Raw genomic sequence first — 287,721 nt, 5'->3', positions numbered from 1 at the left:
TTCTCTGGTAGCCTAAAAATTAATTGCACCTTAATTGATTTACGCATCCATTTATTTTTCCCAAACACAACTGCAAACTGAATTTAATCGCAACATCAAAACCAAAAGTGGTGTTCGCACATGAAATCCTATCTTTTAATCAATCTATATAAATTGGCGTTGCTTTATAATGCGGAACATTTACAAACGCATTCAAACTGAAAAACAGCGAGGCTGCGCTACTTTAAAATGCAACTTACCGGCTTTACTCCCTCGATAAGCCCGCAGGAGCCTCTGTCTACTGTCCGCAGATGAAAATCAAAAACTACCCGAGAGAGCTGCTGCTCAGTGAGTAGGAGGGTGCTGCTGCGTCACAGCCACGTCATTACGACTCCTATTAGCTACAACTGGACCAGTCAAAATATATGGTCATATTTTGGACTAATGATGTTTACTGATGGGATCCACACGGATCAAGATGAAGCTCACAGAATCACATCATTCACATTCAGTGTGAAATGCAGCATCAGTGTGAGCGGTAATTAGTCTCTCTGCTGTATTTGGTGCCTGTGAGTGATTTTTAAAGTGAGCTGGAATTATGAATTATGCATTTTTCTAGGTCTTGAATGTGTAAACTTAATTAGGACTTTACTATAGTTGACTGTCTTTGAGCTATATGGAAAAAAAAATGCTTAGGGGCTTTCCTCAGGATCCCAAAGATCAAACAGCACAGTCTTCTCGACACTATAATTAGCATTCACATTATTCCTGTAGGCAACTTCAAAAACTACCCTGAAAAACAACTTGTTTAATCACATTCCTTCAGTGACACACACACAGTATGCTGCCAAGCATGGACATAGACTCATCAGTGACAGGCAGCAGCCCTCTGACCTGTCTGGATATAGGATCCTTCACATGAAAAGCAAGGAAGAAGATAGCAGTCTTTCAGAGCCTTGTCAAACAGAGGAATTTAAGTAGCATATGCACACAGATGTGCCAGAATATCCAGACAGGTGGCCCGTTCATCATGGGAAAAGCTTTCAGCAGCACCTCAAAAACTTGCACACTGCTCGGATGACAAAACTGACAGCAAAAGACACATGTACGGGATCAGTTTGGAATTTATGTTGAAATATTTGAAAGAAGGGATGGGGGGACAATAACAGGACCTCTGGTTTAGTTCATATGTGAAACAGTTATCTTATTTTGATATTTTTCTGTCTCTGTTGTTAGAATGAACAGAAAATAGTGATTGATTGTGGGTCGTAAATGCAGCACTACTGCGCTGAGATGCCAATTAAATCACTATTTAATGATCACAAAGTTGTCCAGCAACATTAACATAAATGTTTAACGACAACACCTATACAACTATATAACAGCTATATTGACAGAGCATTTTATTAGGAAACACCTGTACAATCCAATACAACAGCTACTTTTACAGATTCGACTTGTACGAAGCTTATACATCCTCAGTTTTTGTTGATGAAGGTGATAATTCTACTTTATGTTTATAAGGTCGTAGTGGGTGTTGGTGGCATATTGGAGTGCATTATATTGAAAGAGTTTCTTATATTTTGCTCCCCTTGTATATGTTAATATGGGCTGTTTACGGTCACAGGCTTATGTCATTGTTGTCCACAAGCTGTTTTTTCCCATCCACACTCAAATGCATGGCTATCATTTTTTTATTTAGATACTTTTGAGACCATTTTCACAAAGGTCTGTGTTTGAGTGTCAAAAACATTGGTTTTGTTAAGCCAAGACTGAGAGAAAATATTTCCAAATGTTGCTGGTATGAGCACATAGGGTGTGGTGGAGTGAAAATTGATTATTCTTGCAACTCCCAAGCTGGAAGAAGCCCACAAAAAAAGAAAAAAAAAATCAATTTGAGGTCAGAACTATCAGCACCTAATGGAATCCAGCTCTAATTGCAATGTGTGTGCGCATCCATCGCCATGGTCTTTAGAGGAGGTGGAGGCGTAAAATGGAGAGAGAACAAGGAAAATGGAAGATGAGATTTTGAATTTAGAAGCGGGGGAGAGCCTCAGGGAAGAGAAAGAAAAAGAAAGTTGATTCACCAAGTCATAGTGAGAGTGAGCATGAAAAAGAAGAAGGTGCTGGATGTGGAGTTTTGTCAGAAAGGCATAAAATGCTCTGGCTTGATATTTGTTGAGTGTATGTCAGAGACACAGATGGAAAAAGCTTTAAATCTTGGTGTTGGGTTCTGGGATGGATATGTACCCAGTGGCATGTTTTCTGCTCAGCAAGAAAGCTCCAACAAAGGTTGTTGTTGATGGAGTCTCAAGCAGAGTGGATGCAAGGAGATTTAAAGAGTGTAAAGGGGTGACAGACAGCTATAGAATGAAGAGGTTTGATGAAGTAGTTAATAAAAAGTATGAAACTAAATCTGTTATGCTTCACGTTGATTTGGCGTACTTGTCTGATAGAGTGATATTGAACCATGTGTTGTACCCAGTAAGGCAGTATGTTCCCAAACCTTTGCAGTGCAAATTGTTGAAAGTTTGGTCATAGTTTGTTTTTATGTAGGTATGATTTTGACACATGTAGTTAATATGGGAAGAATAACTGTGAAGGAGACTGTGAGAAAGATCCAGTGTCTTCTTTGCAGATGCAATCATGCAGCATGGGAGGCTAGATGTCCAAAGAGAGTAAGGGAGGCAGAAATAATCAGGGTTAGATCTGAGAAGAGACTTAGGCATGAGGAAGTAGGTAAGAAATATCATGATGTGAAACAATAAGCTAAGGAGGACGAATCAGCCAGAAAACATGACAAGTTTTGCTTTTGTAGGATCAGGTGAAGTTTTTCTGAAAATTAGAGAATTTATAGCAGAGTGGAAAATGGGTTGGAAGGAGTTATTATTATTATTATTATTATTATTTTATTTAGTCAGTGGAAAGTTTAAATCCATAAAGTGGCGTGACATTGTGAAACAACAAAAACTGTAATTAATATTCTCCATCGCACTGGACTCTCCGTAAGGATTTAACTGGATTTAACTCAATCGATTGAGTTCTACAAATGACCTGTGGGGGGCAGCAATACGCCTTTACTGCGTCTAGTCTGCCGCAAATTTTACCAGAAGAAGAAGAAGAACACAACGCCATTTTTTGAACAGATGCTCTGGGAGGTGTGCACAACTCGCTTTCTGTCTGTACAAAGTGTACTTTAGACAGCGTTTTCCAAAATGCATAGTCCAAGCATGGCTAACCGAAATGTACAGCAAGCGAGCATGCAAAGCAGCAATTCTCCGCAACCAGCGAAACACGGTACCGACTCTCCGACGACGGAGCAGACAGCCCCGAACAAAGACAGCCCGGCGCCGCCGCCGCAGCAGTCCACAGCGGCTGAACGACCCGAAGGAGCCGGGGAGGGAAGCGGAGAAGGCCCCGCAGAAATGACGCTAGATATCACAAGCTTTCGGAAGCCCGGTGAGAAGACGTTCACCCAGCGCTCTCGTCTTTTTGTCGGCAACCTCCCGATGGATATACCGGAGGAGGAGCTCAAAAACATGTTCGCTAAATACGGGAAAATTAACGAGGTGTTCATCAACCGGGACCGGGGCTTCGGCTTCATTCGCCTGGTATGTTCACGTTTCTGCTTTTTGGCTTTGACTGTGGTGTTGTAACAAAGTAACGCTAAGGTTGTGTTTTCGTTTAAACTACCTTCACGTAACTAAATGTGTAAAGTCGGTGTGTGGACCGAAATATCGTTGCTAACGTTAGCGTTATCTGACGTTAGCTGCTGTGTTAACATCAGCACCAGCGCTCTTCATCAACGACGCTGAAGTTAGCCTCTGATTCGGGGTTAATGGGAACATAAATAATGACATTTAGCAGCTGATTCTCCGTTTTTTCAACACGTACACTTGCAAAAGCATTTGTGAAACCTTTATTTTCGTTATGAAAGCACAAAAAAGAGGCAATTTCACTGATATTTTCCATCCAGACCACAGACCAGGTCCAGATCAAAACCACTATACTTAGACTTGTCAGTCTGGTCTAGATTAACAAGGAGATTACAGAGACTCAATCAAACACACTTATATTTGTGAAACCTTTATTCTACTTGTCAAAACTGAAAAAACCTGGTCTAAGCTCTCCTTGGTAATCTAGTCCAGATTTGACAAGTCTAAGTGTAATGAGCTTTGATCTGGACCTGGTCAAATGTGAGAAATATTACCCTTTTTTCATTTTTCATAAGAAAAATAATGGTTTCACAAATCTGAAACTGTATTTAAACGGAATTAAGGCTTTTGCTACGATGTTTAACACTTTTTCATAACTGTAAGTGATGGAAAAAATGGAGAATCAGTTGCTAAATATTTCTATTTATTAGGGCTGAACGATTTTTAAAAAATATTCAGTGCACTGATGTCATTTCATACAATGAACTTTATTGTTAAACTTAAAAATGTCCATTACATCTGTGTCACAAGTGTTTGATAACCACATTTGAGGGATCATTGCAAAAATTGACTAAGAATAAAATGACAAAGAAATTCCTCCTTAATGATCATATAGTCACATATTCTGTTGCCTTGCATTAGTTTTTGAGGTAGGAAGTGATGCATGCCTCGTATTAAAGTTATGGCCATCACTATGGTACATGATGTTCAGGATTTTAGACAATGATATATTTCTTATTAATAACCACCCTGTCCCTCACCAATGACCAACATGAGGTTCATTCTGAAGATGTTACAGTTCAGAGCCAGTCGTAAGGTTAACTTACAAACTATTTTGACAAGTTCTTTGCTTAAAACAGTGTTTGAGAAAAGCATTATGTTTTGATGACAGCTTCATTCAATTCTTGTTGCTCCTCTCTTCTGTGACATTACATTGCAATGTAGCCGGTAGCTTCTACATATAGCAGATAAAACTTCAACATAATAATAGTCATTAGTTATCCCAGACAATAAAATGGTGTTAGGTTTTATACACAGGAGCAAATGCTGTACTGTTAAACCACTTGGAGAATTAAGTGAATATCACATTGTTTCTACAGAAAATATTTATATACAAGAAAATAATCGTCAGGAAGATCAACAGTAATCATCAGTTGCAGCACTACATTCTGTTGTACAGCCCTACTAAATCTGTGCCTCTCTGGTGTTTCATTATCCTTTCCCTGTTTATCTCGTCTTCCAGGAAACACGGGTGCTGGCAGAAATCGCTAAGGCTGAGCTAGATGGGACTGTCTTGAATAATCGACCAATCAGGGTCCGCTTCGCGACACATGGTTCTGCACTCACAGTGCGCAACCTGTTGCCTGTAGTAACAAACGAGCTGCTGGAACAGGTAGAGTGGACAAGAGTGTTAAAATCACATTTTGATAAAATCTCAGAGCACAAATTCAACAAGAAAAGGACATTTTACTTCCATATTTGCTAATTCATTAAATTGTTGATTTCTGCGCAGTGATATTGAATCTGTGAACCTTCCACCTCCAGGCGTTTTCACAGTTTGGGCCAGTGGAGCGGGCTATTGTTGTGACAGATGATCGCGGTCGTCCCACTGGGAGAGGCATTGTGGAGTTTGCAAACAAAGCAGCTGCTCGTAAAGCCCTGGAGCGCTGCACTGAGGGAGCACTGCTGCTAACTAAGTGAGTTGCTTCAAGTTATGTGTTTTTTTTGTACAAAATGATGACTCAGTAACTACCTTTTTTAAAGTTGCTACTGAAACCATTAGTGCTTCAGGTTTTTGGTGTGGCGATGTCCCAAATTTATACTCTCAGCTGATATTAAAGGAATATTTCTTCCCAAAATGAAGGTTCAGTCTGTGTACTCATCCCACATCAGTCGAATGCCCAACTTACCTGGTTTAGCTAAAGCTCACTAATACACACATTGTGTTTGTTAATTAGTTATGAGGGTACCATACTATTTCTCCGGGACCAGTAACTTAGCAGAGTCTCCGCTGGTGGTCTGTCAACTGGTCCTGGACAAGAAATCTTCTTATCTGACCAATCAATCCATCAGTCCTCTCATCATAACTCCCAGAAAGAAAGCAAATAGGTCTATATTTAAGAACAGACAGTGGGCATGGTTTTTCAAGATACCGTATTCACCAATCAGTGTATCAGTCAGTCTGTTCTAAAACAATCACTGATCATTACTGTCTAGTAACATCACAGGGTGTTTTGACTTTGACTGTTCTCCCTCTCCACAGCACACCTTGTCCAGCCATCGTCGAGCCCTCAGAGCACTTTGATGACGAAGACGGGTTGCCTGAAAAATTGATGCCGAAGCCTCCAAAGTACCTTAAGTAAGTAAACGGTTGGTGCTTATCTAACTGTAAGGCAGGCCGCCTTTTTATTACTGACCGCCACCTTTGTTGAAAATTCTGGTATGTGATGTTGACAGAATGAAAAAGGTGGAAGTCAACTGAGAGGGCAGCGCAGCACCCGGACAGTCTACAGCACACACACACTAGAGTTATCTCTTGTAATTCATCTTCAAAAAATGCAGCGTTTTCAAGCATGTTTTGATTTAATGACGAGATAATTACCTTTGCAAGATGAACGTGAGGTATACTGTGAACTTTCCATGCCGTCACTCAGAGACTAACTCAGCAGCGAACTCCGGCAGTAACAAATGAGACCTACTGACCAACACACACTACAGCATAAAACAACTTAAACCGACTCCGAGGTGAAGAAAATGTCTCGGTGCTCAGTTTGTTTCACCTCAAATACCCTGCACCTGCTCAGCGTGTTAGACAACAATGACTTTCCCCGGAGCTGACAGTGCAGCAGAGAGGCTGCTCTCCACTGCAGGAGACATGACGTTAATAAAAACACAGCGGAGCACTCCACCTCCCCCTCAGTTTGTTATTCTCACACAGGCAAGAGACCGTAAGATGCTTTCAAATTAATTAATGCAGTTAACTTTTTAAATTAAAAAGGCTGCGGACCGTTTATCTTATCTGCCAGTTCTGTTTCATATTGTATTTCATTGGACTAAGGACAGCAGTGGATGGTTTGGCACACAGTATACTGGAGCAAGAGACTGAAAATAGCGCCCCTTTTCTCAAAAAATCCAGGGAAAACCCTGACAGAGATGTTACACAAAACTGTGCTCGTTTTTATTAATTTAACATTTTGAACTCCACTACTGCTCATTCTCATTCTTCTGGTGCAGGGTGTCTTGTTTACATTTTTCAAATCACAGGAATTGTAGTTTATGTTTGTATTTTTTTTTTCCCCTCCCAGGGAAAGAGAGCAGCCACCACGTTTTGCCCAGCCGGGGACGTTTGAGTTTGAATACTCGTCCCGATGGAAAGCTCTGGATGAGATGGAGAAACAGCAGAGAGAGCAGGTGGACAGGAACATTAAAGAGGCCAAAGAGAAACTAGAGGCTGAGCTGGAGTCAGCTAAACACGAACATCAGCTAATGTTAATGAGACAAGGTAGGTCCTGTGACCTTTAGTGTCCTTTAGGTTGGTATTTTACTACCAACCTCTGTGTGTGTGCTTTGTGTCTTTTTGCTCAGGTCATGACTCCCAATAATGCTTCTCTATTTAGGGTTTGAAGTGGTTGTACTGCAGCTGTGTGTGGCATAGAGATTGATTTAAATTGTAGTTTAATATAGGATGTAACCTGCTGATTGTCATAATGCCACTGAAAATATTGATGTTTTGCATAATGAGGCAGTGTTGTGCCTTCATTTTATACCCAGAGTAATCACCTTTACCTTATCTTATTTGATTTGTGTTAGGGAGTGATGTTGCACTGCATCTAAGTTGCTATGTCACAAAATACAAACATGTCAAGCATAACTAAATCAATCTATTCTATGTTGTCTTCACTGTCAAACACTGACACCAAACACGTAATGGAAAAAAACATGATCACAGTCCTCACAGTCTGCATGTAGTCCAGCATGTAGTTGTATTTTGAGGAGATGCACATCAGCCACTGTCAGACCCTCTATGTAGTGGGATGGATTGACTGACTGAGATTGATTGGGCGGGAAGGGAATCAATTATGCCCCCTGAACTGGAAAGGTTATTATGTAAAATGAATTGAGGAAGCAGTGAGTTTGCATCAACAGAAAAAAGTAGCATTAGCATATTAACACAGCGAATGAGAGTAGACAGTAAACATGGAGCTCATATTAAAATAAGCTCATATATACTTACCTGGTTGACTCTTAAGTTGAAATAATATAAGATCCTGTCTATTTGTTTCCACTAAAGTTGGTTTTGGTGGGTTACTTAAATATGATACATTATAATATTATATATTTTATAATAATATATACAAATCATACATTCTGCATCTGCATAGCCGTGGGTGTCTGCATGACCTAAAATCTATGGTCAACAAAGCCTTGTGAACACAGACACCCAGTGTACCAGTGACATATAAACTGAACTGTGTGTGTCTGCTACCACGTCCGTTTCTGTTATGTGTATCTGGTTTCATATAGGACATGCTGCTATAAGTCCTGCATGTTTGCTTTTTATTTTGTTCCTCACAATTACTGCGCACACAATTAGTCATCCTTATTTATCCAGACTGCCTTCTTCCAGTCATTCTTACCTTTGTTCTCTTCCTTCCTTCTTCCAGATCTAATGAGGCGTCAGGAGGAGTTGAGGAGACTGGAGGAGCTTCGGAACCAGGAGCTGCAGAGGCGAAAGCAGATAGAGATGAGGTGTGTTTCTTGTCGTGACACATTACAAAAAAAATCACTAACAGATGTGTGATCACCATGTTTATTTGGCTTTGTTCCCTGCTTTTGTTTTCCTTTCAAGCTGAACAGGCCTTGTAGTAGTTACTGATTTTATTTGCTTACGTCTCTCTCAACTCTCTTCCTGCAGGCATGAGGAGGAGAGAAGACGACGAGAGGAGGAAATGATGAGACACAGAGAACAGGAGGACCTGAGACGCCAACCGGAAGGCTTCAAACAAAACTTCCTGGACAATGTGAGTACAACTGGAATATGAACATGCAGTCAAACACACTAAAGCTTGTCCAGTTACATTTCAACTTTTGATACATGTACATACAATCAAGAATCACACCAATCAAAGATTTAACCAAAAAGGTTGGTGGGTTAATATTTATTCTTCTACAAATACATACACAACCTTTCTCTCTACTTTGGACATCTCCTTAACACACGCAGTTCTTTTTCATTCATACATGCAAATCAAAAGAAAGTACAAGTACATGATGTAGTATTTTAATAATATTTGCTTTCCTGTACCAAAAAAGTAAATGTGTATCATACCACAACAGCTTATATAACATATATATGGTAACTGTAGCTTCTGCAGGCTACTACATCATACTCAGGTGTTGGTCTTAGCAGATTGGTACTACAGGAGTTGCAGATATTTATTTTTTTCTGTCAGTGTAGAGATTTCAGTCTTACTGGTAAACCAGGAGAGTCTTGTTCATATGAGGTCATTTACAACTGAATTATTTAGCAACATGGATTAAATTCATATCTTTTTCATTTGATTTGTTTGTGTTGCCTGTGTTTGAGCAGCACCTGACTGAATTATACTGCCGTGCAGGGGATTTCTGATTTCCTCATAGTTTTATTGCAGCTTTCAACCATTTCTAGAGACTTTTTCATATTTCTGGTTATTTGGAATTCCTGTATTTTAAATAGTTAGGTCTGGATCGCTGTTTTGATTCAAACTACACATGGGATAGGACAGACATCCTCACTACAGGTATCTCATTGGTTCAGTTGTAAAGTGTATTTTCTATAAATGTATTATTAGTGTTAGTTACTTTAAGTGTAATTTAAAGACTAAATTAATCTTAAGAACAACACTTTTTACGCTTTCTTCAATAGAGCTTTTTTTCTTTCAAAGTATTTCCAAACTGCATGCTCATTAAAAGCTTTAAAACAGCAGTATTCATTGCAGGGCTATTATAGTGGTTTACATTATATTGTTCAGGTGTTGCTTTTGTGCCCACCCCTTGAACAAATAAAAATAATAACTGTAAGGAACATTTTAGGAACATGGTGCGGGACCTAAAAGTTTCTTCATCTCTGGCCTATAGCTGTATAAATACTTTTCAGGTTGTGATGTCACAGTGCATCTTTTTATAAAGGCGTTTTAGTTGTTTTCTGTAAGTTTGAGGGATCATTGTTTAATCTATAGCTCTCCTTGAGCCGTGAACAAAAATCTCAGATCTGGCGGTTTGGATTATTGCACTACCAGGTGTATCTGTGAATTATCGTAAGAAATAGACAGGAATTTAAAAGACGAGTACATGGTTGGATTTGTGAGAGGCAGTCTGTCCAGCAGATAATTGTACAATAAAAGGAAGAGAATGAATGGAGCTTGAATGTTTCGCTGTCCTATTGAAAATACATAGTGATAAACTTTTCATGTCAAACTTATGATTGTGATAGCATAAAAGATTCTTTCATGGTGTAGTGCTTTAACAGCAAAGCAGGTTAGTTTTTTTAAAAAAAAGATGGTGTTTGCCACTTTTAATTAATTTAAGTGTGTATTTGCAGCGATAACAGAGCGATTATTTAATCTATAGAGTGTGAAGGATTTTATTTTGTTCAAAAACAAAGTGTGTGAGTGTCTGTTGGTGCGACATGCTGTTGATTTCTCTGTTATAACTTTTCTCTTCAAATCCTTTGCTCTGTTTAGAGGTCCTGTTGGAGCCTGCATCTTTACATACATATAACACATGCACACATGTATTAGAACCATCCTTCAAATCCACACCGACTCTGACTCCTATTATTACCACCAACTGTCTTTCCAGTACCAACTGTCTTTCCAGTACCAAAGAAGTTGGAAAAAACTGTCTTTACTTATTTTACTAACATCAAATAACATAAGCTTTATCAATGAGCACATACTGCAGTTTTAGGATACATTTATATTCATGTTTTAAACAGAGGAGGTTATATGTGTGTTGTGTGTCTCTTACAGTTGGTCTGGATTGATACATTTGTAGATAAACACATTTGTTCATGAGTACAAGTAATACTTGTACTTTTACAGTGACTGCATACTTTGAACTCCACATTCGCTTCCTTTGTTGTCTTGACAGGTATTTGTAGACCACCTCAGTATAATAACAAGAAAGTGTGTGTTTCCCTTCATGTTACACATACATGTTTTACATTTAAATGCTAACTTGCCATGTCTGGTCTTATTTTAGTGCATACTTCTATCTATTAGAGTTTTGGGATTATTGTTAAAGACTGATATCACCCAGAATATAAATCCTGCCTTTGCTGCCATTTGAAGCTTTCACAGATAATAGTGCAGCAGTTATATAAGGTTTCATCACACTTGAAAAACATTTGCTTTGTTGCAGCATCATTACTACTTTTCCTATCATAATTGCAACATATTGACCATTTAACAGGTAAGTATGGAAATAATACAAATATTGAGATTCACAGTATTTTCAATAATTTGAGACGTGGGAGACATATTCTCTAATTGTTGTATATTTTGGCACACCAAACTCATCCTGCATACCATGCCATTGATTCAAAATAAACACAATAGAAACATTTTGAAGGAAAGGTTGTAACAGTGCACAAATCAAGCCTTTTCTTATCGACTAACAGCTGCATCAGCGTTACTATATATGATCAGATTGGTCATCTTTATTTATTCTCACTTTTATATTTTGTTTATACATTTTTCATACAATTTATAGTTTTAGGTTATTTATGTCCAACTGGTTTCACTGAGTTGGATTAAGCATTGTGTGGATGAGTTTGTTTTAATATTCAGTTCAGTTCTAAAGCAGACTCAATCCAGGTCAGTGAAATCTATGATTGTTGAATTTTATTATGTGTGTGTATGTATATGAAAGGCGAGAGAGAGGGTTGTATGTTAGTGTAGATATGATTCGGTATCTGTGTGTGAATGAAATGTATCCCTAATGTGTTATTGTGGGAGGATGTGGAAAAATGTATGAATGAATGAATAGATCATATTTTTGTCAGGACCCTGACACACCAAGCTGACAGTCAGACAGGCTTCATTCAGCAGGTGCATTGTTTCTGGCACCATTAAGTATAGCTGGCCCTTAGCAGCTTTATGACCAATAGAGCCATGTCGTTTTTTATTTGACCCTCACCTTTTCTTCTTCCTCAAACAAAGACCCCCTTGAGTTTACAGCTGCAGTCTTTATGATGTGTTCAAGTGCACTTTGTAATGTAAGACATGAGTTGACCTATCGGTCATCTCTGTCGACACTGATTTCTAGCTTAGCTCGGTGTGTCAGGACTCTGTGTGAATGAGTGAATGTAGTAATTAAGATTATGACATAACTTATAATTTGGGTTGGGTCAAAATAAATGCTTTAAACTCAAACAGGATTTAAAAAGTGTAAGTAAAATCACCTGAAGCCCATTTTGTGTGACTTATTTGTTAAGATTTATTTGCACATTTCCAGGTGATTTGATTTGATGTAGGCAAATAAGATTTGCCCTTTGATTGCAATAAGCCTGTCTGTGAGCAGTTAATCTACAGACCAGCAGATGGATGGAAAAAAATTGCTGCTTTGCCAAAATTTGAATAGAGGAAAACACGCCTAAAGTTAATCTTTTCCATCAGTGATTAAAAAAAAAAAAAAAAAAGAAAGAAATACATTTCACTAACAGCCATGGTGATTTACTTGGCTGTCAACAATTTTGTCTAGTAAATGAATACTCTAACTGTGTGAGTGTTGTACAGTAGTCTATCCGCTGAAGATTTGTACTTAAGCAGAGTTTTGATCTGAAGGCTCTTCTTCACTTCTTCCAGAGAGAACAGGAAATGAGAGTGGGTGAGCTGGGCCCTCGTGGAGCCATTAATATGGGAGGTACGGGCATGATTGTGTAAGGACTGGTTGATACAACAACCAGATCAAGTGACCATAATAAGTGAATTATAAGTGCCTCAATGTGACTCATCTTTATTTGTCTTGCATCCCAAGTGGCTCCTTTTCAACAAGATGTATCAGCAGTGTTTAGAATACGTAACATAATTCTTATTTCACACCCTTTTTGATGTGATGTGGAGTCCCTTGGGATGCAATGCGAAGGAGAAGAAAACATAATATTCCACATGACAACATAATGTCTGCACTAACAGAATATACAGTGTGCTTAATGGGGTCTGTGTGTTGGGGTGGGGTTTCATAGTTTGAGAAATATTTGGTCCCTGAGCTCTCATCCTCAGTTATATGCAGATCTCAAATTAGTTTCAATAATGCAGCACGTTTCCTTTTAGGAGCCAATGAGGAAGGTGTTGAAATTGTACTCATAATTACAATATTTATTGTGGCCTTGGCTCTTAGCTTTACAGAACCTTTTCAGGAATGTAATTTAAAGGTCTGTAGTACTCATTTAGTGCTCTTTAGCAATTTGGTAAATGTGACAGGGAATGATAATTAGACAAACATCTGTTTACTGTTATCAGAAATGAAAACAATGTGTTCCACACAGTAAATGCTGGTTTGCTAAGTGCAGGATGAGGGGCCAGGGACTAAAGTTAAAGTCTGATGTTAGAAATTGGACAGATTGTTTATGAGGTTCATGGTGGCTCTTCACCAAAGATTATAACCCAGAATTGCACATCACCTCGATAGATAAACCAAGGAACTATATTGTCTTTGTTTTAAATTGATGACCATATTTCATCTTGGCTTTTTCTTTTTGACTGTTCTATTATGTGACGTGTGGGTGTGTGTGTGTGTATTTGCATGTCGATATGATACTCCAAGTAGATGAATATACATGATCAAAAAAGTAATTTAATAAAATGTAGCTCTTAACTATTTGTTAAATATTACAGTAGATTGAAATACAAGTAGTGTGATGTGATCTTAAAGGAATAGCGCTTTTTCGCTTTCTCGCTGAGAGTTAGATGAGAAGATTGATGCCAAACTCATGTCTTTACAGTAAATAAAAGGCAGTCACTTAGCTTAGCATAAAGACTGGAAACAACTAGTGTGTCTTCTTCCAAAGGTAACAATATGTGCCTACCAGCACGTCTAAAGCTTGGTAATTTACATGTTATGTATCATTTGTTTAATCTGCACAAAAACAAAGTCTAAAAATGACTTTTTTGGTTCTTAAGTTGTTAATAACACCTTTTGTTGCCTGGCAACCTCATGTTGACCACAAAACTCCAGGAAACAAAATGTCAAATTATTAAGTGTATGCATGTATATGCTTAAGTACTAAGGATCAGCATTGTACTTGGTATAAAATACTGTACCAAATGTCTGAAATGTACGCTGCCCTAACATTGCATGAAATTACATATGAATACATTGCAATGTTTTTTAAAGTTAAATATGTGGCAGTGAATAAATTACTCATTTACAGAGCCTCTAGTACGTCTGTGGCTCCATCGTAACGGGTCATTTAAAAAAAAAAAAATTATCACAAATATTCACTCAGTTGCCAATTTATTAGGTAGACCTTCCTAAAACTAAAGTAGTCTAATTTCAACAGCCTTGCAATAAATCCTAACTTTATGAAGGTGTTGATTAAGCTTTATTGTTATTTTTAAGGCTGTAATCTGTGGTGCTGTTTAACAACTTGATCCCACCGGGTGCGTCTGCGTTGCGTCTGGCTTCGACATGGCCGCCGGAGTTGATGGCGGCAAGCCGCGTCTTTTAAATGACACCACTGCTGCCATGACTGCCCCGGTCCCTGGCTTCCTCTCCAGGTAGAGGGGTGGTTCTCTTCTCTCTGGCCCTGCCAGAGCAAAACGCTTCACTTCTGAAATGCTCCCAGTGGGGTATGACACTGTGGAGGATTGAACAAAACTGCGTTGTAGCCGGAATCAAGGCGTAATGGTATTGTGTTATACTGGACGGTGTGAGATCTTTTGCCTCACTTGTTCATGCTACATGCAGTTTACATCAGTCATCATTGCATTAGACCTGGAGGTTGTAGTGCGTAATGTCTCATGTGGAACACTTGTTAACAGTGTTACACCTCAATCAAATTAATCATATTTCTCCAAAGATTTCTACAATAGTGGAATAATTGTGTTTCTTGGGTTTGTGATGGATTAGACTGGAACCTGTGATGTCTGATAGTTTCTTGATATGGTTCAGTGTTTTCTAACAACTCCATACTCTCTGGTGATGTGCAATTCAAGGTTTTATTAGTAAAAATATGTGGACATTGCCGCTTGGCGTCAAAGTGAGAACCTCTTGTTCTGTTAATCATACAATCTGTTGTCTGTCTCTTCTCTCTCTAAATGCAACCTTTCATATTTCTACTGTAACATATTACAGCGCTTGTTAATTATTGTATTAACGTTGGTTTTTGGTTGTGTACGGTATATCATATCTATCCAAAAGAACCAACAGCACTGCGACGTTGGTTTGTGGAGTTGAATTTCAAACTGATAAGCTGAGTGTACAGATTAGGTGCTTTTTAAATAAGCAATGTTTATTTGTAGTCCTCTTCACATGACTGATAATAACTTTTAGGGATGCACCAATTTGACTTTTTCTCTCCCAATACCTAAACTTGAAATATCTCCTCATACTGAGTATCCATACAGGGCTACGTCACTGCATGGAGCTCACTGGAATTCTTTAATTAACATGAGGCTACAGCTGTAACACATTATTTCTTAACTGCAGGTGGAGACGTTTATACACCACCATTTTATGGCTTGTGCATATTTTAATTATATTTTTCTAGATGCTTCATTAAATGACATTGTTATAATGCATTAACAGTGTACCTCTAGGGACTGCAATGTCAGTTTGTCGGTTGGTCCGTCACTCTGGTCCAAACCGAAACAACTATTGAATGAATTTCTGTGACATTTGGTACGTACATTCATGCCCCACTCAAAATTAATTATTATCACTTTGGTGACGATGGCGCTTTGCATCTAGAGTCATCATCAGGTCAAAATTTTAAATTGTCCAATACTTTGGTTTAGGACCAAATACTTGCAAAACTAACGACATTCCCATCAGCCTCAACTGTACTTTGTGTTAAGTTCTAATTAGCAAATATTAGCGTGCTAACAAGCTAAACTGAGATGGTGAGCATGGTAAATATAATACCTGCTAATATCTGCATGTTAGCATTGTCAGTGTGCACCTGTAAGAATGCTGGTATTAGCATTTAGCTCAAATCAGCACTGTGCCTAAATACAGCCTCACACAACCGCTAGTACTTGTTCTGACCTCAGAAGTCGTATGTGTCTTGTTACTTTACATTGACCTGATGATAAACAAATTTAATAGACAAATTAATGTGTTCAACTTGCCTAATAGATATAACACATAGTTCAGTAGAATTACTGGTGTTGCATGTTTTCTTAAATTGTCTCCTTTGTTAAACATGTAAATTAAAACCAACTTTACTACATCCATGCGATTTTTACCAAAGACCTCCAGACAAAACACATCAATACATACATTACATCAATTTACATCAAAATTAGGTTACCACAGAAAATAAAACAAATACATTTAATGTGGATCAGTTATTTCTGGCAGATACACGATCTGGTGCATCCCTAATCATTTTAGCTGTTGACTAAAAGCCAACGTTAACTTTTATTTTTAAGTCAATGAGAATACTTCCTAGCATTCAGTTCTAACTGGGCATGGGGAATATAACATTGAACCACCAAATGACCAACCGTTGCTCCGTTGTTTTGCGTGTAGACGGCTATAACCAGGCCTCTGCGGGGCCCAGTGGTAACCAGGGTCAAATGATGGGCATGAGTGGAAGGGGAGGAGCCATTGGCCCAGAGGGAACTGCAAACATGGGCTCACCATTGATGTCTGAGAATGGAGCCATGGTAATGTATCTGGGAAAAATAAATGAAGCTTACCTCTCAATTAGTACATCTTTGACATCAAAGCCGTTGTTTGTAGAATATATTAGGAATACAGTACCTTTTTAAAAAAAAAAAAAAAAAAAAGACTGAAAGTTTTTAAAAAGTAAGTTATTTGACTTCTAAGGAATTTGAATTAAGTTAGTGCTTGAATTTGACCATTGGTTTACCCTTAGAAGCTTTATATGAAGCAACAGCAAAAAATACAATATTTTGAAAAAGTCTATATATCTTTTTGGACTTGAAATTTGATCATAAAACTGTAGACTTAACTAATAGTCTCATTTCTCTCTCTCCCTTTGTCTACTCGGTTCACTTCTCTCCTTTACTCTCTTGGATGGCGACACTCGGATCAAACTAAACCGTCACTGATGAACTTTGAAATCCCATCCTTGAATATCCTGTGATCACGTTCCTGGATACACTGTATTCATGTCTATTCCCCAAACATACTACCATGCCTATAATACAATCTTTATTTCAATCTCACACCATCCACCCTTTTTCTGAAATGCTGACATGATACTGTAGCGAGGCGATAGATACCCACAGGGTGGATCAATGGGGGGCCGACCAGAGGTAGAGTCTCCGAAGCAGCAGCAGCCACCGTTAGGCCCCCAGGTTGGACCAGCCCCAGGATTTGGAAGGGGGAGTCCAGTAGGGGGAGTCTTTGATGGGCCAAATAACAAGCGTCGCAGATACTAACTTCTCTCTGTTCAGAGAGACATAAGAATCTCACTTTACTGCCCCACCCCGATTATTGTTTGTTTCGGTTTTATGTTGACCTTCTTCCCTCCCTGTGGATATGTTTGCTGAAAAAAAAAAGACATTTTTTGGTCAGTTTTGTATTTTTGTTATTTCTATTTTTCCTGTAATGCAAGTTGTCACTGGCAGCATTTATTTTGTGATGGATGAAACTACTGGATGATGCTTTGTATCTACACTTACCTGCAATGTTACATGCAATGTTTTTCACAACATGTTAGTTTCTCTTCTGATTTTAGAATGAAACGGTTTTTGTTTTTTTTCTTGTGTGTTGAACATTGAGTCTGCAAACATGTTTGATAGCATGTCAAGGATGCAAGGATGGCCTTGGTGTTCAGACAACTTGCAGTTGCTATGGCAGCCACAGTCTTGGATACACTGCATTAAGTAGCGCAAGGGGAGTGTTAAATTAAAACAGAAGATAAATTACATTAGGTAGATATGAGTCAAAACAAGATGCTGACCTCAACACTGACAAATAGTTTAACAACACCAAAAGTAAAAAAAAAAAAAAAAAAAATCATTCAGTCATATAATGCTTTAGCTGATAGATTTTTTTTTTCCTTGTTGCATTTGATTATGGTCATCTAACTCTTACCTACTTTGATGTCAAATCATATAAAGAGTGAATGTTTCTGCAGCTTCAGTGCATCCTGTGTTTGATGGTGAAGAGAAATAAAACATTTGTAGTAAGCTGTGTCTTTCTGTGATTTTAAAGAAGTCATTTTGACTATGAAATTGAGAGCAAATAAACTAAATTCAGCTAAATATCTTCCCTCATCCACTCCGTATACTCTACATCTTTTATACTCTCAGGTCTGTTCAGAATTGCGAGATTGGCTCAGTTGTTATTGAACCCTCATTTGTAATTTACCTTACATGGCAGTTAGTTGTCCATCAACACCAGAGAGTAATTGGTTATAGATAATTCTTTTTTAAATAACCCACTAAATTCTATCTGTAATGAAAATGTTGCAACATGTGAATCACTGTAATGTGCTGATATGATAATTCTTATCTCTGATAAGATAATTTATTTATTAGTGATATTATAACCTTTGATATTTTGATAAGAATATAATGATCTTGGAATGACAAGATCGAGTTAATTTAACAAAGCCTTAAAGCTCCTGAAAATTTGGTTTCAAAACTAAATATTATTTATTATTTATTATTAAGATGTAAGACAGTCTAGCAACACTGGCTAACAAGCCAACAATAAAAATATTACTGAACGGTGCATGGAAGTACTCAACATTGAATGTTTTTAGTAGAGTCCTTCCCACTTCAAACCAGTGACAATAGCACAGACTAAACCACGCATGCAGAAATCTCTCATGTGAAACAATGAAAATTGCCCTAAATTTGTCAGAAAATGATATGTTCATGTAGGAGCCCATCACTCAAAGCATGAAGATGATTTAGAAAATAAGTTTTCAGGGCCTTAAAACCCAAATCTGTGTGACATTTGGCATCTATTACTGAATGATCCACCTGCGATTGGCTGGTCATTGGTGCAAGGTGATGTCATGATGGAGTAAGATAGATGGTAGCATCACTACCAAAGACCAGCTGATAGGAGATGGTCAGTTTAATACCCCACAATTCACCAGTAGATGTCAGCAGATACAGATTTAAGTTTGCATATTTTATAAGCCATAAATGTAACAGCTTTAACTGTTTTGTGTAGGACTCAGCACTAAACTAGGTTTAGACAAAAGTGCATGTTAAACCACATTTTGTGAAGAGTGCATGGAGGGTGGGGCAGGTTTGAGCTTTGACAGCTCAAACAATGGTGTGTGTGTGTGTTTATAATAATATAAATTATATTTAATTTGCTTGACAAACTCTGTATATGCCGATGCATTTATCTGTTATAACTTGCATGACTTGTTTATATTATTGTCAGTAGGATATCGCAACCCTTTATTGTAATCTTCCGACCCCAGATGTTGTGGATTTAACGTTTTCTAATGAGGTGGTCATTCTAGGAAAAGACAAAATATCATGCTGAAGAAAATAGACTCTGAACTGTTGTTAAAGTCAATAACAGATTGACTTTGATCAGAGAATAAAAGGTTACTGTTAGGCCTCAGTGAATTTTTTAAAAAACATCTCTAAATGTTTTCTGGTGAACATTACCTTTTGCCAAAAATCTTTGTGTTGAAGACAATGTAGTATCTCCTAGTGTTTGTGTGAGTGTGAGCAATCAAACATCCTTGGTTCTCTCTGTGGTTGACTGTACAAGCTCTTCATTTGACTGGATCTGGGGAATGGTTTACCCTGACCAGGTGTCATGGATGCTAAGGAATAGTTTTATAACAGGTAAATACATTTCTTCGTTTTTTTTGTCTTGTATCATTGCGCCGGTCACACTCATACACACAAAGTAGTTCTGTATATTTCATTTATCATATTTATATATATTGTACCTTTCCCTCAAGTGTTATGTGACAAATATTGGTCTCGTAAATTGGGAAGCAAGGTAATCATTCTTTCTGTGTGGGGAAATGTTGCAAATGCATCGACATAATAACGACATCACCCACTGTAGCTGTTCAACAGGAGTCAGTGGGACTTCTATGGGTCTGTTTTGTAAAGACTTGTCTGTGGTCTTAAATCTGTTGTTGATTGTCATAATGACAATCAACATTATGTCATTATGTCATTATGACAATCAACAACAGATTTAAGACCACAGACTAGAAGTCTTCACAAAACAGACCCATAGAAGTCCCAACTGAACCCAACATGTGACCTCAAGCCTGAGCACATTCTGATCCGATCCTAATATAACCCTGATTTCCCAAAATATTGGTGATGATTAAGATGTGCCACATAAGAGTTGATCCATTCAGAGGTTCTAGACGTATTGACACACAGACTTGAGACCTGACCTGCCCTGATTAGACTGAGTATAATTTGGACCCAGTCCCACTTGGTTCCCAGATCAGACATTGGTTACTCAGAACCAAGTAGACCCGTGAAGACTTCTATTACAGACGAATATAATCCTTGTATATATGCTAGGCGACTTTACAAAACCAGCAATGTGTCAGTTCATCTCTCAGTACTTTCTGACTTCCCTACCTTGTCTCTGACACTCCCAATTTTATTGTTTAATTTATCCTTTAATTTTAGGGCTACTGAAACTACACACAGTTTCAGAAGAGGTTTAAATTTAGATGCTAGATGTTGGTGGGCTACGTGGTTGATAAGGTGATGCAATTATGGATTATAAATGTGCTTTACAAGCCTGTATCCAAGTAAATGACTAACAGGGATAAAAACAGCATGTTGTGCTGAGTGTTAACAATAAACGTGAAGGCAGGATTTAATGATTGTGAGAAGAAATATAGTTGAGTTCTTGTTAGATGAGAGAATAGACCAGCAGTGATTGGAAGGAGATGATCATGTCACAGAGGAAGTTGTGGCTCTTTTAGAAAGTATATATGTAATAAGAAGTGTTACTTGCCAAACATGATGTAAGAAAATGCTCATTTAATCCTGTAGTTTGTGTATCTAATGTAGAGCAAGAGTTGAGTAATTTGTCATGTCTTTGCTTGACAAAAAATATGTTGTTGTTGTTCATAACTGCTCCACTAGTTCCCAGATATGTAGATATTGCAGTAGAGTTGTGAAATTCAGTATCAGATGGGAAGATTTTGATTTAGCATTAATGTTGTTAATATTGTCAGAATTAATAAAATGTTTGACAGTTGATTTGTTACTGCAGATTTTATGGAGAATCATTTTTACTTGTTCTGTCATCTTCTAGTTCATTTGTATTTTGCACAAATATGCCACAGACTGCATAAAATAACACATTGTTTATTAAATGTCATTTTAGTTGTACACTCAATATTACACAAAATTTATTTGAATTTGTTTTCTTTCTCATCTCTTACAGGCCCTGCTTTTGTACTGCCTTCAGTGATGTGACCAAGGAACAGGTAAATCCTAACACACACACCAGTGACTTCGCAGCACACATTCATATTTTTTTCCCAGTTCTTTATTTTTTTAGACTGAGATTACTAAACAACACATTTACATCATAGTAAATGTTGGAGTCAAGGTTGACCACATCTTCAATTTGAAAAGCATAGTGTTTTGTTCAAATATACAGTATATATGTGTATTATATACTTCTTTTCTTAACTTATATAACATTTTAAATGTATCAGTGAAGAGGAGGACTAGGATGAGAGGATCAATTAAATACAGACAAACACACAGGTTAAGTAAAGTAAAATCAATGAGGACAGAGACACATAAACAAGTACAGAAGTTCCAAAACACAGATGAGGAAATAAGCCAATAAAGTGGAGCAGCTATTCAGACACGCTAACCAAAAGCCTGTCTGAATAAAAACGTTTTCAACTGCTTCATAAAGATGTCAGAGTCTAGAGATCGCAGTGATAAGGGGAGGGCATTCCATAGATTGGGTGCAACAACTTGGAAAGCCCGGTGACCTTGGGTTTTATAGCAGGTTGGAGGGACAGCCAGTCATTTTTGTTCAGCAGACCTAAGAGCCTGATTGGGCGTATAAGGGAGGAGGAGGTCAACAATATACTGGAGTGTTCAGTTCATTACACAGGGAGTAGAAACCATTGCTTCATAGAGTTCAATCAAAAAGAAGAAATGAATAAAAATGGTAAAAGGAGTATTAGAGTCTACGCAGAAGGCATTTCAGTTGTGTTTTTCTGTTGACCATCTCACACACATCTGACAGAACAGATCTCTACTTTAATATCTATCTTAATGTCAGTCTTTAATTCTTTGCGCTGTTTTTGTGACATTTTTGATATGAGAAATGACCATAAAATCAGTCATTGTGCGAACTATTAGTTCACAAATAGTATCTGTTTTGCATTTAATTTACAAACATTCAATTTCACTCTGTTCAAAAATACAATGATTTATGTTATTAACTAATAGAGATCCAACATATGTCATTTGATAGATGTGATTCCACAGGTAGGTTTTCAAATGTACATCTACATTAATAAAGATGATTTGTAAAACTACATTGTGTTGATGCCTGATTTTTGACCTACTGTTGTATCATTATTGATGATTCATATTTACTGTTGGTTTTTCATGAGTCACAGTAATTATTGATATCACCCAACTGGCTGCAGGGAGACTTTCCCTCTGTGTGGAAAACACATCTGCACAGAATTGAATGAATGAACTCTTTGTTAAATTCACTCATCACTCCACAAGTTATTACTTTAGGTTTGAGTCGGGCTGAAATATTTATATGCAAACATACTATAAGTAGCATCCTGAGAGATTGTTGAAACAGTGTTTGTTTTGTTTTGTTTTTTGAGTCATGTTTATAGATAAGTTTTGCTTTTCCTATTAAAACTGAGAATATAAATGAGATTGGATGCTGTTACAGCAAAGTATAACCTCAAATATTTAATGTTATTAAATGGGCCGTCTATGTAAGTCATGCACAACAATAATTGCTATGTTTTTGCAAGATCATTTTGTTTTTCACATTTTTCAGTCCATTTGTAGTCAAACAAGAAAATTCCAGAGGACAATTTGAGATGGAGCAACTTTGTGTTTGTTAGCAAACACAAGGCCGAAAGTATTCAGAGCATCAGCCGTAGTGACATTTATTGATCCTACATTTGGATCACTAACCAGTGAAATCTTGGCATGATGACTGAATTTAATCGACAAGTTGTGGCGAGACCAACATCGGGACTATGTCTTTAATACAATAAAAACACAGTGATTGATGTTTTAAGGGTAAAAAAGTGTGTTTGTAGCAGGACGGATGGGAACCAGCGAGGAGGGGTGTGTTGCTTTTCTTTGCCATGCCCAAGGCTGTTCATTATCAACATGAGGGAAGGTAATCATTGAAGTGATCCACTTTTAACGGGGCTGATTGTGACCAATTTGGGGAATGAATACTCAGTGTCTCTGTTCTTCACTTTCTGGCCTCGTTCTTCTTTAGCCCAGTTTATGGCCCACTTCTGTTTTCCAGAAGGACAATCGATTTTGGGGCAATAGTCATTTCTCCTTTTTGAAGATGTGCCAAATTTGTGCACACCATCTAAATTTCCTTCCTTCATGTGGTAAGGTGTTTACTTCTATCCATTATGTTAGTTGCTGTTAATTCGTGTCATTACAACATATTTTGTCTGTTTAATTACAGCTTTGGAACATTAAAATCTGCATTACAAAGCAAAACTAGTGTCTTTATGTAAGGTAAATTGAAGGAACATCACTTTATTTAGGGTTTGTATGTGTCCTACATTACAACCTTATGGCCTAGATTGTAGTCAGTACTATTCATGACTGTTTCCCAGAGACACTGGAATCTAATAATGTGGCTTCAGACTGATGGAGAGCCTGGAGCGACTGCACTGACAGTGAGCATCAGGCTCACACTGTTGACCCATAATCTGATCATGTTTGTCTGTTGGATCTGAACAACTTGTATTAGTTTAGAGTTGGAAAATGTTCCCAGGAATGCTTTGAGTTTGTTCATATTTATTGATTTAACTCTGTGTTTAGTTGTCATTGGCTTTACTTTCTCACTGTTTTGAATCCCACAGACCGCATTACTCTATGTATAAAAATAAGTACATTTTTTTAAGTATTTATGTTTTATTTTTTTATGTAGAGAAGTATAAAAGTGAATATTTCCCCACAAACAAGGCAAAATACAGAATTGACCATAAAGCATTGTTATGACAGCAAATAAGGAAAAATTTAATGTTATATAGGTTATGTATGAACAAATATATATTCCTTTAGTTTGACAAACTGATTCACAGACAAATGTACACAGATGTTACTTATGTTTGGGGTCAATTAGACACTAGAGAGGGTGAACTCTGTTAGATGTTGGTAGACAGACTGTGTTAAGATCAATAACGGAAACCAATTAGACTTGTTGGACATTTGGGAGGTGCTGTCCTGTGTTAAAAGTACTGTTAGCAATCACAGAGCATGTGAATATCATTGTATTTAATCATGCTTTGCAGCTGAAATCTGAAACATCTTATAAAATTAGGCAAAGTTATGAAGTATGAAGGTGATATCATATGTCATGTGTGGTTTTTGAAGGTTGAAAGAAATGCACAAAACCACAGGTTAGAGCAGGTAAAGCTTTTTTTTTTTGTTAAAGAATCCACAGTGGCAAGTTAATTTCATGTTTTGTTTTTGTTTTTCGTTTGTTTGTTTTTTCATCATTTCATCTGTTTTATTGTATTTTTGATGTTTTCTTTTTCTTGAAAATGTGCCTATTGGTTTTTAAAAACAGTTTGTTCTGTCCTTCTTAATTGGTTAAGTGATGTCAGATCACATCTGTTTTGTTTTGTTTTCCACCAGTTGTTAAAAAAAAAAAATTGTAGGATTTTTGAACCCTTTTGAGACAATTGACTTAAACAGACCTAAAATTGATGAAACAATGTAGTCAGACATGTAAAAAATGAATGTAATAAAGTGAATACAGTTTTAAAATAACATTAATACATAACCAGATAAAAAACAAATATGTATGAATGCAGTTTAAGTGTGGATTTTAGTTTTTACTAGCTTCAGTTGGAGTCAGCATTTTATTCAACTTAATATTAGACTGAAAGGATCAGAATCCCTTATGGGCTGAATTCTGTCACTCTGTTTTTCCAGCTACTGAGAAACGCTTGTATGTATCTATGTATGTATGCATAAGTCTAATCTACTAACAGAGTTATCTAGTAGTCTGACTGCTAATAGAATGAATTGAAGCCAGTGAATTACTGCCTGGCTTGTTTCAGCACAGAATAACAAAGATTATTGATGGACAGCAGGGTGAAATAATTCTCTAACTGGAATTATCCACCTGAAACAAGCTGATCCCAAAGCAAACAAATGTTATCTAATAATCTCACCTTGTTCATGGTTTGTTTTAGGGGAAAATGTGATTGTGTGGTCAATGAATGGAACAAATTAGTTAAAAATAGGTGGACCTATTTTTTGCAGCGTATTGGCGCCGCCTCCGTTATGCGCGTAAAGACGCATTAAGAAGTGGCACAGCAAGTGATAATCCAGACAGGAGGTGCTTTTGGTTATAGCACAGCCTCTCACTGATGGTGAGGAGACAAGAGCTGGTGGATCAGCTCAGCTTTGTTTTCAACTCATCTGAATTTTCCTCCCCAGAGTTTTTCCTCTTACTGGTTGCAGACTAAAAGTTTTTTCAGCGACTTCTAAGCAGCTTGTGTTGAGATGGTTTCTTTCTTCCTGACACGGAGGTTATTAATGGGATTTCTCTCTCCCCCGCATCATCACCTGAGGACAGCTGCACAGTGAGCCGTAGGGCGGCTGGAGGCTGAATGGACAACATGTCTCCACAGCAGCAACAGGACAGCCTCAGCCGAGGCGGCGCACAGCAAGACAACGGACGGGTATGTTTTGAAAAAATCTCCACTCATGTTCATAACAATTTATCAATATTAATAGCAGCATATATACAGAAAGTTCTGCTTTTAATTAGTTGGTCGCTTTATTGAGTTGGAAAAAAAGAAAGTTCTTCATGGAAAAGTGCATTAATTTTAGTTTTTTAGCTCCTTTACGCGCAATTGAAAAATATGTATGTCGTGTTTATTCCCTCACAATTAGCCTCAATGAGTTGATAGTAAACGGACGAGAGGTTAGTTCAGAGTTCAGTGACACAGTCTGAAAACTTAAACCGCAGACAACCATAAACAGTAGGAATAGTTCAGCCGTAGGAGATGAATGAGACCATAATGTAGGATGAACAGGCTGTACGCTCGTGTTTGGATACAGTAGAGACCGTTAATTAAGACGCTTGTAAAGTAACCACAGACTGATGACCGACAAACGCTCCGAGCAAGAAGTGTACCACCACTACGGAGATCATTACGCCTCAATAACGCACTAACTATTGGTGATAAATAGCAAAAAAATAAATACATTAACATAAAAGTTGGTCAACTAAACTTATGTCGTCTTCCTTAAAGTGCTTTTCATTCTAATATAATTATAAGCACTTGATAAACGGTTTATAACACATTCAAACAGCAGATACTGGAAGTGAGTCTTCATGACACCGCTGTTACTGGTGTATAAGCAAATAATGAATGCTTGGTCTCATGATATAACAGTTAAAATCTTCTATAATTATTATAATTGATTAATGACATGTTTTATAAGGAGGCTTCGATCATATGTATAATATATTGGAGCTGAAACAACTAATCTGTTAGTCCATGAAATGTCATATCTGCTCACAACATCATTAACGTCATAAGTATAAATCATTAAATGTTTATATACTGCCTATAACTGTTAAATGGGCATTAAAACAAAGCGTTAATTGGCTTAAGTTCCCTTTCACTCAAAAATGTGTCTTGTTTATTGTTCCTCATGTTTGAGCTGTGATTAGCCCCTGAACAATCACCACTAGAAGGTCAACTCATTTTAATACTTCACTTTCAACAAATGATTATGTAATTACCCACATTGTTTAATAAAAGTAGGTATATTGATTTAGTGTATGTTACTATTTAATCATTGTATTTATAAATGAATAATTCATAAATATAATCACAACTGTCTACATAACAGTGGCTCATTTGCATAACTAGCTCAGCAGTTGGGTTCTTGATTTTTTAGGCTCCTGCACTGAGAACTTGAGCTTGAGATTCTGAAAATCAATTTCCAACTTTTTTAGTAATCAGTAGTTAAAGTTGATTTTCAAGATGTCTTTAGTATTTGACTAATTGAATAATTTGTACATCAGTTTATTAACATTTAGTCAATCTGCTCTTTAGTGGCTGTCAGAAGTCATGGTAATGTACAGACACTCTCTTGCTGCACTGTGCAGAGGCTACAGTGTGTGTTGTGTCCTTGTTTTCATTAATGATTGACACAGCATCTGCTTCTTTTTAGCTGTATGTTCTGATTTAAAAAGATAGAGAAATGCAGTATATCTCCACCAAACCCTTTATCTCTGCTGGCAACTTTAGCCAGTATGAGCAAATACAGTAAACACTGGGGAAGTACAGCTCCACCTATTAATGAAATAGCCCAGAAAGCTTTTACATCAGTGAGAATCAGATTATATCATGGTCTGTGTTTGTCTCATCACTGCAGCTGTGTGTCAGTTATTGTTACTGCCCTGGACCACACCTTCATAAACTGCAATTACATCATTTTTCAATAATATTTTCCACTTAAATGCATTTTAAAGATAGATTTGGACGTTACGGTATCAACGCTCAGTTTCAGTAGTTTGAGGCCTGTTGCACCTGCTGGCATTATGATTGTCTGGAAACAGTTTGCTTGAATGACTTTTCTGTAAAACTGCTTTGTGTTGTAATAGTCAGTAATATTAGTGCTGATCTGCTGTTGGTCAATAGACTTGTTTCCCAGCTGAAAAGCCATATTTCCATGTTAGCTTATGTTTATTTTTAGGACTGAAAGCTAACATTGTAATGTTGTTGCTGGAGTGTAAGGAATGTTCCGCCGCCCTGTGACCCGACTAAACCAATGATATTACATTGTGAAATGTCAAAAATGTGTAGAGGAGGATTGATCTTTCCAGACAGATTGGTGACTGACGTCGGTCGGTTGATCCACCACTTTGGTCTAGACTCAAGTATCTCAACAACTATTGGATGGATTGCCATGACATTTTGTGCAGACATTAATGATTCCCAGAGGATGACTCCTAATGATTTTTGTGAACTTGACTTTTCCTCTTGTGCCATCATCATGACGCTGACGTTGATGGTTTTATGTAAGATGTCTCAACAACTGTTGGAGGGGTTAATTTGGTACACACATTCATGCTCCTGTCAGGATGAATTATGATAACTTTTGGGACTCCCTGAGTTTTATTTAGCGCGATGCTAAGGACATTCCCAGTAGTCTCAGCTTTACTTTATATTTAGTGCTAATTAAGCACATCTTAGCATGCTAACACTCTAATTTAAGATGGTGAACATGGTAAAAGGTACATGGTACTAGATGAAAAGATGAAACTAGATGTTTAAATTCATAAAGACACACTGACTTTTGTCATCTATTTGGACTCAGTTTCTTCTAAGCAGAACAGAAACAGATGGAGTCCGTTTTTACCATCACGATGGAATTGAACTGTTTAATCTACACTGGCTTTTCCCGGAGTCACTGTAGTTACAGTGTTACTTGCAGGCTGCTATTAATTACAACATTTCAAGGTAAATGGCTGCTGTCAGACACTCGGGTTTATTCACATAAGGCTGTTACAGTCTGGATAATAAAGATCCAGACAATTAAAACTGCCTCTTCATTAAGAGGTCAATCATAAAAGTTTATAAAAGGTCTATGATGGAGCAGATTAAGCATAGACTAAAAAACAAATGTATCTGAAACAAAAAACATCTTAAAAGTTAGATTACCTAGCAGCCCCTTTAGCCACCTGGAGAGAAAAACCATATTAAACACTATTAGGTGACGGTGCACAATGATAGTGTGTTAATCTTACATACAATGAAAGAACTGTGGTTATGTAATGGTTGTTTGTCACACTGCTTCACACTCACAAATCCCTCCACAATTAGATTAAATGCAATTTTAATGATCCTCGTGGGGAAACCAGGATAATAGGATCCAGTGGAAAAAAAAAAATAGGATCTCAATATGGCTGCAAGCAGCGGTACAATGGGAACAGTGGAATAATTAAGTATTTAAGTGTTTTTGCGTTTCAACTTTACAGACTTGGTCATGACGTTGGAGTGAAGAAAAAGTTGAAATGAATGTTGTTAATGTTGAAAATCATAGGGCATTTTCTGCAATTTGGCAATTTGAACACTTAAGCATACTGAATAAAACACTTAAATGAGGACATATGATAAAATGAGTATTTCTAGCATACTTTATATGCAGAAAAATCGTTTTACTGAGTAGTTAAGGTGTGAGAGAGGTCAGCGGTGTCATGGCAGAAACAGATAGAAGCTACTCTGTACTGAAGGAAGTACAGCCTGTATGTGTTCTGGCACCTGGCTAATCTTCATGTTCCGACATTCCCGTGTTTAAACTCTGCTGCTTCAATCTTCTGTTCCTGTTTGTCATTTTGGAGGCCACGGTCAGTGCCTGTGCTGTGATGAATGTGTTGAACATTAGGATGCTTATGTAATGAAGGAGGAAAGTATAAACATGACGTAAGATCGGAGTGAATCTGTCCACCTCTCTCTATCGGTTTGAGCCTTTTTAGAGAGACTAACAGGAAAGATGAGAGGGAGACACATATTTTAATTTCATTTTCAGTTCCAGCGTTAAACATTTTATCAGATGGTTGACGTCTCAGCCCACTATCAGTGTCCCAAGGTTTGACCCATACTTTGAAGTACATACTATATGTGTCAGGTAGGTAACACCCAAATTGAGAAGCGTTTTGTGACGTTTTCCGTTTAGATACCTTTTCTTTTTGCTGACAACTTCAAATGTAACTAAATTCTCAGTCTCTTAATGCGCCCATTTTGTTGTGTAAATCGTCTCAATTAAACCTGGATGTCTTAATCTCTGTAATCTGGAAATGGGATGAATGTTAGTCTTAACAAATCTAAGAGAAGCCAAAAAAGATCTTGGGTAAAGTAGGTTTTGGCAACTTTCTGTAACACCCTGAATACACTAATGTCATAGTTATGTGTTAATAATGCAGTGGTCAAACAATGTTTGGACTTAGATTAATTGTGAATAGTCATCCTCCTTTTTCAGCCCTCTTTCTTTTTCTCTTTTAGCGGATGAAGTCTCAGAGTTATCGGCGTCAGTCCGCCCCGTCTCTGGTCATCACCAAGGCTCTCACCAGGTCCAAGACTCTCTCCAGGTACTGTGAAATATTTTTACATTCAGACACTAAGGGCAAGATTTACTACGTTTACAATGAATTTGAGGCTCTAATATTCGTGTATTTACAGCAGCTCCTGATTCAACCCCTTATATTGCCTGATATACAGTCCAGATGCAAGGAGAGCTCAGCAGGCACAGGTCACCAAGTTTGATAAATAAGAGTGATCATGAGATTTACTTCAACCACAGTTAAAGCTCACACAAGAAAAAAACATTTATTACTCATAAATGTATAATATTACAGTATTTAGTAATAATTATATTGTTCATGTAATAGGGGACAAACAAATGTAATACAGAGTGCAGCTGGTGTAGGTAAAGATACAGCTGACGTTTCATTAAAATACTAAGATAACTGCAGTCAAATGCATTAAATAAATGTCCAATCAAAGAAGAGTGCAGTCAAGTTCAAGTTCAAATTATAATTATATAATTATTGCTTTATTTATATTTCTACTGTAAGCATTAGATTTTACACTAGGTCTACAAAAATGTATCTTTATATATTTCGTTTGTTTATCTTTAAAGAACTGATTTGATGCAGCTTTCTGGATGTGTTTGTTGTGTGAGTAATCTATATGTCATGTGATTCAGATTTATGTAGCATAAAGTTAAAGACACATTTTTCTCCCATGGCGGAAGAACTCCTAGTATCTGGTTACTGGTACTCGTCATGTGTCTTAAACTATAATAAAAAACAAGAAACGCGATCAGCCAAAAGCCGACTCACATTTGTTTGTATTGTTAGTCTACCAGCAGGTGTTAGTTGATGTTCAGTGTCACCACAGGTATCAGCAGCGCTCAACAAAGTGAGTCGGTCATCCTCAGACTTTGTTCTTACACTGCGGTCACTGCGGTCAGGCCACTCTGACAAAACCCCTGAACACACACACACACACACAGACTCTAACGTGCACGCACACACACAAACATGCCCCGGGTGCTGTCCAGAGCAAGGTTTTGAATCCACTCGGATAGATAATCCGCCTGTAACCAGACTTATCAGAGGATCAGGCATCTATTAATAGCTCTGTCTTTGACCATATGGAACGGGAAAGTGAAGAAGAAATAACCTCATTAAAAAGCTCCTGCACCTGACTGAGCAAAACCCATCAGCCTTACGCCCTACTCTCAAAGAGCAGGAGTGTTGGCAGTGTCTGTGCCCCTGTTTTATGACTGAACTCTCCCACCAAGTTACTCACATTGAAGTGTGGATCATTTTAAATGTGACTGGCTTGTAAGAAAGAATTCTGCCTCTTTCATATGAACATGCTCATACCTGGTTTGGACAACTCAATTATCAAGCATCATAATTGGCTGACTGAGGCCAGGTAACCCAAAGAGAGCCAGACCAAGTTCAGCTTGCTTTGTGATACAGGCCCCTGATAAAGAACCAGTAAACAAAAAGCAATCAAAGAGTTTCAAACAATTTAACTTATGTTCACTTAAACTTTTATTCATATCCCACTCATCAACAATTTCCCTGTTCAGATTTTGCCCATTAAAAGCAACATTTTAAGGATGTAAGTGCTGTTTTACTGTGATTTTAGATGTGGCCTGACCCCGGACTGCACTCCGCTTTCCTAATCACCAACTACTTAAAATTACATAATACAATTTACATAATGAAGATCACTCTTCATTGTGTATCACTCGCTATTGAATCCAAAGTGAGATCATGCTAAATCAATGTATATCAGTATTGGGAAGATCTTTTGTATGTGGTGGTGAAAGGTGCCAGCAAACTGCCGCACAGATGCACTTTGGTGAGTTTGTGATAATATAGACAGGAGGGAGGGAAAGGGAGTCATTTCTGCACACCTCCAACTCTTTGAAATCGGGGCTGAAACTAATAGAGGGAGAGACAGAGATCTGAAGTGAATAATCCAATAAAAGAACCACTAACTACCCATCATAAGAAACATGAGCTGACTGAATTGGTTTCTGTTCACACTGGGACGTCACCATCAGACATGGCGTCAGATAAACGAACACTGTAAACCTCAAACATCTGCTCATAAGATAGAGAGGTTTGAACCAATGAGTTAGCTGCTGCTCAGCATTACCAGTCAGTCACGCTATAGCAAAGGCAAGTTACTGTATTACAAGAAGTGGTCCATGTCTACTTTGAGACAGTAGACATGGTCACATGAGGCTTGTCAAAGAGTTTTGATTTTTAACCAGGTCTGCAGGGATTTGGTAGACGACTGACAGAAGTGAGAAAGAGAACATGCTTGTCTGCCCTTTTCTTTCCATCACATTTTCAGCTTGTGACCCCTTTTTAAACAAAACAATGTCTACTAGCGGACATGTATTCATTCGTAAAAAAAAATGATTTAGAAATGAATAATGTTCGCTCGTGGTAGTTCCTCCCTTGACCTGGGACATGCCATGATTCTGGACGAGTCCTCCAGCCCTACCTAGCTAATTAGCATATTGAAATCTGTTCACAATGTGGGTGAAATCAAGATAACGAGCGTTTATTAAGACCAGGTGTAAAAGCAAGACTCATGCCATTATCTAGATAATGTATTCACACGGCCCTACAGTGCGAGTATTTCACTCGCATTTTCCCCTAAAAATAGATATGTGCGAACTGGAAAAATAATTTACTTGCACACTGTGCGAGTACAAATTACAACCGTAAGACTATATGAAACGCAAAAGGGCTTTAAAGTTATAACGACGGATAGAGGAAGTGACGACACTCGGCCGACAAGGCAGTAACCACAGTGTCTAACCAGTGAGCAGTGTAATTCGGTCAGTTAGACTTGCGCTCGCGAGGCTAGCGGAGCGTTAGCTACAGCATGACCGGAAGGAAGCACAGCCAGTTAGCCTCCGCTAGCCTCCCAGCTAGCCCCGGCTCTCTGTTTGGATCTAACTGGAGCCATGAGACCCGGTTTGTTATTCAAGTTAAAGTGGGAAGAAGCAGCGGGTATGTCGGGCAGCTGACAGTAACCACAGTGTCTAACCAGTGACCAGTGTAATTCGGTCAGTCAGACTTGCGCTCGCGAGGCTAGCGGAGCGTTAGCTACAGCATGACCGGAAGGAAGCACAGCCAGTTAGCCTCCGCTAGCCTCCCAGCTAGCCCCGGCTCTCTGTTTGGATCTAACTGGAGCCATGAGACCCGGTTTGTTATTCAAGTTAAAGTGGGAAGAAGCAGCGGGTCTGTCGGGCAGCTGAGTGAAGTGGAGCCTGCGGAGTAAACACCGGGACCGTCAGGATGTAAGTTAATAGTCGAGGTGCTACGGCGTTCGGCTGCACAGATAGGAAACCCCTCGGCTGACAGGATGTACCACTCTGTTTGGAAAAAAAACAACCTTTTTCTTCTTCTTCTTTTTGGTTTATAACAGCGGTTGGCAACCAGTGTATTAGGTACATTACCGCCATCCTCCGCCACATTCATTTTTAGACATTTGTACAATTACTGTAAACAGGTGAGATTGAACCAATAAGGAAATTATCTGTTTCTAAAAGTCTTCATTTACGGTATTTTACTGAGGTGTGGCAATTAGTTTGACAACATTATATCGATGCCTAAACAAGCTACTTATGGAATCTTTGATGGACTGAACTGCATTTATATATACATGTTGAAGTCAAAGAAATGAAAGTATTCTCAGTTTGGAGAGTATTTTTATCAGCTGAACTTTGCAGTATGTGTGAGAGGAAAGATCGTTGTTTGGTCATTGTACTTAAAGGTATTTTAACATGTAAAATCAAATATGTCAGTTATTTTGCTCCATGAAGCTCATGTGTTTGGATTCCAGAGAGAGCTTCCTGGTTCCCGTGTGTCCAGAGACCTGCCCATTGGTCCAGTCCTTCCTGACCGGTTCTGATAGGTCATTTCTTCTCCATGGACACGCTCAGTTGAAGACCGGGATGCAGACTCAAGACAGACACCTCTTCATGTTCAACGACATACTGGTGATTGCCAAAGCCAAGTAAGCACACGTGTTTTTGTGTATTTTAATCCTCGTGTGGAGCAGTTTAGCAACATTTTGGCTGCTCCTCATGTCCTTCAGTGGTGAATTAGGTTAATACTTGGGTCTAAGGTTAAAATTAAAGTGTGTAGGTGTGTTTGTGCATTCATTAGTGATTATGTTTCCCTTTGGGTTCCCAGGTCAGCCAACCACTTCAAGCAGAAGGCCCAGGTGTACGTGTGTGAGATGTGGATGGCAAACTGCATGGAGGAGGTGTGTGAGGGAAGCACTAACCTGGAGAGAAGCTTCGTCATGGGTTGGCCCACCTGCAACTGTGTCGCTACGTTTAGGTAACACACACACGCACACACTCTGACACTTGACGTCATTTGTGTTGCTGTAAATCTAGTAGGAGCTAAATCAACCTTGAAAGATTTGTAAATGTACAAAAACACATTTATACTTGCGGATCTTCACATAAACACACAAACTCAACATATCTAGCTTATATGATGATGAATTAAACAAACAAAAAAAAAAAGATTGCATATCTTTAGAAGTCCTTAACCTGGCCTGAGTCTGATGAGACATTTTGATACACGGTTGATGTTGGTTCATGTTCTCTGCTTTACGTCACAGGCTGTTAAATGTGTTTATGTTTCAGCAGTAAACATGTTGGTGATGCTACCATAGCTGTAAACTTGACTTTAAACACACATGATGATACATACACACTTGTATAGAGGCCCCATTCAGAATCTGTCACCAAGCACATAAATAAAACACCAGGCCGTTCTGTTAAAAATCAATGAAGTCATTGTAAAGGCAGCCAGTATCTGTTCATATCCTGCCAGAATTCTTCATAAAACCCTTTAGAACACCACTAAAAATTAATGACCCATGAAACATGTAAAGCACACTGCCAGTTGCGCAGTGGGCTGAGAAAATAGTTTGTATTACAACTCACTTATTCACGCACATGAATACACACTCGACTGTACTGATTTGTGATGTTTCCGCTCCACAGCTCAACAGAACAGAAAGATAAATGGCTCTCCCTCCTCAAAAGGTAAACTCTGAATCCTGCATCAACATCAAGTGTGTGTGAGAGACATAAAAATCTCACATGTCGTCCTGCCTCTTTACTTTCTCTGCAGTCTGATAAAAGAAGAGAAAGAGAAGGAAGAACCTAAAACCATTCCTCTCAGAGTGTACGGGAAGGGGATCAATACTTTTGCTGTTGTAAGTTTATGTTTTAAGATTTTAAACTGAGGTGATATTACAGATGTTGTATAGAGTGAGTGATGTCCTGTTGACCCTGATCCTCTCCCCTGATCAGACCAAGACGCTTCCTGTCAGCAACTCAGATTCAACCAATGAGGTGGTCCGACTGGCCCTGCAACAGTTTGGCATCATAGTGAGTAACAAAACAGCTACACGCTTATATATATATAATGAGAATATGGACACCAGAGTCACCCTTTGTCCTCAAACAATACTGAAAATGTCTTCATGAACTGAGAGTTTTGAAGAAAAACATCTGACACCTGATGACTGATGCTCCAGTACTGATTGTCCCTGCCAGACACTTTAAATAAAACATGTCATTTGTTTGTGGAAGGCTACAGATTTAATAGGTCTGTTCTTTCCAGGCTTAGACTAATATTACAGGACCTGTTACAACCAGGACTGTGCAGCTGTACGGGACAAATATTTAGACAGGTGACCTAATGTCCTCTGAATGAGCCAAGATGCGATTGGAATGAAAAATATGTAGAGAAGAATGAAATATTAAATAAATGTAGACAAAATTGCCAAAATGTTTTATGATTTAATGGATAATTTAATATCCAGCCAAGTGACAACAGTTGAAAATGAGCCTTTTGGCTAACGCTAGCACTTTACAGTGATGATGATGTTGATTCATGTGCGTTGCCCCTGTAAAAAAAAAAAAAAAGATTTTAAAAATGAAATGCATTTATTTTTGATTAATATTGAACACAACTAATCATTTTTATTTTATGAATAAGACAAAAAACATTGCAGTTACTCTTTCCCTAATATACAGTATTACAGTCAGGGATTAATATTAATATTACGGGGCTGTTTCCACAGCAACCAGCTGTCACCATCAGATCAGTTGCCCAATCAATAAAGACATTTTGATCAAAGGGTAGTTTACAGAACTTCCTCATAGGATCCACCTGTGCCTCCTCTCTCCTCCAAGACTCATTTAAGGAAACATTCTCGATGATGACAGACCCCGATCAGTTTCAGGGTCACAGGCCAGATTAGAGGAGTGAGGACAGGAAGAAGAATTAGCAGAATGGAAAGATCTTCCTGATGCCACACAAGTTCAGTTACACCAACACTTTCCTACCAACCAGCCCAACCCCCCCCAGCCAAACTGTCTTTCTGAGGCTTTATAAAATTGAGTGTTGTAAAGTTCCCTAATTATTGTGGTGTCTGTTTTTTTCTCAGGGAAACGTGAAAGACTACCAGCTGTGGGTCATCTCCAAGAGGGACAACACCCCTTATCCTCTAATCGGTCAGTGAGTCTAACAGAATGAGCCTCATGAGCAAGAACCACTGATACGAGCAGATTTGTTCACAAGTGGCACAAACGTGTGTTTTAAGAAAATTTGTGGCATTCACCAGTTCTCTAATTGTAAGAATTTTCTCTTAGATACAAATTAAATTCAAGAGTGCTCCAGACCTGTCGTACGAGTCAAAAAATCATTTGACGCCTTAATCTGAAAGAATATAACTAGACAGACAGACCATATTAGATATCTGTCATATCCCCTTAGTTTTGTGAATCCAACTTATAACACTTGTATGTGCCCCCTTGAACAAAAAATAAAGAGATTTAGGATAAGAATACAAAAATTTAGTCCAGTCTTGCTTTGAGGGGCTTCAGAGTTGTCATGGAGACAACAAGGCATCAGATAGTGAGATTAGTGTTTTATAATATCAGACTAGTTTGACAAAATGATGCAGACATTCTCCCCTAAAATTCCTGCACCTGAGCAGAATTAGTTTCCTGAACAAGCTGTGTGATTCAGTGACTTCACCTCAACAAATTTCCACACAAACATCTCTTTATGCTTCTCTGTCGCTCTCTCGAGGGCAGAAACCCATGAGCCTCCACACATTGGTGAGATGTTATTTTAGACACACTGCCACCATTTATTCCCAGAGAAGAGTGTGTGTGTTGTGTGATCGAGCTCCTGCAGAGGGACGCGAGGGGTCACAGAGGGAACACCGACTGATAACGTGATGTTACAGTGCCGTCGCCGCTTTTTTAACAACTATGTCGAGCCTGCAGGGAGTGATACCGTTTCCTCTTCTCTGTTCCAGGTCATGAGTATCCCTTCAGTATCCAGATGAGTCATGTGAGACCCACGTCGTCTCATGGAGGCAGCGGGGACGCAGCTGCTTCACCCGCGGACAGACAGAAGGCGATGCAGGTGGAGCAGCTGCAGGTGTACAAGCAGTGTCAGTTCATCCTGAAGCCCCGCCCTGTTGAGACGCTCCAACAGCACGTGTTTGCAGGTGAGAAATGACAATGAGGATTATTCATTTTAAAAAGATATTTAAAACGGATCATTAAGCATTTATTTCCTTTTATTGTCTTTTCAGATTTCTCTCAGAAGCCGTTTAAAAGGCGGCGTTCACTCATCAACTGGGCCTTCTGGCGAGGCTCCTCCTCTCACCTCAATGAGTTATCCCTCGCCGGCACCGCTCGCGGCTGCTTGTTCGGCCAGCCGCTCAGCGCCGTGTGCATAGAGGACGCGCTGCCAAAGCCAGTGATGGTGAGTGAGCACAATCAAACAGCAGCAACTTAGATTCACTGCCTCCACTTGTTGCTGAAGCTTTTATTCAGATTGTACTGAAAGTCTTTGATAGTAGAGTAAGAAGCAATTCATGTGATTAATTTTTCAAATTAAAACATGCAAAACTGATCAAAGCTGAGCCAAAATCTTCTAAAGTGTCCGCAGATGGCAGCAAGATCAATCCCATCATGCAATGCATCTGCAGACAAAATTATTTTTCTGCTACAGCTTATAAATCTGTTCTGTAAATCACCTTTTCTGTGTTCTCCTTTGAGGAATAAATCTGGAACTAAAGGGAGAAATGTCTATATTCTTTGGTTTCATGACTCCCCGTGTTTGCTCTCTCTCACCAGGACATGCTGACATTTCTGTACCACGAGGGTCCCTGGACTCGGGGGATCTTCCGTCGGCCGGCGGGGGCTCGGGCTGTCAGGGAGCTGCGGGACTCTCTGGACGCCGGAGAGTTTCAACTTCCTCTGTCACGAGACCACGCCTTCATCATAGCTGGAATCTTTAAGGTATCAGCGTGTGTATATCTGTGTGTATATCTTAGTTTAAAAGAAGCTGCTGCTCCATTAAATCACAATAGAATAAAACCCGGGAGCTTTATCTCAGCCCAGATTCAGATGGAACTGACCTTCCTGTTTATCTTGAGAAATAATTAACAGCATCAAGGTGAAATGGTCTTTGGTTGTGTGTGTTGTGTTCATGCTTGTGTACATACATCATGTGTTAACACCTCATTGACCCACATCTGTGAAATTTAATCTGCTTCTATCCTCCTCAGCCTCAGTGCGACAGACTATGCAGCTACGTTAGCAGGACAAGCTGTTCACACCAGCAGCCTAGACTAGCTAGTTATTGTAATCTGGATCTCTTATTATCTGCATAGATGACAGAGAGATTCTGTTTAAACTATGTCGTGTTAATGGCAATATCATGACCTAATGTCACAGTGATAAGTGTCTTACACAAATACAGTAAACCCAGGAACAAAGTGAAGCAATAAACAATCATTTGTGTGTTATTTTTTATTCAGAATGATACATGTAAAGACATCATGTCAGAAGACACTGGTCTGATCTGCTGATGTGTGCATGTTTTCAGGATTTCCTGCGCAGCATCCCGGGCAGCTTGCTGTGCTCTGAACTGCATGAAGAATGGATGGACGTGCTGGACGAAGATGACGAGGAGGAAGAACAGGTGCAGGACGTCAACAGGTAACATTCTCTTTATTGGTGCTGTACCGGTTTAGTTTCAGCTGATGCCGTTTCTTGTGTTTAGTTCATTATTGTAGGATGTTAGGCTTCTACTGGTTTTAAATATCCACCAACAATAAGTTCACAGAGGCATATTGTGCACACACAAAGTAAATGTCAGGAGGACATGAAATGCTGTCATTTATTAATTTTCTTATTCTCTTTCTGCAGGATGATTTGTCGGCTACCCAAACACAACAGCCTGTTGCTACGCTACCTGTTGGCCATGCTGCACGGCATCGAGAGCAACGCCCAGGAGAATCAGATGACCAGTTTTAATTTAGCAGTGTGCATCGCTCCCAGCATGCTTTGGCCTCCTGGAGCACCTTGTAACCCTGAGGTGGAGGGCGAAGGCGCGAAAAAGGTAAGATATGGATTGATAATGTAGCTGAAGATGAGAGAAATACTAGGTGAGGTGAGAAAACTCTTAAGGTTAAATGCAGAAAAAAAGGGTCTGAGAAAACAGCCACCTTAAAAACCTGCAGTAGGATGAGTGTGCAGCTAATACATCGTGGAATTTGACCTAGATGGAGTTGACCACTGTAAATTTGGCTTCTTCTGCTGTAATGAATTTGATAACAGGGTTATTATAATGTTGCAACACAATAAAATAAATCTGTCTTCGCCGTCTCACAGCTCAGTAACAAAGAAGTTTGTTAGTTTTGTCTGCAGCACAGAGGTTTCCATCCCAAGAAAATGCCAAATTCCAACGTCACCTGCTGAACCATATGTCCTGGGATCAAAACAACTTCCTCTATTCTCCAATTTGGACATTTGAATTTTTAAATAAGGGATAATGGAAAAAACACATTGTTTAAAAAAAGATAGCGGCTTGTTGGCACTGAAGGTGCTTGAGCTGCCTGAGGTGTCAACCAAATGTTATTTTTGGAACAAGATATTTGTGTTTGTTAATTCCTGTTAATCAGTGTATTGTTAACACCATTAAACCATCAAGCTTTTCTCACAGGAATGTTTCAAATCAGCTTTATGGAAAAGGATAAACGTCTGAATTTAGAAAGAGTGTTTGAAATGTTGGCGGGATGGAAACAAAAGGAGATAACGTTCTGTAAAAGGTGTTGGTGTTTTTAGCACGGCAACACAAACGCCTGCTCAGGAATGACGCACTTTAAATGCTGAAAGCAGGAGATGGAAAGAGATGGAGCGCTTCGATGCAGCCTTGAAAAGTTTGAACACATTGAGAAATGCTGCAACTACTGTTACACTGTTGATGTACTTGAACCTCAGTTGTTACTGGTCGAGTATCAGTCTTTATCTCTTTGTTCCTCTCGCCTGCTGCAGGTTTGTGAGTTGGTGAAGTTTATGATCGAACACTGTCAGCAGATTCTGGGAGAGGATCCCTCCTCCCTGTTTGGAGGACCGCCACAAAGACCCAACACTGAGGAGATAGGATCAGGTACAAAATAGAGCACACAGTGTTTAATGTGAATTAATTTTGGTTATTAAGTCTTCTTACATCTGTCTTATTCTTTGTTGTGCATAAACTGATGACCTGTTTGTCCTGCCTCTGGTTCATTAGACTCCTGGGTTTACCCTCTGACAGACTCATCCTACGACAGTCCAGAGAACGAGTTGGACAACAGCAGCGGCGGGTCACCGGGCTTCTGCCGCAGGAGGCGCCTTCCATCCAAACCGCTACAAGGCAGCTTGGAGTCGATCCTCACATTCAGCGACCTTGACCAAGACGCTGACCCAGATAGACACCACACCCAAACTAACTTAAGCCCGCTGGGGAGAACCAGAGGCAGGAGACAGGACCCCGACCTCTCCTGCCACGATGTACCAACTGTGGACACCTCCTCCACCCTGGACTCCCTGTCCCTGGATGGTCGCCACAGACTACGGCGGCGCTCAGAGCCCGCTATAGCGTATGCGACCAAGCTTCGGCCGTGTGTTTCAGGGAGCACTGATGGTGCCACTGGTGAGGATGAAGATAGTGATGAAGAGCTTTCCAAGAAGCCTAGCAGCCAAACACACTCCAGAAGTCAGGGCAGGAGAAGCGGAGGCGAGTCCGGGTTAAGCCTGCTTGGTGTGAGTTCAGCAGCTCTGGAAGCGAGCTCCTCCAGCTTCTCCTCTACCCCCAACTCCCCTGTACCAACCCGCTCCTCCCTGGACTCTCTCGACTCCCTCAGCAGCAACCACGCCTGGGCAACCAGGCGGGGGCCTAACCCACCCAAGACACATGTGCCCTCCACCTCCTCCTCCCTGTCTGTCTCTTCAGCATCCTTCACTGTAAGCTCTGCTCTGACCTCCGGTGGACACCCAGACCAGGGGACTGGTCCAAAAGACTCTCCCCCCAAAGAACCACTCAACTGGGGGACCTTAAAAGGCTGCAGGGGCCTCCACCCAAACTCTTGGCTGAAGAAAGACCGCAGACTGTCACTAACTCAACAAGACAACTTGGAGAAGGAAGAAGAGGACAAGACTGGGGTGAGTAAAATATTAACTACCTTATTATTGTGATGAAGGTGCGTTATGTCAGAATGGAGCTGCAGATTATGTAGAAACAAAATATATTAAGTACTCAACTTATCCATCAAATAAACAGTTTAAATCAATAATGAAATAAGAATCATTTACACAATTGGTGCTGAAATTATGATATATTACCAAACATTCATTAGTTCTAGCTTCTTAAATGTTAAGATTTACTGCTTTTGTCTGGTTTTTTACACAGTAAATGACATGTATTTGAATATGAACTATTCGCAACATTACAGTGTCATTTAGGACTTTACAAAATTATGATTGAAATCTGAAAACAATCATTAGTTGCAGACCTGATCTTAATTACATCTGCATTTCATATATTTGTATTGTGGTTGATTGTACAGCTTGTCTGTATTCCAGTCTTATCTAATGTATTGCATTTTTAACATTTATCTGTTGCTTTCATTCTATAAATATGAATGTACACATGGTTCAAATAACAGCCAGGCTTTTATTTCAAATTACCCGTTTTAATTTGCTGTTAATGCACCTTTTTACCTGATGTATGATAGATTTGACATCAAGTACACAACATATTCTGCTGCTCAGTTTCTTTAACAGAAATACTGTTTTCACTTATTTCTAGCCGTTTCCTTTTAATTTCAAACAGCTGCAGGAAGTTTTGAGTTTCACATTTATTTAACAGCTCCCTGAAAACAAACAGCAGAGGTGCAAGGATTGGAATTAATTAGTTAATTAAATAGTATTTCTGTTAAAGGCAACATTAGAGCAGCAGAGAGGTGAGTGTAAGTGACTGTTTATGTATTAATGGAGCTTGTGCTGTGAAAATGTACTTAATGCTGAATTTACATGTGAGAAATGTTGTACAGGTAATTCCAGTGTTTCTACTGAACTTTATTAGCAGCTAAAAAGTGTATTTACTGATGATTCAGAGTTTAACTGTGTCACACAGTCAGCGATCAGAGCTGTCTCAGGTGTCCTCTCAGTCATGCGACACCAAGTCTTCATATATGGCAGGAGAACATCACTGTCTTGGTTCATGGATGGTCTCTGGTGTCAAAAGGCCTCCTTGACCTTTCTCTGGCTGTCAGCTGGCTCTTGGTTGATGACCTTTGACCCCTTCCCAGTTGATGCTGTGATGGGTTTTGGCTTGTTGTTCAGACAGTTGTTATCTGCTTCCAGTCTTCAGTCATTCTGTCGTCCAGGATCCTTTCTGACTCAACGACTTCGTGTCCTCCACAGCTGTTGCAAATAATGTCAAATATCACTCCAATCTTCCTTTGTTACATCAGCAGAGATTTTAAGACGTTACAGGGTTTGTGGTAAGTGCTGACTTCCTGTTACTTCAAAATTCTCACTAGATGTCCATAAAGCCCGTCCGTATGAGTCCCACTTGGATGAAGGTGGTCCCCGTTGTGTCATAAGATTTTAATTCATCCATTCCTTAGCGGCGGTGGTTCAGTCTCCCCCTGGGATTGCTGCACAACCTCCCCTCTGTCCTCATCACTGATCTCTTCTGTTGTGAGTGACGGTTACAGTTTAACTTGAGGTATGAACGTGGGTTTCCTGTACAATGGTCTTTAACCTCCTGTAACATGACAGCAGGTGTGTAGGAACTGAAGCTTAATACGCTGTTCTTGCTCACTAGTAATGCTGACGTGCGGGTCACTACTGTTGATGTTGGAACAGTGCTGTCCTCAGTGAACGTGTCGTTCTCATACAAATACCAGATGTCATGTTGGGTGGGGGCTAGTCAGAGAAGTCTATTCAAAATATTCTGTGAACAGGTTAGCGACAATGGGGATGATGGTTGTGTGTTTGTTAGTTAAAAATCAACTTGTACATGAAGTATGTTGTGTCTGGACACATCTCCAGCAGTTGGATGATACAGTCCAAGTTGAGCTTGGTTCCGTCTTTCCAGCAGATGTCACATGTTAGCTGCTGTCTGATGACCATAACTGCTTCCTCAGTGGGAATGCTGGTAACCAGTGCACTGATATCAAGATGCCAGTTTCTGTGAGGGGAGCACCTCCATGTCCCACAGTTCTTGTTATGACATTTGTGCATGTCACCAAGGGACCAGTGACATTGGCAAGAAATGTAGCTGACTAATGGCGATACTACGAATAGTGGAGACGGTGAGTGTGAGGGATACCTTGGTCTATGTACATCTTGTGCTGTCAGTTACTGCTTTTTCCAGAGTTTGTGGGACATGATTTTGTTCTCCTGCCACTCTTATAGGATCACTACAAGCTTAGTCTTGTATTGCTGTGTTTGAACTGACTTAAGTTTAACAAAGATGTTGATATCACTCAGAAGCATTTAACCTTTCATCAATGCAGTTATCCGTTACAACTGTTACCCTAGCTTTGTCTGCTAGCAGGATGGTGATGAAGTTGTCACTTCATCAACATCCTGCTGGTGAACAAAGTGGGGCTAACCGCTGTAGTGGATACCGTGATGTATGAAAGTTAAGTCAAATGCTCCTGAGTAATAACAACACCTACATTACACTTCAAACACAGCAATACAAGGCTACGCTTGCAGTGATCCCATAAGAGTGGCAGGAGAAAGAAATCATCTCCCACAAACTCTGGAAAAAGCTGTAACTAACAGCAAAAGATGTACATAAACCAAGGTACCCCTCACACTCACCGTCTCCACCATTGGTAGTATCACCATCAGTCAGCTACATTTCTAGCCAATGTCACTAGTCCCTTGCTGACATGCACAAACGTCATAACAAGAATTGTGGGACATGGAGGCGCTCTCCTCACAGAGACTGGCATCTTGATGTCAGGGCACTGGTTACCAGCATTCCCACTGAGGAAGCAGTTACGGTCATTAGACAACAGCTAACATGAGACATCTGCTGGAAAGTCAGAACCAAGCTCAACTTGGACTGTATCATCCAACTGCTGGAGATGTGTCCAGACAACATACTTCATATACAAGTTGATTTTTAACTAACAAACTAAACACACAACCATCATCATCCCCACTGTAGCTAAACTGAACATAGAATATTTTGAACAAACTGCTCCAACTATCCACCCCACCTGACATCTGGCATTGGTGCGAGGACAACACGTTCACTAAACTGCACTGTTCAACTTGAACATCAACAGTATTAACCCACACTACAGACTTACTAGCAAGTAACAACAGGTAAGCTGACGTTCCTAGATACCTGCGACATGACAGAAGATTTAAGACTGCAGGGTACAGGAACCTCGTCCATAAACAACACCTCAATTTCAACTGTAACCACCACTTACAACACAAGATCAGTGGTAAAGACCTACCTGCATGGAGGAGGACAGACGGGAGGAGGTGCAGCATGCCCGAAGGTACTCTGAGCCAACAGCTAAGGAATGCAAGATTAAAATCCTGCTCTGCCTTAAAACTATGACACACACCTTACACAACGGGACCACCAGTAGCATCACAGTGGGACTGGACTGAGCTATCAGAACATCTACTGAGAATGATCAAGTCACAAGGAATCATCACTAACCATAAACCATTAAACAACTTAAGATCTCTGCTGGTACAAGCAAAGATAGGGCCTCTGCCAGTGAGTGAGGAAGACTGGAGTGCTATTAGACAGACCTTACAACAGCTGTGGGGAACAGTAAGTTGGTGAAACAGCGAGGATCCTAAGCGAGAGACCGACTGAACATCAGAAGCAAATAACATCAACTGTCTGAACCACAGCAACAATAATACATTGTTCTCATAATGTTACTATAATGTTGATAAAGAATTATCAATGCAAAGACACATCTAACTAGTGTATGTTTCTACAAACAGGGAGGACCCACTGATAAGACCATCACACTTGGAAAACTCATCCCAGACAAAGGAAAAACAGGTGAAAGGGGAGGAGAAAAACCGACCCTCAGCAACCAACCCAAGCCCAAAACCTGCAGAGCCTCCAAAGATGCAGGAGGGGGGCACGTGAGGGGGAGGTCTCGCAAGGAGCCCCACAAGCCTCGACTCCTCAAGCAGGACCACACCAGCCCCCCCTCCCACCACCGTTCTACAGGAAGCCTCCAGTTTCCAAAATCCCCCTGGTTCCTGTCCTCAGACTCTTCCATGACCGTTAGGCAGCTCAGCGACGTCAACGCCAACACCGGCAGTGACACCACCAACCAGAGGCGTGCAGCAGAAAGCGAAGTGAACGAGGTGAAGCAGCCATCACCGTTACTATTTTACAAGCAGAGTGGGCCTTCTCTGTCTCTGTTCAAACGACACAAGTCTGTAGAAGAGGCGAGCAACGTGAGACTCTACCAGCGGCGGGGGTCAGAGCCTGGACAGCAGGTGGTGGACCGGACCGCCACCCTCGCCCGGGCGAGGCTGCCCAGCGACCCAGGACTGAAGGCTTCAGAAGCGGATTCACAAGGAGGGACGACCGAGTCCCGTTTCTGCCTCTCGCCCTATGCCACCAAAGCAGTGAGGGACTACTTCTCCTCTCACCCGCGCAGTAACCCCCAGAGCAGCCAGAAGGTGACGCTGGGCGTGGTGGAGAGTCGCAGGGAGTGGCTGAAGAGATGCAGTGATCCCACAGCGGAGCCAGACTTTGACCAGCTTCTGTTTGCTGAAGAATCCTATGTCTGATTCTGACTAAAACCTGGAGATGAATTACATTTCATACATGCAACAACACAAATCAAATGCAACACATACTGCAGCTTTCAAAATGACCCTCATTGACTTTCCCCAAGTCCTATCAGAACAATCTACAGTCACAATATTTGTAAAAATATGAGTTAACAGTAGTTATTACACTCATCACCTTAAAATTGACTGCTTGTCGGTGTTTCATTAGATCCTAAATGCCTTAGTGTAGACTTTTTAAATGCATGAGAAACATAAGTACGTTTTAAACTTTGCCTAGAGCTTATTGCCATTGAGGGAACAAGATTGATTTTTGTTTGAATGTCACGCGCAGAAAGATTCCTATTTTGTAACATTAATCGCTAACAGATAGTTTTGGTATCAGATATTAATGCATAATTAGGTATCAAATGTTAACGCATAGTTAAATTTCTATCTGATCTTGATCTATGGGTTTTGTGTGAGCAATGTCACTTGTATGTTTTTAAACTATATCAGGCCAAAGTTGAAACCTGCCAATTAGAAATTACCCGGTTTTGCCTTTTTTCCCATTGTGAACAAGTAGAATCTCTTTTATTAATGACTGGTAGCTTATTTAAGGTTTCATTTGATATTTCTACTTTCAAAGCTGCATTATGTTTGGACATTTAAATCTGATTTATGCTAGAAACTGACAGTATATAGTACAAACAGTCTCACCAGATTATTCTCAACATTCTGTCTCTCCATTAAAGCAAGTTCATACACAATTATTTTGCATATTTTTCATGTTTTATTCTTATTAATTTCCAGTTAAAGGATTGTATGTCAACACTGATCACTTCTAATTAAACACGATGCAACCTGGTTCTTGTTTAAAGATGTTTTACAACATTATTGCTTTTCCTGCATTGACCCTTAATTAAAAGTTAACACAATAGTTGCATATGAACATAATTAATAGGAGACACAGTTAATTATGGGATATAATTAAGTGTATATTGTTTTTTTTGATCACTTGGCCTGTAGTTTAAATGCAGCCTGGATAAACACTGTGACTATGCATAGAACTGCATTTTGCTTTAGCATTTTACACCCAGTCAGTGTATAATTAGTCACAACATAACATCACAACTTGTTTATGCAAATCATAAATATGGATTTAATTCACAACCATCACTTCAGCTCATTGTTAGCAGCTTAACTTATAGAAATATATTCATAATTTGAACAGGTTTAGTTTTATAGATTAAGGTCATTGATTAATCACTATTTAGCCTTTTTATAGTAATTCTTCTTTTATGAAGTCTATGCTGCTTTTTGCCAACTACAGTGTTTATATGGAGGACAACTGTAAAGGAATATCATTATTGTAGAGCTGCAACAATTAATCGAATGACAAAATTTATCAGCAAGTATTTGGATAATCAATTCATTGGATTAAAGCTTCTTAAAATGTGAATATTTTGTGGTTTCAATGGCATAATTGAGAGATAATTGGTAATAAAAAAGAGCTGCAGCGCTACTTTATTGAACTGACTTTCCTAGATGCCACTCAGACATTTTTGCTTTTGCTAGTTACAATGAATCTTCACTCTTTAGATATTTGGTCATAAATAATAAACAGTTTCTTTAGGTTTTCACTAGATTTTAAAGGATGAACATTTCAAAACGCTTCTCTGTATAAGCTCTTACATTACAGGTTAACTTGTCTTGCGGTAGCGCGATTAGCAGGTTTGTTTTTTTCTATTTGTTGCCAACAATGTGGTTTTCACAAAAGCCTGTATTGATTTGAATGAATCACATCTTGTCCCGGTGTTTCTATTATGTAAATACGATCGATCCCCCTGAGAGGGAAAACTGCTATACTGGTTTGCGTTTTATGTTTTTCAAGCTTTGTATTTTATGCAGCTTAAACTTTTAAAATAGGCCACGAGACTGTTGCTTTCTATTGTCTACACCTTCCTTTCTATGTATTCATAAGCTGTATTAATGAGTCTAAAACTTTGCAAATAAATGACATACGAGTGAAATCCTGATTATTGTGATTATTAGAAAAGTATCTTTTTTTTTTCCCCAAACAACATATTTGACACTTACAGACCAACAGTTCAACACGCCGTTAGAAATGTGATTTTTTTATTACATTATTTTTCACTCTATACACAGATATATATGTGTGTGCTCTAACTATGTACAATCACATGATGAAGTTACATGGTTACATGAAAGATCTGATCAAACCAATAACAGTGGGGGTATACATACTTTGTAGAATAAAAGAAAACATGTTTTTTTGGGGGTAAAGGGGGGGGGTTAGCGTCTCTAAGGCGTCGAGAACTGTTAGTTGCATTGGTTCACCAACGTTTCACGCTGCACTCGGCTGTGAACCTTTTCCTTCACCTTGTTCAGTGAATTTACACACAGAGAGAAGTTTTGCTTTGGGATCAAATCTGTTCTGATGTATAAATTCTTTATAAAAATGTTTCTACCCTGCATGGGCACTAATCCTCTGTAAGTGTAAATCTACTCATTGACACAAGAGAAGGAAAAGACAGTAGTGACAGGCTGCAGTCTGAGGGTTAATAAATGACCATCTGAGCCAAATATCTTGCTGTGTTATATAAGTGTTTCTCTGAATATGATTAAAATGGAAAAATGCTAAAAATCAGGAAAGATTAAGAGTTTATAATGATGATATGATACCACAGTTTTATCTTAGACTTCAGAGTTTATATGAAATGTTTTGCTATTGATTCCTCACTAGTGCGACGAGGTTCACTGATGGTTACATTCTGTCTTGTAAACTGAGGATTACAGGTTCAGTCTAAGTCCTGGTTATCCATAGCTGGCTCTAGTTGTCTGTGACTTTGAAGGTTTTGGTTGGTTTTTTTAAAGTTTTCTGATTAAAAAAAAAAAAAAAAGGACGAAATGATACTGTGGCAGCCGACCAGATACAGCAGTAGTGAGAGGTTTACACCTACCATTGTCCCTGTGGACATATGTCGTACCATCGGTTCTGACCGGGCACAACCACACTGTCTACATCCACGTTTCTTCTCAGCGGCTGCTTCCCTGTTAAGAGGATCCGTCTTTGCTTTGTCGGATGTCGGCTACGCTCTCTGGGACCCTGGCCACCATGCCGTCCAGAGACTTGGTCAGACAGATCTGGCAACCCAGTCGAGATCTGCGGGGGAGAAAGAATGAGGAATATTAAGTCTTTATATCGTTAGTCTGTCAGTTCTTCCTGTTAAAATGTCTCTCAGGTGACTTTCACACCTGTAGTTTGATTCATTTGGTCTGAACCAGAGAAAAAATGATCAGCACTAGTTAATGAGAGTTTTTAGTTGTTTGAACTGTGCAGCTATGTGTTGATATCTGTAAACATAAACTTGGCATTTGCTTGGAATGTTTTATAGCAGTTGTTTGAGTTTCATATAAATCCAATATTCACTTTCCTTTCAGCTCTGTTTATGTCCATCTGTCATTTTGATTATAAGCAAATACCTCACATACAAAACTGTCAAAAACTATTCATAACTTTACTTATTTTTTATTTATAAGAAATCAAACGCATGCACTCAATGATACAGTCAGAGTTCATACTGAGTTACAACTTGGTCTCAGACAAATAATACATCAATGCAACCACGTCCTAATATAAAACACTGAAAATAAAGATTAAAACACCTAACTCACATCACTATTGCAATATAGTTAAAAGGCATAATCTCTGACACAGTTTGGAACATCCTGTAGTTGTGTCTCAATGTATAAAAGCCTCCGTTAGAGGCGACTGTCGTGTTTGGTCAAAAATTTGGTGAAAACTCTGAATTCTGAGCGTGCAGAACTTTGAAACATTTTCACTGAGCCAAGATACACTGCTTATGTTGGCCAGTATTAATGTCACATGTCTGGTTAAAAACGTCTTGTACTGATGAACTGTTTGTGTTTAACAATGTTATGAAATAGTATTGCCTTTGGCTTTTTTTCAAATTTTAATACTGATATTTTATTGTATCCAATTTCAAAATGTTCTGTTTTAATTCATCACTTGACAACTATTAATGGCCTCTGCTCAGGGACGACAGATGGAAACGAGCTTTAAACTATATCTCTGAATTGACCTTGTTGCATAAACTATAAATAAAATATTTCTATTATTATATCTATTACAGCTTGTTTGGTGTGATGTTGTCTGGACGTTAAGCTGGTGTGTGAAGGGAGGGGCTCGCTTGTATTGACTCCTTTGTCCCTTCACTGATTAACTGATCAACTCTGACAAATCTCATTATCTCCACAGAACTCTCTCATCAGCATCGCGCGGCCTGTGAGACCACTTTCTTAAACGGATAATGCTGCCGTTATTTTATCTCAGCTTATCAGCGTGTTCCACAAGAAAAACAATAACAATAACAGATGAAGAAATTCCTCCAATCATCGAGTATTGTCTGTGTAGCCAAAGCCTGATATAGCTCATGATTATGTGTCACAGATTGTTGTCCAAAAGCAAAAAACAACTAACAGAAATGATGACGCTGATACATTTGAATGTCATGTTTGTCATTTTTATAAAAATCCAATTAAAGGTCAAATATAATCCTGCTACTGGATACTCTAATAAACACTACAAATATGAGAAATATTAATGTTTTTAAACAAAAGCAGGTTTGTTGTGTACTCTGTGTGTGTGTGTGTGTGTGTGTGTGTGTGTGTGTTTTCCCTTACGTGTCAGTCAGTCCGTAGGCTAAGTCTAGCATGTCCATCTCCTCGTCTGTGACCGGCCCCAGCTTCTTGTAGACTTCGTCCTCAAAGATCAGATGGCATGTGGAGCACGCCAGCGTCCCCTCACATGCTCCTACAACCACACACACACACATAAACACACTTTTACAACTTTATCTTATAGATAAGCTCATATAAAAGACGGGCAGCTATCTGATATGAATCTGACTGTTCCTGTAGATCTGCTGGCACAGAGTTTCTACAGCTTCACCTGGTTACATTTTAAACTTTTATATCACATACGAAGCAATTTAATACCTGTTCTATAGTCAGACTACGTGTAACTGGATATCAATTAAAAAAACATAAGTGATGATAAGGGCTAGAATTATTTACCAAGTGCAATAAAAATGTCAGTTTATTTAAATTTCACATTTTTTCCCATAATTATTCCCAATTATTTAACTAATTATTCATTAACCTGGTCATGGATAAGCAGCAGAAAAAGAATGGATGAATGGATTAACCAATTAAAAAGAACCAATTCATTTAAGGTCAGAGGAACAACACATCCAGGGATTTTCCAGCCAAGTTTTGCAAAAAACACATAAAAAAAACATTTTAGGACTAACATTACCTCCTACAGCAGGTTTAGATAAAATATTTAAGACTTTTGTGAATGAAATGTAAGACTTTTAAAGACCTTCTAAGGCCTTTTTTGAGGAAACTTCAATGCTTTCAAATCAATGCTTTTTAAGACTTAAAGACCTGCAGATAAGCTGTTGTAAGACTGCTCTTATATCTCATCCAAACCTGTAAATCTTAATCTGTGATGCAAAAGTGTGTGTGTGTGTGTTTACGTACCAAAGCCATCAAAGTCGAGGTCTTCATTGATGACAACATCTAGCAGAGAGTCTCCAGGCGACCCCTTCACTGTGATCTTCTCCCCATCTCTGTTGTAGAAGTGGACCGTCACCTTGTTGTCTGACCTGAAACACACATAGAGGGAGAGAAATGTTTACTTTGTGTTGAGTTTTTACCAATTTTGATTGACATTTTAAAGCACAGCAGATAACAGGATTACCAGTTGCTAAAAGACACCAAAATAACTTTATCATAAAAACTCATCAGGGTTCTTGGTAAAATCTGAGATCATTTCCTGAACAGGAATTGATGATTAGTTGTCCTGGCAGGCTCAGTACATGCTGACTGTTTCCACCTCACTTCACTGCCCTCTAGTGGTCAGAACTCATCACTGCGCTCAGTTCAGTTACTGACCTGAGATGTCAATGCTTCAGTCTTAGTATGGGAACAAGAAGAATGTATGTAATTATATAGAAATCACTACTGTCTTGATTATTTCATGAGCACAGTTTACTCTCATATTAGACTGGCTTGTATCATTGGGTCAACTCCAACACAGTAAACAAAACATCTCCAGAATACACCTCAAGTCCTGGCCAAGTGAAAATTGAATTCAGACTGCAACAGTCACAAAACAAAGGAAACAACAAGTTGCTGTCTTTCCAACTAATGGAGTTTAATTCTCCGTGACTGTCTTACATTTGTTTCACCAGAACACAACAGATCTGAATGCAACACAATACTTTCACTTATGAACCGAGTGGCCTGGCTCCAAGTATTTAAGCCTGAGGTAAAGTGAGGTAATCTGCTGCCTTCAGTATCCCTGACACTGAAATATGTATTTGTGGCAGTGTGGTTAAGAATCACTTCACGGCTGGACCACATCAATAAATGCAACGCGTGAATGAAGGGAAGTTACTCCCATCACTGACTGGATCCTCAAAAGGTACTGTTTAACTGATAAAATCAACACTAATAAAATGAGTAACTGAGGTCTCTTATTCAATGACATGAGACAAATTAGGGGATTATTAAAATTTACAGTCCATGTAATTCTACAACATTTCATATTCTGCACATGACAGCAGACATTCATCATTATTCAAATACACTCTTCAAAAACAGCCGTTCAATTGTCATTGTATAAAAAGTTAAGACACTTGATTTAAACACAGAATGTGACTTTGTTTAACACTGGTGGATGATGTACATTGTGCAGGAGTCGACAAAACCCAACAGTCAATGAATGTTTCTGTCTCAGGATAAGCATTCTTCATTTGTGTCGACTTGTCAACAACATCAACTCACTATTTAACTGACATGATTAGATGTTTAGGTGGGAATCAAATGAAAGTGACTGTTTTCAGTTTGGGTTTTAACAAGGATTTTAAAAATTAAAGAACTTTTCAATCATGAGCAGGACATTTTACAAACTCTTGTGGAGCTGTGCACTAAAAAAAAAAAAAAACAACAAAAAAACTTATTTAAACTTGAATCAAATGAAATGCAGCCACAAAGAGGGAACAATAAGTCTTCACAATAAACAACAAAGACACCAAAATCATTCAATTTTCCTGCATAGATCATTATCTCCACGGCTGAATGATAACCTTTTTGTATTCAAATCATTTCACGGCATATGACAGACAAGCCATGCCTGAACCACCACTGAACCTCAGAGCTCTAAATCTTACACAAAGTTGTGTTACTATTGCTTAACTCCGACAATTAAATGACACATGAGCGCTCAGCACACTGACAAAATGTCATACATTACTCATGGTTGCAAAACCTTGAAACTAAAAGTCTAAGGCTGACACTCGCACATGACATGAAATTCTCTGTTTTCCATGACCACAAATATCAAACTCAATGACCTTCTGGGATTCCCAGCACCACTGGGAACCCTTTATAATCCGCTTTAAAAAAAATTATCAGTCATTAAACTCTCCTCCATACCCTCTCCTGCACTACATGACCCTTTAAGACAAGAAAAACATGCAAAGGCTTTGGTGACCAAAACTTTGATCACTCAAGTGGATTTTTTCAAAACACAAGTTGTGGGAGGGTCAGGGCCAGCCATGCCCGCCTGATGGGAGCACACAGGGACAGTGTCAGTCAGTTTAAGGCCAGTCCGGCAAACCAAACCTTCAACCTGAGCTGCAAATCAGCAGCCATTATGCAATTCAACAAGTTGTTTGGCCCTGGGAACCCCAGCCTTGGTCAAAGCCTTGTAGCTGAGCAGATATATAGATCACTCAGGCCTGGTGGACATGTGAAGGCTTGAGATTTGGCAGCTGTTTCACCAAAGCATCTTAAGGCTAGGATGATGTTTAGCCCATTGCAAGTCTACTGACTAATTTTAGGCACTTTTGGGAAACGGGGCCAAGTTCTGTTGAAACAAGTCTTACCTTAGCCAAGGTTCAATCAACCTTTTTTTTTTTAAAAGAAAGTTGAGACAACAAACTTACACTCTGTAGTTGTTTGGTGGCATGTTCACACTAGTTTTCATACACTAGAATTTTACAAAATACCAAAAGGAAAACATTTAAACCCCAAGCTCCATTCATAATGTTACACTGAGTGCAAAATACATAAGATCTTTCAAACAACTGTGACAGCTATGAACCAAATCAAACAGCAGCTTCAAATAAACCTCAAGGCTTTCATTTAAATTGTATGTAAATGTTTGCTTTTTGACGCTGGTTTTAACTCAAAGATCCCCTCCAGACATGTAAAATACTCTAATGTCAATAATAATGTGTCTGTAATGGTTTTTCCACACAGGTTAGATTATCTTGTTAAAATCTCATTAAAAGTTCCAGAGTCTATGCAAATATATTTCATTTCTCAAGTTTAACTGCAGACACGAGATGTCTCCTACTTTACTGTTAAGTCAATTCTCAGTGTTTGTACACTGGAGGCTTTAAGTTTCCATATTACACTTATTTCAGTTGGATATTGGATCAGAATTGGCTTCCAAACTATTTGTGATGTCACAAAACGCTCGTAGGCCCGCCTCTTAAAATAAGATTTTCAATGAGAAACTTTCTACTTTCAGCAGATAAACGTGAAAACAAACTCTACACATTTATCATTCTGCACAGTAAAGTTCAAACATACAACTATAGGAACACAAAGAAACCATTTTTGAGTGGACTTTACAGGGTGTTTCCGACTGTCGGAGCAAGAAAGCACGAGTTGAAAAGTTTGGTCTGAAAAGTTTGGTCTGAAAAGTTTGGTGTATCCTTCACACGTGTGCACGATGAGAGCAAGTTGTAAAAAGAGAAGTAAAAAACAAGGACATTGATAAAAATGTCTACCTGGTTTTCCTGCTAGAAATTGCCAGGTGTGTGTTGATTAGAAAGGTCACATTAAACTGCCTGTTTTCTGAATGGAGTCTGGCGTACGTCTCCATATCAGACCGCACTGAGTCCAAAGTTTGGTTTGTGTGTGAGCGGTGTTCTCTCGGTAAAATAGATAACCTACCTTAAAGGTTGTGTGCCGGTGGTGAGACTCCTGTGACCGGTCAAAGAGGCACAAGAAGCTGCCGCCGCCGTCCTCCGCGAGTACTCTCCTAACCTAACATGAGCCAGTCTCCTTAACGCTGTCACCAAAGCCATTTAAAGTACAGAGGAGAGGTCGAAAACAAGCTGAGAAACTGCCAGACCTGCTACACACGCTAGACGCGTTGAGCTGCACAGCTGAAATGGTTTGACTAGACCACCGAACTATGAGCCCCACAATCAGCCGACTGACTAGTAAACGGCTACAAATCAAACTAAGTAAGCTGATGATATCGGCTGCAATCACACTGTCCGCATTGATGTGGTCAATCAGCAAATGTGAGACGTCCCCGACTCATTTCCTGTTAATGCAAACAGCGTCAGATAAGGCTAACTTCCTGTCAAGACTTCAAACTAAAAGCTTCAGCAAACACAGTCCAGAATTACAACGTCCACAGTTACAATTAACTACCGGCTTAATGAGAGGTGTACAGAGAGTTGAAGTCTACAAAATCTACCGTTGAGAACTCACTAGTTTCCTTCCACTGTCAGAGCGTTTTTGTGTGTCTTACTTTTATTTTGAAGGCTCCCGTTGTGTGTTGTTAATTACCGCCAGCTTGACACTGAATGAGGTTTTTAATGCTCGTTTTATACTTCAGAATCACCCGGCAGAGCGGAGCTTTCTTCCGTTACGGCTGGTTGGTGCTAGAATGGAGCAGCTGGAGGGACGATTCGCGAAACTTTCGCGAGAGTTTACCCGTAACCTAACCCCAACCTCGCGAGAGTTCGTCCCTCCGGCTGATGCTGCATTCACGTGCTCCTCAGATGATCCCATTTCCCGAGCTGGGAAGTCATTCTTCCAATTTCGGTGTGTTTATTAGCTTTTAGGTCGTCATGTGGAAACAACATGAACGCTACAAAGAAGATGTTTGTTGACTTTTTTGTCCCAGACTTGTTGCTGCACCAGTGCATTTCCTAAAACCACTTAAATATTGCTTTACCTGACTTGTTATCAGGGTTAATGCTAATAAATAACTTTTCTAACTAATCTAGATCATTCTATGTGGACAGCAACTAACTACCTAATAAATACATAGCTAATAAATAAATAACTGGCTAATAAATAAATAAGGGCTAAATAATTTTTCTAACTAATCTAGGTCACTCTACATGGACAATAACTAATGGTTACAACCTAATACCATATTACAACTTACATGTGAGCAAAAAGTTAATATGCAATATTTGAATCAGTAAAAAGTTTCTTCCCATCAACCAAACTACTTCGTCCATCATGTTTCTGCATATATGATGTCAACATTCGGCAAGTCGTATGCCAAAATTTTAACCGATTTACCGAGTAGTTGTTTTCTGATTTCATAATGCTCAGTTGGGAACTCATTTTTCCGATTACTCCAACATCACATGAATGCCACATGATCCAACCTTCCGGGGCTGCCCACTGTAACCGCCCCGCCGTGTCACCCAGTCATATAATCGAACAACTTCCAAGTGTTACTCAATAAAGGTCAAAGCTTTCTACATTTTTGGACCTTCAAACTCTTTTCTCCTGCCAAAGACATGAAAGAAAAAAATAAATCAGATGTCACAGACAACCTTGAATGTTAAAAACAGGACACACCTAGTTAAAAGCACTATGACCTAATCAAGACAGAAAAGGGTTATAATATTCACAATGAAGCATTAACTGAAAACAATCTGTGCCTGACTATTTAATATAAATGTAAACAATATTTGGTTTTTGGTTATTCCAACAGTAGTGTCATTGTTAGTGTCTATATACACCAGGTGGAGCCAGAGATAGGCTCCTCTTTTGTAAAGAATCAATATGACCTAATATCTTATACTTTAACATGCTTGAAATACAATGGCGATTCTGGAAGAGAGCATACAAATATTTAAGAAGCATAGGATTTTTTTTTTTTAATGAGAATGAGGAGCCCTGACCTGTCATTAGGTCCACAGTACTAACAAGGTGTACATGTGTACCACCAACAACATCAAAATGACCTGTAAAATACTTGTTCTCCAACCTTTAGTGGCCTTCACAGTCACATTTATTCACCAACATACCATCTATCTGTTGTAATCTTCACTCTCTGTCCACGTTCACAAATATTGATTGAGCTACCCCTCAATTCAACCAAGTGCCATTCACCTTTAACATATTTGCAAGACCCGGAAAACAGGATGTGGATAACAGGATATCCAGGGAAACTGTCTATTTTGTCTCATGACGTCACATCACAGGTTGACACTGTCGACAGCCTGCACTTTATTAACTGCAGTTATACCAGCATTATGTTCAAACCGTTATCAGGCGAGTAACATGAGGGCAAAGTGCATCAAATATCATGATAGGTTTAGGGTTTATGAGCAAGGCAGTGACATATTTGTGAGTGCCCCTTTCTTTCTGAGTTGCTCACTGTTCATCACTGCTGTCTCAGGTGAGCAACACAAACTGACACACCATTTCCACAGGCTGTAGGTTTACAGTACAGGACACAGAACAGTGGAAACAGCTAAAAAGCTAAAATCGATTTGACCTGGCTAAAAATTTCTGTATGAAAAGCTGCTCTGTTTATTCTGGTGTTTACAGGATGTTCAAGTTGGTGCTCCTGTTCCTGACACTGTCAGGTAAGATCTCACTGCCTTCATTCATCAGATACTTATCTTCAATATATCTTGATAATTAATCTCTGTGCCATTGTGTCATAAGCATTATTTTACATTGCATGACTTATTAAGCACTTTACTTTGCCAATTATGTGATTTTTAAGTGTCCTTGATCAAGGACAAGTATGTTATTATTTCTCATATTTCATTTTCTCATGATCCTGTTTTCCAAAAATAATTATTCTGGGATTATGACAAAGAGGTTTTGTCTTGATGAGATTACAAAATAACTGCAAGAAATAGCCTTTCTTGTGATCACCAAAACAACCTCTTGTTGTGATTATCAAGTATCTTTCACTTGATCACAAGAAAACCAAATTAAAATATCTTTCTTTTGGTTTTCAAGAACATTTTTTTTTACTATCTCAACATAACAAGCCTGTTTTTTGTACAAGTTCACAGAATTCTTATCATCATGATAAAATCTGGAAAATGTGTCCATGATTTGAGCTTCAGTTCTCCCCTATACTGTATAATTTTGATCTATTTGGAGTATATAAAAAATGTATTGCTACTTACACACTTTTAACAGATTATTGGTTATCGTGAAGATACTGCTCAATGGAAAGAAACACAAGAAATATCTCAGAAATGGAGAAGAACATGGTCAAACATTGATTGAGTTCAGAACATATTGATTTTGTTTCATGATCCCAATTAACTTTAATATTTCAGGGGTCATAATTAATTGTGGCTTTGTAATTTGTTGCCTTGGCAGCAAAACTTTTACTGTGGCAAACAGTAACATAATCAGAGCAATTGACCTGTACAGAGGTTAGATTTGATTATTATTGATTTATTACGTGGTTAAAGATGTAGCCTGGATATTTTTCTGGCACAATAGTTAATAATTGATGTAAAGGTCCAACAGTTAGAGTTATCTATCTGTTAACTGGGCAGGTTATTTGTTTCATCTGCAAGGAAGTCTAAGGTTGTGTATTCAAACACTCACTTGGGTTTGCATGATTGTAGATCTTGAGTATAAATGTTTCACAAACCTTCTCAGCCTGTGAAGAAACGGCCAACAACAGCTAACTGGAAAATAAATTATTCCCACCACAGGCCTCCAAGCCGCCCCAATCGCAGCCCCTAGAGGTTTGCAGAAGGCATCTTCCTACCAGCTTCCTGATGGTTTTCGGCAGGGCACTGAACACTTTGACATCCTTGAAGCTGTTCCTGATAGCTTCCGACAAGGTACAGAGCCCTCCAGGAGATTCCTTGTTGACCTCAACACTGGCCTGGTGCAAGAACACATCAGTGAGATGGACAGGAGGGCTGGTAAGAAGAGACACACTGATGTACTGTCTGTCAAAACCTCAACAAGAACTAGTTATTCTAACCAATTCAGGTGCATTATTGTCTGATTTGGGCAGCTTATTAAATGAAACTATGAAAACATGCTGGTGCCCATTTGAATTAATTAATTTGCTACAAAACCTCAGAAAAAAAACAATTCTGTCCAACACTACCTGTTTTCTGAATGGAGTTGGTGTGCGATGTTATCTACGTTTGTACATTTCCTCCTCCAGGTTTCATCCAACCCTCTCTTGGAAATGGATTTGGAGAAATGGACAGAAGACAATGGCTGAAAGATGAGGGTGAGGAAGCCAGAATAGGAAATAGTCACAATTTATAGAAATTCAATCATGCTTTATTCTCCACTACTTTCAGCTCCTTCCCACAAGAAACTACCAAAATACAGAGATGTCTGTATAGCCAAATTTCTTTGTCTTTTATGCACTCAAACAATACTTATCTTATCTAAAGGCCTTCTCTCTTTCAGTTCCTGTTGATATACCAGCCAAGAAGAATGGTGGTGGTTGGGTTCGGGTGGAGGAACCCTCTGCTCCGCATCTCCCAGATGGTTTCAAACAGGGAACCGAACCCTTCAGGTCTATCCCAGATGGTTTCAGACAGGGAACCGAACCCTTCAGGTCTATCCCAGATGGTTTCAGACAGGGAACCGAACCCTTTAGGTCCATCCCAGATGGTTTCAGACAGGGAACCGAACCCATCAGGTTTATCCCAGATGGCTTCAGACAGGGAACCGAACCCTTCAGGTCTATCCCAGATGGCTTCAGACAGGGAACCAAACCCTTCAGGTCCATCCCAGATGGTTTCAGACAGGGAACCGAACCCCTAAGGTCTATCCCAGATGGCTTCAGACAGGGAACCGAACCCTTTAGGTCCATCCCAGATGGTTTCAGACAGGGAACCGAACCCATCAGGTTTATCCCAGATGGCTTCAGACAGGGAACCGAACCCTTCAGGTCTATCCCAGATGGCTTCAGACAGGGAACCAAACCCTTCAGGTCCATCCCAGATGGTTTCAGACAGGGAACCGAACCCCTAAGGTCTATCCCAGATGGCTTCAGACAGGGAACCGAACCCTTCATGTCCATCCCACATGGTTTCAGACAGGGAACCGAACCTTTCAGGTCTACCCGAGATGGCTTTAGACAGGGAACTGAACTCTCCACCTCCAAGCTCCAAACAAAGACTGTGGCATGTAAGGGGGAGGTCATCAACGGAAACTGTTTTGAGTTCAATCCCATGCCGCTGGCCTTCCAAGAAGCACAGGTGAGGCAATATCCTATATCTACCATGACAACAATGGATGCCAAATTAAACTTTCAGCGTTGTATCCCTGACACCAATACTGTTTAGTTTCAAAGGCTTACCAAGACAGACTTCCTATGTTTTGGGCTCTACAAATTAAATTTCAGACATTTGTGTGCTTTGTCTCCAGGCCTCATGCAGAGCTCTTGGCCCAAATGCTGACCTTGCATCTGTAACCAGTAGCGATTTGCATTCCCGTCTGGTTTCCCTAGTTACCAATGGTGGCGCAAGCAGCCCTACGTTGACGTGGCTGGGAGGCACGGTCAAGGCAAGTTCCTTTTATCAACAGTCAACTAAGAAGACCAGATGTTTTTTCTGAAAATATGCACTGCTGTAGTGATGTAGCAGCAGGGAAACAATCCAATAAGATCAGTGTAAAAATAAAGTAAAATAAGCTCAGGAACACTGACTTAAACTGTCCTGCCTAGTATCTGGACTGACTCTCCAAAAAAAACATATTAAAACTAAGTTCATATATAGTATAGTTTCTGACTGTGGCGTCAGCAGTCTAGTCCTGTTCTGTGGCACTGAAAGGAGGCCAAGGAGAGTTTCATCAGATATGTTGTCAACAGGACAGATAGTGTTATTCTTACCTTGGTAAAACATTGACCTTTGAACTTTTATTTAAAAATGTTCCGTACAGTATGTTTCTCTTATGTCACCAAGTGAGGCCAGAAAGCAAAATGGAAAAATGTCTTATGTACTAGTGTTAGAAGGAAATTTTCTCCCACAGTGGGGAAGGTCTGACCAATGTTAATAAGTCAGTTTTAGAATGGACTAGTCCTGCTAGTGTTTGTATATTGTCACATATATATGACATGTATGTGTTGCACACCTCAGAACCAGCAGGCTTCATGGGTAGACGGGTCAGAATGGAGTTACAGCAATTGGATGCCAGGTCACCCCAACATTCACACCGACAAACCTGTCTGTGTGGAGATGTTCAAGATAGGTAAGAAGCCTTCACACACACACAAACATACTGAAGTCAGCATTTCCCAGAAGACCTCTCTATCAGGCAGGCAGACCATAAAGCCAGACTATGTCACTTTTGAAGAAGAAATAACACATTCTCTATCTTAAAAATCAAGTTGAGTTAAAACGTACCCTTTCTCAATTCCATACATTCAGAGGTGTTGTTGCTGTGGTCTTTCATGGCAGCAAACTTAAGATAGGTATTGCTGTATAACACTTACTACTGAGTCAGTTTTATGACTATATGACTCCTCTATGCATTTGATACTGCAAAAGTTAAAGATATACAAAAAAATGCTTAAAAGTTAAAGTGCTGTGTTTGATTACCCCCCAACAGAATAAGCAATATCAGGGTGCAGTTTTAACATGTCTTATCTATGTACCAACTCTGTCAATAAAATTGTCAAACTTAGTGAAACTGTAATAATTTAGTTTAACACCAGCATCTATTCATTACTTGAGTTGAAAAATACATATTAGGAATTTTATTTGTGTTTTTATATGTGTTATGGACTCACACCTTTAGCTGCACTATTAATTTAAGGGTTATAGTTCAGAGAAGTGCAGATAACTGGCGCCATCATAGAGAATTGATAAGATACAAAAAAGTTAACTTGTATGGTGTAACTTGTAAGGTGATCTTTGCCCTGTGGCATAAAAGACAAATTGACAATCTCCTTGGACAAGTTTCCTCTTTGATCTGTCCCTTCATCTCCTGGCACAATTATCATACAGCATTTTGAGATGTCTTAAAGCAGAAATACCTTAAATGCCAGTTATCAGACATGTTGGGTTCTGTCATATTTTTACTGAATGGTCTGAGAGAATTCCCTTACAAATCTTTCCCTACCCTCTTTTGCAGATGAGAGCTGGTGGACGGCTGCCGACTGTGAACTGAAGAGAGCATCCATCTGCTCGTACCCGATCACTGCATGAAAACCACAAAGAAACAGCATAAGAGAGCGGCCCTCTTGATTTGAGATGTGTGAACTGTGCATCTACCAGCGCTTCACTATGTCTATTTGTATCAACTTTAATAAAACATAGCATGTTATATCTGTGTGTTTCTGTCTAAAAAACACAACATATTTATCTCAGCCACAGCAGTCACTTTATTCTTCTGTTAACCGTTTACAGTGAAGACCTCAGACATATAAACCACAAATTTGTACAGTTCATTTAAATTTAGACAAGACTTTAATGATCATTTTCCACTTGTGTATACAAAGCAGTTTGTACAGATTAGGGAGCCAAGTTAAAACAATTTGTTACAATTTAGTACCTGGAAAGTGCAAAAGTACATTTCAAATACGCAGAAATAAAAATCATGCTGTACATTATATACTGTTTTCATAAATAATCACAGATATACACACATCCATTTGGTGACAGTCACAGAGATGTTGCTAAGACACAAAATAGTACTTTTCGATTTTGCTTTGAAGTCCTTTTTATTCTTGGTTCCCATTGAAACTGTGGAGGTTTAACTTCTGGAATGCTGCTTTCATTTGATTTACTGCAAGGTCGGGGACAATAAGGTTCGGTAATGAGAAAAACCTAGCTCTATGTTAACACCACACTGGGATAAAGGCACTCCGTTTGTTGCAGTCGAGGAAGTCGGTTTGACAACTCAAACAGTGGTCTTTTGTCTGAATGACAAATGTGGATGAACAAAAGAAAAAACCGCATTGAAAAAACATTGTATGCACCTTTCACAGAAATCTCTCAAAGAAGGACACAAATTGGTCTTTGCACTACATCTCGCTGTGACTCTTAAATAAAAACTAAATACAAAATCACCTTGAAAAAAAACAAACAAACAAAAAAAAAAATGAAAAAAAGAGAACCATTAGAGCAACTGTGTGTCCAATGCTGAACCCATGACTGAGCCAAAACAATCAGCGGCTACCATGGTTCAGAGACACCATATCAACATGTCTGATGAAATCAAGAATTTGGCTATTAAAAAATAAACACATGCATCACTGGCATGTCCTCACACACATACACACACACACTCGCGCTGACACACACACACACACACACACACACACACAAGTATGGTGCAAAAATATGAATCACACAGTCTCATCCACAGGAGCTTCATATTGTGGCTTTTTTTTGTGATTCTGATATTACAGAGTTGAAGAATAAAGAAATCACATTCACACACGAACAACATGTCTCCCGAGCGAACCTGACCGAAGCATGCGAACCTTCTTGATGCCCCATGAGAGAAAAAACTCTGAAATCAGTCACTTCACAATGAGCAGGAAGGAGAATGAGATGTAAAAACAATAAAAGTCTGAGGCAATGATGAAAGCTAAAGGCAGCTGGGGGTGAGGGGAGGAGGTTCCATGGTGGGTTAGGGTACATTTACCGTCCCAGTTAAGCTTTAGGAAGACTGGAGATGGTTGGCAGATCAACCACTACGGGAAGGAAAAAAACAGGAAAAGGGATCGACCGGCCCTCGACGAAGGAGCTGTATTGCTGTTAACACTGACATGTCATGAAGCCCTTGAGGATATTTTCTTTCTCCTTCTTTTACAGGTAGTCTGAACAGTCAGAAGAGTTTAAAATATGCCATACTGATATCTGTATTCAAGATGCACTAGAAACAAAGTGTGTACAAAAACGGCTACTTTTACTCATAAATAAACATGGATTCAAGTAACTTAAAAAACATTCGATGAAGCACAGAGAGCCATGTGTTGCGTGATTTCAAGGAGCCCTGACCAACCTCTTTTTCTCTGTACTGCTGTGATAAATCTTCACGTGGAAGCTTGTTGTGTTTAAGAATGTAGTGTTTCGCTTGTAGTGAGATTTTTTTTCTTTACAAAACTAGATATCTTAAATCATTAAAGACAGACGCAATGTTTCTCAAACAAATATCCAAATGTAAAAGTTCACCAAAAAAAAACAAACAAAAAAAAAACGCTCCATCACTGTGTTTCCTACTTAATCTCAAAATGGACCAAAAATGCCATGCACACAAACAGATGCCAAGTCGCTGGGCACATGCATACATTTGTCAAAAAAAAAAAAAAAAAAGGAAAAGAAAAACCCAAAATAAGAAACGAAAACAAAGAAATCCACAATGAAACAAACAAAACAAATGAAGATCATACACACACACACACACACATATATATGTATATAAAAACGCATAGGAAAGGCAGAGAGTTTGGTCTTGTGAGTGATGGAGCCGACTTACTGCATAAGGCTGCTGTGTGGCAGCTTTGAGGCAACCATTAAAAGTCTCAGCCTACAGAGTACAGGCCCGCCTGTCTGCATCGAAGGCAAACTAAGGGGGGACAAAAAGGCCACTTGAAACTATATTTTGAGATAGAACGATACACTCCGCATGCGTGCACGCGCGCGCACACACACACACACACACACATACACACGCACGTACATGTTTGAAGCTCAGCGATCGACCCCTCCTCGGCTAGGAGAGCAGTTAGCTGACCGATCTTGTCAAATCTGAGCTGAGCAGGTTGGAGAATAAACAGTGTTTCTGTGAACAGGCTCCTGCTTGAGAAACATTAGGCTGACCGTGTAGTGTGATGTAGAAATGATGATGAGTAGCCGGGGGATGAAGAGAGAAGCCATGATGTTTGGGAGTGGTGGTGGGTAGTGGTGCTGAGGCTACTTCTGGATTTGAGCCACAGCGCCAGCGCCGTATGCTCAATCCAAAGCAGGGATACACACAGAGAAAAACATAAACAGACGTATGGACATGCAGACTTTGTGATACTCTGTGCACCCCAAAACCGCTGCCCACCACCCACTGAACTGAGGAAAGGTGCTGGAGGAACTGAAGGGAGTTTTTAAGGACAGTCAGACAGAATGAATGAGGCCACCTGTTTGGTGATTGACAGGTATGGAGGCGAACTGGGTGATGATGATGGAGGAATGTGGGATGAACGTGGAGGAGAGGGTTTAGGGTTCGGGGGCTGGGATGGGTGTCAGTTCTGGTCGTGCTGGGTGTTGTACACCGTCTCCCCCGAGGAGATCTGGGTCAGTCTCTTGCTGGAGCCCCACAGCTTCCGTGTGATCTGGCCCGAACGCATCTGAGAAGAGTGGAGGAGGAAGAGGAAGAAGAGGAGGGGGAGGAGGAAGTGGGGTGGAGGAGGGGGAGAGTGGGGAAAGAAAAGCATGAAGTCAAAGGAAACAAAAGGAAAGGGGGGGGAAAAAAAGGAGGAGGGATATGATTCATGAGTGATAGATTAGTTAACTGGAGCTTGATTGACTTGTGAGGCTGGTGAGGCAATAAAGAAAATAATCAAAGCTTGATTCACTTTGTTGTGAGTCAATCTAAGAAGAAAAGATGAAAAAGCAGAAAGGTGCGATGATTCACGTCAAACTATCCAGACGGGGGCTGCCTGTTATCAACCTCCACTACTCTACTATTTACAGTATCAAAACATTATATTCTATCTTGGTGCAAGATTATTAGTTTGCATTATTAGATTGTAGCTACTCTGTTAATATGGCTTGCAGAAGCGTTAATTAGTGTTTTGTTTCACAGCATATGTGTTTTAGTTTGTAGAGCACACTCAAACACGTAACATAATGACACTTCAGGTAAACAGCATGGGATGGAGGTTATCCCAGTTCAATGGCCAAATCAAGCCAAATATTGCACAGATGCCAAATATTTCAAACAAAGAGAATGAGGTAAGCACAGCAAGTTGCTTTCATAATCACAGTCGTGGTCCTAGTGGCCACTGTCTAATCAGCTGTGAGCTGAAGGAATGTGTCAAATCCATGTGGCTCAGATGTAAGCACATATGTGTATGTGTGTGTGTGTGTGTGTGTGTGTGTGTAGTGGTTTGGTAAGGGTGTAATGAAGCCAAATGACTGACTGTGGGCGATAACCATCCCTGAGAAGGAGAGCTGACTGTGGGTTACGGGGTCTTTGGGGACATTGAGGCCAAGTATTGCAACATAGGTGATATGTGCATTGGGTTTATCTATATGTGTGTGTGTGTGTGTGTGTGTGTGTGCCTGTCTAGCTCCAGCATCTACAGATCTATAGCAATGGGAGGGGAGGAAGGGATTACAGCTGCTAGGGTTTCTGGGATTTGGGAGCGGGGCTGAACACCAGCTGGTCGCGCTGGTGCAGCAGACGGGTTGGCGAGCGAGCTCGAAGCGGGGCCAGCAAGGGGGAGGCCATGAGCGGCGATCCCTCCAGGCTCTGAGCGATGTAGTTCCTCAGCGAGTTCTTTACCTCCGCTGGCTTGCCCACGCCCACGATGATCAGCTTGCCGTCCTCGAGGCCCACCAGGACGTGGCTCTGCTCCTTGGTGACGGAGACGCAACGCACCGGCACCCTCATGGCCATGGGCTCCGCACACAGAGACAGACTGCACAGAGAAACTGTTATGTCTACAATGCACACGGACTGGGGAGATGAGGTTCATCTCTGATAATAAGTAGGATCATACATTTCTAAGTTGACTCCTGTACAAATGAAAGTTTACCTGTAGAGGTCTCGAATGGACAGGTATCCCTGCTCGCTGCCGATGACTACATACTCTCCTGAAACACACATATCAGTCACCTGCTCCTTCAGAGGCTCACTGCAGAGGTGCTTCCCATTTACAGAGTAAAGGTGGAGAGCGTTTTTATCCTGGGAAGAGAAAAAATAATTATATTAGTGGTCATAAATTGAAGGAGGGTTATGTAGTTTAATGACATACCATTTTTAGAATATCAACTCAGTCTTAACCTGCTTTATCCATTTCACTTCAGTAACACTGCCAACATTTTCAGTATGTACTTGAAAATTAACACACTACAACAATGGAGATTTAGTACAGGCAATAAATATAACAATAAAAATGTTCAAATGTTGGTGTTCAGCAGCTTTGTATGCACCTTCAGTGTTGCTTTGCCCTCCAGGCAGGTGTGGACCAGCAGGTGACCCTCCCAGGACACGGCCAGGTGGAGGATAGACAGCGGCAGAGAGCTGTCGCACGGCGGTCGCAAGCAACGCATGTACTGACCCCGACGCACCGTGTGGATGATCACCGTCCCATCCTGGAGCACAGAGAGCGGGAGTAGACATTAACTAACACACACTGTTTTATTCATCTACATTTTCATGCAGGCAATAAAAGATTTTACAACAAATTTCTGATGGCGCCCCGCCAACTGAATGTCTGTTTTTTATACTGGGAACTTTGGATCGAACTTCTGCAAACTTTATCCAACTTTGACAAAATTAAATTACCCAAATGTGCTGCCAGTGTTGTTCCTGTTTTAAATTAATTTCATTGCCAACAAAGATAAATCAATAATTAATTTACCTGAAACATTTGTTCATTTCCCAGTTTAGTAATTAAGCTTTTAATCAAATAACTTGAATGGAAGCAAATTTTTAATAAAAATAAAGTTTCAAGAGTTGGTTGAAAAGTCTGAACGTTTCAGATCATTTTTCAGGAAAATAACATTACACAATCTGCAATTGGTGTTGCATGTTGTTGGCAGTGCTTAAATAGTAAAATCACTGTTCAGGTCCAAAATAATCACAGCCACTGAACAACAAACATTACATAAATATTCAAAACCTTACACATCTCTTGGCCTTCAAAGACTTCAATTACACTTTAACCAGGCCACTGGACTTCAGTCTAAATCCCATTTTCCAGCTAATTAACTCTGCATGTGAACTGAATAATTTTTCTTTTTTAATAACTTTTTGGCATTTATGCCTTCATTAGACAGTGGGCAGTGAAAAGGCAGACAGGAAACATGGGGAGAGAGAGATGGGTATGACATCCAACAAAAGGACCCTCGCTGGTTATGTAGCATGCGAAGAAACCATTCGGCTATTGGAGCGCTCCTTGAATAATTTTTCCACAGAGCAAACTATTCCATCCACAGCAGGAAACCTTCTTCCTCTCCCCCTCTGAGTTAAAAATTACATTATGGAAACTAATTTAGATCAAAGTGCAGGATGAGATAAGACACAGCAAATGATACAATCAGTGGTGACCTCCCCGGAGGTGCAGTCTGGTGTGTGTTATTTCAATGTTCTTACCCGTGATCCAGACACAGCCATGTCCAGCTCTGTGCTGATACTGACACTGACCACCTCATCTGTGTGTCCATACAACACCTGAACTGGTTTAGGATAGAGACCTACGGGAGCTCCACCCTGCAAGTACACAAAACAAATTATACAGTTATATAAAGCTATTTATCAACCAGCAATTTGGTTAGTGCTTGAAAGTAAAACCCACAAATAAATCCTACAAATATATTACTTTGACACTATTAAAAGATTGACATTTACAAGTATATAATTATTGATTACTGAGCAATGAACACACAGGAATATAGATGTTTTTTTGTGTCTGCATTTTAAATCTTATCTAAATTAAATCCAAGTTAGGAGCCAATAACACATAGTAAAACTGTATGTCAATATGTAGCAGCTGAAGACTGGCTGTCCTAACCTGCTGCAGAACCTGCCACACCATGCAGGTTGTATCTCTGGAGCCGGAGATCAGGTGGATGCCGCAGTGGTCTGTTGACAAGCAGGTCACAATGTCTAGAGTACAGATGGACAAAAACATTGATCAGTTGCCAGAAGACACACACACACACACACACACACACACACACAGACAAACACAGTTTTGTATGTATTTCCAAATGAACTGAATCTGGCTTCTTTACCTTTCTGGTTAACACCAGTGGGAAGAAGGTTTATTATGTTAACCTATATCAAGTAGCAGTGTCATGACCTGCTGGAGCTTACAACAGGCATTTATTTACTTATATAAATATTATGAACTCATCTTATCTGGCCTGTTTGTTTAGGATGAGACACAAGTCTAGAGGCGGGCTTTTCTTCACTGAGGTATGCGTAGGCTGTGTGTTTACCCATGTGTCGGATGTGCTGTCCCACGGTCTTGCCCTTGACCAGGGAGGTGACTCGGAGGCTGTTGTCCCAGTGGCCGCCGCTGAAAAGCAACTTGCCATCGTGTGAGACCACAAACAGTCCCGCTGTTACCTCCATACCGGGGGCAAAGGGTCCTGACAGGAAACGCTGGGTCCTGGACATGAAAGGGGGAGATAAAGACAGTTTTGGTGAAGGTAGCACTGCATCGAAGTGCAGATGACATCACACAGTTTTACATAGACTGTATTTGCATGTGTGCTGTGTTCTCACTTGGTGTTGGACACTGTGGGGTCCTTGATGAAGGTGAAGTAGTTGGAGATGTTCTTGTTGTAAGGCAGCCACCCATGGGTCCCAACCAGGCAGTTCTGACTCACGGTCACCTAGAGACAGAGCACAGAGACATCATGGTCAATCGCCTATGATTCCCTTCTGATTTTCCCTTCATTCTTTTTTTTTTTACACATTTTTAGAAGGAGCACTCAGGCTCACCATGGTGTCGGGGCTCCCCTGGGTGATGAAGGAATGGGACTGATTCTTTGGCACCACGGCTTTAACCAGCGGCACGTTGTCACTGATGCCCTGCAAAATGACAAGGGAGAGAATTTAAATCAGAATTATTATAGAAGAATATTTTCATACAATGCATGCTAGTTACCTTTTTTCTGAGCTTTTAGCAGGTCAGAAAAAAAGTTAATTTGTGCTGCAGCCTGCAAATTTTCATCAATGAGTAAATAAGCAGTAGAGTAATCAAACCTCAACAAAGAAGGACTTGAGGTTGCTGAGGTGTTCGAACATGTTGAGAGGACACGAGTCCAGCTGAGCCTTCCTCTTCTCCACTTCCTCCTGAGACAGACGCACTGGATGGGGCTCCTACACACACACATATGTAAAACGTGTGAATCAGGTTTATCAACACACATGAAGAACTTCATTAAAGGTGTCATTCTTTTATTCATTTTTAATTAAAAAGTATCTGTTGTGCGTCTGCACCTTGAGTAACTGGCAGGGTGTCTGTCCGAAGTTGCTGATCATGCCCTCCACGGCCTTGCGCTCCTTTTCATCAGTGATGGCATCCAGGTCCACCGCCCCTGCAACACCAAACCAATCTTCAAAAACACAATACTTAAAACTCACTTACAAAGACTAAGATGTCTCTGGAAGTAGCCTTTCTGACGGTGTAGCCTTAGTGTAAAAGCAAAAAATGTGGAGTCAATCTAGTCTCATTTTTAAATTTGGAGACACACTAATCACCAGTTTGTGTATTTGTCTATCGTGTCTGCTGATACAAACTTAAATTATTATTAATAGAATTTATTTTATTTGGTTTGCCAGGAGTGTGATTGAGCGCTTGGAACAAATAGTTTGTTGTTTTTATCTATATTTATGTCCTCTGCAGTTCAGGGAATCATTTGTGAACCAAGTTGTTGCCAAAAACATTTTATATAAACAGTACTGAATACAAAAATATTCTGGAAGACTGATATGATGAATAAAACCATGATATGATATGACAGCATGATAACTGTTCTGGATGCTTTACCCTCATATGTGCAGTAGTAGAAGACGTTGAGGGCCTCCACGGCTGCAGGGCCCCTCTGCTTGTAACCAAAGATCAGATCGATCCACTCATGAAGGTGGGCGGACACGTACTCAGACTCCTGTTTTTAAAAAACACACACAAACACACTGTGGTCATAAACCAGTCATTCCAAAAGACACATACACAATAAACACTGTAACCAATACACACACATGTATTACCATTACATCAAAAGGCCTGATACTCCACTAAAGGAATATTCCACCCAAAACATGTACATTCTGATGTTGTTTGGCTATGTGAAAAACAAAGCACAGAGTATTATCTCAGGTATAAAGGACACACAAAGGCACACATTAGTTTTGTTGTCCGCCCCTTAGAATCAAAAACCAGATGCTGCTTTCTAGACACACTGTCCTGATGTTCAATCATCCTAAAGGGAGAAATCTATTGTAGAAGAGGCAGAGGCATCAATAGCAATTTCGCCATTGACAGAAGAGTGCAATTCAGCCACAAAATATGATCCGATTAAAGGGTCAGAGTGATGGTCACGTATTGAAATTTGAAGTGCAGTGATGATTGGCTCTACTGCAGTTTGCATATCTATACTAAAACCTTTTCTCATTGTACTCCCGCCACTCCCAAGTTTAGATAAGGTTGGAGAAAGTTATTTGAGAGAAGGTTACGGTAAGGTTTTGTTGATGATTACAGTTAGTTCAACATCATACGATTCCTCCTTCTTGCACATTGAATCATGTGAGAATGATCTGTAAAGAGCAACATCATATTGCATCAGCAGCAGAATAAAACTGCATCTCACCAGGGCTTTGCGGTGCTTGTAGATGAAGTCCTCAGGGGACTTGGCCCATTTGGGCAGAATGACATCATTTACTCTTTCCTTGGAGATCTGCAGGCGACCCAGATCAAAGCCTAGGTGACAGGAAGAAGAAAAGACAATGATTGTGAAAAAGAGAAGCAAGGTATAGAGAGAACAAAGAGAGCAGAGAATGTATTCCTGACATATTCATGATCATGTCAGTCAGGATCTTTTCTCCAAAAAATGTTAAATAATAAGAATAACAATATGAAGCAAACTAAGGCATTATGTTTTATCATTTGTCCATATAGTGAAAACACAGTAAAAAAAATTGCAGCACTGTAGTATTGATCCATTCTACAAAAATATGTTGTGGATGTGCATTATGGATGTGCTGATCACAATTTTTTGCTTTCTTAAATAGTGAGCATCAGTCTGAATCTGCTCCAATATATATCTCTATTTTTTTATCCTGCATATCACTACAGTGTACACTTCGCCTCAAGTAGGTGAACATTCACATTAGTAAAGCAATTTGGCAGCTGAATGTTTCTTGCTCTGCATTAAGAATATATATCGTGCATTATAACTTTAATGGTAGTAGCCAATAGCATGAATAAAATACTCAAACCTCACCATTTTGGTTCTCAAGGAATTCTGGGAAGTAGAAGAACTCGGGGATGAGCTCCTTTACGTCGTTGGGGTTGTCCATGAGGGTCTGCCATGTCGCTGGGATGGAGTGGAACTGGCGGTCGGCGCAGTCAAACCTAAGTCAAGGCAGGATAAAAAATCTCATCTGTAATAATGACTATAAATAGCTGCTTTGTGCAGACACGCATTAAATCCTCTAATGGATGCTATGATTACAATCAATATCCGCACTGAGGATAAATGGAAGGAAAGGAGATTGGAAGACAATGAAGAGGAAGGCAGGAAGACCAAGCAGAACCAAATGGATCGATAAAAAGTATGTGTAAAGCAAGGTGGACATGACTGTGTGGCAGGCTGCCCTTCTTACCGTCCACTCTGCAGCTGGATGTGCAGGGAGGTGAAGGGCTCCACTCTGATCAGGTAGTGCATCACCCCAGCAGCGTTTGAGTAGTGGGTGCCATAATGGAACTTGTCAATGGTGCCTGTTGGGTCCTCAAAACTTTCATACCTGATGGACACATTCAAAAGATGAACCTGATTGTGCTGTCAACCTTTCAACGAGATCAACAAGACAAAATGAAACGTATTAGCTGTGTTGTTTGAGAATTATTGAAGTATGGACAGATGAAACGTACTTGTCTCTAACAGCCTTGGCATTGCGGTTGTTAAGTACCGCCACTGGCTTTGACAAGTCCCTGAATACACGAGGATCAGACAGATCCAGCTCCTCTGAAGTGTAGTCAGAGAGAATCCAGGGAAACTGGTGACACACACACAAACAACAAAGGCAAACAGTTGATACTCTGCTTGATGTATTCCAGTTTTATACTAGTGTATTCAATGAGGAACATACCACTGGGTACTGAGCCAGGTTGTTGTACGTTCTGCCTGCGATCGTGTTGAGTTGCATCAAGTAGTCAAAGTTGGAAATCTCCCGGTTCACCCATTTCTGTGTATAAGAACAAATGCAAATGTTTTTCAAATTCTTTCTTTTAAAATAATATACATGACACTGTTTCCATCTCTGTGTGGTATACACTCCTAACTATGTTTAAAGATAATCGAGTAGAGTTAGAGATCACTATTTTAATCACCTCCTCCTCAATTAAGCCTTTAATTTGATTAAATTATATGCATGTTACGACTGTTTGCTACCTGTAACTGTTAATTATGACAGCTGTACATCATTGTTTGCTGTCCTGCTCCTGCAGACTGACCTGTGTGAGTCCAGAGGCCTTGAGGAGCTCCTGTGGTGAACGGGTTCCATACAGGCTGAGGGATCGCAGCAGCAACATTCGACTATAGACTTTGTTTCTTGCCTGTTAGTAAGAAAAGACAGCAGAGATTACCTTACTACTCTTTAAAAGGCAAGAGGGCATAAAAGTTTCTTCTCAGATCATAGAATTTTAAATTTGGTAAATGCTAATTTTTACATGTATGCTACTATAAGTCAGCTTATGGCTCATCACCTCCTTCTTGAAGTTAAGGAAGTAGTTGGTCTGGTCGATGAGGAAGATCTCCAGAGCTGAGCGACGCAGGTTATATCGTCGCAGGTGGACCTCTCGGATCTGAGACAGGGGCCATTTGAAGTCGTGGCCCACTCCTTCAAGAAACAAGCAGACACGGTTATTGTAAGAAAAAGTACAGAGATGTTTTTGCCACATTTTCCCACCCACTGCTCTCACTGTCTCCTCACCTTCCTCTTTCTCCTGGCTGCTGTCGTAGAAGTAGATGTGTTGGGTGGTGAGTTCCAGGCGGCCAGGCACCACGTCCACCACTGTCACTAGCTCACAGTCCTCCCACAGCACCAGCTTCTCCTTCTGACCTGCCTCCTCTGCTTCAACCCTGCAGGACAAGGACAAAGAATGGAAGACTGTTAAAATATATCTCGATAAATCTTGACTTTACTAAGAACAGGTCTAGTCTGTAATCACACTGTACAGCCAGCACATAATCGTGCAAATTCTATGATGTGTCAGTATTATCATTATCATTTGATAACTGACTGGTTGTTGGCAGCAGCGGGGTCGTCCTCCGGAAGCTCCAGTATGTCGTCTTCCAAGTCGCTGACTTTAACCTGCTTCACAGCCTCCAGCAGCAGAGACTCTGGGTTTACACGCTGCTGATGGACACCTGAGGAAAGCAAATGAGACAAGAGACCTATAAAACTGGGAGGATGCATCCGGAGATGATGCAGTGGCTAATATCATAAGCCAGTGATGTAAATTAACTTGACAGTGCTTGTAGAGGGCTGACAAGCTACAAAAATGTACCTGGCAAGTGCAAAACATCTCGCATTTTTCTGTCAGCTTAGTTTTTCATTCGATAAACAGAAGATTGACAGTTTTAAATTTGCTAACTAAAAGCTGAACTTTCCCTGACAAGACCCTTTTGAAGACACCAGGCAGCACAGATACAAAAGTTTAGATTCCTTTGCTTTCAGGAAACAACCTGAACCGTTGTTTTATTTTACCATCAGAGGGTGTACGTGGCCAGCAGGGATACAGTTCCACAGTATGCAAAGATACAGTGGATTGTTTGCTATCATGGTATTGTAATGCTATCATTTCACTAAGTTACTGGGCAGTTTAGTGGGTTATCTTTAACTTATTTTGCATCCGGCACTTGCTGGGTGGTTATTCAAGCACCTGCAAAACTCCTACTGTCTTGTGTTTTTACTCCTATAAATTTCAAATGTAGTGAGTGAACACAGCGAGGTGCAGACCTGTGGGGGTATTAACAAACTCAGTCCTTTAGTTGCCTTTTCAATTTTAGTTATATATAATGAAACTATACTAGAGTAGAGTTGAATCATCAGCTTAAAGCCCACCCGGGGGCAGTGTTGTCTTACCCAGGTTGTCTCTCAGAGCGCTGGCCTCTCTGTGAGGGTCAAAGTTGTAATTACGGACCAGCTTCAGCCTCATGCGGGAGAAGTTCTCAGCACTGGACACCCTCCAGTGCATCTCATCCTGTTGCCTGTTAGAAATGGTTAAAAAACATGTTTAACACATCTGGCTTCTTCCTATTCATGTTTATTTTCTCCTGCTAAAGCTACTGTTTCAATGTTATCTTAGTAAGACAAGTAGTGAAGTTGATGTCAGTACCTTTCAGCCCAGGGCCCCCTCTCACACACCAGACCCCGCCGTGCTGCCTTCCACTGCCTCAGGGTGGCACTGTTCTGGCTGTGCTGCTGCTTCAACATGCTGTTGTAGCGTAGGTTCTCCTGGCGGCCTCGGCGTGAGAAGGGCTCCACAAATTGCTCCTGAAGGATAAAATTAAGAGGAAGAGGCGGCGTGTGGGAGTAGCTTTATGTAGCATCTTTAAAAGGCCAGAAATGGAGGGGAAAGGCTTCAGTCATTATTGTATATTCATCACTAATCAAACTAACCTGGAAGCGGATCTTGCTCTCGCCCCTCTCCCTCTCTCTCTTATGCAGGCTGACCATGAAGGCCTCATAGCACTCCTTCCAGTAGAGAGCCATGGTCTCATGACCCTGGCTGAACATCTCAATTTCATACTGCTTCATATACGGAATAATCTGAAGACAAATGGAAGTAATTTTAATTACTTTTTATCCAACATCATCTAAAACAACAAAAGTGACACTAAATTTCAGTCTCATACATATTTGTCGAGGTAGACGCGCCACTCAGGTGAGTTGCAGTACAGCTGGAAGTCCTCGAAGAAGGACGGGCTGCCGTTGGTGTCAGGGAGCTGGGGGAGGTGCAGCTCCATGTAGAGGAGGCGGTGGACTTTGGAGAGCAGCGTTCGCAGCAGAGGAACCAGGAAAGAGTACATCTCCTCTGTCTGCTCCTGAACGGAGCGCCGCAGGATTCCCTCCACCTTACCTAGCAGGTAGCAGGCTTCGTCCTGGCTGGACACCTCCTTCGTCTGCAGGATGCCATTGAGCTTGGCAGTGGCCATAGCACACACCTGGGATGGCAGACAGAGGACAGAGGTAATTTATTAAAGTGCATGCATGCATGGGCTTTGTTTTTACAAAAGACATACAAAAATGCAACTGTATAAACAAGGAAGAAATGTTGGATAATTAAGAAAAAAGTTCACCTCAGGGTCTTCTTGGGCCATGAAGCCCAGCAGAAGTCTTAGTCCAACTTGGGAGAGCTGGAACCACTGGGTGCCTGAAGAGTACCACACCATGAGGCTGTCCATTAGCGTCACAGTCTCCTCCAGCACCTTTTCCGTCCACAGCGCTGGATTGACCAGGCCTTCCGCCTGCAGAAAATCTTGTACCATGTGAAGCAACCGCACTGCGTTCTCTGTGTGTTGTGGTAACGTGGCAGCAGATGCCTCACGGTTATCGCTCACCGCCCACTCCAACATACGTTCCATAAGACTAGAGGAGAAAGAGAGTTCAATGAGGAGAGGAGACCGACTGTTAGCAAGTCTGTCTCTGGAAGCATTCAGCATGTTTTCAGCTCCTGCACGTGCAGTGCTGTCAGCAGTCTAACAGGGGGCTGACCTGAGTTTGATTTGGTCGACGGGAAGCAGCAGCTCGTTGGCGGTGCCCAGTTTGGTGAGAGCTGAGAAGACCTGGCCGCGCTCCAGCCACGCTGTATCATCAGAACCTTCTACGCCACGCCACATCACACACAGCACTATCTCCAGCAGCATGCTGCACAGTTCCTCTTCTGCTCGCTAGGGGGCAACACCAGACCAGACAGAAAAATAGTGGGTAATGATTAGAATAGATTCGATTAAAGGAAACTTCATTGATCCCACTGGTGAAGACTGTAGAACTGCAGCAGTAGGTAACAGGATACAGCAAAGAGGGAAATAGGATATTAAGAAGAAGTTGACAAATATAATGTCACCAACAATTGGGACAATCTTAAAGTTATGTAATTTGTGTGCAGATACTATATTTAATGCATTCTAATACTTGTCAAAGCCTAACGACAGCCTGAGTTTCAGTGGGATCCCGTTTCTAATGAGTCTGATATAAACTGTTCTATCTTGAATGTGGATGATAGTGTGATGATTTAGATATTGGCTAAATTTATACTGCCAGCAGATCAAATACTTTGACAGATTTCCCCAACTAATACTTGTAATATGACACATTTAAAGCTGTAACTGACAGCCTCCTGCTGTAGGAGGAGACAGGTTGTCTCTCTTCCACCTCTACCTCGCAGTGACACCATGAAATGATGAAAAAAAGCGTAGTAGATGAAAGGCTGTGTTGGGCTCCCTGAGGTGCCAGTGACATTTCACCCACCTAGTCAGAAGCTCTTCCTGTTTAGTATCATTAAGACAACCTCAGAGTACTGACTACCATATAAAGTAAAGACACCAGGGCTTGTGATATTAAATGATATGACATTTTTGAAATTCCTACTCCAAACTAGAGAAAAATGTGGGCTCTTTTACAGCTCAACCAGTACTAAGCTTTCTGCCAGACCCATGAGATCCCCCTCTCACCTCAGCATTGTTGAAGGACTCCCCCAATGAGATGCTGTCACTGAAGAGGAAGCTGTCTTCAGTCAAGGTGGAGGTTGCATCTCGATCCCCGGAGCTCCCTGGGAAAGGCTTAGAAGTCTCCAGGGGTGACGGTGTGCTGGGCATGCTACCAGGCGTTTGACTGCCGCTCTCCCCGCCCTCGTACGCCTGCAGGTGGGACAGATCCAGCATCAAGCCCCCTGATTTTCCCACTACCCAGGGCTTGACGTGGAGTTGTGGCTCAGTGGAGGCAGAGGAAGATGGTGTGTCCAGCAGCGAGATGACGTCACCGTTCTCCAGGCTGTCTACAGAGCGAGTATCACCTATGCTGAGCCGGTCATCCTCCATCCGGTCCAAGCGGCCAGAGCTGCCTGTCCGCGCCCTCCTCTCCAACGGTAGCTCCAGGCGGTTAGTGCTGCTGCCACTGGGCCGGTTCAAGTCCAGGCTACAGGTGCTGACGGTGTCAGCACTCCGCAGTGGCAATGACCCTTCACCTCGCAGGTAGAGCCGCATGAGAGTGTCCTGCCAACACTGCTGCCTTGATATCTGGACGGCAGCATCCTGTTGGGACTGTAGCAGCTGGTACACCTAAAGAAAAAGAAGGAAAAAGATTAAACTTTAACGATGCCTGCAGGGGAACTGAAGAGGTAAAGGATAAAAAGAAAAAAGAAATACTACTAATGGCCTGCATTTTTTCAGCGACAAGAAATCAATGTATTTACATTCTCTAATTGTTAGTGGCAGAGTCCGCCATTGCCGCACCTGATACAAATTTCCAATGTATGGGGGAGGGATTCATATGAAAACAATGCCTGTATGTAATCCAGTGTAACTGTTTATCATTTTATCTCGAGTAGATCAGCCTCACTGTTTACTGTTCACTCTCCTAATGCCGTATCAGTGCAGTATTAAGTTACTGCTAATGCTAACCCAACATTTTCTACTGCTGCTGCTCTACATTAAAAGCACTCAATCTGCGCTGTTCTTTACTGTGTGCAGCATGAAATCGGATCGCGGATGATGGAATAGGCCAATTACTGTCTGACATCTTCATTAAAAACAATGTGAGTTTGTTTGGCTGCACTGTAAACAGATCCACTGTTGCACAGTTGCTCTTTTGTTGTGTTTCTGATTAAGTAGTAGCTTAAGGAGTGTTTCCTGTACAAATAAACTGTACTTGCTGTTACCACCAGTAGCCACAGAATTAACCAAATCAACCAGGACTGAAATCTTAAGGAAAAATGAATGAAAAGTACCAGTAAGTATGGTTATGATTGACTGAGCATCTGCAGATTTAAGTGCAGGTGTTTTCTCACCCTCTTGCAGACAAGGAGGCGTACGCTGGGTCCGGCCCGGTGAGTCAGCTGGACCAGAGCCATTAGGTCCTTATAGTTCACTACGTGATCTGTAGATTTTAGACACAAACACAAAAACACACATATTTACATTTCTGCAACTGTATATAGTATTGATTGGGGCTTCCTAATGCTATTCCCTGGTCTGTTCCTAATGACAAACAGGGGAGCAATTCTGTTCATTGACTCCGACATAAAGCCTGGGCTCCATCGATCTGTCCAAAGTATTGGTCAGACACTTTCTCAGCCTTTCTACAACGGTGTTCACCCTTCAACTCCACAGTATACTGTGTGCAGGACTGGAGTTGAATTAAGCTTAATCCACATTGCTTCTCTGTTTAGAGAAAACAAATAATAAGTACTGGCTTGATGCTCTATGAGCACTCATGTAATTGATTCCATTAATTTTTGAGCGATCATTTAAAAGCACTGGCCTTGATGGACAGCAAAGAATGAAATAGTATGACTGAAATAAAAACACTTCTTTACTGACAGCTAGTTATGTATATCTACACAAACAGATAAACAGAATGGTGTTAAATTATTAAAAAAGGAAAAGCTGACCTGTGTGGAGGACCTGGTTGAGGAGACATCGGATCAGGGTTGGAGTGATGTGAAGTTCCGAGAAGAGCAGCGACAGACCGGCGTATCCTGCCTCCCTCAGCCGCAAACGCTGTTTATTCTTCTCATAGACACGGTCGTAGCGCAACATGCGTTCAAACAACTGCACAGAGGTGAGGAGAGATCAGTTATTTCCACTGCAAAAATATGGTCACAGTTTAAAAATAATACAAGTAATGACTCTGCTTGTCTAACACACTTCTTGACAAAAACCTTATTTCTGTTTTAGCACTGTTAAGAGAAAGATTTGTGGAATTCAGTGAATTCTACACATTTTACAAGAGGCATTTGGTTAGTATTTGCTTCCCAGGTGTAGTTGGCTATAACCCACCTTGAAGACAAGCTCTCGGAGTCGGTCTGAGTGTTTGTTATTGAGCAGAAGAGCGTAACAAGAGTCGGCCGCCCCGGGCTCATAAAGGAGCAAGAAGAGCTGGTCCCTGGATTGACTGCTCTGGAGGAGGCTAATCAACAATTCCAGCAGCCCACAGAGCTGCAAAACACACAACAAAAATGGGATTAATCACCTATAAGAAGGTACAGTAGTGACCTTTAGACAGCACTCCCACCATTTTTTCACTCTTGTGTAGTCAAAGTTGCTTGTTTTGACAGATTTCAGCGTAATTTTGATAAAAAGATCATAGCACTAAAAGATAGCAGAAAAATGTATGCATCTTTAACCATGAACTGGGAGCTGTGGACAAAGCAAATCTGATATTGGAATCAGTTGTTTAATGGTGTTAAAAGTGTGGCAGCGTTCATTTGGAACCAAAACAATTTGCATGCTCGTGTTGCAAAATTTATATTTGTACAACAAATGCAATTTTAAGACAACATTGAACGAGAATTTTTCACAGTATATATTTTAAGTATTTCAAGATAATCTATTAAGCTTTTGAAGACTCCGAATGGATAAATTGTATGAGAGAGCTGGCAGATGCCTAGCAGTGGAGGAGGATCATGCGATTATATTGACCATATGTTCATAGAAGGTGATGTAAGCTCCCACATTTAGTACTGCAGTGTAAGAGGATATGCAAAGTGACAGACAAAATGAAAAACAAGCCGGGACTAAAAAAGGAAGAGAGGTGGAGTGAAGGTGTGACAAGAGGAGGAAATGGATTTCACAAAATAGGTGACAGAAACCGAGTCCTGTGAAAAGTTTATCCGGCGGGTGCATGAGCTTAAGACAGACGGCTTCATAGACAGACAAGTATTTAAGCGGTCTGTCTCTGCCATACCGCACTGATGGGTATTGTTGGAGAAACCTTCCCCGATTTTTCTGCTTACAGAGAGAAAAAATGTTTAAAAATAATGCAGAGGGAGTGAGAGAGAAGCCGGCAAAACAGCTGCCAGGCGGGAAATGAGCCGGCAGCTTCCTGTGCAGGCATCGCTGCAGTAATTCTCATGGGGAAACAGAAAATCCTGTAATGAGGTTCATCATATTTCACGATGAACTCTTCAAATGGCAAGAAGTGGTTGGCAGTAACCCGTTTTACAATAAAAGGGTCAGCTGGCAAACATACACTAATAATAACTTGACCTACTCCAAATTTCTTAGATGTTGGCACGACACACCTTAAGCTGCTGACGGACTCCCCGTGAGGTTAAAAATGAATTAAACTTTTGTTCATAGTGAATGTTGCACTCTGTTTATGTGCTTTAGGGGTATTCTGGTCTTAATTGGGGACAATCTTAACTGCAGTCTGATCTAGTACAACAAGAAGTTTTATGTCAAGATTTAAGCTTGGCGTTTTCTTTCTGCAGGCACTGTGGTGCATCTTCTACTAAAATACTCATTTTTTCCTTTCACAAAACAGGTTTATTTAAAGAACTTTTAAGTGCATTATTGTTCTGAGTCCCCCCCACCATCTCTCCCCCCTCACCTGCTCCTCGTCCCCGATAGCAGCCATGTATCCCAGAATGCTGTGCATCTCCTCCTGTGACATGCCCTTGCCGATGTAGTACTTGATGAGGCCACAGAGAGATGCCCGGATGGTACGAATGTCATCTTCGCTAAGGTCACTCTCTTTATTACTGTTCTTCCTAAAGTACAGAGCAGAGCATGATGTTTTGAATTGAAGAGACTAGAGACTAGTATTGGGAAAAACTATATTAGGTGGGAAATGGAGTCTCACCCATAATAGAGGCGTATTGTGTCCAAAAGGAATTGAACTCCATATCTTTTACGGAACTGCTTCCTGTTGTCTTTGATGACGGTGGACATGTACTGGATATGACCTTCATTGGAAGTAAACAAACAAGAGCACAACTCAGAACTGGGACATACTCTTATTTGCTCTATTCTTAATAACTATTTAACTCAACAGCATCCTTTTCATTGATGCTATTACCAATTCTTATTTAATCTGATCTCACCTTTGCAGAAGAACAGTGAAAATATAATTACACACACTCTCAAACATGCAAACATAAATACTGTACATAAATATAGATCTCACCTATGCGTAAAGGGAAGTCTCCTTTGTTCCAGATGTTGAAGTTGAACAGTAGATGTGTGTGAAGCTGCTGCAGCAGAGCCTGGTTCTTCTCATATGTCACCTGCTCTATCAGCAGCTGCATAGCAACCAGCACGCTGACGTCCACATGACCCGCTGGCAGCTAAACACAAACAAACAATATATTGTATTCACATAACTATGAGTTCAACTTTACAGGCACACATGCAAAGGGGGGAGAATACACAGATGATCTGAAAATGTGAGTTTTAAGAAACAAAGAGACAGGTGAAACAGGTGCAATTCTGTCACATTAACACTAATGAGCACTACTGACGAACAATTATCAAGCAACATCACCCCTAACACCGTCTACACAATGCAAATAAGGGACTTGTTGGAATGGGGAAACACATAAGTGGTTTATTTGAACACTCACCATTTACAGGGTGTGGTTGCTTTGCCCAGAGCAATTATTACCGCATCTAAGACACTTTCTTTAATCTGGGTCTCTGTGGAGGTTTTTACTTTCCCATGGTTTAAAAGCTGATTCAGAGGTATTTCCACCCCCCACCCCCCCCAATAAACAAATAAATACTGAGGCACTTGGGCCAAGAAGATTGGACAAAAGATACAAAAGGAGAGGCAGAAGAAAGAGAGCTGAGGAAGCAAGAATGAGCAATCGAGGGAAATAGAGCGATACAAAGGAAAGACAAACACAGACACACAGAACAAACACATAGATGAACATACAGACGGGGACAAAAGCCATCTGAGGCGAATTAATTTACTTGGTGAGGTCCGTTCATGATTCTCACACCGTTTTGTATCCGGGCCTCGCACAAAAAAACTGAAGTCAGTAAGAGATTCTTAATTCTTCCGCTGCAGAACCTCTTGAAGTAAAACTAATCCAGCTTGAATAGGGTGAAAAACACAAGAGGTTTATTCTAAGTCCTTTTTGCATGGGCTAGTATTATGGGGGGATACTGTGTAATTAATTCATTTTGTGAAATGCATTCCATCGGTAGGAAATGGCCAGACACTGTTTGTCAAGAACCACACCTCTGCCGAATCATATACCCCACCCCACAATTTGCTAAGAGGCATAGAATTTATGTTTTTGGTGCAAGTTGTGTTTTGTGGTCTTCAAGTATGAATTGAAAATATTATTTCATATTCATATTTTCATTTCAGACTGGCCTGCTATCAAGAAATGTATGATTTATGAACTTAATCATTTGCAGATCTTTAGTTAATAGTCTCCTCCTGTGCACTGCGCCCATTATTCCTGTCTACGCCCTGACACCCTGGTAATATCAGTCGTGTGCTGGTTTAGGCTTAAACAGAGACCTTCTGTAGCAGGGCTCCCAGTGTGCCGAGACCATGCGAGTGGAGCAGGTTCTCCTGGTTGATTAGGTGTCTCTGCAGGAAATGTTTCAGCACCAGCAGTAAGGTGGCCACCAGATTCTTCTCCAGGCGTGCCTCTGAAATAGAATGTGAGAAGATACATTTGTTTCCACATGCTGCTTATTAACACAGTGCCCCGACTTCACAGTTCAGTGGAGAGTAAGGAGAAATTGGGGGAGGAGGGGGGAGTAATTTTGGAGGTTGTGGCAGAACAGACCTGAAGCTCTGTTGGATGGGAGAATCACCCAATCTCCATCAGCTGGTGTGGTCACATCAGGAGTGATGAAATCTGACCCAGCTGCAGGATCAATGGCCTGTTGATCGGGGGTCATCAGAGATAACTGCTCCAGTATAGGGATAAGCACTTGCAGGCCGCCCACACAGTTGATCATATCCTGCCAAAGACAGAACGGCAACACATATTAATACACATTCATGTAAGAGAGGTCGGCATGTAGCGGGTGCTCTTAAAGGTATAGAAAAATCAAGTGTGCAAAGGTCACATTAGAGTCCTTGCGATATTCCTCGGAGCACAGAACAAATGTGACAGCATGAGTAGGATGTTCCTCCCACCTTGATATCCCAGTTGACGACTTTGTTCCCAGTCAAGCGTCCATGCAGCATGTTGGGGGACAGATCGAGGCAGATGGGGTTCCTACACGCCTGTTGATAAAATAACCGTGTTTAGGGAACAACTGGTAGATTTCCTGGACTGTGGTAAGAATATCATTTTATCTGGATAAAATCATTCCTTAATTTATGGTGACTACATTTGAAAGCAGTAGCCAGATTTCCCCACTCTGACACACAGAGAGCTGAAGCAACCTATGTGGCTGATTTTAAAGCTTTAAGAAGAAATGGCTGAAACTGCAGTGGTCCAAATCACCTTGGGTGAGTAGTGTAGCAGCAATTTGGTTGAAAGGTCACCAAGTTCTGATTCCTGGGCTTTGAATGGAGAGATACAGTTTGGACCTGCATAGAAGAAAGAGTGAGAATGTAAGACAGAGAAAGAATAGAATAAAAAACATTCTTACTTTACTTTTATGTAATCTATGATCTGTATTCAGTTTCAATATCATCATTTGAATTTGAATTTGTGTTTTCTGTACTGCTTTTCATCTTTACTGTGGGATGCTGCTCATCTTATGAAATACTGTTCTATCAAACACCACGCTGCCTTCATCCCACTATACTTTTCTGTAATTTATAAATCTCTCCTCCTCTTCTATCTTTCTTCCTCCTCCTCTCACAACCTCTCTCTCTGCTTACCAGCACTACAGATGGCTTTTATGTGGTTGGGCTGTAGGGGCTCATGGAACACCATGACGCTTCCCAGTTGGCCCTGCAGCGACGTGGGGCTTCCCCACTCGCTGTCCTGGGTCCCCGCTGAGATGAGCTTAGTCACAGACTCAGGCTTTCCCCCCAGCAGTCCTCCCCACGTCTGTGGTGACAGGATCCCACCCAGCGAGGAGCGAGTGGTGGGTGTGGTGGCTGAGGAGAAGGGAGGGTCTGGGATCTGGGACGGCGGGGGAGTGGTGGTCCGGTGGCCTGCTGAGCCAATGCAGCAGGAGGTAAATGGCTGTGGGTGGATGAGAAGAGAACAAGAGTGGGAGTGAGCAGAAATAAAAACCTGCATGATGTGCATTTAAGACCCTGCTCTATCATAAACAGATAAATAAATTAGAAAGAGTAAGCGGCGGGTTACTGATGATTCCTTACAGGATTTCAGTCCAGAATATTCATTAATTTCAAACTGCGTCTTATTTAATGGCCTCATAATGCATCAGCAGTCTCTCATGGTTCATTGCTAAATTAAGCAGAATGACATTTAAGTAAATTCAACTGCAGTTACAACAGACATCTTCACATCTGTCTGTTCATCTCTGCAAAATGGTGAAAAGATAAAAACTTAGGTTATAATGTCACTTGCCAACAGCACTGGCAGGCAAACTGAATGAAAACACACACAATCTGGTTGGTTGACCACGCTGCTATGAAGTTGCTAATTTTCCATTATTAATCAAGTGAATGCAGGTCTCACCTCTGTCATGGTGGGATACTTGAGGGGGGCAGACAGTTTCTGCTGTCCATCCACATAAATGTAGACGAGACTCTGTCCGAACGGCCTCTTTCCTGGTACGTGCACCACACCGATGCTGTGCTGTAGACAGAAATTCAGTCCCAGTTTAGCTCCTTTAATAAAGATGTTAGGTTAAAATGTGTTCATCTTCTAAACATAGAGTCAGGCATCAGTGTTGCCAGACTCTGGAATATTCAGAATTTCCTATATTTTGACTTATTTGGCTAATTAAAGTATAAGTGAGTCTAAGAAAATGTTTTGGTCTATGTAAAGAGAGTCATCCAAATCATTATCATTTCAAGCAATATCATTTTCTACATGTGATGGATATTGATTCTAAATTTCAATGCTGTGTTCAGTATTTCAGTGCTGGACGAGTAGCACTACCCGTCCAGTAAATTAATGTCAATAAATGATGACATGAAACCTGACTCACCCACAGAGAGTCACAGAAGCAGTAGTCAGGCAGCATGACTGTGACATACTCCTTCTTCGTACAAACAGCCACCACCAGCACACCCGCTGAGCTGATGAAGGCTTCGAACCCCGTCCCACCCGGGGTAAAAAAGCTGTATGGGATGAAATAAAGGAAAACAGTTTTGAGCAGGTGTTGACATGTATACTTTTGACATGTTTTTCAGTTATATCTGGTTTTGCAGGACTGAGAAGTTTGGGGATTTTACAAGAAACAGAGCATGTCAGTTCCTAATAATGCTTACTTTTGTGAAGAAAATGTATAAATAATCATACAAAGAAAGCTTTATGATGAAATTTCAGATAGCAGCTGCAATAGCAACACATATTTTGATATTAAATGTATTGCTGATTACACCAAATGGTGCTGGATTCTCTATTATATTATTGTTTGTCACATTTGGTTGATATAAATAGTTGAAACACTTGCATTAACACGGATTCCCTCATCCTCCAGTCTCTCTTCTCCATTCTTTCAGTGTCAGTTCTTCTCTCCACATCCCTTTTAATCTCACCTGTAGAGCTGCTTCCTCTTGTCTTTGCTGGTTGGTCCCAGCTGGTCCTGGTCCAGTGACAACCAGGCCAGGAAGCTGAAGGCAGAGCCTGGCCAGCGCTGCACTGTAGGAACTGCAATACCAGCCATGCTAGGTGACAGATCAAAGTACTGCATGGCACTTTCCAGGCCCTGTTTGCGTACCATAGCGAGGAGGGATTTCAGGGCGGGACCCACGTAGGGGTGTGCTTGGCTAGACTCTGGAGGCCTGAGGAGGCGCAGGAGCGCCAAGAGTTCCCTGGCACTCATGGACTGGGAGCCCAGTGAGCCTACCAATCCCAATAGGCTCTCAGCGCAAGCTCTGTGTAGCCGCTGGTGACGCTCCAGGGCAGCAAGTGCTCGCATGACCATGGCAGCATTGACGCAGGTTGCGCGGGTCTGGCGGTTGAGGCAGCTGAGGCGGCGGAGCCAGTCGGCTGTAAAAAGCTGCAGCTCCGATGAGTCCAGCTCTGGGAGCCACTGGACGAGCAGCAGCAAGGGCTCCACATTACTGATGCCCAGGAGCCCCACTGAGGTGTGCTCACCCTCCACCGCCTACACACATGTTCACATAGAGAAATAAAGAACACAGCGGATTAGAGAGCCGCATTTAGTCGGTCAGGAAACAATAGGTAGTTAACAAGACATCATTCAAGCAGACCGATACCAACCATGTTCATCAGCTCTTTGAGTAAGTGTCGAGACGGCTGGCCGAGTGAGATGAGCACTTCATACAGGTGATTGTAACCAATCCTCTCCTTGAACACCTCCTGCAGGGGCAATGGGAAAAACAAATAAATTAAAATACAACTTTAAGACATCTGAGTGCTGATAACTTCTATTCAGGTCTGCAAAACATGTTATGAAGTGAACCTTGATGACAACTGTGTCAGGAAAAGATGGTCGATTTCACTTCTCAGAATTTTGTAATCTGGTTGAGCGATCTTAACTACGTCTGTAAACATCCCAAACTACAATTTCTTCTCTATCTCCATCCATCACAGCATGACATTCAGCCTTCCCAGATGAGGCAGAAGCCCATAAAATGAAGAGCTTTACAATTCAGCAGTAATTAAATAAGGAGTATATCCGTAGCATGTATTTAAATGCATTTATTTGTGATCCCTTTACCTTTGCAGCTGGTGAGTTGTGCATCACTGTTGTCAGGGCTTTGATGGTTGCGACAGCCAAGGAGTCTAGTCGCCCTTGAAACACCTGAAAGAAAATAAGACTAGTCAGTCACTCACTACAGTCAATCACTTGTTCTTTTAGCGATGAGCAGAGAATGTAATAACACATGGCTGGTCAAATCTCCTCTTATTCCAGATGAATGTTTCAGGGCAACAAGCATGCAGACAATTTAAAGCCACATTCATGTACAAGGTTTGTAAAGCTAAAATGATAATGATCAACCTTTTAAAGGCACTGAATACAACATGCATCACACTTGGAGGAATAAAAGGGAGACTTAAGCAGATGATTTGGAGTTTGAATCAATTAGTGTGTGTGTGTAAAATGTGAGTAAAATCATCAGTGATGGTTAGAACCCTGTTTGCCACTGCAGTAGGGGCCGGCATAAAAGCTTGTACTGCAGATGTTATAGTGAAGATAAGTGTTGTCTTTCTGCTCCAGGTAAAAAAAAACAATCCCTTTAAATAGCAATAGGGAGATCCGACTGGAGCAGGAAGCTCTCAGGGCTTGGTCAAGAACAAAAAAAAAAACAAAACACCCACCTCCACACACACAGACAACCACAAAGAAGTACCTCACTCTTTTTATTCACACAGACACACACACACACAAAGCATGCAACCCATAAAACACAAGCCAAACCATGACAAATAAACATAAAAACACATCTCCATCCAGCTCCGTCCTGCTCATGTCCGACATGTTCTGGGCCGCTGGACCCGTCATTAGAGTAAACATGCAGCTGTAGGCTTGGTTTATCCTACAGAGAGTCTTGGACCAGCTGGAGAGGGACTGTGGCGAAGATTAAAACACTTAGATCATCATCACTGAGTCCAGATCACCTCAAACCACTGAACTCTGTGAGATCACACACCAGGCCAATGTGATAAGCATTCCAGTGGAGCCCATAGTATACCGCAGAAAACCAGGACAATGTGGAGGGGAGGGTGGGAGAGGAAGGGAGGGAGGGAGGGGTGAGGAAACTGATCATTGCAATTAAAAAATGAAATGAAGTAGACATAGCTGTGAGGGAGACAAACAGGTCACTCCACAGCAAGATGGCAATATTGCACTGCAATGTGGGTCAATTCTCATTTTGGACTTGGGTTGTTTTTTTTTTCTTGCACCTGTATTACTGTTGATTCTCTACTGTAGTTGAACTAAATAGCTGCTTTCACTTACTAAACCTGCAGTTCTACAGGTGACCTCGCAAACGACAAAAGCTTAATGTCTAAAACATGCAGCATCTGCCACCGTATCAGGTTACAGCTGAACTACAACAAAGGCTCATTGATGTGTGTGTGTGTGTGTGTGTGTGTGTCTTCATGCGGGTTTGACCACCTGTATTCACATCATCCAGATCAATAGAGGGATTATACCTTTTAAAAGGTTCCTCTTTGAGCAGGAAAAGTACAAAGAGCGGAATAAAAGTGGGGATACTCTGAAGGGAACAGGTGACCTTTCTGTGCACATGAGATGATTTAGTGAATGAGTTCTGACTGATAAGTTAAAGACACTGCACCTTTCAGAAGGCAGTCCTTGGCAGGTAAGAGACAGCTTCATGTCTTAGAGCTTGCAACATGATAAATAGTGCCAAAGACAACAATAGCTGATAATATCGAGCAGTTTTAAGTGTGGGAAGATAAACTGTGTAGATGTAGGCATAAACTTCTTCAGATTTGGGCACCTGATTGATAAATCGATCTTTTTCAGATATTTCAACTGGTGCTTTACTAGCTGCTACATTTCATGTGATGTTCCACCAGGCCCAGAAAATAAAATACAGAGATCTATATGATGCACATTGATACAATTCTTGTACATTTGGAAACTGTCTAACACACAAACATTTGACCTGAAAATCTTGTTTTGTCAACCTCCAGTGGTTTAACTTGTGAGAGATGTCGAAGTGCACTCCAAGGTGTGTCAATACATTGTGACATCACTATTAGTTACAGGTGCAACACTCTGGACCACACCCAGAGGAGCAACAGACCTGTAACTTGCAACCACAGAAGGCAGTGAACCAATTCTTTTCAGACTGATATTAATGCTTTGATAAGTACTAGAAAAGAAAGAACCTTTACTGTATAAACCTTCTGTTAACCATTATGTTGCTTTACTTAATCTAAAAGAAAACTTTATAAAGTACTTGCACTATTGCTTGTGTGTTGCAGGGAATCAGCAGTGCAACACCTTAGTGAAAACAAGACTTACAGTAACTAGAACGCGGCTTCATTTAAAATTACACTGTGAACCTGATCTCTGGGCCTGCAATGCTCTGCTTTTGTCTTTAAACCACAAGTAGAGTATTAATGTGAAAACCTTACACGTCACAAACATGGTTAGTGTTACAGTAACAATATGTTAAATAAATAATACACACGTGACGAACAGTGTGTTTCCTGCAAGCACACTGACAATCCAATGACTAGAGCTTAGAGCTACTCAGTGGGTGGATTATTGTTTTTTTTTGTTAAAAGATAATCCAATTATAAATATTATCTGGGGCAAGGTCTTGCTGTGGAGTGGCCACATGGCTCTGGTGAGGTGAAGGTGGTGGGACGTGGCAGCAGCGGGTGAGGACAAGGGGCAGGGAGGTGGATGATGAGGGGGGGTCAGGTGATGTGGGGCTTTCTCGGCGGTACCTGAGTGTCCCTCTCTCCTGTCAGTAACCTGTTGTTGGTTATATCTTTCTGGTCCTTGTCTGCCGCCGTGCACCTAGCATTAACCAGCTGACACAAACAACAGGCAACATGTCAACATAGCATGTGGGGAGGTTGAGAGAGAGAGAGAGAGAGAGAGAAAAATGAAGACAAGGGAGAAACAGAGGATTGTGCAGGGGAGGAAAGATGAGTGAGTGGAGGATAGGGTGAGAGGTTAAAAGCCGTGACCCTCAGCGGGGGTCACTGCGTGGAGGCGTGTTGGTGGGTGATCCAGCCTTGCTGCGGGGAGGTAAACATGCAGGGTGGGCAAAATGCTCTTTCTCACTCTGAAACCTGACGTACTAAACATGACATAGAGGCTAGACCTGATCTTGACAAATAAATCTACCTATATTACATGTACAATACCTGACCTACGGTAGCTGTTTTACCAGAGACGTAAAAGAACAATCCTGATTTCTAAATTCTGGACATATTCATGTAAAATGGGTTGGTCTAAAATGAAACAACCTTCTTTAAAAGTTGTCTTTCATCAGAAAACATTTTTGCCTTTATATACAGAATAAAACACAACTACAAACGAGTAGATTAATAGCTAAAAAAGCTAATTTGATTCATGTATAGTTGTACTACACTACTACAATGTCAGTTCTTCTATTAAAGTATGAAAAAAACACATTTCAGAATTAAAAACATCTAAAAAATTTGATAGATTCCTACATAAATAAAGACTGCAGTGGGGGGAAAATGTGTATTAGGGGATGTCATAATGATATGAGATTAGAACTTAAAACAGCCTTAGGATCTTGTAGTATCAGATACAAGATATGATCAACAAATAAGTTCGGAATAATCAGGGATGCAAACAGGTAGGGGGTAAAAAAGGTGAGAACATTGCGTGGATAGAGAAAACCTGTCACAACTAGGAGGGTGTGGGGGCATGCGACCCCCGGGATATAATTTTGAAACATGTTCGCTTTACATTCTGATCTCTAGTTAGTTTTAAGTATACTTGCATCTGCCTGAAAACTAACAGGCTTTATGGGGTAAAACAACCCTACATAAAACACATAGAAGGAATCAATAGATGTGGGAGCTGAATACATGAACAAGACAAAAACAAGAAGACAACAACAAGATACAAAAGTATGTTGGAAATCTGCTTGTAGTAGCTTATTTGTTAACACTCTTCCACTATCAAGCATGTAATTGGTAAAATTCCTGAGAAGCTTACATCTAGTCTATATGCATAATTACATATGACAAGTAACATAAATGCAGAATACGTATCAAATAAACTAATTGGTGTCTGTTATTGCTGCGTAACACTTCATCTTACCCGTGTCTTGGTGTGAGGTTTGATGTAAACAGATAAGCAGCATCATGAAAACTACTGACTTAGCGCTTGTAGAATTCAAACCACTTGTCATTATGCTGTTGTTTGTTTTTTTGCTGTTGTCATGGTCACGTATGAGACGCCCCTTAAGACGGGTTTACACGAGTAGAAAGCTCCAAACCACATAATTGGAATTCTTGGAAACCAAGGATTTGTATTGCTGAAGTTAAAATGAACTATTTCTCCTCTGATCTACTTGAATCTCGTAGGTGACATATTTTGATCTCGAAACGTCGAATTTCGCTGAAAGGTGAGGAGTTTGCATCTCTGAATAATGTTCCATTTTGCCCCAGTTCTGAGCTAGAAAAATTTGCTCAGAATTATCAAACACCAGCCGTTTTCAGGTTATATTTAGAAAGGAAGACCTATGCTGTTACCTTGCTGTTCTGCAGCAGTCGTGTCAGGTGCTCAAAACAATTACTGTTGAGGAAGATGGCTTGTAGAACTGGCCTGTCTGAACACAGGAACATGTCCCTGATAGTGTCTGAGAGACAGCAGTAGGAATAGACAGAGAAGCAGACAAAGAGACAGAAACACAAAGAGACAGAGATGGAGAAAGATAGAGAGACACAGACAGAAAGAAGGGAAATAAAAGCAAAGAGAAATAAAAACAGGAAGTGGAATAAGTTACATTAGCTTGAAAAATCCTGATTCAACAAAATAGAACAGATGTTTGAAAAATCATCAATATCATCATTATAAGTGTAATTTGAGGCCTTTATCATAAATGAAGACCCTACCTAGCATGTTTACTTGCAGCGCCACAAATCGGCTCTCCCAGTGTCGGCCTAGTGTCGGCACTCGGCCCTTGGCTTGTTGCTGCTGCTGCTGTCGGGCGGCAACCACAGCCGCCGGGTCCGAGTTGAGCAGCTTGAAGTAGTTTTCCAGCACAGAGGCGATTTCCACTTGCCGCTGGTCAGAGCTGGAGGCCAGGAGGCGCTGCACCACCTCCCTCAGGCAGCCCAGAGTCAACAGCGCCTTACGGTCGGGGGCCTCGCTGTCCCAGTCCTCGCCCTCGTCTGAAGAGCAACTACCCATGGAGCAGTCAGCCAGCACCCGCATCAACACCTCCATGGTGGCTGGAGAGATGGCGAGCAGAGCATTCCTCTGCCGGAGACGGAGGGATGGAGGGTGGGAGGTTGGAGAGATAGAATGAAAGGTATAGGGGTTACTCAAAAGCAGGCACACCGCCTGGTTTCACGGGATGAGAACTCAATAACATTCATTTTTCATCACCTACCCACATTAACACACACACACACACACACACCCCTACACACATGCATCTAGTATTAAGTCAAAATTTTACTTATATATTTATTTTTGCTCATGTTGTTGTTTTGCTTGGCTTATTGTCTGGTCCTGTTGCTTCTTGCTATCGGGGTGTCAGACATGTTTTTCATCACTCATCTTGCACAAAATTTAAAAAAAAACAAACAAAAACAAATTCAACAACAGTTTTCACACTCAATAGTTTACTGCCCCCATACAGCTCCTCCTGAAATACAAATATATGTAGAGCTGAAATGATTAGTCGATTAGTCAGTCGACAGAAAATAAATCTGCAACTATTTTGATCATCAATTAATTATTTTTATGGAAGAAAATTCCCAATTCCAAACAAAAAAAGACATCTGAACATATCACCTTGGACTCTGACAAATGCAAGGGCATTTTTTTTGTAGATTCAACAAGTGAGTGTTTAATTAATTACGACATAATTAATTATTTTAAATAAATTAATAAATATTTGATACATATTTTAATATTTGATATATCATAATTATAATAATGTAATAATGCATTATTATTATTATTATTATTATTATTAAGAAGAAGAAGAAGAATGATAAGAATAATAAGAATAATTTAATAAATATTTAAAAGCCATCACTAATCTTGTCACCATTTATTTATGTGATTATTAGACTTTAACGCTCATGTCTTGTGGCCCAAGAAAGTGGAAGCCTAAACGGTCAGCTTTCATTAATAAATGAAAAGTAATCCGATCTTGGAACACTCTCCAAACACATCCACGGCCAACAAGAGGAGATAAGAGCGCAGCAGTGATCAAGGGGATCAAGCCTGTGACCTGCCAGTTAAAAGGTCTGTCTGACCTCCAGACCGTCCAGAGGCTTACCTGATCACCAGCTACTATAGCTCCAAACAGGTGCAGCAGGCAGCATTTCAGACTCTCCTTCAGGTGTTCACTTTCCTGGAAGCATTCTGGAAAGAGGACAGACACACACACACGCTACATTAGCTGAACCTATAAGCATGATGTCAGCCATGCAAATACAACCATAAAAGGAAACCACAGTTAACAGCTAACTGTTGAAGTTCCTGTATTTTCGTCCATAACCAAAACACTGATGAATGCACACAGACACACCTTTATCTTTTCCAACTCTTTCATACACACAGACACTCATGAAAGCCAAATGAAAACTGCAAAGTGGATAAGATAGGGCATTAGTGAGCACACACGCAGCAGCGCACAAACACACACAGGCATGTGGCGGTCTTGCCAGTAACCTCGGGGTCGTGGTGGTTCCAGTCATCCATTAACTCATCTGTCAACACATCCAATTGGGCAGAAGACATGTGATGTCTTGGCTCCGTGATGTCTTGTTTCCTTCATCTCAATCATGCCACGATTCTATTAAACTCTGCTATCACAAGATCACTATGAGTAGATCCACTGATGACAATATTATCGATCAATCATGTAAGATCTGCAAATTAGTAGCTGGTTTTCCAAATTAATAAAACTGAATTAAATGAACAAATTCTTTCAATATGATGAGTTGTTTTCATTGATGGAATAAATTGTGAAAATGATTTTGCCTGAAATGTCGTTGATGGGTCAAAAAAGTAAGTCTTGTATAAAATACTGATTCACTTTGAGTGTTTTTGCAAACATTAAGAACAGAGTCCTTTATCACTTATCAGGGAGAAAGGGCTAAATAAATGGATAGAGTAACTGAACTTGTTACTATCAAAATCCCACGCACACACACTCAGGTTGGGCCTTGGGTGTTATCTCTGGTGCCAAACCACAGCAGTCACACATAGTACACAAGACAGAAGGGAGTATTTGTTCAAAATGGCCGACAGCGTCGCTGAAGTGGCTTGACAGACACCATTCACTATCAGCTCATCTGAACGCCTGGCAAACAGAGCGAGGACACAAAGAGTGGATTCAGCTGAACCCAGAGATGAGAGAGGAGGCAGTGAGAGAGAGGGAGTGACGACACGAGCTCTTAGGAGATGAGAGGGGAGGGGAGGGGAGGAGAGGAGGGGAGAGGAAAGGGGAGAGGAGGAGAGGAGAGGAGAGGAGAGAAGAGAAGAGAGAGGAGCTTCCTCATCCATACCCAGGGGCTATTGAAGAATGAGATGCAAATTATGGGCCATACACAGTAAACACTGCGACTGATTTGTTTTTTTAGGACAGGTTAACTGAAAGTAAGATATACAGTTGATGCTTATGCACCAATCCAACTATTTTAATACAGTAGTTTTATATCCAGAATGAAAAATGAGAGACTTACGGTAAAAGAAGGGAACAAACTCAACAGTGAGTGGAGCTGCTTTGTACTTCTGTCTGCTCCTCTCTACTGTACCCAGCTGCTCTCTGGAGAGAAACACATACAGTACAGTTAGGAAGCAAATATGAAAACAAACAAGCATGCACACTGGTACGCTTTATCCTGCTTTCATCAACACTAGTCAAAGGCCAGGATGATGGTAGATTATAAAATTTACCATCAATATATGCATTTATATGAAAACAGCATGTTAAATTGCCACTACTGCTGGTGGATGACAAAGTTAGCTTCATTGTTTCATGTTATATATAAGTGATGCTGAGCCAGCTGCTGTATGTTGTTACCCGCAGGTTCGATGCCTCCAGTTGCGGTAAGGGTCGTAGAGGCTCTCGCAGAAAGCCAGCGCATGACGGACAAACTCCTCGGCCTGGCTCTGGTCGGCCATCTCCTTCTCTTTGGTCTTGCTCTTCAGCTAAAAACACCACACACACACAGAGACACACTTCACACCTGCTACTATAGGCCTCATTCTGATCATAATTACTTACTTTAATACTCTAATTTTATTTACTTCGTGAAGAAATTAAAAAAAATTGTGCAGCTAATGTTTTGGGGACAATAATTTGCAGAGCAGAGAAAAACAGAGACATCAGAGCAAAGGCAAAGGGACGAGTCAGACCTGCTGAATATAGAGTGTCGTCATGGTGATGATGTGATTGATGTAAGAGCAAGTGCCGATCTCCTCCACGTTGGACAGGTTCCTTTCAGAAACATCCAATCATGCAAACGCACACACACACACACACACACACAGTTAGCTTGCTTTTTCATACCAGCGCTATTACATTACTATTCTTCTGTATAGTGGTTATACGATATGTATATGTTTGCTGTCCTGACCTGCAGATGATGATAAGGAACTTGAGCAGCAGCAGTGCCAGGTTTTGCTGCTCAGGCTCCAGGCCATCGGAGGCTTTCTGGACGCACTGCAGCAGCTGGTGGCGCAAAACCTGCAGGATGTTGTCTGGGAGGAGGGTCAACACCGGAGGAACCTCCTCTGGCCTGGAGACACAGATGCACAACGACCGCAAGAGGAATAAGAATCTATTCCAGTGTTTAATCTCTCAACACAGGTTATAAAATTGTTGCTGTTCATTATTGGGGTTTATCGCTGCATTAAAGACAAGGGCAGGTTCACTTTCTGCATTTTCTCAGTCACACACATGCCTGGTTATGGCCTGCATTCAGGCATTAATTCCTTGGAAAACTGCTCATACAAGAGAGAGGGAGCGCAGCCAAACCCACGCAGTGAATGTCGGTGGGAAAGCAGGACAGATGTGGCAGCTGAAGAGGAAGGGAGAGAGAGAGGGAAGGAGGAGGGGAGAGAAGAAAACGGAGAGAAGGCAGAGGACAAAAGGCACAGAGATGGCAGAGGGAAGAGGAGGATGAAGGAGGGAGTTGGAGAGTAAGCCGAAGAGGATGGGCAGAAATATAAGTCAAGGGAGGAGGAGAAAAAGGAAATGACAGAGCGAGGGAGAGATAAAAAGCTCAACAAATGGGATTTAACCACCAATATTCACATGGCCCTCCCTCTGTTATGAAATGTGACTGACTCAGGCTTCATCTGATGTTGATCTAACATACTGGATACAGACTTTCAGGTGTGTGTGTTTAAGATCTCAGGGGTTCTCACGTTAACCTGCATCATATGTTCACATGTTGACACACATCAGAGCATCACCTGCAACAAAATGTGACCGCTCTGCAAAAAAAGAACCCGGTGTGGTCGGGCTATTTTTGGTTGTGCAGTGGCAGGCTGCACAGTGTGTGGTCACGCTGTGGATGACGCATACAAGCAGGGATAGTTTTGAACCCACTCGCGACGACCTAATGCAGAAAACTGCATTGGTGTATTGTTAAATGTAATAGGGAAGCCAGTGTAATCAGAGTATGTGATATATTATAGATGGAAGGATGCTGACAGGACAGTGCGAGACGAAATAGCAGAAATCAGATACAGTTAAATGTATCATGATTTTCTTATGACAAATTCTCTTGCGCACATTAAGAGATGCATTTTATATTTCCAGTTACTTTTGAGTATACAGAAGAAGAACTTGGTATTTTTTGGTAGAACTGCAAGGATTAATCAATCAATTAGTTGCCGACTATTAAAGTAGCCATCACGAAGATCTCTGTTTCGTTCTCTTTGGCGGCACCTATGGCAATAAGCAGTAACTGCAGGTGTGTTTTTGGATCTCACTTCCCAGAGATCCAAACAGTGTCACCTGTGTGACGTCAGTCGGTTGGCAGTGAGTTGAAGAGCCCGTCTGTTGCGTTAGCGCCACCTACCCTCTCTGGCGGACCAATCGCTGCTGGGTGACGGAAAACGCATCACTAACTGTGCACCACTACCTGAGAATGTCGCCATCGACATCCAGTTCGTGATACTACAAATGCAAGGACTTTCATCAGTGGGCCATAGGTTCGCTCACCATTGTGTTACATCATTTGGACATAGATGACTTAACAGGAATTTATTTAAATGAAAATCTTCAAGATTATTACTTTAAATTAATCAACAACTATTTTGATAATCGATTTATTGTTCTGATTCTTTTTTTTTTTTTTTTTAAAAGTCTTCCAATTATCTGATTCCAGCTTCTCAAATGATATTGCAGCCCTAGTATTTATTGTGCCCATTAATAGATTTTATTACTGTTACTTTAACTATTAAATGCATAAATATGTTTGTTATTATCAAGCTTCAAATGATAAATTGTGATCGCAGTTTGTCACAAGTTACCTTGACGGTGGCTTTTCAAAGTCCACATCCAGGCATCGTTCATAGGAGCTGATGAAAATCTCCAGCCATAGCTTCAAGTAGTCTGGATCCCTCTGAGAAATGTCAAGATAGGAGGTGAAGGAGAGCAATAAAGATGGAAGAGAGGGAAGCAGAGAGAGAGAGGATGGTAAAGAAAAGGACACAATACAGTTAGTGGCCTTTGCTGACTCAAGCTGTCAGTTATAATACATAAATGGCAGGCAGCTGACAGGCCTTGTCTGCAATTTGATTACATTTATTGTACATATGTCCCCTGTGACTTCTAAACCCAGACAACAATAGGTCGCAAGCATTTTTGTCTCTCTGTAATTCTCAATGCTAGTAACAATGGATATGAAAGGTTGAAAGGTTTTAATTGTCTCGAGGACTTTAATACTTACAAATAAAAATACATAAATGACAGATTTTCACTTCCATTTTGCCACTAGCAAGTTTAAAAACAAAAGGATACAAATGTTAGACTATAAGAAGTGAGAAACAAACATGTTGATGCCTGCGTATACTGTAGCACAACACTAAAAAAACAAGTTTAGCGGTTTACGTAGCTACTATTGCAGTATGTCAAGCATGTGGGAGCAGGAATGTCTCAGGTGGATGTGTGAGTTTCTTATCTTTTTGAAGGCGCAGAAGCTTAAACATGCACCTGTTGATAGTGGAAAACAGGCCTGGCTGCATTCTGAAGGGGGGGGGTTTCTAACAGCCGGCTGATCGACATTTCCTAAATTCCTGGAACAATGCCCAGAGAAGGATGGGATGGCAACATCGGCTACAGAGGAAGGCTGGCCTGGCTCAGCCTGCTGCTGGGTAACAGTAAAAGTTCCTGGTGTAAAATCCCCTCAGCCCACAGGAACAAACACGGAAAAACCAGAAAACAAGGGACCGCATTTCAAAAACTACTAAACTACTTAGCAAAGTGGGACCATAAAGACATGTGTTCATGTAAACTCAAAAAATACTTGCATATTTATTGTTCTGAGGGAGGCTGGTTTACATGAACTTTTAAGTTGTTTTAAATCATCCAATTATGCTGCACCCTTTCTTTTCATCTTAGTAATTACGAATTACTACCACCACAACCAACGGATCTGACCTGGGGACACTGAGAATAACCAAAACACACACACACACATACACACACACTGCAGCAATTTCTACAGCATAGTTTCATTTTTCAGCAACCAAAGCCTCAAGTCATTGGAATAAGTTGAAAGACGCTATAATCACATAAGAGTTCTACACACAGGAGCTTTAAGGAGAGAGAGTGTCGGGTATCATGAAGACAACAAACTGAGAGATAGGGGGATTATAACGTTTCTGGATTATAAAACTTCAAATAGAGGAAAAAAAACTATAGTGTTTGAAGCAATAACATGCAGCAGAGGTAGAGCTGTCATAACACTGCAGACTTGCAGAGTGCAGGACACATGGTAATATGTAGCTTGGGAAGAGTAATTAATTCATCATAGAGGGGTAATCGCTTGCCCGCACCCCCCGTTGGTTTCTGTCAAAAGGAATTTGGCCATCTGGTGGGTGTGAGTGAGCAATCTAGGTCAAGGAGGGCTGATGAGGTGATCAGAGAAGATTACCATAACACCAGTTAATATATTGTGCATTTAGCATGGTATTCTGTCATGAATTGAGGCAACTGGAATCTTCGTTAAATCGTTAAAACAATTAGGATTCATCCTCTGATGGACCAAAGTGTGAGAGCGACAGATTAATTTGCGATGAGGCTTTCTTTCATCACTGTTATTATGACTTCCCTGCAAATGGTAGACACCTAAAAAGATCCAATGATGCCAATTCCAGACAAAAAGGAAGCTTGACACATGGACACAGGGCTACAGATGATTCACAAACCAATTTATACAATTTCCTTCCGAGATATATATGAAAGAATTTGCAGATTAAATAGCTTGAGACTGAAGGAAACACATGACAACTAGAAAAAAAAAAGGAATTTTCTCAGGAATTGTGGAGCCATGCGGCCCAGGAGTGGGAGTGGAAGGCGGGGGTGAAAGGCTGACTGCTTCTGTCTGCGTGTCAGAGTGGGAATCAGCCAAACCGGAGCAGGAAGCCAGCTCGCTGCTATTTCTATGAGGTCATCAGAACAATCCTGCGACGCTGGCTTGTGTGTGTGTGTGTGTGTGTGTGTATGTGAGAGAAAAGAGATACACAGGGAATTGAGAAGGATGGAAAAGAGGGAGAGAGAGAGAGAGAGACATCTGAATGGAGTCAGCAACAGCCACGTGTGAATAATATGTTCTGTTGGGAGAACACGGCATGCCGCCTGTGTGCTTCTTTTTCCTGTGTTACCTTGACTGCATGAATCACTGCCTACAATGAAAAAAAAACTAATTAATTTGCGCCTAATGTCTCAGCTGTTCTTTAACTCACAGATTACATTTTCTGCAGTCTATACGAGCACGTGAATGCCTGCTGCCGGAAAATTAGGAGATGACGATTTAAGCCGGCAGCTTCACTCTCAAGTGACTGAGCGTGTGTGCGTGTGTGCGTGTGTGCGTGCATGTGTGTGTCTGTGTCTGAAAGAATGTCCTCTTTTAGGCAGCAGCTTGGGAGCACAGATGCCCATTGAGGGTTAGGACTGTGGCAGGCAGGGACACACCCTGCTCTACATGGCTCTGTTTATCCTTGGCCTTCATCACCGGCCCAGCGCACACAAACACACACACATAATGATCTAGACTTACAAGTAGGAATCCTAACTCGACAACAGTCACCTTGTCCCATAGCAACAATCATCTTGTGTCCCAATTTGTATAAAAAAAAACAATTCCCATGAGAGGATCACATGCGTCTCCTATGTAAATCCATTATCATATTAGGCCCTTTGCCAAGCTACTACATCACATTCCTAAAGATCTGTTTAAGCTGACCTCTGTAAAGCTGACAAGGTCGCCAGCAACACAGATCAATGCGCTTCATTCTCGAAAGAGAGATCCCCATTGATCCACAAAGTGGCTGGAATGGTGGATCAATGCCTGGATGCATTGACAGCTTTCTTTCATTCAGATATGCGATACTGTCTGACAAATGAGATGTGTGTTTATCTTGGATGGCAGATCAGGCTCTGCTATGTCATATATCCTGTCAGCACACAGCGTGCTGCCAGCATTAGATGCTTCATTAAGCACTGATAATAAACAGATATGTTAATGACTTTAAGGCGGTGTTCCTTTAAACCATTTCACACATGAAAATCGCTACATGTTAAATAACATAAATTTGACCAGATGTGCATTGCTGTAATTTATTACTTTTTAGGTACTCATTTGCTCTCCTACACAGGAAGCAATGCATATTGGGGTTATGGCAGCAGCAAAAGCTTTTGTTATCATTAAAGGTACCCTGTGGAGTTTTTGACCACTACTAGTGCTATGTTTTTACGAGTGGGTCCAAGTTTTGTTTGCATTGTGCACTCATACAAGGACGTACGAGGATGCGCAAGTGGCACAACTGGCATCATGCTATCTACACTATTGATTGACGGCTAGTGGTGGTAACGCGCCAACAAAGGCAGTTGAGAGGAAGACTGCTAGCAAGCAAACACGGATGTAATCAATGCACGATTTAAATATTTACTTATTTATTTATTTGAATTCAGCTTTGCAAATGTTTTATGTGGAAGGAAATGCACTCAGCATGCACACAATGCATTTTGGGGAGAAACACTGAATTTAAACAATACTTTTGTTTGTTTACGAGAAAACTCCGCAGGGCGCCTTTAAGTTAGTGGAATAAATAGCCACCATTATTGAAAAGTAAATCAGCTACCGATGAAAAGAGAGAAATCTACAGTCAAACTGCTTCAAAACAAAGTCAGAGAAAAAACAAGTCAAAGACAAGTAGAGTAAAACCACTTTATACCAAAGCCGACCATGTTTAAACACATAAAATAAAACCAAGACTTATTGCTCTAATAAAACTGTTATGGCAAAGGGATGAATAAGTCTTTATTTTCTATAGCTACTCAACACCAGCAGCTTTCGTTGCAATTTTAAAAGGACATTGTTACAATGTCATTATTACGTTTGCAAAAGTAATTACTTCATTGATCTGTTATGAGTTGCCAGATGCGGTGCTGCTGCACAATCTGCATCTAAGGGAGTGCTCCACCCCTCCAGACAGGCGTGGCCGGCCAGCTGGTCGTTTGGCTGCTTGTTTAGTATGGGTGGCGACGGGTGACCTGGTTTGGTGGAAGTGGCATGGATGGAGTCACTGAAACCACAATGTTTAAAGGTTCCCTCCCTGTCGGTTTTAAAGACGGCTGTGGTTATTCTGTTTCTGCATCATCACAGCCTAACATCACTGCCTATCAGTCAGTGACAACTCCTCTGGCCATGACGTCACAAAAAGGCGTGTATTTATAGAGGCTGGTGGGAGGGGTTAAAACCACATGAGGCATGTCCGATACACAATGTCAGTGACATCAGTGTTATTCCACAGATATTCATAGCGCAGAGGAAAATGGGAAACAAGAGGGTAACTTAGGATGAAACAAGCAGCGGTGAGAAAGAAAGCTAGCCTGAGGGAACAAACTTTGCATACCAGCACATAAACCAAAGCCTGAGTGTGTGAGTTTGTTTGAGTGTGTGAGTGGCATGGTGTGTAGACACACACTTGTGTATATGTGTAACAACAGATTAGACTGTAACAAGCAAACAAGCAGCAAAGCCGGAAAAAGACCTGAGTAATCTACTTGAGTAAATATGTGAAACCACAGCACTTTCTCCTCCTCCATCGTCTCTAGCTTCACTGTTCAGTTTTCATCTTTCTCTCTCCCTCTCCGTTTTCACTTCTCTTCCTCCAATCCTCTCATGAAATCAAGACTCCCATAAATGCAGGGGTTTATGCAAATGACTGCCTTTTTCTCCCATCCAGTCAAACAGCGTCTCACTGGGCAGGGTACGGTGGGCTGACATAATGAAGGTTCTGAGAATCCTAACCAGAAATCGCTGGTTTGTGGACAATTAAAAAGCAGTGAGGATTCCTCCTCCAGAATTAAGATACCGGACTCAGCTTTAAAGCTACTGAAGGGTGAAATGACGCCCCTGGCTGTTGAGGCATGTTCCCTGTGGTTGAGAATTAAAAGGGCTTTTCTGCGGCAGACAAAGGCTTTAAGAGAGAAACTGGCATTTGTCAGAACTCTACTAAACCCTCCACTTTCTCTGACAAGCCCTTCTGGATAATAGACTGGGGAGAGAGGAGGAGAGGCACTGCAGCGTTATGTTGCTACCGCTGTACACCAGCGGCAACCAGCAGCTCCGTCTGCTCGGGGACAACGCTGTGGAACGAACCAATGACAGGCAGCTAAGAGGATCGCTGGTTACATAATGGCCTTAGCTGTTGTCTGTGACATCTCGGCTCTCTACAACTCTGAGAAGCGAGCTGGAGTCAGCCTCTGTAACTACTGCAGAATCTCATTATAATTGTTAAAATTCATGCATTACAAACCCCCTTTGACAGCATCAGACTTCTATTCATGCACAGACATACTGTACAATGAATACCGACAAATTTTACAGCTACCTTTACAAAAGCGACTGATGTAAACACACCTTTAACAGCTTCAGAACACAACAAGTTAATATTAAGCATTAGCAAGCAGCTGAAATCTCTAAAGTTTAACTGTGAGACTTGTTTTATAGTTTGGAAGTGGTGCTACCCTTTTGTTTTGAATCATGCATTTAAGGAAATCCCTAAGCCTGGTTTAAATGTGGGACATGCCTGCTTGGAGGGGATAAGAGGTTGAGGTTATCAAGTGGGCACCTCCAATTACAGATATTTGTTTCATTATACTGCATTCTAGAAATGTGTATATGAGCTGTAAATACAAGTAGACACATCAGTTAATAAATGACAGCAAGACGTTATTGGCTGAGTTTGTCAGGTGTGGTTGACACTTGCCTTTTTACTGCAAGGTGTAAACCTAAAGGAACAAGGTGGTGAAAGTCTTTGTTATTGTCAATAAATCCCATGAAAAGACCAAAACCAAAGACGAACTGATCCTACTAACAAGTGTTGTGTGTGTATCCAAAGCCTGATATATCCTTACAACGCCGTGCCATAGAGCTCCATTGTTGTCCAAAAACTATGACAAACTCATCAATGATCCACACTGCTGCACTGGCTGACATGTTCCTTCATTACCATAAACACACACACTGTTGTTTATTCTGATTAAATCCCATTTATACAACATCCTGGTGCCATAAATACTCACTCAGCCAAAAATTCACTATTTACACTTGTTTGAGCAACATTTGCTTAGAACTACGGTGTCCGGCTCTTTGAAGAAATTACCCAACCCCTTCTCAAAGAGTTACATCTTCAGGAGGTAATAACTAATGCATTTTTGTTTTTTTTGTCTTATCACCAGCCTTCTTCTTTATGGTTGAATATAAAACTCAATTATGTGTGATTAAGGATGGGAAAGGTTACCGGCATCAATCAAAAAGCTCTTAATATCATCAAGTTGCTTGGACAGTTACTTCCCACACAGTCAGAATGCAGCAGCACTCCCCATCAACACACTGAATCCTACAACACTGATGTTGATGCCACAGCTGCTCGCCCAACAATTTCTGACCTCATCCTCATCATGCCAAACAGGAAAGCTGCCGCTGCTGGCTTTGACCGCGGTCAGACATATTTCCACCATGTCATATTTCACATTTAATTCCGAGATTCGCGCGATCCCCGCCCCTTCCTTTTCGCAGCAGTGGGAACTGGCTGACCATCAGACGAAGAATACGACATGAAGAGATAAGAAATCAGCGGGGGTTGAGACAGCTGATGTCTGGCTGACATAGCAGGACGAGCTGGTTCTCCCGATGCGGCCTGGGGCTGCTTGTATTGTACAAGCTTCTACTGTCAATACACATCCCGCTGACTCCACCTCAGAGAGCAGTGCGAGTGTTCACCTCTGACACTAAAGGCAGTGATGTCTCTACTGTTTCGTCAATCATTAGACAGACAGAGGACCAGAGGACATGAGGGAGCTACAATCTGCACGAGAACACGACAACAATACTGTACAGTTTAGTTGAAATAGATATCACTTGTACTCTTCTGTTTTGATTTTAAATAGCCTAAGCAGTCATTCAAGATGGCAGTGTTACGGTACTTCAATCAGTTTAAAATATAACCACTTCATAGCCAACTTTATTGAGTCTATGACATCACAGTGAGTAATAATTAAACTCATTCATGTATCTAGTAAAAGATTATCACTTCAGGTAGAGGCAATGATTGTTCTATTCACACTAGAATTCAAAATGCAACTAGACCAAAAGCATAGTGTGATTCATTCTAGAGAAAACATGTAAAAAATAAAAACATAAAGTGCATCATAATCCATCATAAAACAGGTGGATGACTGACTTTCTCACATATCTAACCCAAACTACCAGTATTGCCCTGCGCACAGCGAGATAAGATAATGGTTGTCTGGGTGAGACAACGAGAGGCTGGGAAGGGGAGCTGGGTTGGAGAACAATTAACCCTTCAGTGGGACACAGGGGGTCTCAGTGCTCGGAAAAGAGACTGCCCTCGCACACCAGCATTCCTCATCTGATTTAGGACACGTGACTGCAGGTTCTCCTTGCTGACTACATACCCTGGCAACCCTCACACACACACACACACACACACACACACAAACACACAAACACACACATAGCGCAGAGACACCCCGCCGGCCATACCTAACATTTCAGCTGCTCTGGGAGAGAGACAGGCCGCAACACATATATATTTAAATGCTTCTCTCTCAGCATCTCTTTTGCTGCACACAGAGAGAAATATTGGCCCTGTGGACCCTGGCTCATAGCCAGGATGAAATTAAACCATCCTTCCTCACAGTGTAATGCTTAGTCAGTGCAAATACACATTCCTGCTAGAACAAATGCAATGTGTATGCTTGCAGCAATTGCTGGCATTTTCACAAGTGACTGTGATAAGTGTGTACAGGCAGCAGTGTGCCTGAATCCTTCTGTTATGAACCCTGAACACCACTGGCTGGGAAATACATGCATTACACATTCTATTCCTGTCAGCATCCAAGCTTGTGTGCGTCCTTATGCCGTTAGTTCTCGGGGTGAGGATTATTCAATGTCAGATCCTAAACATACAGCTTGGCCTTCATGAGGTAAATACTTCAGAGAGGGTTGTGCACTGTGTGTGTGTGTGTTATCGTGAGGGATTACTGTGAGAAGTAAGTGTGCGGCTGCAGCCGGGCTCACGTGAGGAGCGGCTCAGGCGGGCCGTTTTGATTGGACGCCGGGATGGTGCATGCTTTATCGCCAAGTGAATTAAATCTAGCCAACAGCTGACTCAAGGGGTGCTGTCTCTGCTAGTGTGCGATTCATTCATCTCCACTGTAAAAACATAGGAGCATCCTATATGTACACCGCACCGTTCACTGCAGCAGTGATGTGATTGCATTGATGTTCTGATAGATATAAGATATTATTTGGTCAGCATTTGTATAAAAGAGCTACAGAGAGACTATTTTTAATACCTGATAGAGTTACATTGTGTTTTCAGTGAATTAATCATTCATTTATACGCCTAATGTGTCCCCTACCAATAAATCCTTCAGGACTTGCAAGCAATTTAATTAGTCTGGGTTTAAGTGGAGTGTAATAATAGACCTGTGATGTTTTACATGCTGTCTCAGAGGTTTTTTGCATCCTGAAACGTGTAATATATAGCATTAAAAGGTGCTAAACATTGCCAGAAAACAATGGCAATCAGTGACTTTGATTTAAAAGTGTCCTCAAATTGCTACCAATACACTGAACTTCCTATGTATAAATGCCAAGCGAGAATAACCCCTGTGTCTGCCAGAAAGGAAATGCTTTCATACTGTCCATTACATCACCTCATGACATTTCCCTGCCTGGTTCACATAAGGCTAAACAGTGTGGGCTGTGTGTGTGTGTGTGTTCATGCAGCTGAGGAATACACCTTACCTTAGTGCAGTAGAGCATCCAGACCTCGTACAGTCTCTCGTTGGATGCCATGGTGCCGGTGAGTAGGCACCCTCAGGCTATAGTGTCCACCGAGGTCACTTCCCTGGCTGCTTCATGGTTTCCTTCCAGTCATGACCTGAACCTCTGCTGCTGGGCATCAGTGCTCAACATCATGATACAACTCTGGCAAGGTATCACACAAAAAAGGGCGGTGGTAGACGTGTTCTGGCAATGGACTAAAAGAAACTTTCCCAATATTACTCCATGACAGAGAGGACTTGGAGCAGCTGGGCCCGTACTTCCAATTCTTCGGCTCTTCTTACAGAAGCAGATGATATTCCCAGCAGTGTTTGCGCTGTCAAGAATAACAACACAGACAGTTACATATCACGGAGGCGGATGTATAGTCTCGGTAAAACAAAAGCTGTAAAATACCTCCAGTAACGTTTCTCCTTGTGCACTTTGAGCTGCACTAAGGCGATAGTGGTTTACACGACAAAACACACACCATTAATAATGCCTGTTTCTGCTCTAAAAATAAGCTACAAGCAGCCTCGCTTGTCCTGTCACAGCTGTACAACGCCTTCAATTATCCTCGACAAACATTACAGTATCAGTCGACCTTACCTGACCAAGCTAGCAGAAAGCTAGCTGTCAAAAAAGCCTATTTCTATTTTTTTTTTTTTAGCCTCCCTTTCTCCTCCTCCTCCACCTCCTCCTCCTCATGTGACAGAAACGCCTCGTCTTTCCGAGCCTGTCCGGCTACACAAGTCTCATATGTTGAAGACAAACATATTAACACCTGATAAATTGTATGTTAAACCGTCGAGAAACTGGACACCTCTCACCTGTGTAACGAAAAGACCAACTGTCACTGACGCCGTCTCCAGAGTTGTTGTTAATGTGTCAAGTTGCCCATGACGTCACCGCGCATGCGAACAACAGCGACTTCCTGTCACTTCAAATAAGAGAGTCTACAGAAGTTTATCACTGAAAGATTAAAAACATCTGTATACATCCGTACCACCATGTTATTTATTTCCCTCTTTAAACTGCATTTTCGAACTGATTTTGAAATTCCATGATTTATTCAGGAATTCATTCATGTATTTTTAAATGATGTTCTATTATGTGACTATTTTTTGTTGCTTTTTTAAATCCCATTTTAATCTGAACTGTTTATCGATGGATTATTTCATTTGTAAATTCTTTTTATAATTCCTCTTTTTATTGCCCATTCAAATATCAAATTATGATATACACAAAATATAAAATGTCATCATACACTGCAACAAATATATATTCATTGAAAATGTTGAGGATAACACGGTAAAGTTAAAGGATAACTTTTTTCAATTGTGGTCCTCTTTTAAGGAAGAATTACGTTGTAATTTAGTCTATTTATTTATGGGTTAACTCATTAACTTGTAAACCAATTTATCAATTCCTTTTTTTATTGTACATTTACTTATTCATTAATGAAATTCTTTATTACTATTTCCGTGACACTTGTGATCCTCCATATAATGATCATGACAGACATTTTATTAGTTCTCTCATTTCTTTATAAAAAGTTAAGTTTCCTAAAAATAAAAAAATAATAATAAATAAATAAAAAAACTGAAAAACAGAATATTAATTGACTAACTGCTTGAGCAAATTTTTTAGAAGTTATTGAATGTCTGGTATTTTTCCCTGAAATTGAGTCAAACTAAATAAAGGAATTTCTATATTGTATATATAGTGGCAGATTTTATTATTAGTCACAGAGGGGTGTGAGGTTTGAGGATTGGCTTTAACATGAAAAGGGCCATTCCACGACTAGTTTTATAGACTTTAAGGATACATAGGCCTTAAAGTTGATGATGATATATAAAGTTTTTTGAAAATATTGCATCACAAAATGGTCAATCTTTTTTTTAATGATTGTTTGTAAAGGAAAATAATGTGCTCACTGAGCTCAAACCCAAAAGTAAAAACAGTTTATGGATTTAATAAATTATACTAAACATTTAACCAGTATTGTTTATTCTGCATGAAACATCTGTGTGCACGTTATAAGATGACCCTTCATTTTGAAGGCAAACCGGATGCTTAACACACTGTCCAGCCTGGCACAGAAACACCCACCCAGCCAACTTCTTCAGGCTTAAACTGCACTTTCAACACAGTGCAATTGCTTCTTTTATGGCATATTTTTATGAGAGAACAAGCCGCTGTGGCTTTTATTGTTTATCACTATAGTCGGTGTGTTTGCGACCGTTTTTCTGCTTTACGTTGTCGATGTGGAGCTACGTGGTTGCTAAGGACTGGGCTTGGTTGCGGCGGTCCAGCGGTTTGTTTTGATGTTGTATTGCCACCTGATGGAGCAGTGGAGAACTGCTATTCATCACTCGAAATATGATGAAATCTTTCATTTATAGGTGAAAAAGTGGTTTTAAGTATAAAAAATAAAGTCATATTATTTTAACATAGTACTGTAATTGCTGTAGTCTATTATTTGTAGTATTTTAAATGTGAGGTAGGCCTAAAAAACATCTGGTCTCTGCTCTTCCATAAAGAGGAGCGGTGAGAGAATCTGGGCGGTCGTTGCTAAAAGGCCAAGGTGTTATGACTGTGACTGTGACTCAGATAAAGATTGCAAGCCCTGTATACTGCAGGAACGACAGTTTGTCTGGAAACACATCTGTTGGCTGGATTTTCCTTTCTGACCTTGAGAGCTGGCATCTGCGTCTGGCAGGGCCGACAGTCCCAGATAACCTTGGCATCCAGTACACTAATATAATGAGGCATATCTAATACTATCTAATCTACATTATTATTGTTATACCTAAAATAATTGATCATTCTCCCTCTGTTGTTCAGTTTTCTTTAATGAAGTGAGGATGACTTCACAAGACACAGGTATGGTATTAATGACCAAAAGAGTCTTGCAAGTCTTGCAAGTATCACTTATTTAGAAATTCAGTGATTATGTAACTCACTCACTCTGTTATTCTTCACTGAGGTGCAGATGGTTGTAACAGACAGAGGTGTGGTAATAATTACTAACAACAAGATAGTAAGTCCCCTTTAAATCTTCATATATTACGTTTAATCATTTAAAAATTATTTGATATTGCTTTATTTTACAGGTCGTTACATTTTACACTAACTTCCTGGAGTAATTTGCAGGTATTTAACTGTTAATTTTTACAGAATGGCTGGTGCAAATGAAGTTACATAGCAGCTACATTTAGAAAGTTATTGAAAAAACCTCATGTTAATATATCGTTTGGCACAGAAAACTACACACTGACAACTAAGTATTTTCTGTCAGTCACAAGTATTAACCCAAATATGTAGAGTACGTACTTACCAACTAACTTACAATTCGTACCAAATTGCAGCACACTTTCTGTAAAATATCCTAAACATTTACCATTAAATACCTGCAAATTACTTAAAAATTTTAGGAAATCTGTATAAAATTAAGGGACCTGTAAATAAAAGTGTTATCATTTATTTATCTTACTTACTCTGTTGTACTTCAAGTTTTATCACTTCCACTTAATCATTTAATAATATTGTATCTTACGCAACTTTATGTGTTCTCAGCTGCTGGTATTTTAATAGCCTCCAGAATGATATAAACTGTATCAACCTCCCCACAGGAAGTGACAATGTGAACGACTGGGACTCAACATTCTTTGATAAAATATGTGAAATATTCATGACTTGTTTTGGATTTCAGGCCAGGACTCTTTTTGCGTCTTTGGCGCCTGAGAGAGGATGTCAACCAACCAGTCATCCCAGAAAGCTCGAAGCACGACAGCAGATCACTGAACACACTTTCTGCCTCCCTCCAGAACCCAAACGTTACCTGAAGAAGCAGTGAGTCAACAGTTAAGAGGCGATGACAACCTCCTGGATCAGTCCAACCTTGAGGAGCGTCTCACTGTCTGCTTCCTCTGTGGCTGGTAGGTTTGGGAAGCTCCTCACACACGCAGAAGAAGCTGTCACCATCACCATCTGCTCGCCTCTATGTTCCAGATTTGAGCATCTCCCACGTATCTAACAGTTCAGAGGATCCATCAAAGTTCAAGGATTCAAGAGGAAACAGAACTTGCCAGATTGGCAGCACTTCAGAACGGAGCGTACTGCCAAAACACACACACACACGCGCACACACACACTTTTATCAACACAAACCTATAAAGAAATCAATCAAGGCAAACAGGAAGTTTAGAAATCAAATTTGTATATACATATATATCGTTTATAATACGTGTTTATATAAGGCTCATACAGCTACCATGTTTGATAAGTACTGCAAATCACAGTTCTCATACACAGTACACTTAATCACAGTTACAGATAGATCACCATATTCAGAATGCAGGTTTCTTTAAAACATAAAGGCATTGTTGGAGAGAAGTGGTCACAGAGCACAGTAGAAATATTCTTCTTCTTCTTTTGGCGTATCACTGGTGATCAGGACAGGGAAGTGTCTCATCTACAGATTCTACTGATAGTTTCTATTTCCTACATGGAACACTAGATATATTCTATTGCTCATGTGCTCGTTTTCAGAGCCTTGTTTGTACCTTTTCCCCTTTGTTCATACAGTAGGCAGTTAGAAAATGACTGTACATGAACACTATGTGCATATATAGCCAAATATATTGCAAAAAAGTATTTACATATTTGATTTTGGGGCATGTTTTCTAATTTAAGTTGGCACGAATCATCAGATTTTCATTGAGGCCCAAAAAACCAACAAATTCAGACTTCTCACGCTTTAATTTGAAAGTAACTAAGTACATTGTGGTAAATTCTAGCCTAATTTCTGAAGTATTAAAACAGCATCCAGGCAATAAATCCTAAAGTTTAGGAGGGTGTTTAAACTAAAAAAGTTTGATTGTTATTCAAATATACTGAACAATACAGATGAATATATATGCACATATGTGTTGCAAATCTTTTTTTATGTACCTCAGTATTCACTATTCACAGTTGGAAGACATAATAACACTTTAAAAAGGAAAAATCCACCCTCACATAGTCTCTTACACATCAGGGGTTATTTTGTAAGTACCGTTTGGGATCGAAGTCTCTGAGGATGTCTTCTGAGCAGAAGAACAGGTACAATAGTCACAACAAACACAGCAAGAAGTTTCACACCACTTTCTAAAAGTGCAACATGTATTACTGCACTGCATTCTGGTCTATTGAGGCTAATTTCATTAGTATCTCCTCCTCTTCACTGAGCATGTGGAACACAGACAATGTATTGCACAAACTGCTGTTTTCAACATTACAGTATTTTAGGGTGGACTTTTCCTTTAAAGGACCAGCATGACAAAATTTAGTGGCATCTTGCAGTGAGGTTGCAGACTGCAACCAACTGAGCACCTCTCCCCTTCCCCCTCCAAGCATACAGGAGAATCTACGGTGGCTTAGAAACTCACGAAAAACTTGAAAGTACCTCTCTAGAGCTGGTGTTTGGTTTGTCCGTTCTGGGCTACTGTAGAAACATGGCGGTCCAACATGGCGGGCTCTGTAGAAGAGAACCTGCTCCCTATGTAGATATAAAGAGCTCATTCTAAGGTAACGATAACACAACGATTCTTATTTTCAGGTGATTAAACACTAATTAAAACATACTTATGAGCGTTTCACTAGATGCCACTAAATTCTACACACTGCACCTTTAACTCATAGTTGCCTTTTACCTCAGAGGAAGTGTGTGATTATTAATCAGCTGATTTGATTTTTGTCCTTGTCCATTATTATTATTATTATTATTATTACGGATCTTCATCAGAGCAGCTTCTTTGATCCAGCACTTTCACAGTCGCCTCGCCGACCCACGACCCAAAATCTACATTTGCATCAGACAAACGTATTTTAAAAAAACTACAAAACTACTTAAAAAAGGCTCAGAGAGTCGGGTTAATAATAACAAAAATAAAAGCACAGTAGAATTTGGCCTCATTGCTTTGCTTTGATTGTCTTGTGTTTGGCTTGCTAGTCAGGATTTGGAGATTTTGGGGAAAGAGAATGGGAGGGGAGGTGGGGGGGTGGGGGGGTTAGGAGAAGTCCCACACGGCCTCGGTGGCGTCGGCGGTGGTTGGAGTCGGAGCGTGGCAGGACGGGCCGGGAGGGCAGGATACGGGTGGGTCCTCGGGGCTGGTGAGGGGCGCCGCTGGGTACATGAGGCTGAGGAAGGAGTCTCGGGTATGCCTCTTCACCTGTCAACAAACAGCACAACTCTGCTTAAACACTACCACAAAACAATTCTAGGGAAAAGATAAATTGTGTCAGATGGCTCATTAAAGAACAATAATCTAACTAATCAGTGAAATTTGAGGTTTTCGGTGCATAACCAATAAATAACACACAATACACATGGGGTTGCATCTCTGAAGGCAGTTCACTTTGAATATTGAGTATTGAAAGAGCAGCTGTAACAAATAGGATAATGAATTTTAATGTTTTTGCCTCTTTATATACAGTCCTAACCTGCAAATAAAATCATGTATCATCTATGTTTAATTCTTTGATGTGTGCAGATTTGAGATTTTTACTCATGAAACTTCACATGACAACAATTTCACAAGGAAATGATTTTACCTGCTTGAAGAAGGCGTGGGTCAACAGTGCAGATGCTGATGGTCTATAGAAGACAGAAGACAAAAACAGATTATTATGTCATCATATCCGATCAACTGTCAATTAAAGCTGACTGTTCCTCTAAAGTAAAGACCTGCGCTCCGGCTGCTGCTGCAGACACAGCTGGACCAGGTTGTGCAGGGTGGCCGAGTGGTTTTTAGGTCCAGGGCTCTGAGGTCGGTCGGTGGGAGGGGCGGTGGCGCTGTGTGTCAGGCTCCCGGTGGCCACACTCTCCCCAATGCCAGAGTCCACCCCTGAGCGTGAAACCTTCAGCCCCCCGAGTTCACCCAGCGGGAAAGGAGCCACGTCCAGCAGGCAGCAGTGAGAGCCACGCAGCTTCTGGAGCAGCATCTGAAGATGAAGATTCAAACAGTGGACGACAGGGCACGGTTTGTAATTTGTGTGAACCAACCCTTTAAATGTGAATCTGTACACTTTCAACAGCAGTTCGAATGGAAGTGTTTTCACTACCTGAGTGGGTGGCATGTCCTGGAAAGGCACCCTGCCGCTGACCAGCTCACAGGCCACAATGCCCAAACTGTAGATATCCGACTTCACTCCGTAACCGTGCAGGTCCTACTGAGGGCAACACCATGAAAGAGAGGAGACACAATAGATTAGAGTAAGGCTGGAAAAAACTGACATTACAATATTGTTGCTTTCTGAAATATTCATTTATATGTAGCTTGTAGGTACAAGACTTCCATTGGGAAATAATGTATCATTCTAATTTTGATCTGAACAATTTTAGAGAAAGAAATAACTTGATGCCAGTGATGCCAGTGTTTTCAGTTAACACTCAACTCACGTTTTGTTTTTGTTCACTAATTTATTCGGTGAGGAGAAGTGTCAGCTTATGTCATATACGCATAACAGAATCCAGCGAGGCCTGACCTGTCGCAGTAGTTCGGGGCTGAGCCAGGGCAGCAGGGCGGGGCTGTGGTGGGGCATGTCGAACACTGCCCGCATCCTCTTCCCCTCACGCATCATACTGTAAACACTGTGGAGCCCTGAGAGGTAGACACGCCCCTCTCCTGACAGCAGGATATGACTGGCCTTCACCCCCCTGACGGACATAGATGTTTATATTTTTAATATATGTCTTTTCATTGTATTTGAGATGTATCTCATAACACCTTCAGTCTCCACTGACCGGTGAACGTAGCCCATCCGGTGCAAGTATTCCAATGCCTTCAGTACACCGTACAGCAGGTACGCTATTAGGGACTCACTCATCCCATCTGGGAAATATGTCCTTAGTAAGGTGTCTGCAGAGCCTGCAGAAAAGAGGAGAGGGAAGAGGAATCATGGAAAATCTGCAATGTGTGTAATAATTTGGGCTTGAGAAGGTTTTGTGTGAAGAAATGTGTGTGTGGGAGAAAGAGATTTTAATAAATACACATCAGCAGAAAAACCCTGAATTCTTTTCTAGTCATTCACAAAACCGGAAACTAGTGGTTTTCTAATAATTTAAGGACAAAACAAAACAAAAAGATTGAAGTGTGTTAGTGGCTGACCATAGGCCATGAGTGGTGTCAGGACCCAAAGCTGGCAGCAGGAGCTGAAGACCAGTCGAGAGGTCAGCAGGTTGGAGTGACGGAACAGCCTCGACAGCAGAACTTCGTTCTGGTGGATTAAGACATAATCACAAAAGACTGATACCCTTGAAATGGTTTGAAAGGTTAAACTGAGCTTTGCTGACGAGAAACATATGCACTTAGCAAAAATGTCCTTTTCTGGACAGCAGCTCACCATGAGCTGCAGCAGCTCCTCCTCCGTGCACTCGTCCAGGTTGGTTTGTTTGACTGCCACCAGCTGGCCGGTGGGGACGTGGCGTGCCATGATCACCTGGCTCAGGTTATTGAAGCCCCTCCCTGTGACACAGGTTATTGGCTTTAAGTGAAATATTGTATTAGGATTTCAACTTGAGCAAAGTAGTGAAATGGTCATGTCGTTCAGATGTTCCCAACCTTTTCTTTGTCTGATGTTGCCCCACAGCCTGTACTAGATGTTATTTAACACAAGTGAATATTGTGATGATGATTGTTTCTTACCAGACATAGTTATTCTGTCATTGGTGTGTTTTACTTATTTCAGTCAGTTTGGTCAAGTAACTTTGCATTCATACCAGGACCGTAGCCATCATTAAGGACACAGAGGTCATGTCCTTAGTAGTTTTTATGGGAATTTGAAGGTTTTAACAACCCAAGGAGGACTAGACAATCTACAATTACACACAAATGACACATGATAGGTTTTTTAAGACTGATCCTAAAATTCAGCTGTTTCTAGCAAATAAATGAATAATTAAATGTGACAAAAATTTGGTGGGTGGTGGGAGGCGTGTCCTGTAAAGAGCCTGTCATAGCTGGTAGTTTATTGGTAATTGTGACAGTAGATATACTAAAGATCAAACCAATTTGTAATCCTTTTTCCTCCGTACCATAAATGTGTTTTGTTATTTTGGCTAATTAAGGCTAACCATGTGACAAATTCAAGCCAGTGACTGCCAGTAATTTGGGGCTGATATTTAATGATATTTAACTTTTTTGTAAGTGGGAAGGTGGGTGGAACTGGAACTCTTATTTGCCATTTTTTTGGCGGCTGTAATGGTCTGACTCAAGTGTATGCACAGTCGTGGTGTTCTCACCCAGCTCTGCCAATAGCTGGTAGTGGGCGGGCTCAGCTGACAACCCTGTGATGTCATCACCACCCGCTGGCCCTTGCAGAGTGTATTCGGAACCGTCAGAACTCTGCTAGGACACACACGCATGTTATACATTTATCTGAAAGGTTACACAGAAAGAAAAAATGAAAAGGAAACTACTCTGTGAGTAAACATGATTTAGTACATCAAATGTGTAATTGACATTTAAACACCCTCATCAATCTGAACGGGCTAGAATTACAATTGTTTTTAAGAGAAAGTATGCATTACAAACTGGGAAATGTAGGATCCAGAGTTTTTTGGAGTTTGACCAATAATAGGGACTAAAACTCGGGACATCTTAGCTTCTGCTGTGTTGTTTTTGATCATTCTTTATGGAAGTGCATGTGGTTCTAAATTGATGGAATACCCCTTTAATTCAAACAGGGAAGTCCAATGTTGACCTCCAAACAAAATCACTGCCCTGGAAATGAGTAAGCAGCAAACAACTTTCAATTTCAGTAAATCATGACTAAAAAAAATCAAAATTAATAAAAACACCTTTCTTCTGAGTTTGGGGAAAAATCTTGAAAAAACCTAAATTATCAAATATTATAATGTGAATTACAATTGCAATATTCTATGACATAATCACAATTAGACTTCCTTGTTGGTACTGTTCAACCCGACTCCAAACTTCCACCTGTCTTTTCCCTGCAACCAACACAAACAAGAGAGTCACATTTTCAGACTACAGGCAAGTAAAGAGAAATCCACCAGGAAAAAAACAGCGAAATAGCAGCATAATAATGCGGCTTTGTTATTTGCTTTTGTTGGAGTGGAGAACAAGGCTTTTTAGTCATCCTAGCTGACATCACTGCGGCTGAAATTGTGAGTAGGCAGTGTGGGGGGTGGAGTAGGTTTCAACTCAAAGAGCATGTATATTTTGTGACACAAAAATCAAACCATGAAAAACCTTTTCAGTCATATTCTAATCATTTTTGTGCTATGGTACTTCCCCTTTAATAATATTTCTCACCCAATATCCGATTCCCTAAAGTGGATCATTGAATTTTCATCTTATCTAAATTCATCCACCTTGCAAATAGCTTTGTCCTGTAACAACCCAATAATCTCCTGCATGGATATCCACTGCCACTAAGGGGCTATAATGTGCAGATGACACTGGAGTTAGTTAGTCCTCTGTGCGCTGAGGTAATGCGTGAGGAGACGATGGCTGCCAGGAGGTGGCACTGTGACACAGAGAACAGTAAAGGGAGGAGAGGGGGGATGCTTGCAGTTTTAGTGATGCAGACAGATTTTTGGGCTTCTCTTTCTCTCTCTCCCTCTCTCTCTCCCTCTCTCTCTCTCACACACACACACACACACTTTCTGAATGTGTTTTATACCACACACATTCTCCGTATTCTCCACTTACTGCCCCAGCATTTTGTCTGTGTTTATCAAAAGGAAAAGGACACAGTAGCAGTACATGAATAATAATTATTAAGTAGTTAATAATAATTATTTAATATTAAGGTACTGCATTAAGAATGATTATAGTTATAGAGGAATATCATAAAACAGGCGAAAAAGGGAATACATGCAAATGATTTTTTTTTTTTTACATAGAATACCAGTGATGCTTTAAAGGGGCACTCCACTGATTTTACACATGAAAAAGCGAGAAGAAGAAGTTTATTTGTCATGTTAAGTGCCAGTCAGCCTGTTGTTTAATGTCTTCTGTGGCCCTGGAGGAGCTTTGTGAAAAAAGTGTGAGAAAATAACCCTGATGATACAATAGTGATGTCATCGGGGATATCTTGACTTGGACTTCAGGTTCATAACAAGAAGCCTGTGTTATGAACTGGGCGTAGAGTTGGAGAGATGGACATGGGGGGGTTTAATGAAAGACACTACTGAGTTGCATTATGGGAATTGTAGTATCCAGTGCTTCTTCTGCAACAGTTTTGACCACTGTCTCTTGTAAGTCCCCCAACTTCAAGGAAGTGTAATACTAAATCGATGGAGTACCCCTTTAGGCTCTGTCTACAACAGTCAGTCTTTAATAACTTTAAGGACAATCTTAAAGTGTGATGCTGTGCGGTGATGATTCCATGGAAGGAGCATCAGTGTGATGCCTCTCTCCATGCTACTGACCAGGAACTGGTGGCTGGTGTCCTCATAGTGCTCCTCTATGTCCATAGGCTGGACCTGAGCGTGGGAGATGCAGGAACAGTCCTGGTGAAGGGGGGGAGGAGCACAGGTGAGACATGCCCTAAAGGACGAGGAGGAGGAGGAGGAGGAGTGAAGGGGGGAAACATGGAGCTAAGGGGGAGTGGAGGGTGATTCGCTGCTTCATGTGGCTGGGGAAGTTCAGAGATGAAGCAGAGAAGCAAGCATCTGGAAATACGGGCTGTGAAGGCACTCACGGGGCTTTTTAACAGAAGTGGTGAGTGGAGAGAGAATTAGAGTGATGATAACAGGCTACAAAGAGGAAGCTGAGTGACTGATGTGTCCTAACAGAGCAAGATAAGAGCTTCATACATAACTAGATGTGCCCATTATGAGATTATGCACAGACAGCTGCTATTGCATCTGATATTTCCCACCCATATATGAATATATTCATTATACTGTATAATATACATTTTGGTAAGAGTCTCATAATAACAACATGTAAATGCAGATAGGTTACACTTTTCAGACATGCTATATAGTTTTAAAGCCCCCCCTTAGTTTTAACAGTCCCCCTATTGATTGACAGATGCTTGAAAGAAAGTATTATAAAAATACAAATTTGATAATCAGCTGTAAAAGTAATATTACACTGATATAACAGTCCATCACTGGCTGGAAGCTCTTGCTTTAAATATACTTAAAAGATTGATTGATTTCCCACCAGAGGCATCTGCATGAGACAACTGATCCGTGACTATAAATCATCGACGACCAGGCACAAAAAACAAAACCCATGCTGCATGATATTCTTACCAAGAAAGACATGGAGTCCTTTTGGCGACGGTAATATCACAGGCTTTGGCATTCATCCGCTCACAGGCTGCAGGAGACCGACCGCGATGGAGGGAGACAGAGGGGGGGGATGAAGCGCAGCAGTGTAATATGAGACACACAGTGAATCCCCCCACTAGACTAGAAAGCAGCTAGCATCCATCCAACCTCAGCCATTCATCTACCCATCTGCAGCTTACCTGGCTGCATCAGCTGATCTATAGATCTGAGGAAATTATATTTAATTCACAGGAGGAGATCCCCGTCCAGTGGCATCAACACCGGATAGAAAAATGTGACAAAGCTTGTATTCCTCAGAATCAGAATCATCTTTATTGGCTGAGTATGTTTACACATGCAAGGAATTTGACTCCAGTTTAGTGGCTCTTAATGTACTTACATAATAACAACACAACAATCTTCAGAAATATACAAAAGGAATGACTATATACAGATGAAACCATTTCTGTGAACTGTTGACAGGATACAAATAGTGCAAAAAAGTGAAGATGCTTGTTGTATGATTCTTCTGTTTTTGTCTGTTGGTTAGTTTGATTGTGTGTTTTGTTATTGCATGTTTTTTAACCAGGCTTGCCTGACTTGAATATCTGCCATCCTACCCCTTTTCCCCTTAGAGGACTACAATGAGAATAAGCTTTTATCTATATTGTGTTTTATCCTTGATAATTTATTTGTATGCAAGGACCAAGTGATTGCAGCCAAATGCATATATCTATCTATCTATCTATTAGGGCTGAGTTTTGAAAAAATATCTAATTGCGATTATTTTGACTGATATCACAATTGCGATATGATTTGCGATATTAAAGGGAATTATCATTTTGACAACATTATTCACATTTTCATTGAAAAACATATTAAAATGATTATGGTGTGATTTTTGCAGGGATCTGTATCAAACAACATTGTTATCTTAAGTCTGTAGAATATGATGTGTAGCCAGAACATCTCTGCAGCACAACAACATTTAATTTAAAATGGTATTTTGACATACATTTCGCCTTTAACAAATATCGCCCCTCCTGTGATTTGAAAATTGCAGTAGGCCATATTGCGATTTTGCTAAAATTTCAATTAATTGTTCAGCCCCACTATCTATCTATCTGTCTATCTATCTTTAAGTTCAAGGAGTGCTGAGAAAAATATTACATGGCAAAAAAGTGTCATGTTACCCTACATATAGTAGGTGGTTATGTACAGTATATAAACCCTGTCCAAATATATAGTAATGATTGACATGTATTGCACATTTTGTATTTTAAACTAAATAAATATGTATAATTTGTAGGTACAGTGGTATTATTGTGTTCCAGGGTTATTGCACAGTATTACAGTGAGTTAACTGTTCTGCAGGAACATTTTAATAAGTTGCATAATGTTTTTATTTATAATGCACGAAAAAGAAGACATGTTGATAATGGTGCAATAAGGATTTGTGGATTAGAGTCCAAAATAGTATGATTTGGCAATAAATAGAAGTAGCAAATTCAATTGTACTTCAAGGTTAGATTAACAGCAGCCATTTTAGCTGCATTATTCGGACACTATTATTCAAATGTGTTGAGTTAATATGACCATTAGCGAAATTATGGCTATTTGTACACAATTTGAGGCAACGTTATTTTATCATGTTTTTTTTTAACTCTGCAGAAAGAAAATTAAGCAACAGACTGCACGAAACCAAAATCTCGTTCACCGGTGTAAATATACTCGCCTGGTTCAAGCAGAGTTAACGTTAGCTCAGCTAACGTGACTCTCATATGTATTATATATATATTTAAGGTAACCTATATGTAATGAAAAGAAGCTGCTTACCTTCTCCTCTCGACAGCGGCTCTGACGCTTCGACGTAAACAAGTTAAAAATACAAAGGGGAGTCTGATATCTTAAACGACTTTTTACTTATAAAGTTCATATTATTTCATTTAGTGTCAAATTTATAGGGAGTGTGCGAGAAAATAACGAACGTTACTTTCAATGTCGAACCGCACAGATAATAATAACACGAAGCGAAAATGTTCATCTTTGACAGGACTTTTAATTAGACACAGATTTCTGGCGCAAGATAAAAACGTCACTGTCGCAAAGTGATGATGAATCTGTAGCAGTTTGGCCTTATATTTTTCAATCAACCCGCATTCCGTGAAGACCCGCCCTACTCTGCCTTTGATTGGCTCTGACCCTGATATTCATACCCGATCCTACCAACTAAACCAACGAGGGCAACGAGTACTAGCCAATCAGAGGTATAGTAGGGCGGGTCGTCGCGGAATGCGGGTGGGAAAAAATACGGCAGCTGTCTGCCCCGTCCCCTCCATTGTTTGAGGTTTCGGTGAAGGGATTGACAGATACCGCATGTACCACTGGAATAATACTGATATAGGGTAAGATTGATGATATTTAAACATATTATTTAACTTCTATAACGCTATAATGCTCCGCTTGTGAAGGATGCTGCCTGTTTGAACCCGCGATGGCATTGTATTAGCTCGGCCATGAAAACATATCTAACGTTAGCGAGATTACTTCACAAAAATAATATTAGATGAAATCAAATATCAGATTTAGTTTAAAAACTGACAGCTAGCTCACCTACTGACCTGTAGGTTTAGCTCATGTGACGGTATCTGTAAGGGCAACGGATTCATCACTGGCTTATGTTAGCCTTTATGTCAATAAATTGCATAACAGTGGCTATAGCTTACACACAGAACAACAATCCTGTACAGTTACTTAAATGCAGCATATTGACTCTTGAGCTCTTCAAAAATGACTATAACTTAACCTAAAGATGTTTACTTTTTTGTAACTTAGGCACATACTTTGGCACATAGGTTAGATGATCCACGAAGCATCACTTGATTTTAGCACATCGATCTGTAACATTAATCCCTCTTTAGCTCACCAAGGTTGAAGATGAGGCGCAAACATTTTCTATGATTGTACATTTTAATCAAAATAACTGCCTCTCCCGTGCATTGAAGTCATGCCAGATTGGAGAGTAGCTCCCGATGATTACTTTAAATGTCTTAAGTCCTGTTTTACCAGTTCGTACGTTTGATGAGCTGTAAGGTAACCTTAAGATTGCGGTTTTTCAAACGGAAATTGGCTCAATCACTTTCCTTACAGTAGAGAGGTGGTTCCCAACCAGGATAGGATACAGAAAAAAAACAAAACATATTTTGGACACACAAAATTGTGAGTTTTTTTGTCAAGCTTTCTCTTAATGTTTGCTTTATTTCTTGTGGATTACTGTGTTTACCTCCCCAAGCCTCTAAAAGTGAATCAAATACAACAAAATAAGTCATCTCTCTAGAGCTGCAAGGTTAGTCGATTAGTTGATCATGATTAGTTGACATTTGATGATGTAACTTTGGACTGTGAGGAACTTTAACGGCTATTTTTCTCTATTTTCTTACATTTTGTGGACATAATGATTTAACGGATAAGTCAGAACAATAATTGCTAACTTACTGGTAGACAAATCAACCAGGTAGACTCTGCTTTATTTTAAGGGTTCACAGGCCAAAAAGGATGCTACATATTAATTGTTGTGGTTGGTAACTGCCAGTCAGGTTAGACGAGTATTTCATGATGTTGCATGTGGCTGATACAATTGTAATATTTAATTTGGCAAGGCACCACCAGGGATGTTTGCTAATTTTCCAGTCAGAGGTTTCTGGTTATGCAATTAAAAGTCTCTGGTCCAGCCAGTGTCACATGCCTCTTCCAGTGTACTACACAAGCCCCGAAGGCTGTGTCCAGTTTGTCAGATCTAAGATGGGCTGATGCTGTGATGCAGCACAAATGATAGGAAATGGACCCTAACTTTGTTTTTACAATTCTAGTATTTGTTCTGACTTCAGCCTGCACGTTACTTGTGATTATGGTATTCAGATACTGATGTTTCCACAGCTGCACTTGCTGTAGGTCACTCTGGATAAGAGCATCCGCTGAATGCTTAGATCGGACATGAAGGGAGTTGAGGTCTGTAAAAAGCTGATGTAAGCAGACAGTCCCTCTGGGACAGCTGTGACAGACCAGTGTTGTGTATAATGCTGCTGCTGCTGCCTGCGTTCCACAGAGTTATTTTCAGGGCCACAGCCCGCAATAATCTGTCAGTAACATTAAGTGGCGGTCTCCAGATTGTGGTCAGAATTGTCTTCAGGGTTAAAAACCAACGGAAGGAAATTGTGTGTGTGTGTGTTCAGTATATTTAACCACAAATTCCATTTATCCATTTAATTTCTGTAATCTGGCTATATATTTATATTTACAGCTAACACAGTAAGTAATGAGGATTGGTGATATAAGGACATCTCAGTTTCTCAAACTTAACCCCTCAAATCAGAATACCAGGCTGCATCTTAAACAAGAAGCTGTCTGACTGTGACAGTGTTACTCATGAGATGACTCACAGCCACTTGGTTAAGAGCAGCTCTGGCATTTTAAATTAGGGAAAAAGAAAGAGAAAGCATCTAAAAGCTGTTGCTATGATGAATAATAATAGATGCAGAATTTCTTCACCCGACTCACGCTGATGTCAGAAGCTATTAAAGCCGTTTCATATATTATGTGCATAGAATTACCGATATCAGTCAGTCAATACCACTGTGTCATTAATGAGTCAGTACAATACATCTGCGGGGCCTCTAATGATAAGCTGCACATTTATGTTGTAGCATAGCGTGCATCACAGTAATCTCCTTTATGGAGCAAACTGTTTCAGCTTCACTGTTATGTAAGCAGAGGATGAATGTTTCCCAAGGACCCAATCTTTCCACAGGCATGCTGCTAGAGTTATGAAGGGTGGTAGGAGGTAATACCCTGAACAGCACCTTCTATTTATGGTGTTTTCTGATATAAAGTGCCAATTTTACAGCTTTTTATTGTCACACAATAGCACAGTAACTGACTAAGGACCAGACTGTACGGCAGCACGTGGTCGAATGTCCTTCTGGTTCCCAGTTCTCTTCTGGGAGCTCATCCCTTTAAGAGAGCACATCCTGTCTCATTCTTCCAGTCACCCCTTTAAGCCCCGGAACAGTCCCTACAGATACAGAGAGAGAGAGAGGCAACAGGATATGGGAGGGCTCTGTCCCCCCTCCACCTCCCCCCCAGCCCTCCCTTAAATCAGTATGGCATCCAAGTTACAGTATAGCAGATGGACTGCTTTGTGCTTCAATGAATATGACCTTTCATCCATCTGAAAAACCGCCCCGGTCAGATATTCAGACAGAATAAAAAGTAGAAATCTTTTCACTTGATGAGATTTTAAGGCTTGTGGTGGCACGTCCGAGCCGAAAGAAGATAACCAGATAATCAGCGGTTAAAGAATCCAACAGAAAACAAGAGTGTGGGAGGAGTGGGCTTTTTCTTTTTCATCTTGTTTTAAATGCCAGCGAGCAAGTGGGAAGGAGAAAGACAGGAGGTTAACAGAGGGAAGCGATGAATGTTGTCAGCAGCCTGGAGTCAGAGATGCTCTACGCAGACTCACTAGTGATTAGAAACAACATTATACTCAATTAACATCCTCTTTCCTTCAGTCTGTCTCACCAGGAGATTAAACTCATACATACTCTCCCTTCATTTGGCTTCTGAACTACTTTAACATCTTTGACGTCTAACACTTGTCTGTTCCGTTGCAGGTAACGGTGTGTGTGTGTGTGTGTGTGTGTGGGCACCACCTGTCGTTGCAGGAGCAGGATGTGATGCCACAGCCATAGCTGCTCCCGTATTCTGTCCAGCACTGTGTTTGCGAGTGGGGGGGAAACGCCTCCCGCTCTGCGGACGGGGACATGTTTGAAGTCAAACCCCGGGCGGTGGAGAAGAAAGAATCCAGCACTGAGACAGGTACGGCTTTTTTGCAGTGTCATTAATCAAATTTATTAATGGAATATATCTTTATCTCAGAGGCTCCAGCATGGCGACTAAAAGCTTTTTGGAGATATTCTAATGCTGCTCTGCCAATGTCACACTGCCTTGAAGTACAGTATGCTGTGTACTTGTCTTTGGGCTTGATACTATAGTTAGGCCCATCTGTCCCAGTAAACCACATATTTGCTCAAGTGGAAGGACATCGGCTTGTACAGTGTCTGAGCCAAAGACACACACACACCCACACACACGCACTCATATTTTTGAATGCTTCAACAACCCACGCTTGCTCGTCACTCTAACTCACTCTTGGAGTCCGTTTGAGCAGATGTACAGCATATTTGCTGCCAGTTATTTGAGTTCAGTCACAATCACTGCAGTCTGACAGCCGTCATCTCACCAGGGCTGCACTGACAAAATCAAAACATCCCTCATCATTCAAATACTTTTTTTTTTTTATTGTGATACCATACACTAATCTGGTAAAGCCTTGAATTTGCATGATTAAAAAAAAAAAAAAAATTAGTCAACACATGATTGACATTACAGTATTATAGCTGATCATGGCGTCATCAACTGATGAATAATTACAGAGTATAAGTCAACCACACACTGTTAGTATAATATTAGTTGCAACTGTTGATCATGATTATTCTCTTGATTGGTTGTTTTGTCAGAAAATAGTGAAAAATGTTCTCTGTAATTACTTAGAGCTCAAGGTGATGTCTTTAAATGTCTTTGTTTTGTCCAATCAACTGTCCAAAACACAAAGATGACACAAAAAAAGCTTTAAATCTGCACATTTGAGAAGCTGCAACCATCAAATTTGACATTGTTCCATGAAAAAAACATTTATTTGATCATCATATAATTGGTAATTGTCATAATTTAGAAGTTAAAGGGATAGTTCAACATTTTTGGAGAAGATTGATACCACCCTCTTGTGGAAGCGACAGTCAGAATTGAATCAACCTTCTCATCTAACTTTTTTTCTCACATTTTACAGTTTAAAAGATCACCCATTTAATCTAAAAATATTCAGTTGATCAATATCAACAGTAATCATGTGATGCTGCACCCTAGATGATATTCTCTCTGTCCTCTGTCAACACAGATGAGGGGCTGGGCAGCACCGGGAAGCACTACGGCTCCGGCTCACTGGGCTCTGGTTCAGCCGGCTCCGGGTCTGTCTACCTGTCAGACAGCCAGGACTGGGTGGTTTCCCCGAGCTGCTCCCCAGAGGAAGGCTCCGGCCAACACAACGCCATCTCCCCCATGCTGGCAGAGGAGACTTTCCGCTACATGAGTAAGTGTGTGTGTGTAGCTGCATTAACAGTGTCTAACCACAGTTGAATAAATAAAAATGGCTAAATGACCTCTCAGTGTAGCTTTGTTGTGTATCTCCTTTTGATTGGTCAAGCTTGCGGTGACCTCAATGGGCAGATGGTGTGCGTGTGTGCGCGTGCGTGTGTGTGCGTCTCAGCGTATTAGACACGTGAGGGATTCGATTTATTCAGCGCACATCCTCCTCTCAGAGGGATTTACAGCGGAAAATATTTGGCATGGTGTGTGTTTGTGTTTGTGTGTGTGTGTGTGAACCAGACAGCTCTGACACTGTGTGTGTGTGGGAGAGAGAGAGAGAGAGAGAGAGAGAGAGAGACAGTGAGCAAGAGGAATCCAGCGATCCAGCCAGCGTTAAGTGTAGCTGAGTTCAAAGCCGGGGCCAGAGTCACGGGACAGAGAGCGAGAGGCTGGGGGGGGGAGAGCAGAGTGGACAGACAGGGGATGAAGACAGGACAGCTGAGAGAAGAGTCGGAAAATGCCGGTTTTAAACATCTACAATGAGGAGGGTTACGATCATTTCGCTATGGAAGGTGAGCCGTGTATGTGTGTGTGTGTGTGTGACAGAGAGAGAGAGAGACATGTGAGCCGGTGCGACCGCGGGAGCAGCTTCAGTCACGTCTGCAAGGTCAGAATGTGACAGCGGTGAAGGGTGGAGGTGAAAGTGTGTGTGTGTGTGTGTACTGTGTGTTTGCAACCGAAAGCCTTGAAAGACAGGAAATGGGCAAGTCTGAGTGAACGCTCAAGTGTTTACATTCAAACAAGTTTGTTAACAATTGGAATGATGTCACTTCCTGTTTTTTTTTTCTCTCACATATGCACAATTAGAAGTACATATTTCCTCTACATTTGTGTTCTTGTTGTTTGTTAGATTTATTCAGCATTTCCTCCTCTTTTTTTTTTCCCCGACATTCCACGAACTCATCCTTTGTTAATGTTTGACCTATATAACTGTTGCACAGCCGCTTTTGGTTTATAGAGGAAAAACACACGCAGTACATGATAGCAATACATTTCCCGCGTGGATTATAGAAGATTTAAGCCGCCACGTTAGATGCAGAATGCATTTGTTTACATGTTCTATACTGGCTCTGTATATGTGTTGCTGCACGTGCAGGAGAAGGGGTACAGTAAGGGAGTCTGGGTTTCATGTTCCTGCTCGGTGATACATTTGCTCCACTTCTGCAGTGTAAAATTAAATGCGGCCTATTAATAGTGCCTGATGCTCTCGCAGAGGCATGTTCATATCCAAACGCCCTCTGGTTCTCCTTAAGCAAACATATATACAGTTTATATAAGGAGATGTGGGAAAATGCTCAGAGGAGTTTGGTTTTTACATATTTAGACAATGTTGACAATGTCTAAATGTTGCAGTATTCCTATATGATGATACAAGCATCTGAAGTCATGTTGTGAAATCGGAGGAGTGAGCGGCCTCAGACAGACTTTAAAAATGCTGTTTGAACAGCAGATATTAGACAGTTACACCTGTAGTTTAATGCAAATGTATAATTTCAATGTCAGTTCAGCAGTGAACCCCGTACATCTCATCGCTCATGAAGTTTAAAACACACTTTTTGCAAATATGACCATATTTCACCCTCATCTAGTTGAATGAGCGTTAAACAATAATTCTTATTGTTTTGTAAATCTGATAAAGTAGCAGCTTTGTTTGCGATCTAGCTTTTTTTAATACATAAACATATGGTTTTGTCAGCGAGAAGAGATGAGTCAGAGCGTGGACACATGGACAGAATTTAGAGGATCAAGCTAATGATGCTAATACTCTCTAGTCTGGGGAAACTCCGGTTCTGATCTCACACGTGCGTGTCCTGCCTGATCCAACCTCACAACAACAACATCAGCAACACTGACAAGTCTAAAGTGTCTGTTTTTAAAGGATTCCCAGACCTGTTGAATAACTACTGTAGACGAGGAAACCACTAACAGACGCCTGTCTGTGTCTGTCTTGGTGCAATGTACCAATTCTTGACCTTTGTCCCCAACTTTCATATTCTGTGAAGCAAAGCAAACTATGTGAAGTTAATTGGTAATCCTTCACACTGTCATTCTTTCTTACATTACTTGTTACCACACAGTTTTTTCAAAATTTACAGTTTGTCAAATAACTAAATGTTGTAGCTGCAGCTGGAGTTTATTGGTGCCAAAGGTCCAGCCAACCATGAATCAGACGGCCAGAGTTCAGTCACTTTAATGTGTGACTCTATAGGTGCAGTGTGCAGAATATGATCAAACCAGACTATGAATATAATTTACACAGTGACACCATGCTTCACCCAGCAGGTAAAGGGATATCTGTGTGTGTGTGTGATAAGCATGAGCAATTATATGCATTGTGTATGTACAGTATCTGCCTTCCTGTGTGTGTGTAACAAAGATCACTCTCTCCAGCTGAAGTTATATTTAACTTGGTTGTTGGAGGGGGAGCGCAGCGTCCTGATCCAGAGGTCACTGTCGGCCTCAGATTACTGGATGACTGCTCTCATCCATCCGAGCAGCTGCTTCACTTCAAGCTGCCTATCTGTGCTTAATACATGTAATCCCTGCTGATATGTAGATTGTTCTTTACGCAAGAAAAAGGGAGAGAGAAATCCAGCTTGCCACTTTTCTTTAAACAGGTGGAAGGGGGAGCGGTGCAGCGCTGGTGACTCCCATTCAGGTGCTAAAAGCAGACCAAACTAATTGACAAGTAGATTCTCTGACTCTCAACAAACTAATGTTTCTGTATGAAGTTGATTTATCGAAGCTTCAGCTTTCATCCTCCCGCTAAGTTCTTACCTTCTCTCTCCGCGCCGCTCCTTTCCTCTTTTTATGTCTTTCTCTTTATCCCTTTCACTCGTACACCTTTTTGAACTTTCACTCCTTTTTCTCTCTCCTCTATCTCTCACTAGCGTATCTTGCTTTGGAGCCCTCCTCTTATTCCCACCCCGGCTCTCAGAGCCTCTCCAAAGGTATCTTTTCTCTGTCTGTCTGCCTGTTCTGCTCTGTTTTTCAACTCCCTCATGTACCGTAGCTTCAGAGTGAGAGAGGGGCTTCAGACCTCAGTGTGGCTCCAAAAGCTGCACTTGAACATGGATCTGGAGCCCCTCTCTGCTTTCTGCATGTAGATCTCAACAGAGATGAAGAGTTTTGCCTAATATAGGTCTGCTGTGTGCCACTTGTAGACAGCTTGTAGTATTGTTGCATTGAATAGTGGGTGTGTGTGATCTCTTTATGACTGTACAGGGCTTTTGTGGCTCTTAATTACATTCAGACCACTAGCAACCACATCGGCATGTTGTGGAGCTCACAATTGACATCCTATGACATCAGCAGTGTTTTAGCGTCATACCTGAAATACAGTTTGACCGCATTGGTATTTTTATCAGCTGCTGATGCCATTGTGATCAAATGCGGCTGTAGTATGAAAGCAGAAGTGGCTGCTCATGTTGCTTGTGGTCAGAACATTTTATTAGCTAGTAAATGAAGCTGGCATGCTACAGAAGTGTGTCCACTAGTTTTGCGTGATGGTGCTTTTATTTATTATTTCAAATTCTTTTGTTTTCTTGTGGAGTTCCCCGAATGCTAATTTTGCATGCACATGCCACAATGTGCATGCTAGATTGCATGTGTGTGTTTGCTTGTGTGCTGTCCTAAAAGTAAGTTTCTCTCTGGCCAGTCCTCAGTGCCGATCGCGTAGAGCAGATGACCAAGACGTACAATGACATTGAAGTGGTCACGCACCTTTTGGCCGAGGTAGGTGTCTCCTCACTTGTAACGGTTTAGTTTTCTACTGAGAAGCAGTATCTAATTGACCGATTGACCCTGAACACCCTTTGCTCTTACTGGACAGCGGGACAGAGACTTGGAGCTGGCAGCTCGGATCGGTCAGTCGCTTCTACAGAGGAACCACCTGCTGCAGGAACGCAATGAGGCCATAGAGGAACAGCTAGCACAGGCCCTGGACCAGGTAGCTTACACATGTGCACATATACTACTTACATGTTTTTTAAAATTTTAAAATGTGTTAAATTCAAAAGCTTGTCTGCCGATTTGTGCCTGAGTGTGCTGATCTAAGTGGAACTAAAAGCTGGTTTAAGTATAGAAGGATCATTAAAGTAAATGCATTTAAATGCAAAAATACAACCAATGAAAACGTCTCGTTGGCATAATCTACAACAGGAAATGAAAGCCGTGAGAAAATTTGTTTATTTATGATTAATATATCCGAATTAGATGCATATATAACGGTGTCATCTGCAGACAACTGAACAAAACACATTTGTGGAGGATCATTAATAAAGAATATAGAAAAGTAAAGGCCCTAAAATAGATCCTTGTGGTACCCCGTTCTCAATACTTAAAAATCCAATTGACTGCAATGAAAACTGTTATGAAACAGTTTGTTGAGATAGCAAGTATTAGCATAGGGCATACTGACAAACTAAATCAATAAAAATATCAACAAAAATTGCACCTGTAAATCAACCTTCAATGACGAAAATACATCATTAGTGAATTTTACAGGAGCAGCAATAGTAGAGAAATTAGAACTTAATCCAGGCTGAGATGGAGATAAAATATTGGAATCATTAATGTGCCCTGATAATTGATTAAAAATTTGCTTTTCAAACAATTCAGCAGTTGTGTAAATAATAGAAACACCCTCAAAAACAATTTCTGCTTGTTTATACAGCATACACTGTTTCTCACAATTTCCAGGGTAATACGCAATTTTAGGAGAGGAAATTCCATAAAAAGGGCCAAAAATGTTGAGTTTGTCTCTCTGAATCTCTTATATGAATATCAGACATCTGCAAATTTCATTGTTTAACTCTCTGTGTCTCACACACATTCAGTAATAACTCTCCCCAAACCTTCCCCACCTGCCAGGTTCACCAGCTGCAGCATGAGCTCAGTAAGAAGGATGAGTTGCTGCGGATGGTGGCCAGCGCCTCCGAGGAGAGCGAGACCGACTCCAGCGTGTCTACGCCGCTGCGGCAGCCTCAGCCACCAGGGGCGGCCGCCGCCGCCGCTGCCCTCAGCCAGCTGGAGTGTCTGCAGAGCAAGCTGCAGGACTTGGAGGAGGAAAACCTGTTGCTGAGGTCTGAGGTACGAGGAACACAAAGGGTGGATGCTGGAACACTGGAGCTTCACATAACAGGAAAAAATAGGATGTAAACCTGTTGTTACAGGAAGCTATAATAGAAGCTATAATACAGGAAGCAATAATAGAAGTGTATATGTCACAGTGGAAGTGGAAGTTAAAGGATTTAGCCTTCAGGTTAGTGTTTTGCTCTCATTGTCTTGATTAATAAGCTTCCTGGAGAAGTGCCTTCATGGTGAAAAGTGTGCTGACACTTGAAATAGTCAACACTTACTGTTTCCTTTCTACGTCTCCACTCCAGGCCTGCCAGCTGAAGAGAGACACCATCACCTATGAGGAGAAAGAACAGCAGCTAGTGAGCGACTGTGTCAAGGAGCTCCGTAAGTGAGACGCATATTCACACTCAAAAATTACAAACACAATGTATATTCTCATGTATGGAATGCTCTTTTTTTTTTTTAACTTTGTGTATATGTGTGTCCTTGTCTCAGGCGAGTCCAACACGCAGATGGTGTCTCTGACAGATGAGCTGTCTCAGAAGAACGAGGAGCTGCTCAGACACCAGGAGGAGATCGCTCAGCTGCTCTCCCAGATAGTAGAGCTGCAACACAGAGTGAAGGAGGTGAGGAGAGCAGAACTAATGTGTATACGTGCATAAAAATGAAATTTATTCACTTTATTAGGGTGTAATTTCAATTCACTTGCTGCATACTTGATACATTTCCGTAATCTGTCCAATACACTTACAGTGGAGTAACCCATGGCAGTAAAAAACACTGATATTAATTAATTGCATATATGTCGGTATCAGTGTATATGTTAACCAATAAGTCACCAGAAATGCTAAAAATATGTTTGTGGTCATTTAGAAACAGTGAATGGTGTCACACTGACCTGAAGTCTGGCTTTGATTATCACTGTTCATGTGTGAATGCATTTGTAAGTGTTACAGCAAAGTGTGTTTAAATGCTCACGTTGTGTGTTCTTGTTTCTGTACAGCTGGCTCTGGAGAAAGAGGAGCTGAGGATCCACCTGCAGGCCTCCAAAGATGCTCAGAGACAGCTCACAGCAGAGGTACAATCTCACAAAAACACCGTTAAAATTGAATATTGAGATGTTTGTAGCTTAAGTACAGTTTCTGTAAAGGACCATGTCACTGTTTTTGTATGTTTAAGCCAATTTACTCACATATACTATGAAGCACTGACCTTGATTTTTAAATAAATTGCTAATGACTAATTAAATTACATTTTAATAGTTTAATAAACAATTAATTACCTTTAATAACCACTATGTGTGTGTGTGCGCTGCAGCTGAACGAGTTGTCGGAGAGGAATATCGAGTGTGTAGAGATGCTCCATGAGTCCCAGGAGGAGATTAAAGAACTTCGCAGTAAAAACGCTCCATCCACCGGGATGCGAAGGCACCTTTCCTACGGCCTCTACCCCATGGTGAGAGAAACAGTCCTGAGGCACACATTCTCAACAACGTGCCTGTCAGTGTCTGCACATTTATTGATACATTTTACAGTTGCTGCCTAGTTTATCTCCTCTTGAACACAGATTTTCCACTTCACATAAAAATGGTGTTTGTATATGATGCCATTTAAACTTGTGTGTGTGTGTGTACAGGACTCCCTGGCAGCAGAGATCGAGGGCACCATGAGGAGAGAGCTGAGTGTAGATGAAGAGACAGCCTTTGAGAACCAAAGGTAAGAAACCCAAACTTCACTTCAGACTCGAGGAGGCTGAGACTGAGGAAACTAGTTCAGTCTTGGTGCTCAAGACTACAAGTTTGAAAATGAAAGAATCTGTTAGAAAGAAGTGATGTTACCAGCCTGCTCCTCATTTCTGCTTGAAGCTAGCAGCTCCAGGCTACATTGGCTGTTACTAGAATAACTCACCCAAATCTTCAAGTAAACCATCACTGGTGGAGTTGCCTTGTGGGTAATGTGGGCGCCAGGATTTGAGAAGGAAGAGGAATGCATGGAATGAAAAAGATGATATCTCAGGATCTGACAATGTTTTTGGTTCAGTAGTCTATCTTATCTCATGGACTTTATCTCTGACCTTTTAATCTTCTCCCGCTGCAGAGATTCCCAGAAGCGAGTTTTCCAGACAGTCCGCTCCATCAACGCCTCAACATCGCGGCCAGCTTCAGCCACCCCTCCTATCCCCGGCTCAGGACAGAGCTCTCTAGTGATGACCGCACAGCCCTTCCTGTCTGCTCAGGGGTATGTTACAAACAAACCATTTGAAACCAAAGCTTTAATTTAATAGTTCAAGTTTGTGTAATTGCTCCTTTAACTTCTGCGTTTGCAGAGAGGAGGTGCGAATCGGCCAGCCGGGCTCCCCGGGTGGAAACGACCTCACCAGAGCCCTCCATCGCCTGTCGCTGCGGCGACAGAACTTCCTGTGTGAGCGGCAGTTCTTCCAAGCTGAGCGCGAGAAGAAGCTACAGGCCCTGTCGGGGGTGGAGGCGGACGGGGACGGCAGCAGCTGCGGCTCACCGATGAGCAGCGTTCTCTCCTTCTCTAACCTGTCAGAACTCTCCATCAGCTCCAGCGTTTTCAAGACCTTCCTGCCTGAGAAGCTTCAGATCGTCAAACCCATGGAAGGTAAAGTCGATCTGTCGCTTTCTTTCAGCGGCGCCTCACTTATCATTCACACCTGGAAGCCCCGCAGTAAACTCGCAGTACATTTTTACTATTTATCACAAAGCAGCTTAAGTGGAGCAGCTGAAGCTATTTGACATTTGAACTGATGTGTAACTGATTAAATCTGAACCATGAAACCACTGATGTCACATGGAGTTTGCGTGCTGCTGTACGTAGGAATGTAGGACACCAACGGCGTTCCTCCATTAGACAAAGCTCTATTACATCAGCTCTAGGTCAGTCTCTGAACAGTGAAAAGTGGACACAATTACTGCATAGGGTCTGTCTGACTAAGTCTGGCCAAAGGAAATGATCAGACTACAGGAACTCACTGAAAATTGACATGAATGAACATAAAATGTATAAATTCGAAGCTTCCACATCACTTGCCACAACAGGAAAAAAACAATGGTTCACAAATGTCTTTAGTTGGTTCTAATTGCTTGATACATTAAACAGAATAACATCCTGACATGTTTTTTCAGGCTCACTGACGCTCCATCATTGGCAGCAGCTGGCCAAACCGCACCTAGCCACCATCCTGGACCCCCACCCTGGGGTGGTGACCAAGGGTTTCCGCCCACTGGCTCAGGATGCAGTCTACCGCCTCTCTGACATGGAGGAGGACGAGGAGGTCGAAGAGTACAGAGAGAGAGGGTCCAGTGTTCTGGAGAAGGGGGCGGCAGAGCGGGGTAAAGAGGAGGAAGATGAGGAAGAGGAGGAAGGCGGGATCACCTTCAAGGTGCGCTGTTCGTCTACGCCGGAGGAGAGGAAAGACAGAAAGCATTCGGTGTCGCCGCTTCCTGCGCCTCCTCTCTCCCCCACCCTGCCGACGTCATCTGGGACACCTGCAGCCACCTGCACGGTCAGATCAGACCCCTGCGTGACCCCCGGACCCCGCCATGTCACAGAGAAATCCAGCCTATCATCTCAACCCATTCCAGTAGTCACTACAGCAACGGTCCAATCACAGAGTCAAATTTGCACCTTGACATCAACAACAACAACAACAACAACATCTTCCTCTGGTAAATTTAGTGGAAATGTACAGCATGCTGTATTTTGATGAGGAGTTTTAAGATGTTTATATTTCTGCTGATTTTTACCAATGTGAGTAAGATTATTTGTCTTATTTGTTGTGTGTTCAGTCCAAAACCCAGGCAAGTGTCAGAGCATCACCTTCTCCACCTACACCTTCACAACCTGCCGCATCCTGCACCCTAGTGATGTCACACAGGTCACCCCGAGGTACGTCCTCTTCAAAGGAGAAGGAAGGTTTTTACAATGATAGCGGTGGCAGACTTCATCAAAATGTGTAGTAATTTTTTAACACAGACACAGACAAAAACAGCCTTTCATTTCTAGCCAGCATCTATCTTGCCAGTTGATTTTTGGAAAGTGAGCTGTCAATTACACGTCTTAGTAAATTAACAAACAGCTGCTGTTCAGATGTTGCCATGCTAACATGTGTCTCTCTTTGTCTCATCTCGTCCCTGTCTGCATCTTTTTCAGTTCCCAGTTGTCTCTCATGGCCAACACACCCAGCTCCATGAGGACAGGTCCCAGTACCCCCGTGACTCCCTGCAGACTGAGTCTGGGGGATTCCTTCCCCCCTCGACGCGTCTCTGCGCCTGTCAGCAGCCTCACCAAGCTGGTCCTGGAGAGGGGCATTTCTGCACAAGTCTCCACTGACACCCCACCTTCATCTCCAAGACCCACAACCCGGCAGCCCCTCTTCCACCTTCTCCCAAGCACACCTCCTAACTCCCCCTCGCACTCACCCGTTCCCTCCCCTGTGCCCATGGACACCCGCCATCACCCAGCTGACAATTTCTTAGCGTCGCGGCCGGCAGAGCTTTTTCTCCAGGACGTTTACGGGTTGAATCTGGGCCGCGCCCCACATCCTGACCTACCGAGCCCCTCCCAGGAAACCCCAGCGCTCGCCCCTCCCCCCAAGTCAGGCCGACCCAGGCTCGACTCAGCCAACGTCGGCCTGGTGGAAAGGCTACGGCGGCTGGGATTCACCAAGGTGCTCCAGGGTGCAGACTCCGAGGCTCCAATGCCACGGCAGGATTCTGCCACCTTTGTGTCAGCGGGCGGAGGCAGCTTATTGGACGGCCTGAGGCGCAACCAGAGTCTCCCTGCCATGATTGGTGCTGGTGCACGAGCCGGAAAGTCAGCCGGAAACCCAACACTTCCTCCTTCTCACCCGACCTCCCTGGCCCTCCCCCCACCACCCTGGCACCGACATCTCACCTCCGTCTCCCACCACCCCCCGCCTGGTTCAGCTAAACGCTGATTGAAAGAGGGGGATAGACTCCAGAACATGAACCTCCTCCTTCTACGCCTCCTTTACACCTCCATCCCCTTCTTCCCTCCCTCATCTCTCCTCCTTTCTGCCTTTGGAGAGAGTTGTCAGGGGATCCGGTGGGCAGAAAAATCCCTCCTTTTTATGACTTCATTTTAAAGCACAATTTAATTGAACTGACTGTTTTTAGCGATACCGCAGTGTCTACGTGTGTAGGTGTTTGCTAGTTATTAAGGCCTTAGCTTGCCTCTAAGTGGGTTATTCAGCTCTCAGTACATTCTGGTAGTGTATGAAATCTTTTGGTTCAGTAGTTTTGCCGTGAGGCTCTGGATGTTCCGGCACAGGTAGAGGAGATGGAGAGATGGCAACATGTAAGTGGACGAAGGTATGCGGATGTGGATTAGAAAAGAACAGAGTTAAGAAAAAGGCATGAAAGGAAGTAAAAGCATGGTCTCTGCATGTTTATTCATGTCAGAAGAGAAAGTAAGTGGAGGAAGGTAAAGCTGAAGAAAGAAAGGCCGAGCATCCAGAGTCTTGCTATTTCAAGGGCTTGTTCTGCAGTGGGTTGGGAAGGTAATCATGGTAGCCGACCGTGCCCGCAACACAGTGGATGGTTTAGTGTAAGATGAAGTGCTAGCTGGCTAGTCCTACGACAACACACAGCATACTGCCAGGCTAACCTTGTAGTCAGACCATTCCCCTAACATGCCAGTATTAATATTCTAATGATTTTTACGGTAGAGCATTGTTGCACGGGTGTCCATGTGCTGTTCCCCTCCCCGCCTCCTGCAAGCGTCTACGTCTGCATGACATGTCCAAAGCCACCTGCGAGTCGCCTACAGGTCCCAGCATGCACCTGTCGGCAGACGGGCGGGGCCAGGCTGAAGGCGAGGTCAGAACCAAATCAGACGCTGGGAAAATAGGTCTGCCTTTTCCTTCAGGTCCTTGTTTTTTGTGTGTTTTTAATGGTCAGAGGCCTTAAGTAGAAGCCAGCACTGTTCTGATTTGTGTTCAAATGTTTGTATATATTAGTTGCACTCAGTGGGATTTGAAAGTTTTTTGAGGATCACCGCTTGGTTGAAAATTTCACCACATTGAGAGGCTCAGTGGGCCTTTTAAAAGAAAAACAGCAATTGTGTCATTTAAATTTCAGCCACCATGCTTATCTCAGGCCCATGATGGATGTTCAGGTTCAGTCCGTTAAGAGGGAAAACCACTGGCACATTATTTTAGTTGTATATCACATCCAGGTTTATTATAAGTTTTCTATGTTTAAAATTTGTCTCGGGGCTATTTCAGAGTGTGGTATTCCTGTAGGAAAGTTCATACTACAGGCACCTTTTAAAATATAAGGAAGCTTAGATCTTTGTGCTTGATCCCTGTGACCTTTCAACCTTCAGTGCTGCTGTCCTTAACATCCGTCACTCCAACCACACTCCCCCACAGTTACTGCACTTTTACTTTCATATTTATCCTTTGTTTTACAGACATCACTATTTGAAGTATATAGATTCTAACATTCTAATATTAATGAGAAATTAAGTTTAGTCAAATGTGTGCCTGTTATTCAAGGCTTTAGTAACAACGTCAACTAACATTTTGTCATAAGATTTTAATATATATGTAGCATTTGCAGTTTTTTTTTTTTCCTTTGCAGATATTGAAGCCCACAAAAGGGAATCCAAATCTGTTAATCAAGCCAAAAGTATTATTTTTTATTTTTAAAGAAATTGAATAATCTGGCTTACAAATGTGTATACGTGATGCATTTTGTGGTTTATAACATATGTAACAATTTAAGAAGAGCTTCATTTTAATGTTTGTAGGATTGGAGAGAAGAAGAAGGAAGGAAGGCACATTCAGACTGTTAATATCTTTAGTTGTAGTTGTCAGATCCACTCCGCTCCTGTAAAGCCCTGTGCTCTTTGATGTCACATGGTTATGAGTTATGCAGAAGGAGGTTCAGGTTTGGATAAAATATAAAATGTCCTGTGACTTCTTCATGCCTCCCCTCTAAGATCATGATCCTCTGTAAACTACTCATGGCTATTATTCAGTTGCCTCTTTTTTTAAAATAAAGCGATGGAAAATGACTGACTCGCTGGTTTATTATTGCTCATACTTGTTGGAAGAACTTGTGCAGAATGTCTTGACCCAAAAATGGTTTGTAAGATGTCACACACACAAAAAAGGTCAGAACTGAATTTTAATACATGACTGGGAATAGTTTTAATCGTTTTATATAAAAAGTTCTTGGTCTTAAACTGAGACTATTTACTATATTTCAGATCATGACACTCCAACTTGAAAATAAAAACTCATGTCTACTTGTATGTACTATGGGACACAGTGTTTGGTGATGAAAAAAAGACATTTCTGGCTTTCTGGAACAGGTTTTCAAATATGCTCAACTTTATAATATAACAGTACAGTTAAACACCTACAACCATGCTAACAGCTCTGTGAGATTGTACTTCAGCACAGGCAGCACTTCAGCTAAATGCTAACATCCTCACAATGACAATGCTAACATGGTGATGTTTAGTGGGTAATATTTGCCAGTTTAGCTTGTTAGCATGCTAAAAATAGCTAATTAGCACAATGTACAGCAGAGGCTAATTGGGGGTTTTGCAGGTATTTGGTCATGAAAACATTAAAATTTTGTTTCAACTTAGTTGTAATAAACTGAAATTACATTTGGTTTTGACAGTCATCAGTTATCAGTCCCTGCATGTCAAGCTCAGTCTACTGACATTTTATCAGTGGAAATGGTACAAAAGGTAGACCAAATGATCACAGACCAGCCAAAATTAATTTTACCTGCACAGTTAAATAAAAAGTTGCCCATTTCCATGGAAAACCACTCAATCTGGCAGCACTGGTGATAGATTGACAGACAAATATTCCCATCACTAGAGCCACATAGCTAATGTGGCTGTAAACAATGCAATGTTTACTTTCTGTGTAAAACAGAAATTTCTTTCACTAAGTGCATTTAAAACATGAAAAACGAGATTAGGTGCAACCACCCTTTCAAAATCTTCCAGTCATTGTGGTCCTACAGTTTTAATGAGTTCAATCAGCATGAACACATCCAAGCTGCTGTGTTAAACTCCGAAGTCTGATGTCATGAATGCAGCATTTTCCACCAATCACTGCCCTCCAGCCTGCATCCTTACATGGGACAGATCTTGATGCTGTCAGAGCTGGAGCTGAACTGGCCAAGGGCAAAGTCCAGACCCACCCCAACTCCACTCCCCACCCCGAAGGCAGCATAAAGCGGCTGGGTGAAGTTTGCACGGAAGGTGTGAAGGTGTGTCATGCTTTCTGCCACACTGTAGAACGCCAGCGTCCCCATGGACAGATCCAGGTAGATGCCCAGACGGGGGGAGTAGGTGACCGGTATGTCCTTCTTCTCATTGTCATGCATGGCTGAGCAGCAGGTGTCTGACAGTTCCAGGGTCCAGGACTGGGCGTTGTAGCCAAGCCCTGCCCTCGCATCTGAGCCCTTCCTGTTCAACGCCCCATAGGCTATGCCCAAAGAGGAGCCCCGGCCTCGCCATTCCACCTCCCAGTAACAGCGCTGGGCGTACAGAGGGCTCTGGCACATCACCTGGGTCCAGCCATCAAAACGCTGGGGAGTGTCATGATAGGGCTGCGCCGCCCCCTGCAGGGTGGCTTTAGTGTTGCCATCGGAAAGAGTCAGGCGTTTGTGGGCTGTGTTGGGGTCAAGGGTCAAGGTCACAGAATCTAGGAAAGAAAGGGTTTAATGAACAATTATTCACAAAATCTTGAAAATTAATAATATTCATTAAGCATTAAAGTTCATTCTTAACCTTGAAATACTAGTTTAACAAAACAATCCCAACTCAAGGTCCACTTACTGGCTTTTTTCAGAGCTTTTCACATAGTCTTCATCATGGAGACAGATATGTCAACATGCTAGCTTAGCAGCTCTTATGGTTTCATCCATAGGGCTTTTACAATTTGTCATCCATGTTGATGAAGACCACCTAGCACCGTTGAAAGCTCCACAAACGAAACTGGTAAGTGGATCTTGAGTTGGGATTGTTTTGTCAAACCATTTCCAACACCAAGAATGAACTTTCATGCTTAACTTTTGAGAAGTCAAACTAAAATAAAAACAACTATGGATGAAACCATAACAGCTATTGTGCCTGCATGCCACAAAACCATTGCCATGACAATTGAGCAACTCCATCTACTGATGACGACAATGTGTTACAGTCATAATTGCTGCAAAAAGCTAGTAAATGAACATTGTAGTTTTAAACATGCTCTGTGTGGTAGTTATTTTATACACAGGAAGTGATTTATGTTTTTTTCTTTGGAATAAACATGGAATAAACAATAGGCACCATCGCACAACTTTTTCATCAATACCAGGAGCAGACATGGTGGTCATTTGTTCAGACAAAGTGTTTGTGAGCCTGAGCGCTTAACTTGCTCAGAAAATGTCATATTGTAATTAAACATTGAGACTCACACTGTAGGAACTCCTCTCTGGCCCTTGGCTCTGGGGCCTGGATGCTGTCAATGTTAATTTCTCTCACTAGAAAAAAGCCACAGTCAGTCAATTCTTGCACAGTTTGCAAATATTTAGAATGCATATATTGATTTACTTTATTTTACATGGTTTCCTAATTTGTTTTATGCTGTATTCATCATAATATTTTTTTCATTTCTTTGCATTTTTCATTCATGTTTCTTGTTTCAATAGTTATAAATAGTTGAGGATTAAATCACGGAGATAAAGGTACTTACATGCAGGGAAAGCCGGAGCATGATTCATGGAGTCAGGTGTGGGCGTATCCAAGAACAGGCTAGGGTTAACTGTCCAATGAGAAAACAGAGACAAGTGATGTGCAAGAGACCCAGAACCAAGTTATTGAATTTCCATGTGCAACATGAAAGCTGACATTTTACCTTCTACTGGTGTTTCAGGCAGAGCAGCCATCCCCCCTGTTGAGCACAAACAGTCACACAGTTAGACACTTTGAAATCCAGAGAACATCTTACTTAGACAGAATGATGACGCCTACACAAGGCAGGTTCAGGTTGGCAGTATTTGAGATGAGATACTGTATGAATTAATGAATTTCTGTCAGGTTTGGGGTGGTGAAGAATAAGGACAACAGAGACAAGAGAAGAAGCAGATGACTATTAAAGTCGATGAAAAATAAGCCTGGCTGAAACATGAACCGGATGAAATTAATATTCTTCGTAAGCAGCTTTGTATCATTATTACTTATTATTCTCTGTATTAAATGTCTACTCAGCCAGCCACAGCAGAAAGAGGCAAAATGATTTTCCTGCCCACTAAGAGTAATTCATGAATATACAGCTATAGCAAATAGTTATTAACAGCTGGCCAGGTTTTGCATGAACTGCATGTCCTAATATATATCAAAAAGACACAATATTTGTGTTTTCTAAAGAGAACAGCATCCAGATCTCATATCCAGATTCAATCTATCCCTGCTTTTTCTCATCTGATCTTACATAGGTTTCCTCCTGCAGATTGTGTGTTGTTGGCCGGGGTAGCTGGGGTGACAGGGGTGGCTGGGGTGGTGCCACGGCGATGGGAGCGGAAGAGGCTGCTGATCGACGCCATCCGACTGAAACCTGGCCAAATCAGGACAGACAGAGGAGACAGTTGGAAAACAAAAATGAGTTACACTCTCACAAGGGCATATATTGTTCGTCAAAGCTGCACTGTTTTGCCAGTTGGTGGTGGCAAATGGTAACAGTTTGGGGCATTTTTTTGTACAAAGGTAGGTTTTATACCTCCAGTTGATGCTGGTGCAGGAGCTGGAGCTGGAGCTGGAGCTGGAGCTGGAGCAGGAGCTGGGGTGGCTGGGATCGGAGTAGGAATTGGGACTGCGGCAGGGGCAGCCTGGCTCTGACTGGACCTGGCCCAGAGAGACTGGGACTCTCTGCGGCTGGGAGTGGGGCTGGGTCTGGTGTTGGCCTCCCTAACTGTTTGAAAGACATGAGAGATGTCAGATCAAGGTTAGGATTACGATTAGTGTCTGTTAATAGCTAAACGAGTGACTGCTCTTCCCAAAAATATCAGTAATATTGTCAGTTACTTATTATATTAGTTCCCTATCCAAAATAATATGCTTGAAACTCCCCCGACAGTAAAGGGAAAATTTAACATGTATTGTACAAAAACAATATTCCATACCTCACTCATCTGTTATATTTATCTAGTGTAACCTAAAGGCAGATTTGCAGCATTATATTATAAGCCAGTACAGTAAGTACAGTTTATTTATATAACACCTTCCTAGATCAGACTGCACAAAGCAAGACATTAAATAGATGCACAATATAAAAGTAATGAATAAAAGGCCACTCTGTTTAGTTTTTAACCTGAAATGAGCAACAACTAAAAAATCCTGATGAGAAGATCTTAGAGACCTGCCAATAAGGGAGTTGGAGTAATTGAGATCAGATGAAATAGAAGTTTGAATCATGTATATCTCAGGTTGAGACATAATAAATCATATTGGCAGTATTCCACAGCTGACAAAAACTATCAAACACTTCACATAGTGGTCAAGAAGAGACAGTGCCTGGTCATGATTGACACCTCTATTTTGTCATGTTTTGAGGGTTAAAAGAGATGTATAATATAGTATCATCTGCATAGCAGCGGTAAGATATACCTTTACATCTCCTGCGCAAGTGGAAGCATGTACAAGGAAAACAAGAGAAGACCCAGAACAGAACCTTGAGGCACACCACAAGACAAAGTTGCAGATGAGGAGATTCAGCAGCAACAAAACAGAACACTACCAAGGTGCCTGAGAGGTGCTGTAACCAACGGAAACCATACTGAAACACTTAACATAATAACAGAGTAAATTTACTATGGAGTAGCACCTTTTATAAAATGTGAGGAATCTGAAAAATACATTTCTTGATCTAAGTGCACTATCATATGAAAGTATGAAGGAGCAGCCGCATGATTATCAGGAAGCCTTGGCTTTTAAATTAAAGTCAGTGCAACCTCCTGCCAGGAAAATCAGAACGAACCTACCTGTCTCTCTTTCCTCTCTCCTTTGTCTGTCCCGAGGTCTGGGTGAGCTCGTATTTCCTCTGTCTACAACAAGGAGGAAGAATAGTTTTAAATACACACATACACATTGTGGTGACAGACACTGCAGGTTTTTTCAAAGTTGTTTCCGTTTAATTCAACAGCACACACAGTCTCACCTCGTGGTGTGTCTCTGCTCCTCACGTCTAGGCTTTTAAAGCCTAAACCTGAAAAGGAAAATGTGAACACCATGTTTAACAAGGACTGTGTACTGAATTACTTTTGATGTTGTTTCATAAAGCAAAATAAATGTTAGTACCCAGTCCTCGTCTGTCTGTGCTCCGTGTTCCAACTGAGATAGTAGGTGTAGAAGCTGTGAGAAATGAAAAATAATGCATATATTAAACATATTCATATAACAGATGATAACATGAAAAGATGTAGTGATGGCAGACAAAAAAACACTGGACATACCTGGTGATCGGCCATTTGTGTTGCGAAGACCCAGACCAGAAAACACTAGAGAAAGGGAGAAATCAGAAATTAGTTTTTCTGTGAAATGATTTTTAGGATCATGGGAAATGTAAGAACCTATGATTTATTCAGATTTTATAGTACAAAACTTACATTTAAAAAAGCTGCCTTTCTGTCCTGTGCTCCTGTTGGCTAGATGAGATAAAGGAAAGTCCCTTTTACACAAGAAATCTCAACACCATTACAGCTTTTGTTATTGTACGTTCATGTTAAAAAGAAAAAATGTTTGGAACTTACAGTCACCCAGAGTGAACAGAGTTGTGTCATTGACTGGAAAAGCACAGACAACAAGATGAAAAAAGATGAGACATGACAAGAAGGTCAGACAAAATAAGGTATGACTGGACAAAAACAAGGCAGGACAAAACAAAAAAAGATTTCTGTGTCAGACCTTGTTTGGTGATCTTGCCCAGCTCCTGGTTGCACAGATCCTCTACTTGCTCCCTGAGGTCCAGGATGGCGTCACGAACAGGCTCAAAGGAAGCTTCTGGATTGACAACCACAGGGGGCAGGTCCCCAGACTCCAGGGGACTGCACATGGACTCACATGTCTGAAGGGAAATATGACCTTTTTAATGAAATGCATGGCCTATAGAAGCCAGGCATAGACCTTAAACTGTAACTTTAAAGGATAATTTTCTTTTTTATCAACAAATCCCATGTAGGAGCCAAACTGGCAATGAATTGATTCTACTAACAAGTATAGTGTGTGTATATAACGTCTGATATATCTTATTCCTCTGTGCCATTTAGATCTATTATATACATATCTATTGATGAATTAAGTTTCACCTTAAGTCGGAAAGAAAATCTCAACATAAATAGGTGCAAGGTGATTTCTCAGTCTAATAGTCACACACACTCCCTCCATCTCTACCTGCAGGTAGTGGATGTGGTCTTCACAGCAGGCCAGGTCCTTCATCTCTGTGCCTCTCCTCTTCAGCTCCTTGATCTCGGCCTCCAGGCTGTCAACCACCTCCTGGGCCTGGCCCATCTTCTCCAGGCCGACCTGATCCAACACCTCCTCCAGCAGCTCCTGCAGACGCTCAACTGAACGCTGCAGCTCGGACAGCACCTGCTCCGTGTCACCATGTACCCTGTCTGCAGAGCGCTGGGTGGGCCGTGGATGAGTGAAGTCAATATTACAAGGTTCATGGGGAATTCGATCTTCATTTTAAGAACTAGCTGATCAAAAGCTTGCACTTGCTAAACTGGTGCAAGTTAACCCAACTCGGAGAGTAAGCTCATGAAAAATACAACTCAGCTGACCAACCTTCATAATTTCCATCATCTTTTTCATGTCTTTCAGCTCCTGCTCTCGGTCTTTGAGTCTCTGCTGATTGTCTGCCTGAATCTCTGTCAGCGTTTTCTACAGAAAAATACAGTAGGACATGACATCAAAAACAATTTACATCAATATCACACACACACAAAAACACAAAAGGGTGGAGCGTTATGAGCGTCATGAATGGACAGGAATGTAGTTAGGAATGTTCACAGCCGGGCTGAAGCCACACAAAAGGAGACAAGACGACACCTTAAATAGAAACCCATCACATGGAACAATGGACAGTTAACAGAAGGAGTGGTGTGCTGTACATACATAGTATTGATTGTCCCCTATTGTGGAAACAGCTGCCCACCTTCCATTAAAGGTGGAAAGACTGCTGTCCAATTTCATGATCTTTTATGCATGTTTAACTTGGCAAATTTCAGTCATACTGTTAGGTTTGCTGCTGTCAAAGGAAAACAGCAGTATGTTTACTAGGCACAGCTAGTCAACATGTATGTAAAACTCACTTATTTCACAGTACAACTAGTAAATATTGTGTTGTATGTATTGTATGTATATTAATGTTCACCTCATAACTACTAGAGCTTAACATCTATTAAAAATGATTTTGGCATTTCCCAGATGAGACCCTCATGGGGTGCCTGCAGCATCCATCCTTGCTTACCTGTTTCTCTAAGCGCTCAGCCTTGGTGGACACACACTCATGGCCTTTGTGCAGATTGCTGGTGCACAGCCAGCAAATAAACATCTTACACTGGCGACAGAAGAACTCCTGCAGGTACTTGTGCTGGGTACAGATCTTCTCAGCCAGATTGCCTGTGGGGGCGATCAGCTCATGCTGCTTCAGGGCCTTCTTGGTCTGGTGGGGCTTCAGGTGGGTTTCGCAGTATGAGCTCATACACACCAGGCAGCTCTTGACGGCTGCCCGCTGTCCTCCTTTGCACATGTCGCATGGCACAGCTGCTGAGGACAGCTTCCCTTTGGATTTGGATGAAGAGGAGGCAACACTACGGGCGCTTCGCATAGATTCTCTTACTTCAGACTTGAGGGCGCCTTTGCGGAGCTGCTCCACAGCTTCAGCCAGCATGGTGTTCCTGGACAGGGAGGGCTTGGGGCAGAAGGTCTGACGGCACTGGGGGCAGCTGTAGATCCCCTTGGGGTCGTCCTTGCTCCAGTAGTCCTTGATGCAGGCCATGCAGTAGCTGTGCCCACAGGGGATGGTGACCGGATCATTTGGGAGATCCAGACATACCGGGCAGTTAAATTGCTCCTCTGTCCACAGTTTCCCACTCATGGTGACTCTGTCAAACACAGCAGGAGGACGAAACAGGTGGGTAGATGGGAGAAGAGAGAGATTGTTAGCAGGTATGACACTCAGAGATTTTTAGTAATATAAAGCAGAAAAGTAGAAGACATCCAGAGATGTGAAGAGGTAGGTTTTGACTCAAGGGAGGAAAAATGCTGTCTGATTAAAAGTTGTTCTTGTCAGGTGAAAGCAAGAAGTGGTGAACTGGGAGGGGCCAGAGCCACCAGGCAGGTCTAGCGGGGAAAACGGGTGTCAGTGGAAAACTGCTAAATGCCAGCAGAGTAAAGGTGTGAATGACTGATCTTTTTATCATTTCACCAAACCAGAAGTATTGGGATTGTTTATTTAAAGATAACCTTCATACCATTATCATAATGTTAAAATACTCAATTACAAGTAAAAGTCCTGCATTTAAAAGTAAAGAAGTTTTAACAACAAAATGCACTTTAAGAATCAAAAATGAAAGTATCTCTATCTCTAGTACTTTTATTATTGTACATTTATTAAGTACATTTTGCTGATAATACTTCGAATAGAATGCAGGACTTTTATTTTTAACAGAGTGTTATTTCATTGTGCTATTGGTATGTTTACTTAAATAAAGGGTCTGAAGGGGTCATAAGATAATTGATTAAATCCTGCTACAAAAATGTGTTTTTGTTTTTTTTGGACGTGAATTTTTTCTCTTTGTGGAATATTGGAGAGTTTTCACCTCTTCTGGTCTTGACTAGACAGTTATTTAAATGAAGCCATCTGAAAAGTTTCATGGGGAAATGTCTCTTTGGTGGAACCGCTAACAACTTGTAGACATCTGAAATGTGACAGGGGCCACAAATAGACATTGTTGTAAGGGGCCACACACAAAAAAGAAATGTTGGACATCTTTACAATATTTTATGTAGTATTTTATAAGATTAGCTTGTGTTTTATGTAAAATCCTCTGAAAAGTAACCAGTAACAGATAAATAAATATACAGAACATATAATGAAAATATCCTGATCCAGTCCAGTCATATTTGACCCATCAAACAAGACAAGGGAGACACAATAAATACAACAGTGTCAATATCAAGCAATGGGATTATTGAAAACAGTGTGTCCTCCACCCAGCCAGCAGAGGGCACAGTGTCTGAGCGCAGCATAGAGCCACACAAAGGCTTAGTTTTATTGGAGATAAAGATAAAACACAAGCAAACATAGGTGAATAATCTGCAGAGTAGCTTCATCCCACTGTTTCATGGGCTGCCCTTGAAGTTAGAGCTGTTGTAAGCCTAAATGCCGCAGGTAAAGTAACTGTTTTAATATCAAACCATGTTTGACCGTACTAGCTCGTTGCTAAAACTAGTCCCTGAGTAAAACTGTCCCCTGCCGTCTCTTCGCCCTTCAGTAAAACATCTTTATAGGTATCAGAATAACTTCTGCCGGGCTATGGAGTGCATTTGATCGTTTACAGACAGTTCTGTACGGTTTTGTACTGTTTGATTATGTTTCCTTTAAATCTTGTTGTTTTTCTTTAGTACCATATCAGCATACAGGAGGGGAGCCAGCGGCCGCCGGTGCAGAAATGTTCGCAATGCTGCAGGTTTTATCACTGCCCGCTCTGCAGCCCGCACATCTACAAGCCCGCACACAGATACAAAGTCTACAGACATCTGCAATGTCACCTTTCAAGAGCCATTCATTTTAGAGGTAACTTACTATGTGTTTAGAGGCGATTAGTGCCGGGTTTTCTTGTATGAACACTGTGTGCCAAAGTCCATTGAAAAAGTATCAAGTTCATTGTCTCCCATCGTATTGTTTTAAGTGTACTCTCCATTTTCAGACTTTAGATGTGATAGAAATAAATAGGAAGAACTTTACAATTCGGCATGCACAAAATACAGGAAGCAGCCTTATTGAACTAAAAAATGTTGCCTTTGAGATTACGATTCAGTGTTATTCTCGCACATAAATCCAGTGCAGGAGACAGTAGAAGGCACCGTGAACCAGTTTTAAAAGTTAGAAAATTTCATTACAATTAGATATTAGAATTAGATATTTAGTGGTTACATCTATGCTGAATGTACAAGAATATGAAAAGGCATTCGTAAAAGGTCATAAGTTATGTTTCACCAGGTATTTATAACAGGCGGTAAGTGTTACAACATTAAATGTAATATTTACAATGGAGTTTGGAGCGTGTCTGCTGGGAGCTCGTTGCTTACAGTATTTTATGAACATTTCTAGTAAAATAGATGGTAGAGAAACTTAAAAAAAATCAGAGCATAATATGATACTGAAAAGATAAGCTCATCTATAATAAAGTCTCAGTAATAACTGAAAACTTTTGATGATAACCTCAGTATTGATGCTTAAGTAACTAACACTTCCTCCCTCATAAATAGTAATCATTAGTATTTAGCAGTAACCCACCATTGACATTTAATATAGCTATTAACTATGTTTCATTTTCCCACCCACAGGCTACAGCATCTACAAGTGCAACCTGGGCTGCCGGCCACAAGCTCATTTCCACTGTTTTTGCAAGAAACTGCTTTTGAATCGTAATCAATTCACTCATCATCTGAATACAAAACATCAATCCCTTCCTGCAGTGGATCATCCAGTCTGCCCTGGTGTTAAAGGTGATCATAGTGATGATGATGCAGAACAGACTTTACCTCTGTCTCCATCACCAGGAGAGCCACTGAATGCTAATCCAAGTCCACTGAGCTCCTCTGGAGCAGATTATGCAGCAACATGGACCTCAGGCACTTTTTCAAACATAGTGAATGAAGAACCAACTTTAAATAATGAACCAGCCTCAGCACCCTCAGATGATGTAGCAGTAAAGCCATGTCAAGCAGAAGTTGGGCCAAAGAAACTTGCAGCATGCCCACAATGCAATGCAGTAATGAACAAAAGATGCCTTAACATGCACATAAGAATGAAACACTCCAGCAGGACTGCACATGTGACCGCAAGTTCACCCCTCAGAGGTATTTTTAAAAATATTTTTATTTCTCTTATACATAATAAAATGTGTCAGGGTTGTATATATGGCAGGCAATATGAATAGTAAGTGACTTTTATGTCCTTATAGTTCTTGTTTTGTTGTATATTGTTATGTAGAACTTTACTAAAATGTCTTTTTTCACAATGTAACAACAGAATCACCACCAGCTGTTGGAGGATCAGAGCTTCATCTCAGTCCCACACGTAAGCAAATTCAAACTGGGTAGAAAAATGATTTAAAAACAGATTTTTGATAGCTTGGACAGTTTAATCAAGACTTTTTATTATTTACAACCGTTTAGACTATGAAATAAAACCTATTTTTTCATTCGTTACCAGTGATAACTTACAGAAAATGACTGCTGACACTTCAGATTTGTTAAAGTATTGCAATGTCATGTATGCTCGTAATGTGTTGCCTGCCAGAGACATCACATGAGAGCTTCCCAGGTGGATTAAACATGTGCTGACAGTCTGTTTTTATTGTTTCACAGCAGTGGAGCTGGAGATCTTGACCCAGCTGAGAGTCCTCCGTCAACAGCAGAGCCAAATCCTACAGCTGTTGCAGAAGCTCACCAACACAGACGGCACTCCTGACTCCACCGCGGCCGATCTAAGGGCCATGTTCCCCATCACGGAGGAGGACGGACTCGCTGACTTAGAGCTGAAGCTCAGTGAAAACCCAGACTTGAATAGTAGGCTTGTAAGAAGATAATAATAAGTTAATTAAAGATATTTTGTCTCGATTTCAAGGGTGTGGAAGGTTTGTGTCTTTATGAATTGTTTGACTTGGTAATCACTTAAAATCTGTGGTTTCAGGTTAACTTTTTCGGGGATACCGATGGACTCCCTATTGATCAAACAGCACAGAGGATACTGGAAAGGATGCTGTCCAACACATTTGCGAAAAGAATGGACTGGAGAGGGAAAAACAACAAGGTGTCGTTTGCATCTTCGTGTTTAAAGGAAATCGTTAACGGTAAGTGAGGAGCACTTTGTCTCGCAATAAAACTGGCCTTCAGAGTCTGTAAGTTTGCCGTCTTTCCTTCATAGATGCTGTGAGGAGGAACAGCGTGTGTGCCAGAGCTGCAGATGAAGCGGTCGAGTCTATTGTGAAGAAATGGCTGCAGCAGGCGGGAGAGAGGGATGAAGGGACAGAGGGAAGAAGAGAGGAGAGAACAGAAGTGGTGAGTATCTCTGTCTTTTTTTGCAGCACCATTGATGTTTTCAATTTAAAAGAAATGCTGGTAAATGGATACTGAAAACTTGTCAGCTAAAATCACTGTGCTGATTTTCTTCTTTTACTTTATCAAAAAATAACTTGAAAAACTTTGATTTCTCTTTCCACAGGAAGAAGACATTTGATCTGCTGTTTTACACATCAATTTATCACTTGTCTCCCTTTGTCTCCAGTTTTATTGGAGTTAAATGGCTGAATTCATTGTGTTAAGTTCTATTAAGATGAAGGCTCTGTTGAGTTAAATGTATTGGTTGTCATAAAGTGGATGTAAAATATCTAAATATGAATTTCTTTGTGGGACAATAAAGATCTAATCTGAGCTGAACTACTGGATGTATTTATTATTGCCACATTAAGATTGAGTTGTGACATTGCAGCATCATGGTTTAAGATTATAGTCAGTGCTAAAAGATTTCAATAATTCAAAAATAATAATATGTATTGACGTCTAAAAGTTTGTAATCACTACACCCTGCTAGATGCTTTATTTTGGCCTCTAAAATACTCAGAGAGAAGAGGGTACATGATTAGGACAAATAGGAATAAGCAAAAACACTAAACCCAGCAGTAAATCCTCATCCAACCATTTTCACTGTTCTCACATGCACTCTACTATCCATTCCATACATGTATATCTTAGAATTTATATATATATATATAAAAAGGGCTTTCGTTTGTAATCTAAGTGATAAAAATAATTTACAGATGCCAATAGCAGTGATTACCCTTTCCAGTTTATCCTGTAGGATAAACAACAAGCCCAACTCGTCACTAGGTGGCAGTGTTGCACCCCGGTTCTTGCGGTTGCTAAATCTGGTGCTTTTACATGTTATTATTGTCCATTGTATAAAATAAGTACAAATTATAGTTTTTTTTGCTCAGAGAAATAAATGCAAAAACTTTGCTGAAGAACTGCGTAGCCAAAGAGTGTTTAACTGTCAAGAGAGTCAACCTATTGCTCAGCAAATTCAAAATAACCGGATAAATAGAACAATTTTGACAATATAAAGTGCTCTGTCAACTATGTATTACTTACACACCATAATGTTGTTGCTACCTTATTTGATAGAACCAAACAACAAGTTAATAGACCTAAAGTAAGACAACAAGACTAGTCTCCCAAACAGTTTTTTTCTTTTTTAAAGCGAAGACGGAAGTGCACAGATATGAATCATCTTGTATCTCCTGGTTAGTCCATGTGATAAGCTTGTCGCATGTCCGTGTTAGCTTCGTTTTAGCAAATTTTGTGTCATTTTAAAGCACTTTTTGTCTTTGACCAGATGTCAGTTACAGTCGTGAAGCGTCCAGGGGTTGGAGTCGGGGTGCTGGTCACAGATTCAGCCCATCCAGGCTGTGTTCTCCTGGGGAAGCGGAAAAGTGCGATGGGCAAAGGGACGTACCAGCTCCCCGGTGGCCACCTGGAGTTTGGGTAGGTGGGTAGTAGGTAAAAGAAAAGCTCCATTCACAAATCTGATACTGCAGTTTATATATGTAATGTATTCTTTTATATACTTCGCTGCTGCCGTGTTATGCCGTCATTGTGGAAATTTGAATAAAATAAAATCTTTAAAGTCAGTTACATTATGCCGAATTCACCCTGAAAGTTAACCAAGTATTGAGAAACGTTATTTAGTTATATTGCTACCAGTGTCTGCTAAATAAGCGTGCCAAGTCTAATTTGATACATTTTTAAAATGCAGTTTGGTGCATGGAAGTGAGGCTTTGTAGCAACTTCATTAAAGGTATACTATGCAGGATCAACAAAACAAAACGTATAGACTCATACAAAAGTAATCCCTCTCAGTCATCACTTACGACCCAATAGAAGTGTGTGGTGGTGCACTTATCTGTAGACTCTGCCCTCTGCCTGTATTTTCTTATTATTTTGCTGTGTTCTGGACACTCCTGGGTGTCGACCTTCGTGCAGTGGGTGTGTAGCCCCCAGCCAATAACAGCGTGCAGGGTGTGAGGTCAGGACTCGTAGTGTAGTGACCAGGTTACACGACTGTCTCCGTCTCTCTCCTCTGCTCCGCTCTGCTCTGCTCTCTGTCTCTGTGTCATGGATGTATAAAGAGCTGCTGGTCTGTGTGTCTGCCTGCCCTCATATTTGAAATGGTGAAAAACCTGAATGACTTCCAGTGGATGTGACACTGATTTCTTTGTCGTTGAAAGAGAGTCGTGGGAGGAGTGTGCTCACAGAGAAGTGTTGGAGGAAGCAGGGGTGCATTTGGTGAACGTCAGCTTTGCGTCAGTGGTGAACTCCATCAGACTGGAGGAGCAGTACCACTACGTCACCATCATCATGCAAGGAGTGCTGGACAGGGAGCAGTCAGGAGAACCAGAGAACCTGGAACCAGAGAAGAACGAAGGTATGTGAGGAGGAAATTCTGTTTTTCATGAGTTTAAAATGGAATACATAAAAATGTACACACACCTGAGCAGTTTGTTATAAAGATTGTGTGGTCCTCTCCCTGCCAGGCTGGAAGTGGACGCAGTGGGACCAGTTTCCTCCTGAGGAGCAGCTGTTCCTGCCTCTAGCTGGTCTGAGACAACAAGGCTTCCAGCCGTTCAAGAACGCAAACAAACACTGAAACTGCCTGTTACACTGGGAAACTTTCCTCATCCTCAAAGGATAAAACAGACATACCTCTTTAAAGTGTGCATCAGTGGTTGCTCTACTTATCTTTTTCCCCAGTTATGTTTTTCTGTTATGATACATGCTGTCATTTTTGCCAATATTATAAACTGTTACAAATACAGTGCAGTAGAGGGTTTTGCATTTTTTACTTTAGGAATTCATGTCATTCAGATTACTAGATGTGGTTTCATTAAAGTTTTTTTTAAAGAATTCAGTTTCGATATACAAAAATGGGCTTCACAGATGTTAAAAAACACATGAACACAAGAAAATGGAGTGTATTTAAAGATTTTATTCCTAATTCAATAGATATAAACATTTCAGAACATCCAAATACACTGTTCAGCTGTTGTGTAATAGTTTGAACTAAGAGTACATTGTTATTTATTTAACAGATGCTATTTATCACATAATTTATCAACAATAAAAAAAAATCCCTCAACTGAGAATAAAAAAACCTTCAAAACCAATTTAAAATCTAAGTTGTCAGTATCCCTCGTGCAGTTTTAACCACTTCACATCAGGGTGGCGCTGGTGACACCCAATGCCAAAAGCATGGTCCACAGGGTTGCGGCAGCGGTGGCCGCGGCACTGGTCACTGCAAAGGTCTTGTCGTGGGCGTAGGTGATAATGTGCAGGGCTCCGCTGTAGGCCTCCTCACAGGTTGGTTGGATCTGGTCCTGGGGAAGCTCGAAGCCATATTGTCCTTTGTCTCTCAGCTCAAATGTGTAGGAGAAGGGGATTCCCTGCATCCGAGCCCAGTCTCTGGATGAACCAGCGTTGGGGTCTGTAGGAAGAGTTTACAAATTTTCCTCATGTAGCCTTCCTATAGTAGCCACTTTATTTGAATTTACAGTTGATGTGAGGTAGGTGTTAACTTACACAATACAGCTGGTGAGGTTCCTACAGTATAGTTCATCCCGTGGACTTTCTTAATGGCGTCTGCTGCAGCCAAACCCACCTTCATCTGAGGAATTAGACATCAGTTATTGTCACACAGTTATTGAAATGTGCAGGGATCCAGAGCACTTAAGGTTTGACCCCTGTTTGAACCAAAAATCTACAGTTTTCAGTTTTCTTGAGAGAAGCCTAATGGTGATAAAGCACACTGTTCTGTGTGTACAGACAGTGTAGGCTTTAATTGAAAAGAATTTGAGCTAAGCTGGATCCACCGTGCCTTCACATAAATTAGCAATATCATATTTGGGAATTTACAGTTTATCACATGGCAATATTCTTTGACAAGTTACTAACATTTTGTGTAGGTTTCCTTTTAGTTTAGCATTAAACTGGGGGGCAAGTCCGCCGTGTTGCCCCTATGCTTTGTGACTTGCGTTAAAAGAGCTGAAAAGATTATGAAATGTTGCTCAGTTTTAAGTTGTGAAACCTCATAATTCATTATTTTATTGAAAAAATTACCAATGTCACTGATGTAAATGCCAAACTAAGCCGAGAGTCATTTTTTTATTTTGTCTGAACCATGCTAGCCAGCTAGCTTGCCTTGGTAATGGTAACTAGAAAGCTCATGCTCATCCGTTTGTTTTTAGCATCTACATCAACTCCATGTGCCTATACATTGGGTTTTCTAGACTAATGAGCGCACTGTATTCACACATAGTTTAGAAACAAGCACAGGGAACTGGGAGATGCCAGGGAACCGTTTTACAAGGCAGGAAATACAGATTTAAACTTGCAGGAACTTCATCAGTATTAATGACATTATTTGACACCCCTCCTCCAAGATCAGGTCCTGTGGCTGGCATAATAGTTTAGCAAAATGAGCTCAGAAATTAGGCTCAGCTCAGACTGACATGAGAATGTCAATGCACACTTATGAGTTATGACACAAACACTGTGGTGAGGGAGTGTGAAATGTTTTTGCACCTTGTTGGAACAGGGGAAATGTGTCTGATGAAGCTATATGGAGTGAACAAACACTGTAGCCTCACAGTATATTTCTAGAAATTATTGAACTGTTTGAGTACTTTTTAAAATAGTTATAAATTGTTAATTAATCAGGGGGTGCATTTAGATGTGCGAAACTACTCCAGTTTGCATTATTTTCTCTAACTGCTCCAGATGTACCATATCATTCTTCCTGTTTGTGTTAAAATAGTACTTTAGTCTATATGTACAGCATACAGCTTAGGAACATTTTTGATTCCTGGGTATCCCTGGCTCATTTAACTGAATGACAACTTTACCAGTCTAATCAAAAAGACCCGACAGGATGTTCTTTCATCAATTTTGGAGGCTCAGTGTTCATAAATCAATCCTGCTCCCAGTTCACGTTTTGAGATTTATAATTGAAAGCCTCTTTAGATCATCCATTTAAGTCTCATTGACTCTCCGTCGTGCCAAGCCAAAGAACGATGGTGTCATTTGGCTTAGCAGAGCAAGCCAGCTTCCCTCCACTAAACTCCTGCTAAGGCTGGAGAAACAAATGGACATAATCCTGCTTTGCATAATTTTCTCAGGAAGACAGCTCCGGTGGGTTATTACCTGCATCGCCCTCCTTCCTAATAGCAACCAGCCTCTTATTTTCCACTATCAACGTTTCGCAGCTTTCTCAAATCAACCCCGTTCCACTCGGTCTTGCCAGATGAGGACTGACCAATTTTGTAAACTGAGTCAATGACATGTAGTATGTTTCATATGTGTATCCAAAATTATATCCAATTCCTCAAAATACATTAATTTTAGCATCTATATTGAATTGTTCTCCACAGATGAGCTCATTTACAATGGGTTTTTTGTCATGTGTACGCTCAGTTTCTATGGCAATATGCAGAGTATTCTCTTTATTAATGTAGAAGCATGCAGTGATAATTATAATTGGGCTATAAACATGCATATACGCTGTTTCCCCTGAATTATGTTGTATTATGTATATCGTGTGTGCATGTTCATTCTCAGAAATGCATGCACATGCATCACTGTGTCTGTAGATTTAAATACCAGCTCATCGTAGTTGGGGGCGGTGAAGTTGGGGTTTCCATATGGAATCAGGAGCAGCTGGCTGTAGGAGTGGATGGTGAGGAAACACAGGAAGTCTTCCTTCCGGGTTCCTACAAAGTAAGTTACAGCCTGGGTCTCGGGCTCAGACACAGGTTTTTTCCCACAGTAGATTTCTGAGCTGCAGTTAAATGATACCCCGATTGCTGTGAAAGCAGCCAAAGAAATAGAAAGATTTCAGTCAATGTAGTATTATCACCGCTACTTCACATAACATAGGCTAGCCTGCTGTGGCTCACAGTGAACCAAAACAGTAAAGTTGGGGGCTGTAAAAACCAAAACAATGAGCTGAAAGATGCTAAAACGCTGTATAGAGTTGAAGGAACTGCAGTGTGATAATTCACTGTGGATTCATCACAAGTGATTATCGATTAATGTACTGTAAAAATATAGATTATAGACACTTTAAACAGACACTTATAGACTGAAGTCACAAATAGTGATGTAATTGCCAGAAGTTTGGCTCTATATTCAACATCTTTTTGTTTGTTGTTGCTAGGGGCAGAAATCCTGTAAAAGAGCACCATAGGACATTAAATCTAGTAAATCCAATGAAACCTAATGAACGATGATTCTGAGTTGCATTGGGGGGGGGGGGGGACACACGTAAGCCACTGCTATCAAGTAATGGGCTATATTAATATTACAGTATAATATTAATAACAACAACAACAACAACACTCACAGCCCCAGTTGGCGTCAAAGTTGCGGTTGAGATCAGTGCCATAAAAATCGCAGCCTTCAGGTCCCGGTGACCTGTTCTTCCTCCAGAGTCGAGTCTAAATGGGTCAAAATGGTCAGTCAGTTAAACCAGATGGTTCTGATCCTTCTATCAATTTAGTAATAAATAAAATGGGCACTTAACATTTCTCTATAGACTTAAATGTTTCCTTGGATTTAATATTATTATTCCATTCCTGTTATTTTGAAAATGATTTTGTGCTCAGGGAATGTTGAGCATCCTAAATCATTGTCTGCACTGATTAATTTGTGGCTCATTTTAAAACTTTACTGCTGCATCTCTTCCAGACTATCATCCTCTAATATCCTGCTCATCCATGGTTTGAGAGCTTGAGTCACAGCTCAGAACCCTGGAGAGGTAATTAGAAAAATGTCCATCAAATGCGAGCACTAACTGTCTTGTCCTTCCAGGAGTAGATGTAGCCATCCACGTTGAGCACCGGGGTGACGTAGAAGTCCATGTTCTTCATCATCTCTTCCATTTTTGGATCTGTTTTGTATGCTTGCAGGATCTGATTTTAGCGAGTAAACAAAGACATCAGGGTCAGACTGATATATTGGTTTGCTGAGAGATTTATTAAATATGCTGCAGTAAGATATTAACTCATGTCATCCACTTCAGACATGAGTTTTCCCTTACCACAGTACCACAGTTAAATAAAACAGCCAAGAAAGCCAGCTAAATAATATTCTCCTTGTTAATTTAGTATTTCTTGTGTTCTTTTAAATGTTAATGATGTTTTTTTTAATGATTACTTGTCTCTTACCTGTCTGACAAAGTATTGACAGAAGGCTGGGGCAATCCACTCTCTGGCGTGAATACCACAGTCCATCCAGATTGCTTTCTTTTTCGCTCCAGTATTCAGGCCAATCTGGGAGACAAAAATCATATAGCTTCTTATATGGCTACTGTATAACACAAACACACACACAATGTCTGATCTAAAATGAACAATTAAAAATTTGGATTACCTTGAGCAAGGTAATGGGCCTATGTTCATAGGTCTGTCCGTATGTCATTATGGTTACAACATCAGGATAATCCTTCACCATCTGATCCATCCATTTGGTGATCTGTAGGAGGGACAATTGTTACACATCAGTGTATGTGTGCGTCTGTGTGCAGTGATCTGTCAAAGTAATGTGTGTGACAGGTGATGGCGCCTTCTCACCTCTGGCATGGGGTGGTATTTGTAGTAGTCATACTCCACTCTGTTGCACACAGCAAAATACAAGAGACACATGAGAAGTAGTGGTTTTTCTGAAGTATCTCCACAATATTTTGTTGTATTTTATGCAAACGTATCCTAATATGTTAAAAAATGATAATCATAAGTCGTCTTGAGAGAAGCCATTTGTACTTTTACACTATAACTCAGATTTGCTGAATGTAGTCTGGTTAAAATCACCAGGAAGACATTTATAATATATTGCACATGCAGAAATGTATTGAAGGATTAACAGATTTTAAAGTTACAAAATTGCTGCAATTTACTACAGCTGCTGCAAAAAAAGAAGCAGTGGAAAGTTAGTACTTTATACTTAAATACAATTTTGAGATACCTTCTTTGCCTAGGTATTCTCATCTTATGTTACTTTACACTTACTTTCCTCTATATTTATCTGACACCCATGGGTTTACATAGTATGCAAACCTATGAGCCTTAGAGGTCCTGGTAGGTAGATTTGGTAAGTAAATGCATGTGCAGTAATAGTATTATATATGCTGATATGGGCCATTTTGCATTACTTTTACACTTGATAGTTTAAGTACATTTTGCTGTACCTTTGTACTTTTACTAAAGTATACATTTGCATTGGAGTATTTTTGGTATTTTATTATTGCTGCTTTTATTCAAGTAAAGGATCTGAATGCTTCTGTTCAACCACTGACTGCTCTATATGATTTGGATGCTAAGGAATCCAAACATAGCTGATAACACATTATGTAAAGTAGTCCAGTCAGTCACATGACTTAAGTACATTGCAAATATGATTTTGTAACACTAACTATATTACTTTCAGAGTAATGTCCCCAGCCTTGCCATGTTTGCTTCCTGTAAATTAATATTTGACACAAGCTGTCAGTAAGTAATTTCTAAATAAAACTCACCTTTCTACCGCTGCTGCTCCCACTGCTGAAAGCAGCACAAGACTCAGTCCCACAAATGTAAGCATTGTCACTTTGTGAAAGTAAACTCCTGGTTTGCAACTGTTAAATAAACTGACCTCAGGATGCACAGGCTTTTATAGAAAACATGCATCAGATAAAGGGACACCTTTGCCTCAGCCACAGCCCCCCACAAGCACATGTTATCATTGTGTTGGCTTGGTTAATGTGTAATCTGAACTGAGAAACTTGATTACTTCATATCCTTTTAAAGAGAAACAAATTGGTCATTACTGACTCTAATGACTGGTTGTACTCCTCAGGGTCAAATGATTCACAAATTGATCAAAACATATCCATAAAATTGTGGACTTAAGCCACAATTAATTACACTAAATTGCTGTGTAATCGTCTTTGTCAGCTGTTATCTGCCCTCTTCACTTTATGTCCAGTATGACGTTTTGTGTTTCTTAACTGCAAAAAGTTTTATTGCATCTCCTCCTCCTTAGCTTGGATTCAACATACAGTACCTATTGTAGGTGGAGTGAACATCAGCATTGTTCATGGCCAAGAAATGACTTGGCCAAGAGTGCACGTGATATTTATCTTCCATCTGAGCTAATATACTTCATGAGAAACATAATCAGAAACAAGAGATAAACTGACATGATAGTATTGTGAAATACTTTTGATTTGAATCTGTCTTAAGCTGATGAGACCTTGGAAATCATCACTGAAATGGTTTTAGACACAGGAGAACATGTTTTTAAAATAAGAATATAAAAGGAAAAGATTATATAAAATTAAAGATATTAAAGGTGAGAATAATTATGGTAGACTTAATGAGGAAGAGCAAAGGTCCACTAAGTATTGTATCATAAAGGCAGGTGCTGCACATGTTATTCAGCACAGCAATAGAAACACAAGTGTCTGTGGTCAGTTCCATGTGAGTAAAAGTATGCTTTTGATTGTCTGATTGGGAAAATGTAGTCATTGGATTTTACTTGTTTGGAGGAAAAGTATAAATGGTGGACAGCGTGTCTTTGTGTTACATTAGTGAAGCATACAGTACATGCAAACAGAAGGATGAACACCTCTCCACACTATAACCCGCTTCCTACTTTTTATACATCTTCCTTCAGTAGCTTTAACATAACCTTTTTTAACGTACAACACAAAAGGACATTTTTAATCAAATGTTGGGCTGTTTATTTTAAGCTATGTGTCATGGAGTGGAGCGTGGAGCAGGTGGACCCAAATGGAGAAGACAGCAGGAACTGAAGAACACTCTTTAATGAAGGTTACGTGCAGGCAACGCAATACTGAACAGGACAGAACAAAACTGAGCTTCACTGAACAAAGGATCAAACAAGACTGAACCGAAAAACAGAACTTAAATACAAACTGAACTAATGAAACAACAGGGAACAGGTGGCAAGACACAAGGGCAGGCTGGGAGCTGATTGGCTGGGGAAAACACAGGGAGCAAAGCAGGGCTTACGAGACTGAATGCAGGGCAGGTGTGGAGGGAAAAGCAGGCTGGGGAAAAAAAGAAAATCACGAAAGGCAATAGCTGCTCTGAGCTGAGGACAAATCAAACAGAATGTCATCCATGAATGACATATGAGTCTATAATGTATAATCCTCTTAATGTATAAACCATCATAAATTAAACTGTCTCAGTCTTACATAAATTTAACTTAAAATGCACGAGTCATACTGAGCAAACACAGCAAATAAACTTCAGCATTACATTGCCAACCGATGAACCTTTACCATACAAGACACATAAATTGCTGTTGACGTAAACATGAACCAAGAAATCTGTTAAGTGGAAGGCAGCATGTAACTAGGGATGTGCAGAGAGCCCAGTACTTGTATTTGTTTTTGTATTTGTATTTGTGGAATACAAATACAAATCATTGTCGCATGTAAAGTGGAAAGAGGGTTAAAAATCCTGTTTTTGTTTTTATTAAGCTTTTAACTTAAAATTAAAGTGTTACAATAAGTGTAACATGTAAGTGTAAGTGAATTAGCTACCTTACAAAGGAGGTCCCCAAACCAGGTCTCGAACTGGAGTCTCCCAATCATAGATGACTTCGCTGACTACTGAGCTAAAACTTTACTCATTGCCTCATTGCAGACAGACCTCTACCCATTTATACACACATAAGACAGAGACAGCACACCATTTTTTCTTCCTGAAAACAAATAACTTTTGAAATATTTGTATGAAACAAATATTCGTAAAAAAACAAAAACACAAAAACACTATTTGTGCTTTGCCGAATAATGTATTTGTATTTGGGCACACCCCTACATGTATCAACATAAAGAAAGACAGCTGTTGCTCAGAGTTTCAGTTTACAATTAGTTTCTATGAGAGTCAATGTAGCAAGCAACAGTATCTCAAGTCGTCCTTAAATATAATCTACAACCTCTTATCTGTCTGTTTTTCCACTCAACCCAGTCATAAACAGGCAGGAAAGCCTGAGGGTATGGTGGACTGGTGGAGGGACATTAGGCCACACTGGGACAGAACCATAACACCATGCTAGTGGTCAGTCGGTTTATTGATCCACCACTTTGGTTCAGATTGAAATATCTCAACGACTATTGGATGGATCCCAATGAAAGTTTGTACCGTCATTCATGGTGCCCAGAGGATGATCCTTACTGACTTTTACTGTAGTGCCCCCAGCAGATCAAAGTTTTTACTTATGTTGGAAAATGTCTCAACATCTATTTGATGCATTGACATAAAATTTTATACAGACATTCATGGTTCCAAGAAGTTGCCTGATGATTTTTTTTTCCTTGAGGAAACTTCATTAACAAGCATTTGGTTCTTCTTTTAGTAAGAATGTTGCCAAAGTGTGTTTCAGTCTGCTAATATAGCCGTTTATAGTTTGTGGTGACTCATCTTTAGTTTGATACATTCATCTAAATATTTACTTATTACATGGATCATCTGTTGTTGCTTGTTCCCTTATTGAAACTTATCATATGAAACAGTGGTTATATAACATCATTATCTGGGAATGAGCAACAAGCAGCGTGTCTTGTGCAATCTCACGATACATATTACCGTCTCAGTCAATTGGCATACTTTGACATCACACCAGCAACTATGCAACAATAGCTTCCTTAGGGCATTTTTAAACACATTTTCTTCATAATACACCAGATGCATAAACAACGCTTCATTCATCGGTGAGGCTGAAATGAAACTGGTAAACATCAGATGTGCTGATGTGGAATGCATGACATTATGGACTCAATCTAATCTAGTTTTTTCATTTTTAAAATAACAAGCTATAATCTGATCCCTGGAGTGCAGTGTGACCAGAGTGCCCAGCTGAGGGGTCCTCACTGTGGTCCTCACATCCGTTTTTGGTATATTTTGGTGCCAAGTTCTCATTGCTGTAATGTTTATACTGTGACATACTCTGTGAATGTTTTTAAAAAAAATTTTTTCAGTGGTGTTGCTGTTGTTGCTCTTGCTAAATACCCAGTTCATCTGCCATCCAGTTCTTTTTCTTCTGCAGCTGTTGTTCAAAACACTTTACTTCCTGTGTGCCAGGAAAGATTTTACCCAGGACAGACAATGCACCATGTGTTTAGATTATTGAATGTAAAAGCTTCCAACAGCTGAAGTCAAATCCCTTTTGCATTAAGAAATCAATTATACAAGCGTTGCAAACATTCCTGTGGTCCAGCATTATATAATTGCTTTGGCTCGATTTTCATAACAGAGGCTCAATTTTGCAAAACTCTTAACACAAAGTGTTCATTCAAGTAATGTTGGCCTCAAATTCTCACATACCATACAAAATGAAAGCATCTGTATCCAATTAGGTACAGGAATAGATTATACGGTAAATTAATCAGATCATCACAACGTTGTATGTGTTCATCACTGAATTTTAATCATTGTCGCATTTTACTATAAAATTACATGGTCATTATCAAATAAAGACCATCTAATTATTATCATTAGTATTATGATTATTATCATAAGTAATGACAAAATAATGTGCAGTTTATGTGGGGGTCAGTGTTTGAAAAAGTTCATTTTATCTACTGAATATTGTGTAATACTGTATACAGATAATGAAGTCCACAAACTGACTACAGTAAATCATACATTCGTAGGTAAAATGACAATTGCTATTGTACTTCACTGCATCAGTTTAGTTTTTCTGTTCTGTATCAATCACAAAGTTTATTTTTATCTGAGACATCAAACCTTATTAAGTGATTTAAATCACTTGATGCTGCAAACCACACAGCAAAAACCTACAATTTACTGATGTAAACCTCAATACATTGCAGCATTTTGACAGAATATTTGTGCTTTTTTTTCTCATTTTTTTCTTTCCATCACTGCCATACTTATGCTTCTGTATTCCGTGGACTGAGCATTTGATTTAATGTTTTTGCATTTTGTATGTAAGGGCAGCATTTTGTGTGTAAAGATAAGAATTAGGCAAGTAATTTTGGCTCTTTGCATTAAGAATTTTACAAATTGAAACTGCCAAAGTAAGCTGTAACCTTAACGATACAAATGAAGAATAAATGAATGTGAAAATTAAAAGTGCTGCCACTGTTGCAAGGTCTGCCTTTACGTAAGTACACTTGTTGGTTTGTAGAACTCATACATGTACCATCTGACCAGCAGAGGTCAGTACAATGCTGAGTTTAGATCAAACCTGTAGCATAAGATAATCAAAGACGCATAAAATGAACAGAGGCAGGGTGCTGGCAAACACCTGTGCACCCAGTAAAGATGAATACAATAAGCTTCATTGCAAAATCAGAGGGAGAAAATCATCACCCGATGTTCAAAAGTGGACAGTCTCTTGATAAAAACAGAGTCAAGTGAGTGTATGTAGGTGTTGTTATATTGTCAAATTAGAATTTGTTATCACATCCGGCCAGTGTTTTTTAATCCAAGTTTTAGCCCATTGAGATTAATTAGTGTAGGAGTGAAGTCTTTTCTTTATTCAGAGCTCTCTCTCTGTCTCAGTCTGGGTGCTGCGTGGTTATAGTCTGACTTTAAAATGCTTGCATGTTAACTACACCTCAGCAACTCAAGTCTTTATTCCCTTTCCTTTGCTGACATGTGCATCATGTCTATTCATGAGCTGCTCATAAGATACTGAGACAAAACCTGTCTCAGCTTCAGCCATGTTTGTACAAACCTAGGACGTGTGTGCGTGTGTCCCAGATAGAGAATCAAAGCACACATCACGAGCTGTTTCTTCATAATGATGGATGAAAACACTAATGCTTTTGGATGAGAGAGGCAGGCCACTCTGTTGCACTCAGGCACAATCTTACATTTCAAAAAGTGTTTGTGTGTACACTCAGTATCACCTTAACTCCACTCATAGCATTTTAAGTTTGGTTTGGGGAACATGCACAGCTGAGAATACATAATTATTCTCAGGGAGTAGAGCTGAATTTCATTTTTTTGGTTCTACATTATGTAGTCAAACATGCAGGGTAATACTTAATCTTCTCTCTAGTTTGGGACTCATTTGGAGACAGACACAAACATCGCATCACCTGACAGTTTTCATCTAACACTTTCTGATCACTCCAGCAGTTGATTCCAGCAGTGGACTCTTTGTTTTATGAGGTTCAGTTAACATGGGGAGTGCATGTGGGGAGGAAAAGCTGTGTCAACACTGGTGAGGCTGCAAAGGGACAGGCAGGTTTTTGGTGCACACATTCCTGAAGGGCTTTAGGGTTGTTATGGGTGGCTGGGTTTTAAGAGGAGAAGTGTCTGCTGGTGCTACATGGTTGTGTGTGTGCGTATGTGTTTGTCATTAAATGTGTTTCAGCCTCACAGCTTCACCACTCTGGAAATGCATCCCACATTTGCATTTTTACACAGGCAAGAGATAATTAGCTTAGCTTAGCATACAGATTGGAGGCAGGTGGAGAGAGTGAGCTTGGCTTCTGTCCAAAAATCTGTACACGAACAAAAATTCAAAGATGACATTTTGTGTAATTACTGAGCTTTGGAGGTGGTTAGGTGGACTTTTTCAACCTTTGGACAGAGCCAGGCTAGCTGTTGACAGTATTTGTGCTAAAATAAGCTAATCATCTCACAGGATTAGGAGAATATCCTTGGGCAACAAAGGAAGTCTAACAAAGAAGTTGTCAAACATTTCCATGTCGAAACCTCAGAGTACACACTTAAGGCCGTGGAGTCCTATTAGATAGATTTTCTTCCTTATGGGAGGGTTTCAGTTTATTTTCTTGTCAAATACATCTCTGTTCATACTTAACATGAAGAGACAGATTACAGTCATTATTATGCATACATGCACTGGGATAATATTAAAGAATTCTCCTGTGAAATTAGTTTATTTCCTTACTTTGCAGGAAACCACTGATATCCTTTAAGGACCCTGGAAAATCCCTTAAACCAACTTTGAGAACACTAGCTTGGGTGCTGTGAGGCTTTGGCAGAAAACACAACTTTCCAATCCCATCGATGTGAGAAGCAGATTGCTGATGATACATTTCTCATCATCTGTTATAGGGTTTCCTAAATATCCCATGCCAGATCCCTGTAAATAGATGGAGCAGACAACAGACCCTCATTTGACAAGGTTTTATTGAAGTGAAGTCATTTGGATATCACATTTGGAAATCACCAACTGTCGTTGGTAGATGTTATGATATAGAATGTTGTACAGTAACTGGAGAGATAACTCACTTGATAAAAAGCAACATTGTGCCGTAGATCAGACTTTTGATATATTTTACTGAATTAGCTGCTTTCCATTGGTTCTGATGATTCTGATTGCTGCTATTTCAAATTAGATCATTCTGGTAGAGTTTAGTCTGCTTTTGCTGATGGCTTTCCAGAGCACTGATGAAAGTGTCCCACAAGGATCAATAATAGGCCCCCTACTATTTACTCTATACATAAATAATATTTATTTTCCAAATTGCAACATTCATTTGCTGACAATACCATCTTGTATGCCACAGGCTCTACCACAAACCAGGTTACCAGTTGACAACCTCCAGAACTTGTTTCATTATTTTTAAAGCTTTTTCGAAACTCCAAAAAGACTAATGGAAATCTAATTGATACTATACAGCATTATATGTACTTAGGAATTTGGTTAGATGCAACAAAATTCATGTTGACTGAACACCGTGCTCAAGAACTATAAGTTCAAATCGGATTCTTATACCATGTTTTTACTTTTAAAACAGAAAGTATTTGCTCGAAACCAAGATATTTGTGGCACTCACCTCTGTGAGTTATTTGAAAAGGTCAGAGGTCATTGCTGATGCCTTGAAGGCGTCAGAATACCTGTTTTTTACATTTTTTAAGGCCTTGCTATCCAAGTTGCTGAAATATTTAACATGTTAGTCTAGGTCAAAGTCAACAAACATGACATCAGATCACAGGATTGGTTAGCTTTAAAGTTCCAACTGATTTCTAGTACCACTTCACCACCGAAGGTGCAAAACAAACCCAAGTTAGAGATGCTCATTCTTCAGAGGGACTTTAAAGTTCTACTTACTGACATTTCAATTATAGTGTGTGTGTGTGATGACTGATTTTTGTGTGACTGAACTGTCTTGTGATGTGGTTTGTACGTAATTGTAGTTCTAAGGCCTCTTGTAAAAGAGATCTTGATGTCAATGAAATTTCTTTAATAAATAAAGCGAAACCTGTCTATACCTTCTATTTCACTGCAACTTTATAGGATGAAAAATAAACATTAAGATCCATCTGTTGGTCAAACCAGCATTCATTTTTATGCACATTGGTAACTTTAGTGCTTTACCTGTGCTACATTTCCTTCAGTGGAATTTTACACAAGGAATGTTGCTTCTACTAAAGTAAAATACCAACAAAATACCTCTTCTGGAGCAGCATGTTCTGATCGCCCAAAGTATCATAGGGTGAATAGCTCCCATCTCATCAGACATGCTGATCATGACCTGTGTGAAAACCTTGATACAGTGAAAATCAATATAGTGTGGCTGCCAAATTCACAACATCACAGGCTTGAGAGAAAGAGGAAGGGAGAGACTTTTGGCATTGCTTTAATAAGCCGTTATCTTAAAAAATGGAATAAACACCAGCACATGTTAGCCAAGCTGGAGCACCACACACATATTCCTCCCACACACAGCAATAGCAATATAAAAGCAAATCAATAGAGGCAGCAACACTTGTAAAACCATCAGCAGGACAGACAGCAACCACCTAAGAAATCACAAATACAAATAGTGAAGCCCTCCTCCCCCACAGTGCAAACTAACTCCCCCTCCTCCTCCGCAGCCTCCACACATTTTTAAAAGCATCAGTACCATCTCTCAAGCAGTTACACATGAACTACACCCCGAGGCATTATGAGATCCTTCCTCGTAAACAAAGCCATCATGCTGCACATCAAGAGTCCCAGAACCTCTCACCTTATTCCTGCGGGTCAGCCAAATGGCCAAATGGAAAATTTAACAGTTGTTCCACAGACTACTGGAAATCTCCAAGACATTCCCCAGTTTAAAGCCAACCATTTGAAACATTCAAACTGTAAAGATAGAAGCAGGTGCAATTTCTATACCTGGACAATTTGTGCCAAAAAATGTTCTGTAATCATGGCACATCATCCTCTGCTTTAAATCACCAGACAATCTAGGAAAAGATAGCTGGCACTCTCCATCTGAGCTTTATAGAATTGTTGCTCTTTGTCCCACTGATGATCCCACCCTGACATCCTGCAAGACCTTGAGATTGTTCACTAGAGTGGAGAAATGAGCAGCAGGGTCCATTCCTTGAGAGATTGCTCTACTATTGATCGGCTGAAACGGTACACCAAATTAGAGCAATTCAATGAAAGTGGAGCCCTTACATAACTGCTGCTGATTTTGTGATTAAGACAGGGAGACCTGAGTGACCCTCACCGTGTGACAAACGAGAGGGTCATTTAGGTCCCCTTTTCATATCAAAACCACTGACATCGAAATAACTTGTTTTTCTTGTATTTCCACACACTAAATTACTAGTTAAGGGCGATAAGCCTGTCTCCAAAATACAGATGTTTTTGTGTAGCTCTTAAAAGCCTCAGGTGATCTAGACTATGCGTTAACATCCCCATCTCTCTTGGCCTCAACACCCACCCACACCAACTTGTTGTGGAAGGTTGTGGAAAGTAAGTACGCACATTTACTCAAGTACATGTACTTGTTACTTTTGTTGCATTTGTTTTGACAGCTGTAGATTCAAATTAAGAGTTTACAGTAAAAACATATAAGCTTTAAAAAAAATACAACACATTGTTAAAGATTAAACCATGATTAAGATTAAACCATGTGAATTGTTACAGTGGCAGTTCCGCAATACACACATTTTCCCTTATGAAGTATTCCAATGATTCACCAAAAAAGCTAATTTCTTTCTTTTCTTTCTAACCCAATTAAGGGGCTCACCATCAATTTCACACACAAAGTTCAGCTTACTATTAGCCTGTGAAAATAGATGCTACTGAGCTGGGCAGTATAGGATTCTGCGTCTTTAGAGCTTGACCCATTCTATAGAGACTAAAAGTTAAGATATCTCTGCTTCTACTGCTTCAACCTGGTAATCCTTTATATGAGGCTAGACTCCTAGGCTGGAAACTATAGGAACCATGAGATATAAATACTATAAAAACAGTATAAGTAAACTGACCACATATGAAATAGCTGGCTCCATCTTGACCAGCCACAACATTAAAATGCTACCTACACATCAATGTATGTATTTGAATGCAGGACTTGAATGAATCTAAGAATCTCTTAGATCTATTTTGGGTTTCCACTAACGCCTGAGGTAAATATGTGGCTCTTTGGCTGTTAAAAGCTCCACATTGTTCACCAGCTTATCACTAATGTCTGTCATTTGGTGCTGGACAGGTGCACAGTGTTTATGATAGTTGATGGGAGCGGTTAGTGTGAACCAGAACAGTAAAGTTGTGGGCCACGAAGCCAAAACAATGAGCTGAAAGAGGCTTAAACGCTTAATTGAAGAGGACTGCAGAGTCAGGTGATTATTCTTTGTATGTTCATCACTATGAGCTGCAGATGCATAACTAGTCATGTAAACCATAGAAAAATATTGAATATAGCCACTTTAAAGAAGCTTTTAAGAAATCCCAAAACATCCACTACACATTTAACCTCTGGTGTCACTTAGAAAATTGCAATTTGATCTGATTTTCCTCCTCAATTTAGAGAGAAGAACCTGAAGTCACCCCAGCTATTTATGCCCTGCTTTGGCTTGATTGTATAGTGACAGCCGTGAGATGAATGGAGAGAGGGAGAGAGGGAGTGTGTGTGTGTGTGTGTGTGTGTGTGTGTGTGTGTGTGTGTGAGTGAGATAAAGAGAGAGGGAGCTCCTCAGTTGCCTTAGCAGCGCAGCTTCATTCCTCCACAGTCGGGCTCTAGTCCGGTACTGTGCGCGCTGCGCTGCGCTTCACGGAGATTCCCCCACGACTTTACGCTTATTAAACTGCCACAATCCGGTTATTCCGCAGTGTTAGAATTTCCAATCAACAACTCCAGTTTGGGCTTTCTCCCAAGTTTCTCAACGCCCCTGCTCCGGCTGTTATGAAGGAAAAAGCGACGGTGGCAAGTTGATTCCAGCGCGGCTGCAGTTCCATATAGGCTACTAAGTGCAGGTGTAATACGACTAGAATAATAATAATCGTCCTTGCTGCTGGAGAGGATGGCTCTACAGGCGGTGAATGTGAGTGTGGTGGAGGTGTCGGGTTGTGTGAAGCAGGGGAACCTCAGCATGGAAGTTACCGACTATAATGACAGCTGCACCAACAGCTCCGTCCTCCCAAGACCGACCACAAGAACCAAAGGCAAGAGTCTCTTCTCCTCTCTTCTCTTCTCCTCTCTCCTCTCCTCTTCTCTTGTACATCGAGCTGTCTCTCATGAATCACCCAAACTGAGGTGTTAAACTGTATTTATGCTTCAGATGGCATCCAGGTGGCTCCATCAGGCAAAAGGCAACATCTGGCCCCAAACAGACAGAACAAGGTGTTATACCTTAATGATTTTTTGGTGTTGAACTGACTATCATATTTTGGAGTATGTGTCTTATATGTGATGTAGCCTTTCTGGTGCCAGTGGAAGAACAAATATTTAAACTCTCATAAAAACACATGGGAGCAAATATTTCCAGCAAAATGTGGGTATATTTGCTTCTTATTACAAACTGCCACATGTGACTGATCACCTGCTTAAAAATGTAATCAGTACACAGTAATGTAATTTGATTGTATGGAACCAAAATGCACTTTTACCTTCCATCCATCCCCAGTTTTCTCATTTTTCTACTCTCTGATTGCTGTGTTTTACCAGAAAGTGCAACCAAATGATTTGCAGTCATTTTTGTTTAAATCAACTTCCCCGTCCTTCATTGTGTGCAATCAATCACTGAGCAGCCCAATTTATTGCTGCTCCTCCTGCATCAATAATGCCACAGTCGCTCAGAATGAGCAGCGTGAAGAGCTGTTGGATTCTGAATGTTTATTTTTCTCGCTTATAATTCTCAAAATGCTGACTACCCGTTCAAGAGATTAATCCCTACACCAGAGGAGATAAGGTCCCCCAAGCTTTGTCTCATATCAGGGCAGCAGGCTGATTACTAATGAGGTCTGAACGTGGGCTAGAGTTCTTTTTCAAAAATGTTTCCCCCTGACACTGCTGCAGTATCAAGAAAATTTCCAATCTTCCCCCACTAAATAATTCACAGCCATCTGTCCTTCTGTGCTGCATTACTTTTATTGACCTTATAGGGTAGACAGGCATGAACATCAGCAACACTATAGTCTCTGCTGGTCCAACTACCCGGAGAGCAATCAAACGCTATGGGGCGTGTTCAGTGTAAGACCAAGAGAAATGTCCTGCAGACAGGATTGCTGCCTCCATCTCACTCCCCCTCTCACACAAGGTGACACACAAACAGCCTCCTTTTATTTACCTTAATCCTTGGTGGACCCATTCCTTCTCTGATGTCTCCCTTTAGGCCAAAGGAGAGCAATGGAGTCTGATTATGCAGCCGTGTTGTTGCTTTCAGATGTGATACTCCAGCGCTGGGACAGGAGATTAAAGCTCCACCCCATCACTTGTGGAATTACTTTTGTTTGATTCATTGTAATGGAGATTTTGTCCCTCATGTGCAAAAATACTGAGCTTCCGCTACAGTGAAACATAACATTTCTATTTGTTCTTACTGTGAAAAAGCTTTATTTTGTTGGTTATGGTGGAGAAATGTGAATAAATCACATAATGTGAGCAATAATTCTCCACTTTTTCACATAATGGACAATTCTTTTGACAATTAATGATAAACAATAAACTGGAAATGATGCATTTAATATTACAGATGATAACAGTATGCAGTTCCTCATGAATGAGGAAATGTATTTCTATATTGTGTTGGGCCATTGGACTGAGCAGTAAATAGTCAAGCAATAAGAGTTTATATGAAAAATGAAGCTGAGAAATTTCACTTAACAATTTAATTATCCATGAATTTGCAGATTATTTTCTCTAGTGCAGACATAAAATTGAATAAGCATCATTTTAAATAAATGATTGATAATTTATCAAACAAAAATGTCAAAATGCCTCCTTAACTGAATATCTTTGGGTTTTGGACTGCTGGTCGGACAAAACAAGCAATTTGAAGATGTCATCTTAGCCTCTGAGAAATTGTGATTGTGTTTTTTTTTAAAAATTTTCTGACATTTTATTGACTCAACAATAAATCTGTTTATCAGAAGAAGAATCAAGTGATTAATGGACGATCAAAACAATCATTAGTTGCAGCACCAATCTCCAATCTAAAAATGCCAGAAAACAGAAGAGAAAATGCCACGTTGACATATTCTAATCGCTTGTTTTGTTCTGGACCAACAGTCCCAAAACCACATCTCTAATTCCTGTCTGGTATGTTTTTTTTCCCCTTTAGAAAGTTCAGACTGTTTTATTTCATCTCCCGTCTGTGTTGTGACATCTGACAAATGATAGAGCAGCTGTAAAACTCCTACAGCACCAAAACAAGACAACATCTGACATATATCACATTACAGTAATCATTCTTCACCCATGAGAGCAGTTCAGTTCAGACAAAGCCCCGCTTATGTGGAGCAACATCTGTAGCCGCACCTTGGCTCGGCCCGGACGCTCTCCGTTCTCCGCTGATTCAAAGTGACACTTTGCTGAGCTCACCACTTTCTTTTGTGTGCATGCGAGATACGTTACTACGAAGTGGATCTCATAAGCATTCAACGAACACGGTTTCATTTTTCAGAGAGAAATCAACCCTGTCACCCTGGGCTCTCTGTGTTTAAAAAGAAAAAAGAAAAGAGACAGGGAGACTTGTTACTGCAGAGGAGCACTGCAAGTGCAGTAATAGAGGGGGATTTTCTAATATCTAACCAATTTCTACGACGAGGTGTCTTGTAGAAGAAATTAGCATCTTGTTCCCTTTGGGTATGTCCCCAGTGTCATAACATGTTCACGGTATTCAAATCAAATAATTGAAAAAATTTGAATGCAACCTGGTGAGTTGGAGGACAGCAGCAAGAGTACTCACACACACACACACACGCAGGCACTGAGAAATATTTGGAACATCCCCCATCCTGTTAATGAGCTGCTGCAAAATGCTCTCATGCTAGTATAGATTTATTAAGAGAAAATCAGGAGGAGATGATTGCTTTTTACAAGCATTGATCTCATCAGTTCAGTCTGTGAAAACAGTACATCTATCACGGATCACGAGTGTATAGACGCCTGTGGAGTATGACCCTCAAACATACGATGGCTGTATTGATCTGTAACGCCCTCTGTCTGCACACTGGCTTTATTAACTCACCGTACTGGAGGGATGCAGGGAGGCGGAGCAGTTTTATGGGGTTTGTTCAGAGCTGCTGGTATCAGTTAGACTCAACGCATATGCCGGCATACTAATTTCACTGAAGGTTAATCCTCAGTCATGTGATTCACCAGTATAGTGTGAGTGAAAAGCAAGAACAACCCTTCTTTACAGGGCTTTTACCTCAGCGCAACCACAGTAAATGATAAGTTCATTCACCGCTTAGGAAGTTTAACAATTCTCAAATATATCAGCTGATTGATTTTTACTCTGTGAACTCTGAATCTTACAAAGTTTAGGATCTCCACAGTCCTGAGAGAGAAATCAGTAATTACACTATACCCTGTCTCCTTTGGAAACGCTTGTGCTTCATTGCTGGCGTTGTGTACATAGTGATTTGTGGGAATCAATTGGCAAACACCCCGGCTGAATGTTTAATTCGATACGTAAATCCCTGAAGATGCAGCTCTTCTACGAGATGCTGGTTCCAGTGAAACTATATTGAAGTGAACGAGGAAACACCTGTTCAATCAGTTTCAATAAGTTAGGGTCACAATAGTTGATTTCAGTTCTTTTAATTAATAGCTTGGTAACAACTTTGAAAATGACCATCAAGTAGATTATTAAGGCTCAAAGAGGTTTGTTTTGGGGTGTGTCAGCCTTGATTGACAGGTGTCTTGGCCTTTGCACTCAGCAAGATGGTTGTCTCAGATTCAATAAGCAAGCAAGTAAGCTAACTTTATACATACGTAAAAACAAGAAGACTTAAATTTACAAGCCACTAAATACACAGTTTAAAATCAAGAAAAAGCCAAGAAGAAAACAAGAAGAAAATGGCTTTTAAAATAATAGGTCTACATTTTGGGAATATACTTATTTGATTGCTTGAGAAGTCGATGAGAATAGTGATACTACTCTCATGATACGTACAGTAAATATGAAGCTAGCATCAATAGCTGTTTAGCCTAGCTTAGCATAAAAACTGGAACAAAGGGGAAATAGCAAGCCTGGGTCTGTCAAAAGGTAATAATATCTGCCTACCAGCACCGCTAAAGCTCACTAATGAACATGTCATATTTTGGTTGTTTAATTGGTACGAAAAGTGTAAAAACAAGTTTGTGGTTTTAGTGGAGGTTATGTTTTATTTCTTGGCTGGGAGCAGTGACTTCCTTCAGTCTAATCATAACAATAAGGTTGCCAGGTAACGAGCAGAGATTCAAGGAGCTAATGGAGAGAAGTTAAAACTGGAGTAATGTGTGATCAAAGTTTAGATTTGTTGAACAGTTGCAATAAAGACAATTTACTGAGGCAGGATGTGACACAATAACATTATGGAAGACTTTTTTCCAAATCTTTATGCTGAGTGTCTGATTTTTCCTGTCTCATCTAGTTCAAAGTTCAGGTTGGGATCAAAAGTAATCCCAATGTTTTTTACACTGTTTCCAGGCAAGAAGGCCAATTAAATCTGACTATGTGTGCGTCTGGCTCAAAAAAATTGTTTTTTTTCACAGTAAAGTTGAAGAAAGTTTTGAGGCTTATTGCACTAAGGCAGTTTTGGATTGTGTGTCTAGAGTCATATTGGTAGTACGAGTAAAAGAGATAAAGCTGTGCGCCAACAGCATAACAATGATAACGGATATCAAAGTGGCAAGTTATGTGATTCACAAGTGGAATTTATCAATATGAATGTTGTATAGACTCTACTTTCTCTAGAATTTTGGACAGTATTGTGAGTTTTATGAAGTTTTGGGTAAGTGTTGGAATTTAATTCGATTTTTTTGAGAAGCGATGGTACAGTGGTGAATTTAAAGTACTTATACATCCTGTAATATTAATACTAACCATCACATTTCCCAAGTTTGGATTTTTAAAAAAAATTTTTTTGGATCTTGTTATTCTTGGTTATCTCCTCAATTAAAAGTCCTTTGTTAGTCTTAATGCAACATACACATGGCATGCAGCAATTACTGTTAAGACATTGAGGCATCTAAAAATGCCATACCATAGTAATTGGTGTGCACACTCAATGGAAACATGGAATCTACGGCATATAATTTACAGATTATATGCCGTAGTCTGTCTGTCAAGCATTGGCAGGCATTGTCCTTTCTGTCATTGTCTTTGCAGAGACAGCAGAGTGGACAGGGATTTACTGAGTTTGTCAGCCTCTGGAGAGGCCGCAATGCAGTAACTCCGCCTCCGTTTGTCTGGTAAATGCTTTACTTTAAATAGACATGAGCTCACACCTACTGTACGTGTGTCTATCTGCCATCGACCTTCTTGTCCCAGTCTCGTCTTTTGGTTGGCTTGTTGTCATGATATCAAGTGAAAATATCCACTTTAGTGTTTTAAAATACGCTGATGAAGCGGAGAAAGGAAGAAATAAATGGCATCAAAAGTTAATGTACATGTCTGACGAAGCCTTGCGGGTAATTGAATATGTGCTGTGCTTGTTCGTGCGCTACTGTACAAACAAGCTCTTTCCAACTTTCAAAAATCTCAAAGCAATGTGCGATCAATATTATTCTCTCATGGCGATGCATCGCAGAAAGACTAATTGAGTTGGATTGTGCTGACTGTAACAGTAGCTCACCTCATTACAGTGATAGAATGCGATACAGAGATGAGCTTCTGCACATTGAGCACTATGCTAAAAACGCTGTCAAAGGACTAATTTGCCACTACTTTTACAAGACCCTGTAATGCAATGTGGTCATGTGTAGAGTACAGAGCTAAAAAGGCCAATAAATCTGTTACCGACACAATCCAAATATAACGTACAGCGAGTAGGGATGTTGAAAGACAGGAGGAAGATTCAGTTTTATCCTTTCTGACAAGTCTTAAAGAGATCCACATATCTGACACAAGGTGAAATCAGAGTTGATATTCAGTGATGGTGCTTTCCCTCTGTGATTGAACCGTGCAACATGAAGAAGAGCTCAAAAGCATGCTGTCCTGATCTCTATCTTTTGATTGAATCTTTTAGGATACATGACATGTGGTCAACTCTGAAGTTACCTAAACAATTTACAAAGAGGCAGCATCTGATTAGAAGTGGCAACCAGTGAAAGAATGTTTGGGATTAAAGCCAGAGCTATTAAGTGCTCTGTGATGTAAGATGCTGAGTTATTATCAGCGTCGACACAAATCATGCATTAGAAGCTGCCTTCCGCTCTAAGGAGACATTCATACCGAGCTTTTTCTGTGGTGGTTGATTCACAGTTTGGAGTGTGTGCTAGTTAAGAATGAAAGGAAAAACACAACCATTAATAGTTACGAGGAAACGCATGTTGACATTTAATAAAAAGCAAATCTTTGTGCTTGGAGAGCCCAAAAGAAGAAATAAGAATCAAGAGCAAAACACAGACTGGTCTGATTTGAATTCAGACAGTTTTTACATGTGCTGTGTAGCAGATTAACACCCACAGAGGGAAATTGCAGCAAAGAGCACAGACAAGTTCGTTATTCTAAGTTAGAGCTACAAAGACTCGAATCTGATTTATTTTTATTCACTTCACTGCCCAAATCAGTAAGTCAACGAACCAAATATGTTGTCGGTGTTATAACACTTACAGGTGTCATGCAGTTCCTTTGTATCTTCCATTTTACCATTTCCTTATTGTAACTAAGACATGATATTGTCCATCATGCGTGAAAATATTTCATGAACCCACAGAAATGTCAGACATCTCTTGATGACATTTGTGAATAAGACCCTTTTTGTTCACTAAATGTAAAGGAAATGGCAAGTTGCAGCTCTTTGTAATAAGCATGTAAATTTAATTTCAGGATGTTTTTCTCTTCAAGGAAAAACTGCTAATGTCTCACCAGAATAGTACTTTAGGACATGTGATGATATTAGACTGAATTCTATATTATTACTGCTGTCAGATACATGTCAGTGTAGAAACTGTATGATAATGTGTTTGTACATTACATCAACATTATTGGAGTTGCATTCATTTTTAAAGATACCCTGTGGAGTTCTCTTGTAAATAAAAACAGTTCTGTTTACAGTCACTGTTACTCACTAAAATGCATTATGACACCTAACAAACATTGCATTTTCTTCTATTTGCAAAGATGTTTTTTTGAAATTATAGTCCATGTTTGCTAGCTGGTAGTCGTCTTCCTTTTCACTGCCTTTCCTAGCATGTTGCCTGGCACATTAGCGCCACCAACTGTCAATCAGTGGAACATTATTAAACCAGTATGGGAATCAAGCAGCGTAGCTCCAGGTCTGAAAAGTGAAGCCAATGCTGAAGTGCCTTAAACCTGCATTCTCTCTAATGGCTATCAGGGGCAACACCACTGGCTCCAAAAAGAAGTCCAATTGTATAGAAGTCTATGAGAAAATGACCCTACTTCTCACTTGATTTATTACCTCACTAAACAGTTTCCTAATAAGTTTATGTTCTCAATCGCTAGTTTCAAGTCCTCTTCAATACAACATGATGTTCATTTTGAAATTATGGTCCCATTTAGAGTGAAATAGACAAGACGATAAAACAGCGTTAGGGTGTGACTTACTTGTGATTGACAAGTCGCTATCACAACAGTGTGTGAGGTGCTGTAGTTGGAACCTGGGGAGCTCCTTCATGGTTCTCGTACAAATATGGTCACTTCTCATCACTTCTGGCTCCAAAAAAAACAAGATGGAGACGGTCAAGATGCCAAACTTGAGGCTTCAAAACAGGAGTCCACAAACCAATGGGTGATGTCACGGTGGCTATGTCCATTATTTTTATACAGTCTTTAATGGAAATGTGAATGTGCATGTGTGTTCTCAGCAGATGAAAACAAAACAGGGTCCCGCTCATCAAAACATTGCTCATAGCACTACTAGTGGTCAAAAACCCCACAATTTAAAGTCATCTAAAAGTCATTTAAACTCTTTAAAATGTACATTCAGGAAAACAAGAACTATAGTTTATACACAGTATGTAACAGAACTGGGTATTTGTGTATAAATTAGTGCTGAAACAATTAATCCACAAATTGATTGATAATTAATTACCTAACAACAATTTTAATGATCAATTAATACCAGAAGTCAGTCATCCAGCAAAAATGGAAGCAATCCCTTGAAGTTTATTCATGTACCTTGGAATATAAGTTTGAAAAAAATATGTCAAAGGTCCACTTACTAGCTTTTTACGTAATTTTCAACTGCATCTCATGGTCTTCATCAGCAGATGATGATGATAACGACTTAAAGAGGCCATCCACATCTCATGCCAAAGAGACAGACCACTTGTTATGACAACTGATCAAATGCCATCCACTAAGGAAGCTCATGAAATGCAGTTGAAAGATCCTGCAAAAGCTAGTAAGTGGTTCTTAAGTTAAGATTTTTTTTTTGTCAGTTCACTGGTTCCATTTCATATTTTTTATGTCAGTGTAAAGTCAGTATCTAATATGTGCAGTTGATTGGGGAAAAAAAGCTATTTGAAGATATCTCCCTGGGCTCTCGGAAATTGAAATGAATACAAAAATCAATAAATTCATCAATGATAAAAATATTCAGTTGCAGTTTAACTGCTGTAAAGTTAAGGTGAAATGATAGACGCCTTGCTCTTACTTGAAAGGTACTTGAGAAAAGGGAATTGGTAGCGGTCTCCCACAAGTTCAGGATTCATTTCCTGACTCATGTCTGCTGCCTCACAGGTTCATTTCCAAAGGGCTTTCTGCTCACTTGTAATAAGGAGTAACATCAGCTATGTTGGAGCTGACAGTCATTTCTAACAATTTAGAACATTTCTTCATCTCCGGGGTCATGAAATGTAATACAGCTTCACGGTGAGGTTGTGATTAAAAGGATTTTTCTTTTTCGGCATCTAAATCATATCACCTTCAAGATTATTAGTGCTCATTATAAATGGTCTTTGTAACCATTTATTCATGTATCAGGATGAGATCTGCTTCCATCAGTCAATCCATAAAAAAACATTCCTGTAATTTCACAGCCCCTGACAGATGACAATACTTTCAAATAGCTTGCGGTTTCCTATGAAGTTGTGCTAATCCTGTCCTAAATATAAGACAAAATGACATGATGTGATGAAACTTTAATGATCCCTGCAGGGAAACATAATTATAGCTTGCATTACAGCAGTCAATACAATACACAATAAGGACAGAGCAAATGGAAGTTAAATAAACATGCACAAAGCTGCATCTCTTAGCCCTGGGACATGGCTAAAATGTTCCACATCGACGGCCCCTACTGCATATTAGCATCTAAGAGGTGAACGCCTTACTGTAACCTGTGATGTATTTATAGATGCCTGTGGATTTGAACACAGCTGTCACGCTTGAGGGAGTCAAAGGAAGCAAAGTGAATAGTCCTGGAGTGGTTAGGCTCAGTGGAGCCAACATACTGCTAGTGCTCAATGAATAGATAATACAATTTTCACTTGGCTGGATCACAAAAAAATCTAACACAATGGGAGCTGCTGAGCCAGTGGGAGCTCCCTGCGTTTGTGTCGACAGCCTAGCAAGTTAGTGCACTGATTATGCATATCTCACACAATTCAGGTGTGTAAATCAAGCTCTAAAACTTGTCACCTGTGTTGCGGATTAAGCTTTCAGTGATTGAAAGGAGGTGGATGTTTCTTATATTATATTATACTAACTTGACTGCGAGATCAATCTTCAGCTTGTGATACTATTCTCAAAGCCATCAGAGGACTTTCTTATCAAAAGAATAATTCATATTTGCAGTTGAGGGCAAGCAGATCTCTCGGGGGGTGAAGGTTATTAACATGCATCCTGCAGTGTGTCTTCTTCTTCTTCTCTTTTGTTTCATTTTATTATATGCACAAATAAAGAACAAAGAGCAAAGTGCAACTTTTATCATTGTTGTCTAGTTCCTCTGCAGATTGACAGATAAGTTCCCTCAACATTTTTATTTTCATTTCAAGCAATCTGTTGTTTTTTCTGTAAATGTTCAAAAACACAATGGCAGCAGGAGATTGTTCCCAGAAAGAAATATGTGTTTAGAACAGCAAATGTAAACTCTCCATGAACCTCTGAAAGACTGAAGCTTAAAGACTCAGTGTTTCGCTCATTTGTACACATCAACAGTGTCCGAAATAATTGGGTAAAGAATGAAAAAATTACCCATAATTCTGATGTCAGAAAGGTGAAGATGGAGGAGGTGTCCAAAGCTGTTCAACCATCCCTTCTGTTGAAGCATATTGTCAGTTTAAGAGTCTGCGGCTGGCAGCTGTGTGAGGCTCTACGTAGGGACAGCTGTGCTTTTAGCTAAATGCTAATGTCAGCATGGAAACATGCGCACAGTGACAATGCTAACACGCTGATGTTTAGCAGTAGAATATTCACCATGTTCAATGTAATTTGCACTAAACACAGAGTACAGCTGAGGCAGGTCATAAACCAAGGTATTGAAAAAAGAGAGATATTTAACTCAAAATCACAAATGTCAACCTCATGGTGACATTAGAGGAAAAGTCAGGGTGAGTCATTTTCTGAGAACTGTGAATGTCAGGTACAAAATTTAATTTTAAACTCCACATGTGAGCGTTAAATAGCTGAACACACAGTACAATACTCTTTGTATCCTGATTCCTCTCCTCATGAGTGTGTATGTGTACCTTCAAGGTGATCTGCAGCGCTCTGTCTGCAGGCTCTGCTACAGACCTTTAGACTTCTCCCATGTCGCTGTCTTTAATCAGAGGACTCAGTCAGCGTAGCACATGGCCAGCCTTGACCTTGTCCTGTCAGATACTCTCACTCTCAAACAGACTCGCTGTGACAGGTCAGCGTGAGCGAAGGGAGCATCCCTAAAACCCTCTGGCTGGGCCATCCTGCTCGCACTGATGCTCAGTTGTGTAGCAGCGCTGAAAGAAGGAAACCATATGAAACACAGTTAATTTAGAAGACTGCTGTATTCTTAGTTTTCCTTGTCTGATAGACAAATAGAACATTTTCTATTTGTCTATGTAAATGTTCTATTACTTCTATGATTAGCATTTTAATCATTTAATAAAACCAGAATAGAAATACTGACAACAACTGAGAGAAAGATGTTGATTATTATTTCATTTTGATATTGTTTTTCCAGTTCGAGTCATGTTCTTATTTGAGCTAGCTGACACTCTGTCCTGATGATGTGGTTTTTCCTCATGTTTTTCTTTCAGTGTTATTTCAAACATCATTTGGCTCACAGGGCGAGCAGGAAAATACTGACATTAGCACAATTTAAGAGGTTGATTATGCAAAGTTATTCTGTCTTATAATTGAGTTTGGTGCTGTTTATGCGCCTAGAGTCTTATTTCCCAGGTGAACAACCTGATAGAGACCGTCTCTTCATGTACTGATGTTGTTTTCTCTCACTTTTTTGCTCATCATCTTCTTATTTTAGTATTTCATGTGTCATTTAACACATGGTTTGCTTGGATGATCAACAGAAAAAGTAGATGCATACAGATGAAGAAAATGTTCAACATTTTTGTCAGCTCATTTAGGTTTTATTCTGGCTCAATATTCTGGTTGAAGTGTTTTGTCAACCAGCCAGTTTAATTATAAAGTGCTTTGCCACTTTTATTTTGTCTTCCACGTCTTCTTTGTGGTTTATAACTGTTCCCAGTAGCATTAAACAGTTGGTTGTCTCTCGTGATGAAGAGAACAAATACCCACACTAGCACACTGAGAGATTTTGATGAAACAAGTTAATAATTTCTATTTGAGAAGACAGATAACATCCTATTATTGCTGTCCTGTGTGCTTCATAATTCACTTGTGCAAATCAGCTTCCTTCCGATAATGATCAGCTGAATTATATATAAAAATCTTATAAATGATGTCGTGTCTCCTTCTCTGTCAGAGATGGACTCGCTGCGCATCCTGCTCTACTCGCTCATCTTCCTGCTCAGCGTCTTCGGCAACCTGCTGATCATCATCGTCCTGATATTGAACAAGCGCATGCGGACCGTCACCAACTCCTTCCTGCTGTCGCTGGCGGTCAGCGACCTGATGATGGCCATCTTCTGCATGCCATTCACCCTCATCCCCAACATCCTGGAGGACTTCATCTTCGGAGCCGCCATGTGCAAGATTGTCACCTACTTTATGGGTGAGGATGAATTATTTTATTTCAAACGTGGGCTGAACTGCAACATTTTGGCATTATAGTAAATTCAAACAGCTCTATTTTCAAATAAAATAAAATAAAATAAGGGATAGACTGCTGAAACTTGGTAGAGAGTTTTTGTTAGTGAGTCATATAAATTCATCATACATCATACATGAATCTCTCAGGCTGGCAAAGTAATCAGAATGAACTGTATCAACAAAGCCATTTAGTATTTGGGGGCAGTAAAAATGTTCTTTGCCCTGTTATTGATTCACCTCTCTTGGCAGTCCCTATAGGCCCATTGATGATAAAGACCAGCGTTGCTCTGGTTTTGTCCATGTTTGAAGACAAACTGCAGCATTTAACACTCATTTATTTCTAACCAATATATTTTACATCCACGTATGTTTCCCAGCAACAAGGAGCTGAAATATTTCATCCTATACCTTCTTGTCTAAACTAGAAGTGGGACTGTGTCATGTTCTGTAGGTTGACTGCTGCTTGTGACCACCTTGCGCCTGTATTTTAGCTAATATTTGACCAATTTTACAATACAACAAACAGCATCAAGTATATATATATATATGTACTTGATGCTGAACAGTATATATGTTACTGAATGAACAGTATATATGTTCAGTAAATCAGCCCAGTTTTACATGACATGGACTTATTTTTGTCAGGTATCTCAGTGGAGTATTCCAAATTGTGTTAAAGAAAAAATTGTGTAAGCAGCCAGTTAAAAAAAAAGTTTGTATATAAAGTCCAAGGCAACTGGCCCTCTCGCCCTCCTCCTTCTTATCACAGTTCAGAGAGCCCAGTAATTGAAAAGGAGATTCTCCAAGCCCGTTCTCACAGATGGTGCATCGCATTTCTGAGACAATAATAGGATTGCGGACCTCACCATTCAATAGCTCTTCTCAACCATTCAAAGCTCAAAGTGAACTGAAGAGACGAAGTATTGCAGCGGATCTCAGTTTCTCTCCCATCTCTTGTGCTTCAGTCTGACTCAGGCCTCACGTGGCACCTTGACTTTGGCTAGATGGGAGCCAGCTCATCACTAAGTCACACTCCTGAAGATGTGTGACTGTTCGAGCACTTTCAGCCTGATGGTTACTTTCTGACAGGCAAAATGAAGCCCGGAGAAAAGCCTCCCTGAGAGACAGGCTCTTGTTAGATATAAAGCAATTTTCAGGAAAGATTCCAAAGCTGGAGCACATTTTCTAATCGTCTGCCAGCCACAAAGGCCAGAGTTTGTATGTTAGAGTGAAAAATACCTTTTGATGTAGCCACTGAATAACCAGCTTGTTCTTATATAAAATTTATTTGATTATTTGTATCAGTTTGTTGTGTATGATGAAATTTAGAAATAATGAGCTCATGCAACTCAAATTCATTCCAGCAAGTAAGTAAGTGAGGTTTTAGGTATTCTTCTCCCAAATGCAACATTTGTGTAACCAATAAAACGTCTCTAACTTCTATAATGTAATTGTACTATAAACGCATAGTAAACACAAATAAGCAGTCTTGGACCTGATCACTTAGCCTATTGTAAGTTTCTCATTGCTGGGATCACACGTCCACATTTCTGTAATGAAAACTACTTATTTTCTGCTTGTCATTTCAGCGAAGGTAAGGGCAGAGTAGTTTAACTGACAATGAATGATCATGAAATGATGAATCAGGTTTATGAATGAATCGTGAATCACGATCACTGACCTTTTATTAAATTGTGAATAATGACCAGGATGGCCTTCGCTGTGTCACGATTCCTGTTCAGGCCCACCGTGTGTTTCCCTTGCCCTTTCTGTCTCCGTCCCTGCCCGCAGCCCTTCAGCACTCTGACTTTCCCTCCTGTTTACCACACGCACCTGCTCACCTGTTCCCACTCAGTAATTGTCTGCACCTGCTGCCCATCGGCTCATCAGCTCCTCAGTAAAAATACCAGCCTCTATCATCCATTCCCTGCTAATTCGTCATAGTTTCTTCCATGGACTCTTTCGTGCTTACCAACCCGATCCTGATCCTGATCCTGATCTTGTTCCCACCTGTTCCTGCCTGATCCCGTGGTTTAGACCTTCAGCCTGTTTTTGACCTGCCTGCCCACCATTCCCCTTTTGGACTTTCCACGTCATGACCTCTAAGCCTGTGTTTTGGTATTCTCATTAAAAGCCCTGCTCATTTAACTTGTCAGTCTGTAGAGTCTGCATTTGGGTCATCCACCTGTCTGCCCTGTACACCCACTTGTGACACACTGCTGATGTGATAGATTTTCCTTTGTTACTGCAGCTATCTAAAAAGTCAAACTGGCAATAACATTTTATTTTGTGTGCACAATATTCAGGTATGCAGCAGTGAAGTATTTCATTATGCTAGACGATCCGTAGAGGTTTTCTACTCTGATATAACTACAATCCGGGGGGAAATAATAGGTAGCCCAAGGGTCGGGTGGAACGGGCCAATAGCCACACCAAGAATCACCAAAAAGGTGCAGTCACACCAGAAATTGGCACAGCAAAATTCAGCTGTGTTTCTTTGCGAAATAATTGGTTGTACAAACTTGGTGGCCTGTCTAGTTGGAAAACTACTGTAGCTGGCGGGCTAACTGCTAATACCTTGCCAGTATATAACCGAGTGCTCTCCCCTGGCTTTTTCTTCTCCAAATTGTGTAGCCTTTAATTCAATAAAGAGTCACTGAAGGGTGAAATGAAGCTCCAAGCTAGCAAACTTGCCAACTGTCAGTTAGCCAGCTGGTTAGCTTGGTAACTAACGAGACACAGTTTATTCAGAATACATATTTATAGTCTGTCTCAAAACTGCTGAGTAACTATAACCCATAGCTATTTAGTGGAGCAGTTTATAGTCAGACAGGAGGTTAAATAAAAGTGGATGGTGCAACACAGCTATTATAAAACAGATAGTTCCAGTCCTTGATTATGATTGGTTGAGCTTCATTCGAAGCCGTTGTAAAATACTCTGTAAACACACACCTGTTACAACAGTGTTGCTGCGCTAATTAGTCACCTATGTCAGATTTTCTTGTGAATTTTTATTTACTGGGTGGGCTAAGTGTGGATGAGTGGTGGAAAGAGATGGACAGGATAGAGGAGGAGGATAAAAAAGAAAGAAGACACGCTGAAATTAAAGAGAGAGAAATTAAAGAGCCGGAAAAGGCAAGCAACGATGCCGGGACCACGTAAGATTGTGTTGACAGAGATCCTGACCAACCGTGCATCATGTAAAGCGACAAAGACATTGTGCGTAACCTAACTGGCTCTCCCTGCCGGAGATGCACACTGTTTTCCGGTGGCCAGTGCGTCAAAGAGTTGGTAGGGAGCACTGACCAGGTTGCGGCGACTTTTCCCAGTGTAAATTCAGCGCACCTGTCCAGAGTCAAACACCCCTGTACCAGCAAAGAGGAGTGCTAACATAATTGAAAACTACTTCAATATTTGCACAATTAATGGTGATATCCAGATAATAATGTTAATAATCACCCCAATCTTTAAGCATGCTTGACTAGCCTGATTAGCATGCTTTCCAGTGCATTTGTGTGTTGCTTGGCAACCATTCTGCTAAATGTTGCCTGAACTACATTGGTTGGCGGAAGAACGATTATTTGTTATCAATAAATTATTGCATTTTTTGTTGCTGTGTGTTAATGAAACCTTGCCAGGTATATGTAATAACCGTTTTATAAAAGCAATAAACCATGAGGCTGTGGTTCATAGTGATGTCTAAAACCCCCTTAGCTGTTCTTAAATCACTGAAACTACAGCCTCGCATGGCGTATTGCTTTAATAAGCTACGGTAGCTTCCACCATTTAGGATTCTTCAGCTCTCCGCTTCCCTCAAAGGTCAGCGCTGTCAAGACAGCTTTCTACTAGTCAATGACGCAAATTTGTGTGAGCTGCACTCTTGGATAGAATAGTCTCACTAATGATGCAACTTTTTGTGGGCATTTCTTGTGGTCCATGTCTGTGTTGCTTTTTGAGATGTGAGCAGTATAGTTTCTGCCTGTCATTTTTCAGTCAGTTCTCTGCCTACTTCTGTCTGCCTTGCTATCCACCAGTCCTATCACAGTGCTGAATATCATTATTTAACACTTTAAAAAAACTGTGGTTGTCATTGTGTAGTACTTTTGTTTGTAGTAGACATATGACTTTTAAATGCCACATGACTGCACCTATAGAAGTCTTATTTTTTCATGGATTCACTAGAAATTTCATAGCCTCACTAATAAATAATTAAGGCATAGGCAGCCCCAGAAAAAATGTCTGGTGCTGCCTATGGGGGGTGAACGCAGAATCAGTGTACTTCAACATGAAAATTGTCAAACTGAATGATTTGAAGCAAAATATCATTCATCTATGCAAAAAAACAAAAAACAAATTTATCATCCAAACCTCTCCCAAGTGTCTGATGTGAGCCTTCTATCAGCCGAAACCAATCAATACTAAGGATCATCGTGACTATCCTCGTCCATTGATTTTACGGCAAACCTGCTCAGCAAAGTCATCTACTCTTTGGAAACTCATCTGTTAGCACACACCCACTAGACATATAATATACCATCCATCCTTCTATTCAGCCATTCGTCCACGCATCCATCCATTTGCCCCTAGCTCGATAATCATGTGAATTATAGCCCTTCTACTGTTTCAGTGGCAGTTATGAGATCGATGTTGTAATATTCTGGGTGTGTGCGTTTGTGTGTGTGTGCGGTCTTCAATCACATTTATGCAAACATGTGTTTTTGTTGCTGGACGTATGATGCAATTACCTACCAACTTACCAGCTCAGTCTGTCAGCTACCCCTGAGGTGCAGTTTGCATAATGTAGTAGAATTTGGGTTTTTTGTGGTTTCCAGGAAACTTTTACATAACTGGCTGCAAGGGCATCTGGCACCTATGACACATTAATTACATTTGTAAAGTTTTTATGCCTGTAGGCTTCTTAAGGCACACATTCAACTGAATACACAGAGAATTAGGTGTGAGCTAAGAATTAATAGCTGTAGTTTCAGCCGGGGAATGTAAATCTTCTCTCCCAGGCTCCCTTGGAGGGGAGGTGTGCCGAGAGATCCTCAAAACTTCACAGTTTCGCTCAAAAGCCAGTTATCAAGCAACCTGTGGTGAGATTCTACTCAACTCAGGTTTAATGAACAAGAACAAGGATTAGAGCCTCTTCATTCCAAGAAGAGAACACAGAGCACAGGGAAAACTGTGAGCATTTGGTTGGTTAGTTGACTGGTAATTATCTTGGCAGCACCTTGTCCAGAATCACAGTAGAGTCCTCTCCTCTCCTCAAATATTAGCCTCTCAATACTGCCAAGTGTCAGGGAGTGAGCCTTTGATCAGCATGGTCTAAAAACTCAGCTAGAATGGACTCTCAGATGCAATAACTGGGACACATGAGATATCAGTGTAATGGAAAACTGCCCCCTCTGTTTAATATAAGCACAGAAATTGTAGCAATGTCAGCAGCAGTTATACTGAGGAGCTGGCTGCATTGTATTGCTTGCTATTTTAATATCATATGTAAAATAAAAATGAGGTTTATGTATTCCAATGTAAATGAAGCAGAGAAATTCACAAGTTAGAATTCATATAAAGAAGAAAAGTGCAACTGTGTCATCTTAATGCATACACTTCATTAATGCATTGGGGAGTATCATCTATATACAGTTGCAATACTATATTTGAAAGTGTGTTTTAGTGCAACAAGCTATGCTGTTTGAATAAATAATACACATTTTCTTTCATAACTCTTCTTTAGAGGCCATTCAAATTGGTCTACCGGTAGTGCTGATCTTGGATCAGTATTGGCTTTCCCTTGCCATAATAAAATAGACGGTCAAGTGGACCTGGACTGAAACACAGAAAGGGTTAATGAATTTGGATCTGGTGGTGCTCCTGGATAACGATCCGTTCTGAATTTCTTTGAGATGTCTCTGTACCTGCAACCATGTCATCAATTTACATCACTGGAGTATCAGCGCTATACATCACCTGGAAGTGCACTTCCCTTCAGTATGAATGTGCGCAGCCTGCTAAGAGTCTTTATAAGTGTAGGGTTAGAAAACATCACTCATTTTATCGCCTGTGGCTCTATTTCACACAGGCTTCACCCTCTAATGGGGCTCTATAGGCTGAACAAGTCATCTCCATGTATCCTTGCACTGAAAAATTGCATATAAATAGGTGTTCTGCCAAGTATAATGAGCCAATTCAACTGTATTGCGGTTGGCTCTATAAAAAGGCAGCGTAGCCCGACTCCTCATGCAGTTTTCATGCTGGTTGGTGGTGAAGATGAGTGTGTCATTCCTTCATTTGTGTTCTTAAAGCATGATTCATTGCCAAAAACAACCTCCTTCCAAAATCATTGTCATTTTATAAATCACTTCTGAAGACTTAATTGTAGGCAAAGACTGTGAATAGTGTTTCTTTTATGATAGTTCTTTTATTTATTTATTTTACCAACAGTAGTTTTACAGCTGTCTTTATAAAGCCTTTTGTCTTTTCATCCTGCTGTATTTCTGTTTTCTTTGTAAAGCACTTTGAGGAAACCCCACATATTTCATTTCATTCTTTTTCAATTCATTTTTTTTTGTTCCTTTTGATCACTTGCCATGTTAGTGATGCAGGAAAAGAGAGAAAAAGACCAAAATTTCTACCTCTCCATATTCTTCATTTCCACAATCAATGTAAGCCAGGCGCTGTGGCTGGGCATGACCGCCTTCAAGCATCAACAAAAGAAAACCCCCAGTGTGTGATTTGGTCTTTCTCTGTGTCTGCACTTAGCACTTGATAGAGACATGTGGGAGTGAGAGACTTATTGTGCGAGACTCTTACAGTGCCGGTGCAAGATCTGCATGTGTTGACTGTGCCACCCACCTCCTTCTGCTTAGCCGGAGCTGTAGGTGGTTATTCAAGTTGACCGGTAGTGTACAGTGGTCAACAGTCAGTCAGGATGGTGTCATGGAACGAGGTTGGCGGCTGCTCCACTCTGTGGTTTGCAGGTAGGCTTTGCGCACTAAGCCTATAGAGAGTCAAGTGTCTTTGACAAAAACAAAAATTGTAACTGTACGATCACAGGTTGAACCCTCTAACAAGTCACCCTACTATTCCCGATTTTCTGAGAACGGAAATACGTATTGCCAAGCCGGTAAGCATGGTGTCATGGCTCTGACAGTAAACATGGAGCTAGAGTTACAATGTGAAACTATCTTTCTCCATCAGGGTGCGGCAAGGGCTCAGTGGTTTTGGTTTGATGTAGTGCCCTGTCAGGTTTCATGTCAGTGTAGCAACAATCAAAAAAATTACCATTCTCACAAAGAGCTGAAATGCTTTTTAATAATGCACAGCAGAGTGTCTCCTACTGCTCACTGAGCATAAAAGGCATTCAAAAGTCTTTTTGTGATGATGATGTTCTCTTTGTTCTTGAATATCTTTACAAGTCAGATGCTTTGTTCTGTTAGCGCCAGAATAAGACAAAGCCGTTCTCTGCTTCTATCAGATTCCACATCAAATCCCACACCAAATATCCACACAATTCTCATTCTTCTCCGGGTTGTAATCCATACCTTTGTCGGTTTTTAACATTTTGCAGTTGACAATATACACAAAATCCTCAATCTTTTTTTAGCTTTTGATAGCAAAGATTTTATCATTGGTGTGCAGCAGAAAACATCGCCAAAGGCTGATCCCTGAGAATATAAATATTATCGACCAAGCCGTAGAGCGGTCCACCTCTCAAACACTTAATATGGTTTCTGTAAATTGAATTGCACCATGCTCATAGGAGTATGCATAATGATTTCCTCCCTTGAATGATAATGCAAAGTTATGGTTTAGACAGGATATGTTCTTCCGTCACAAAGGAACAGTGGATGGGGATTAATATGTGACAGCGACATGGTGGATTGAGGTTGTTGCTTCTTGTAGTGACAGAGGATCAGTGGGGTGAATTTATTCATATGGTGTCCTTTGGAGCTGCTGGTGACATGCAGGTATGGGTTTATTTGTCTCGCCCCAGCTCACCCTCAGAACACAGGCTATGTATGCGCTGACTGCACTTGCTACCCTCTGCAGATTATGCATATTCATACATGCAAATACAACTTGGCCTTGGATTGTCTCGGAAGGAATTTAACCCATGTTGAACCCTATAGAGACAGTATCCTTGGATATTTAAAGAGGTGTTAGCATGCCACTGAGAGGAGAGGAGAGGATATCCCAAAATACGTTTTGACTATTAAACAGACATGTCTGTTAGCATTCTTACAGTAGTCTGACTGACATGTCTGCGATGTTATTTGACTAATGGGTCCAAGGTGAACTGGGAGGTTCTTGTTTTGTAAGGGTGTGTTCAGTCTGATTATCTTCTTAGTAAATAATTGCATCTGCTGTATTTGTACTGTCAGTAAATACGTGCGTCACATTCTGTACTGTGTCTTATGAAAACTGTTTCTGAGAGAGTTTGGTCAGCTTAATGCAGCAGCTAATCAATATTCCACAAATCCCTGGTTGGATGAAGGGAATGGCAGTTAAGTTAAATAATGTTGTTTGGGCAAGATAAAAATGAATGAAAAACCACAAAGTGTGAGAGCTGTGGACTTTGTTTATGACTTTGTCAATGAGCCAGCAGATCACGGAGATCCTGAGCCTTACCAGGTCCTTGACCCTCTGACCTTCTGACCTTCTGGGCTAGACATGAGGCTGTGACTGACCTTGTAGACAAAGAGTCCATAGAGGTCCAAGAGAGGAGAGGAGTTGTCAGGAAATGGTACAAAACTATTGTTGGTTCTCCTTAACTTGGGTGATGGATGAAAGGTGACATTTGGCAAGGGTGGCACCATGTGGAGTCTTGGAGAGTGTCCAAAATTCAAAACTGACAGGGTTCATTTTCTGGGGAGCATGAATTTAGCCAGTAAATTTTGTGTCAATTCATCTTTTTTCTTCTGTACAAGTAGAAAGTTGCTTGATGGGGCACAAGAAATGCCAAGGGGTCACAAATAATATTTGTAATTATCTCCAGGGAACCATAAATATCAGTACCAAATGTAATGGCAATCTCACCAATAGTTGTTGAGGACTGATCAAGACCAACTTAAACACTAACCAGCTGCCACCAGCTACCTTTGCCTCAGCCAGCAATCTAACTTTGTTTCCTGTCTTTTCTTCCCTGTAGGAATCTCTGTCAGTATCTCCACCTTTAGCCTTGTGGCCATTGCCATCGAGAGATACAGCGCCATCTGTAACCCGCTGAAGTCCCGCGCGTGGCAGACCCGATCCCATGCCTACCGTGTCATTGCTGCCACCTGGGTGGTGTCGCTGCTAATCATGGTGCCCTACCCAGTGTTCAGTGCCCTCAGGTCTTTCCCCAAGACTAACGGTACTGTCGGCCACATGTGTCGCCTAGACTGGCCCAGCAGGGAAGCTGAGCAGACCTGGTAAGTGCAGGTTGGACTATTTCCTGGCAGAGATGGACAGAAGTGATTTTGACTTGAGAGGAAGCATTAACTACTACTTTACTGTAAGTGCACTGTGATGCATCATAAACAGTAATTACTACTATATTTTTAATATCAGGTCAGTAATGTTTTGAACTGACCAACAAAGCAACGTAATAGCCTGCAATATACAAGTGAAATGCATGGAATGCATGAAAGTACATTCATCATTTCTGTGAAAACTTTTTAAATATATTATATGCATAGCAATCATTTGGCAGACGTGCCTCAACAGCCATAATAAGGATAAGTGAGTAAACAATGACTGGATTGAGTCAGTTAGGGGATGGAATGCAATCTGCTTGGCTTTTCCTCCAAATGTGTGGAGATAAACTGATTTACATACAGCATAACTGTATAATTTACATATGCATTACCACGATGAATAGAAAGTAGCTCCCTTTTTTGAGCAGAGCAATCGGACCACTTCCTACTGAATTGTCCACAGTTGGATTCCAACAGATTGCATGCTGATTTGGTCATTTTGGCAATATGGCTCAAATTTCCTGCACCTCAGATCAAAACAGTCCAGTGTTTATAACTGTGCTAGTTAAACCATTTCTCCCAGACATTGCTGGTGATATATTAGTTTCAATTAGTTTCAAATGATTTCTTTAACACATGTAGAACCTAATACATTTTTTCAATGCTAATGACTCAGCTTACCTGCCTGCAAGTAGCTATGAAATGGATCTCTGTCTTTCAGTATACTGGGTGAATGATGTGCTTATCTTTCATATTCCAAGGTTTTAGTAGCATCAACAAAAACTGAACATTAGTACATGTGAGTGAGGTAACAAGTATTTATTGCAGTTCCGTTTTTGTTTGTATTTTTTATGTTCCACTCTCTCTACACTAATGAAACATTGGAATTCAGACTGAACAGTGCAGCAAAAAATACAGCTCCAAACATAATTAATTTTAGTGTCTTTTTTCCTTAACTTAATCCGTCGGTAACAATGTTCTGTGAGGTCTGAGCCAGACAAACAAAATAGAGTATTTTGGTTAGTCAGCATATGGGAATTTCTAATGAAACCACAGCAGAAACAGACACAATGCGAAATAACATTATCCTGCTAACCAAATCTACAGTACATTATCTCTGTTGTCCTCTGCGTAGTGTTGTAAAACCTTGCCTGGTGTTTTCACTGGGCTCACTGGGTCGTGACCCTGAATTCACTCTGCTGGTTCTTCCTCTTCCTTTATTGTCTGCAGAGCTGCTGCTGCTGCTAAATGCATTAACTAGTTATTTTAAAGCTTCTGTTTCATGATTTTAACTTCTTTTTTCACAGCTTTTAAGCCCCTCAGGCCCCTTTATGTATCTAGCCTTGACCTTAATATAAAGCCACCCAGGTCTTACTCACAGGGCTGATTGATGAACAACTGTAATCACATGAATTCGCAATGCCTCTGTATTTTTTTGTCAGGACTGTACATCATTTAATTCAATAATGAGTTATTGAAAAGGGCAAAACTTCTTTGAGCAAGCTAGCTTGTTAAACCAAACCATCCCTCTTCAGAGAAGCACTTTCTGGTTGAGGAGGTTAAATATATAATATATAAATTGAATATACAGCTTCCTCCATTTTGGACTCCCAGGTTCCCAATTCCCTCAAAGGTCAGCACTGACAGCTCACTATAACAGCACAAATTTGTCAAAGCTCACCAAAGTTGATCTCTACTCAAAAGATTTTTGCAGATTTACAGCTAATCCACTGGATTGAAGTAATATTTGGCAGCTTTAATGCTAGCTTTTAGTGTGTTTTCTCTCTACCTAGCCAAGAGAAACTATGAGAGGGATAAAGAGGATAATGGCTCTTTAATTCTTGTCATTTTAGGATTGAATCCCTGGGCAGAAATTGTAAAGGTGCTTACAGAGGTGGTTTCTGAAAAATGAATGAAATCATTAGGGAGACTGTTTTTTAAGATGAAAATGGTGAACAGGTAGCTCCTGTTGAGGCTTAATTAGAGCCAGTATGAAATTGGTTTATAGCATAGCAGGGGGTCGTACCAAAAGACGGAGGAGCTAGGGAAAAAAGTAGACACTACATCATTATACAGAGATACTGTGTAGATAAAGTTTCTGTCAGTAAATTAACATGATTGTTTCTCTGCTCCTGAACGAATGAAAAGGATGGAGGAGTAAAGCTTATGCAAAAGGTCAGGAGAGAAACGATTATGGCTGCTACAGTCTGGATTGCTCAGCCTTAGGAAAGTAATCCATCCATCCACATGTCCTCGGAGGACCGATAAAGCTGCTTTGTCGTTAAAAAGCACCCCAAGTAGATGGATACACAGTCAAGGACAAGATATTTTAGAGCATCTTGGGATATACTTCTCAGGGATTTTCATAGATCTGTCTATAAACAACTTTGGGTCCTGCAGAAATGTGCAATTAAAATGAAGAAGCTGAACATGGCGAAACCTTTTACATTTCTCTACTTGACAGCCTTTTGTGGTGGAACACCAAAGAATTCTCTTTTCTCGGACTGTCTATCAAACTCTTAAGCTTCACATGGAGAGACGAGGCGGCGGGAGACCAGTTAATTAGTCCGCTCGGTGAGGAGGAGGAGGAGAGTCAAAAGTCCAGATATGTCACTGAATACGAGGACCTTTCAAGTTTTAATTCACAGTTTCATCTTTACCCATCATGACCGTCTCTTAAATTACTCCGGGGTTAGGGGTTAAAACCTATATTGCTAGGAGATAACACCTTTTTCATCTATCTCTCACTAGGAAAATTGTGCCTTTTTTGCACCTAATGAAGCAGTGCATAGAGTTATTGAAGCATCCATTTTTAGCTTGAAATCACAGTCACGGAGATGATGAGCAAATGATACCAAGACACATAAGAACCATAAAGTGGTTAATGAACTAATTATAGCACAAAGACAAATTTAATGATTTCTGATTTTTATAATCATGCTTATGCATGCACTGACAATTTTATGCAGACTGGATTTTTACATTAAAAAAAATTATAGTAGCAAAGGTACTCTGGGGGGGTATATATATATTATGACCAAATAACATTTTGCCTTAAAGAGAAACCTGGTTATCTCTCTCTAATTTAACATTATCAGGTTTTTGATTGTGTCTTTTAATTCTATTTACATTATACAGCTTATAGGGCATACTTAACCTGAAATGGCCTGTACTGATATTTTGACAGCAGAAAAGCTGTGCATTAAAAAAAAGATATTAATATTATAGTATTGATATACAATAGCAATATCAGACAGACTTTCTTCAACCCCAGAATTAATAAGTTTGAGTTTTCAACCAACAGCAGAACTTTAGGGGAAAGTATCACTGAAATACTGTAGACACAAAAGTCTACAGTATTTGACCCAAAACGACTCTGCTCACTTCACTCACTGATGCTGGCATATCTAAAATACTGGCTGCAGTGCATTTTGTGCAGCAGTTTGCTTGCTCAAAGCGCTGTTCCCCGAGTCTTTTAACAGAGTGCAAATGAGCGAATTTGACAGCTGTCACTCCAGGAGCAAACATCTGGATTCATAGCAGATACTTTACTACATTAATAAAAAATGATTGGCCCCAGTCTCGAGCACTTCCACTTCTCAGTTTTGTCAACAGCTTCCAGAATGACAACTCAAAGAAATAAAAACACTCTGCAAAGAAAAAAAAAAAAAGACTCAATTTCTGCATCTCACCATTACAGGCTGAGTTTATCTGTAGTCGTGTTTGTAGTGCAGAAATGTGCACCTGCATATCATTTTCTTTGATGATAAATATAAACCAAACACACCTTTTTATAATCGTGAAGCTTTCAGTTGATATGGGAACAGTCAAAAGAAGGAGCTGTGAATATTCAACATGTTTTTTTTTCCCATGTGTCCTTCTGCTTCAGCTCTATAAATCTGGGTTTCCCCCTTGAGGCAAAACAAGCACAGATATCACAGACATCCACCAGCACCTTTTTTTTTTGTGGTGTGTTTCCGCACTCCTACGTGTTCACATCCTGACACCTTTTGTCTAACACATTTTCCACCGTATCAAACAGCCAGCTGATGAGACCGCTTTGACTGAAGCTGTGAGAAGTGAAAGAGAGGGGCTCAGCCAAGTTCAGAGGGTCGCCCAGGAAGACATTAGAATATCAGAGAACGGATGAGATCCAGCCTCTTCCTCTTTCTGATGTTGCTTTCATGTGCTGACTGATGTGCACTGCAAACACCGGTGGTTAAGAGCATTCTCTGATTACAACAAATCAAAAGCGAGTTGCCGGTGCAGATGGTAAAGATTTATTACGATCAAAGTGACATCTGTAGAGTTTCTTTATCTTATTTATTCATTGGTTATTCTTTCTAGTTTTCTCTTACAATGATTGCTCTCTCTGCTCTGCTCTCTCTGTATTCCTCTCACTTCAGTTCACTTCATTTCACTCAAATAGGTTTTATTCATTTCATTCATTCACTGGTGTGGCTGCTGATAAAAAATCTATACTTTTATAATCCCAAGTGGTTACTCATGGAAACAATTCACTTTACATTAGACCAACATACAGTATTAGTAGTCACTCATTTATCTCCCCACATCTGTAACTTCACTGTGTTGAAGGTCTATATTCAGACTTGTAGAATACATGCAAGTATATATAGTTGCTTATGTAGTTTGATGCACAGGGTGAGAAACTGACAGAAACTGTCAGCCTCTTGAATCTTAACATTGTTCAAAAATTCCCCCCTGTCTTGAGCACTTTTTTTGTACTTGACTTTGTTCATGACTTTTTCTTTGACGTGTCATCAATCTAGGCGCTTGATTGTTACTTTCTGTGTGAGAAAAAAGGAACATTTATCAACAGAGAACAACTGTGTACATGGTGTTGAGGAGTAGAAAATGTCTCAAATATCTGATAGCCACTAAAGTCCCAAAAGGTGGTATCTTTTTATCTTGTGCGCACAAGATAAAGACTTGTGTGCACAATATATTATCTTGTGCATACAAAATAATTACCTTGAGGGAACAAGTTATTATCTTGTGCATATAAGATGATTATCCTGTGGAAACAGGTTAATAACTGTACAGTAAAGGCACAATAGGCCTATGCTTTGAAGACCATGGGGGTAAGTTGCATTTATAGCTTTTAATAGTTTGTTGATCTCTCAAGTATGTTAGAAACATGGTGGCGTACATTGCTTTATTTGAATGGTCAATTTGCTATGTTTTTTATGGAGCCCCTAAAGTCCTGAAAGGTAGTATTTTTTTTATCTTGTGCGCACGTCCTCTTAAACTTTCTGTTGTGATATGTATAGACGTGTACGTATGTCGTGCCGTGTCCATATGAGTCAATATGCACTGTGTTACTGTGCATATTGACACATGTCAATATGTCAACAGGATGGTTTGATAAGGTTGTGTTGAAAACCTTTCTTGAGTTAAACAGGATAGCTACTCTCTTCTTAAAGAGAATAGACCATAGTGTCTTGGAGTGTCAGACCTGCAGAAGCTAACTGGTCCAACTGGTCCAACTGGCCTGCCTCCCTCAAACTAAGGAGACCTAATGGATCCTCATGTTGAGAAGAAATGATTTTGACATCACATCATGTTGGAGAGCAGTGTATTTTGTTAAATCATAGGTTTAAATCATTGTAGCATTTTCTCCAGGTTACAGTTTCTTTGATCTACCTTTACTGTACAAGATAAGGGACATACAATTTCTAATCTTTAAGTTAAAACTACTACAATCAATATTTTCATATCAACAATGGATCAAATGACTATGCATGATGTAAAAGAGATTGCTTATAGTGATAAATCCACAGACAATCATGATCCAACTCTACAGTTCCCCTCATTGCTACCGAGCTTTTTAGTGTCTTTAAGCTTGTTGTGTTAGCAACTCCAACATTTTGGTTTACTCTCACTGCTCTCATCAGTGTCATGATTTCAACTAAGAAGTTCTGCACACTACCTGCCCAGCACCAAACAGCAGACAGACAAAGTTAGCAGCTAGCTTGTGATCACAGTGGAGCATTAAGCAGCTAAAGAGGCAGGCATATCTCTCAGGAGCTGGTGGAGACCAAAACAAAGCTAAAAGAGGAGTGAATATTATAATTCTCCAGGTCACAAGTTAATCAGTTAATGCAAGTTTAAGGTAACTGTCACTCCATTCAAGAAAAAAGTACAAGTGGAACAAAATTAGAAATGTCATACAAGACAACACAAGGAGCTACACTGAGTAACAAGACAATAGACAATATTCAACCAAAGAGGACACACTGTTAAATTAGAAATAACAAATGCAACATAATATAAGGATAGACATAAAGAGGGATCATGTGATGGTGGCAAGGTGAGCACAACATTTTGGCTTGAGCTCCATGCCTCTCGATACTAATTATTTGTTTATCCTGCGGAAGCTACTTTTGGTATCAACATTTCGTGCTATGTCCTTAAATCTTACGGCCACAGTCTTTTGACAAAATGGGAAGAAACCAAAGGAATAGGGACAAAAAAGACACCCCGTCTGAGCCCGGTGAGTACACACAAGGCGGCGACCAGACCAAATCTGATATCTCTGACGAACTCAACACAGCCCTTGCTAAAGCCCTTACTTTGATTGCTGCTAATATTATAAAAGTAATACTCTTTACACAGATGACGTGTTGATATTTTTATCAAGACCACAAACCTCTATTCCCTGCCTGACCCAAGCCAATCCAAAATTTGGCACTTCTTCAGGGTACAAAATTAATTTAGCATAGTCTGAAGCCATGCCACTGGGGTCTCCAACATCTGTCTGAAGCCTGTTCCTTTCCGCTGGTCACCCTCTCGTTTACTCCCTACCTCTTTCTTGGCTGGGTAGGATTGCTCTCATTAAAATGAACATCCTGCCCAGACTCTATTCACTGCAAAAGATCCCTATTTTGTTATCAAACAAGGTTATCAAGGTGCTTGAAGTTTGGCTGAGTGCCTTTATGTGGAGCAAAAAGAAGCCCTGACTGAAGATGGCAAAACTCCAAATGGCCAGCTCTGATGGGGGCTTAGATGTACCAAATGTGAGCCTCTATCAGTTGGCAGCACGCCTCCAAGTGATAGCGGATTGGCTCAAATATGACCCAGCCTCAATTTGGCTCAACACTGAATCCTCTCAGTCCAAATGCTCTTTGTGGAAATTGTTGTTTGTGAATAACTTTGAGTCTGAAAGGACCTCTGTACTAACCCCATCACTTTAAGTGCAGTCAAAGCCTGGACATCCATCTGTACAATACCTCTATTCTGGATAGCCCAGACTTTCTGCCAGGCTGTCAAGACTAGGGCTTTAAAGCATGGTGCACCCAGGGGCTAACAAAGCTGGGAGATTTATTCCATGGCCAGACTTTACTATCCTTTCAGCAGCTACAGCAGCGATATGGCTTACAGAAATGTGAATTTTTTTGATATTTACAAATCAGACACTTCATCACTAAATCTACCACATTAACAACCAATAGTGCCACCTCACATGTAAAAAGGGCCTTGTCTTTACAAGTATCCAAGAAACACATTGCTGTATTTTATAGAGCCCTAAATTCCAACTCATCTCTAACTTTGCAAAGTTACTAAACAAGCCTGGGAGAGACACATGGGCATCTCTATTGATGATCTAAACTGGCAGGAAGTGTGGGTTCATGCTATGGAAATATCTATCTGTAATCAAACCTAATCTACTCTAGTTAAGAATTGTACATGGCACACATATAATACCTGCTCGCAAAAACAAAATGGATGCTGATGCACCTCCACTCTGCAGTAAGTGTAACTCTGAGACAATTACATTCACTGTTTCTGGTCATGTGTGAAGCTACAAAGCTATTGGTGTGGTATTGTGGATGAACTGTGTTATTTTTGGTGTTTCAATAGAGTTAGACCCTATGTGCCTCCTACTTGGTCTTCCAAATGGTCATATTATAAATATCAAAAACAGGATGTTATTCAATTTATTGACTTTTGCCACTACGAAGAATATTTTGGTCTTTTGGATCAAAGATGCTGCTCTAAGAAAAAAGTTGTGGCACAATCTTATAATGGAGTGTATTCCCAATGAATACATCTCATGTATGCTTCACTCCTCAGTGGTCGCTTTCTATAAAGTTTGAGACTCAGGGGGTTTCCTAAATCGGCTTAGCCTGTCTCTGTACCTTTTTTACTGCAAAACCTGTTTTCCTGTAACCTTGCTATTTGTTTATATATTTATTTATTTGATGTCACCTTCATCTGTTGTAGGGGGTGGTGAAGGTTGGGAATGGATATAATGCCCTCTATTTTTTTGTTGTATGTGAAAAATGTAATAAATATATATTTTTTTAAAAAGTATGGACATAATTATAACTAAGTACATTTACTCAAGTGCTGTGCTTCAGTACAATTTGGAGGTACTTGTACTTTACTATTTGTACTTAGTGTTTCCCTTTTATGCTTTTACCCCACTATATTTGAGGGAAATATTGCACTTTTTACTCCACAACTTTATTTTACAGCTGTAGTATCTAGTTGCTTTGCATATTAAGAATTTACGCACAAAACATGACCATTTTATAAAATATGAAGCACTGTTATAAATTAAGCTAGTGTATATAGTGTATATATGAAAAGATGGCATCAGCACCATTAGTGCAAAAAGAGATAGAGCAAGTGTAGAGGGGGGTGAAACCTGGCAGCATGCAGGGAGAAGCTGTTTTAGAGGTTGCAGAACTGGTCTCGGATGCTGACACCATGGTGGTAAAGAGGGCTGCTGTGAGGGGTCAACCATCTGCAGGACCTCCAGCACAGCTCCAACACATGCATGAAGACGTACTGTATGAGGAAAAGAGAAATAATTTCACATATTTGTCTGTGTTATCTTGTTATTGATGCAAAGTTTTTCAGCTAGTGGCTAGAGAATCCGATGTGTCTGGTTGTTTTTAAGAGCAACTCAGATTCCCTATAGTGACTTTTTCTCAATTTGTGTTTTTTTACGCCCTTCTCTTTCCATTCTGGTTGTTTTTCAGGTATGTGTTGCTGCTGTTCACTCTGTTCTTCATCCCGGGAGTGGTGATGATTATAGCCTACGGTTTGATCTCCAGAGAGCTGTACCGAGGCATTCAGTTTGAGCTGAGCCAGAACAGAGAGACCACTGGTGAGATTCATCATAAATTCAATCCATACTGCAGAAGGCTTTTTGTTCACATTTTACTCATACTGTAGACCAAAACATCTATTTAACTTTTTATAGACCTTTATATGAAGCAGCAGTCAATTACAATAAAAAAGATAGGAAACAGTCCAGTAAATATCCTTAAAATATAATAATTGCAATACTGTAAAAATTAGATTCCAATTAAATCCATAAATGATCGAGTGTGTTCTTAGTGTTTTAGTTTGTAATTTCTAATACTTATAGTCACATATTAGAATAGACACAAACAAACTCCCATTTTCACGCAATACAGACAAACATTCCTGCAAAGGGAAATTTGCATTTTTTGCCTGAGGCAGAGAATGACATATTTTATTGCTACCCACAGGTTCTGCACCTGTTACATCCAAAAATAACATCCTTCTCAGTTGTCGTAAAGCTAACTCTACTTGTTTTCATGCCTATTTGGAATGTCTCCATGGCCCTTACAGCGGGTATTTTCCATAGAAAAGGGAGAATCTGTCAAGTATAGCTGCATGGAATGTAAATGCTTGCAGAAAAACGGTCCCTTCAGGTGAAATATATCTGCTGTTGTAACTACGTGCATTGGGAGCAGCAGTTTCCATGGAGTCCAGCTTTGAGGGTGATTCATCAAGGTTGAGACGTTCTGAAAAAGCCTTCAGTTCTGTTATTGTATTGCTAAACATGGTGTGTAGTTTCTGTGCTATAGCAGCAAAATAATGAAATCTCATCTTCAGCATTTAGTGAATGTTTTTTACTGTTAATAGTTCAACATGTCAGTCAAACTGCCCCTCACTTACACTTTTGCCTTGACCCTCCACAGGCCAGAAGAACGGTGTAGGGAGGGGTGCTGCAGGGTGCAACGATGATGATGATGGTTGCTACATCCAGGTGTCCAAAAAACCCTCTTCTGCTGTGGAGCTCCCCACCCTCTCTGCCTCGTCTGGCGCCACCCAGGCCAAGACTGAGCGCGCCCGTAGCAACACCTCGGAGGCCAAGCTGCAGGCCAAGAGGCGAGTCATCCGCATGCTGATGGTGATTGTGGCACTCTTCTTCATTTGCTGGATGCCCCTGTACTCAGCCAACACCTGGAAGGCCTTTGACCTGAACTCTGCCTCAAGAGCCCTCTCTGGAGCACCCATCTCCTTCATCCACCTGCTGTCCTACACCTCGGCTTGCGTCAACCCCATCATTTACTGCTTCATGAACACGCGCTTCCGCAAGGCCCTGCTGTCCACCTTCGCCTGCTGCTATCGCAACCGGCTCTGCCGCCAGTGCTGGTGGTGCAGGAAGAGGGAGGCAGGAGAAGACGGCATCACTGCCACCTCCATGGCCACGTCAATGGCTACCTCCATGTCCAAGTTCAGCTACACCACCGTCAGCACCACCGGTACCTGCTGAGCCTCGATGAAAGCTAGATGGTTGCGGTTACTGTGCACCATCTGTTTTTTCAATCTTCTGTTTTTCACTCTTCATCTTAGTATGCTATGCTATCATGTGCTGAGTAAAATCCCTGCCCATGTTTATGAGGCCTTTTTAAAAGGTCTTGTTCGAATTCTGTGTGCATGGTTGCAGAATGTGAGGCGGGGAAAACGCTGTTTTATTTTGGTGACATTCTTTTTCCTCTGTTTAATTGGCAGCATCTGCTTTTTGGCATCCTGAAGAGAATATCAAGTGCCTGTGCTCTTTGTGTGGCTTTGTTTGTCATGAGTTTGTGAGACGGACATGAAATGAAAATATGAACGCTGTGTACATGTAAATACTGTTTTTATGTTGTTACGTGCCAAAGGTTAATTTTTGACAGAGACATACTGTTGAACAATGAGGACTCATTAACTCAGTAATGAATCAGTATGTATTTCAACTCCTTTTGTTTAATGTTGTTTAATCTTCATTCATTCAGAACATTTCTCTCTCTCTCAGTTATTCTATTGAAGGCCAAATTTTTGGTTTGTTGAATCCCAAATTCATGAAATATTTGAATACTAAAACATCATCCTGTTTACACCAAAAGATATCAAATGGACCAGGGTTAGTCCAGCTTTTCTTGACTTTGTTCTTGCTTAGTTCTCTGTTCGTGTTTCTCTCTTATTTTGTTATGTTTCATCATTTCTTGTGTGTAAAGCCGATTTCCTGCAAGTATCCAAATACGAAAATGAATTAATTTGGATTTTGTTGGCATCTTAGTAATAACAGGATACCCTGACCCTTCTACAACAGCACTTTGCGATTCAGGCTGACAAAGCAGGTGCATCTTTACATAAATGTCTTGAAGACAGCATCTTAACACTGTCATTTTGCCTTTTTTTCGTGCCATGCATGAGCAGGAAAAGCCTGATGTATAGAATCAGGCAATTTTCTTGTCAACAAAAAGGTTTGGTCACGGAGCGTAAATGTGCAGTCAACACTGCCACAGATGTATGTGGAATACTGATGCAGACATTAACATCAGGATATGAATTAGTAGAAAAAAGTGCAGATAGTTCATCCATGAAAGGCTGATCGCACCTGCTTGTTGCTCCAGCCTGCCCCTGCTACAAATGGCACAGAAAAATGCTTTAGTCAAACTCACCTTTTCTGCTCAATTATCTCTGTGGTGTCTTTTATGTGCTCTGCCTTCCACCACAGTGCTGCCAATTACCCTAAGCATTACCGGAGTACAAAGCTCCCCGTTTCCAGGGTAGACTAACGAGGTGTTTCTCAGGGACCCTCTCCAGCAGTGCAAAACTCAAGGCTTTGCCTTTGTAAAAGTGATGACAAATGGCCCCAATGACACACTACATCCAAGCCCCTCAATTCTTTAATAACAACAAATTTGATTTAAATAGCATCTTTCATACAAAGAACGTTGCTCAATGTGCACTACAATTAGGAGAATCGAGAAAAACAGACAAGAAAATAATTGGGCAAAAAGGCAGTAGTTAAATAACAAATTAGAATAAGAATAAAAGCAGTAATGAAGTACAAAATTTTAAAGGAATAATTTGACATTACGGGATAAACACTTATTTTCGTTCTTGCTGAGAGTTAGTTGAGAACATTGATACCACTCTCATGCCTGTCCGTTAAATATGAAGCTACAGCCTGAAGCTGGTTCGCTTAGCTTAGCGTTGAGACTGGAAGCAGGGGAAAACAGCTAGCCTGGCTCTGTAAAAGGTAAAAAAAAAATCTGCCTACTAAGCTCATTTGTTTAATCAAACAAAAACTAAAATGTAAAAATGACTATTTGTGTTTATGTGCTGGAACTATTTCTTGGACGGGCGTAGGGTAACCAAGATAGCTGTTTGGTCAACTGCCATTTCATTGGACAATCCTCTTACTGCTTTTCTGCCTCCATTCTTCATCTTTCCTCTTCCATTTGATTTAGCTCGTCTGTGTACTTTGATTTTGATAAATGTGGTCAACCATCAAAGTGAAAGGACTCACATTCGTCTTCATGATAGTCCAGGTGATAACAGCACTTGAATCTATAACATATAGACAAGTCTTCTCTCATTTGCAAATACGTCTCTAGCGAGGACACATGCTAAATCAACCCACATCCTCACACATGAAAAGAAACCGGCTTGTGCAGATGAACAGGTAGCTGTTTGGTCAGCCAACAAATTTCCTGGCAGTAGATCCCTGTACAGTTTCAACTACTTGGAGCAGCTAATCCAATGGGCTACCTTTTGTGTTTACTTTGGTTTGGACTAACGCAAGCATTTTAAATTATTTTTGTAAAATTAAAGTTGATTTTGAAAGCACTAGGAGGCTGCTTGCCCTGTACTAGAGTTGAATTTTCCAAATCTGTGTGACGCAGGTGGCGAGTGCAAAGAACAAGGTTGAGACCCATTAGTGATGAGAATGAGACCCAGGTTAAACGCCTATTAAGTCATACATACACATAAAGTGTGTCTTTTGCTGTGTCAATCTTTGGCAGATTTGTTTGATTCAAGAGGTATAGGTAAGATGATTTGTCCATTGATAGACGACATGATGTTCATGAACAAATCCAAATTCCCATGGAAATTATTCATGACTTAATGAATAAATTCAGTCAGTTGTGTAAAATGATGGACCTAATAGTGTTGCTTTGAATAATTTAGCACCTCATGAAGATATAAAAGACACATTTCATCAGTTTGCCAGCACACAAATGACAGGACCAACATAGGGTGTGCCTTGCCAGCTTAGTACTGTCATTTGCTATCACTTTCAAATTTGGTCTTCTTTTTCATGTCCTCCCATTGCCTCTGATTCCCCGTCCCCCCAGTTCTCTACTCACCCACCTCCCCGCTTTTTCATCCTTTTCAGAGCAGAGGTGTATGAATACATGAATGACAATAGCGTGTGGGTGACAGCTGAGATTTGCAGGCATAAGCACCGTCCAAGAGCAGTTTACAGGTGATGGCAGAGGTGGCAGGGAGTTCGGCTCACAGGCAGACAATTGGCACACCAAAATCCCCAACAGAGCTTTATGTGTGAACACTTTGTCTGGCAGCCTCTTCTCTGTGTGTGCTTCTATAATTAAGGCAGGAGACAAGGAGTGATTTCCATATATTTTCCAGCACTTGGTGCACTGGAGAACCTTGTAGAATTATTCAGTATTTATTTGAATGTCTGTGCAACCTTTCGCCTTGCATTAAATTTGTATTTATACGGATGTTTTGTGAACATTCAATAATTGGAGCTTAAAGTTTGAGCCTATCATTTAATGAGATGGAAATTAAGTATGTTAAATAACTATAGGTACTGATGAATAATGATATTATATGCTTAGAGTCCAGAGTTGGTATTGTTTTGTATTCCATGGCGTGTAGCTTTCACTCAATAAATCTCAGTCTCTGGTCATCTGCATTATGAATGAACTGCACAAAAACTTCTGGGTAACCTTGCTTACTAAAAGTTATGGGAAAAGCCTCCCGAAGAGACTGATTTGCTATTGAAAATGTTTTGAGGGGTTTTTTTTGTTGAATTTTATATCTATTTTGCTATTCATCCCAGCAGATTTGGATGTGCATTATTAAAATGAGCAAACTGTCTAGTCTTAGAGCTGCTTACTTACCTTTAGAGTCAAACTACTTGTTACTCAGCACACTTGAAGTATAACGAGTTCTTCACTCCAAGATATGCTAGTTATTTTGCATTAAGTAAACTAAAGTGTTCACACAAACTCCAGGAATACACATAGGGATGATTTTGGTATTAATTCCTTAGTAATCAAAATTCTGTGTAGTCTTGATGAAATTGAAATATGCGCAAACTGTGTCTTTTGTTAAGAGACAGGGATGGGTTTTAAAGGTATAGTTCGATTAGAAAATATCTATCTTCTCATCATACTCTTGGCAAGAAAGTGAATAAGTGTATTTCCCAAAATGTTCTATTCTTCTGAGGCTACGTAAAACATTTCCACTATTGCAAGCCTCTGCCCGATTAGTGTTAAATCTCCTGAAACAAACAGTAAGCTACAGGGGAAATTGATTTTTACCATGAGACAGAAAGTTTACAGACTCCTAAAAAACAATGTAAAATGCTCCTCCAGAGGTGAGAAATCTAATTCTGACCGTGTCCCTAGAACAATGCCTGATGCAAATTGAAACTGAAATAAGACCGAGGCACAGGACCCTGTGCACAGTCAGTTTCTCTCTTATCTCTACGTCCCTCAATAAGAATCCCATTAGGTGCTTCAGGCAGCACACAAGGTGGAAAAAACAGCAAACCATGTTTGCCTGTTTAGTTTCGCACACAACACGTGGAACAAATTTTGATCATCCTGGACAAAAATGAAGTGACAGCACAAAAGATAAACTGCAGCGTCATCTTTCATGAATGTCACTTTTCTGGCAGTGTAATAGTAACCTCCTCATAGTTGTGATGATTCATGTGCTCTCTTTAAAAAAAAAAAAAACAGGCATGCCATTTGTGTCACGCTTAAATGTCACTTTTCAAAGCAATATATCACTGCTGCTGAGTGAGAAACATTCCGGCTCATTTAATAGTTTCTATGTGCAAAACAGCTTTGACAGATAATGTGCTCTTCAAGCTGCTCTTTTTAATTATGCTGTTAATTAGCCTCTAATTTGGAGGATTTTCATGTTTTTTATTTTAACTGATGATTACATGCTCCGAGGAAAACTGTGCACCTTGAGCTTACAAAACTTTTACCTTAAAGTGCTAAAAACAAATCTGCTTTTCTTAGTTCTTGAAAAGTTGGTGTCTAGGAGATGTGAGATGTTCAGCTAGCAGCAAACACTGACAAAGCATAAGTAAATTAGAAGAAGTTATTCTCAATTATTTATAATGGCTTCCTGGAGGACGGCTGCAAGTAAAATGTGCCCCTGTTGGATTGTTGTTCTTCTGCAGAATAATTCATAATTGCTAAGAGTGATTCTTTTGGTTTCGCCTCAGGCACAAAGTGGAATATTTTGATTTGGTATACAGGTTCTGCACCTGAGTGTTTCCAAGAAACATAGTTAACGTGAATTGTCTGTTTTTATATGTTGCTTTTCATGTAAATTTTTTCCTCGGCCTTATACGTCTTTTAAAAAAAGGAAAAATGGTGTCTTTGGTAGCTTTCTGTGCTCCTCTGTCTTCTCAAAGGTTGACTTACGAGAAGAGAAGGCAAGAGCCGTTCTTTTCAAGATTCCTCTTAACACCTTCTGAGGGAGCATCTTAAGTGTTAACATGTATGTCAAGTAAAAGTCTCAGCTTCAGGAAAAAAGCAAAACAAACTGGGAAATGCTGAAGTGAAGAGCAGGTGATGAAATCATATATTTAGCTCTTATTAGCATTGGAAATCCTTCCCTGATGGTGAAGCTGTGTGTGTTTGTGCGTCTACTGTACATGTTTACCAAAGCAGTCTCCAGGTCTGCTGATTTTTTAAACGTTTCGCCTCATCTGGTGCCTGCTTGTGCGACATTGTAATAATATAAAATATGTAATTGTCTGTTAGTTGTAACAGGACCTCATGTCAGTAAGAGGTTTTAAACGTGAGGTTATTGATGTTTGTGATATTTTACATTCGCTGTATCTCCAGTATGATATACTAGCTATGATGCAGTCTTGGTTTTCATGGTTTTGGTTCATAGTTATTGGCTACACATACAGTATTTTTCATGCCAAATGTCCATTATTTAACAAAAATAAAAATTGGGAAAAAAAGATAGTTGTCTTTATGTTGTGTTTGTGTGATTTCTGTTTAAAAATGAGACACATTCTGGGTAATAAATAATTAGTCGTTCTCCACTGAAATTTGAAACACTTTCTCGTCTCAAGCAGAAGCAAGCTGGACTGTGAATAAGTATTCAGCACTCAAACATGAAAAAGGCAGATGAATAATAAAATAGCAACAAACAATGGCAAGTCAGCTTCCCCAGCGAATACACTCTAGTCTGAATCAAAGTCCTCGGGGGCTGAGAAGCCCTCAGGAAGTTCAAACTCACATTTCACGGACCGGGATGAGGAAGAGGCTGAATGCTCCGGAGTCATCGCCATAGTAACGCACCCTGCCACAACTTCAATCTGTCATCTTGGACCAGAAAACTGAGAAAATAAGTTGTTTTTTTTTCAAGTTATTCTTCAGAGGCTTCGGTCTTGCCCTGTGTGAAAAAAACAGAAACACATTTGTTTTTCTCAGGGGGTGCAGAAGACCATGATGCTTTTTAAATATTTTACACAGTCAGAGCACACAGTGAAATACGCCACGTTTCCTGAATATTAATGATAGCTGTGCTGTTTGTTGTAATGGATATCAGTGAAAGGCTACTCTGTAATGGGCTCTGTAAGAGTCCACTTTTCAAAAATGTAATATATTAATTTTTGAGAAAATAACAATATTTCCAGAATGATTTTTCATTTAAAGGTGCAGTATATAGAATTTAGTGGCATCTAGTGGAATGGACTGGGCAGACATGGAATATTATATTCATAAGTAAGTTTTAATTAATGTATAATCACCTGAAAATAAGAATCGTTGTGTTTTTGTTACCTTAGAATGAACCCTTTATATCTACATAGGGAGTAGGTCCTCTTTTACGGAGGCTGCCATGTTTCTACAGTAGCCCAGAATGGACAAACAAAACACCGGCTCTAGAGAGGACCTTTCACATTTTTCAACACCACCGTAGGTTCTCCAACACGCGTGGAAGGGGAGGAGGAGGGGTATTCAGTTCCTCACTGCTAGATGCCACTAAATTCTACACACTGCAGCCTTACAGGTGTCTACCTTCCTTTACTATGTACCATAATTACATTTACATTGTATCCTGCTATTTACAAGAGTAGTCTAAAGTTTAATCTATTGACTACCATATTAATTAAAAGAATGATATCCACTGATATTAACAATGTATAAGAGTAGAGTTCCACAAAAAACAGATGCACATTTGTTATTTTACTTTAAAACCAGCAGCAGCAGCAAGAGGTGGAGGTAGATGGTATCAGGTAAAAACAGGCAATTAATACCAGGTGTGCCAGCTGATTACTCAGTAGCATTAATTAGACTGATGATGTCACAGGCCTCTTTAAAGAGCTTTTTCACAGCAGACATTTTGACTTGTCACAGCGGGAAAAGCACAGGTGTAACATTAACAATGGCTCACTTCCACTCAAGTGTCCAAGATAGCCATACTGGTGAAGCATCACGCACTAAAGCAGGGTCATGAATTTGGAAAACTTAATTCCGACTACACATTCCCATTGATCACAAGCAACAATGTTCTGGTGATGCATACAGTGGTGTAGGCAGAAATACAAAAGTGGGTGGGCCATCTTTTCCCAGAAAAGCTGACTTATGAAAAGTTAAAGAAGACAAAAGAACAAACATAGCCAAACTGAAAAAACAAAGGCAATAATAGTAAAACACTGCCTATCCAACATGCTCAACCAACAGAGCATCAGTCTATAAAGGCTGTAGACAACAGTATATCCTACCCAGTCTAAGATACAGTATATTTGCACCAGCAAGACCAGTTGCGCATCAGCTCTACAGTGCAACTATTTTAACTATTTTATTTCACAAAGTGGCAACTAAACATAAAGCCAGGCCCAGAGGTGTTAACAGAAATCCCTCCAGAATAGTTCCACAGACTTGTAGAATCAATGCAAATGCTGAGGAACATCATTCTTCAAAAACATATTCCCTCATTTGGTGTTTTGATGATGGTGGTGGAGAGTGCTGTCTAACACGTCAGTCCACAATGTCTCATAGGTGTTCAACTGGGTTGAGATCTGGTGACTGTGAAGGCCATAGCATATGATTTACATCATTTTCATACACATCAAACCATTCAGTGACCCCTCGTGTCCTGTGAATTGGGGCATTGTCATCCTGGAAGAGACCACTCCCATCAGGATAGAAATGTTTCATCATAGGATAAAGGTGATCACTCAGAACAACTTTGTATTGATTTGCAGCGACCCTTCCCTCTAAGGGGACAAGTGGACCCAAACCATGCCAGCAAAATGCCCCTCACAGCATAACAGGGCCACCAGATCCCCTCACTGTAGGGGTCTAGCATTTAGACCTGTACCAGTTTTTCCTTTAATTTGTCACCTGTCTGTACATACAAATTTAGCTGTGAATGTGGTTCATAAATGGCACATATATCAGAAGGTGAACCCATAGCTGTGAGAGCATGATTTCAGTTAGGGATGCAGGGGGTGCTGACTATTAAACACCCCCTCCCAAAAAAATGTTTGAGTTTATCAAATACTCGCAGTGATCTCACCTCAGCAGAAACGATAAGTTCACACAGTCTCGGTTCATGCAGTGAAACTGTTTGAAGTAAAGCTACCGTCCTCCTGATAAATCCTGAGCTCCATCAGAGCTGCCTAAAAAATTTATTTCAGAAGCTAAAAGTTTAATTCTGTTCCCTCTGGAGAGTTTTCTCTGTCCTGTTAAGTTGATAACTACAGTTTTTAGTAGTCTGGCTGCTGCTGACAATTCTAAGCGGTATGTGTCAACCATGTCTGCGAGCCATGCATCTCACGCGTCTCTTTTCCCCATTCCACTATCTTTATGAGCAGAGTTTTAATTTGCCAGACTGGCTCGCACATGACAGAAAAAAAATAATTACTGCAACAACATAAATGGGCCTATAGGTTGGCAGCCACCTTGAGGCTGCAGCATCTCCAGCAACCCTACTTCCTGCGGCTATGGGTGAACCCGCCTCAGGCTGACCGGGAGAAAGCACTAAACCACCAGGGAGCGAGAGGATGGGCTGACCTCGTTGTGGGCTGATGGGTCCGGTGGACCCTAATCTCTATGAACAGATTTCTGCATAGGAATGCAGAATCTGTTGGCAACGGGACACGATTTTGATACCAGAAGCATTGTGGTTTCCATTTGTAGTCTGAGTAGTATTGACCACATTGATCACATTTGAGTGGGCTTTGGTTGCACTCAGGTAAACAGTCCGTGTAGAGAGCAAAAGAGGAGGCACGCATTGGCCAAAATGCAATCTTGCAATGCAATCCATCGCCTATGGTCTATTGGCCCAGATATCCGTTATTCGGATATCTGCTGGCTACACCGGAAGCCCCGAAATCATCATCAGATAGAAAGCCGATGGGTTTTGAGATTGGGTGGACTGGGTTGATGGAGGCAGTGGCGTTTTCCTCCACTTTTTTCAAGTAACACATTAAAAACTTTATTTAGCCATTGTAGTAGCATTAATGTTACATCGCCTGAAAAGCCAGCTAGTTGGCTCAAGGCAGCTCAGGAGGGTCTGCATGTCAGAACCAAAGCAACTAATTACATTCCTGAGACTTCCTGCAAATGATTTCATGACAAATTCAACACACACGTCAAGTCAACGATAAATCAAGTTTAAATGTATTTCTTTATATATTTTTTTTATATTTATTATTACAAAATGTATTTTGGTCAAATTTGGCTGAGTGGGCCAGTGAATAATGTGGGTGGACCAGTGCCGCCCAGGTCCATTACTGGCTACACGCCTGGATGCACTCAAATATGTTCCAGACTCTGTGTTACTCAACTATTCAACACCTGTAAGGCTGCAGTGCTGCATTACTGCAAATAATGTGTCAACAATGCGTTTCCCAGCCTCTGCATCATGCTGCAGGTGCCCATACTTTGTTCTGTATGCCTTTAGCCTGCAGATTTCTACACTATTTGTCATGGCTGCTGTCCGCCACAGGGTTCAGTGGGAGTCAACAGCGGAGCGTCTAGTAAATGGCCATGGCTTCTGTGTTGCACCCTGATTTGCCCACCCCCCCTCACCCCTCAACAGAGCAACACAGACAGCTCATTTATCTTCTTTCCAAGCTTCTACCAGGTATTCCTAATGGCCTATCCCCACTTCCAGCGCATCTCTTCTTCTTATCTTCCTCCTCCTTCTTCCCATGTGGGCTTGCAACAATAGTTACAAAAAAGAGGGAATGCTTGCTTTTTCCATGAAATAGGATTGATCAGCAGGTTGAAGCTGATATGTCCTTCTGTTTTTATCTGCGTAGGCTTGGATTCATTTATTTAGGGCCCAAAAGAAAATGCACAATTAAGGAAAAAGGATAAGTAATACCAATATACCTTTCCTTAGGAAGGAAAAAAATTTGAATACAAGTGCATTATTTCATCCTGTATTGTACAGTAAATCCATGTGAGTCTATAGACGTTGCTATGCAGCTGATTCAATGCAGCATTTAAATAATGTTTCCCATTTTCAGATGCCAGAGTACATGTAGGTATTTTCAGCTTAACACATGGGGTGCTTTTGTAAAGGAAGCCAGTGTGAGCTATAAAAGCCTTCAGGCCATGAGTTATTATTCTTTTCTTTTTTTTTCTTGTGAAATTCGCACCCCTTTCAGCGTGGACAAAACATGGTCCAATGATGAAAGGTGTTACAAAACTCACTGTGTCTTGTGAGGCTGATTCAGATATAATCAGAGCTGTTCAATTTACCTGTAGAGTGATGTACTGTAGATCCAAAGGTTGAAGGGTGCATGTGAAAGGTTGCCTTTTAGAGATGCAGAAAGAGAAAAAGAAAGAGGGAAATGAGAGATTTGTTTGATTTTAATGTGTAGAAACCTGCAGCCCAGGCTGGTAAAAGACCAAAAACATCTATAATTTACTACATGCTCTTTCCCCCACTGAAGCTTATTGTGTCTTTGTCCTTGGAGAAAAGAGACAAATTTAAAGCTAAACTTATTACCAAATTTGTTTGTTTCATTTCAGGGCTGATGATATCTGTGCTGTTTGTTCTGTTTCCTTTCAGGAATTGAACTGTATCACAGGACACAGGAGTAAAATATTAAAGCAAAATGTAAGCACAAAACTTAATATTGCCTTTGGGTTCCCACTGTGAGGAGATGTGAAATTCAGCCCACAGGAGATTGTAGAAAAAACTTTCCTTGGCTCAAGTTAACTCAATTAACCTCCCTGGCTGGCGCTGTAAGGACGTCAGTGATATGACATCCAGCCTGACGAATGGTGTTTGAGGATACTAAAATTAAGCTATGACAACCAAATTGTCATTCTTGTCTTGCAACTTGGAGGCTTGCAACTTTTGATGACTTTAATGACTTCCATTACCAAAGAAGGATGTGCTGCTAGCGCTAATGGTCCATCGTGGGAGGAAAACCTTGAGGTCAACACTCCCACCTTGAACATGTCGGCCCAGATGAGCCAGATTAATTGCAACAATCACTGTGATGTCCTTCTGTTTTTCAAAGTTTTCTCACCGCTAAGGGCTCAGGTTTTTATTTGCGTGATATGTCATTTAGTTGCTAAGTAACTGAAGTGAAAAGAACAGTCTCTACAGTACAAAATCTGACATATTCCTTATAAAAACACATAGGCTGGCTTGGTGTGAGAACAGTGAAGAGGAAGAGGGGGTGGTTACATTGAAAGTTCAAATTTGGAGCATATGGCCTGGAGTGCATGGGAACAAAACCCCTTATGGCATATATGGGTATGTAAATGCACATATGTACTGTGTATATTACTATAATTTTCCATGTCACTGCCTCAGGACAAAACATGGACTCCCAGTTTGACAACTTGTGGGAATCTCCTCTCCTAGCAATTTTCTGCTTGCTGATGGCATTGGCACAGAGCTGCATTTTACTGCAGGAAGTAATCACTTGGCCTGTGTTATGGGAGCTAATAGTAATGGGATTGGACTTTACCTACTTCATTTGGCATTTGCGTTGTCTGTCCTGGCCATCTCCAAGCCAGGACCAACAGCTTGCTGTGCTTGGCAAGTGTTATGCATTAATTTCCTGCACCAGAGGGAAGTGTGAAGTAGTGTCAGTGTGGCAAGTTTATGCTCTCATCTTTGACACAGCGCAGTTTTTCTCCTTCCTGTGTTGGTTCTTGATGTTATGTATCAGAGTCATTTTGAGCCGACAAGCAAAAGACAGTTCAACCTTACACAGTTTCCTTGAGAATCACACTTAAACCACAATCGTCATGAGACTCTGCCTAACAGATGTAGGATGCCCTCTGGAGAAAATCTATTTCTGTGATCGATGGTGTAAGCATGGGTCTTGACAGCAGTGATGGGCATGGGAAACCAATAAAAATCTAAATTAACATCAGTGAAAATTGCTGCCATTAACCTCATGTTTTTTAAGCAGATTTTTTTTGTTAATTTTATCAACATTTTGCTTTTTCATACAGGGAGCACTCATGCATGTAGCATTAAACAGCCTTGAAAAGACTTAAAAGTTTTACACAGACGGAAAATGGATTCAAGTGTTGCTCTGTGGATTAGTAGAAAGACATAATTGACAAGCAACCATCTCGACAGTGCGGCCATTATAAAGGACAGATAAAGAAGGAAGCTACCATAGCTTACTCCACACAGGCATGGTCTGCAGACAGTTATCAGACAGAAGTCAGTCGTACAGAAGTATGGCACAAATGTGTCTTTTGAATTAACTGTTTGAAGTTAAATTGTCCCGTTAGCTTACAAGCTTTGAGACCATTTTACTCTCTTCAATAACTCTTTTGTGAACAAAATGATGTAAAATTCTAACAACATAATGTCAGGGGGAGTTAACGGCCCAGTACAGAGAAAATAGAAAGAAGCTGGAAAGCTATTGTGACTGACTAACACACATGGATGAATTTCGTTGTGCCACTTGCTGCTGCTGCTGCTGGGCCTTTACACAAAAAACGCTGATTTTATCTACTGTTTATCTCAAACCCAGCTGACATTGAGTCATGAGAAATGTGTCTGTTTGTTAGATAAAATTTATTTTTAATGTAAGCCACAGTCACTGGGGACAAAGTAAAGCTCAGTCAGTACAGATGAAGCAACAGTAAGAAATCTCTTGCTACAACATAAAGAACCCTCAAGGAAAAATTTGTGGCTGCTGACAAATAAATCAATTCTCAGATGGACCGTTAGCTTGTGGTATCTAAAGTAGCAGCACCACATGAGGGGATATTACCAATAACTTTATTAAAACATCAGCAATCATTACAGTGACAACAAAGAGGCTATCAGGGGCCTCATTTGTTAAGTGATTTCCTATTTAATTTGTAAATGTGTATATGCCATGTGCAAGGTAGGAGTGGCATGTATGTGGGTCTCAAAATAAAAAGAAATTTTTGCACTGTTATTCATGAAACTACATTTAAATGAATCGCCATCCTGACATCAGAACGATTTTCTAATTAGGAATACCCGACTGGTTACTGAATTACTAAACGCAGCTGCACACCCAACTCAATTAGAAGTCTGCCTGAGAGACTGAGTCTGCATCAAACACAACCAGCTCCTGCATAGTTCACACTACGAACATCACGGATTTGCATACGCACTGATAATCGGTTGGTAATTTGATTAAGTCTTGCCTCATTTTGATTATCGCAATGTAAGTAAGATCATAATCAGAGCACGGCTGGATTTAATCTCTCAATTTATCTGGCAATGTAAACACTGTAGTTTTAATGATGTTATCTTTTGACCCACATGCAGAGATAATGTGTATCTCATTATTCACAGAAACTGCATTATAGTGTATCCATGGCAGAGAGCCACTATGACTATGACTTATAAATCTGATCTTATTGGTCAATCACTTTACAGGATGTCACTTAATATAAGTGATAATTTCTTCACAATGACTCACTGCAATAGAAAAAGAATAGCATTATAATACAGTGACAAAGTCATGCATTCAGAACTTTACTTAAGTAAAAGTACTTGAGTATCATCATCAAAATGTATATAAAGTAATAGTAAACGTAATTGTACTAATTTTCAGGATGTACTGTATATATTATATTGTTGAATCATTATTACTAATCCATTAATTTGTAAGCAGGATTTTAATTCTGCAGCCAGTTAAGTCAAAACCAATTTTAATTACAGTGAACAGAACTCCCCGCGTACAGCCAGTATTTTCAAGCAGGTGCTGGTTGGTTGCAAGAGCATATTAGGTTAAAAGTAAAAATAAACCACCACACACTGAAATGACTTAACTGTGACTTTATTAGGAGTGAACAACGTGTTTGGCCTGTAGCTTTTTCAGGTTCACTCAGCGAAAATGCAATTTTAATTACCTTATATATTGTTGGGCAGTCTCATCTATAGGATACAGCAACATGTCCCATCTTGTAAGCTGATCATATATTTTGTATATTAAATCTTAATCTTCAAATTCGAATTACTCATCATGTAGCAATCAATGAAATGTAAAAAAACGTATTCCACATAGCTACATTACTAATTACTAACTATTAATTTTACTTTTGCTACTCAGTTTCATCAAAGGTGCCTTCAAACAACTCCGAAGCCTCAATACCCACATGATACGTATTCTGCATATAATATGTAGAAAACGAAAACATGACATCATGGTTGAAAAAGCAGCTGCCCCACGTTTTAGAGGTATTTACAGACCACCAAATGGTAGTTTAACGTTAGCTTAACAAAGCGGCACTTTAAAAAACCCCTTTTAACAGTGAAGCTGTCGGGTTCACGCACCCTCCAACTCTGAACAGAATTAATGATTCCTGAACGCAGGCTTACCGGTGAGTGGATAACGTTAGCAAGCCAGCAACAAAAAAACAACATACAAATACGACAACTTGGGAGTTACCAGGAGTTTTGATAAATGCTACTGTAGCTGCCTTGCCCAACTTCCAGTCCCTGCCCCAGGCTAACGTGTTCAGTCTGTCCACTGAATGCAGTCCCAGGGTGTGTCCAAAATCACTGTTTTTACTATATAGTGCACTATATTTACCCTTTGCCATTTTATGTGTGTCTGAACTCAATTTATCCAATATAGAGTGCCCTCACGCTATATATAGTCCTCAGACTATACCCCGATGGAACAACAAGTAGTAATTATCATTGTGCATCTGATGTCCGAAATCTTGTTGTGCTGCTCACTACTGAGTAAACTGTTGAGTGTCTATTGTACAGGGCGTAGTGAATGAGTGAAAGAGGGAATGATTTGGGACACAGCACCCATCGGCAACATGGAACTGCAGCAGTAGCAATGATACAAGCTGATTAAATCTACAGTTGCCACTTAAATTGTCAATAATCATAATAGAATACCAGGGTGTTCATCAGGTTTTAGTTAACACCAATGACTCAGTGGGAATCAGATTATTAAGACCTAAGAAATCAGCAGTTCAGGTTGATCCTGGCAGTACTATCTGGGACGGTGGCACTTCTCCGCACTTGCGTCACAGCTGCTGTCTCTATTAATGGGAGATATGGAAAAACATGCGACTCAGTCACGCTGCCCACGTCTCCCACATTTCCTCTGCTCTCTGATTTCCTTCTGCCTCCGTTTGCCAAGTCTCTGCACATTGGAGTCCAAACCGAGGAGAAGAGGAGAGACATTCATCCGTCATCCTTGTTGACACCTCATTATGAAAATGGTGATCTCTGAGGCCAAACCACATGGCACCGTGGTGTGAAGCCGCCTGCTGCTGGCTCCGTTCACGGAGAGACGGAGAGAGTCCGCAAGTCGACAGGGGCAGTCAGAGGATACTGCTTTGGCCTTGGCAATGTGTGTGGTGACAGAAAGAAAGACAAAGGATTATTAAAAAAGGTGGCAATATTTTGAAACTATAAATCAGACTGAAATGACAACTCATAAGCACAGAGGTTGAAAATATCACACGACTCTTCAAAGGATATCCAAGATCAAGCCTTATCTAGCTCCTTGAGTCGAAATTGCTTACTTTCTCCCAGACGATGAATGTGCCCTTCACAGTGTGGCATCAAAGCAACATTAGATGTTGATTAAACTCAACAAAAACAGAAAAAAGGCTTCACTCTGAACACATCAGAGTTCCACTGATGCCACAGACTTCAGTGATGCAGTCAGAGATAAAAAACACATTTTTGGATTTTGCACTGCATGCACTTTTGGGGAGATCAATGTTGTTTGGAAAAAAAAATTATCATAAGTTTTTCTTCAAGTAAGACTACGTCACTTTTGAAAGAAGAAAGAACAAGTTACTCCTCTGACGAATTGGAGGTACGTAGATGTCCACGCAGAGCCTACACGTACACCCTCTGATGATGAAATTTACGCCATGCGGACCCTTGCGTACTCGCAGACGCAGAAGGCATAATTTTAGCTTTTTTGCTGCTACAGTCTTGCTTGATCTGTATGACCAGAAGCTTAAAAGGTATTCTACAAAGCTACATTATTAATTACTCAACAGCAAGAGTAATTAGTTTCAATACTCACTGCTTTACTTTTGTTACTCAGTTTCATCAAAGGTGCCTTCAAACAACTCCAAAGCCTCAATACCCACATGATACATGTTCTGTATTTCACATGTAGAAAAAGAAAACATGACATCATGGTTGAAAAAGCAGCCAACCTATGTTTGAGAGGTATTTACAGACCATTGAACGGTACGTTTACGTTAGCTTAACAAAGCAGCACTCTAGAAATCTCCTACTCACAGTGACGCTGTCGGGTTCACAAACACACACACACACACACACACACACACACACACACACACACACACACATTCTTAACGGAATTGGGTGATTCCTGAATATAGGCTTACCAATGAGTGAATAACGTTAGCAAGATAGCTAAGAACAAACAACATACAAACTGAGGAGTTACCAGGAGCTCTGATGACAAAATTTATGTCATGTGGACACGGAAGGCATAATTCCAGTTGTAGAGATTTTGCTGCGGCTGTATGACCAGTAGCTTATAGTAGCTAACATAAGGAAACCCTAGATAGATATTTCACTGTAACTGATGTTATTTAACTAGTTTTTTGACATTATTCTTTGCTTGTGCTATTATGTTTGAGCATGTCACAGATAAACATTTCAATAATCATGGTGTATTTACATCTTGTTTGATTTTTGTGATACAACTATTGTAATGTTCTGTGTCATGCTAAATTAAAGTCAAGTATAGCAGTAGCACAAGTATAGAAATATTATAACGACAACAAACTGACTCAGTAATGTCTATTATTAGGCAGCAATATCTATCTAAAGTCTAGCTAATCATTAGCAACCATAAACTACTGTTTTAACTCCAAGTAATTTATTCATTCAAAGTGTCTAAAGGCTCCCAAACTGAGATGGAACATAAACCATGACATTACAGCCAACTGAATACCCCTCTCCTTTACCTCTGCCTTTCAAACGTGTAGGAGAACCTACAGTGGGCGGTGGCGAAAAATTTGAAAGGCCCTTTCTAGAGCCAGTGTTTGGTTCGTCTGTTCTGGGCTACTGTAGAAACATGGCAGCCTCTGTAGAAGAGGACCTACTCCCTATGTAGATATAAAGAGCTCATTCCAAGGTGACAAAAACACAGCAATTCTTCAGGTGATTATACACTAATTAAAACATACTTATGAATATTATATTCCATTTCTGCCAAGCACGTTCCGATACATGCCACTTACTTCTACACACTGCACCTTTAATGTTTTCTAATGTTTTGGCTGAACAAACATGGACTTTAGCTGTTTAGCCTTTGTAGTTGTACATGACTGGAAGTTAGATATTACATCTCATTTCTGTTCATTCTTAGTGACTTTGATTTCAGCATATTTTGATTTTCCTTTCCTACATTGTACTTCATATCTATTATAGAGATCAACTTTTGTTAATAACAAGTTATATAATAACATGAATATCCTTATCCATATTCAATATAGTGTGCAAGAAAAAAAAAAGAAGCTTTGCAGTCATGTCATAAAAAAGGAGGATGGAAAGCTGCACACTCATAACTCTGGTGCATTTATTTCAAGCAGTAAAGATCAGTGATTCAGCAAATCATGTAAATGTACTACAACAGCTGGGCAATTTAGGTTTAGCAAATGTTACTCGGGAGTCTAAAAGTTGGAGACTGCTCTATGGTGCAGAGGAATAATATATATCAGGCTTTGGATATAGACACAACACTTTAATGTTGTGTTGGACACACTGCTTTTTATTGTTGGACTGTATGGCCACATTATGCTGTGTTTTGTCAACTGAGAACCTATATTAAATACTCAAGTTGATAAGGTTTAACGCTTACTGAACCTGCTTATGTCTTTTTTTTTTTTTTTAAATAACACTTACTTCAGTTATGATTCAGTTATTATCCTTTCTGCATGGAAAAGATGAGACAATGACTTTTTAAGTAGCTTAGTATTTTACCGGCTTTCATGTCTGCTTAAGTAAAATGTCAAAATTATGGCAAAGTGTCTAACTCTGAAAGTAATTTTAGCACTTTTCTTAGAGTGGCAGATGAAATATGAAATGTAATTTGACTAATCTGGGAGAAACTTCTTTCTATGACTGATCCTGCAGAAAGGTTTTGACTTGAGTTGCCTGGTGGGATGCTGTCAATCATCCTGACAGGCACAGGGCCCAAGGGACTGAAAGCAAGAAGGAATAACATAAGTAGGACCTTGAGGGTTTGCTGGATTCAGGGCACCTGAAACATCCATATAAAGTAGAGGCTAAAAGTGTAGCACTTCCTCTGGCTTCTGACGTTCATCAGTTCTCCAAAAGGAAATAGCATTACAGTTGAATAAAACTTGAGGAACCCCTCCAGTCATCTTTCAAGACACATAAAATATTCTGCTTGGAATAATAAATTGTGTCTAATATGTTTTTTCCCCCCAAAAGTTCAATTAAAAAAACTTTCATTAAAAATCCAGACTCTATGAATTAACAAATATCGTTCATTTCAAAAGTTGGACTGCTGGATACAAGACATCTCTTACTTGTGTTTGTGCACTGGAGGCTTCAAGTTTCCACACTTGTGCACATTAGTTGTATGCAGGATCACGATTGTCTCCAAACTAGCTGTGATGTCACAGATCATGCTCGTAGGCCCACCCCTTAAACTCAGATTTAAGATGAGCACAGAGAAACTTTCCTCATCCAGCAGATGAATGTGACAACAGCCTTCTAGTGTCAACATACATCAATCTGCACAGTGAAGTTCAAACATCCAACTGAAGGAACCAGAAGAAAAAAAAACACACATTTTTGACTAGGAGGGACTTTGAAGGAGGTTCTCTCCTGGTGGTTGTTGTTTCCATTGAAACACATTATGTCTCAAGGGAAGGTTCTTCTTTGAATCTCCACTGGTTGCCTGGCAACCTCAAGGTGGTGACTACACTCCACGATGTCCAGGATCTGGCCTTGAAATAATCCAGCACATACCTCCCGTAAAACCTTAATTCGTCATTTTTTCATTTACCTAAGCTAACGGACAGCTGGTTATAGCCTTATATTCAACAGATATAAGAGTGGTATGATTTTCCTATCGAAGATGAAAGCGAATGAATGTATTTCTCAAAATGTCATTCAAAAATAATTTTTAAGGAAAAAGACCTTTCACTGATCTCAGTCTACTGGTTTTGAATGTTTTTTTGTGGTCAACATCTGCTGCAGCAGTATTAGCATTTGACACCTGACACAGTCACATGCCGGAGCTCCTATTTCACTGTGCAAATGTTTTTGTGACCTTCAAGGAGTATCATGCTAAGGGTGAGGTATGAACCTACAAACAGTTGACTTAATTATTCAACAAGTCCTATGTAAATGTCTTAAGTCAATAAGCCTAGTTTGCTTAAAAGGTTTGTTCCACATGTTATACGGTGTGCTTCTTCAAAGGTTTTTTTTTTCTCAATTCAGGATACAGATTGTCTTTCTGTTTCTCCACAGCTGTTAACCCACCAGGTGCTACACACATGCAGACCAAACATGACCAAAATTAGTTTTGTTTCAATGATTGTTGGGAGAGGGGAGGGAAAGAAGAGAAAGAGAAAGGTCTCCCTTGAAGTGAAGGTCAGAATTAAAATGTGCGCAAGCTTCATAATTAGCTTTTTAGGAGATTTGGATGAATAGTGGTCTGACAGCTTCAAAGATGCAGGCTGGCCTCCTAAAGAGGAAAATAAAGGTTACTCTTTTTTGTGTAGCTAGATTAATCTGCACCTCTCATGTGTACGACTTTATGTCTAAAAACTGTTCAGTGCATACTGTAAGAAAAAATACGATGAACGTCGCCTGTGGGAAATTGGGGTTTTCAGTGATGGAATACAGAAAAGAAAAATCTGAAGAAAAGAGCAGATGAGGGTATTAAAATTGTATGAATGAAAATTACAGTTTGTGTACAGGCTTTTCAAAATAACAACAGTGTGAAATACTTAAAAAACCCAGAAATATTGAGATAGGTGTAAGAAAATATTTTTGTGATGGGCATTTTTGTATATTCATGCTACAGGCAATGTGCATATATGGCCTTTGTGCTGTAAAAAATAATCCCTCTTCCATTTTGTCATGTACATCATGTTCAGATATGCACACTATATGACATCACTAGCTGTTCACAAAATCAAAACTCCAGACAGAAGTACCATACATACAGGAAATCCAGTATTTTCTGTATGACGTCTCCTTAGACCCAACACTACATTCCAAATGCAGTCCTGTGGAAGCAAAATGCCATAAAAAGAGCACTCATTTCTCATTCATGGTTCAAAGAAATATGATAATTTCCTGAAATTTCACAGAGAAGATAATGGCTCTGTTTGAAATGTTTACACAGTTTTCCCCCAAAGAGGGACGACAGCCACGGATAAACAGGCTGCATATGTCTTCTCCCAGCCTCATAAATGAACATCCACAAACAGTTTGAATGCTCTTGATTTAGGTAGCCACAGCATGAATTACAGCTCCCGCCTTCTGCTGCTTTCTTCCTCTGCTGCTGTACAGCGTATTCAACGTCAGCTTGGCTTATTTTCTATGCAGTGAGCGGAAACAAAGCAGAAAGCCAGTCATGCGAGAAGCCTTCTTTTATTGCCGCTGGAGGAAATCCCATTTGAAATAAATACAAATTTTAAATGGTTTTATGTTTTTCTCTGATTGTTCTTCTTTCTCTTCTCTTATGGGAACAAAATCCTAAGAGCTGACATCACTTGTGCGCTATATGACTTTTGCTGCAGTATTTCAGTGATAGGACTTTAATCAGGCGAGAATGAGGCAACCACACACATCACAAAGTGTTGGGAACTCTGGGTAAGAAATAGCCTTCAGACAATTAAAACCCTTGATTGGAGCTATGACCTATGCGATCACATGGGTAATGACTTTGGCCGATCATTGCATTGAGCTAATTTTGGACCTTAACTTACCTATCTAACGGTTTCTTTTTATAATGAGCATTACAGTTTCACAGATCCACTAGAGTGGCTGTAGACTCTGTAGACTCAACCTGTGAAATTCTGCACATTGCATACAGTATGTGGACTTCCTATTTTATGTTTATTACACACAGTTTTAACACCCAACTCCAACCTTCTCTACCCATCTGGCTGTGAAACAGAGGAATCTTGTGACAAAGGCCTACAAACAGAACATGAGGTTTAATTACAATAAATGCTTTCTCCATCTGTTCCATGTGCGACTATGGCTACAGGCATTTCTGCATAATTTGTAAGTGTCCCATATGTTTTATGTATTATTGTCATATATTTTAATTTCTTCTATTATGGTTTCCATTCTACACTGCGTCTATATCTTGAAGGATGTGTGAGTGTTTGTGGGTGGATATTAACTTCCTGTTCTGTTTTTGGATTGTCTCTGTTTTCATACAACTGACACAAGTGAATTTCCTTTTTGGCTAATAGTTAAACCATTATCCAACCATTATCATTTGTTTGGAGATGTATCCACCTAAAGTATGAAACTCCAATATTCTTCTTTTAGCTTTGTGTTTGGTCTGCACTGACTCCTGAGGGAAACATCTGACTGCTAAATGTTCCACTACGTTCACCAGCTAGCCGCTAACATTATTTGTCTGCTGAGCAGGTAGCAAACAGTGAGTTTATGAACCAAAACATTAAAGATGGAGGCCTGAAAACCAAAACAATGAGCTAAAAGACAATAAAAAAGCTCAGAGGAGAACTGCAGAGTTGGGTAATAATTCTCTGTGGATTCATTACTACGAGTGACCCCTTTCACATGCAAGAAGTCATGTGATCCTTTGTTGATATAAAATTATTGATTATAGCTGCTTTAAGTCAAGTTCAATTTAACTTGAAGTTGTGATGCACATGTCTAGCAAAGACACACAAATGGAAAGGGAGGGGGGCATATTTTCTTAAATGCTTACAACTCTAAACTTCACACACCTTTTTGCAAAGAGCTGCCCGTTTATCATAATGCTAATTGTCTTCAGACAGCATCACCATCATGATAATGGCAGTTATGTCAGGTACCACTTTATCTGAAATGTCCACTCTATTACTATAATCATCTGTCCTCAAGAGGCAGGGCACCTTCAAAAGTGATGAATCAAGCTTCTTTTGTCAGACATGTGGCATTTTGTTTCAATGCGTGTTGTTGCAGTCAAATATCTTTGGTCTTCGACAAGGTTTTGCAAACCATTTACAACATTACAAGACTGAAACAAAAGTTCAATAGCTCAAGAAAGAACTGGCTTTTCTAAGACAGCTTTTTCAGAAATGAATTCACACTGCATGACTCTAAAGAATAGCCCATTTATGGAAATGAGGTAGAGCTCACTTTTTTCCCTTCCATCACTCCACCTAACCGTGAAAGACTGGTCTGAGAGTTGAATGAATTATACTCCAGTCAGAGGAAATACTTTCAACTCAAAGTTGCTTAAGCCTTATGACTATCAACTTTCTGTCTGTCGGTTTGCCTGTTTAGCTGCTAGGCTTCTTACATTTCTGTAGACAGAAGAGCAATATTCAATTATTTTTGAAGGCACACAGAAGTCAGATGTTTCATGAAAACATTTTGTTGTCTGACAATTAGCCTATCTAGTTCACACAAGGGGACTAATAATTTATTCATCTTGTAAAGTGACTTTTTACATGCTTGTTAATCTGTTTTTTTATTGCCTGTTCTCTATAATTCTCTGTATCCCAGGAAATAAAGGTGCTTCAAAGCTTTTTTATTCAGTTATTCACAAGGGGCTTCAGAAAAATAATAACTCCCAATGTGGGACTGCTGAGTGATGATTTAATCTCATCCTTTTTGTGCCTTCAGACACTGATTTATTTATGAGAGCTTCTTTGGAAATAATCAGAGTTCAGATGACAATAAATACTGCAGCTTTCTGAGCCTGCATGCCAGTAGCGCTGCCAATAGCTTCCCACTGATCACAGTTTTAGAAATAAGATCATTCTAAGGTACTTTTGAAATAAATTAATCCAAGTTTAGCAAGTGTGGTGTGTGTGCTGATACTGAGGGGATGTCTGACAAAATACCAAGTAGGCCTTTCACCCTCAGTTACCTGCCTTTCTCTCACCCTCTTAAGCTGTACTTAGCTCAATGCAAGAGTACTCCAAACTAACCAGACTGTGAAGGGAACATCTTCCACCAAGAGCTTTTGGACTTGAGTGAGATTTACTTTGTACCTTAAATCCAGTGGAACTTTCACCAGAGGTATTTTACACAACACATTTGTGCAGCCAGACTTTTTCTTGGACGTTGTTTTGAAAAGTTCGCTGTCTGTCTGATATCTTACAGCAATAGTTTTTTGGAAAACATGCCGATTCTATTCTGAGTTTGATGAGAAGATTGTTACCACTCTTTTGTCTGTGTGCTAAATACGAAGCTAGAGCCATCAGGCAATCAGCCTAGCTCAATCTTAAAACCAGGAGAGCTCTGAGATGAATAATTTCACGTCATTTTTACATTGTGGTTCATGTGCAGATTAAACGAACAAGATACAATGTGTTAATTGGTGAGCTTTAAGGGTGCTAGTGGGTGTCATTTTGAGCTTTGGATTTCCATTCTGGTTCATGATTCTTGTGCAATGATGTTTTTTTTTTGGTTTTTTTTTTCTCATTTCAAGATACAGACACTCATTTTAATTAAAATCTTTCATTTCTTTGATTACTGTTGGAGATAGATTGAAATGTTTTCACATATCTTAAGATAATAGGTTTAAAAAAAAAACCAATTATAACAGAAGTGACGTCATAAAATTGTTACATAATCATAATCAGTGTAGCGTCTTCAAATCTAAGGGACTCAAATGATGTTACTTCCTATTGATCATGTGACACGTGGAATGTCCCAAATTTTTTTGATGGGGGAATGTGTGACAGGACTGAGTAAAAACCTGAGGACACGACTAAAATGTGTATTTTAACCAACATATTATGACTTTTCCAACTAGAAAATGTATTTTATGTCTAAATGGGAAATAGAGTCACACAATAACACAATAAAAAATAAAGATTTCTGAAGGGAAGGATTATATTTCATGATGAAGTGTAGTGTTAGAGAGTGGGGACGGGCTAAAATCCTATTTTCTCAGTGTTCTAGGTAGTTTTTATTAAGGTTTTACATGATGTATCTTCAATTAGGACAAAGTGCAGGACACTTTGCTTGATAATATTAAGTATTATACACATACTTTTCATGCTTATTTATGCACGCAATGTCCTGGGAACGTAAAAGGCACCGATTTGGGGGAATGGCCCATAAGCGTCTACTCATGTCAGCCATAAGTAATTGCCATTAAAGTTTTTGGCTAGTGCAAGTGCTTGAACAACAGAAAAACTAGAATATAAATTAAAGAAATCATTCAGCATTTTAGGAAATACACTTAATTACTTTCTCAGTGAGAGTTAAATGAGATGATCAATATCACTCTCAAGTCTGAAGTGGGACCAATCTTCTTATCTAACTCTCTGCAAGAAGCCGAATAATTTCTTTCTTTAAGGGTTTGTAGGGAAAGATAGAAACTCGAGATAGTCGATGTGTGCCTGTTGCTATGAGTCAAAGCTCATTATTATGAGATTTCCTTGGGACACCAAAATTATGACTGAATTATTTGAGTGATGACTGTAAAATACCCTTAATGTTCTTCTTGTAATACTATTATTAAAGAGAAACTGGAGCCATTTGACAGCGCCACAAAAGGGAGCAGTGATTATTTTGTAGTTTTAGACCAATAATTTCCATCTGCCTTAAGGTCAAAGACCTCATGATTGATTTAGAGTTGAATTCATTTTAGCACCAGCAGGAAATTCTAATTATTTCAAGATTAATGGGTAATTTACCACCAGCCATTACTGGCTGGAGAGAGGGTGAAGAATTTAAGTAAATTTACATACATTCATATTTAAACTCAACTGCACAGTAGCTTTATTTTCAACCACCAAAACAGCAGAGAGGCTGTGATTCATAGGAGCTACTTGACTCACAGAAAGGAACAGGAGCTTTGTTTTCACATTCAGTGCGATGCTTTGTTCTTCTTGTCTCTCCACAACAAATGCTTCTCCCTGCTCTCAGCGCTTCAGCATTTCCCCTGATTATAATCAATGTGTGTGGGTGTTGTGCGTTTTTTTAAGTGTTTGCACCCCCTCATTTCTCCATCCCTTCAGGTAATCAGGTAGCTGACTGCCTCGATATGCCCCGGGTGCCACACTCCCCTCTGTCCTGCATGCTGTCACACATGCCACGTGGGCGAAACACATTGATTTGAACTGGTCGATGTGTGTGTTTTTGTGTGGGTGTGTGTTTGTCATGATCGTAATCACAGAAACACAGAAAATCACATATTTAAAGCTCATCCATGAAGTTTACATCTTACTATTTTGGAGACATTTTTCATGTAATTGCAGATTTTTTCCTTCTTTTTCCTTTGCCTCTGAGGACCTGCGTAAATATAGTTACTGTAATTGCCACTAAGCAGCATTTGATTGGCATGAGCCTGAATGTGAACATTTCAACTAAAAGTATTACCCCCAATTTAAACTCAATGGATTTTTATATCTGAAATCAATGCTGTTTTATGAGAACTTCTCCAGGTTCTCATTTCAACTTTTTCTTTCTCACATTGTTTGACTCAGCTTCAACTGGAAGTCTAACATCAGTGTGAACGTATCAGAATAAAACACAAAGACTGTGACATGTTTGATCTTCAGACTTTACTGAAATAAAAACCTTTGGGCACTGAACTTTTCAAAACGACAGCTGATTTTAAACCAAGGTATTGTGAACATACTGGATGTTGGTCCTGCCTCAAATTTGTGACATGTGTGCATGTGCATGCATATGTAGGTAGAGGGATGTTAGAATATGTTGGTAATGTACATGTGTGGCCTATAAAAAGTAGTCAGTTGCTGATTTAAACGTCCGGTTCAGTAAGAAATAGGCCTATGCAAGCATTGCATAAGGTTAATAGCTCGGCAGCTAACTATTTACAACAGAGTTAATATATAAAGATTTCTGTGGCTTTCACTGTCTTATTATTTATTGGATATGTATATATAACAATGATTTCAGTCACCAGTAAGTGGCACCTTACTGTTTAAAGCTACTAATTTAGTTTGAGGATTTGGTGTTGAATATTTGTTTGTAAATTAATATCTTTTTACTGTGACCTGAGAACAGAGTTCCGTGTTTTTGGGACTGTGTACAAATAGAAAACATTGCTAACACAGGCAGTTCACTTGTGAAGTTTTCAACGTCTAGGGCACTAAGCTAGCAGTGATAAGCAGGTAACACAACTAGCCAGTAAATACAGTTCAAAGGTGTAATTCAGTAGGAGACTGTCAACATGTAAAATAGTAAATGAGCAAACTGTGTAAGGCACAAACTGGAGTTTAGGCTTGAAGTACACAGTTCTGTTAAGTGGACTCAGAGTCTAAAATGAATCTATGGTTTATAGCAACACTGCAGGTCAATGTGGTTACAGGCTCATTCACAGTCTAGATCGATAGCAGAGCTGATTCATGTTGACTTAACACAAACATTATTGTCAACAGTTTTGCTGATGATTGTCATAAATATGTTTTGCACAGGTAAATGGTAGGTTAGTGGGCGTTTTAACTACCTAACACTGTATCATATGTGCTGCAAATTAAATTAAATGTCACTACAAAACCGTCACCTGAAGAAACGACGTACACCTTGTCATTTCTTTCTGCTAGGCAATCTAATTCTGTCTGACTGACCTTTATAATGGATTTCCTATCTTGTGTGTCTTGAATGTGATGATGCTATTCCATTTCCACAACGCTGAGATTTGCTTTCCTCAAGTAGGAGTAAGATGATGATAATGTCAGCTTTAATTAAACAAAATGGCACAGGGCTTAATTATTTGTCCACTGCAGTATTTTTAAGTGTACTAAATGTGATTCTGTGCTGCAGATCAGACTGATTAACAGCCACAGATGTGTGCTGGTATCCTTCAGTGCAAGATGAAGAGTGGTTATCCTGTAGTCTCTAAGGCAACCCATGTTAACCTCAGAGCCATTTCAAAGTTAAAAAAAGAAGAGATTGAAAGCAAAGCAGAATTCTTACACGTGTAACAGGCAACTGAAAAGTGTGGAAAGTATGCATTGAAGGAAAACTTTCCTGTGACATGTCAATGCCATGAGTCACTTATAGCACAGATATGGTACACTGTTGTGAATGATCCATGCAGTGGAAAACTTTAAGTAATACAGAGGCAAGGAGCTTAAAGGACCTTGAAAATGAGATTTACAAAGAGCAATATCTGCTAAGTGTCTGGTGTAGCCGGGAGCATCTCACAAGCCATCTGGCAATTGTGACGTTTTACAGATTCTTGGACACATACAAAAAAAAAATCGATGAGTTTCTGTGCTTCCTGCATTACTCACCTCTCATAGGTCCTGTTCACATTAACATGCGTCTTGGGTGATCCGATCACAAGTTCTAAGGACATCAGTTCACACCTGGCATTAGAGTGCGTCTCCACTTGTGATTTGATCTCACTTCCCCACTCTGTATGCAAATCAACACGTACATCATTTCCCTTTGCAAAGACCAAATGTGTTATTGTTTTTAACCGGTGGGAGGCAGTAATGCGCTTCTTGTTCCTAGTCAAGTGGAGATTAAAAGAATAAGAAGTTTGCAAAGACCTTTGAGTGTGGACAAATAAAAATTCTGCAGCCCAAATGGAAGTCAGACAGCTGTTTCATGTGTACTTCTTGTTGGTTTGCACTTAAATATGATGTCATTTGCGTACGAATGAGTATGTACTTCAGCTTATGCAGAGGAGTCAGATGAATAGGCGGTCCTTCAAAGTGGCCCAATGTGTCCTGGGCCACTTTGAAGGACCTCATCTCCAAATGAGCAATCAGATCTCAAAAAGTCCTCAATGGGCCTGTTTACACCTGGTATTGACATGCGTTTCGGGTGATCCAATCACAAGTGGACAACTTTAAGTACGTCTGTTTACACCTGGTATACGTCTCCACATGCATCCTGAGTGACCACTTGTGATCGGATCTCACTTCCCCGCTCTATATGCAAATAAACACGGACATCATTTCCGTTTTCAAAGACCAATTCGTTCGTTTTTAACCAGCGGGAGGACCAGACCGGTTCCGCCCCGTCCAAAGCTGTGTTCAACTTGTTTGATAACAGGATAAACATTCAGGATATATATTAATATTCCACGTCGGAATAGAGAGAGGGAGAGAGAGAGTTATATGCAGTGATCTCCTTGCAGCTGCGTCTCTCCATTCAGAGACACTGTGCGCATTTACGTACAAGACACAGCGGCATAGCTTCATTGATTATTTAAATCTCTGACACACCGACAGTATCGGTCAGGATCTAATGTTAATTAATGTTCCGTGTTCTTCTACACATCCAACAGATCAGCTGTTACTCACACACTAAAGCTGCTGTCCTCCTGATAAATCCTGAGCTCATTATGTCGAGCAGCGCAGCAAAACTAAAAACTGTCGTTATCAACTTGACAGGACAGATGAAACTACCCAGCTACGTTCAGAGACAGACAAGCGAAAAGGTAATGGTTTCATTTCTATTCTAATTGTCGATTTGAAGAGGAAAACCGGTTAGGGGAACCAGAAAAACAGGAAAAAACGAGTGGTCGATTACGTTTTTAATTCACATGAAAAACAAAATAATTTGTTTATCCTGTTATCAAACAGGTTGAACAGCTTTGAACGGAGGGTTGTGTGCCTAGTCTGCCAGAAAATAGAGGACGTCGGTTGAGTAGGCGGTCCTTCAATGTGGCCCAGGACGCATTGCGTTTACACTACTAAAAGAATGTGGCCGTATGCGGCCCAGACCACCTCCGAATGTGGTCTGAGTGATCAGATCTCAATCCGTCCTAAATGCGTCTTGGGTGCGTTTACACCTTTATTTAGAGCTGTCCACTTGTGATCAGATTATCCAAGACAGATGTTAATACCAGGTGTAAACAGGGCCAATGTGTCTTGGGTGCATTCACACCTGTGCTTAGAGCTGTCCACTTGTGATCAGATCACCCAAGGTGCCTTGTAATACCAGGTGTGAACAGAGCCATAGTGTCAGTTTATCGCATGGAGATTCAGATAGACCAGCTGCCTCAGCAGCCTGCACCAAGAAACCAAAAGAGAATGTGTACAGCATGTGTAGTGTCCATACAGTATATCCATGTTGTTGTTCTTTAACTGCTATGCAATACAAAACATCTTGGACAATGTGCCCATTGAGAATTAAACTTAGCTTACATTTTCCATAATACCTGCTTGTCCCCTATAGAAAGGGGTTTAACTTTGTCACCTGTTGATATTGATATCAGTGAGAAAAGGAAACAGAAAGAAAATGCAGCCACAACACACTAGCTGACAGCCATTTATTACTTTAAGTACATAATGAGTTTGAAATATTATATGCTGCCATTCTTTACACTATGGTATGGAAAACCTGCAGCTAGAAAACTAAGCCACCTGAGAAACTGCACTGAAAAAACCCTCCATCACCTCCATTGTCTTTCTCTTCATGACACTTGACCTCTAAGTACTGCAAAACGATCAAGATTTGCATGACAACAAACAGGAACAGCAGCCGCCCAAGGCATCACACGTACCTCAGGGATGTGACCAGCGTGTCAACACGTCATGACTATTTGTTTATCTGGGGCAACTGAAACCATGATTGAAGAGAAATGTAGCATATATATTCTTCATATATGTAAATATTAACCAATTAGATCTACTTATTTACTTGAAATTATAACCAGGACTCGTGCACGAATTTATGGTGGAAAATGAGAGCCATTATAATTGGATTGTACCTCAATACCTAATTGTGAAATGTAACTAAAACACTAGACCAATTAACTTGTTATATATTGTGTTTAATCCGTACAAAAAAGTGTAAAAACAACACATGGTTTTACGTGGGTTTATGTGACTATTTCTTGATTGGGCACTGGCTGCCTGGCAATGTCGCGGTGATGCCAAGACTCCAGAAAGTTACCTTTTTTATAGGGTTCTCAAATTCAGATGGGAAATTCAAGTGTCTCAAAAACTATATTCAGGTTGGTTAAATTTACTCAGTCAAGTTGTGATTTAAAAGTTCAAGTCAACCCAGTTGAGCCTGAATCGACGAGATTTCTGTTCTGACAGTCACATGATCAAAGTGTCTAATCTGCTTAACCTACAAGAGGAAGAAGTATCTGTGGTTGGAAATTCTCATCTTGAAACCTGATTTTTTGACTTGAATTTTACATCATAGCGTGAATGAATATAGGTTTTTGAATATTGGACACTTAAGTCTTCTATCTAAATGTGTAAACCCAAAAAATACTTAAGATTCAAACCATATAAATTCAGACAAACTAAAATATTTCAGTGCTATAAACTCAGCAGTATTTAAACTTCAACACATTGAGAATTTTAAAATCAGTAGCTGATACAATTTTAATTATTTTGGCTCCTACTTGCTTCCATAAAATTGATCCCCGAAAGAGAAAACACCAAGATCAATTTTTTTGAAATGCAATTACACACATGAAAAAACTCTTACAGTGTTAAATTTTAATGTGGTAGCTGTTTTTCAGCCTAGATTGAAAACCCAATGGCTCCAGGAGCTTGTTCGACAGAGTGCACAAGACAGATGTGAAGTGACACAAGCGTCCAGAGGGCATGATGTGAGACTGCATAGTCACCTGGACAATGTTGCATGTGTGTATTAGTTAATGTAGCACCGTGCTTCTGCACTTCCTTCAGACAAAAAGAATCATGTAAACACATTATTCTCCTTCACTCTGATGTCAAACTGCCTAACTCCTCAAAGCTGCTAGTACAGTAGTAACCTCAGCTGTTCTCCCTCAGGCAGCAGCAGCAACAAACGCGGCCTGCCAGGAGTTTGTTGTCACCCCTCCAGCTTGCTGCTGCAGCAGCAGCTCGCGGACGAACATGGCCTTTGATGCAGACGAGCCCGGGCGTCCGATGGATGGCGTGTTGGGCGATGGTAGCCGAGGTGTCAAACCGCTGAAGCGTTTTGGGGCGAGTTGGATGCCAGTTTGTTCAATAAATAAACTCTGACTGGAAAAGAGAGTGGGCAGCAAGAGATGTGGGAGGGATGCTGGCATTTCCGATTTTATTTAGAGCGTTTGACAGCAAGAACACAGACTGGGCTTTTTGGTTTTGCTTTGTGGTGGTGGGCTGTTTAATTTAAACACAAGTGCTGTAACACATGTATGTATGTGTTTTAGAAAAAAGAGAAAGAGGAAGAATCATATCCTTCTTTTGCTGCTTGTCTTTATTTCTATTTTTCTGTTTGTGTGTGTGTGTGTGTTGGCTTGTATGAACTACCCATCAGTTGTGGTACATTAAAATCTCAAGATGAAAGCCATTGTCTCAAAATGTCATCCATGTTGGATTTCAGTCTTTTTTTAAAGTGACAGGTGCTGCCGCAAATCCATTCTTTGACCAGATGTTTAATTTTGCTCAGCATCAGAATTCTTAAAAATCAGGTTGAGTCTGTAAAAGTCTAACTAATGATCTCACTTCATCCTTTTTAAAGTTACACCATTTATACTTTGTCCTATCAATCATTTTGCAAGAATACACAACTATATTGGCAAACACAAATCAACACTATTAACACTACACTATCATTTCAACAGTTTAAAGTGCTGATATAGGTTGATACTAGTGTTTTAATTTAACTTTTTGAAGTGTTGGTATATTGATGCTGTAATGACTCTTTGTGTAGTTGAAAGTTAAAGACAACTTATTTTCTCAATCAGCTTCTTTCTATGAGTAATGGAGTACTACAAAAACACAACATTTTCTGCCAAAGTTTGAACCATTTTGGTTATTTCACATGAAAGATTTCTGTATTTCTTTTTCTTCTCTGTGCTCTCCTCACTGGTTTGCAGTGGCTGGAGCTTCATTTAGAAAATGCTGATTCTGTATTTAGCTATAATTGCATCAGAATATCATATCATGAATATTTAATGTTACAGAGAAGTACTTGAGAATTAAAGCTTCAGGGGCTTTAATACTTGACACTAACAAGTATCTGGTATGTAGTGTTAGAAATTCACTCCCTCTCAGAGTCATGTGTTAAGTATACAGGTGAACACTATTAGGTGGAATTTTTTTCTTTTCTGTATAAAAATCCATCTAATACAATAAAAAAGTGAACATAGAGTAAGCTACAAGAAAGAAATGTTATTTTTGCTTTACGTCACATTTTATTAAAGGAAGTGGCTATTGGTATGGATTTCACCGTGTCAATAGTCTGTTTATTGTTTGTATGGAATTATTGTTGGTACAGTATAGATTGTGCAAGATCACATGATTAAATTCAAATTGTTTCAAAATGGAGAAATGTTTTTGCTTGCAGGTGATATGCCGATACTTCCTATGGTTTAGGTTAAAACGGTTAGGTTTTGGCACAAAAACCACTAGGTTACAGTTAGGAAAAGACCATGGTTTGGGTTAAAACAGGAAAATGAAGGAAAACTGTCCCATTTAATGGCACTAAAATGCCTGACTTGACAGTCAAAACGTCAGGTAAAAACGTCACATTTAATGGCACTAAGATCCCCGACATGATGGTAAAAAATGCCTTGTTAGCAGTATACTAGAGGTCCAGCACTCCGGAAACCCATTCTGCATCAATAGAATAAACTATCGGCACAGAAAACCAGTCAGTACCAAGAGCCTGTGGACTACTGGCGCGGAATCCCGTTATGTGTCAAGAGTTGGTAAATTATTGCACTGGTTCCGTAGCTTTATTCCGTTCCTTTATTAAAACATGCACCAGATACGTTTGGAAACATTGAGCAATATTTTTCATGGCATTGTGGTAACTGGGGGGCTTTAAACCAAGTGAATCACTACTCAGACACCGGAATGATGCTCAAACACAACATTGCTTTATTTGCTAATGGGGAGGGTTGGTGAAAGAGAGTTGAAAGAACTGAATCTCTTCCTGCATCGGGTTGTACTCTAAGGGATGCTCTGTAGCAATGTTACTTCCCTGCAGGTAAATAGAAAGGAGAGGAGTGAGGGGCATCCACAAATCTACTCCCTCTTGTTTTCCCAGCACCACAGTATCCTCAGAACTAAGTCACTTGCAACTCAGAACACATCACCCCAGCCTTCTCTTCTCACTGGCTAATTAGTAACCATCCTCAGGTGTGCTCTCGGTAAGACCTCAGCAGCTGACAGTGGTAAAACTGCTGCCTGACATAGTATTCCCAGCTGGTGCCAATGAGTCGATGGGACTTGCTTGTGTGAGCCAGATGACCAACTGCAGCATACAGACATCAAAATTTTATATTTGTATATGTTCATGAGTTTTGTGGCATGACATAGCTGGCCCTATTGACCAAGAGAGGAGAAAAAAAAGAGTGAAGAGCTATAAGCACACATAAAAAAAGCACTATTTTTATTTCTATATGGTCAAGAGAGTTTTTTAGCATCTCGAAATATATGACTACAGTATTAGTCTTATTAATTAGTGCCCTATAGTTTGTTTTATATGTATATGTATATGGTAGGCTATATTTTATTCCATAGGCCATACAGCTACAATATTTATGAGTTTAGGAACACATTACAGCCATACCTCTTATTGAAAACACAATACATCATATTGCAAAGCTTCTGTTCATGCGAAACTGGTCTCTCTGCCTCTCCTATGAGAGATTTCACCCTGTATGATTACTGAACATTACTGGAAAATGATGACGCATTGCAGCTGAAAAATAATGCTATTTCGGGAAAAATACACTAAATGACAAAATAAATGTTTCATTTATAATCATGTGTTTTTAACAGTAATAGCGTTGTAGGGTGGACTTTCAGCATCGATGGACATGAACATCAAAACCCAGAAAGCCTCATGAGGACAGTGCATTTTAACACTGATGACACAGTCAGGATTTTTTTTCTTAATATAACCTGACCTCAAAGTAATAAAAAAAAAAGTATCTCCTCTTTTCCCAGCTTCTGTGCAAATTTCTGACTGTCTGCATAGTAAAAAAGAGCCCATGAGATGTGTAAATGTCAGGTCAGTTGATATGTGGCTCAGAGAAAAAAAAACATGAGTGGGAGATGTGTGATCTCTGCTGTGGGAGACTTCATCAAATGGCACAGGCACAGAGAGGAAATTGCAGTCAAACCACTTTAACAGCCAGGCCTGCCACTACGTAGTATTTTACAATGAAAAACATGTTAATCTGCGGAAAAGATGAACTAACAGGCTTTTGAGCCCACGTTACCTTTGATGCTTGTCAAAATAGATCATCCCAGCTGAAGAATGAGGACATAATGATGCACCCAATAATATTTTAATGTACATTAACCTGTACCATCTCTATGGAGTATTTGTACTGGTTATAGATACATCAATCTGTCCTCTGTAGACCTTTTAATGTGAATGTAAGCACTGAGAGGCACATCATACTGTTATTTCCAGATATTGTTTTATTTTCTATTCTCATGTTCTCAATTGTGATGTTTGAATACTTTGAATGCTGTTATTGTCACAATTATTTTTCACATATTTTATACTTTTTTTCAACTTAAAGTACACATTACACTCATGGAAACAAATTACAAGTTGCATACTGGAGTAACAATCAGTAAAACACATATTTGTGAGTGGAGGGGGATTTTAAACTCTTCTAATTGAAAACATTATCATCTAACTATTTGTATTTTTAATTCCAGTGTACTTGGCTGTAAAGAGGGGAAATCCATAGCATGTATAACTCTGCACACTCTCTGATCTAAACTGGTCCTATGGTGCCACCTTGTGGCTAGAATAAGGTAGTAGTTGATCTTGTAGATAAAATGTCATAAAATGTTGGTGGTCTTTGGCAGTCTTTTAACCCCAAGGCTTTTGTTTTTAATGTTGCTTAACTACTGTACATACCCTCAAAACACCCCCCCCCCCCAAAAAAAAACACCCCAAAAAGCTTCTTATCACACTGTCATCTGCTGCTTCCTTGTTGCTTATAGACCTTTTTTCACAGCAGACATTTTGACAGATCAAAGCAGCAACAGCACAGCTGCAATTTATAACATTAACGATGGCCTAATCCCCAATGCATGACCCTGGTATCGTGCATGGTGCTTCACCAGCGTGGCTTCCTTGGACACCTGAACAGAGCTGAGCCAATGTTAATGTTATCAGTAACACCTGTGCTCTCCCTGCTGTGATGAGTCAAAATATCTGCTGTGCAACAGGTCTATTTTCTGCAAAAATAATGATCTGCATAAGTTAAATTTTGTATTGTACGTCACCAAGAATCTAATTGTTTCTTCAAACAAGATAGTAAATCACTTTTCTGAGTAATTACTGGGACAGCTTTTGCTTAATAACTTTCACTCATGGGCTACATTTTTGAAGAACAAATGAGGACAGGGCCACATCTCAAAGCTACAAAAAAAATCCCTCCTTAGGTGAAAGATGTTCATGTTTGTGCTGTCATGTTGCCTGCTTTTTTGTTAAGAAATGTTAAACACATTTTTGATTTTCTGTGGCACTTCGTAAATTTTGGGGTTTCTTTAGCCCCTGAACTCAACTGATGAGGATATTTTTCCTTCAAAAGCAGCCCTGTTTGTAAAAAAAATGTATAATCAAAGCTTTACTCTGTGAGAAGAATGTTTCCTTGCAGTATGTAGGTCAGTCACTGCCTGTCAGTCAGGACATTGGAGGGGCGTAATACCATGTGTAAGAACTGACTCATGAATTACGTGGCCTCTGGCAGTCTGATCAGGACTTGAGAGCATGAACAACATCCCACAGCTACTGTACAGTTTGGAAAACCAAAACACTCCAAAATGCTTAATGTAATCCTGGCGACCAGTTGCTCTCCACTTATGATTGGTTTATATCTAGACCTCCAAAAAACCCAGGATCTCTAAAACCCACTTGCAAAAGTCAACATCTGAGTGTTTAGGCACTATTGAAACATTCCAGTAGATTTATTTTTGACATCATAATTCAAAAGTTTTCCATGTTTTTTTTGTGTTTACTGATCATGTTACATGTGTGCTAACTTCATGATTTTACTCAAAGTTTAAGTTTACAGGTGTAATATGTAAGACTGTAGCCATGAAGAGGGGGCTTGACATGGAACCTGCAGCAGTAGAGTACTGCAGAGCAAGGGAGGTTAACCACTAACCTTGTGGGTTCCTTATCCACCCCAATACACCATGGACAGGGTCGTCACCTGGTGGGATTGTGTACGATCCAAAGGGGCAGCCAGTGTTTGGCTGCGTTGATATTAAATGCTCGAATGTAACAAGCTATGTGGATGCCCATATATACACAGGAAGACATGTTTATTCAGAGGATTCCCCAAGACAAGCAAATCACAGAAACAAAGAAAAAATTGACAATCTTATTTTTATTGTTCCCTCTATGCTTCCCTAGATAATTACATTGATAGGACTGAGTGACGCCTGTCACGCTAACATTGCCTTACTCAGCTCTGTCCATGTATTGATATGACCTGTCTGCCCATCACCTTGCTTTCCAGATACTGTGCTGTCCTAAAAGGAAACTTGCCAGTGCATTGATGGTCACTGTTGGTCAATATCTGTGAGAAAAAAATCTTGTGTTGCTTTCTGTACACTTGGAAAATGTTTAACTTTTAAGCTGTAATTGTTGTGTAGCTGTATTGTTACTGGCAAAATGTTGTTCAAGGCAAAAATGAATCAATTTCATCCCAAGACACTGACAGAGTGAGATATTGCACTAGCTGGAGAGCCAAATGTGATCTTTCCTCTCTCAATTCTCTTGTGTTCATATACACATACAGCTACTAATATCTAAGAATGGTGCTATACCATCCAAAGTGAAATCAGAGATTGATCTCCTACCAGTGGTGCATGCACTTGTGTCAAATGTTACAAATTTATTTTGGTTTGAGGTAAATGGAATCTGGACTTGCGGTGTTATATCACATAAAGCACTTGTTGCATCATCCTTTCTTGTGTGCCAGTTACACTGAAATGTCTATGCAAACACGTGATCATAGCTTCTCTGTTAAATGAAACATTGTAGTGATTTGGTGTCTTGTGTAAACTAGGGTAATTGTTATAGAAAAGTAGATGAGCAGAACTGACAGGTAGGTGACTAAAAATATCTGTGTACTGGTTAAATTGAACACAGTGAATGTATTTCAATAAACCAGTATTCAATTACCTGAATAATATAAAACAGGTTTCATGTAAGTATATGCAGATAATTGCTATTTACAAGATTTACATTTTGTCCATCTTAAAAAAAAAAAAGCCCAGGAGAGGTTGTCACTTTGGATAAAATAAAAGCATTCACCAGTTGACTAAATGTAAATGCAATACACAAATGCTACTCTGGCTTCTTAGTCTAAACCTTTACAAGAGGTCCGTTTTCATAGTTTGTCAGGAGACATGCGACGGCATACAGCTGATTAATGTTGCCAAAAAGCCTGTGTGGAATTTCAGTGTTAAAGAACTTGTGTTCCTTCACTCGGCATATCAGGTGGTCCATATACACCCTCAGGCGTGCACTGGCCTGGGTCTCCCTTGCCTTGGAGGCAGACATCTGAGATCTACCAGAGAAAAATGGCGGCCTATAGATTTTGCACGGCACAAAGTCATCAACAAGAAAACCTCCGTCGACCATGATGGCCATCCCAGGTCTCAAAAGGGAGAGAATCCCAGACTCTTGCATGATCTGTTTGTCACCGATAGATCCGGCATAAAGCGGAGAGATGAATGTGACCGCCCCATGAGGAGCAACTCCAAGCAGCCCTTTGAGATTACAGGGGGACTTGTATGAAGAGAAATCTTCACTTTGGAGAAGAGGTGATGACAGGTACTGGCACTTCAGCTCTATGAAGTCTAGGATGACTGTAGTATCTGCATGGTTCTTGAACTCTGCTGGCAAATGCTCCCTTATTTTCTCCCTTGGTATCCAGATCTTCACTGACCCTAGCACAGTATAAAGAAAGGTGCTCCACGTTGTAATTATCTGACTGACTGTGGACTGGTGGACTCCATACTGGTCAGCAAGGTCACACTGTTTTGAACCCAGTGCAAGATAGTTCAGAAACATGAACATCTCATCTATGGGCTGCAGGGAATGAGTCTGTTCAAAAATAATGAAAAGTTACATTATGTTTCTCTCAACTTATTATTATTACATTATTATTATTAGTAGTAGTAGTAGTAGTATAATAAAAGAGTACTTACTGCAGTTGAACTTGGCTCTGTGACCGTGTTTCTCTGTTCTTGTGTCACTCTGACCATAGATGGCAGACATGGCTCTATTAAGGCCCAGAAGCGCATGAGGAGGTCATAGGATGCAAACCTAAAGAAATACAATGCAGATGTTACCATTTAAAACTTCTATCAGTGTCTACTATGACCTTGGAGGTACGACAAATATATTACATTAGCCTCTCTCTCTCTCTCTCTCTCTCTCTCTCTCTCACACTCACACACACACATAATACTGTATCTGCTGCTACTGCTAAAGTACAACACAATAATCAGGAGTACATGTTTGACAACAACAATAACGAAATATTGCAAGTACAAGCAGTCTGACAATAACTATTATTACACTACACACAACTACACATTCACAAGCACTGTAGGTCCAGCCATACACACAAACTTTGAAGCAGTGGTGAGTTCTAGTTTCATTAATTAACCATTAAACTTTAATCAGGACATGTGAACATGTATGTAAACTTAACGCATGTTAGTGTATCTAGCTCTGCTGCATATCTTACCTCGTGAAAAACTTAATGTCTCTGTCTGAGCCAGCAAAACGGTGAATGCCAAACCGCTGCTTCGTAGTAAGCTTCTCAATTTGTTTCCTCAGCTGGAGGATCTCCTCTCTGAGAGATGTGTTTTCATCCAGAGCTAAGTCGACGACTGCGGGATCCGGAGCCGCAGCGTAGTCGTGGTCCGGGGGGATTTTATCAACCTTCTTGCCCGATGTATCTTGCACCGCCGGTCGCTCGCTCCTCTCCCAACCCAAAGGTTTTGAAAGGACGGAGTAATTGTTCCACTCAAACAACGATGGAACGGCTCCCTTCTTTAACAGTCGCCGCCCTATCTTGGACACAAGCTCACGAAAATCCTCTTTTTTAAAATGCCGGCTGCATACTCGGGTGTGGGGACCAACTGTACAGTTCCCCCTCCGGATAGCGATAAACCATCTTTGCCTGATGTCCACATCGGAGGGAAATGTATGAAAACTAAGTACTTTGTTGTACTTACTGGAGGCTTGACACAAAGGCACGCAGCAATGTTCAGCTGTAGTGCTATCGGTTCGCTGGAACTGAAACTTTTTCCGATACATCGTCATCGCTTGCCAAAAATCACAGCAGCAGGATGGATAGCGGAAGTTATATAGATGGCGGAAATTTTGCCGGAACTACGTAGGCACCTATTGGGGGCAGCATCTCACCAGAAACCAGGGGGGTCCGTTACGTTCACACATCCATGGTTACGTTACGCTACGATACGTAGGCGCCGAATCAGTAGTGCATTATCACTGCTCTGTTAGCTAGCAAACTACACAACTAGGACTTTGACAAAGTATGATATCAATGTCAATTCAGTGCTAACGCTGAGCTAACGTTTGCTTGAATGAATCTAACCTAAAAGAGGAAGTGTTACTTCTTCTTCGTCTTGTGTTGGACTGAGGGCAGACTGGACGCTACAGTGACTCACTATCGCCTCCTGAGGTACAAAGTGTGGTATTACGAGACAGAACGGGCAAGGGCCAGCTGTTTAGGTATGGAGGGTTCAAAGGGCCGAAACTAAATATATAAATAATTATATATTTTTAAAATAATATAATGCTCAAATAAATGAATAAATATATAATGTAATGCTTAATTTTCACTATAAATAAATAATCACAAATTAAATGAGACATTAAATATATAAATGTTAAATTTATTTGTATATATGTATTTACACATTTGTATATTTATTTATTCATTCAAATATTTATTTACTTCACACATTTATTTATCTATTTATAATTTTATTTATTTATATGTATATATACTTTTATTTATCCATAGTATAACTTGCTGCACCAGAATAAATAAATCTGTCATCTTCATCCATCAAAAGTCAGGGAGTGGGTTAAAGCCTCTGATTGGTGAATGAAAATAAATTTAACATTTATATATTTAATATCTCATTTAATTTGTCATTTATTTACTTATGGTGACAATTAAGCATTAAATTATATAATTTATTCATTTATTTAGGCATTTTATTATATAATTATATATTATTAAGCAACCAATTATATATATTTTTTTATCTTTTAACTTGGTCATTTTATTATATAATTATATATTTATTATATAATTATTTATGTATTTATATTCAGCCCTTAAAACCCTCCACAGACAAGACATACAGTAGGCTAACTGTTGATAAGATGTGTTCCATCAGGACATTGACTGTGGTCTGAATTGTGGGACATGGTTGCTACACTGCCCTCTGCTGGTCAACAAGAATAACTGGACTGCAAATACTTTATCATCATTGCATCAATGTGGAAGACACTCAGTGAAAAAAAGACAAACACCAATAATGTTTAACATAATTTATATTTATTTTCTTTTGAACAAAATGTTAATAAATGTATTTGTTTTACGTCCAAAAAAGATCATGACTCGTAGGACGCATTTTATAAATAATTTCATCCAAGTCTTTTGTAGAAAAAAAAGAAAGTAAATTAGCAAACTAAAGCATCTCTAGTATGACAATATGACAACTTTATCATAATTTTTTCTCTATATTTGAACCCTTTTCTCAATTCAAGCTTCATTTTTTTAATATATTTTTCTCAAGACCTCTTTATCTCATCTTTTTAACATCCAACTTAGTCCTACTCATCAACTCACACCACTGCTTTAGACAACAGAAAAATGCGGCAAAAATCTCAAAAAACAGACAAAAACCAAGGAGGCAAACAGAAAACACAGTGAGATTCCAACAGTGGGGGGGTGGGGGAGGTAGGAGGGGAGGCAGGGACAGGGGGCAGGGGCATCTTGGGATCCCACATCCTCAGGACATATTTACAACAGAAAGGACAAGGAGGGGGGTTGGGGGGGGGGCATCTGCATAGATCCACAGGACTCAGATCATGAACAGCTAGAGATCGAAGGGACGGAGTACAAGTGTGGGCCTATTACATCCGCTGCTGTCTTCAAGGGAATGTAGTTCTGTTCTCGTTGAGGGAAACAAACGAACAAAACAACACATCACACAAGAATATCAAGCAAAAGGGATCAGAGAGTAAACTGGGGGTTGGGAAGGGGAGGGAGAGGGGCTAAAGTCTAAGAACTGCAACTTCGAAATCCAGAGGCAAGCATAGACTTGACTTCCATCCCACTCTGATGTGTGTGTGAAGAGCAAATTGATGGTCGTTACGTGATGTGAGGTGAGGTAAGGTCAAACTGTTAATGGGGGAGGGGGGGCACTGATACCAAGTTTTCACAGCCAAGAACAATTTGGAGGTGAAAACAAGTGCTAAAGTTAAAAGTCCAGTCTGTCTTCAACTGATCGTTACAGGCAACTAGCCTGGGTTAGGGTTACGTTCTGCTTCAGTGCAGAGATTTAGAACCTTCTGTGATTTGATTTGCCTTCATTTTTGGTATATCACTAGTTGCTCTTGGTATCAGATTTTAGTATTGGATAAATCTTTTCTTTTTCTGTCCAATCTCAGTGCATTCCTCGCTAAAAAGGGGGAGTTAAAACACCTCTTAAAGGTGCAGTAAGTCGAATTTAGTGGCATCTAGTGGAACGGACTTGCAAAAATGGAATATAATATTCATAAGTATGTCTTAATTAGTGTATAATCACCTGAAAATATGAATTGTTGTGTTTTAGCTTAAAATGAGCCCTTTATATCTTCATAGGGAGCGGGCCCTCTTCCATGGAACCCAACATGTTCCAGTAGCCCAGAACAGACAACCCAAACACTGGCTCTAGAGGAGAGGGTTTTTCACATTTTTTTGCAAATTTCGCGGCCACCTTAGGTTCTCCTACATGCATGGAAGAGGAGGGGGAGGGGTATTCAGTTGGTTGCCATCTGCAACCTCACCGCTAGGTGCCACTAAAATTCTACGCACTGGTCCTTTAATCCCTGCACGATCACGTGTCAATGTGCACTTTACTAGCAGCAGACAGCAAAAAACAGAACAAAATCGGATGGATCAGCCCTTGAAAACTCCTCACACTCCTCACACGCTGACACTAACACAGCCCTTTGCTAGTCTGTGAAAGATAGCGGTTGATCAGCTCGTCTAAGGGTGATTTGAGAGTCGACGGATTGATTGATTGATTGATTGATCGACTGACTGGCTGGCTGCTCACTTGCACCCACTCTACGATACCGAAAAGCCAACAGCAGTGAAGATGCCACAAAGTAGGACACTAACACTGGCTGTGTGTGTGTTTTTTTTCTATATTGCTCCATTGCCAGTATCTGCCTCAGTGGGCTAGCGCAGCAGAGAGGCACTCGAAGATTTGGGGCCTCATTTATCAAACCGGACGTAGACCAAGTTCTAAATGTGTGCGTAGGAACTGTCCATAAGTACAAGAAAATGGGTATTTATCAAAGAAGCACATGCACATCTTCACACAATGAACAATGATAAATCTCACCTGTAATACCCAATCTGCTTGTGCATGCACGGGCTCATTTACATACAGAAATACCCCATAATGCTAAATATGATCAAGCACATCTCTTTAAAAGTCCCAGCAGCCTTAATGTAGAGGTACTTGTTGAAACTGAGAAAAACAAAGACGAAAAAATCAGAGAGAATGAGATTAAGATATCAAAGTGTCCCTTGCTCATAATTAGTCATTACGAGAGGATGTGGTTAGGCCACCTACAGTCTGAAGGTGTGTTTGGTTGAAAGAATATTGCACCTGCTGTAAATATACTATATAATGTCAAACTTACTCTCCATGAACGTTTTGTAGCTGAGAACCCAAGATCACCATAGTTCTAAATGTAAATCTATTATTCGACATTTCCACATGTGACTTGTCCAAAGATAAATAAATATAGATACAGTATGAGAAGAGGGAAAAAAATATTTCACTTTATGTGATGATCAAATAATGAATTGCATACACAAAATAGATATTGGAAACTGTACCACTTCCATGTAATTCATAGATTATGAATTTGCTTTAATTGTTGTAACAGAAAAAAACCTATTAAAAATGAATGGTACAGAAACATAACAGGTCTTTATTAATGCAGATTGATTCCGACTGAATGTCACTGACAGATCCTCTGGATCATTCATATGGAGCCAAATAAGCTCAGCAATGCATCGCTGGAGAAACTAGATGAAATAGAAACATTAACGGCATAATTTTACTGACAGCACAGACGTCAGGAACCACAGTTTAGTTTCAGTTACACTTACATGGTTGATAGTAGAGTTGGTTTGTGTGGATTACACCTGTGAACCTGTGCATGGTCAGGAGTGGTTCTAAATGTGCACGCATTCTCAAGCATACGCACGGTCTAATCATGAAACTGTGTATACGCACGGTTCATAAATGAGGCCCCTGGTGTTTTGGCTTCATGCGGCTGTCCTCTGTTCAGTAGGTAGCAAGTGCAACTACTTTCCCTGGGTTGTCCCTGCAGTCTCATGAACAACAACTCTAAATACTAACTGTGGCATTAAGACAAGCACATGAGCTGCCTGACACCAACACTACCATATGAGGTAATCTTGACACTTTAGAAACGACATCCACCCATCCAGGAGCACTGCCTGGCATCTCATCCCTAAAGACAGCTAAACTCTAAGCTCAGCATCAACTCCTGCAACATCCTGCAGTAATAAGCAGAACCGCCACTACCTTTGCAACCTCATCACTCCTAACTTTCTCAATGGCCCAACAAGTTAGAAGAGAAAGCGAGCCAGTCTCAGAGCACTTAAGGTCCTAAAATGTGTAGGCATGTACCGTCGTAAGGGGTGGAAAAAAGGTCTAGTTGGACGAAATACAAGCTGAACATTAGAATATAGAAGAATCACATACATTTTGTTTTCAGAGAAACAAGACCCACATGAATGATGGATGAGCTAGTCCTGGCAGGCCCCTCGAGCAACATCACATACAAGGTAGTAAGAAGATGCTTCTAAGGTGATGGAGAGTAGGAAGTGGAGTACAGTTGATATGTCAAAACATTCTGGCACCTGAAAAAAATGCAGCAAAAATCTAAAGGTAATGATGAGTGAGAGCGCACACTCCATCGATGTCCATTTTTCCTCTGACGTGCCATCCATACACACACCGAAAACGTCAGGAAGGGGAAGGGAGAGGGTGGAGGGAAGGAAGGGAGGAAGGAGAGGAGAGGAGGGACAATATGCTAGAAAACATTTGGATGGAATAGAAACAATGAGCAGGTTTCAAGTGGCAAGAGGTCAGTTCTTTAGAGGGGTGGTTCTCAAACATCTCGGTTCGGTTGATGTCCAATCCCAGCACCCTTAGCTCCAGTTAAAAGCCCTCCCACTTCCTGTGGTTGATGGTTCATCTGCGGCAGATTGTAGAGGCATTTCCAGCATGTCAACGCCAGATGTGTCCCTGGCAGCCATGACATTGTAAAAGCCATAATCCTCTTTGTAAAAGCAACATCCTTCTTTACAAGCTCCAGCCTTGATTCTACCCCAAGGTTCATTCCTCGTTAGAAGCACTCTCCTCTGGCGAGAAAATGGCAGCCACGCCCACCAACGTAGAATTATGGGAGGCTGAAATGATGATGACAGTGTGTAGGAGGACGAGGGCCAGCAGGCAGATCTTCAGTCGCCCGCTGCACAGTCTCGGGGTGGCGGCAGAGGTGACCGTGGCCCCCTCGGGTTGGCAGGAAGAAGCAGTCCTTTTTAGCGTCCCGCCTGAGGGGTTGTCCATTTTGGAGTCCCATCGGACGTCGCAGCACTCCGCCTCACTGTCTGATGGATGATCTCTCAAGAGCCCTGAGGAAGAGATAACACAAGGGTAAGAATGCTGTATTCATCCATTTATAAAAAGGGTCAAGGTAATTTTGTTTTTTGACAAGTGATATATGAAAATAAATAAAAATACTTTCTGAATGAAGCTGGCAATAACAAATATTTGATGCTTGAATCCTGTAGCTTTTATTATCTTCAAATACAGTTTCCATATAATTTTCTACACAAATAACAGAAAAGCATCTGATTATGCCTTTAGATCAGGGAGAGCATTATACTGTAGGTAACTTTGTTCAGTAGTGTTGCAGCTATTTAAAGCCACACTTCATGACATTTGAAAGACAAAAATAACACATTCACACACAAACTAACAGTTGAATTCATAAGCAATAAAACAAACTCTTGCTCACTTTATACACTCAGGAGTTTTGCTGTTGCAGCCTTACCTGGTCTGGTATGAGCAGTAATTTATGGTGGCTGATATTAGCAAACTTTAGATATTGCTGTATTACAGTTCTGATTCAGTTTGCTGACTTTATGACTTTTTTCTACTGTTACACTGTGTGTGGTTAAGTTTAGGCAACAAAAGCACTTTGGTTAAGGTTAGGGAAAGATCATGGTTTTAGTTAAATGTTACAGTAATAAAGTAAACATAGGGTTAAGGTTTGTCACTGTTGACTTTGTCAATATTTAAGACAAGACTACTTTAACAAAGTAGTGAGTGCCCAAACATACCCATAAAAATGCTAATCATGTTTTAGTTGCTACGAACAGATATTGTATTACAAGAGTGGATATTGTAGAAAACAGCAAATAAAATAGGTTGTCAGTGAACGCTTTACAAATACATTTGTGAACGTTTTGCATCTTGGCTTATATGTTCATTAAACACTTTTCTTGAGGTACTTCGAGCAGTATTATAATTTCTCCCAAAACATATTTGCTTTTGCAAATTAGTATTATGTAAATGTCATTTCTACAGTTTTCAAAAAAAAAGAAAGAAAAAAATATAAAAATCTAATATTGACATAAAACAGTTCTGCTTATTGATTGAAACATTGCCCACAATAGTGTAATACAATGGTAATAATATATTAAAAGGGATGAATACCATTGTATAAACAGTATAGTAAAATATTTTCTGATTCACAAATTTATATTGTCTCATATTATATATCATCACATCGAACAACCTTACTGATTTGCTTTAGTTCCATTGAAAGGCTAATATCAGCCTGATAAATAACCAAACTGTTACAGTACAAGTATAATCTAATATAGCCATTTCTTCAGGAGAAATGACAGAATTAACTGGAAGTAGGCCATCTCAATGAAGCCTGAAAAACAGTTCCAGTTAAGTGGAAAACACCATCTGTTAATAACAATAAATCTAATTAGCCCTGAATTGTTTGATGGCAGTGCAGTGATGGTTATTGCACTGATACTGGCCGTCCTGTTGGACATCCTTCAGTGCTGGACCTCAGTACGAAACTCTAATCACGACATGGAGGGACAGACCAGACACAGTGACCCTCGGCTGAACTCAAATTAAAGTCCACGACCACACAGAGAGTGACGCACCACTGCATCACTTGATGACCCTGGAAGACTTACTTGCCCGTGAGTATAAGGAGCTGTCACTGCGCTCATCTGTACAGGGGACACTAGACTGCTGAGGGAAAACCTCTCACTGAGGTGAGAGCAGTTGAAGGATGATGAGAGCAGATCTAGGACAAATTCTCTATCATGGATAAGGTTTGGTCCTAGACTGAAAAGGAATTGAAAATGACCCAAACTTTGTATTTAAAGGCATTAAAGCTTTCCACAATGGCAGACAGAATATGTCTTTGGCAAAACAAAGCATTGACGTCATTGACTGATCAAAAATCCCTCAAAATAATTCTCAGATGATGCAGTTATGTTGCCCAGCTCTCCAACATAACTTGTTTGCTGGCATATGGCCAGTGTCTGCTCCTCTGAAGTAGAGCTCTTGGTGATTACTACTATTGTATAAACTGCAGTAAATATTGAGAGACAGGCCAAATTCAATTCATCAATGCATTGTTAAAATGTCCTTGCCTGAGCTTGGCTGTGCTCAAACACACCACTAGATGTCATCAGAAAGCCTTTAGAAACACCTCACTGTTTTCTTGGAGGGATACCATCCAGTCAATATGGAGATGCACATTTTGGGTGAATTAATACTGTGCACCCTTTTCACTAACATAAAATAAATCAGGAGGTTTTCTCTGAGGCAGCAGAGAATGCAAGGCCACACAAACACCCACACACGCAAACACACACAGTCCGCACTTCTCTGCTGCTGTTGTAAACAGGAAGTATTAACCTGTGCAGATGAAGCTGGGGCTGCCACCGTGGATCAGGTCGTCGTTATCGGGCAGGATGAACGGACAGCTCTGCTGGACCTCCAGGCAGTACTGGTAGCATGGTACCTTCTTCTGACAGGACTGCTGGGTGGTGGGGAAATACTGAGCACACAGCCAGGGCTTATAGGCCGTCTGAGGAGGAAGAAGAGGAGACAAAATTACATACTTTGATGCTGGTTCATGATCATGATAATTTGATAATTACTTTCTCGCTTAATCACATAATGTTTGGTCTAGCATGCTAACATTTGCTAGCACTGAACAAAAAGTACAGCTTAAGATGATGGGAATGTTAGTTCATTAGTTTTGCAAATATTTGGTCATAAACCAAATTACTGGACAAACTATAAATTTGATAATGGTGCTACATCAAAAGTTAGGGAATCACCAAAGTTATTAAAATTCGTCCTGAGGGGAACATGAATGACTGTGCCAAATTTCATGACAGTCCCTCCAGTAGTTGTATTGTTAATATACTGTCATCTCTAGAGCCATATGGCCAGCATTGCTAAAAGTTCCCATTTCCCAAGGTGATGTCTTCAAATAGCTGTTTTGTCTGACCAGCAGTCCAAAACCCAAAGACATTTAAGAAAAGCAGCTATTCCCCACATATAAAAGCTGCATTTTCGCATGAAAACAATTAGTCAATCATCAAAATTGTTGGTGATTAATTTTCTGTCCATCAATTAATCTTTTAATTGTCTAATTGTTTCAGCTCTACACAACACAGCTATGTTTATCCAAGCATTTTTAATTTACTTCGGTATGTTTGACCAGGTGAGGACAGTACTATCCGAATCGAAAACTGTCACCACATAACCTCACCGAATTCAAGTTTCCGTCCTCCTCCAAGTTAAATTTGCTGTAGTTCACTGGGAGGCAGGATGTAATACAAAATGCAGACTTATGTGCATAAGGAGACAGATGGTGACTTCTAATAGCCGAAGCCTCAGGCTTGGCAAGCTTAGCAAAACAAAATGAACCAAGGGCAAACCGCAGACTGGATTCATTCTCATTTTATCTATTTCTTCATGTGTTTCTTACAGGGATTAACACAGGAGAAGGGAAATTACAGCAGAGACAATCCATCATACAGAGACTGTAATCAAATTTGTTTAGACCTCCCTTTGCACCCAAAATTTCTAACTGGGAGGCTGAAGATCAGATCTCAGATCATCAGAACTCTGTATAACAAAAAAAACCTGTGAATTGATGTGACTTTTGCTACAGTGGTTGGTTGCTTGGCACCGTATAAAATTAATAGAAGGGGCTACAAGCAAATAAAAATGAACAACAAAGTCAAGTAAATAATTTTATGAGAAACTACAGAGGAATACATGACCCCTCTTGGTTTACTAGGTACCAATATTAAAAATTACAGCCTGACTGACACTGGATTTATAAGGCCAGTACTGATATTGATATTTGAAAGTTTAAAAAATTTAGTTTTTCATCATAAGCAAACATTTTTGATAAGGATCCGCTAAATTTGGTTATTAAACAACTGTTAAAGATATATACTGAGAGGAACATTTTAATGTTGACATGTAGCTAATATATTAGTACATTTTAAAAAGGAAACTACAATGGAAATTACATGTATAGTGTATATATAAGAACTATAAAGACAAATTCAACAATAATATAAAGTTGAGATCAGAAAAAAATAGACTTAACTGTATAAAATGCAGTGTTTACTGTAGAACCAACCAAATATTGTGAACACTACATAGATTTTTGATAGTTAAATGAGATTAAGAGTCTACAGTCATGCTAATGGCTCATTGAGGCTGTACTTATACCAGCCGTAGACAAATTTCCAATGTTGGAATAAAATCATGAGAGTTTTGTTAGAGCTGTGGTGCGCTCCTGTCATCTTGATTGTTTGGTGTAAGGTGGTCATAAAACTCAGTCTGAGCTGTCTTAAGTCAGTCTTTTTCTCATCTTGATGTTGCAATAAAATCAAACTTGTTTAATATTATTGGAAGTTTTTAGCCTTGGCTCATGCAAATAGTAAAATTCATTGACTGAACGTTGTCAAAAACCAATAGGTGTGTTCTCTCTAGCACCAAACAGGAAGCAGCAATCTGGGTAGATAGTAAACATGGTGGGGACTCTGAGGAGGCGCAGGAACGTGAACCAGTCTTGGTTCTCTTGGACTGTGGAAAAGGAGGATAAACTGGTGGAGTTGTGGAGTGAACAAGAGTGTCTCTTTCACGTGTCCTCCCATTTGTACCATGATAGAGTGGAGAAGGAAAAAAAGTGGACAGAAATTGCTGCAGCCCTGGTTTTTCAAAACAAACCACTGCACACACAAGGGTAGCTGTTGCCAAAAGCTGCTTCTGTTTCTGCTTCACTATTCAACAGTTCTTCTTCTTGTAAATTTCTACCAGAAGCAGGATGGGAAATAATCTCAAAAGGAATCTAGTTGTAGTCTTCCAAATAGGGACCCTGCAAGATCCTCAGTCTTTGCATCTGTAACTAAAAACTCAGTGACTTATGACACATTGTCTTTAGATGTGAGAGGGTGTCAGACTTTAGCCTTTTAAAATCTTTTCAGTCTTCTTGTGTATGGCATGCATTAGATACAGCAGCGCTTTGAGCTAAATGCTTACACCAGCATACTAACATGATCACAATGACAAGGCTAACATGTTGACATTTAACAGGTATACTGTAATGTTTACCATATTAATTTAGCATGTTAGCATGCTAACATTGGCTAATTAGCACTAAACACAAAGTACAATTGAGGCTGATGGGATTTTGAAGGTATTTGATCATAAATCTATTTATTTATTATTATTTTGGACAAATTGAGAGATTTTTTGACCAAAGTGGTTGACTGGGTGACCCCAAGACACTGCCATACTAGAGCCAAGCTGCTAGCATAGCTAAAAAGCCTGTCAACAGTTACTATGCAAGCAACAGAAAAGAGTTTCCCAACCATTATTTATGTCAACAGCTTTCTTTTTACCTATTGGCCAACATACAGTACATAACCTACATAAAAACATGCCAATCCCAACATATGCGTGATAAGCGGAAACTGACTGATAATATTGGCCCAGCTCATCTATCAGTCACAATCTAGATGTCACATGTTCTGAGTCTTAGCAAGGCTAAAGAATTTTCAGAGTTCATGAGTGAACACATGTCACACTGTGTCTTCAAACAATGGCAGGTCAGAGCATGTGCACAGCAAAGCAATGCCTCATCATGTGCAACCCACACAAGGTTAGTCTTCTATTGTCAACATCTGCAAGTTGGACTGCTTACGTCATAGCAGCTCCTATCAGTCCACTGTGTTTCCTGTAATCGGATGGCAATACAGTGTATTGTCACCTATTGTCTTGTCAGTAAATGAGCGCAAGGGAAAGGTCTGCCCATTAAACCATAGAAGAAATGTACCGCTATTAAGTGATGAAAGGTGTTAGGAGAGTCATTTGACTAACTGACAAATTCATGCAATAGAGGTACAACAGCCCTTTCCAAGTCATGAATCACAGACAAAACAAACCATTAGCAACAATCACCTTATTACCAAGAGGGAGAATACTAAAATGTTAAGCATTAACAGTTTTCCATATTTAAAGGTAGTATTTTACAATAAACATGATCAGATATTACAGATATTACGCCAATAAAATTACATTTGGTTTCAAATCTTAAGTTTTTCTCAAAATTACATTTTTGCAATTGTCACTAAGAATTTAACAGTTAATCTGCTTCTGCCATCATATTGTAAAACCTCTGACTGGTGCACTGAAGTACATGACATCATCTTTTTTCATCTGAAACCTACCCGCTTCAAACCAGTGAGAAAAAAGTACAAATGAAGACATCTTTCAAGCGAAATAACCTGAACTGTCCCACTTTGGCAGATAATTTTGTGCTTATGTAGGACCTTATTGCTCACAGCCAGAAGACATTTGAGAAAATAGGTTCTCGGGGCCTTTGAAGTGATAATAGGAGACATTTTGATTTTGTTAAATTACACTCAGGATCTCCAAAAGGATAAAAAGGTAAATCTTCTGCCCCTCCTCCAACCTCCCATGAATTTCCAAATACTGGGATATCATATGTGTTTCCTGTTTCCAAAGATAACAAACACTGCAAAGGCAATTATAATAATTATAATAATCTGATTAAGGTGATGGTGATGAGGGTGATAATGATGAGAACAGTGTGGACCCACATGCTTTGTAAAATCAAATATATTCCAGACACGTATGACTTCATGTTGTTACTGTATGTTTCTAGAATATACTGCACTGTAGGGGTTAAATCCTCCAACCTGCTTTCCAGGAAATACACTCATCCTTCAAAAAAAAAATAAAATAAAAAAGGTCAAGACTTTTTGTTTTGTTTTTGTGCTTTAATGGCAGATCTGTCTCCATTTTAATCCAGGTTTTGCTCGAGGTGCAGGGTGCAAAAAATGTTTTTCTGAGGATATTCTGTAATAATAAACATGTTCATTCAAATCATGGCAACTACACCTCTTTGTATGTTGGAGAGTAATTTGGATAAATCACACTGACAGTTTAATTCCCATGATCCTCTGCTTTTGGAAGCAGTGTTCTTGCCGTGGAGAGACTGAGGGCTGAATGTGTAGAGGAGAAACTGGCTCAAGGCTGAGATAAAATCACACAGATCATTGATTACATTTGTGTTTTAAGAGTTTGGGGTATTCTGTCGGAGTCGGAGGTGTTAAATCCGCGACTGAGGATTTTCAGCGTGGCGGCTTCCTGTCAGTGCAAATGGCTGTTGTTTCATTCGCGATGATTTAGCATAAATTCTTGCCAGCGGTGAGATAATCCGTCTAGGGATGCCGCGGCTATCAAAAGAGAACCAAAACAATACGATCACAGTCAGACAGGAAATCTGGGTCCTCCTGAAGATGTATGCTGGCAGTTGCCAAGGTAACGGCTTTTTCTGCTTTTCATTAGAGCTCAATGGGTACTGCCCCACTCTCTGTTGGTTTTCTGTTTCTGTGAGCGTGTGTGTGTGTGTGTGTGTGTGCATGTTTAAGTGTGCAACCAGGTCTGTGTGTGTGCATGTGCTCAGCGTGAAAAGGGAAGCGTATGAGTGCAAATTGAGTTAGTCAGGAAGCAGGCCTGGAGTCTGATTTGATCAGTCTAATGTGTGATCAGTGTGAATGGGAACCTGGCACTCAAAAAGCCTCTGTCACCATGCAGCTTAGTCTGCTTCGGACAATTTACTGAAGCACAGAGACACAGGCAGGAAAGACACCAAACTGGCAACTGTTTTCACAAGGACTACAGCCTGCAGCTGATTCCAGCCCCAGGCTGGCTTTTTGCACACACTGCATCCCTCTTAACCTCCCCCCTTAAGGTGTTACATCTGTCAACACTTAAAATCTCCAATTTCAATTAGAAATCAAGGAGATGGTGGCCCTGATGTTTTGGACATTTACATTAACACAGAAATGTAAAATACGTCAATAAGACGTTTTCTCCCACTGCTTACATGCAAATCTTTTGAAGCCTAAAAATAACATTAAAAAAAATTAAGATTCAAACGCTGACGCTCTGGCAGATAAGTGTCAGCAGCGCTGGCATCTGAATTTCACCACAGTGATTACTATTATATAAGAGGCAGGCTGTAGAACAAGTCATGGACTGCGTCTTATTCTCTGTTGCACGCAGTCCTCATACTCTGGGGCCAACTGCTCTACCAGCAAGAACATACTGTTCAGAACTTTAGTTAAACAGATAAAGGAATTAGTTTGCACTTATTTTTTCTTCTATATTTTGTTAATTAACTTGAACTCCTCACAGCTTTTTGCACAGAAGCAGGTCCAGAAACCTCCCACTTTACTCCAGCCTGATCCACAGCTGATGCATTAAGGAGGTCTTAAACACTATTAAGTGAAATTTGAATTCTCCTCATTTTCTGTGTAAGAAAAAAAATAAACTGTGGTGATACTGCAGCAGCTTTTTGGAAAATAGCTAACTAATTAAAACAAGCCTCTGGGTGGTTAGGCAGTTACTGTACTGCACTACTGACTGGAGCACACCATAGCTCTGTACAGCCTGTGAACGTTGATACAAGATGTTTTTTTCCACCCCAGCGGGCCCACATAACCTTAACAACATTCAACCTGTCTTTCTTTCATGGGTCCAGTTGTGATGATGGAAAAACTGACTGTCAAAACTCACAGCAACGAGTAGTCCTGTAACCTCAACACTCCTTGTTGTTACCTGGGATCCAAATCACAACAAAGAGTGACGTACAGAGTCATAGAGTAACTAACAGGGTGCTCAAATCACAGATAGGACCAAGCAGTGGCTGACGACACTGGCCCCTCAGATGTTTAGGTGCTGTTGGAGTAAAGTGATAAACTATTCTAATCATAAACTATTGACATTGTCAGTCTGAACCAAACATTCACATTCTCTGGAGAACACTAATGAAGTGGTGGTCTTGCGATACCTGACAATCGGAGATCTCTGGGGGTCTGGGGATTTCTAAATGCACGGTAGTTGCTTGAACAGCGGCGAGAACGGCCACTAACACATTTATACCCTTTACATTTTGTCAAGGACACACCTTACCACAAATGATGCCCCCCCCTCATTCTCCTCCATAGTGAATGCATGTCACTGCCTCAATAAGCAGGGCCACCCTAAAGACTTTGGATTGGTTCTGCAATGCGAGTTTTTTTTTAAAAACATTCATATAGTTTCCACTCAGTTTTAACAACGTAACCTGGGAGATTGTCCTCAGTCTCTATGAGCGAAGCCTTTAAGGACTGAGCTGTGAGTCTAACATGGGGGGGGGGTGCTGTCATTGCAGAAAAATCAACAAGACTTACATTTCTTCTTTTTGATAATTACAATTCTCACACACATACAAGTCAAAACAAACAACAAGGAGATTCATACTGATTTCTTACCAAACATTCATTTTAATTTCAGTTTGACTTTGATGCTTCTAGTTTGTGTTTCTGCTCAGCACAAAAAAAAAAAAAATAATTGGCAGGTTGGAAAATGTGGATCTGATGCCTTCAGGGGGGGTTTTCTGCCTGTGTTCTGTCATGTAGCATCAATCAATCCCAGAGCGAAAAACATTCTCAAATCGAATCGTGGAGTGTGTGTGTGTGTGTGTGTGTGTGTGTGTAGAGTGGTCACACTATTTCATAATGTATGATGTTGCACCCAGCATGTTATCTATACTAACGTGTAAAAGGATGAGGCGAATTACCGAGCGATTGTGATGCTAGATATAATATAAACCGGCAACCACAGAGAGAAATATCACATTTATGATGTAATGAGATGACCCTCGTTTAATACTACAAAGAATTTCTCTCTGCTTGGCTTCAGGGGGGATCCACAGCTCAGCTCAGATGGATTACACACCCCCCCTGTGATTTTTTGTGTTGTAAAAACGGGGTCAGTTTTGGTCATTCAACGAGCATTCAGCAGCTCACAGAAAGCGGCCGTCAGAAGCTGACAGCTCCTGTAAATCTGACATGCAAAGCAACTCTTCCTCCATTCTGCTTCGCCCTGGCGCAGGGCTTCCCCTCACCACTCCCCATTCACATGCCTGTCAGCGGACACAGAGAGGGCTGTGGGAGAGCTTGTCTGCAGACAAGAGGAACCACTGAGCTGCAGAGAAGTATAAACGCTCGCTCAATATTTATTCAGTAGCAGCAGCGAGGAAAAACCACCACTATGAGCAAATGTCAAATAGCGGGATGATTTAGCCAAATTTTCCTCTTAACACAAGTAACGGTGTTTAACATTGTTGAGAATTCTGGCTGTTGCTGACATTGATCGTACAAAACAACCCGGACCTTGAAGCATGACTGGAACTAGATGAGGAACAAGATAAGAAACCAAAACTGGAATTATTCCCAAGCAGCGCTGCAACATAAAATCATTGACAGAAACATTCAACAGCAACCAGAACTTTTCTGACATCACTTTGCCACAAAGGTCATCGCTGAATTTCTATTAGTATCAGCTCATTGAACATTAATTCATTTTGTAAGAAAAAAAAACTACAATTACCTGCTGTAATTTAAAATATATTTTCTGTCAGTTTGAACTCTCAAGTAAGACTGGACAAATAGAATAGTGCTGACTCCATGATGTATCTGACCACTTTCAAATCTTCACAATTCTCTTTGTTTTATTGCTTGATTATTTTATTTTATTAAATGTCAAAGGATAGATTTTGTTTCCACTGATGATCTTCCTGCTTTTTCAGAGAATTTCCCATTGCGATAAGAATAAAATACTGATGAGAAACAAAATGTATTTTCTTTAATTGACATGAATGTGAATATTCCAGCATTAAATACTGGCTACGATGTAAATATGAAATCACACAGCCTCACAGGAGAAGTCTGGTGATATTCTATATTTTTCTTAATCTACATATTCTCTTATTAAATCATACGTCAAGACCAAAACCAACCAGTATTGTGTGTGTATCCAAAGCCTGATTTATTTTATTCTTCTGTGCCAAAGAGCTCCATTGTCCAAAAACTATTAAAAACACATCAGTAAGCCACACTGTTGCACTGGGTGACATGCTCCTTCATTAACACACACGCACTGTAGTTTATTTGTCTCACTCCTAAATACACTGTCCCGTCCTGCTCCTATGAATACTTAATGCAAAATATGTATTAATCCACAGCTGAAAATAGCACTATTTCCTCTTGTTTGAGTAATGTTTGCTAAAAACTACACTACCCAGCTGTTTTAGGAAACAGCCAAGAAGCTCTAAATGCTAATTTAGTAGAATCACCTGTGTATTTATTAATATAATGTATGTACAGTGATGTAAGCAGAAGTCATAAAACTGCGGGTTTTGCCGATGGCGGCCTATCCTTGATTTCACAAATCAAAGTGCACACACACACACACACACACGGCAGCGGCTATAAAGTGGAATGACAGAGACGGCTATAAAAAGCATATGAGTCAGCTGCAGAGTGAGATCCCAGTTAGAAGTTGAATGACACAGATCATTAACATTCACACAGATCAGGGCTGCGGTAGAACAGGAAGTGGCTCTCACACTACCTGGGCTATTTTCAGCCATTTTTTCTTTGTTTGATGAGAGACGTTATTTGACACTGTAATGTACTGAGTGTGCAAAATATTAGATTCTTGACGATGAAGACGCTCAAATTAGGAGTCAGGAATCAAAATAAAGTCACGTGGTTTGTTTCATGGAAAGACGTGGTGCATTTTTCATACACTACACATATAAATGGAACGTCATATAACCGGATGAAATGTTGTTGGCAGGCCTTTAATGCACCCACAACTCAAATCTCAGTTTCCGCTGTAGGTCACTGACGCAACCCTCGGATAATACAGCAGGACAGGGATGTATACGGGAGTCTGTCCTCCTGCATTGATGTCCTTACTTATTACATCCCATTCCCTGGTGATGTAATATATCCAGGCGCTGTGTGCTTCTGGAAAATGACACTCTGAGGCAGAGCGTTCTCATCAACTTAGATGGTTTGCAATTTTGGTGCAACCTGCGTTTGTAGGTTCACCGTACCATCTCCTCCCGACAAGCGCTCTCATGAAAAAACAAAGAAAGGCAGCGGCGGAGGACGATAAATTTGAGTGAGCTTAAAAAAGTCTAAGAGAAGTCGGCTCAACTCATTGTTTAACCAATCAAAAAGCAAACTTTTGGCTCCGTACGTTTCTGAATAACATGCTGGAGATGTGGCCTGAGGGCTCGAAACTGGAAGAGAAACTCGGTCCAAGATATAGTTCTCGCTAAGATGAATGATGCCTCCGACACAGGCAGGCTGGCTGACACTCCACACGCTGAAAAAGGATCAGATAGTCACAGACAGCCCCATAGATCAGGTGGCATTTGAGCGAGATGCAGGCGCATAAAGAGTTAGGAAAGCATCAACACAGAAGGGTCATTTTTCTAGATTTTAAAGCTCTTTGAGACAAATGAACTTGATGTTGAAAATAAACATGTAGAATACTGATATTTATTAAAGTGAGGTTGCATTTACATGTGAAATTGTGTACTTGACTCACAAATCGTCACACACATTTGTAAATTTGTCAATTTGTGTAAATTATGTTTTTCTCTCCATAAATCTGCATCTGCATACAGATCTACATCAAAATACACACAGTGAGAAAAATGGGATAAATAAGTCAGATGATTTTTATTAAAAAAATAGTGAAAATACTACAAAAAAATACCCTGTTTTGCAAAATTCAAAGATTCATAGATGTGCACCAAAAACTAATAACTACTTCTTTGCCCCAAAGTCAAAATTTCCACTAAATTTCACTGAAATCTAGTTTTTATTTGCTCACTAAAAAGCATCACCAAATGCATAACCTCAGTTGTAGCAGTAGAATATATATATATATAAATTATATATATTTACATATGTAAAAATTACACTTAAAAAAACCTTTCTGCACAAATGTTGGCTTGCATTTTATTTTTTAAAAGTGGGTTCATACAGTAGTAGTGGGTTATAGATATCACTATGAGTTTGTGCAGACAGAATCACAAAAACACAGAAAACTGCTAACTTGCATGTCAATTTCTCAGAAGCCAACACGTCTGAAAGAACGATGTTTAAAGGTGAAAACAGTAAACAGAGTCCTCCATTAGTGATCCATCAATCTTATTGACAGGCTTCCAGAGGCTTCCAGAAACCCTGAACCTGTTAACTGGAACTGCCGTATAGAGCACACGGCATTATGGGACAGAGTATGAGATCTGACTGACATGATCCGAGAGATTTTATGATCCTGCTCTACTGTGTGAGCTCCTGAAAGGTGGACCCAATCCTTCATGTCCATGCTGGATGTGAGCGCGGAGATTGCATCCATTTCCCTGAACCATGTTTTGTAGATCAGTTCTGAGAAAACATGATCATGAATGTGTATGGCAGGATTTGTTTTCAGCGAGGTTTAACACGCAGGCGCGGCAGCCCAACAATGAAGCAGTTAGATTCACAAAGCAGGTAAATCTAAGAATCTGCTTTCCACTGTCGCGCTGTTGATGTAAAAATACAGACCAGTGTGGGAAACAAACCCAGGCCGGTATCTAGTAGATAGCAGGTTATTTCCCAGGTTTGATTTCGTGTTGGGTAGATTAAGACGTGCTCTGGTCGCAGGATCCCTGTTGGCTCAGCGCCAGCTCTGCAGCTCTCTTCTCCAAAGGTTTAAAGAATTCATTTTCAGCTGGATCAGAGCTCTGGGAGGCTGCTGAATAGGTCAGTGTGGCTCTGCTTTCTCTATCGATGCAGAGCCTGCTGACTGTGGGAGGCTCGACCTAAGCCCAGGACATATTGACTGAACCCCCTCTAACCCCCCCAACCCCCCAACCCCACACACCTTGTCACTCCACAATAAACACAGGCGGATAAATGCTGAGTGGGGGTTTTGACACACAAGAACCACAACAAACTGGACCGAGCTCAGATGGACGGCTCAAGTTACATATTTTTCTATGTGGACAATAGGTAGATATCAGCACCCATTCATCCTCTGTAAGCTTGTTTGGGTTCACCATGTTTACACTGACATAAACAACCTGAATCACACCAGCCCAGAGGTACAGTGGCGCCATATATTTAGGTTTACAGTGTATACCCTCCTCTAAGCAGGGTGACTTAGTATCTACCTTTAGTCACAGATACAAATCAGTACACATAGTAGGGCTGCAGCCAATCATGTTTCAGTCTTTCCTTTGATTATAACTTAAACAAGTGTGGGGAGAAGCTCTGTCTCTTCATCTCACCAGCGAGCTTCATGGAGAGATAGTTAGCAAGCTAAAGACAAAAATTGCCTCATAACTAACGATGCATCAGTTAATGACATTACACATGTGGCTGCTCCGTCACAGGGGGTCTGTTGATCTAAGATCCTCGCCGTTAAGTAAAAGTGGTAATACAGCAATATGAAAACACTATATTACATGAAATAGCATGAAAATGTCATTTAGGTTGAGTACAAGTAAGTAAGCATTACAGAAAAATGTACTTAAAGAACTAGTACTCATGATGCAGAAAAGTGGTCCATGTGAGTATGTTATTATTATTATTATTATGGATGCATTAATGTGAAAGCAGCATTTTACTACTGTAGTATTTTGTAGCCCCACGTAAGTACAGTGCTTGAGTACATGCACTTGATTGCATGCGACATAGACTGCTGTTACCTCGACAGTTGCTGACAGATTTGAAACTCTCTTTCGTGTTCGTACTGAGTTTGTTCCCATATTAAGCAAATCTGTGTGAGACAATTGCCGTGCCCCAGTTGCATACCACATACTGACTGAAGACAGTACAAGCTAATCTTTGTAGTATGGAAATTATACATGTGACATGGAACGTCAATCAAAGTGTGACACTGCTGATTAACCTTAATAAGACCTCTGTGGCAGTCTGCGTGGGTTTGTACAGACTGATTGACTGACATCTCTCTGACTTAGCTTTGTTGCACCTCTTAGGGAGGGACAAATTACATCTTTATCATTCATATTATTCGTATTATACTTATCATTCTTATTTATTATCTTCTTATTATTCTTTTTATCCCTGCAGCTACATACTCTGCTCACTGCTTATAATTAGCATGTAGCATTAAATAACACAACCCTCTTCTCAGCACACTCAGAGACTTTCCTGTTACAGTCTAAGGCCCCGTCAAGACAGAGTGCGTTTTGCAACCGTACTGCACTGCCTTTTTTGTTGAAGCCTACAATTAAAAAAAAGAGCAGCTTCTTGCGTCTTTTTTTTTAAATTGCTGCTAGGCAACCACCAAATCACCTGTCTTTAGTCTAACCATTATTTTGCTGTGAGGTAAACTCACTCTAGGCCTGCTGTTTTCTGTTCAGATCAAGGTAACTACAGTTGGTAAAGTCATACAGCCACCACTAGTTTGTCCTCCATGACTGTTATCTCCACTTGTTGTCGTCACCACCACAGAAGGCCCATCTCTCAATTCATCTGATTGGACAATGAGGAAAAAAATGCAAATGACGTCTGGTGCTTTTCCGCTCTGAGTTGAAGTTTTTTCAACTCGAGGCGTTCAGAGCACTCCTGCAAAAATAATGGGCACGTAGAGCGGAAAATCACGAGGTGCTCAGCAACGCAAAAGCAGTGAGCAAAAAGCTTCACTCTCATTGAAAGCAATTACAAAAAAGCCACCCCAGGCTGCTAAAAAGCGCTCCATCTAATCGGGGCCTTACTTGGTCTGGTCTCTAATTGCAGCTTGTTGCCACAGAGACTGCTGCTCAGCAAAAGTTACAATGTCTCGCTTTAAGAGAAGCACTTGCCTTTAATTTGGAGACACTGAAAATTCAAATGTAGATCAAACAGGCTTAACAACAGTCACGTTTCAACGTTGAAACATTCATACTCACAGATGATACCGGTAGCATAATGCAGCTTTAATTTAACTTGCTGGAATTTAATAACAACAGACTTGATGGAGATCAACTTTAATCTACAACAGAATAACTTTAATAATTCTTTAATAGGAAAATCACTTTTGAAGACATATGGAGCAGACATTGGCACAGAGTTTTTGTGTTGAAGATTAAATGTGAATCTTAAATACTGTATCTGACTTTTTTGTGATTACAGATCAGTTCAAGTCATAAAGCTTCGAATTGTCCTTAAAACCGTGAAAACCAAAATAGCACCCAATAGTGTAATTATCCTTGATGTTCATTTCACCTGCACGCACATAAAGAAAGGAAGTAAATGTGTTGTTTCAGTCATTAAAACAACAATAACAGCAATATGCTGACTATTTATCTCTTGTGAACTAAATGCTGACATAAAATCATCACAGAAAATCTGGAGTCATAAGAGAATATTGTTTCTTCCATCTCTATGCCACACACACTAAACATGAAGATGCACATTCTTAGTAATCATACATTTGGGAACAAGTATGTATCAACTGTAATATGAGGGTTACAAAATGAAAATATTAATGTTGATGGAATTCCTGGACTGTCAATTCAATTTGTCGTTTTCATTCAGTGCAGTGTCTGGACTAAATAAAATGCGAGGTGAATGACGTCACTTATGACCACTTTTCAAGGTAAATACTGTAAATGACAATCATTATCATCCAAGTGTTGGCAGTAATGAGAGTGAGGAAGTGAGAGGAAATGATCAGCCCGAGGAGAGGGAGAGCAATCAGCATATAGATTTATTAGCCTGAAAGGGAGTGAAAATGTGAAAGGTCACTGTGAGTGATTGAGGGCAGATAACTGTGGTCAAGACTGTGATCCTTATGTAACACCGTCAGTGTGAACATTCACCTCAGGCAGTGCCTAAGAAGCAGTAAGGACGTCATCATCATTTATAAAGACCTTTTCAGGAAACAGGAGCAAGGTAACATTAGAAATTACAGGAAGTACATCTCCAAAGAAAATGAAATTTGGATTTGACATGTTATTAAATGTAAAAAAAAATCTGGACATCTGCATTGATATCTTCTAGGGGCTGTTTACACTTGGTTTTAATATGCATGTGGGTGATCCGAACACAAGTGGACAGCCGAGACACATCGTCATTCACACCTGTGTCTATCATGTGTCTCCAAGGTGTCCAGCTGACCATTTGTGTTCAGATTTCGTTACCGCCTACATCACTTCCGCTAGAAGGTCAAAGGGTCCCGTGCACAGTTATCACATCAATATGTCGCCAGTTTTGTTTCACACGTGCCAACTAAGAAAACAAAAATGTTTCAAGAACTAATATACATGTACGGGCTATTCTAACTGAGACTGGCAGGACAAAGTCACTTGGTGTTGGTGCGCTATCACCAAAACAACCACCACGTCCTGCATTGATGACATATTTTCCTGTTACGTCCTTGACGGGGACACATCAGGACACATTAGCATTCACACTGCAAAAGATACATGGTCAAATGCATCCCAGACCCATCCCAGGTTTGAGTAATTGGATCACAGTGCATCTTGGTGGTCGTTTACTCTTGTATGTAGCGCTGTCCACTTGTGATCCAATTGCCAATGTTGAACTTTGGGGTCTTAGGTGATTTTAAGTGAGGTTTCCATTCAATGTCAGTGTATAAGCATGCATTTTAACAACACCGCTGGTGAAAATGTGAACAAACTGGCCCTTTATCTTGAATTACTGTATATAATGAAATTCCACAACATGGTAGGTTTTGATAGAAATTTGAGAGTACTCCGATGTCTGTGTTAGTTATCAAGAAAAAAAACAGATTAAGAGTTTACAGCCAATGTACTGTAAAGTCTAACATCAGCATGCTAACGTGCACACAATGACCGTGCTAACATGCTGATGTTTTCAGATAAGGTTAGTTTAGTGTGTTAGTGTGCTAACATTTGCAACCTACAGCTAAGGATTATGGGAATGGCATTCGTTTTGTAGGTATGTAGTCATAAACCAAAGTACTGGACAAACAGAAATTTTGACCTGATGGTGGTGCTAGAAGAAACTTCCTTCTGACGGAAACATGAACACATGGTTCAACAATAAGGCTTGCCCGATTGCCTGGGGCAAGTCAAATGCCATGTTGGGCTACTAAATCTAGCAACTCATTTGCTCAATCGGGCAAGAGGTAAAAAAAAAAAAAAAGTATAAAACAATGAAATAAAAAATGTTTCAATCACTTTTTTCGATCATTGTCTTATTATAAATTATGTTCTCATTCTCTGGCACACAGCATAGCCCCCTTCCCTTGCACACATTGGAGAATATTGGCACACGCCGTTGGCCGATCAAGAATTCAGTAGGCTAGTAGTGTGATGCATGAAACAATAAACATCTCTCAGGATTATGTGAGCTCTGTGAAATAGAGGAATCAGTGGAGCATGTAATTTTTCACTGCCATAAATACTCTTGAGAACAAGAAACATTAAAGAGGGAAATCAGGAAGCTTAGAGCAGAAGAAATTAGTCCAAAAAATGTATTTTGCTGAGTCTATTCCATTATCTAAAAGAAACTAGGCTGATCAAAAGAATTTAGTGCTCAGTGACATATAGAGGTCATACCATTTTCAATTTGCAAGAGTGTTTGTTGCTTTGCATCTATGACTCTCTCATCTATGACTGCTAATAAATAAAACAATTTGTATAGGTGCAAGTAAAAATTGACTTTGCCCCTCTAAAATTGTTTTACTGGGCAAGTGAAAACATTAATGTTGACCCCTGGAACCACAAATGTCAAGTTCGTGGTGGTGCCAGAGGAAAAGTCAAGAGATCACAAACATCAGTGGGATACATCTTCTTGGAACCATGAATGTCTGTACAAAATCTGGCGTCAATAAGATTTAGAAATATTTCATTGGATAAATAAAAAGTATGAGCGGCAGGTGGTGCTAGACGAAAAGTAAGGAGATCACCAAAGTCACTACAGTTTATCCTCTGGGGACCATGAATGTCTGTATAACATCTCATGACAATCAATCTGATAGTTGTTGAGATATTTTAGTTTGGACCAAAGTGGTGAACCAAACGACTGACCAACATTGCCGTCCCTAAAGTCATGCACCAAACGTGTGGCTCTAGCAAATGAAACTGTCGCTACTGTTTGACAAACCAGACAGCAGAACTTAATCTAAAGTGAAAAAGTTGTTATGAATTAGTGAAGGTCAGTACAGTAGGAGTCAAACAATAGAACAGAAATTAAAGCAATGTATCGGCTGTAACTTTGGAATAAAATGTGTTTGCAGTACAACTCTGGTACCTAGGTGTTCATAATATACTTCAGAATCACTAAAGCTGTGTGGTTGATAAACAACAACATAATGGAAGTTAAACAGCCGAGAGGCCTCCGATTGTGCCCACGCCAGGAGCCAATCACAAGCCCCTGCAATGATCTGTTGTTGAGCATGAAAGAGCATCTATTTGAAATGAGATATAGTATTGTCCAGGAATGAGTGTTTCCATTTAACATCTACTGTTTTAACCAAGCTAACCACATTTAAAGGCATGGGAATGGGGCTCTCAGTGTGACAGCGGCGCAGCTCCTCAAAGCGCAAAAGCTCTCAACTCAGGTGGCCACTTGGCAGATCGGATGTGAGGATTTGGAGGGGAGGTCACAGAGGAGCAACATCAGGAGTGTGGGTGTACCAGGTGGCTCTCATAATTGTTTGACATCCTCTTTCTCTTCTCTATTCACACTAGACGGAGCAGCTATGCTGGACAGATCACTGCCAACCACAGAACCCTATCGCCAAAAACATCAATACTGGACGACTCTGTCAAAGCTCAGAATACGTTCAATGCCAATGGTTTCTTTTCTCTTAGCGTCTTGCTCTCTGCAATATCTCTGCGTAGCAAGTATGGTATGGTTAAGGTTAGGGGAAAATATCAAGAAAAACAACAAGATCAGTCATCTTAGCAAGTGCCCCAAAACAACATATATTTACATTCAAGTGACAGACGTCCTCTAGTGGCCGTCGTACATATAAATTACGCAAAGGAGGAAATCAGGCGATGTTATTATAGAACGACAAAGCTCAGAAAGCAATTGTGACTGTTAGCCATTACCTCACCCGCTACAGTAGTTCAACAACCTGCCCTGTCCTCATCAAGCCTCACACGGATGAATTTAGATGTGTGTGACCGGCTCTTGACCGCATGAAGTTAACTATAGTTGACTTTTCTCTCCTACTTTCTGTTCTTACTTTTCTGCCTCTACTTGTTCCTCTCCGTCACCTCGTATCAAGCACAAGACATTTAAGAGCAGAGAAGGATAAAAGATGACGTTTAACTGGATATTCTGACCGAAACGCTGTTAATTTCCTCAATCTTAATGTACTATATTGCTCCTGATAGTCCACGTTTTCTCAGTTTAATTTGGTTTTACAGTATCCTGGGGTGGTGTGTGTCCATATACATTATACAATCCTATCAATCTTGGGTTCGCAGTGCAGTAGACTCTGTCATACTCTTACATCAACTTATTGCATAAGACAGCAGCATACATCATGTACTGAGCAATTTAATGGAAGAAACTGTAAGTGTAGAGTAGCTACTTTTTTTTTTTGAGCAAATAGTGCTGTTAGGCAAATCGTCGCACTGTGCTCACATAAACAAAACTCATGTCCAGTGACTGACAATTCATTTAACAGGACAAACATCATCCTCAATCATCCTAATGGGCCACACGGAGCTTAACAGAGATTCAAACATAACCTTTTCCCTAGTCCACTGTATACATGCAGACCTGGTTTGAAAAGCTTTTTAAAAGGGCATATGAAGAGAGGTACCTTACTGGGGAATAAGGCAAACACAGATAATCCCATTAGTGCCAAGTGGTGGGGAATTTAGATGTGCTCATCTGAAGGCAGCTCAAAAGATATTTGGGCTATATAGTCATCAGTTCTCATATCTGACACTACCAGCTATGGACAATACTGAACAAAATATCCACCCTGCTCAAAAAAGGCATTTTCTACATTAGTTAAATACTATAATACAATATGGCACACAGCAGTTGGGATATGGATTCAGGCTTATATCTGTCCCTGTAAAAATAATCCATTTGAATACCTATGCAGACAATAGGACTGTTAGACTAATTGATGCCATGCCCATAAGTAAATGGAGGTATTAGTCTGACCCTTAGGTGTTTCACAGGAAAAAAAAAAAAAAAACATCCTGCTTGCAACATCTTCATTTTCTCACAATTATGAAGGCAAAGTAATGAATGGTTTTACTATAATTACATTTTGGTTGTTTCATTATTGAGAATAGCTTGGAAACTAAATACAATTCATCTCCAGGGAGGATTTTTTTTTGTGTGTTTGTGTCTTCTTTGGGATAACTTACTTTTTTTTTTAAATTTCCGCATGACTGGTGTTGTGTTGAATTTGACAGTAACGGTGTGACCAAACCACAAAAGAAAATCTAGTTTCCTAAATGGAATCTTTCCTATAAGCAGAGACGACGTGGCTATAATTACAATCTTCACCTCTGATTGACAACATTACTGTATGTCAGATAAATTACTCCACGTGTCACCTATAATGGAAATGCCACAGAGGTTAAATGAGGCCTATTAATTGGGTAACCCACTTAAACCCCTTTTTTCCCCTCCCTCCACCAGCCTCGCCGTTATCTCATGTGATCTGATCTGCTCTCCGTACAGCGGTTCACCGTTCGAACAATATGGAAGCGCTGCCGTGCACTGCAGCAGCTAACCTCCTCTCTCCTCTTCCTGCCTCATTAGCATGCTGCTCAGGGATCTACCCATTCATAAAAGGACTGTCGTGGAGTGGGCCGGGCATCTCGAAAGGGACAAAACCCTCCCCAAGGTCAGCGTTCACAACCGCCGCAGGAAGACACAATGGCGGAAATCACACGTGAACGCATCCGTGTGCAGCTCCCGTGCAACCTAGACGGGTGAACAATGCAATGCACTGCAACAATCTGTCGTCATTAATGCACACGAGGCTCTGTGAGACACACACACACACACACACACACACAGTGTCGGCTGATATGAACAATGAGGCTGACAAAGGCAGCGAATTTAAAAAGTATGAGGGATCACAGGACATTCGTGCAGATGAGATAAACCACATTGAGACTGTAACATAACTGACAGATTTGGGGATGACAGAGTCTGTGTATCTATGTCTTGTTGTCAAGTAGGAGGCACTGTGGGATGAGCGAGAGAGCAAATCAAAGCTACAGAGGTACCCGTATGTGAGCCACTTCCACCCAGTCAGCCATCATAATCACTGCTGGTTTGATGTACACAGACAAAACACAGAAATATAAAGAAGACATCTGGAAAACCAAATAAAAACTACCCCACTGATACATGATGATGTATCTGCATGCCAGTATTAGAATATTATCCCTTCACTGATGAAAGGATAACTGATGTGATAGATATGTTGCTGTTTGATTGATTGCATATTTAGTGTAGAGCTGGTCAGTGAGATATAGACTGTCTGTGAAAACCTTAATTGACTTAATAATCTTTTTGTTTTATCAGATTCATACCGATATGATCAGTATGCATGGCTATATTATTACCACTCTCATTAATGGTGTTCATTTCAATTGGACAATGTGATGGCCTGTCATTGCTCAAATTTGAAGGATAAAAACTGGAATACCTTACTGTTGTTTCAATGAAAATGGTCAGATTAGAAGAATGCATAGGAATGGGCGATATGGGGAAAATCCTCCATCACTGTATATGTAATTATCTCACAATATTGACATGTATATATTGGGATATACCTGAAAAATCTATCGAGAAACTGCTTATGGATAAAATGACCAGACAGGCATGTGGTGTTTTTGGCTAATCCTGTGAATCAAATACCTCATGAATAAAAAAGCAAATCATCACATTGATGCAAAAATAGTTAATAACTCAACCCTGTTAACATTATCTTCTCAATGCTCCACTGTGTTCACAGGCTAGTTGTTAACTGTGTCTGTCTGCTGTGTGGAGCTGAGCAGAAGGGTTTTTAGAGATTTTTCACTGAAAACAGCTGTCTGTTGCTACTGGAAACAACCAATCAAAATGAGCTGAAAGACACTAAAACGCTTGATAGAACTGAGGGGAACTGATATGAGATGAGATAACTCTACGGTTCGTCACTACAAGCAACGCATTTCACATACAAGTAGTCATTTGATCATAAAAATATTGAATATAGCAGCTTTAAGGAATAGCTACCAAGGTATAAACCCTATGGGAGACAGATACATATATATTAAAAAATGTGAAATAGTATTTTAATATATTAGGCCTCTCAATATGGGCTTTCTCCACTTTCAACAGTTAATGAAATTGTAAGAGTTGATAACTTTGTTGTGATAACAGCCAATAGGAGGCAGGTATGACTGCTAACAAGCTCTTCAGTTAACTGAGGGCTAAAACCATTAGGTGATTAGTCAATTAACAGAAAATTAATTGTTGACAATGTGATAATCGATTAACCATCATTTAACAAGCAAAAATGCTAATCATTAGCTGATTCCAGCTTCTCAAAATTTGAGGATTTGCTGCTTTTCTCTATTTTATATGATTGTAAACTGAAGGTCTTTTGGTTTTGAACTCTTGGTCGGACAAAAGAGGTTATTTGATGATGTCCCCTTGGACTCCGGGAAACTGTGGTGGACATTCTTCATTATTGTCTGACTTTTTGTAGGCAAAATGACTCATACAGATATCTGAAAGAGTAATAGACAATGAAAATAATCATACTGGTTTACATACTGGTTTTGAAAGTGACTGACCTTGTTACACATTATTAACTTTTTTGGTGAGATTTAGTCATAAAACTCTTGCACTCTGTCTCATTTAAAGCTGGTATATTTGTTTATGATGTATATATTTATCTGATATACCTGATTATGGTTGTTTTTTTTACTTTTATTCCTGTTCTTGTATCACCTCAGATGCACGTGACAAAAAACTCAGTTGTGCAGAGATTTTTTTTCAGTTATTTAAAGTGAGATTTTGTTAAAATGACAGATTTGTTTTTCCAAACGTAGAGCTGAAGCCTTTTCCAAACCCTGAGAGCAAACGCATTACTTCACAAGACTCCATCTGTGTTTAGATTTTGTTTCAGAGCCCCCCATCTGAGAACTGATATCCTTGTCGTTACACATCATTTACAGCAGAACTACATAACTGTATGGAAAGAGATAACAGATGAATGTAGGAACTTTAACATTGGTCTCCCTAAACCGTGCATCCCCCTCTTCTAAAACACACACACACTTACTCCAAGGTCTTATGGCGCAATCAGACAGGTTCAAATAACATGATGTCTTCACTGAGCTCAGGCGCTGCCCTATTTTGGTTGAAGGAGCTGCCCACTATCAAATGAAGGACAAGTGAACGTGGAGGGCTGGGTGCAAATCAATAGGGATCAACCTCTTGGTATCGCTGCCACCCGTCCCTCAGGCTCAGAAGAGCTCAGATCAATGCAGATGTGTGCGGTTGACAAGGATCTAAAGAGAGAGGACGCTGTGGACGCTGTCCTCCTTTCCACTTGCACACAACACCGGCTAAGATTAGACATTCAATTGGACCTGAACGGTGGGGGAGTGCGGGGAGGAGACGCATGTGTGCACAGAGCTCTCAGTGATTGTGTTTTGAGATTATTTTACATCATAGCAGTGATGTAGAGTAGTAGTAGTACAAGAAGCAACATGATTGGTAATAGTAGCACAAGGAGTTTACAGTATTAGAAGAGGTAGAAGTAATAATCAAGGTAGTAGCAGTAGACGTAGATAGAACTGTCCAGTTCCAGAAACTCCATAATTACTTAGCCAGGTGCTGCAAGTTCCATCTTTCAAATTCACAAATGAGTGAAATTACCAGGGAGGATGAGACGCCTGTGAAGCCAATTCATTACTTTTCAGAGTGTTTTTGTGTAAAAATAGAGATATTTTTCTCTCATGCTGTGGTCGTGTCAAGTGGGGACATTTTCTACTTCTGAGTGGGAAAGATCCAAAAGTCCCCTTGAACTCACCATTCCTGGTGGGAAACTCTGATACTTCTCTGAACTCCTACGTTTCTGTAAATGTTTTCTCCAGGGCAGGATTAACCCTCTAGTCTAACAGGCCCCCGGGGCAAAAATTAGCTGTGGGCCCTCAGGCTGTCACACTCTCTGCTCATGTTGTATGTATCAGTTATAAATGCATAATTATTTTGTGCTAGCTTGATTAAGTAATTTGGGTATGTGCACCATGTAAACTGAAAAAGTACAGGCTTTTAAATAACATGGGGTTTCAAAGTTAGGTCATAATGCATGTGTTGCCTATCATTTCAGCTCCTGTTGTAATTTAGTCGTACATACAGTAGTAACAAACAAATAAGTAAATAATCAAATTACCACAAACTAATTGCCACATGACATTTCAGTCTGGGGCCCCAAAGGTAGTTGCCCATGTTGCCAAATTGGTAGTCCATCCTTGGTTGCTACAAAAAGCAACATGGCAGCATGATGAAATGATTAGTCGGTTAATCTATTAGTTTATTGGCAGGAAATTAATCAATAACAACTTTTCATCTTTATAGTAATGTTTTCAAAATGTCAAAAATTCACTCGTTCCAGCTTCTCAAATGTGAAGATTTGCTGCTTTTCTCTGACTGACATTATTGTAATTTGGACTAATTGATAATTTTGCTTTATTGAATTGTGATGAGCATTTTCCACTATTTCACGACATCTTTTAGATTTTAATTGGCAGATGAATTGATAATGACAATAATCTTTAGTTGCGGCCCTAATTATTTTAACTGTTATCATTAGTGGGTTTGTTTTCAATGGGACATTTTAGTATCCTCTGATTGTCTAACTGTGAAGAATTTCAATGGTTCCAGCATCTTAAATGTGAATATTTGCTGTTTTGCTTCATCTTTTATGATAGTTAACTGAACATCTTTGGCTTTTGGACTGACAAAAATAAACAAAAAATAAACATCACGCTGGTCTCTGGGAAACTGTGACTAGAATTTACAATATTTTCTGACATCTTATAGACAATTCAATGATTACGCAGGTAAATATACTGCAGATTAATCAATAATGAACATAATCATTTGCTGTAGCTCTAATAACAACAAAACAGCATGTTTAGCCTTTAAAGTGGACTTTTAAGGTTGTCCTGGTGCTACAGACTACTGGTGTTTTTCACAAATATGCTCAGAAATGCTTATGAATAGACCCTAATATGTAAGTTATTACACTGCAGACTTCTGGCATCACAGGTAGGAAACCCAACATTACATAAGGTGAATATAGTGCTGTGAGTTTGCTGTGAAACTACTAGCGAGTCTGACATTTTGGTTCACACTTAGGATAAAAAAAACAAAAACAAACTTGGAAAACACCGCCGCTCGGCCCAGGTTTAAATGTTTGGAGCCGCGGCCCCGCTGTTAAGATGAATGGAGGGTTTTCAGAGAGTCAGGTGATGGAGGATCCCATTGTGAGGAACAGCACACTGGCCGTGTCCACTGTGTGATGTTTCACCTCAGGCTAGAGGAATCAAAGCACCACCTGCGGACCACAGAAGCCACTCTTGCACAACAAACGCTACTCTCCATGTCAAATATCCTCACTTGAAATGTCAGAGATCTTCCTCTTGCTGTGAGTAACCAAACACGCGCTACACCTGCATCGACTGTTACCCTACACTGAGACTGCATGTTTAAATGAGACAATGAGGCAGGGGTACACAGTATTTGTTCAATCTTTTTACACTTGTCAGCTCAGTGTATAATCAAGACATATTTAGAGAGATTACATATGCATCTGTCTGAGCCGGCACACAACCTGCACTGCTAGGCTTCCCCAAGGCAGGTAGCCATTAACTCAACAAGAGCTTGACATTATCGTTTGAGTCACTCTGCTCTCTCTGTAACGCTGCCAACCACATACACAGGACTTGAGCAAACCTATAATCACGAAGGTGAGAGAGATGGGTCATTGTTAAAGAAATTAGCAGCTTTACTTAAATGACTGTTTTCCCTCCAAATGCCAAGAGGTGAGCCTGGAGAACGCGGAAACTGCTGCGCGCCTCAACCTGAGACTGGCAGCGGATAAAACATGAGTATGAGTTTACTGCCGAGACGTTGCTAATGTGATGCAGCAGAGAGGCATCTTCGGTTGACATCAATGGAAGCGTCCCTCAGTGACTGATACCTGAAGGCAAAGTCGGGGGCTTGGCAGCTACAGTCTGGATTTAACTATATCTTTAAAAAAAAAAAAAAAAAGCTGCATTCACCAGCGTCCAATACCATCACTTTTTCTTCTCTTGTGTAGCATGTGTGCATATTTCAAAGTGGACAACCGACTAACCTTGAAGTTAGACTGAAGTAGCTTAGGTTAGGCTTTACCAACTCACAACACTTATAAAAGCCTTGGTATGCAGAGAATGTTTAGCGCTATCAGGATATAAAGCTTCCAGCAAAGAGGATTCATGTAAAATATCCAGAACCATAAAGTAAATGGTTATAACAGTGGTTTTCTGTTTTTTAAATAAGCAACCCCATGAGATAAATTAAAATACAGCAGTCTCCTGGTCCTTTGTGTACACACACAGTGTGTGTGAGCATGCGTGAGTGTTTACATAAGTGAGAGTGTGAGGTCTACAACCATATGAATGCTGGAATTATCTTGCCTAAAAAGTCTGTGTTGTCTTTGCCAGGATTAAGACATCCAACAGCAAAGACAAAAAGGAAGGGGATATAAAAGAATGTGAATCATTGTTTGATGAACACACACACACACACACACACACACAAAGAGAGAGAGAAAAGGGATTTGTCTTCATGTGTGTTTTCTATCTCTAAATGTAAGCTAGCCTTGCAAACTAGGCCCAGCTCATGAGCATGTGGGTCTATCTAAATCTAAATGCATTGGATTCGTATAAGCAAGCAGATGGCCTGATTAGATTCGCGCTTTTGACGCCTGTGCTTGTCTCTCTGCCACTGGCTGGGTGAATGGAGGCCATCTGGGATTGGCCAGGGCTTCTGTGAATGGAGCAGGGGAGCGCCATTCAGCACCGCGGACAGCTCCGCGCTGCCATGGAGCTCTCCGCGGTGCTGAACGCCGCTTTGGTGGCTCAGCGTGCTCACAGCGGCCACACACACACACACACACACACACACACACACACACACACACACACACACACACACACACACAAACAACTCTGACCGAGGCCTTCGCGTTTCCTGGACACCCATTACAGCCCGCTATGACCCAGCTTCGACTATTAGAAGCTGGTAAACAGTGCATGGTAATCAAACAGCGAGCTCAGGCCTCGCTGTGCGGCTTTCAGCACACCGAAACGAGGCCTATAGGTGCGGACCGAGTAATGAGCAAATACAAGTCGGAGAGAAAACAGCCTTCCGCCACATTAGGCAGGGAAACCACCTCTTGACTTTATTGAAACGCTCTCGATATGGAGTGGCGCGGCCATGATGAACACCTGGCGGACTGCGACAGCACACATAGGACACACAGGCTCCCAGAGTTGTTTGCATATGCCAACAGCTTCCTTACTGCCCATTAAAATGTTATAAACGCTCGGCTGTAAAAACTCAGGCTATAGTGCAATCCTAACAGCCCTATCGACCGGCTGATCAGGCAGACTGTGACCTGAAGAAGCGCCAGGCAGGTCCTCAATGTCAAAGAATGAGTGTGAACTGTACAGGGGGGGACACAGAAGCGGATCTGGATGCTGAAAAACAGTAGCAGGGCCTCCATCTGCACATTAGCATGGGGCCTAAAAACACAATGAGGAGATGAATGAACATGAGGCCTGGAGCCGGGAGTCTCCTTGAATCTGTCATCCGTCTCCATGGCGACAGGAGGAGGAGGAGGAGGAGGAGGAGGACCAAAACTGGCATCTATCCGGGCCCAAATCAACAGATGGCCACCACATCACCCCCAAACACTATCCCACCACCCCACCACCACCAACACCACCATCATCCCCCCCACCCCCCACCCCCAACCCCCCTCTCCTTTGCAGCCTACCTTGCACTGCTCCATGCACGTCCTCACTGAATATGCCCCAGGCTCATATTTCTGAGTCAGGAGCTCAAAGTCCTCGTATTTCTCCTGGGCGTGCTGGTCGTAGCGCTGGTACGCCTGGACGCACAGGCTGCATCTGGTCGTGTCGCCATCGCCGAGCACGTCGAGGCTGCAGTTCAAATTGTCCGGACTTGTCGACCCGTAAAACAAATCCAGCAGAGAGTGGGAGTTACAAAAGGAAAGGTACAAATCGCTCATATTTACAGCCCGCGTCCCCTCTTTGTCGGAAAGGCCCCTGCACAAATGGTCGGCATCTGCGAAAGTAAAGCAGTTCTTAGATAAACTATCCTGGTGGCAAGTTTCAAGCCGCCACAAATGTTTGGTAGAGTTTCCTATAAAAATAGCATCTGGTTTTCCTCTGAGGCTGCTGTGTGCTGAGTGGGTCTGGGGTGAGAGGGGGTAGGAGGATGCGAACTTGTCCCGGGTCCGGGCCAGTTTGGCCTCGGCGCAGAACCACAGGTGATCAGAGAGGAGGATGGTTAAGAACAAGAGGGATGCCAAGGACAGTCGCCATCTCTGCGCCCTCTCTGAGTCGGTGAATGGCTTTTGGTTGTCGCGGGGGGGCTCTAGCCAGATTTGGAAGCCGTCGTCATCTTCTTGCTGCCAACACGTCCCAGCACCCCTGGTCATATTTTGGGAACCGGCCGACTCCACCGTGGGGGCTCCTCTGCCGCAACAGTCATTGACGTGGGGTCCGCTTCGCGTTTTCCTCCCCTCAAGTGTCGGGTGGTGGGTTGTCCCGGCTTGCCTTTGCGATCAGCGGTAATTCCCATTAAAATGAGCGTGGGCCGGATGGGAAATTAGACGCTGGCGACCACGGGCCGCATCCTCCATGGCTGACCGGTGAAGCCGCTGTCCTCCCGTCCGCCCCGAGCTCCGCGCCGCGCCGCTCCGCTCCTCTGCGTAGCCTCGACTCCGTTTTTAGAAACACTCACCGACGCGTTTACGTTTCCCCCGGCCTCGGTCGTGCAGGGACAAGGGCGCTATCCTCTTCCAACATGGCGAAGCTGTGTGCCTTTGTGTCGGCGGATGGGCCTACAGCCTGTAACAGACCTCTTTTCTTTTTCAAGCCCTCACCGTCTTCATCTCGCTGCCGTTGTCAAGTTGCCGCCATGTTCGCCAAGAGACGGTGTGTGTTTGCAGGAAGCTGCGTCAAGTCAGCAACAATAACTAACGGTATTTCCGGTCTCAGCATAATAAATAAAGGGCACACACATGCCAGTGTGATTTGAAAGTGGAAGCTTTTACCCCTGTGTGTGTCCTGTTATCTAGGCCAGTGGTTCTCAAAGTGGGGCCCGTGGTCCTTGAGGGGGTCCCAAGCAAAAAGGGGAATAATTTATTTTCACTGTAATTCCATTCATAAGTAACACAGTGACAGAATGTTTGACTATTTTGGTCATGGGTTTCATACACTTTCTGCTATAAAAAATCTAAAAGCAAAAATCTTATCAGATGGGGGTCTGTGGTCTAATTTTTGTCAGTTAAGGGTCCTTGATGTGGAAAAGTGAGAACCACTGATCTAGGGCAGTGCTTCACAGCCTTTTTGGTGTGTGACACATTCAAATGAAGCAGCGTCTATTTGTAACTACTCATCACAGATTATGTGTTTAAAGTGGGTATTTCATTTGAAGGACAGAGCTCTGAAGTGGTGAAAGTAACCAGTATCTCACAGGGGGAAACAATAGCAAAAGTCAGGAAAAATAAACATATTTTTATGTAGGCCTACCGGAAATAATTAACTCTATTATTACCCTTCAGATTTATCTTGTGGTCCCTTGGGGGCTCCTGACCCCCAGGTAGGAACAAATGATCTTGGCTATACTAATGGGGTCCTACAAAAGCTGAAAACGGTCACGCTTGCAATTATTTTTTTCATGCTGTAATCTTGAGATCACAAGTTAATTTATCTTGTTATCTCGAGGAAACAAAGGCGGATTTCTCAAGATAATGAGATGATTTACCACAAGATTTATTACGGGTGGAGCTCATTCTCATTTGTTCATTCCTGTCTTCTCCTCGCCATGTCTCCCTCACATAGACAGCCCAACTGTTTAGATTAAGCACAAGAAGCCTTCAGGACATGGGTTCAAATCTGTCATATGTTGGTTCTTATTCCCTTTCTCAACCCCACTTTCTCTCATTAAGTTTAATAAAATGAAATGCTTGAAAGGTATTGTTTGGTACTTCTGCTACATGAAACATCCCATCATATTATGACCAGAATGCCATTTGGCTGTAACAGTTGTCATCACTGTCAAGATGCCATCTACACATGCTGGCATGGCACTCCTGATCTCTGTTAAACATTGTAAGTAATAAGAGGAAACAACCTTTTGTTTTCTTGTGATAACGGGTCGATTATCTCATTACCTCAAGATAACAAAGCTCGTTTTCTCAAGATAACAGCATTAAAAAATAATTATTTCAAGCACGGCCATTCTCAGCTTCCATAGGGGTCCAGCCTATTGGTGCATTCACAAAATGTGAACTATATTTCATGTCAAATCTGTAGAAATAAATGCATGTTGTGATGAAAAAAAACATGTATTTAATTTTGAAGAGCAACTTGACCAACATCCGGTAATGTACTACACATATCTTGCTAACTTGACAAAACTTCTCCATCTCTGACGTTATGCCGCATCCCTCAGTACACTCAGATGCATCAAGCCACACACAGTCAGCTAAAATCTCCCCAATAATGTGGTAACTGGGATTTCAAAATTACAAACTCAAGCTTAAAAAAAATATACTATTTCAAGAATGTGTGTATAAAGAACAAGAGATAAAAACAAACACCCACTGAAAGTAAAAGTATACAGCTGTATAATATCTACTGGACAGGAGAAAATGCAAACTATCTCAGGAAAGTTTGTGACAACAGTTTTATTTTGAATGTTCCACCATTAGACTTAGTTTATATTGTCGTTACCTTGACAGAAGACTCAGGTACTCACCTGGTTTCAGCCTCAGGCAAGATGCTCTCATCAAAAGAAATGAGTCTGTTTCCTCTTTAAAGGACAATACCAATGCTTTTGCATCTTTAAACCCATTTCAAATCAAGTATACTTAATGTTACTGCCACAGATTTTTAAAGGCGCAGGCTGCTATGGTGTTTTTCCTGGTCCCAGGTGACTACTGCTTCTCATTTATTTCTTATTATTATTGTGAAAAATCAAACTGCTTAGACTTCGACCTACTTAAGATAGTTAATCCGCCATCTTCAGGGTGATTATCCTGCTTTGATTTTTGTCAAAGGTATATTATTATTGCATGGTATCGCAGTAGAAATGTTCAGAATCAACGAGTGCTTACTACTCCATTACCACTGAAAGATAACTCTGAAATCAATTAAAGCAGACATGGAGTTCATTGTGATGGATTTCCTAATTCAAGCAAGTCTCAGGCTTCTGCAAGTTAATCTCTCCTATTAGGTAAAACATGCAAAAACAGAAGTATGCTCCTTTAAGTAAATGGGTTTTCTCTCTCAGGGCTATTGAAGTTATATTTGTGGCTTTTGTAATGAGGATAAATAATCTGGTGTTTACCTGCTACTTTACAGTGAAAATAAAGCATTTGTAAAGAATTTTAGTGTAGAGATTTTTTTATTAAAAACAGTTTCAACAAGAATTACTTATACAGTCACATTAAACCAGTGGCTCCCAACCTAAGGGTTGAGAACCCCACAAGGGGTCACATGATAGACCTGAGGGGTGGCGATAAGATTAACAGAAAAAGAACCAAACAAAACATATTTCTGCTCAAGTTCCATTTATTGTTTCAGCCTTTTCTCTAATTTTTGAAACTTGTCTTGCAGAAGATCTCCTATAATTGTACGCTAGAAGGTGGTATCAATCTTCTCACCTAACTCTCAGCAAACAAATAAAGCACATTTCAAAAACTGTTGAACTACAGTACTATGCAAAAGTTTTAGGCACCCTAGATGTTTAGATTCTTATCCATTATGCAATACCATCAGGGAGGTGTCTGATCCGTCCCAAATTTATTCATGACATGACAATGACCCCAAGCATACAGCTAGAGTCATAAAGAACTATTTTCAGCGACAAGAAGAATGATGAGTCCTGCAACAGATGGTATGGTATGGCCCCCACAGAGCCCTGATCTCAACATCATAGAGTCAATCTTTATAGCAATATTTTTTTAAGCATTCTCACTTTACTTTTAGTGCCTAAAACTTTTGCACAGTACTGTATTTCTTTTAGGGGTCACAAGCATTAAACATGGTTTTAGCCTCTTATCCCTGTTTTTATGTAGCTATAGTTCGATGGTATTATTACTCAAGCCACTTGTTATGTATTGCTCCTCGTTTTTTATTCCAGATATCAGAGTTTGTATTTACCTGCTTGTACTTCATCCAGTCAGATAGTTTGAGTTGTCACCAGTGGCCCATGTCCTCCACTGTGAAAAAAAGTCTTGGAAAGGGCAATCTGATTTCCTCTTAAAAATGTTTCTCTGTGAGGCAAGTGGAGGCTTCTGAAAATGTGCTTGACACTGTAATTGAGGGCTAGATAAGCCAGAGTTGGGGAACGATGTGATATTCTGTCTAGGGGCCGCTTTCAAACCATTTGTTTCTGCTGATGTCCAGCATGCTCCACCATCTCTCCAACAGTTATGGTCAGCCTAATTAGAGCATTTATCCCAGTAGGACATGCTAGCTTTCAGCAGGCCGTCTTCACAGACTGGTAATCTGCTCCTTTCCAGTCTTCAGCTGTGGATTCCTTTCCGAGGACCAGCAGTTGGACATTTAAAGACCTACAGTTTGTTGTGCTGCAGAAACACAATGCACTACACGCACAAAGCCACACAGGAATAAGCACTGGTTGAGTACCTCTAATTAAAGCCCGTCAATCAAACACTCACTCCGCATCACCTGGAAATAGTCCAGAGTGGGCGACGGGTTACAGAGTGCTTACTGCGGCACAATATAGTTTTTAACCAGCAATGAAGACCATTTTTCTCTCAACAATGTGACATTTTGTGTTGTTTTTAGCAAAAGTGATATAACTCATCATCTAAAACAATGCAAAGAACGTATTAAAGGTAGAATTTTACTTGAAACTGTTTAACAAAGATTAAAAAAACAAAGATTAAAACCCACAAACCCTACAGGGAACTCTGCAACAGGTCAATGAGAGCCATTATTAACTGTATATGATTAGGAACAGGTGCCTTATCACTTTTACTTTCAAAATGTATTCATGCGGCATTTACACACAACAATGCCCAGGACACCACAGGCAGCTACCTGCACCCTAGGGGCGACGGTAATGAAGGTTATAACATATCAATGAGTCCCAAGGCACATTGGTGACATTTTTCAAGACAGGAAAACATGGCGACATCTTTGTTGGAAGGCCTTGAGCTGAACCGGTTTTAACGTACACCTGTGGTGTCCCCCGGTCTCTCTCTGCCAGCTGAGTACACGCTGAAGAGCTGAGGCAAAGGCCATCAATTCATACAGACGCTCCCTTTAAGTTAAACCTGCAGTGCGGGACTTTTACATATAGATGAACGTCCGTTACATTCAAGCTTTTGCCAAACAAGTTCACACAATGCTGGTTAAGCCTATCATCGCTACATATATCTCTGTATTTCACAGGATACCGGAGTTTTTAAATCTGGTGTTGGATTTGATGTTCCGTGCTGGCTGGATGAATGCAGAGCATGTGCACCAGAGACTTCCGCTGAAAGAGTAGGCTATCTTCTGGTTAGCCCTTTGCTAACTTGAATGGGGATAAAATAATTTAATCGTGCGGCTCTTCCAAATGTTGCTCTTCCAGACTGAATGGATCAAATTCTGATAGTGAAATGAGTCATTTCATAGGGGTTATGTGACGCTTAAAACAATTTATCCACCATTTTACAGCTACAACAGTAACAATGGAGTAGGCTACAGTGGAGCCTATGATGTAAGCATGTGTCAACAGTGTTTTTGTAATTACTCCACAAGGGGGAGACAAAAATCCCACACTCCAGCTTTAATTACCAATTTTAAAAACACATTTGGACAACAGTCATTCCTGTATTTTAAACCAATCCAACATGTTTATCCAACAAATTTATTTAACGCTTGGAAGAGGATGGTGACGGGAGGTGTATTCATTTGGTTGCAATCTGCACCCTCACGGCTAGATGCCACTAAATCCTACACACTGTACGTAAAAAATAAATAAAAGCACAAAGGCACAGATAACAAAAAGAGAGTGAACTGTTCAAGACTCATTGAACCACTCCCATTGTTTTCTTACATTAAAGGGGCACTCCAATTTTACACATGAAGTTTATTTCACTCATCACAAGAAGTACTAAGCCTGAGAAAACACATGTATAATGTCTTTTATGGCTCTAGAAGGAATGCTCCAGTTTGAAAAAACGACCCCTGATGATGTCATAGTGATGCCACCAGGGTTATCTTGGATTGGGCTTGAGATTCATCATCTATAAGAATGTATTGGGTTTAAAAGAAATTGGCATTTAGAAGGAAATGAGGGTCTTATGAAAGACGCTATCCAGTTTCATTATGGGAAATGTAGGATTTAGTGTTTTTGGAGTTTGACTCATACTATGGACTAAAACTTCTTTGCTGCTCCAATTTTCACCACCTTTTTTTTTTTAAAATCTCCCCACCTTTATTTTTAAGTGCAACACTAAAAACCCTTTAAATGAAAAATTAAGAAGGGGCCTAGTTTAGATCACAGTCATGGAATACTCCCCAGTGTTCACTCACTTATATTAGTCCATTACATTGGTCTATTCATTTAAAACTAATAACAAGCAGCCCTAATCACTCATTAAGAACATAACAAACAAAAGTAATAAAGTCTGCATGAAATCCCAGAGAAAGTGACGTCCCCAATATAATATAGTGTAGCTTCAATCAAACCTCTTATCTCACACTCAATGGTGATTTTGACTGTTTATGGAGTTTTTATTCTTCAACTTTTACTTAATTACTAATCTTATTGGGAACTAATTAAAATGCGAGATAAAAATGATTTTTCTTTAGTGTCAACTGAAATCCTATGAAAATCACCAAAAGACTCAAACTAAGTAGTCATTGTCATTCATCAGATACCCTGCTTTGATTGAATCAGTCACCCACGAGTCTCTTACAATCTTAAACTTCTTCCTAAAGCTGCGCCTCAGAGTCCTCAAATCTAGAAGTCTTGTTTCCTCTGCCATAACGACATGGGACACTCCTTCCTCCAACTTCTGCACCACCTTTCCTCCATGGTAACGAAACTCTAGTGCCCTGATGTCCAAACAGGTGGCAGGTAGGGCGCTTTTAGGGTCTCTTATGTCAGCGTAGCTGTCCATGTAAACCTTGAAGGGTCTGAACATGCTGGTGGGAAGATCATCCCAGCCATATCGCTCCTCCACCTGGCCAACGTTCACGGCTGCCGATGTGTCAGCACTGCTGATGCGGCTGAACACTTCACGCAGCTGCTGCTCATCTGTGTCCACAAAGTAGCTGTCTCCGTAGCTGTCATACTCCTTGGCAAAGTGCTCCCTGGTGGAGGGCGACATGTGGATCATGTGGCAGGGTTGCCATGGGACCACTTGCTTCTGGTCAAGGCACTCCAGCAGCCAGGCGGCCCACACCACGTCGTGCTGGTTGGACGAAATCAGGTTTTTCACACGCATGTTCTCTATTCCGGCGATCACGCAGTAGGTGTCCCGTCCAGGATTTTGAACCACGATACCCCCACACCTAAAATAAAGATAACATCAGTAATCAGTTATTTGTGATAGGATACTTTATTAACAAAGGGTCGCATGACTACAAACTTTGCAGTTACACTCAGATCTACAGAGTAAATTAGCGACTTTCAGCTCATTGTTTTTAACGTTACTGTTTTGATACAGTCTCACTGTTTTCAGAAAAAAAAGCTCTAATAAACTCACTGCTCACTACCTGCCCAGCACTAACAGTCACTAACAGCAGACAAAGCTAGCTGGTGAACTAAAACAAGAAGCAACTATTCCAACTTTACTACAACACTATCTAGCTAAACATTTTCAACATGGGACTTTATTGACAGATTTACCTGGCCACGCCTTTTTCCAGCTCAGCCTTGGGGTGATCCTCAGTCCCATTCAGGATGCAGAACTCCACATCCTCGAACATATCAGTCTCCTTGGTAACCCCAGAGAGGTCCTGGGGCTTAAAGTGGTCAATGAGCCCAATCACCTTCTTGGGTTTGGCTGCCAGCTTGCGCTTCTTCTTTTGTGGTTCGTCGTTGTCGATGTGAAGGTGCCGTGAGGCAAGTTTTCCCGATGCTTTGCTGCGAAATTGATCCAGCTCTGCCAGAGTCATGCACTGGTACCACTCCTTGTCGTCACGGATCTTCTCAATCCTGGGGAAGCGGAGGGTGCAGTTGGTTTTATACATGTCGCTTCCGACTATCTCTGCCGCCTTGACCTGAATGATGACTGAGTTGCAGGGTTCAATGTAGACTTCTGGCTTCTCTGTTCCACACAGGATGGATGCTGGTGGGTCATTTCTTCGGTAGACCTTCCAGTGCTTGGCTAACTTCAAGCCAAGGTCGTACAACTCCTTCATGGTGTAGCCGGAGCCAATGCGGCAGAATGTGTGGAAAACCGAGGGTTTCTCACCAGGCTTTGGAGCTTCGGCAATGCCACATAAGAAATGGGACATCATACCACCCCGTCTGCCTTTCCCCCAGTAGCCACCAACAATCAGCAGGTCAAGCTCATCCATCAAGCCATCCATATATTCCGGCTTTATTTTCAGCCATCCCTCCCCCCGCTTGTCAGGTTTGTAGATGGATAAAGGATCCTTCACCATGATCCCCTCCTCCCTGTTGTCTATGGCGTCATTGAGGGCATTCACCACTTCCTGCATGGTTCTGGCATCTGTCTTTGGCACCAGGTGCATCCTTCCCTTAACTGGGGTGAAAACTGTCTGCATTGTCTCGTAACGCTTCTGCAGCGGTTCCTTGCCAAGCTTTTGGCCATTGACTAACAGCACGTCAAACACGCAGAAGCATGTCTGTAACTCAGAGTCGTCCATCAGCCTCTTGATGTCAAATTTGCTCCCTTTCTGCATGAAGGTCTCGGCGGTTGGGTTGTATGCCATCATCTCTCCGTCAAGGATGCAGTTCACAACGTGGCTTTTAAAAACATTGTGGATGTAAGGTGTGAGTGAACCCTCCAGCGGGGATCCTCCAAACTGCTGTGTGTAATCAAAAGCATTTCGGCTAAAGTACTTGTACACGTCTCCATCTTTATGCAGTTGTATACGCTCCCCATCAAGCTTGGTTTGAATGTAAAAAGGGCTATTGCCCATCTGTTTCTCCACATTGCGGATGTTAGCAATAGCTGCCAACATGGGCTTGAAGGCAGAGAAGAGTTCAATAGAGACTTCACTCAAAGACACTGAGGTTTTGTGGAGCTGCTGGCACACCTTGTTTAAGTCTGTGTTCACATTGTAGAGCTCAGCAGCATCAGGATGGAAGACTTGGAGAACAGTTTCTTTGCTGACCCCTAGCTTCATGTCCTTCAGAATCATTCTGATGAGCCATTTTTGCTCAAGAGCCGAGCTGTGCGTGATGAGATGCAGCAGACTCTTTTTCACAAGATCTTTCTGTTTGCTAGCGTTGTTGATGGCAACTGAATCCAGAAAGTCATTGACTTCTTTGATGCTGAGGTTTCCCTGGCTGGTGCACCGTTTCTTCAGCACAAAGTATGCCATGCCGGCAAAGTCTCCAGCTTCTCCTTGGGATGCGGTTGGAGCTCGGTAGTTCAACAGTTTATTGGCTTCTGGGCCATTCTTTGGGAGACCTAATACATCGATGTAGAGTTTAGCTAACATGTTCTCTTTGATGCCATACGCCATACGCTCTCGTTCAAAAGGGGGAACTATGAGGCGCATAGCTGGATAGAAAGAGTCTGTCGTTTTGGGGTTATCTTTGTGGAG

At 40.4% G+C, this 287,721-nt stretch overlaps 15 protein-coding genes and 1 long non-coding RNA gene across 31 annotated transcripts in view; 7 read left to right on the top strand and 9 right to left on the bottom strand.

Annotated features, from left to right (window-relative positions):
- The first annotated feature begins 3,086 nt into the window (after positions 1-3,086).
- pspc1 (paraspeckle component 1) lies at positions 3,087-22,210 on the top strand. Of its 3 annotated transcripts, XM_067582765.1 has the most exons (10): positions 3,088-3,590; positions 5,158-5,307; positions 5,460-5,611; positions 6,178-6,273; positions 7,220-7,416; positions 8,579-8,663; positions 8,830-8,935; positions 12,761-12,818; positions 16,650-16,786; positions 17,354-18,280. In XM_067582765.1, exons 1-10 carry the CDS (start codon positions 3,195-3,197, stop codon positions 17,525-17,527), a joined length of 1,551 nt encoding a protein of 516 aa, XP_067438866.1. In that variant the 5' UTR covers positions 3,088-3,194; the 3' UTR covers positions 17,528-18,280. The 3 variants fall into 3 exon arrangements, 2 of the variants coding, with proteins under 2 accessions (XP_067438867.1, XP_067438866.1); XR_010925865.1 differs by lacking the exon at positions 12,761-12,818 and having other exon boundaries at positions 3,087-3,590; positions 17,354-17,494; XM_067582766.1 differs by lacking the exons at positions 12,761-12,818; positions 16,650-16,786; positions 17,354-18,280 and adding an exon at positions 21,498-22,210 and having other exon boundaries at positions 3,087-3,590.
- A 3,145-nt stretch (positions 22,211-25,355) lies between these two features.
- On the top strand, positions 25,356-48,567 carry LOC137176814 (rho GTPase-activating protein 20-like). Of its 3 annotated transcripts, XM_067582761.1 has the most exons (16): positions 25,356-25,998; positions 30,340-30,425; positions 34,219-34,392; positions 34,572-34,721; positions 35,399-35,440; positions 35,529-35,613; positions 35,711-35,788; positions 36,853-36,919; positions 37,732-37,926; positions 38,014-38,186; positions 38,561-38,725; positions 39,315-39,427; positions 39,638-39,830; positions 40,766-40,880; positions 41,004-41,914; positions 45,749-48,567. In XM_067582761.1, exons 1-16 carry the CDS (start codon positions 25,927-25,929, stop codon positions 46,553-46,555), a joined length of 3,426 nt encoding a protein of 1,141 aa, XP_067438862.1. In that variant the 5' UTR covers positions 25,356-25,926; the 3' UTR covers positions 46,556-48,567. The 3 variants fall into 3 exon arrangements, with proteins under 3 accessions (XP_067438862.1, XP_067438863.1, XP_067438864.1); XM_067582762.1 differs by lacking the exons at positions 25,356-25,998; positions 30,340-30,425 and adding an exon at positions 33,200-33,673; XM_067582763.1 differs by lacking the exons at positions 25,356-25,998; positions 30,340-30,425 and adding an exon at positions 33,714-33,823.
- Positions 48,568-48,656: 89 nt separating this feature from the next.
- On the bottom strand, positions 48,657-56,006 carry fdx1 (ferredoxin 1). Its single transcript, XM_067582769.1, has 4 exons — positions 55,613-56,006; positions 52,124-52,248; positions 51,263-51,392; positions 48,657-49,721 (listed from the first exon to the last, which is right to left on the bottom strand). The coding sequence occupies exons 1-4, from the start codon at positions 55,744-55,746 to the stop codon at positions 49,613-49,615; spliced, it is 498 nt and encodes a 165-aa protein (XP_067438870.1). The 5' UTR covers positions 55,747-56,006; the 3' UTR covers positions 48,657-49,612.
- Positions 56,007-57,950: 1,944 nt separating this feature from the next.
- LOC137176816 (uncharacterized) lies at positions 57,951-62,974 on the top strand. 2 transcript variants are annotated; one of them, XM_067582768.1, is made up of 8 exons: positions 57,951-58,097; positions 58,250-58,287; positions 59,389-59,604; positions 59,856-59,924; positions 60,110-60,906; positions 61,076-61,213; positions 61,786-61,897; positions 62,783-62,974. In XM_067582768.1, exons 2-8 carry the CDS (start codon positions 58,251-58,253, stop codon positions 62,854-62,856), a joined length of 1,443 nt encoding a protein of 480 aa, XP_067438869.1. In that variant the 5' UTR covers positions 57,951-58,097; position 58,250; the 3' UTR covers positions 62,857-62,974. The 2 variants fall into 2 exon arrangements, with proteins under 2 accessions (XP_067438869.1, XP_067438868.1); XM_067582767.1 differs by lacking the exon at positions 57,951-58,097 and having other exon boundaries at positions 58,104-58,287.
- A 124-nt stretch (positions 62,975-63,098) lies between these two features.
- On the bottom strand, positions 63,099-108,820 carry nbeal1 (neurobeachin-like 1). Of its 3 annotated transcripts, XM_067582759.1 has the most exons (56): positions 108,722-108,811; positions 108,173-108,228; positions 107,874-108,056; positions 98,839-98,930; positions 96,933-97,094; positions 96,712-96,793; positions 96,377-96,504; positions 96,036-96,118; positions 94,625-94,710; positions 93,225-93,591; positions 92,862-92,968; positions 91,071-91,157; positions 88,363-88,446; positions 87,903-88,001; positions 87,215-87,786; positions 86,662-86,794; positions 86,187-86,306; positions 85,415-85,724; positions 85,032-85,117; positions 84,719-84,808; positions 84,363-84,540; positions 84,089-84,222; positions 82,742-82,901; positions 82,418-82,520; positions 82,166-82,325; positions 80,614-80,772; positions 80,226-80,385; positions 79,623-79,711; positions 78,289-78,894; positions 77,330-77,505; positions 76,915-77,203; positions 76,471-76,779; positions 76,235-76,384; positions 75,951-76,108; positions 75,698-75,822; positions 74,853-74,979; positions 74,543-74,691; positions 74,316-74,449; positions 74,064-74,165; positions 73,700-73,795; positions 73,482-73,606; positions 73,214-73,354; positions 72,832-72,962; positions 72,199-72,308; positions 71,379-71,496; positions 70,829-70,926; positions 70,592-70,708; positions 70,328-70,417; positions 70,109-70,218; positions 69,820-69,992; positions 69,390-69,484; positions 68,972-69,088; positions 67,807-67,968; positions 67,410-67,558; positions 67,157-67,292; positions 63,099-65,996 (listed from the first exon to the last, which is right to left on the bottom strand). In XM_067582759.1, the coding sequence occupies exons 3-56, from the start codon at positions 107,922-107,924 to the stop codon at positions 65,892-65,894; spliced, it is 8,280 nt and encodes a 2,759-aa protein (XP_067438860.1). In that variant the 5' UTR covers positions 107,925-108,056; positions 108,173-108,228; positions 108,722-108,811; the 3' UTR covers positions 63,099-65,891. The 3 variants fall into 3 exon arrangements, with proteins under 3 accessions (XP_067438860.1, XP_067438859.1, XP_067438861.1); XM_067582758.1 differs by having other exon boundaries at positions 107,874-108,228; positions 108,722-108,820; XM_067582760.1 differs by lacking the exon at positions 91,071-91,157 and having other exon boundaries at positions 107,874-108,228; positions 108,722-108,820.
- A 3,276-nt stretch (positions 108,821-112,096) lies between these two features.
- On the bottom strand, positions 112,097-122,294 carry stradb (STE20 related adaptor beta). Of its 2 annotated transcripts, XM_067583134.1 has the most exons (12): positions 122,023-122,294; positions 120,169-120,235; positions 119,335-119,415; positions 117,178-117,280; positions 116,280-116,401; positions 116,045-116,153; positions 115,681-115,804; positions 115,422-115,593; positions 114,999-115,103; positions 114,622-114,878; positions 114,489-114,531; positions 112,097-114,106 (listed from the first exon to the last, which is right to left on the bottom strand). In XM_067583134.1, exons 2-12 carry the CDS (start codon positions 120,178-120,180, stop codon positions 113,945-113,947), a joined length of 1,290 nt encoding a protein of 429 aa, XP_067439235.1. In that variant the 5' UTR covers positions 120,181-120,235; positions 122,023-122,294; the 3' UTR covers positions 112,097-113,944. The 2 variants fall into 2 exon arrangements, with proteins under 2 accessions (XP_067439235.1, XP_067439238.1); XM_067583137.1 differs by lacking the exon at positions 122,023-122,294 and having other exon boundaries at positions 117,178-117,888; positions 120,169-120,214.
- Positions 122,295-122,473: 179 nt separating this feature from the next.
- On the top strand, positions 122,474-139,589 carry trak2 (trafficking protein, kinesin binding 2). 6 transcript variants are annotated; one of them, XM_067583127.1, is made up of 17 exons: positions 122,474-122,591; positions 125,907-126,060; positions 127,199-127,390; positions 130,338-130,397; positions 131,105-131,181; positions 131,279-131,395; positions 132,319-132,537; positions 132,834-132,912; positions 133,024-133,154; positions 133,532-133,606; positions 133,846-133,983; positions 134,164-134,243; positions 134,625-134,765; positions 134,854-135,149; positions 135,674-136,216; positions 136,337-136,436; positions 136,701-139,589. In XM_067583127.1, the coding sequence occupies exons 2-17, from the start codon at positions 126,006-126,008 to the stop codon at positions 137,485-137,487; spliced, it is 3,090 nt and encodes a 1,029-aa protein (XP_067439228.1). In that variant the 5' UTR covers positions 122,474-122,591; positions 125,907-126,005; the 3' UTR covers positions 137,488-139,589. The 6 variants fall into 6 exon arrangements, with proteins under 6 accessions (XP_067439228.1, XP_067439230.1, XP_067439229.1 ...); XM_067583128.1 differs by having other exon boundaries at positions 122,488-122,591; positions 125,856-126,060; XM_067583129.1 differs by lacking the exon at positions 130,338-130,397.
- A 100-nt stretch (positions 139,590-139,689) lies between these two features.
- On the bottom strand, positions 139,690-148,128 carry trim25l (tripartite motif containing 25, like). Its single transcript, XM_067583133.1, has 16 exons — positions 147,055-148,128; positions 146,370-146,465; positions 145,974-146,207; positions 145,488-145,647; positions 145,334-145,366; positions 145,190-145,228; positions 145,037-145,081; positions 144,882-144,935; positions 144,742-144,789; positions 144,566-144,628; positions 143,305-143,496; positions 143,020-143,142; positions 142,444-142,479; positions 142,282-142,350; positions 142,004-142,069; positions 139,690-141,246 (listed from the first exon to the last, which is right to left on the bottom strand). The coding sequence occupies exons 1-16, from the start codon at positions 147,682-147,684 to the stop codon at positions 140,672-140,674; spliced, it is 2,463 nt and encodes an 820-aa protein (XP_067439234.1). The 5' UTR covers positions 147,685-148,128; the 3' UTR covers positions 139,690-140,671.
- A 611-nt stretch (positions 148,129-148,739) lies between these two features.
- Positions 148,740-152,578, top strand: LOC137177050 (uncharacterized). 2 transcript variants are annotated; one of them, XM_067583139.1, is made up of 8 exons: positions 148,740-148,980; positions 149,214-149,385; positions 150,159-150,674; positions 150,847-150,894; positions 151,188-151,393; positions 151,510-151,669; positions 151,744-151,877; positions 152,041-152,578. In XM_067583139.1, exons 1-8 carry the CDS (start codon positions 148,972-148,974, stop codon positions 152,053-152,055), a joined length of 1,260 nt encoding a protein of 419 aa, XP_067439240.1. In that variant the 5' UTR covers positions 148,740-148,971; the 3' UTR covers positions 152,056-152,578. The 2 variants fall into 2 exon arrangements, with proteins under 2 accessions (XP_067439240.1, XP_067439239.1); XM_067583138.1 differs by having other exon boundaries at positions 148,743-148,980; positions 151,185-151,393.
- Positions 152,579-152,741: 163 nt separating this feature from the next.
- Positions 152,742-154,769, top strand: nudt15 (nudix (nucleoside diphosphate linked moiety X)-type motif 15). Of its 2 annotated transcripts, XM_067583142.1 has the most exons (4): positions 152,742-153,118; positions 153,211-153,359; positions 154,103-154,299; positions 154,409-154,769. In XM_067583142.1, the coding sequence occupies exons 2-4, from the start codon at positions 153,211-153,213 to the stop codon at positions 154,519-154,521; spliced, it is 459 nt and encodes a 152-aa protein (XP_067439243.1). In that variant the 5' UTR covers positions 152,742-153,118; the 3' UTR covers positions 154,522-154,769. The 2 variants fall into 2 exon arrangements, with proteins under 2 accessions (XP_067439243.1, XP_067439242.1); XM_067583141.1 differs by lacking the exon at positions 152,742-153,118 and having other exon boundaries at positions 153,125-153,359.
- Positions 154,770-154,840: 71 nt separating this feature from the next.
- Positions 154,841-161,804, bottom strand: cpo (carboxypeptidase O). The gene is made up of 9 exons (XM_067583140.1): positions 160,438-161,804; positions 159,497-159,536; positions 159,297-159,398; positions 159,092-159,196; positions 158,720-158,836; positions 158,269-158,362; positions 157,527-157,729; positions 155,451-155,535; positions 154,841-155,355 (listed from the first exon to the last, which is right to left on the bottom strand). Exons 1-9 carry the CDS (start codon positions 160,500-160,502, stop codon positions 155,084-155,086), a joined length of 1,083 nt encoding a protein of 360 aa, XP_067439241.1. The 5' UTR covers positions 160,503-161,804; the 3' UTR covers positions 154,841-155,083.
- Positions 161,805-170,895: 9,091 nt separating this feature from the next.
- On the top strand, positions 170,896-209,237 carry cckbra (cholecystokinin B receptor a). Its single transcript, XM_067583269.1, has 5 exons — positions 170,896-171,323; positions 183,198-183,446; positions 192,639-192,900; positions 201,954-202,081; positions 202,926-209,237. Exons 1-5 carry the CDS (start codon positions 171,182-171,184, stop codon positions 203,501-203,503), a joined length of 1,359 nt encoding a protein of 452 aa, XP_067439370.1. The 5' UTR covers positions 170,896-171,181; the 3' UTR covers positions 203,504-209,237.
- On the bottom strand, positions 196,120-211,118 carry LOC137177143 (uncharacterized). Its single transcript, XR_010925979.1, has 3 exons — positions 209,527-211,118; positions 201,659-201,759; positions 196,120-197,749 (listed from the first exon to the last, which is right to left on the bottom strand). It is a non-coding gene; the product is annotated as an uncharacterized lncRNA (long non-coding RNA).
- Positions 211,119-240,174: 29,056 nt separating this feature from the next.
- Positions 240,175-243,496, bottom strand: LOC137177206 (uncharacterized). Its single transcript, XM_067583367.1, has 3 exons — positions 242,570-243,496; positions 242,025-242,142; positions 240,175-241,920 (listed from the first exon to the last, which is right to left on the bottom strand). Exons 1-3 carry the CDS (start codon positions 243,148-243,150, stop codon positions 241,177-241,179), a joined length of 1,443 nt encoding a protein of 480 aa, XP_067439468.1. The 5' UTR covers positions 243,151-243,496; the 3' UTR covers positions 240,175-241,176.
- Positions 243,497-244,191: 695 nt separating this feature from the next.
- Positions 244,192-278,899, bottom strand: nalf1a (NALCN channel auxiliary factor 1a). Its single transcript, XM_067583346.1, has 3 exons — positions 277,701-278,899; positions 251,139-251,310; positions 244,192-248,815 (listed from the first exon to the last, which is right to left on the bottom strand). The coding sequence occupies exons 1-3, from the start codon at positions 278,385-278,387 to the stop codon at positions 248,517-248,519; spliced, it is 1,158 nt and encodes a 385-aa protein (XP_067439447.1). The 5' UTR covers positions 278,388-278,899; the 3' UTR covers positions 244,192-248,516.
- A 3,225-nt stretch (positions 278,900-282,124) lies between these two features.
- The window catches only part of lig4 (ligase IV, DNA, ATP-dependent), a 7,634-nt gene continuing 2,037 nt past the window's right edge, over positions 282,125-287,721 (bottom strand). The window contains exons 2-3 of the mRNA XM_067583126.1: positions 285,830-287,721; positions 282,125-285,492 (exon numbers count right to left, since the gene is read on the bottom strand). The exon at positions 285,830-287,721 is cut by the window's right edge and continues 179 nt beyond it. Of these exons, the coding sequence (XP_067439227.1) occupies positions 284,823-285,492; positions 285,830-287,721 (2,562 nt within the window). The 3' untranslated portion in view covers positions 282,125-284,822. The remainder of the gene's footprint in view (positions 285,493-285,829) is intronic.

The sequence above is a fragment of the Thunnus thynnus genome, chromosome 24, assembly GCF_963924715.1.
Source record: "Thunnus thynnus chromosome 24, fThuThy2.1, whole genome shotgun sequence".
NCBI lineage: Eukaryota > Metazoa > Chordata > Actinopteri > Scombriformes > Scombridae > Thunnus > Thunnus thynnus.
The sequence above is the reverse complement of the archived record's forward strand: the minus strand, read 5'-3'. Positions and strand labels throughout refer to the sequence as shown.

Excerpts from the sequence above, each read along its gene's own strand:
- LOC137177050 (XM_067583138.1), top strand. Across the intron at positions 150,675-150,846 it reads CGCAAGTTCACCCCTCAGAG|AATCACCACCAGCTGTTGGA; the intron begins GTATTTTTAAAA and ends ATGTAACAACAG. Across the intron at positions 150,895-151,184 it reads GCTTCATCTCAGTCCCACAC|CAGTGGAGCTGGAGATCTTG; the intron begins GTAAGCAAATTC and ends ATTGTTTCACAG.
- cckbra (XM_067583269.1), top strand. The coding sequence starts at position 171,182 with ATGGCTCTACAGGCGGTGAATGTGAGTGTGGTGGAGGTGTCGGGTTGT. Across the intron at positions 183,447-192,638 it reads GATTGTCACCTACTTTATGG|GAATCTCTGTCAGTATCTCC; the intron begins GTGAGGATGAAT and ends TCTTCCCTGTAG. Across the intron at positions 202,082-202,925 it reads CCAGAACAGAGAGACCACTG|GCCAGAAGAACGGTGTAGGG; the intron begins GTGAGATTCATC and ends GACCCTCCACAG.
- pspc1 (XM_067582765.1), top strand. The coding sequence starts at position 3,195 with ATGCATAGTCCAAGCATGGCTAACCGAAATGTACAGCAAGCGAGCATG. Across the intron at positions 5,308-5,459 it reads CAAACGAGCTGCTGGAACAG|GCGTTTTCACAGTTTGGGCC; the intron begins GTAGAGTGGACA and ends TTCCACCTCCAG. Across the intron at positions 7,417-8,578 it reads GCTAATGTTAATGAGACAAG|ATCTAATGAGGCGTCAGGAG; the intron begins GTAGGTCCTGTG and ends TCCTTCTTCCAG.
- LOC137176816 (XM_067582767.1), top strand. The coding sequence starts at position 58,215 with ATGAAAAGCTGCTCTGTTTATTCTGGTGTTTACAGGATGTTCAAGTTG. Across the intron at positions 59,925-60,109 it reads ACAATGGCTGAAAGATGAGG|TTCCTGTTGATATACCAGCC; the intron begins GTGAGGAAGCCA and ends TCTCTCTTTCAG. Across the intron at positions 60,907-61,075 it reads TGGCCTTCCAAGAAGCACAG|GCCTCATGCAGAGCTCTTGG; the intron begins GTGAGGCAATAT and ends CTTTGTCTCCAG.
- nudt15 (XM_067583142.1), top strand. The coding sequence starts at position 153,211 with ATGTCAGTTACAGTCGTGAAGCGTCCAGGGGTTGGAGTCGGGGTGCTG. Across the intron at positions 153,360-154,102 it reads GGTGGCCACCTGGAGTTTGG|AGAGTCGTGGGAGGAGTGTG; the intron begins GTAGGTGGGTAG and ends TGTCGTTGAAAG. Across the intron at positions 154,300-154,408 it reads GGAACCAGAGAAGAACGAAG|GCTGGAAGTGGACGCAGTGG; the intron begins GTATGTGAGGAG and ends TCTCCCTGCCAG.
- fdx1 (XM_067582769.1), bottom strand. The coding sequence starts at position 55,746 with ATGGCTTTGGTGACAGCGTTAAGGAGACTGGCTCATGTTAGGTTAGGA. Across the intron at positions 51,393-52,123 it reads CCTCGACTTTGATGGCTTTG|GAGCATGTGAGGGGACGCTG; the intron begins GTACGTAAACAC and ends GTGTGGTTGTAG. Across the intron at positions 49,722-51,262 it reads GCCTACGGACTGACTGACAC|ATCTCGACTGGGTTGCCAGA; the intron begins GTAAGGGAAAAC and ends TCTCCCCCGCAG.
- trak2 (XM_067583127.1), top strand. The coding sequence starts at position 126,006 with ATGTTTGAAGTCAAACCCCGGGCGGTGGAGAAGAAAGAATCCAGCACT. Across the intron at positions 132,538-132,833 it reads ACCTGTTGCTGAGGTCTGAG|GCCTGCCAGCTGAAGAGAGA; the intron begins GTACGAGGAACA and ends TCTCCACTCCAG. Across the intron at positions 133,155-133,531 it reads TGCAACACAGAGTGAAGGAG|CTGGCTCTGGAGAAAGAGGA; the intron begins GTGAGGAGAGCA and ends GTTTCTGTACAG.
- LOC137177206 (XM_067583367.1), bottom strand. The coding sequence starts at position 243,150 with ATGACGATGTATCGGAAAAAGTTTCAGTTCCAGCGAACCGATAGCACT. Across the intron at positions 242,143-242,569 it reads GACATTAAGTTTTTCACGAG|GTTTGCATCCTATGACCTCC; the intron begins GTAAGATATGCA and ends GTATTTCTTTAG. Across the intron at positions 241,921-242,024 it reads CAGAGCCAAGTTCAACTGCA|ACTCATTCCCTGCAGCCCAT; the intron begins GTAAGTACTCTT and ends ATTTTTGAACAG.
- cpo (XM_067583140.1), bottom strand. The coding sequence starts at position 160,502 with ATGCTTACATTTGTGGGACTGAGTCTTGTGCTGCTTTCAGCAGTGGGA. Across the intron at positions 159,537-160,437 it reads GGAGCAGCAGCGGTAGAAAG|AGTGGAGTATGACTACTACA; the intron begins GTGAGTTTTATT and ends TGTGTGCAACAG. Across the intron at positions 157,730-158,268 it reads CTTTGACGCCAACTGGGGCT|CAATCGGGGTATCATTTAAC; the intron begins GTGAGTGTTGTT and ends CTGCTTTCACAG.
- LOC137176814 (XM_067582761.1), top strand. The coding sequence starts at position 25,927 with ATGGACAACATGTCTCCACAGCAGCAACAGGACAGCCTCAGCCGAGGC. Across the intron at positions 34,393-34,571 it reads CTGGTGATTGCCAAAGCCAA|GTCAGCCAACCACTTCAAGC; the intron begins GTAAGCACACGT and ends TTGGGTTCCCAG. Across the intron at positions 38,726-39,314 it reads TCATAGCTGGAATCTTTAAG|GATTTCCTGCGCAGCATCCC; the intron begins GTATCAGCGTGT and ends GCATGTTTTCAG.
- nbeal1 (XM_067582758.1), bottom strand. The coding sequence starts at position 107,924 with ATGGCATCCAACGAGAGACTGTACGAGGTCTGGATGCTCTACTGCACT. Across the intron at positions 86,307-86,661 it reads GCTTCTGTGACTCTCTGTGG|CACAGCATCGGTGTGGTGCA; the intron begins GTGAGTCAGGTT and ends TTCTGTCTACAG. Across the intron at positions 71,497-72,198 it reads ACAAGCACCGCAAAGCCCTG|GAGTCTGAGTACGTGTCCGC; the intron begins GTGAGATGCAGT and ends TTTTAAAAACAG.
- stradb (XM_067583134.1), bottom strand. Across the intron at positions 115,104-115,421 it reads GCCCCGAACTACTGCGACAG|GACCTGCACGGTTACGGAGT; the intron begins GTCAGGCCTCGC and ends TGCCCTCAGTAG. Across the intron at positions 114,107-114,488 it reads CCCACGCCTTCTTCAAGCAG|GTGAAGAGGCATACCCGAGA; the intron begins GTAAAATCATTT and ends GTTTGTTGACAG.
- nalf1a (XM_067583346.1), bottom strand. The coding sequence starts at position 278,387 with ATGACCAGGGGTGCTGGGACGTGTTGGCAGCAAGAAGATGACGACGGC. Across the intron at positions 251,311-277,700 it reads CGTGCATGGAGCAGTGCAAG|ACGGCCTATAAGCCCTGGCT; the intron begins GTAGGCTGCAAA and ends CTTCCTCCTCAG. Across the intron at positions 248,816-251,138 it reads CCCCAGCTTCATCTGCACAG|GGCTCTTGAGAGATCATCCA; the intron begins GTTAATACTTCC and ends TCTCTTCCTCAG.
- trim25l (XM_067583133.1), bottom strand. The coding sequence starts at position 147,684 with ATGAGTGGGAAACTGTGGACAGAGGAGCAATTTAACTGCCCGGTATGT. Across the intron at positions 142,480-143,019 it reads ATCTGCAGGAGGAAACCTAT|GGGGGATGGCTGCTCTGCCT; the intron begins GTAAGATCAGAT and ends TGTGCTCAACAG. Across the intron at positions 142,070-142,281 it reads TGCTCCGGCTTTCCCTGCAT|TGAGAGAAATTAACATTGAC; the intron begins GTAAGTACCTTT and ends GCTTTTTTCTAG.